The sequence below is a fragment of the Centrocercus urophasianus genome, unplaced genomic scaffold, assembly GCF_019232065.1.
Source record: "Centrocercus urophasianus isolate 14NV4802_14NV808 unplaced genomic scaffold, USGS_Curo_1.0 seq_20, whole genome shotgun sequence".
NCBI lineage: Eukaryota > Metazoa > Chordata > Aves > Galliformes > Phasianidae > Centrocercus > Centrocercus urophasianus.
The window spans coordinates 4,552,912-4,841,269 of NW_024884756.1; the positions used below are offsets into that span (position 1 = coordinate 4,552,912).

The following is a 288,358-nucleotide window of genomic DNA, read 5'->3' on the forward strand; positions in this document are numbered from 1 at the left end:
ACGTTCAGTACTCAAGAAGGTCATCTCTGAACATGCACTGCATTGGATATAACCAGAGAGGTAAACTCACTAAATGCACTGACAGAAAACTGCTGGGCTGGAGGGCGAGCAGGGCTGCAAATGTCAGCTCAAGAGCTCAGAGAGCAATTGCACTGCAGACAAACTCCTTGTGAAGTGGCAGAATGAGAACAGCAAGGTTAACAGTAGCTTTGCTCATAGCATTAAGGGCTTTCTGAGAAACTGGCAGGCTGAAATTTTTGGCTCAGGCCTTTAGGTTATGCCTGACCCAACACCAGCGACACTCCAGATTCTTTGGGATGGACTTAGCTACTAGACAAGGTCACTGGTCCTAAGCACCCTTCAGGTAGGAAGGAGACAAACACCAATAAGACCTCACCTTAAGAGACATTGAATTATCTCCCCGACCATCCAGACCAGCTTCCTCAAGTGCTGTTAAGCAAGGAGCCCCGCAGAAATATATTTTGTCCATATATTTTAGGAAACACTGTCTTTAAATGGTTTTTCAGGTTAGCAAAGTAATGGCTTCCCCTTCCCCCCCCCCCCTTTTTTTTTTTTTTTAAATTTCAAACAAGATCCATTCTTAGTAATTCACAGCTTTGGCAGCATGGCTTTGATGGCACTTAAGACAACCTTTGGAGGGTCCAAAGAGTGCCAAAATTTGGTAGAAACAACAGAGTTCAGAGCAAATGACAGAAAATCCCAAAAGCTCAACTAGAGTAATTTCAAGTGCTAGCAACAATTGCACTGTAGAGGCTTTCTCCCACCAACAGATTAATTGAAACAATCTAACAGTACTTCCAGCAGCTTACAGCCCCTTAGCACGCAGAGAGATCACTACTGATAGCAATAAGATACTTGAGTTCATCTTACATAAGGTAAGAAGGTGACTAATTTGGCCCATGACTCATAAAGAAAAAAGCTGACTGTAAGCAGATATGAAACAGCCAAGATGGAAATTTGCCCCTGGTTCCTTGGGGCTTTATTACATCTCACACACACTGCCAAAAAACGCTCTCAGCTGGCTAGTTTGCTGCATAGCACCTAAATGTCAAGTAGCAATAGCTTAAATGATGTTAATACTCCACTACTGCCACTGGGAGGCACGTTAAAACAAGGCATCCCTTGGAGAGCAGCGTCGAGCTCCAGAGCCTCGCATTTCCTCGCACATCCCCTCGATTACACACATTCACGCACAAGTAAATGCAATTAGAAAAGAGACACACTAACAAGCGAGCACAGCCGACTGTCCTTCCCACTGTGAAGCCAATAAAGCCTGTGCAAAATGCTATGATCAGCAGCTGCGATGCGTTTCACACTCAGGCATTTCAAAAGGGTACATTAATTAATTGCCAAGGTTTATCTAAAAGTTTTTGCCTAACTGTAAAGTCGCAAACTTTCAAGTAAGCAAGGCACAAAGTTACAAAGAGTGCTTAGAGGGGAAAAAAATTATCACTATAAAACCCATTTAGCTAAAAGATTTAGAGCTGTTCTTCCAAGCCTCGCGGCATCTCATATTTCTCTTCCATACATTAGCAGTGTTCATCCTTACTGTTTCTCCTATTACATTCCTTGGCAGTTTCATTCTCAAAAAAGAGCTCTTTCTCAATGCTCACCCCCTCATGGTGTTTCTCCGTCTTATAAAAGACATGAGGCTAAATCCATCAGGCTGCTGATTTTTACTTAAATGAAAAATAGCCTCTGAAATCCACAGCATCCATCACACCAGCTACTGAACCAGAGTGAGGGTCAGCAGCCTGCTTTATGGATGGGTTGGAGAGCTGTGTAATCGTGCACTCGATCACGTCTGTTAGAAAACATGTGCAGCTGTATTAACCAAGGAGGAGGCATTAGCAGTGAGCATACACGGGCACAACCCCAGCTACATCCACCCAGAAATAAAAGAAATCCCTTGAGGTCGGGATGAACAGCTAAATATATACCAAAAATCCTCAGCGATTGCCTGATCTTTCCCTCTCTGATTTTCAGACATCTGAAAAGTTCTCAATCTCTCCTACAGAATCATTACCATGAATTACCTGGTGGCTCCCTAATCCAAACCTAGCTACAATTCTCTTCTCTGTAACTCAGCCAAAGAGCAGCAAGCAGATGGAGCTGCTTTAACTCCAAGCAGCATCTTTCCCTGGTGTCTTTCACCTTGCCCAGATACTTGCAAAAAGCACAAAGTGGCCGTCCCTCAGCACAGCTGTGCTTGCAGTGCCCTCCAGTCCAAATAGGTGGGCACAGCACACAAGTTTGTGTGGATTGGGTCTTCTGCTTATCTGGTGATGAAGAGCCCCTGTCCACCCTTCTCTGGATAACTGGGATCTGGTCAGAACGCGTTCCATTAGCAATTAGAAGAATAGAAGATGGTCACAAACTACATAGTCAAATGCCCCAACCAAAAATAAAATGATAAAAAAAAATAAGTCAGAAAAAAAACAGCACTTCTCCTTGCTATAGCTGTCCTCCTCCTGGAGGATAACCTCATCTGTAAGTAAGGGTGGAGCCGTGTTTGACAAATACAGCTCCTACTGGTCTTTCCATATATTGCAGTTCCCTCACTCCATTATTATTTTTGCCAGAGGTTTTGGGGGATGGCATTTGTGTTAGTTCTATTTACATTTTATTTAAAAACACCCACACCACACTAAACTCCCTGAAATTTCACCTTCTTCCTAAGGCCCTGAGACTCATCACATTTAAAACAAAAAGCATTTTAAAGCCCCCACCAAACCCTGTAGGCTGAGAGCTTGTTAATTGAAATGTGCCCATGATCGATAACTTCTCTCCAGTGAAACAACGTCTAGGGCACTTTTATTCAAGAACCAACGACAAAACAAAGGGTTGATACGGTGCACAAGTATCTCCTCTTGTAAAACCTGAGTCAAAGTCTCATACAGTCAAGAGTGCTGTAGTGCCTGCTTATATGGATAACCCTCTCAATTTATACTTACTTGATAGCCCACTGAAGCCAGGTGGCTGGCTAATCCAGGTATCAGTTTTCTCTGCTCAAGACAAACGCACCCCAATTATTTTCTTGTTGGCATTTAAAACCTTTTGGAATGGGTTTTGTTGTAGCCAGTAATAGGCTGGATCTAGAATCTAGAAGATATTCAGGAAAATTTTCCTTGAGCAAAAATTCAATCGTGTTTCCAGGGAAAACTTTTCCAGCCTCCAGCACTGCAGAGCAAGAGGCTGAGGGCAGGAGGAAAATTCCACAAAAGGCAACACGCTACTTTGACCCAGGCAACATTTCAGCTCTGCCAAAGTCTTTGGAGAGCTCCTCTATTAATGCATTGGGACTGATGGCCAAGGTCTATATTAGCTTTCTCACTGCCTGTGCTCGTGCCCCAGCCGGTTTTAATTAGGAGATCTGAACTGTGCTAAATCGATGCGGGCTAAATGAGACAAAAACATCAAATCCCTTTTCTGTGTAACCCCATGGCTGTGCCCTGCCCTGACTACGTCTCCATTCCCATATGATAACAGATCACAAGTAGCAGAACAAGCAAAAGAAGAACTGGCAGCAGAGTATTTTTCGGGCTCTGTATGCTTTCCAAGGAATTCCCCCAAAATGCAAATAACCCATTCGGACAAAACATCTTCAAACAAAAATGCGGAGCTCAGAAAATTCTTTGCAGTTGTACCTTTAGATTTGAAGAGGGGAAGTAAGAAGTTAAAGTTTCAAGTAGCACTAATTATTTTGACCTATCTTGATTGTTCAATCTTTAAAAAAAATATTAAGTCTGGTTGGATTTGATCATTTCCTTTTCATACTGAAAAAAGCTGAAACAGTTAAGCTTATCTCCAGGTTAACTAAATGAGCAACAGGAGAAAGTTTTTCACCCATCGCATTTTATCATTTGAAAAAAAGGAGTGGCAAGTGCAAAGCAAAGGAGAATGGATGTTAAGAGTACTGGCTTGTAAGAATGGAGTCTCTTGCTGTAGTACAATCTTCCCATCCCTGCTCCATGAACCTCCTCATCCAGTTGGAGTGACAGAAAGGAAGCAAAAGTTTGGAGCAGTTTTCCCTCATTCTTTTACTTTTCATTGCATCAATTCAGAGATGTGAGCCAGGCTTGGAAAGTGTCGTGTTATAGGAATAGGCCTTTGCTACTGGAGAAACTGTACAACCTCCCCCTTCTCCAGCTTATCCTGAAACTCTCACTTGTAATCCCACCAGGACCACCCTGCAGCCCAAAAGCCACTGCTGTCTTTCCCCTCCATGACCAATTTAGTCCCCCTTCCAGCACGCAAAGCTTGACAGGCATCCTTGCTTCAATCACAGCTTCTTCCACATACCTGCACCACAAAAACCCTTCCATTTCTGAACCTCAGCAACTCCTCCTCTCATCACACCAGTAAGCTCTGAAGTTGGCATGCTAGGGTCGTAAGCCAAGCCCTAAAAGGAAGGTGTTCTAAATTCCTCACTGCCCTGCATAGTACACCTCCTCATCAGCTGCAAACCTAGTAATATAGCTGTCCAGACGTGTGCATAAATTGGCCCTTAGAACCCTTGAAAATTTGGAAAACACGAGCAGCGCAGTGGAAGATCTTGGATTGGACACCACCTCAACAAGCAGGTGAACCTTCTTCCCAGCGCCAACACCTAGATTGCACCAAAAAGACAAGCAGCACCACTCATCTAAGGCAGATCTCTACATCATCCAAATAAGGGCTTGAGAAAAGCCAGCAAAGGAACAAGCAGTACTAGTGATTTCATGGGCTTTGAAACAAACCCAAAGCATGCTATCCAGCTGCACCTAACACACAACTTGCAAGCCACGTGTAAAACAAGCCAGCTGGGCAAACGCGTGGCACCTCTTGCCCTCAGCGCTCCTCAATTGCTGATTTCATAGCTTACTGGAGAAATAGGAGCCTTTCCTATCTTGGTAGGCCTGGACAAGGAATATCCACTCTTGATGGTCCAGACCCAGAAAATGCTGACACGATCCAAACTTGCTGCTTGCTACTCCCTGCCCCTCTCCAACTTCCTAAAAATAGTTGTAAGATGTCCATCAAGGCACGGTGCCTCCTGTCACTTTGCCCTAAGAAAGCTAAAGAACTCACCGAGGGGAGGGGCAGCTTCCTTCTGACACCTAATCCTGGCAATGCCGTCAGCGCTGCCAGATAAATAAGGGGAAGAAAGGCCAGGAAAGCAGGACCACTCTCAGAGACCTCTCAGCTAATCCCTCCGGCCCGTCCGCCGCTCTCCTTGTCCATCTCTCAATCATGGTGGGTCCACTGCAAAGCTAATTATTAGCAGCGAGCCAGTGTATTTTACAGGAGTAAATGCAGCTTCTTGTTCATGTTGGTTCTGGGGGGAGGACAGGGCGGAAGATGGCAGTTGAGGTTTGCTTGATTTTCCTCCGCAGTATTTTTAATACAAGAATGTATCGTAGTTTAATGCTTTATGAAACCATGTACTGTCAAAAGCTAACTTAAACACAAGCTTGAAAGGTGTGATTTATTTTCTATGTTAATGTGAAAAAAAAAAAAAGTTGCTAGTTATAAATATTACTTCAAAAGATTGTACTTAAGTGAGTCTGTTCTAAAGTAATAAGTGACCTGGTGGTACATAACCAGCCTGTTTGTTAGTTAAGAAACTTTAGATTGTTATTGCTTCTGGCCTCAACTTTGGTGTTCCCAGGGATGCAGGTTTTTACAAGAATCCTAAAACCAGGCCTGGGGATGCATTTTTACATGGCAGGTTGCTAGTTTGGGTTTCTGTGGCAGAATTACATGAGGCAAGACAGATAGGAGAACACTCAGCTACCTTGAGCTATTTGCTTTCTCTCAGTGCATTTTCAGTAGTACTACTACTTTTTTTTTCTCTCTCTTCCCCACTGCAGTCCTTCACACCTGACCAAATCAATGGTAAGTGAAACAAAAACTAAACTAACAGGGAGCAGGAGGGGGGAACATAATGGCTACTGAGAAGCTAAACGTTCACTGGTCTTAAGAGCTCTTTTGCAATCTGCATCACTTCTGTGCATCTGTCAGGCCACATTTCTTTGCTGTCTTGGAAGATACTCATGGATTGAGCTGGATGCTTTAGAAAACAAGCAGGTTCTCCCCCAGCCCCCCCTTCCTAAGCTATTTTTTGTGATTGATTTCCTTCCAACAGATCGAGTTCTCCAAGGAGCAGCAGGATGGTAAGTTACAAGACAGCTGATGTGCTTTACATGTACGTGAGTTCAGACAGGAGCTACAGTCTTGAAAGCTTAAACTCTACCAAAAGATGAGCTAGGGCTTCATTCACCTAGTATAATTCACAACACTCTTGACTTCAGAGTTGCTGTGCTGAATTAAACTGAATAACAATGTGGCCTCAGATTTACACGTTATTTATCTGGGGGCTTATATGCCACCGAAGTTGACAAGTATATGACCTGATGTGCGAAGGGGAAATACAATGGTGCTACCACTTCTACCTGCTAAACATTTTCCAGCAGGGCTGGCTGCTCATAAGCAAGCTCAAAATGCTTTTTTTTTTTTTTTTTCTTAAAGCTATGAGGCAGTTGAAGACTAAAAAATAAAAAATAAAAGGAAACTGAAAAATTTAATTTAGCTGTGCATTTATATGAAGAGAAAACATTTCACTGCAGGCTCACATGTCACTTCTGCTAGGAGATGCTATGGAAGAGGGGGCAGAGAGGCTATTTTATTTTAAATATATTCATGAAGCACGGAAGTGGCTGGCAAATAAGTCACTCATGAACTGTCACAAAATGTAATTAGTCAGTGCACTACAGTTCTCAAGCATCTCTCATTATTTACATTTCTTTTGGTGAACTGCTGAGAAGCAAGTCAGAAATTCACCTCCACTGGAGCCCTAGAAAACTAAACGTGTGTTTTAACTACCTTAAACAGGCACTTGGATTATATTAAATAATGTGGGCTTCAATACCTCTCAAAAATGCAGTAGCAATTACAGTAGTCTTCTCACTGTGAAGAACTTATTTGGAATGGAATACTCAAGAATTTACTAGAAATCCAGAGGACAGGGAACAACTTGAAGCAGAGGTTAAAAGAGCTCTAAGCTTCCCAAATCAGCCTGTTCTATCTTAAACCATCAAAACCAACAGGGAAAGATACTCTGAAGCAAGTAGGGCTGGAACCATTCTTCTTCATGACATCCAAACACGCAAAACATTTTCCTTTGTGGCCAGGACTCCTCACCGCTTCGCAATTTTAAAACTTCTACAGAAGCACAGGGAGTTGAAGAGACATGTCATCAATTCAAAACTGACACATCTAACAAGACAAAAGATTTTTATCAGCTTCCTTCCATATTTCAGACCATCCAGCTGCTATCTTGCTGCAGTGACTAAGGTAAACAGAAGAGTAATTAAAGTCCACTTGAGAGAAGGAGAATTTCCCTGGAACAGAGCTGACCCACCCTCAGTTGCTATTTCCATCCATGCAAGCAGCTGGTTATTGCCCTCCTTACAGAGAGATTTTACACTTGCCTACTCCAGCAGAGGTATAAACAAGGACTACCTACAAAAAAGTAATCAAAGATACGGCAGTGATGTTCACACCTAAGGCAGAAAACATTTCTCTGAGCTAGGGAGCTGCGTTCAGAGCCCAGTGAACATAAAACTTCATGGGATTTACAAAGTAGGGAAACCCCGATGGCTTTTCTAATAACAAAGAGGCATTGTTTTATACTTTGCTCTGGCTAAATGTCAGGAATGCACCAGATGAAAGATCTGATCGCACAGTATAAATCAGCACAGCTCTATCGACCTCAGTTGCAAGAGCAGAAGCTGATATGAAGCTGGTATATTTTAAGGGGAAGCTCCACACAGGTCCAGAAGGCCTTGATTTCATAGCCTGCAATAAAAGCTGTAAGGGGAGAGGGCTAATAGTAAAGGGTTATAGGTCTCACACATCAAACAGTAAGATTAGTTTCAGATGTATTAGATTACAGCCTAGCAGGTTGTACATCCCGTATCAGCAGTTCTGCTGGATGCCAGAATCTCCTGCAGTAACGTGGTTTATGGATGGCTAAAGCAAGAGCCTAAGCACCTCTGTGCCATACGTTCCCACAAGACGAATAAGGACATGACTCTCAATGTGGTTTGTTACTCCTAAATCTGCCCTGAGGCACAAAGGACATTCCACCTACATATACTGTGAGACAGAGTCCTCTCTAGCTGCTGGGAAACCATCACAGCCAAGGGAAGGGCACGCGTTTGGCTCACTTGGAGTCAAAACACAGCACCATCAGGCACGGCAGTTCAGTAGAGGTAGCCACACAGACCGAGATGCTCCAGACATACAAGGTTCAAAGACTGCCTTTCAGCTAAGCCTTCAGTTTTTGGGTGTTTTGTTTGTTTGCTTTTTTTTTTTTTTAATATCTTGGTTTAGACAGTAGTCTAAAAAGCTTGAAGAATTTTTAAGATGATTAACACGGAGCTTTGCAGATAGACAATGTGATAGGCAACTGCCCACACTGATTTTTATAAGAGAAATGTTAGCACACCAAAGTACTTGGTCAGCAGCAAGGGCAGAATAAAGGAATGTTGATAACCTGGCATCACTAGAAGAAACAAAGTCTTGAAGTTGTACACATTGGGAATGCACCATAATAACAACACAAGCATTGCCTAGACATTCATACTTCTTTAAGAAGTGGGTACAGACTGCAAATGGCAGACAAAGAAGGGAATAAGTTATTCTGTGGTTCTACTCCATGATTCTTAATGATTCAGTTCTCCCTCTGCAACTGCCTGAAAGGAGGCTGTGGCGAGGTGGGGGGATTGGCCTCTTCTCCCAGATAACTTGTGATAGGACAGAGATCTTAAATTGTGCCAGGAGATTCAGGTTGGATATTAGGAGAAATTTCTTCTCAGGGTGGTCAGGCATTGGAACAGGCTGCCCAGGAAGACGGTGGAGTCTCCTTCTGCAGAGGGTTCAAGAAATGTGGAGATGTGGAGCTGAGCAGGCGTGGTGGGGATGGGTTGATGGTTCAACTAGATATTCTTAATGGTCATTTCCAACCTTAATGGCTCTACAATTATGAACACAGGTGGAAGCATCATTGTAGGGGAGCTTTAAGGCAGAGCAGAAGTGGGAGCACTTAAACTCTACCTTCTAGTTCCCTGTTAGTAGCATGTGGTTAAGACGCTGAAATGGCAAGCAGAACCCACTGAATCAGGCAGATATTTTGTGCAGCTACGTACTGTGGCAGAACAGTCACAGTCTTCGGATGAGATAGAGTACAGTGGATTATTCAGTCATCTTCTGCTGCTATGTCAAGTAAAGAAACTTGTTCTTGAATGGTAAGGGCCGTAGAAAGCTGATTTCACTCTGTGTTTGAAATAACTACAAGGTCCATTGCAAAACTGCCGGCGGCTTTCAGAGTCAAGAAAGCTACAAATGGTAGTTATAAAAGTTTAAAAATAGTGAAACCCAAATGTCAGAGAGGAGTTTTTCTTGGAACTGCAGGCCAAAAATTCCCCTGCTAACTGCCCTGGAGTCGTTGGAACAGTACCAGCAGACAACAGGCTCACAGCTTTGTCAGTAATGGTCAAATCGTAGCCGCCTGCCTCAATCTAACCATTGCTCTTTCTTTGCAGACTTCAAGGAGGCCTTCCTCCTCTTTGACAAGACAGGTGATGCCAAGATTACCCTGAGCCAGGTCGGTGACATCGTTCGGGCACTGGGACAGAACCCCACAAATGCTGAGATGAACAAGATCCTGGGCAACCCCAGCAAAGAGGGTAAGAACCATGCTATCTCTCTTGGGCCTTTTTTCAAGCTGGGGAACTGATTAGGAAAAATCAGTACTTACGTAGGAAGGAGATTGCTCCAATAGGGAAGCAAGGCAGGCTCTCCAGAAGCAATATGGGGAATTTTGCCAGTTTCTTTTGAAGAGAATGGGGGCAGCAGGAAGTACAGCGTTCAGAGAAATGAAAACCTTATCCCTAGGTCCCTAGGCTATGGAGTAGTCTCTGCAAACATCACTTTGTCGTCAGCTTGGAGCAACATACACTTCTTACTGCTCATAGCCTCTTTGTGACCCAGACTGCTCAGCAAGGGTCTATTTCCAGCAGCAGTTCTTTTGCATTAGCTGAGAGTAGAGTAGAAACCCGACTGATTATTTTAGCTGAACAGGATGGCCTTTTTAAAACTGCTACAAACCTAGACACACACAGCACACATTGGCAATTTAGTACTGGACCTTTACTGTCACTTCATATTTCCTTTCCTCTTCTGTAGAGATAAAAAACGCTAACTTTGTGATAATCTCCTTCTAACAAGGACTTGACTCCAGGACATCCCCAGTTTCATTCCAACAGTACATATTAGGATAGGCTAAACAATATCCAAACCCTCAGGCCTGGAAAGAGAGGCTCTAAAGAACAGTTTATAAGTCTTGAGTTAAGCATTAGCATCAGTGGGAAGTGCTAAGCAAAAGACTAATACTGAGCTGAGACGGTGCTCTAAGCAACTGTACCAATAACTGAACAACATCTTTAGTGAAAAAGATGGGTAGTAAAATAGTTTCTGTAACTACCTACTCGAAAATCTCTTATATTTCCACCTACTACATTCCATCCTTGCCCAGATGAAAGCTGCTCCTTGAAAGGATTTAAATAAATTAAAAAAAGCCTTCTGGCAGCCTTGCCATCTGGGGAAGGCCTCATGAAGACCTCGGCTTCTGGCTCACGAAAACAAATGGGCAAGATGCACTAAGCTTGTAGGGCCTTAAGCCTCCACAATGAGTATGTTGAATAGCAAATTTGGATACCACCTCCACTGGGCATCCTATTTTTAGTTTGTTTATATTTGTGCCAAGTCACGTCTAAGAGAACCTGACGAGGCCAGTAACATGATGTTGAAAAACCCAGGGGCTTTAAGACCCAGAATCTCACTCTTCTTGCCCTAAACCCTAAGCAGTAGGAAAGGAGTTCTGTTTCACCGTATTCTGTAGCTCCCCCATCGCCAAAATCTTTTTGAAGATCAACTCATGTAGCACACTTCATTTCTGAAGGAAACACACAACACACACATACTATATAAAACCATGGGAAAAGTGGAGTAGAGAAAAGATGTGACAATTCAGATGGACTCAAAAACTCCCACGATAAGAGAATCCAGATGCTGCAGAGCAGCCAAATCCTGTGGCAAAAGGGGCACGCAAGTGAGGTGGGAGGCTTTCCCAAATTTCAGTGTGAATATCCCAGGTGAACGTTCGAATGCCTAGCAGCACTGCAACTGATGCTTTCTTTTCAGAGATGAACGCCAAGAAAATTACCTTTGAAGAGTTCCTGCCCATGCTGCAAGCAGCTGCTAACAACAAGGATCAGGGTACCTTTGAAGACTTTGTTGAAGGTCTGCGTGTTTTCGACAAGGAAGGCAACGGCACAGTGATGGGGGCTGAACTCCGCCACGTACTGGCCACGCTGGGTAAGGGGTTGTCACATCTGTGAACACAGAAAATAGCTGCTGTTTCAAGGCATGAGAGAGGGAGGAAGAATGTCCCAGCTAGCTTAGAGAGATAGGAGGCTGCTACCCGAGGCTCTGAGAAAACTGATGCAAAGCAACAGAAAGATCAAAAGCAAGAGTTTTACTTCTAAACTCAAATTAGGTACTAACAGGGTTCACTGAGGGACGGAGAGAAAAGGCTGACAACTCTAGTGACCAAAAGCACACAGAAGATTTGTTGCATAGTTCTTCACTCTATAAATGACTAGGAACCCTATGTCTACGTGCACATGCAGAACTGGCAAAGAAAGTTAAAATGAATAAATCTTAGCTTAGCAACAGATCTTCCTGTTATTACCCCAGAAAAGAAAGAAAACGTTTGGAAAAGCTGCAGGATTCAGCCTGAGCTGCGTAACTGTTTAAGAACTGACCAGGCTGCCTTCATTCTGCAGGTGAGAAGATGACAGAAGAGGAAGTAGATGAACTGATGAAAGGTCAGGAAGACTCCAACGGCTGCATCAACTACGAGGGTACGTGCACATGTGGGGGTTCAACATCCTCTCATCCTACTTTTCATCCCTGAGGTTCATTGCAGTTGGCTCTTAATTTCTCTGGCAAATTGGGTGGGCGATGCTATAGCTGAGTTACATTGAAAGGTTTATGTGTTAAAATGAAGTGCTTAGCCAGCAGTCACATCACAGGAAAGGCTAGGTTCAGCCACAGAGGAGAAGACTACTGTTGTTAGCCCTGGGTCTCTAGACTGACATTCTGTAGAAAAGCTGCTGTACTTGGCAGTAAACTAGCCCTCAGCTAATGCTTGGGCAAAGTGTTCCATTTGACATTTAGTCTCATCACATCCAAGCAGGAAGAGAATTTAGTTTGAACAGTACTAAGCACTTCAAACTTCCTATCACGTTACGGAGTTAAACCTGATCAGAAGAGCTCCTTTTCAACACCATGAGCTCCTCAGCAGCTCTTGCTTTTGAAGGTGTCTCCTGAAGTAATGTATTTGCTGCTCCTTCTAACTATCACATCTTTATTTTTCCACAGCATTTGTAAAGCACATCATGTCTGTCTAAGTGGACACCCCCAGATAACAAACGGTATGTTCCCATTTGCATGCTTAACCTTGTCTCTTCGCTACGCTTAAAGGCTTCTTCTTGCCCATGGCCAGACATAGGTTATGAAAGCATGACACTGTCTCACCAACGATAAAATTAAACTGCTGTCCAAGAGAAAAAACAGCACAGGAAAGCAGATCCCTGGTCTTATTCCCAGCCCTACAACTGGTCAGAAACTCAGGTGGCATTTTGTGGATTTTTCCAACAGCCAGATCATGAAAAAAGGCTCAGTTCACCTGTGAACACGAAAATACTTGAGCTTAAATATCATTCTAGATTTCTGTTGTCATACAAGAGGAGAGCCTACACTATGCAAGTTGACACCTTGAGACACAATCAGAAAAACAAATCCAAGCAACACCTTCTGCTAATTCAAAGCTTATTATGGAAAGAACAGCCTGACTACTTTTGTGAACAACTGAGAACAGGTCTCCAAAAGAAATGAAGTAATTATCTTTAGAAAGTATTCTAAGAGTCACAGCCAATAGCCAAAAGAAGGCTCGGATTTGGCAGTATTTCTACAAGCAGAGGGGAAAAAAAAGCAATAAGAGAAACAACACAACCCGCAACCTTGATATGCTTCTGATTTGTCAGCAGAACAGCTCAACACTTCCCTTTAAAATGCAACAAGATACCGTGGGTATGTGGGCTCCTTTGACCTATGTTATGCTATGTTGGGAGAGAATTCCAACTCGCACACAACTCAACAGACATCTCAAAAGCAAAATTAAGAGCACCATTTGTCATTTTGCAGTGTTTCCTCAGCCAAAGGTGATTTCTAATTGTACTCTCCCATTCGTCCCTAGAACAAGCCCAATTCAGAAAGACCAGATGACTCCTGAGATCTGCCTGAGTGAAATTCTTGCTCTGGCAGTTATCATCAACATGGAAATTGAAAGGACTGGACAATATGCCTCCAAACCCTCTACTTTTCTTTTTTTATTTTTACCAGTGCATCCGCAGGCATTGCCTCTAGGTCACTTCCAAAAACTGAACTTTCTCCAAGAAGAGTTGGATGGAAAAATCTGCCGCCATCCAGCATTCACAAATCCCAAGCATCTCTTTCCATGTTGTTTCCCATGAAAGAATGTAAACCTTTGGAAAAATAAAGCATCAATAAATCCCTGTTGTCACTTCGAGGCTATAAAGTCTTTTTTATCCCCTCTAAACCGATTCAAACCTACTCAAACAAGCACTTAATTTATTTCTGTATGTTGTACTTCACAAAATAAAGTCTTATTTGAAAAAAATATATATATTTGAACATCTTCAAGAGGTCACTGCTTAATATGGATGAAAAGTGCTTTACTGGGGGACTGGGAGGAGGAATAGGAAGCTGGCACAGATATCAGCACCAACGTGCTTTTGGGGAGAAGGCCACCTGGAGCTGGCATCAGAAGGGCCCCTAGCATAGCACCTACCCCAGTGCACAGGCAGACCCGACAGCAGCCATGGTGACCCTGCCTCAGGGAGCCACACTGAGCCACTCTTCCTGGCAAAGACTCTTTAGTACTACAACAGCAGGCCCGCAGCGCCATTGGGAAGGGATCCCCTCAACCAGCTTTATTTAGAGTTTCATGAACAACTAGAACAAGTGATTAGGAAAGAGACAAACAAAGGCTCTGCATGGGGGGAACCAACATCGTGGCTGCCGTTCCCTGGGCCATGTGGAGAGCACCCAATGTCCATGGAGTAACCAGCCCCCAGGGCTCCACTGTCACCTGCACATCCCTGCCCTTAATCGTAGCTCCTTGCTCCTTTCCTTAAGCATTTGTCAAACTGCCTTAGCCCTCTATCTGAGGGTCAGTTTGTTCTATTAAAATCTGACTTAGCCTTATTAAGTTACAGCGCACAACAGCTCCATCATTCAAGCACCAACAGGTGCACCAGGGGCAGCTGGCATGAGAATAAGCCACAGCACAGCCAGTGGAGCAGCAGCTGCCTCTTTTGCAAGGCTTCCCCCCAAAAAAATCTCCTGTACGCTGACAGACAGGGCCAAGCAAGTCTTACAGCTATGCCCTGCCCAGAGACCCATGCCAGGAGGTAGCTTACAGGTGCTTACTTCATGCATGGCGGGGAAAAAAGGCTTTGATAGAAGGTAAATGGAGGGTCATTGCTTAACTTTGTCCTAAGAAGGCAAGGAAGATGCATGAACCAAGTTATTTATAGGGCCTCAGCCTTGAGGATGTTTCTCTAAGGACTGCTAGACACCCTGTTCTTCTCGCCATATTGCACATACATGCTCCGTGTGGTTTCTCTTTCCAAGAAAACCACGGATCTCAGTTGCTGGGAAAGCAAACAAACAAAAACCCAAACAACGTTTCTCCACGTGCACTGTCTCATTCTGACACTTCTTCACCACACGACACCAACGTACAGTCACATCACCAGCCCAGGGCTGGAAACAGCCTGAAAGACCAGTATTTCCATCTTTCCTCTCTAAAATCACAGCTTTGGTTAACATGTAAGCTTAAGTGCAATTCCATGCTACCAACAGAATGGGACAGCTTCTGTGCAGAAATAAGCAGATGTAAGCCACCCATTGTTAAAAACCCACACACAGAGAGACAAATATCTACTAAAAAAAAAAATAAATCATATCCCGGTAAGACAACATTTTGGGAGTCATCTTAGCAATTCAATCACTTATAAAGACCAGCTCTTCAATACTAGCCTCTTTCACCAAGTTACAGCTTCCACCAGAAGCTGCCGTTCAACAAAAACAATATCAACCAGAAATGCTTTCTTTTGAAAGCATAGAAATGAGATGGTTTAAGGCAAAAAGGTTTTAATTGAAACAAAAACTCCAGATCTCCCTCTCAGAAGTTTTTAATTCCACTGATAAATCCCATCTCAAAAGGTATCCAACCTGAAAGCACAACTTGGAAATGAATAAACAAAGATCGCCAATAAAATGTTCAGGTGCCCTGTCTGTAGGTGAGCTGAGTAACCTGTGATACTTCAAACCATTTTAAAGTTTCACTTGTTTAAACCCACTGCCCCTATGCTAGTAACCTCTGCATTGCTCAGAGCTCTGATCCTGGGGGGGAACCTCCTCAAAAAAGCTCTCTATTTCTGATTTTTATTTTTTTTTTTCCCTTGTATTTCCCCCTCCCTGAGGAAAGAGTGCCCAACACAAGCAGGACCACCATTCCCTGAGAGTGGGAGCAGAGAAACCCCCCACAGCCGGGGAAGGCTGCCCTGCATCTGCTCAGGCTCTGAATGGAAAAAGTAATTCTCAGACCCAGACATCCAACACCTCTTATAATCACTGCATTTGCTTTGTATTTTAAATAGAACGTTGTTAATAAACATGCTTTCCATTACTCAAAGCAATTGAGTTTAACTCCTTGGCAGCAGGGCTAGATCCCCAAGGAAAGGTCGAGGTGCACAGTGCTAGCCCTCAGTATGCACCGCAAGGCAGAGTGACGAGCAGCGTGGAGTGCACTCCATACAAAATCAAAGCAGAAACACCAGAACAACTGAGGAAATGTGGACACTGAGCTTAACATCAGCTCTCTACTACATACAGGCTCTATGCTGACCAAGGGACCAGATCCTTGGCTGGAAAAATAACAAAAAAACCCCCAAAAAACAAAAAAACAACAGAAGCTGTTTTTGTGCTACTTGTGATGCTTTGCTGTCTCCCAGACCTCAATAGGCTCCAACACAAAGCAATTAAATGTTGAAAAGATGAAGACATCACTAATGTTTTGCCTAACCTTGAGCCACTGAGTTCAGCTGGGCAGGAAGCGAAGTTTTTCCAGGTGTGCCTGATGGGTCAGGAGCCATTTACTCATCACGGATGTACACAGCGCACTCCATCCACTGCCCGAGCTCATTTGAGCATCAGGGGCTGTTCAAAAATGTCTCCTCACAACCCTCTCTGCATGGTTTGCTCTTTCCCCCCCCTCTCAGGATCTGCTAAACACTCAACACTTCTCCTTCCCACCTACAGCCTAAGAAATTAGTTGCGTCACTCTTCAATAAAGCACAAAGGTATGGAAGGTAAATTAATTACCCTCACAGAATTGTATCACAGGAGGGGCTTGGGTTGGAAGGGACCCAAGAACCATCAAGTTCCAACCCCCTGCCACAGGCTGGGCCACTAACCTCCAGACCTGGTACTAAGATGAAGATGCCCAGGGCCCCATCCAAGCTTGTCTTGAACACCTGCAGAGGTGGAGCATCAACAAACTCTGATTCTACAGGAGCCAGCATATATACTCACTGACAACTCATAGCTTTAGCTGAAGTCTTGCCATCCATCTGGAGACATTTCCAACACTTTTACATCACAGCAATAAACGCAATTGTCTCCTCTACAATGTCACCTGGGTCTTTCACACATCTTCTAGCTCAAGCACACACTGTGATGGAAAACCCAATAAGAGGAAGCTCAGCAAATGCATCCATCTTCTTCTTGGCAGGCTAATCTGGCTATTTACATCACTGAGCAAACTCAGCTTTCACATCCATCTTCTCTACTTCAGTACCAAGGCACTAAGAAGCCATGGCACATAGAACACTATTCTCTGAATCAAGTCCATTAACATCATCCTTCCAGTGACACAAGCCTGCTCCCTCACCACAGTGTTTTGCTTTTTCACATAGCTCCTCTCTGAAGCTATTTTATGCCATTATTACCAGAACAATTATTATACTTGAGCAGATTTTCAATCTAATCTGTTCTCAATCTGATCAGTATCTTGCTGTCAATGTACGCCTTCACTGTTTTTACCGTAGGGAGGCTGACTTCTATAAGGATAGAAGGAAGGGCTAAAACGTGTAACAAAAACAGAATTGCTCCTTAGTAACCTATTATTTCTCATTTGTTTTATGATGAAAAATGCAATGCTTCATCTACCGAGGCGTGTACATTTATTTCAGAATGAAGACTGAAATGCTGCTGAAAAGGTAAGATTTCACTCTCACATCTACCTTCTAGATGAACTGGCACAGCATGCATCAGCCCACAGTTTATTAGAACATTGAACTGAACTTTCCATTACCAATATCTACGGTTTGGGAGGATAGTATAGATTAGTCCATAAACATTTCATTTCTCCACCAATGTAACGACGATGGGTAGCAGCACTCCTAAATCAAACTGTTGTAAAAGAAAGGCTATTGCCAATCCACTGGAAAGGACTTGCACTACAAACTGAACAAGGTAGATTGATAAAATGCAATAAAAATGTGTCCGTATTTCCTCAGAAGCATGAAAAGTATCGCAAGGGTATTGTTCATGCTGATTAAAAACAACAGTCATGATAACTGGTATTTGTAATTACACTCAAAGACCAATTCATTTCTACTTAGTCTTCACAGTTTACATGCATTAGTATGCACTAGTAGTGCACAGTCCCCCACTGCTTGAGGGGCATTTAGCTGCATGAAGAACAGCAGCCAGCAGCACAACCGAAGGATTTCTGCTCCTGTCCAGCCTTGCAACCATTTGCTGAAGCTCACTCAGCCTTTTCAAAATCTTCGAGGTGAAACCTTGCAATAAGGAGCACATTAAGGGACAGGTGGGAACACAAAGTCTTGAGAAAGCCAGTCACAGAAGCAGCACCTCATGGTGGCACCTTGTTTATGCTCTTTACCCGCACCTGAAGCGACTCTTCGGTGCTCTGTTCTCTGTCCTAACCTGTCCCTTTTTTGCCTTCCTGTTGTATACCTTGCAATCCACTGTGCCTCTGTTCTACATCAGAAATCATGACAATGAGTGTGAGTTAGAACAGTCTTCCATCTCTTGAGCATACCTAGCAGGCAGATCTTTAAAAGGATGAGAAGATAAGTGTATGATTACTTCTAACTTACCACATCTGGCCCTGCTACTATAGAAACCAAGAGATGACAAGAGAACCCCAGGCATCACGTGGATGAAATGTCTCTCAAGGCTGCCATAACACTTGTGAAGAAGGCCCAGAAGAAAGAAGGTGAAGAAACAAATCAAATGTAGCTCATGCCAGAGGGAAAACCAAATTTCCTCTAGGGAATTTTGGTTTTGAAGCTCGATTCAATCTTCATGTAGACTTGGGGCTGGTAGCCACAGTAGCACTGCAGGGAAGGAGCCTTGTGATAAGACATTTCTCTACTTATTTTTTAAACAGAATAAAATTATTACCTAATCCAAACCCCTTCCTGGAACTGGCACGGTAATGAGTTTTTGTTTAAAACTCTATACAGCATAGCCACATTTAGCTTTTCAATGCAGGATATAATGAAAGATAAAAAACCAAAGGAAATTCCAGTCAGGCACAACTTGTAGGAAAGCCAGCATAGCACAGAGTTCACAACCTCAAAAATTAGAGCTGTGACAAAACAATAACTGGATATCGCCTTCATTTTGCATCTTCCACACACATTTCAAAGCACCATGATAACAATCGCCTCCGCCCACAAGTAGAGATGGTGATAGTTTCCTACAACCTAGCCAATTAGCTCCTGATAATAGCACGACTCTCCTTCACCCTTCAGTAAGTTACGCATCTGAGGACACAATATATTACTAAATGCTTGGAGAGAGGCTTCAGAAGATCTGTGGGTCAGTTTAGAAGGCTTTCCAAGAAACTGTGATAGATTAAGACTTTAAAGTAGCTACTATATGCATATAAATCCACTATGCACTCCATCAATGAAACGCAGAATAGTTTAGACACTGGCACCCCAAACCAAGTGCTTTCCAGACTTAGTACTCGAGATTCATAACAGGTCTTTTCTTTCTTTGAGGAGAAGCTCTTCCCACACTAAACAAACTTTTTTTTTTTTTTTTTAAACCAGAACTTGGGCAGACACACATTCTACTAACTGCTAAAAGCCCCAACAAAAATAAGTTGTCCCTCTTTCCAGGTGAAAGGAATTGCTTCCTTCACTCTAGTTACAAAGGATATATGTATCCTAAACCGCATCACTCAAAAAACTGCATACATGTTATGCAATGCTGTAACACGATGGAAAGCAAAGCAACCACAGCAGAGTAACAAAATCCTAGGCTACAACAAGCAAGGACTTGCTCAAATACAACAGCCAGAGGAGCAGAAACAAAGGAACAGCTTACCTTTGAGAGGCCTCACGTGCACAGGGATCTCCGGATATCCAGCAAGAACCCCCTGCCTGCACTGCCAGCCCTTAAATGAGGTCTGGGAAGGGGTGGATCCTGGCTCCAGCCCTTCCGGTCACTCAGATTGCCTGCACCTGAGCTGCCCTGGTTTGGCCCTGCCTTCCCACCAGGTGCTCAATCACTGCTTCAGGCGGTGACTTAGCATTGCCACTACACCTTAACACAACCCATATAACTTGTACCCCAAGGATAGTCAGGGATAGGCATTTTAGGCTCCATTCTTCAGCTGTTACGCTTCCTCAGCTCAACCAAGCAACAAAAACAAAATATTTTTCTTATCTTCCCAAATATCAGCTCTTTGGGTTGCTTGCTCGGGAATGCATTTTCTCTGGCTCTTTGTGTACAAAGAAGGATCCATTTTTCACTCTGTGCTACGCCAAACACTACAATTTTTCAAGTTGATCTCCTCCACGTAAGTGATGGTGCTTATTAACTGCCTCATTAATTTAAGAAGTGCTTTCAGTTCAAAGTTTATTGTCTATAATGTTTATACCTATCTGAAAAAGCAAAGTTCGCTTTTAAACAACAGTAGATAGCATCATAGAATTGTTTGAGTTGAAAAGGACGTTTAAAAGTCACCCAGTCCAACTCTCCTCCAACAAACAGGGACATTACAGCTAGATCAGATCAATAAAGTCTATTACAGCTATTTAACTTAGAAGGTTTCCTCTGGTCTATTCTTTCATCATTAAGGAACATCACTGATCTACTGAATGAGGGCTAATTTGCTACTGCATCCTTTGCACATTTCTGACAGAACAAAAAAATAGCAATGAGGTGAACCGATATAGGCTACATCACACATAACAAGAATACAATTATAAAAAGGCAGAATTTACCTACTTCTTTCTCAAGTTCACAAAGGCTTTGTGAGAAGCCAAATAAAGGGAGATCAATATCTATATGAACTCTAGCTACAGCCTTATAACTCTTAAGATAACCCTACTTCCTACCAGCTAGGATGGTAATGCAACCATCCTAATATACCCTTTTACTACTACAACCTCTTAACACCTACATCTGTGTGAGAGTGGTGCTCAGCTAATTCAGGTTCTTGAAAGCTGTGAAGCATCTATTTAAGGAATCCTTTGTTTGCCAGTGCATGTTATACCTGTTACCTTGATCTGCACAGACCATGGGACCTTCCAATGCCCCTTTTCTGCACTAGTCCATTATGGAAGGACCAGTTCTCACCCTGCACTTTGCTACACTGGTGTAAGAAAGCTTAATTTTTTATTTGCCTGGACTAATAGGTACAGCCATAGCTGACCAACAGCTACTGGTCTCTATGTCTAACAACCAGCACAAATCAACTCAAGCGCATTTCACTCCACTAATGCTGATCTGTTAGGAACATTTTTGGTTAATGACTGAGTTAAGCTGGATTTCAGCTGAAAATCTGTGGAGGAAACACTGTATATCAGTATGCCAGATATCCAAGTAAGAGAAGACATGCTGGCACAGGTATGCATAAGACGACTCGGCTACAGAGCAATCCTAGATTGGCAATTCCTTGATGAACATGATGGTTTGAAGTTTCACATCCAAAAAGATCTGAAGAAAAAAATAATTGTGTCCCCTGTTAAGACATAATCCCCAGGCTGAGTCACGATCTCTGCTCATGAGATTCTCTGCTCCCTCTTCCTGTTGACACCCAGCAATCACTGGACTTGACATAAAGGTCTTGGAGGGGTGTGGTGTCTCTCAAGTGCTCCAAGACACATGCTGAAGGAGCTGGATTTACTGGTAGGGAAGGCCCACTCATCAACCACAGCTTCTCTCTCCCTGCCACATCATCTTGCATGCACATGACTAACACGGTGTTGACCCCAGGCAAAAGCACACTAAGGACAGTCACGTATAGGCAGAAGTAAGCTGAGAGTTTGCATCTTATTCAAGCTTGCCCAGCACTCTAATGCCAACACAGAAAAGTTGGATGAAGACCATACATGCCCCTGATGGGCAGACATGCTTAACTGGCACCTGGACTCTTCTTGAAAAGAAGACAGCACATGAGTTTTAAATAACCTAGTCAGAAACCAAACCTCAAGGGCATTCATATCAGACATGAATAATTTGACACTTTATTTGCAAGAGACTGAAAGTCTCAGAAGGGAATGAAGAGCTTTGTGATAGGAGGTCAATAGTGTCTTTTGCTGCACGTTCAAAACTTCCGGTCAGATCCTGCAGCTTGGCTTTACAGACAGTAGTACCATCAAGTACAGCAAGACAGAAGAATACAGAGAACCATAGTTCTTTCAAAAGGAGTTACTTGCCCCGCTATTGAAACCAAGTCCAACATATTTAGTCCTGGAGAAGAACACCCTTGCACAAAAGTCCTGCTGCAGGACTAATAATGTCTTAGCTCAGGAACACAGACAAAAGTTGTAGATTACTTATGTAACAGGAAAAAATAAAGAAAAGCATGTAATGAGATCCTTTTGCTCAATACCTTCATCATTTTTTTTTCTTGCAGTAGAAAGACAGCAAAGAATACCTCTGAGAAAAGAATTCCTTTCACAGGGCTGTTCTGACTTCAATATACTTGTACAGTCTTTGTATTTGGAGAAGATGAACAATAGGGACATTTTGACCAAAATCAGAAGAAATTTCATTTCAACTTGCCTTACCCACAGAGCTTTACTTGAACACTTTTTCTCCAGGTAACCCACCGCTTTCTCATTTATTCACTTGCATTTTTCAAGGCCACGTGCAATTTTTCGGGAAGATAATGCTTTAATTACATTGGCCCCATCCAGCTAGAGCAATGACTTATGAACATTGGAAATCATGAAAAAGAACATAAATAGTGATCCAAAATGGGATGGTTAGCCAAATCAATTTGTAACAAAACCCAAATGTCACAGTACACATCCTCAGGTAAGGACAGTAATGCACTGTGTTAGAGACCACTGAGTTGGTGCCTTTATGTCATGCTGGCAACATGGTGAGGTGGTGATATTAGCACTGGGCATCACTGGGGGGGGATTTGCTAGATTACTCCAGTGGTTTGCAGTCTCAGAGGAAGTCTGAGCTAACCACATAACATGAGAGCAGGAGAGCTGCAAGTCGAAGACAATTTGTGACAACGCAAGTATGGCAACCTGTATCCCTCACCAGTATTGAAGGTTGTTTGTACAAGAGGTCAGGAAGGACAGACGTGCCATTTACTGGTATGGCAGACAGCCATATAAAAGAGAAGGCATTAACACTGAGAAATGGAAATCAAAGTCAGACTCACCCTGTGACCATGCCCACATGATGAATGGAGAGGCAGGACCAGACTGAGCTGTCACTTAATGCAGTGTGCTGTTTCTCCACAAAGTCTAAAGGCCGTGGTAAGAAAAGCACTATCCCAAACCGGAACAGCATCTAGAATGCCAGCAGTGTGTCTTCACTTTCTTCTCTGCTCTGATACCTATTTCTGCCCTGTTCTCTGCAAAAGCAACAGCAACACATTGTTCTTAACATCCCGGTTTTTTTTACAACCGCCCTTTTTCCCCACTAGAAAAACACGCTGTGAAAAATATCAAACTGCCACCGAGGCATTTCCTGACCTCAAAGCCTGGGACAACCTGCGTCACACCTGGCTGGCATCAGGCAGGCACGGATGTCCCCGTGTAGGCAGGCCCACCAACATAGCCATGCCTCTGCTGCCATCTGCCGGCGTACGGTGGAGGTGCAGCATTTCTGACCCAAACAGGAGGAATTCTTGTTAACTTTACTACAGGTTCGGACTACAGAAACACCTGAATTGTAGTAACAACCGCATCGTGATGACCATTACTTGACGCCATTTGCTTTTTCGGCAGGGCTTCAGCCGCGCTCGCCCTGCGGCGAGCCGAAAGAATTGCTTTCCACGCGATTTCCAAACCGCGTTCAAGGAAAAATGCAAATACTTTGATCATAATCCCGTTGTAAACAGGATGGATTAGGAGGAATTCAGAACTTAATCATACCGGTGGGGATTGCGTGCCTCACTCCGGGAAACAGAAACTCTTCTTTTTTTTACAACACAGCGAGGGCCGGCGCAGCGCCCCGGCGCCATCCCCGCGCAGGGGATCAACCCGCGCAGCCCGCGCCGCTCTCCGTCCCCGCACTGCCCCCCCGCCACACCCCGACGCAAGATGGCGGCGCGCCTGCTTCGCCTGCGTGGGCTCCTGCGGACCGCCGGCCGGAGGGCTTTCTCCTCCCAGCCCAGGTCGGCGGGCGCGCGACGGAGGCGCGAGGGGAGCGGGGCGGCGCTGGGGGCTGCGGGGCTGCGGGGCTGCGGGGCGGCGCTGAGGGGCTGCGGGCTACTGGCTGCGCGTTTGGCTTGACGTGGGTGTGTCGGTGGGGCTGATTGCGGGGTACATATAGACAGGGGTGTATTTCCTATGTATCTGTGTGGGTGTGCGGAAGTGCTGTGTGTGTGTGCATAAATATATGCATGTATATGCATATATATGTTTGTGTGACAGGAAGGCTGCAGGCCTGAATAGAAACGCATGATCACACACATGTATGTGTGCATACATCTGCATACATCTGCACCCTTGCTTGCTCGGGTCCCCCCCCGGCACGCTGGGCTCGGAGGTTCAGCCATTGCCTTGCAGACTGCGGGCTGCCCTTTGCCCCACTTCCTGGCCATACACAGGGAGTGGAGTCCCGTGCTGACAGCAGGTGACAGCGGGGTCTGTCCTTGTCCGCTCTGCTGCACCAAGGGGTTGTAGGGCCCCGGTGCCCTTGTGCCACCCTTGGACAGTGCCAGCGTGGGGTGCTGGGAGAGCAGCGGCCTTCTGCTGCGTGCCCAGCGGGCCCTGCGCCCTGCTGGAACAACGGCAGCCTTAGATGTAGCTCAGTAGAGCCGAAAGTAGCTTTATAAATAATCCACGTTTGCTAGGCAGGTGTTTCCTTCCTTTTCAAAGGGCTGTGAAATAGGCTGTGCCTGCGTCCAAGCAGATGTTTGCTTCTCTTTCTCAGCCCTGCTCCAACCGAGCAGCATGGCACGAAGCGCCTGGAGCCTTCTTCTGCTAAGCGTCTGACTGACATCGGCACCCGGAGGATCTTCTCGTCGGACCACGATATCTTCAGGGAGAGTGCCAGGAAGTTCTTTCAGGAAGAAGTGCTGCCTTTTCATACAGAGTGAGATGCCTTTTAAACGTTCTGGTTTTCGAGATAATTTGCTTTTTCCGCCCCCCCCAAAATAAGCATTTTCAGGTATTATTGACTATGACATGATAAACAAGGCATTTGTTTTCATTAACAGGACTCGATTGAAACAGATCTGCCTATAAAATTCAGCAAAATTCACAGATCGCTCTGAGCTGGCGCCTTTGTTGCAGGCTTGTGAGCAGATCTGCAGTTCACAGAGTTGCAGCCAGTGTTTCCCTGCTTGTGCACACTCCCATTGAAGTGGAGGGGGTATATTTTCCTTTGTCTTTTTTTTAGGAAGACTTCTGGTATAGCTTTGTGATCAGGTGTTGTGTCTGCTCCAGGTTAATTATGATCCTGTTTGCTGACAGAACTGTTTCTTCAGGTGACTGAGACAAGCTGGACTTGGGTTCTTGCTTCGCTGCAGAGACCTATGAACCATTCTGTTCTCACAGCTTTCAAATAAACAAATAGGCTTCAGGCATAGTGTACCAGTTGGCTGGGCCAGCTTGTGGCATCAGTAAACATGGATGAACATGAGGAAAATGTTTTTGTGATCGAGACAGCAGTGACCCTGAAAGTAGGGGGCAAAACCCCCCCCAAAGGTGGTCTTTAGACAACACTGGTAAAGATTTCCAGTGCAGGAGCAGAAACTCTGGGAGTAAACTTAATGCGAGTGTGACAAGAAGCATTATTAGCTGTGGATAAAGCGCTGTGGTATAGCTCTGCTGCAAACCAGTGCATCTGAGGAGTCTTTCTGACCCAATTTGTCAATCATATCATTAAAAAATGGCCATTAATGGCCACTCGACTTTCTGGTGTGTTGGTGAACTCAGGGTACTGTTTGTTAGGGAACAAGTGATTCTTACAGTTTGCAAACTATCGGCAGACAAGCCTTAGCTGTCTATTCACAAACTTAAAACCGCCTTACTTCAGCAGTAGTTTACCAAGGTACAGTACTAAGTGAAAAAGGACTGATTTTTTTTTTTAAATATATATTATTTTGTATGTTTTTGTACTTGATATCAAGGTTACTAATGTATCGGTGCTTTTTTTCTTGAAAAGCATTTCTCATTGGTAAGAATCAAAACCTTTCAGAAATTGATACTTTATACCCATTTCATGGGAAAATGGAATGTCGGGAAGGTGAGGATCTACTTGTGATGATCCAGATGGTTGTGGCTAAACCTCCTAGATCCTGCTCTGGTGCTCAGACCAAGACGCAGCACAGCCTTTCATAACAGGTCATAAGGAGTCATCAGGTTTACGTGTTGGAAGCCAGGGTTCGGATGTGTTATATAGTTGGTATCTGTGTAATGCCAGTGGCATTTGTGAAGAACGGAAAACCTGTTATTAAGCCATCAATTCTTAGCTGGCAAACGTAGCTGTCTCAGCGCCCTGTATGCTGTGTTGTGTGCTGCTGAGTCTGAAAGCCTCTCTACCAGACACTGAAAACTTGCTGTGGGCCCTCTAGCATGAAGCAGCAGCCATGAAAAATGAGAGGTAGCACGTGGAGAATTTAATGGATATCTCTGTTCTTATGCTGTTTGCAGATGGGAGAAGGATGGCCAGGTGAGCAGAGAGCTCTGGGAAAAAGCTGGACAGCAAGGTTTGCTGGGTGTTGCTATTGCAGAGAAACATGGAGGCATTGGAGCGGATATTCTCTCCTCAGCCGTGCTCTGGGAGGAGCAGTAAGTACTAGGCACTTCAGGAAGAGTTTAATTCAAGTTATCAATAGAGTGTTTTTTTGTTTGTTTTGTTTTTCTTAAGATTTCTTCATTGCTTACAGAAATTGGCATCACTAGTTAAAACGTGTAAATCTTCAGCTTTATGCCTCTCAGGTGATTAAGTAAAAAATGTCATCATGCTCTACTGTAGTTGAGGGAAGCATTTTGATTAGTCTGGTAGGTTACACAGTAATTTGGCTGTGAAAATACATTCTGTAAATAACAGTGCAAGTGCTACAAGTTCACCTTATGTCCGAGACATCTGTGCTGTAGGGCTTGCTTCCAGCGTTGGATCTGCATTGCAAAGGCGTGAAAGTTCAATGTTGAAATTTCTGTAGTGTTTCTGCCTGAGCTGATTTGCTTTTTCCCACTCCTCAGGATGTACGTCAACTGTACTGGCCCAGGATTTAGTCTTCATTCCGATATAGTCATGCCCTACATTGCAAATTACGGCACTGAAGAACAGATCAAACGCTTTATTCCTCAGATGGCTGCAGGCAAGTGCATTGGTGCTATTGCCATGACAGAGCCCGGGGCTGGCAGGTAAGCTAAAAAATAAAGACAGATGGTCACAATCTTATTTGCTGTCTACTGATTTCTCAGTGAAAGAAATTCATGAGCATCCTGGTTACGTGGGCATCCTAATAACTAGTCAATATCCTAGACTGGGGAGGGCCTCAGACTTGCAGATCGCTCTGTTACAGCTTTGCCAATTCAAGATATTTGCTCAAAATCTGTTTCTTTATTGTCTCACAATGGGCAAATATGCTTTGTATTTCCTTTTATAGACTGAGTTTATGGTTGATAACCTGCTCATCCTGTGAATGTACCTTTAATATGAAATGTAATGAGGAGAAAGTTACGTTGGTAAAGATGGCTTTACTTCTTTAATATTAATTTTTGTTGTGGAACAAAATGCTGGGTTTTTTTGTTGTTGTTTTCCCCTCTGACTCCTTTCAAAGATAAATGTTGCTCCTTTACTGTCATTGTTGAAGGACAGACAGCACATATTTTGAGTAGACACAGGTGATCTGGCCAGTTTCCACAACAGAGAGGAACAGGTGAAGAGCAAAACCTTTTGGTGTCGTGCTTCCAGAGAGTGGATGTTGGCCATGTATTTTTGCAGAGCCTCCTCATTAAGACTGAGCATGTTCAGAAAATGTTTTGTCTGACGTTTGCCTTCTAAAGCATATCAGCCTAAGGGGATGCTGACTTGTGCTATCAGTGCTTCATCACACCACCCTCCCACAGGCAGATCCGTTCAAGGGGGACCTCATGCTCGCGTATGATTGCACACGTTTATCATTTCTTTCTGCAGCAGGCTTTTGGTTTCTGTGTTACTGAAAACCATTTTACTGTATACTGTTATCCTCCTGTGCGTTTTCACTGACTGCATGTCTCCATGGTGTGAAGTCTACTTTCTGTTGGGTAGCGCTCAAGATACAAATTACAGCGTCTGGAACAGTTCCTTGAAGGGTCTTTTGAATTCCATTCTAGTGACTTGCAAGGAGTACGGACTTATGCAAAAAAAGATGGAAGTGACTGGATTCTTAATGGGAGTAAGGTAAGCAAACAGACGTGTACGTCACTCATAGCCTTTCGGAGCCGGAGGCACTCAGGGAGGGATACATACCAGAACAGTGTCTCCCACTTGTCCTTCCTATCTCTCTTTTTTTTTTCTTCTTGTTTTGCCAGTTATTATTATTATTTTTTTATACAGACTTACTCTACTTCTGGTTTTGGCTATTCATGGGAACCAGGTTCTTTTTGTAGTACTTAAATAATCTTACCTGAAGACTTTCTTTTTACTTGCACTGGAAGAAGTCCTATATTGTATAAGCAGAACCTGTGTTGTTTCTTATTGCTGAGGTTGAACACTGAAGTATGCATGCTACCAATGTTAAACTTCCTGTGGCCTGAGAAAAGGTGCTGCAGTGCAGGCTGTGGAATCTGTTCAGAAGTTTGTATTAGGAGAATGGCATTAGATGCTGTGTGTATGCTTTCAAGCTATTGCAGTTAGTGTGTACGAGTAAATTTGTGCATACAGATGTCTGTGAATATATTTGCTCATTATGTGTGGTTGAAGTCAAGCAGGAGACATTGCTTATTTCTTTTGGTGGTGGTAGGATGAGTCATTTTGACAAGTGGATGTATCATTCTGCAGAACTCTCTTAAGCAGTTGTTAGTAGAGGCCATCAGTGGTTTTGCATTTTATACTTTGCTAGTTTATTACACAAGAGAACCTTTTTTCATTTGATGTCTAAACTTGGTAACTCCTTCCTTCTTTAGCAGGGGGCAGACGAAAGAAAAAAGGTCTGTGCAATCTTTCACTTCACAATTGTCACCACACAATGCCTCTCAAATTATGTAATTTCCTCTTAGACAGCACTTTAGACTTCCTGAATTACTAAAATGCTTCTGGACACTTAAACCTTGCCTTTCAGTTTACCTGTGAGAGCATCCACACGCTGATGGTTTTCTTTGTACTGCTTGATGATCTCTTCTAATTTCTATCCACCTCGCTTGTTGCAGTATTCCAAGCTGTGTTGGTTTTTGTTGGTTTGTTTTACAGACTTTCATCACTAATGGTTGGATGTGTGACGTGGTGATTGTGGTTACGGTTACAAACCGAGAGGCTCGATCTCCTGCTCATGGAATCAGCCTTTTTCTGGTGGAAAATGGAACAAAAGGCTTCACCAAAGGACGCAAGCTGCAAAAAATAGGCCTGAAAGCTCAAGTAAGTTCATGTGACCTGTAATACGTAGTAGACTTTGAGGAAGTCTAAATTGCTCAATGCCTGGCACTAGCCTAATAAAGAAAAGATGAAACCGTTCCGTTATCTTAATACTTAAGCCCTAGAGCATAAAAATTATACATACCAAGTATGTATATTGAGTTCCCATTTGGAAGTCTGAAGTACATGATGTGCAAGGAGAAGCTGGCAGCTGGATTCCTTCACTCTGAGAAAGCTTGGAAGAATGGGATTGTATTTCTGTCTTCAGCTACCTGTAGAAATAGAGCAGCACAGGTGAAGGGTGGCAAGGGACACAAGTTAAACTGAGGAAACTCTTAAGTTGGTTAGTAAGAAAAACCACCATAAAAGTGATGCGATGCTGGAACCAGGGGCTCAGAGCAGTTGTAGGGCCTCCTGTTTGGAAGCATCAGGAAATGAAACCGGACAAGACCTTGAGCTGCTGTCGGTGCTTTGAGTGCTTTGTCCATCTTTGGGGGGATGGACAACCTCAGAAGGACCCTCCCAGCCTAACCGACTGTATGACTTAACATGACAAAATGAACAAAATGGGGGGAAAAAGTGGAATGCAGAGGTGAGAATGTCAGACTATCAGCTGTCCTTTAAAATCTTCTTAGGACACGGCAGAGCTGTTTTTTGAAGATGTGCGGTTGCCAGCAAGCGCCTTGCTTGGGAAAGAGAACAAAGGCTTCTATTATTTGATGGCAGAGCTCCCTCAGGTAAGAGCAGTGAGAATGCTTGCTGTCTCTGGGAAGAACACGGGCACGTAATTTTTTATCACTGCAAGAATGTTGGAGGTGGTGGATCTCGGAGAGCCACACGTGCCTCAGGGTAGCTCTGAGTTGATGCTTCTGCTTTTTACCTCAAGTGTGCTGTTTCTGGTGCTCAAAACCCAAATTCTTTTGGCATTGGTAACAGTGTTGACTTCTCACTATCTCAAAGTCAGCAACCCAGCTATTGAAGAACCTGAGCTTAGTTTAAAGAATACCTCAGGGCTTTTTTTTTGTATACTTCTACTGTGGAACCATTTCTCTTAGCAGACGACGTTCAGCTTGGAAGACACTGCATTTGGCATTCTCTTCAAAGAAAAAAGCAAACACTGCTGTCTTAGCTTTTCTACTTGTAGAAGCGTATTCAAGATGTAAGAAATTATTTCCTTATCCATAAAGCAAAGTAAATAAATAAGTTACCCAGATACCTTGCTAGTGAAAATAACAAAGATTGACTTGCTGAAGCTTTGGAATGAACTGGGAGGAAAAAGGGGCATTGTGCTTTTCCAAAACCTGACTGTGCTTTGTCCAAACTCTGACTGCCTCATCTGGTAGAGATCATGTTTATTTAATTTTAGGCTGTGAGTAAATGTGAAAAAATAAGAAACCTGATTAAAGGAAATCTGCTGCTGCTTTAAAGAAACAAATGCAATTGCAAGCAGGTTCAATGGGATGCATGAGATATTTTAACAGTGCTAAAAGCAATCGTTCTGTACTTTGTTTATCAACACATTTTGTTGAAGAAAGGGAAGAAAAACAGCCTGTGTCCTTATGTAGGTTTTCTTCTTTAAGAAGTATCCTACTGAAATTATTAAATGTAGGATTTAGGTTTTTTTTTTTTTTTAAACTGAGCAGTGCAGACTGCTAATGAAACAGATTTTGATGTTAAGCTTTCAGTCAGTAAGAGTCCTGTGGTTGACAGGTATCTTTTACTGGGACGATGTTCCACCGAAAAGCCTTAAAAATGGGCTTTGGACACTGAAACGTTTGGCCTAGTCACTAATTTCAGTAATGCAGTATGTCTGGTTTGATCTCTGGTGCGACTTCTGCCTCCCTCCCTTAATGAGCAACACTGAACATCTGTTTCCCAATTGTGTATTTGCATATGTGCATCTAATGATCAGAAGTGTAGGACTGACTACTGGATTCTGTGTTTCTAAAGGAAAGACTGCTGATTGCTGATATGGCTCTCGCCGGCTGTGAATTCATGTTTGAGGAAACAAGGAATTACGTGAGGCAAAGAAAAGCTTTTGGGAAGACAGTTGCACATTTACAGGTGAGCTTGAACAGGGAGACCTGTAAAGCAGATGCAAGCAGAGAAATTGATGTGAGTTTGTGTATGTGTAAGGTCAAGCAAGAAGTCACTGGACTTTAGTGAAGGACTGCTTGTGGAGGCTTCGCTGTTGCCCTGTGGCTGCTGTTTGTCCTCATTCCCATTGTTTTCCAAAGCCACAAATAATGCTTATATTTTAACGGTAAGGAATCCTACAGAAGTAATGCTTTTGGAAGGAAAATACACAGGCAGAAACCACTGGCTTTGTGCTGGTCACTCGTAGGCTTGCATTTTACCATCAGAAGTCACTAATCACAGTATGTTTACACTGCTTGCATTTCTGTATCTACTTGAGGTCCTGTAGACTGCAGAGGAGCGTGGTGTGTGTGAAGCCATGTCATCCATCTCCCTGTAATGCACTGCAACAGCATGATCTTTATGGGTCTGATGCTGTGATGGTCCCCAAGCAGTGACCTTGCTGCTTGAATAGCTGCAAAGGTGTTTATGTCCAGCTTTATGGGTATTGTAATGAGATTCCTCACCTACCAGGTAGATGGGTATGCAAGTGATTGCATTGTAAAACTGTTGGATTGTTCTTTGTAAATATGACTTCCCCTGATAGTAGTGGTTAAATTGTATTTTGAGGCATGCCTACTCTACCTAATTGCTGTCATAAAGCACAGTAACATGGAAAGAAACATTTGCTATTACAATTTTCCTGAAAACCACATAATCTTTTAGGCCTGAAACTGACCAAGCACCTGTATGTTTGATTTATAGGATAGGAATTGCCTGTGTACATTACAGGATGTTAGATTTTTGATTCTGATACGCTTCAGAAATAACTGGAATTGGAATGTTTTGTTTTTTTCTTTTGAGAGTTCCTTTGTCAGAATCGAATCTTGAATTGTTCTGAGTAGCAGCAGAATTGAGCTCTTCAGGAGCTAGAATGTTAGGTATCCCGGAGCTATGATCTTTATTTCTTTTTGAACTTAACATGTAGAAACAGCGAATGTAATATGTCCAGTGAGCAGCTATAGCACAAAAAGAGTATTTTAAGTTTATTTATGTAGGTATGGAATGCTCTCTAACTGTGGTAGTTCACTGTGCAGAGACCTCCAAAATAATATTGTTCTTTAGGATAACCCATTCCCAAACACCAGGAGGCCAATAATGTTGATGAAGTACAGTATTTTTGGAAAAAAAACCTTCATCCCTGCATACCTTTTCAGTTTCCTTGTCGCACTAGAATGCGCATGTAACCAAAAATCCTTTCTAATTAGACCTGCCTTGCCTAAATTAATTAGTTGTGCTAAATGTATACAGAGTTGAGAATCAATTACATTAATTTTGAATGAAGGCAAAAAGGCCATTTCTATAGGTGTTTAGAACTGTGAGATCAGGAAAAATTTCTGTTCCCAGTAGGTGATTTTTATCCCCTTCCTACCAGAACTGCCAGCAGGCAGTGATATGTTGCCTTACCTGGTTTCAGGTACCCTTCATAATGGGCTTCACCCACCAGGCCGCACTGAGTGAAAAGGGGTTGTATTGGACCAGATATACGTAGGCTGCTCCAAATGTAAAGCCTGCTGTCTTTTCATGGTACCTACAAGAGATACAATGAGCCACAGGTCGGACGTGCCTGATCTAAAACATCTCTTTCAATATGACATAACTCGGCATTAGAAAACTTTCTGATAGTTGGTCTAAAACTTTCTTTGTTTTTGCTCAAAATGGTTTGCACATCACTTAAACTGTGAAGCACTGAATGCTCAGCAGATGCAGCCAATGCTCAATGACGTGTTACTAACTCGGCTGGAAGCACGTTCTCCCACAGGAGAGAAAAGACAGTAGCAGAGCTCCCAGCACCTCCTACTCTGCACTCTCCAGGAATTTGTTTTCAGGCGTTTGGGGGGTTCCCCATGATGTCATGTTGTGAGTTGTCTGGCAAGTTAAAGAGCAATAATTTCCCTTACTAAGACTGGTAGAGATCTAACTATGGAAAACAAACTGTGTTTTGATGTAAAGATACAAACAGAAATGCTTCTAGAAGATGCTTCCCTTTCAACTTCAAACACAGCTTAAAAACAGTTCTACTTCTGCTCTTTCTTTACTCTGCTTCCTCTGCCTGCTTCCAAAATAAGACGGTGCAGCACAAGTTGGCAGAAATGAAGACGAACATTTGTGTGGGCCGAGCTTTTTTGGACAACTGTTTGGAGCTGCACTCAGAAAAACGCCTGGACTCCCCCACGGCTTCTATGGCAAAGTACTGGTATGTGGTTAAAGTAATTTGGAAGTGTTACTTATATGATCTTGACAGGAGTCTAGTAATAAAAGCATTGAACTGCTCAGATTTAAACAAAAGATAAAATTACTGACTGATTAATAACAACGTTGTTGGTTTCTAAGAGAGGCCTTTAGCTTTAACTTCAGTGGAGCAGTCAACAGTGGCCTTAGTTGTTTTGAAAACCAGTGCTGGTTAAAAGATCAGTTTCAAAGTAGTAGCACGCTTTTAAAATAGGCTTCAATTAATAATCAGATCAGCTTCAAATACAAGTGAGCATTTCATAGGTATTTGGAAAAAGCAGTTTTTACTATAATAATTAAAAAATTATATATATGTATTTAATCACAAGGATCTAGAATACCTTTTAGTTAACATTATTTAGCTTTAATAGCTGTTTGGCCCAGCCACTTTTTGAAGTGAGGCTCCATTTCATGTTAATTCTCAGGATGTAACATACATGTGGAACTTAACTGTCAATCCAGGATTCTATGGGTTTTTGTGCATTTAAGACATCACTATGTTACCTTTCATTAGTTATGAGCTGTTACTCAGGCTCCTTATTTTGTTTGCTTATAAAAATAAAACACATCTAAGAGATTTAAATTCCTCCCCTTTTTCTTCCCTGTAAATAACCAAAAAAAACCCAAACCGAAACAAACCGTTTTGGGAAGAAATAGTTGGCTACAGCTATTGCTGTAATTGAGACTAAACAGTTCATTCCTTTATTGGCCAGAACTCCTCCTCCCTTCTCCCCCCACACTTGGTGGAGTTATCTGTTAACTGGGGCTTAACCAGGGAAATCTGGATGACTGAAGGCATCCAAGAGATGTGTCACAGGAATTTGTAATCTGTGGAGTTTGTTCTGCTTGCAAAGATAGTAGAAAAAATGTGCCAGACATTAAGAAATAGCTTAGGGAAGACAGAGGTTTTTCGGATTCTAAACTTTGAGAAATAAATGCTGAGATAATATGTAGAACATGCTGAGGGAATTCGGTGAGAATCTTTACAACGAAAGGAAGGATTTTGTTTGAATGCTGTTTCTGGCACTACTCACCTAGAAGTACCAGGTACGTAAGCGGAGGCATTCAGCTCTGAGGAGGAGGAAACAGCTTGCGTGCCAGCTCAGATGTAGACTTACTTCCTCAAAAGGTTTTCCAAAGCAAGGAATTTGAAACTCCCCCCACCCACCCGAACATTAGTACCACAGTTTGTTGTGGATTTCCCCGTTCCTAAAAGTGTTCCTGTGGCTCTGTTCCATGAATCCCTTCTAAACCTAGATGGTTTAGAAGGTACTTGAATGCAGAACTGTAATGTTTTAGGAGACAGTTTCCTATTTGTTTTGCTTATAACCTGTTGCGCAGTCAGTGACTTGAGTTAGAGGTGTGGTGACTTCAGAATGCAGTGTCACTGGCTACCTCCTGATAGCTTGTGAAAGATCTGTGCTCTTCACTTTGTGATGACCAAGTATATTGTACAGCTAACTCCAAAAGTGTGTTTGAGGTTGAAGTAACTCACTGTTGCATGTTTAACATTGATACCCTAAACTATGAATTTAACAGGGAGCCTAACATGGAATAAGGGACTCTTGCGCTCTTTCATGAAAAGCAGTTCACTTAAATGGTCATCATCTTCTGTTGCCACTCTGAAGGTTCTGTTTTGTTGGGGTTTTTGTGCTTTTTTTTTTTTCTTTTCCCACATCGCTTCTGCTTGAACTTTCAGTGCAGTTAAAATCCTGTGCGTTCTTTTGTCTGATTTTTCTTGATTGAAATAACATCAAGTATGTAGCTTTCCAGAGGCTGAGATGCAGGACATCAACTTCAAATGACATTTTATCAGTCATCTTCTAGAGGGATGATTCATAAAACTGAATGCTTAAGAAAAAAAAAAAAAAAAAGTTTAATCATAGAATAAATGAGTAGTTTGCAGTGGAATTAAAGTATTTTTGAGAATTGAAAGCCATAAAATATTTTGAGGAAAATGAAGTATTCCCTGATGATGGTTGTATTCAAAGAGCCCGGAAGAGAAGAGTTTGATAAGAAGGATGTACCAACATGCTTCACAAAAGAAGTTTTTTGGCCAGTGAGGAAGGTAAGCAGGGTTCTCTGTTTCGAAAGCTCCCGTTCTCTGAAAGCTCTTCCACATGGAGAACAAATCTTAATGCTTTTCAATTCAACATATTTTTCATCGTGGAGGAAGAAAAGTCTCTCCCAGTTGAAGTATTTGAATGGTCAATGCTTTAGATTGCGAAAAAAACCCATCAGGGTGTATTTTAGTCTTGCTAGCTTATCTGTATCTGTTAATTTTTCATAGCATGCACCCTTCTAAAAACAAATTTCTTCTTGACCATTTAAGGGCGTCTGATCTCCAAAACAGCGTGGCAACTCAGTGTGTGCAACTGCACGGCGGCTCGGGGTACATGTGGGAGTATCCGATTGCAAAGTAAGTGCACTGTTTCAGACCTGACTGGTGAAGGATTGCTAGCCAAATAAAATGCAGCCCTTCTTACATCGGCTTGTCAGTTGTTTTGTGTTAGTACTGATTGTTCCTTTTCTCGTCGTGTTTATTGAAAGGCAATCATCTGTACAGATGTCTTTAATTGTTCGTGGTATATAGAATGGCTGGAGTTGGAAGCGACCTCAGAGATCATCTATTTCCAGTCTAAGACGACTTAATTTTTTCTTTTACTGTATTTAGTTGCCACAATAACAGAGGTAGAGCTTCTTATCTACCAAAACGAATCCTTTTTTAAAATAAATAGAAGTCACAAAAACAGAACAGGATTGCCGGGCAGTTGTCATAAGCAGATCTTTGGAGTTCATTTTTTCAACTGATAGGTTTAGTTCTGTTCTAAATTTATCCGTATTTAAAGAGCATGAAAGGTTGCTTTAAAATAAGTGTTTATGGCTGGTGTGAAGAAAACGAGCACCCGTTGTTTTGGTGGTACACATACGCTGAGGAATCCTTCATTGAATCTTTCCTTTTTCTTCCCCTCAGAGCTTTTGTGGATGCCCGTGTTCAGCCCATCTATGGTGGCACCAATGAGATTATGAAGGAGCTGATCGCCAGAGAAATTGTCAGTGACAACTAGGGCAGGTGCTGGCTGTCCGGAGAACCTTCCCGAGCACTTTTATAGTAATACAGGACATAAAATCAGACATCAGAATGTAAGTAAAGGAGACGGATGTAGTATATCATACTCTTTCAAGGGAGAGAAGCCTGCTTAAGTGAATTGTTAGCAACGAGGGTGCTCCTAAGGAGGATTTCTAATGTTTAAATGGAAAGTTCATTAACTCTATTTGGATGACTATTCCCATGACCTGTTAGTGAAAGGAGTGTTACGGGTAACCAAATGCTCTTACGTTGACTGTACCCTTTGCTGTTTGGGATTAAATCTTGCCTCCCACAGAAACCACTTTGTGATGGATAAGTGGGAGCAGAAGCCAGTGTGAGGGGGGAGGCCGGGACCTTGTCACTGTCCATACACGGCTGCTGACTGCTGTCACTGCTGTGGGGAGGGCGATATGTGCTTCACGTCTGTGCCTTACTGCAATTGGCGTTTTGGACAAATGTAATAAAGGATTTCTGTGTGCTCGGCTGTGTCACTTCACACCTCGGTGCCGGGGAGGCGCGGGACGGCTCCGTGGAGGCGCCTGGGCGCTGCGCTTCCCGTCGAGGACTGACCGAGGTGTTTTTCCAGGCGGGGGCTGCGCGGGGCCCGGCTTAGAGCCGCTCGGTGACCGAAAGTGCCGGGCGGAAGCTTTCTTCCCTCAGTTTTCCGTCGGCGACCTCTCGGCGGGGCGCGGCGCGTCCCCGTCAGCACGGCGCGGCTCGGCCGGCACGAGGGCGCGCACGGCGGGCGGGTCGTCCCCGCATCCCCGCCAATGGCGGTCGGCCCGGCCCCGCCCCCGGGAGCGGCAGATTGGCCGCGTCCCGCCCCTCGGCGGCGGGCAGACCCCGCCCCGGGGACGCGCCGCGCTTTAGCTGGGCGCGGACTGTTCAACCGCGGCAGTGGGAGCCGCGCCGGGCGCCGCGCCGCGCGGGGTTGGGGGCGGCGGCGCCGCTGCGGAGAAGCCGCCGGGCGGAGGCAAGCGCGGGGCGCGGCGGGGGACAGGGGACGGGACGGGGCGAGGGGGGGGCGGCCGGCGGCGGGGAACGCGGCGCCGAGGCGCGGGGGGGGGGGGGAAGCCGCGGCCGGGCGGCGGTTAGTTCCCGCGGCGGTGGCGCCGGCGGGCGCGGGCGCGCATGCGTGAGGAGGAGAGCGTGTGGGGGCGGGGCGGCGCGGGGGGGTAACGGTCCGTGGGCGCGGGGGGCGGGGCCGCGCGGGAGGGGCAGCGTCGCCGCCCTCAGCCCTCGGCCCGGCGCCTCGGGGGCGGTGCCCGCATCGCTCCGCCTCCCGCGCGGCCCGGAGCGGGAGTTTTCAGCCGCCTCGGGCGGTGGCCGAGACTCTGGCTCGTCGTCAGCGGCGAGGAGCGAAGGAGGCGATCCTCAGTGAAAAAGTGTAAATACCGTGACGGAAGCCCCGTCGCCTGTTGGGGGGCGAGCGCTTCCTCGCTGCTCTCCGCGCTCCCGGCCGGGTAGAACGCCGGGCCGCTCCGTGGAAGCCGGCTGCGTTCGGTAGCGCGCGGTTTCTTGAGCGGCGCTGAGCGAGCGGCGCTGCGCTGTGCTGTCACTGCCTGTCACTGCCTGTCACTGCGCGTCGTGGGACGCCGAGGTACGAAGGCGTGAGGTCAGGTAGCGAGCTTGGCAGTGACGTGTCCTTCTCTACCGGGGGAGAAAAAACGGCTCCATGTGGAGTTGTCATAAATGAATGCTAACGAGTGTGTCCCTTTTGATGTTGTTTTTTGGTTTTTAATGATCGGAGCTGTTTGGGTGGTCTTAAACTGAGGGATCCCCCGGGGCTGTGCGGTCCTGTGTGCTGCTGGAAGCTGAGACGTCCCACGTAATCCTGTTGTGCTTGGGTTTGGTGGTTTGTTTTTTTTTTTTCCAGTCTATTAATAGAACCAAATGCTGAAACGCTTAAATGCTCCTCGTGAGCAACTGGGCTGCGTTTGAACTGAAAACAAAGGCTGCCTGCTGAGATGATTTCTTCTCTGGAAGAGCAGTCCCAGGTGTGCTAAATATGGATTTCTTCCCTTTTTCTTTCATGCTTCTAACCAGGACGTGCCCGGTGGGACCCGTATCTCCTTTGTGGCCGTGGCTGCCAACTGCTCCATCAGCAAACGCAGGCTGTGCTATTGAGCTCTTATCTCTCTTCTCAGAAATCATTACAATCCCGTAACTTTGGGGAGAGCCGGGTAAAGTTATCCCCGTGTGGCTGCCTCCTGTGGGACGCAGCTCAAAGGAGCTGCCCAAACCCAGCTCCGTGGCCCCAGCCAGCTGAGGCAGTGCCAGTCTGCCAGAGCAGCGCTTTATTTTTGGCCGGTGATAATCAGGGGCTGGCTGAGAGGAGCTGGGGCTCACAGGACGAACGGCGCTGTGCTGGGGGAAACCAGGTCTGCTGCAGGTGCCCTGTAAGGGATTTTAAATCAGCCCTCATCGGCATGAAACGCAGTACTTTTGTACATTCCTGGAACTCAGTTTTGGGTATTTCAGCAGAAGCTATCTGCTCCCGGTTATTTTGCTTTTTGAAATGTTTACTAGAGAAGGTATAAACGTTGGAAGTTCATATATCTGAAATACAGCTTGGTTATGTTCATCTGAAATGCTGTTTGCAGGCAGAGTAGGCCCTTGGATTTGGATGCAAAAAGAAAAGAATCTCTCCTTGGTGTCCAGATGTCTCATTAAAAACATTTCAGGTATTTGGGATGACAAAAATCACCTTCATTTACAATGAAGAAGGCTGGTATTGAGCAGCCTTTGCAAACCCTCAAACAAATGGTTGTAGAAAAAGAAAGATCACAAAAAAAGCAGCCACAAGTCAAACGAACTCTCCTCCCAAGCAGAAATCCCCCCCCAAAATTGTCTGCAGCACTGCGTAGCCAAAGTGGTGGTGGTGTGAAGAGGGGAGAGAGTCAGAAAGCAAGAGGACTACGAACAAAATGATCAGTCTGCAGACTGGAGAAGGAATACCAGTCGTGTTTCTTGCTAGAGTGTTCCTGATCGCCTGCATGAAGGCACTAGTTTCAAGATTTAGACAGATCCTAGTAATGGGTAGAGAAGGTTAGAGCTGCAAAATGCTACGTGGAGATAGAAATAAGCACAGCAGCAGCAGAAAAGCAAGGGTAGCTGCAGGATTAGGGGCTGGAAGTTATGTTTAGTGGTGAGAGAAGGCAGCAGGGTGTGGGTTGGGGCAAACTGCAATCCCAGGCTATATCCTGCTGGGTAATTAAGGCATTAGGGAGGATAAGCATAAAGGCACTTTGAACATCAGTCGCTATCCTGTGCGTGTCTGGTGCTTGTTTCCTATTGCCTGGTTCCTATTTCACGTCAGCTTTTCTTTTTACAGTACTTTTTAGTCTTCCAAGTGAAATATGTATAACACAGATGAAAAGCAAAACATTTGCCAGTTTCAAAATCAGAACAGCAAGAAATCCTTGAAATAGTTCACCTGTGTCAGAAAAAAAGTCTACCAGAATGAAAACACAAGCTTTTCCTAAAGACCAAAGCTACTTGTCATCCATACCCTTGCTTTTTTTCTTTTTTTTTTTCCCCATAAGATAACAGGTCTGGCTTTGGAAACACACTTCCAATAAGGGTGGAGTGAATTTATTTTTGCTGCTTTCTGCCAAAATGAAATAAAGTGCGTCAGCATAAAAATTGTACCATTTCTGTGGAGCCAAGCACTGCACTCTACCATGGTTTTTTTGTTTGTTTGTTTGTTTTTTGTGGGTTTTTTTTGCAGTTCACACTTTGTGAAGTCTTTTTGATGTCACTGAGATGAGAGGGACACACCAGAAGCATCTCACATGGCTTCCTTGGGGCACAGCCACTGTGTGAAGTTAGCAAGTTACTGGATGAGGGGTTAGCTGCGAGATTTTTCTCTTTGGAAGCATTTTTCTTTACTTTTTAGCTGTACTGTAGCATAAAGCCTTTTGTCAGGTGGCTTGACTGGTGCTCTTTAGTTTAATGGTAGGGGTTTAATTTGAAGGTACTTTGATTTTTCCTTTTCTTTCCATCTTTCCCAGAAAAGAGGGGTGGAAAAAGGTCCTAGACAAACTTAGGATGATTTGCTAATGGCATTTGTTTTGTTTTAGGAAATTTCAGGCTGTTCCAAAAAGGGATGGAGTCCTCAAAGGGAATGTTATATTGTGCTGAATAGCCTCTACCTTTTATAGGTGTGAAATAAGTGTATCCAGTGTAACTCCTCGTTTGCTTGGGGAGCATTGGTCCCATGCATGGACATGTCCTGGTTTTCTGGAGCGACGGTCTGTCATTCTTAAAGCACTGGGTCTCTCTGCTAGGTAGGACGAGAGTGAAAATCCTCAGGCTTTTAGTACTGTTGTTCAGGATTACCATGAGGACTGCTGAGTTCCGACCCTGTGATGCTGGGTAGGCACTGTGCAGAGATGAGAACCTAACAGGTGATGTATACACAGAGCACAGAAAGCTGAGTACACTTCACAGAGAGTGCTAAAGCAGAAGCAGATTTGTGGTTCTTGATTTTTTGTAGTGGTCTGAGGGTTAAGGACAAAGTATTCAGACTGGTACTTCTCAGCTCGTTATGTCAGCCTATGATGTTTGCACCTTCAGTGTAAAGGCTGTAGTCACAAACTTTTGCACAGGGGTTGCTTCAGTTCCACACAGAGACGTCTTGGAAACACGGACCCTATATGGGGTCTGTGTTGGAAATTACCGAGATAGACAGTTGCTGTGTAGACTAAAGAAACTGAAGACTTGAGAAGAAGGACAGTGGAAAAACTCATAGTTTAGTTTTTAAAGCACTAGACTTGATGAGTAGTTTGTGTTTTTTGCGAGTCTACTACTATTAAGTGAAATGCACGTTATAACAAAATCTCTCCACCGTTCTGGATAGGAAAGTGTAGAAGTGTGTCATTATGTGTGTGTATCTGTGCACACATGCACCCATACTTGAAAATGTGTCCTTCTAGTCAGAGGGCTTCTGGTCTTGTTTTTAGTGAGGCAAGGTTAGATGACAGTTTTGAATGCTGTTTCTCAGAGTGATCATAGAATCATACAGTGGTCTGGGTTGAAAAGGACCACGATGCTCATCCAGTTCCAACCCCCTGCTGTGTGCAGGGCTGCCAACCAGCAGCCCAGGCTGCCCAGAGCCACATCCAGCCTGGCCTTGAGTGGCTCCAGGGATGGGGCATCCACAGCCTCCTTGGGCAACCTGTGCCAGTGCCTCACCACCCTGTGTGAAAAACTTCCTCCTCATATCCAACCGAAACCTCCCCAGTCTCAGTTGAAGACTATTCCCCCTTGTCCTATCACTATCCACTCTCATAAACAGCCATTCCCCCTCCTGTTTATATGTTCCCTTCAAGTATTGGAAGGCCACAATGAGGTCTCCCCGGAGCCTTCTCTTCTCCGAGCTAAAAAAGCCCTGTTCCCTCAACTTATCCTTTCTGATAGGATCAGAAATGCAAGGAGGTCTGAACACTTACTCCTCTGAGAGGTGAATGCTTTCATTGCACATGGAACAACTTCTGTATGTATTAAAGAAAGACTAGCATTCTTAGTTGCTTTGGAGTTGTGTAATCTGTCTGTAGTCTTTAGATCATGTCCTTTTATATGATGTCTTTGATTAATGTTTAAATGCTGAAAGAATGAAATACCTGACAGAGTTGTTGTATTTGTATCACGTCATGAAAATGAGAAAATTGACATGGCCCATGTTGTTTTCAGGTTTGCTGTAAACTGCCTACAGTAGCTATAATGACACCAGCCCTCAGAGAGGCAGCAACAAAAGGTCATGGTATCCACTTGTCACCTTCTTTGTCCTCTAGAGCTATGGAGTCTGATACAACTTTGTGCATGGAAAATTCCAGAGCGGTGGAAGAGAAGATAAAAGAGGACTCCATCGCACGGATTACTTGCTCAGTCCTGGGGTTCCCCACTGCTGAGCCCAGCCTCAGGAATAATATCTTCAGTGTGCAGCATTTTGCTTCCCCACCATCCTCCAAGCACTATCAGTCTGTCTTGTTAATGAGTACGAATTCTGCGTTTAGCAGCAAAACCGGTAAGCAAATGAAATCGGGAGAGCCTGACTGCTCCAGGATGAGAAATGCATTGCATAATGGCACCGATGCATCGTTTGGTCAGATCAGTCATTCAGGACCTGAGCAACAGGTCAAAGGGGAAGCTTTTTCTGAGACCACATCTCCAAATTTGGCAGAAACGCAAAGACTTTTGGATTCAAATGTAACTGAATCCGGCAACGCAGAAGAAATGCGGCTCTTAAATGATAAGTGGTACAAGAAGAATGGTTTTTTGGGTAGGGCTTTGGGAGTCTGCGCTGAAACAATAAAAGGGGATTTATTACACCAAATTCTTCACGGGCCTTCAGAAGGGATTTTGAGCTGCACCCGGGAGGAGATGTATGCTCGCTTACTCCAGTGTGTCACTAAGCAACAAATGGAGATCAGCCGCGCCAAAAGAACTCAGAAACGTTTACAAATGCTCCTGGCAAAGCATGTTATCAAACACTGTGATCAGCAGCTGAAGTGCTTCGTAAAACATCAGCTTCAAAGAATGAAGGTTTTACACAAGCCAGGCAGGTTTTCGAGCAGTAGCTCCCTCAGGTGTGCGGAAGGTTGGCCAGAAAACACTGCAGCTACTTTGGAAAGTAGTTCGAGTGCGGATGTACAGAATGGAGTTTGTGTTGCACCGGGGGAAATCCGGGGGTTTGCGCTTTCTGCTGGAGGGCTGCTGTCTCGTGTGGAAAAGGATCTGGACTCTGATGCAACGTGTAGCAGCTCAGATGAAGACTATGATGAACAGACTGTAAGAACAGCTGTGGAAGCGTAAGTGTTAAATTCCTGCTTAGACTCATGTGCTTCATGCTTATAAATCAAGCTGGAGGGGTGTAGACCTGCAAATTCCTTCTTGTCTAAGTAACCTCGCTCTGTAGGTAGTCCTCCTGAAATCAGCAGGACTGCCTATGTGAGCTAGGCTTGGCAGGATCCACGCAGAAAGTAAGAACTTTTAACTGTACGGGGCTTAAGCAGCAGTTATGTTACTGCAGAGAGTGGGATGTTGTACTGTGCTGAATCAAGCGTGCATCACGTTAACACTGATTATTCTATACTTGGATTATGCTGTAAATCACAATAGGTAGTGATAGCAGTGCAGTAAATGATACTTGTGGCTAGTATCAAACTAAATTATGGAGAGATAGTCAGTGTTACAGTCTTGAAATCCATTATTAGGTGATTAAGTATAAGCATCAGTGCAGATGCCAAGCTGTATTTGAGGGATGTATATTGAAAAAGTCTTCTACTTTGAACTATAATTTTTAAATGCTGATTTACTTGATGAGTTGTTCTTTGTTGTTTTGAAATGTGAGGGATCGTTTTTGTTGTTTCTGGTATCTTTTTCAAGAAGTACCAGAGCAAAGCTAATACAATTTGCTAATACTGCAGTTCTGTGTGTCTCTTACATTGTCAGAGAACCTGTCAATACACATTATCATAGCTTTGTGAATCGGCCATGGCTAAGACAAGTGGGCTGTAAAGTTGTCCCAGGAATGGTGATGGAAATACAGCCTCTTATTTTGTTATTTCTTATTTGGCTATGCTGTCAACACAGTATCTCCTGTTGAGAAATTGTAGAAAGCATTGAAAGCACAGCTTCTTTCCCTTTCGGGCAGGTGAAGAGGAGGAGGAGCACCTCCGAAGGTCTGTAAAGATGACTTTATAGCAGCAGCATCTCTAGTGCTTGATGTCAAGACTGTTTTTGTTTTCCTCATCTCCTAATACAGTCCCTGCTTTCGGGGACTTTCTGAAAAGCACCGAGTGACACTAGTATGGATGGAAAAATAAATATTAAGAAAAAAAACAAACACAAATTGTAGTCTCTTTCTTCAACAGCACAGTGTTCAGAACAAGTCAAGGAAGCCTCATCTTCCATTAAACAGCTGTGCCATGTTATGTGTTTACAGCTTCTGTTATAAAAGCTTGAGTGCAACGTGGTTCTGTCAAATCACTGCTGCAGTTGGTTGAACGCTGTAGAGCTGGAAAACAGGAGGAGAGTTTTTCATTTTCTTTTGCATATTGTCAGAATGGTAAACACCACATCAGAGACCAGCCCAGAGCATTATGTGTTGCCAGCTGTTACCATCAACTCAAATATTTTAGTCTGCAAAAATACTTTTCTCCTTTTGAAATATTCTAATGAAGAACCAGCATCTCTAGCTGTTAACAGTGTTGGAGATGGAACGTTCCTCTCCTGGCTGATACGTTTGAACTTCTGAGTAACACCTTTCCCTCCAGGATTCTTATCTTGTTATTACATGAACTGAGCAGGGAAAACTGATGTGAAATTCTGATTCTCTGAGGGTAGCTGATAATCTGAAACTTGGATTGAAGTTCAGTGTGAGGGTTGTCTCTTTTCCTCTTGCAAGGGACAGTCCAGTTTCTCATACTGCCAGTCCTTCAGCTTTATTTCTTCTTGTAGCCTTCAAATTAGTGAAGTTATCTTTCCACGTAGGGGTTATTCAGTTTGTTTTGTTGTGCTAACAGAAAAGTCCACAGAGCATTATTAAGGACACAGCACCACCTTTGGCTTGGGAAATCCCCAGGCTGCCTGGAAGGCGGGGGAATATTCTGGAGAAACTTAGCTCTGTGTTGCCCCGATGCAAGACTGTTACCTTGGCTGCTGCTAGGAGGCAGGAGACCTGCTAGGTGTCTCTTACTCAGTGCAAACTCCTTTCTTTTCCCCCCTCTCTTTTTTATGTTCTTGTGGTTAAAAGCAGTCAAGCAGCAGCGATGGCTTGTTGGTAGTGTGTGTTAGCAGAGGCTTTGCTGCCTTGCCAGCATGAAAGTCACTGCGTTTGAACTGTGCTGCTGGACCAGCAAGTGCAGAGTTAAAGCACCACCTAATTTAAGCTGGAGACTTTTGTCTGTGTGCATAGGTTGAGTCAGTGCCTGAATTAACACTGCACTGGGGATGGGCTGTCTCTCATCTGAATTTACCACTATCTTATGCTTGGGATGGCTTTCTTCGTTCTCCACCTTCCGAAAGATTTGTCTTAGTGGCTAGAGACTGCACTTCCTTTGGGTGGCAAAGGTCTGTCAGTTGTTCAGCTGGGCGGCTGCTGAGATTTGCTTTTATTTCTGCATTACCACTTTAAGATTCTCTCGATTGCCTTTCAGCTGGACAAGAAAACAAAACAAAGTTAGCTTCCATTTTTATTTTTGCTAAGTGGATTTATGTTGCTTTGAAATGCTTTTCTCTCCCAGGGAATTGGTTCTTAGTGCTTTCCAGAAATAATGTGATTATATGGTGAGAGAATGCTCATTTCCTCGCTTTGCACTGTTATTTCTCATAGTGAAGACTTTCACTGTTGTGGAAGCACTCCTCCTCCCGTAATATTCTAGATGTTAAAAGGCCCTACTAGTGCACTGTGAATGGGGAAAAACTTTGGGTTCTACCTGTATCACAAAATATGGATTGCACTTAACTCGAGGAAATGAACGTGCAAGTGGCTGGCCTTAGCTGCATCCTTCGTAGCTTGCTATATCAACCCAGTGTGCAAGGGGGGAGGAGCTTCCCATTCATAGGTTTATCTGAGCCCAGCCTGCTTCCATTACAGGAGGGGGAAGATCTGATTCCAGCCCCAGTTTTTCACAATAAGAAAAAAATCTGGAGCTACTTTTAGCTCTTTGAACACGTTCATTCCCATTATGCTGGAAAGAGTTTTGTCCAGTGAGTGTTGACATAAGCTCTTCTGAGCTGTATCTCAATGCTCTGTGACTCAAGTCAGATTCTCTTTATCCATCTATTTCAGTACCCATGTTGTTCAGTTGCAAATAGCTGTTACAGGATACTTACACCATTGTTCATCCCCTGTGCATTACACAGGTGCTGTCCTCAGACTAGGGATCTTCAGTGTGCTCATGGGCAGAGAGCTGTTTTAGTTGGCGAGTCACTGTGCTCTGATTTTTAGAGTAATCGGAAAGCCCTGTTCCATTTCTTCATCAAAACACATTTGTTCTTTGAGTATTTGTCAAGGAGAAGCGTGAAGGAATGGTTGGCTCATTGCAGGAGTTCTGACATCTTGCTTCTGGTGTGCAGCTCAGCAATGTCTTCAGCTCATCACAGCTTTTGTGAAAGGTTTCTTTGGCAGCGTAGCAAACTTTCATAAGCATTCTCTAGTATTTTCTTGTACCATTCCTTCCTCGGGGGTGAGAAGTCCCTCGAGATGCTATGTTGAAGATATGGTGGTACTTTTTCCTGCTTTAATTAAGACAGAACTCAGGTGCCAGTCACTGTCTCTGTGTTAGGTATGATAACCAAAGTGAATGCAGGACCCACTGAGATGTCACAGAGCTGGGTGTCAGCAGTTCCCTTGGGAATTCACAGCCCACATCCATCACCTGAAGTGCAGTGCAGACAACGCTGCGTTCCAGTTGGAACTGCTCGGTCTTCCTTTGAGGTTCATGAAGATGAAAGATTGCCTGTAGAAATAATGTCAAATGGGATGACTTTGGGGGGATGTCAACTTCAAGTATTTTCAACAGCACACCTCTGCTCAGGGAGCTAGGTAACATTTCTTTCTGGGGCAGCCTTGCATCCTTATTGTATTTCCTGCGCGTTCCTGATGTGCCTAGAGGTTCTGACTGTTCACAACATACCACAAAAAAGCCAGATGTGGTTATTTGGGAAACTTCTACACTTTCACAGTACTGACTGTTGTTTTTTTTTTTTTCCTTCCAAATGCACTGAGTGATCTTCCAAAATCAGAAGATCTATCACTGGCTTTCTTTAAAGACACAGCTGCTCACTTCATCAAATAGCAACGTCTGTACCTAATTGATTAGAGAGAAAGGCTTCTTAAAACAGAACTTGTGTGCAAAACAAGTTGCTATCTGCCTACTTGCGACAAGTCCTGGGCCCTGTTTCTCCAATCCTCCTTCCCCCATCTGAATGAAACCCTTTTGCATCACTTGGTGGGATTTTTTCCTTCAGAAATATTTTCATGCTTTTCCTCTGAATTTTGAAAGACACATTTTACTGATTATCTTCCAGCAACCTCATGCCTGACGAAGTAGTATTTGAAGCACTGCTGTATTTTTCCATGCCCGTGGGCTTTATTGTGCCTGGAATCTTTTATAATGAATGTGAAGAGATATGAAGGGAAAAAAAAAAAGAAGCAAAACGAAGACTTAGTCTTTTTTTTCTCCCTTAGATTTCTAGTTGGGAAGAGAAAGATTAGAAATCTGCTTTTAGTATAAATACTTGGCAGAGAGGGGAGCAATAAGGCGGAGAGAATAGAAGAAGGAAGAAAATATTATGACTAGTATCTGCAGTTCGGATCTGTTTGTTCTAGATTATTTTCCAGTTTTCCTAGCAGTTTTTCCCATGGCTAATTGAGCAATGTCAGTGCAGTTCTGCAGGCCTCACAACAGAAGGCACTGCTTGGGGGCTGGGGCTTTTTGCCCATCTTTCAGCCACATTATGAGGAGAAACTGTTCGTTTTTGCAAGAAGTCCTAATTTTCCACTCTGAGCTGTAATTTCATTTCAAAGCTGATAAGAGAACCGAATTCAGGTTTTGAGAAAGGGAGGAAGAGAGTCTGCCAGCAGTGCTGTTCTCCATTGCTCTTAGCCACAAAACCCTAACTGTTTCTAGTTTTTAAGACCTTTTTGTTATATGAGTAAGGGAAATGTCTTATTTGCATAAAAGATTAGTGTGACGACCTTTAAAGACGTGTGAATTCATAGGTGCTGATTTTAACAAGTTTTAGGCATTGCTTTTTCATGAATTCCATTCCCTGGATTCTTGGCTCCCCTCACTGTATGTGGGAGGAGAATTGTGTGCAGGGAATCATAGAAAAGCTTGCTCTACGTTACCTTCTGTTTTCATTCGAGGGATGCGGGTGTTATTTCAGAATATATTCGACCTCACTTGATGGGATTTCTGTAAGGGAGATCGACAGCTTCTTTAGGGTCACAGTGCATGTCCTGTTTTCTCTGTAGATATCTGATACACAGCAACAAGGACTTGGTTTTGAGCAAGACTTCCTTCTTGCAATACCAGAGCAACGCTGTTGTGAATGAGGATCCTGATTTCTAACCTGTAATTACATCAGTATTTCTGCAGCTGCTGAAAGCCAACTGGAAGGTTGTGAGGAAAGGCAGCAAGTTGGACAAGTCGTAACGTGCAAGAGAGCCTCAGAGCTGGGAATGGCAGAGCTTCTGAATTAAATAAGTGTTGAATGCATATGAAATAAAAACTTGACGGTATTCTTCCAAATGACAGTTTAATGCACTGTCAACACAGCATAGTAGAATAGAGACTCTAATAATTAGACACATGTATATACATGATAAGCTCACACACTTAATGACATGGTAGATGCCGAAGCACTTGGTGCCTGATGAGATCTGCTCTTTAAGCTGGGTTTTACAGCCAGCTTTTATCCTTCTGCTAATCTGTGAAATGTGTTTTCATGGAAAGATTTGTTTACAATCAACAAGAAAGCGTGTGTGTAACATCTTGAAAAGTGAGGGCGTTAGGATTGCGTTTTGCAGGTAACTGATTCCTTAAGAATCTACTTCAAAGGGACGCAGCCGGATCCCTTGAAAGTCTGCATACATGGGCCTTGAGACAGGAAATCATTTAAGTGCTTTCCTTTTCACATGAAATAAAAAGTGTGCTTAAGGGCTTCCCAAAATAGGAATGCTCTCCTGTAATGGGCTTTCATTCATACTGCTAAATATGGGTGAGGAATGTAACTTAAGATATCAGATTTAAACATACTGACCTGTCTTCCTTTTTTTTTTTTCTTTTTTAATTAGAACTGAAATAACTGTGAATTATTTTCAACCAAACAGTTTAGCTACCTGCTGTGGGCAAGAGAGTACTGTGCTACAAATTAAAATTAATATTGTTCCAATTAACAAACTTCTAATTATTGCATCTGCTGTTGAAAGAAGTATAAACGCAGGCATGTATGGAGATGGATGCTTTGTAACCTCCTCCTCCTCTCAGCCAGAGGGTGGGCAGGGTAACAATGGAATTCAGCAGAACTCCATGCCAGGCTTCTACCAAACACCCAAACCGGGAAGGCTGTCCTGTTCAACCACACATTTATGGCTGTTGGCCCCTTGTCCCTGCAGTCCCTGGTACTGCACGCACTTACAAACCAGAGTTGGTGCTATGGGCACGCAGCCCCTGCCTACTTCTTCCTGAGAGTGTAGGTGCAAGTCTGGGGCCCAGCTTCAGGGGTGGCAGGGCAGCACTGACAGCACTGCTTGTATGCTGTAACGTTCCACTGCACGTATCTTTAAAGGCTTATATTGTAAGCTCTGTCTTACTTTATGTTGGTCGTGGGATGCAAACATAGCGTTGCTTTCTTGAGCTCTCTTTTCAAGGGCAGTTGTGTAATGCTTACAGGGGATTTCTAGGCTCGTGTTCCCAGCGTTTTGTTGTTAGTCTATTGATGTGCCATTTCAAAAGCAAGAAAACCTGTTTCCAGGCAGCCCTGATATTCCTGAGCTGGTTTGTTTTTATTTTTTATTGCCTTTGCACGTTAGCACTGCCTGCTGCTCTGCTTCGTGCTGCTTTGAGTGAAATTATGTGAAGGAAGCTGAAGTGCCTGGGCAGCTGATGGAAACTGACAAACATTTTAAAATGTTTTGAGCAAGTAACATTTGCAGATTTGCATTCTGCAGGGGTTTTTATTACTGTTAAAAGGTGAAAGGGTGCTGATTGTTTTCTTTTTGCGGGTTTTTCTTTTTGAGCAGTTAATATTCTAACTGACTGCACCTCCACAAGCCAGGTTGGCCTTTTATCATTAACATCTGTTAAGAATGACATAAACAGAACTGAAGAGGAAAAACACCTACCAGAACTGCTTTGAACTGCTGGAGCTCAGACAGCAGTGCTTTACCACGCTGAATTTGTTGCCTTTGCTGAGCCCTGGACGAACAATTCAGTGCAAGTGTAACAACTGTATTGTCCCTATTGTAAAACCTACAGTAATGATTGGGTGCAGGAGCCCCGTAGCTGTCAAATAGTGGCCATGGCATCTCCTCAGATCAGAAGATATAATTTCTCAGATAGGGGAGCATACAGAGCTTCAGCATCAAACTCTTATTAAATGTCTTCTACTGTGTTCACGCAGAGAAATTTTCCGTTCTTTATATTTTCAGTTATCTTTTACAGCTGATTGTGACTGATAACTTTAGGAATTATTGCTTGAAATCCTGGGGCCTGATGACTCATTTGACTTCACCTGGATGAAGGTTTCCAGTTAGGGAAGGCAAGATACGTGTTATGAATTAGTATCAACACATGTCATTGGGTGCAGTTCTGAAAGTATCAAATGGCAACGGCATGTCAGGGATGGTGGGACCAGGTGTGGGTGCCAGGCGTTACGATAAGCAGTTGCTGATGTCCGTAGATGACAGGGAGGGCTGGCGCCCATCTGCTCTGAAGCCGTGTAGTGTTTCAGGGGAAAATCTCTGCCAGGTAAAACTCCCGATGAACACCGAAGAAGATAACAAGCCCGAATGAGCCGATAGCAGGCGTTGGCAGAGAGTTTGGTGTAACTCTTGAGTACCAGAGAGCCTCCTCAATGACTTTCTGGCCTGGTTTGGTGCCAGCTCTCACAAAACAGTTGGGTATTGCTCTCCACACTCAGTCTGCGGTGACTGCTCCCGTGCGATCTGAGCGGAGGCTTACTTTGAGCTGTCAGGGTGAGCGGTGTTCTGTTGTGTAGCACTGCTTGGCTGTGATACCAGAGGATTCTATTTGTTGCCATTTGTTTGAGTCTTGTTTACACTCTGGAATGCGTGGAAGAGATGTTGTTCATGAAGCAGCACTTGCTGCTTTTTCAGTTATGTGGTTATTATGGGTTTAGCAGTGAACTGGTCGAGGGGAGTTAATACTTCAACAGCAACTGAAGTTAGTTCTCTCTGAAAATAAACATGAAGTAGGCGTGCTGGAAGAATTAGACCTTGAGAAAGCTTGTGCAGGTCGTTTCATAGTTGGACACGCAGAGCGCCAGAGTGCTGCTGAGCTCTGGTCAGACTGTGCCATGGGGGAACGTGAAATGTTTGGGGGTTTTGTACAATTGAGTGAGCTGTCCCAGGAGAGTCAGGAGATGTATGATTATTTCCAGTGTGTGTTGTGTCTCATGTATTTCATCATGAGTCACACGATGTCTGGATAGGATTTAAGGATCAGGAGAATATTTTGATGGTTTGTTTTTCAATTTCCAGACTCGAGTCTTTCATCAAAGTGATGAACTTCTACTGTTGTTTTCATTGACTCCCTCCAAGGAAGGTGATGAGCTGTTTATCCTGAGGATAATTAATCTGCAGTTGATGAGCTGATCCTTTCTCCTATATACGTCAGTGTCACATGATTGGCATTGAGTGTCTGGTAGCACAGGAGTTGCCACTAGAGGAGAAGCAGCAGGCATGGCTGCAGTCATGATCACTGCATTGCTCTGGGACTAAATCACCTGCAAACTTGATACCAGAACAACGTGGGAATAAATTGAAGGGGGCATGGCATGATAGAAAGCACAAGTGGAAATACAAGTGTCAGGAGCAGCTGCCATTCTGATGTTTAATGAAGAATTTTTGAGTTGGAGTTACTCCCACTCACGCAATGTGAATGCCTTGCTCCCTATCTTGTCCTTGTCAAAGAACGTTGTAACTTGAAAATTCTGATTTTCTTTGGAACAAACCTTTAGGAAGGAGACTGTACTGTGGGTTGGCAAGTTCTGGAGTCATGGTGTGGGTCTGCTGCAAGCATCCTCCTTTCCTGTTCGGCAGGAAGCATCCTGTCAGTGTCCCTGCAGGCATGTCATGGCAGGGGCACGTTTTATGTTCTCACTCAAAAGCACAAGGCTAGCAGGCTCCATTTCATGTTAATTCTCAGGATGTAACATACATGTGGAACTTAACTATCAATCCCGGATTCTATGGGTTTTTGTGCATTTAAGACATCACTATGTTACCTTTCATTAGTTATGAGCTGTTACTCAGGCTCCTTATTTTGTTTGCTTATAAAAATAAAACACATCTAAGAGATTTAAATTCCTCCCCTTTTTCTTCCCTGTAAATAACCAAAAAAAAAAACCAACCCAAACACAAAACCATGCGATACCCAAACAGCAGTGTTGTTCTGGCTATGTCCTCTTTGCACTCAGGTTGCCCAGGTTTGTTCTTTGTGACAGACTGATCTTCGCTGCTGGAAAACAAATCTCACCTTCATCTTCATGGAGGCTCTGGTAGAACAAAACACTTCCCAAAGTCCTGTTGCTTTTCTGCAGTGTTGGTCTGCTTATGCAAACACATCATCTGTTCTTGTCTCTCATTCCTCTTTTTTTGGGAGAAAGGAAGGAGAGTTGAGGTTTGTAAGGTGCTGAGAGGAAGGATTCATAGCATGGAGAATTCCTCCATATCTTCTGTCTATAGATCACAACTAACAACTTTTTTCAGTTCTACTGATAGTGTTGCTTAGTGCTCATCAGTTGCCTGTTCAATCTTACTGGGGTGGTGCATTACAACTTCAGAGTTACATTTTTGATCATAATTTGTCTTTCTGCATTTGTGCCTGTTCTCTCCGTGATTTGTTCTACTGCGTGTCCTTCTTGTGTTGCAAGTTGGGCAGGATTGACCTCCTGCAGTTCAACCAAAACAGCAGAAATGCCAGCCACAGATGATACCTCTGATTCAATTCCAGCTTGTTTTTCTAGGGAAATTCACATGAGATGCTTTATTTCTGCAAAATGAGTATTACTCTGTTTCTTCCTATTCTCGTGGCCCTGAAGCAGTGCAGGAGATCACCTCCAGATCCAGAGTCATCCCAAGAGCAGGACATTTATACGCAGATAAATACTTGACAGTACTCCGGCACTGACCTTAGAAGCTTTTGGAAATGTGATGCATGTATTGAACTGCTGGCAGAATTCAGAATTCCTGTGAGGGATGTATGATGTCAAAGGCATGCAAACCAAGTTGAGATGCTCTGCATGCAGGAAATGGGACAGCCCCTTTTTTTCTTGTCTCAATCCTAGCTGTTCTACTGTAGCTCCTGCCTGACTTCCTCCTTCACTAAAAGTCCTTGTGATGTTTGTAACCTTTGTGGGCTTGTTTTCCTTCTCTGTGTCTGCAGTATTAATGAGTTCACTGGTACCATCTTAAAACAGCATTCTCCATCAACTAAATCTACAAAGTGATAGAAGGACGCTAGTGCTTCATTATCATAGTGTGTGAAAAGCATTCAGTAATCTCCTCCTGTTCATAAAAAGATCACAGAATTCTTAGAGTTGGAAGGGACCTTTACAGGTCATCTCCTCTAACTCCCCTGCAATGAACAGGGACAACACTGCTAGGTCAGGTTTCCCAGGGATCCAGCCTTGCCTTGAAAGCCTCCAGGCCTTGTCTTCTCTGTGCTGAACAGCCCCAGCTCTCAGCCTGTCCTTGTAGGAGAGGTGTTCCATCCCTGGAATGGACGCTCCTTCCAGAAGGATCTGCTCCATGATCTTTCCTGGCACAGACGTGAGACTGACAGGTCAATAGTTCCCAGAGTCATCCTTTTTACCCTTCTTAAAAATGCATGTGATGTTGCCTATTTTCCAGTCACCAATGCCCCACAAGTACTTGTTGCCTCATCTATTTACTGAGTGAATGTTGGGCTGTGCCTTACAAAGTAATAGGAATTAGAGACTTATCAATTAAAAAATTTTGTTGGGTTACCATAATATTTTGCACTGACACTGGGCATGGGGTGGCAGAGGTGCAGGCAGGGAAGAGAGGCTGAAATCACTTCCTTTGGTGTGAGCCTGGTCTGGGAACGTCTGTGCTTAGTTTGGTGGGAAGCCGTCCTTCCAGAGGAGCCTAAGGACATTGTTATTACAGAGCAATTAAACTAGCAGAGTTTAATTGCATACATACTTTTACTTTAAGGCCGTAAGAAATACATAGTATGCTAGAAAGCAGGAAAAACATTTACATAATGTATTTAACAGCACATGCAGTTAATTCAAGATTTAATATTGTGCTGGAGAAAAAAAACCCCTATGTAAGCACGCATTTGAAAAATAACTCGTGATGCAACTCTGGAGAGGATTTTTTTAATAATGTACAGATACGATTTCTTCATCTTCAGGTTGGAAGAATGGTTGTTCTGTTGTGGGCTGGCTATCTGAGTATGGATTCCCACACACTCTGATTTCATACCATATATGTGACGTATGGCCACCTGCGGTCCTTCTCATTCCCTTTCGTTTCCCAGCTGTGTGGGCAGGTGTTGGGGTTTTTGGCTTCTGATCTACACCCCTCTCTGTGGTCTGTTTTAGAATATACCCTTCACCAGAGACTGTTCCATCCAGCATCAATGTGATCTACATTCTTGCACCTGGTCTTCTTATTGTCCTGCTTTCGTGGAGTTATTTTCTGATTAAGATGTGGGGACAAATTGAAAGACAATTAGTAGTAAAAGGTGGAAAATTACATATTTTAAATGTAATCTACCAGAGGCTGTATCTGCTGTTCCTACTTAGGGCAGCTGAAGGAGACTGAACATTGAGAGATTTTGAGTAATGTTTTGTACCCTTTTGCATGAAAATATCAGAATTCATTGTTGAGATAGTCAGCACACAGTTCTGCATGAAGATGTGCAGTGCTCCTATAAGAACCTGCTTCTAGATTCTTGTGTTTGTCTTTTTTTGTTTCTTTTGTGATACTTCCATATTCTTTATTGGCAGGGGAACAAGGACTCACGTAGTCAGCCTGTGTAAAACTTGCTGTGTAGTGTCATGCAGCTCGGTTCAGACCGAGCAGTTTATCCCAATAACTTGTTGGATTTAAAGCACTTCTTTTCCAGTAGGAGTTCTTTCACACTCATTTAGTTCTGCCAGACTGTTTAACAGCTTTGATGGGGAAAATACACCAGCCATTTTCTTGAAATAGTTGTCTCTGTTTGAATTTACCTGACCATTCAAAGGATGTATTGAGTGGTACCATTACACCATTCATTTCTTTAATATGTAGTTTGAGTTAAGTTTTCTGGTAGCAGGGATGAGGTTAGTGTCATATCAGTCCTCTGTTGCAACACCCACCTGTTTATTAGCAGCAGTAAGAGTTTTGATCTAGCTGTACTACGCTTACCCAGTTCTGTTTATCAAGTAACTTGAATAAAATAAACTAAGTCTTTATTTTTGGTGCAGTAACTGGAAACCTGGCTGGTCACTGCTGGGTGATGTCTTATTAGATTACAATTGTTAGCAAACGATATTCCTGGAAGCTTGTGGGAGGAACAGCAGACAGATTTGAGTTCTGGCTGGTGGGGTACTGGAATTCTGTGCAGATCTGTAAACTGTATTAACCTGATATAATTCAGTAATTTTGTCAGGTTTGGGTTTATAATGTGTTAACAGGAAAGTAGCCTTGCCTGGGAATGGTCTGTGAACACTGTACTGGTTTGAGCAAGTTCTGCAGTTACAGAAAGCAGCTGATGTGAAACTGGATGGGTATCTTCTGAAAGCAACTGAGACGCTTCCACCACGAGGCAGAGCAGCTGTCAAAAATGTGCTTGTGCAAATGTGGTTATCTTTATTTTTGGACTAACCAGCATTTTGTCTTCACAGCAGCTATACTTCTGAATGGAAGTGGCTTGCAGACAGAGCTAGAATTGGCAGCCGTTGGACATGGCTTCAAGCCCAGATTTCAGAACTAGAATACAAAATCCAACAACTAACTGACCTTCACAGGCAGATACGTGCCACCAAGGTATTGTCTGTTAGCTCATAAATGGGCTTTTTGATTATTTTTTTGTAATAGTGTTTCTTGTAATGTTTATTTCTTTGATTCCTCATTGTTGTTGTTTGTTTTGCCCTGGAATTCTTGTATATAAGCAGACTATTGCACACAGAGGTTGATAGGAAAGACATCAAAAGGTAAAAAGTATTGTACCCTTGAGGCATCAACACAGGACTGAGAGTCAGGGACTCTTAACTTCCTATCTGTAGTAGTTGGGGACTTTGTTAGTGACTTTCAGGGCCCTGGAACAAGCCATGTCATTTATCCCACTATTTTTTTCCTCTATGGAAGAAGATTTGTTTTTTGGGAGGGGTGTTTGGCTATTCATTTTTGCATCGTGGGCGTCTGGGGGCTTTTTCTGTTATTTACAGTGCATGCTTATTCTAAGGATTAGTTAGTTAATGTTTGTACAGCACTTTGAACAGGTCAAGGATTAATTATTACTAAAATTCCAACGTGTATAACTCATGTGCTAGCTTTTGTAAATCAAACTGGCTAGACAGTGGTAAAGTCACATTCCTGAAACATTAATAATCTATCTATCTATCAATGTAATGGCTTGTTCAGGTTGGTCTCACACACAAGAAGCCAAAACTTGTGATAATTCTGGTGGTGTGATAGTAACAGGTTGTAGAGTAGGGCTTCTGGACTCATCATTAGTGAGCCACATAAAAGTTGTGTGATCTATGCTATGGTCAGATAAGCCCAGATAGAGAGGAGCAGGGAGATGCTTTAGGTTTTATGTGACTGAACATGAGATTTTGAGGGAGGAAAGGAAGAGAAAGGAGGGAAATCATGAAATCATGCTAGAGAGGAAAGGAAGAGAAAGAAAGGAAATCGTGCTAGAGAGCATTTCCTTCTGATCACATAAAGGATTATTATTTCCTCTCTATTTATAGCTCTCAAAATCCATCTTCACATATCCAACTTTGTCTCCACGGTCACATTTTTCCTTAAGAAAGAAAATATTTGAAGAACCTCTATTTGAGGGTCTTTCCTGCCTTTCTGCCCATAGAGGCAAAAGGAGATTTTGTACTTTGCTGAACGGTGAGAATATCCATATTGTAATAATGTCCAGAATACCAAATACTCACACTCCAATATGCCCAGAATCAGACTTTAAGATGGCATGGGTCCCAAGGGCTGCAGAACAGTGAGAAATAAATAACAGAGAAACGAGAGAGCATTCTTTCAGTCATGCATTTTCTTCGCATTAGGTGGCACGTTGGCTCAGAGCCTAGCCTTCTTCCTGCTGGAGATCTTTAGTAGCATTCCTTTTTGCAAACTTCATGCCCCTTTTACCAGCTGTGCTGTTAGGTATTTGGCATTGTGTCTCATACAGAAGGTAGACAAACACTCTTTGGCTCTGATTTTTTTTTTTTCTTCCTTTTTTTTTTTTTCACATGTTCATAGCATGCTGGTGCAGCAGTTATGGAAGGTCATGTGGACTGACAGAAGAGCTCTTTGTTTTGATTTAGTGGCTACAGAGTAGTTACACAATATCATTGGAGTTTGCATGCTGCTTAATAGTTTTAAAGTGTCTTCTTTGTGTTTTGAGTGGGAAAAAATGTGATTCATAGCCAGTCAACAATAACTCAAGCAGAGTATCACTCCTCTAACAGCAGAACACAATAGGAAGGGAGATAGTTAACTTACCAGGTTTCCTGGCCTTCTCTGTTGTGTCTGCTGCATCCTTGTATGCGTAGAAGTAGTGGCTCTGGAGCTCTGAGTCCATCCGTTTAGAAAATCTGCCAAATAAAACAATAAGATTTAGTTGGGAGTTGGTTGCCAAAACCTACTGGTTGTGACCAGTGTTAGAATTCCTTTATAGCCAGCGTTAGACTCCTAATCCTTTCCTGTTCCTCATTTATCTTTTCTTATGTACCTATTTCTGTCTACTCCTTTTCATACTGTTCTTCAATTTACTTTTCTGCTTTCTGCTTTCCATGCTTGTCACTGGGATTTTGCAGCTTTAAAAAAACAAAATTCCAGTGGAAATAGCTGTGGGGGGTTCTCTCTTTGAGTTTCCTGTGTGCTTCCTCTCATATCAGAGTTTGTGTTTCAGACTGCTGTGGGTTATTTTTTCCCTCTTTCCATGCTGACCTGTGATTTATTGTTTGTTTATTTATTTTGCTGTCTTTTGTTCTAAAGCTATTGGGCTACTTTGTCCTGTGGCTCATTAAAATTAAGGCTATCCTTGAACTTCCTTGAGCGTAACTGCTGTGGTCTGCAGATTACAGTATGATACTGTCTGCGTTTGCTTCCATCTGCCAGAAATCGAAAAGCACAGATGGTGGGCTACTGCCTAACAGTGAATGTGGAAAATCTCATGTTGACCTGACGGAAATCCAGAATCTCCATGGGTGTTTTGAGCTTGGATACAAGTTTTTAAGCACCTGGGTTTGCTTTTAGAGTATATTTATTGTCAGCTTTGAATCGAAACAGAGGAATAAGTTAGAGATGCAAGGATAGCAGGTCCACTTTACATTTTCTCCTAGTCTCTTCTTTGAAGCCTCTTTCAACATTGCTTTTGATTTGGAGCAAGTTGTTGCTGAGGTAGGAGTGCAAGGTGTGAGTAAAACTGCAGGAGCTTTAATGTTCAACAAACGTGTCCCAGGTGAAGTCTGTCCTTCTAAAAGAAATGGTGTGTTCATGTAATGATGGTCTTCCCCTGCCTTTTGATGGAATGGTCTCACCAGAAGGACAGATTGGAAGCAGAATAATGGAGGGAGCCCAATCTCTTTGGGTAATGCCTGCAGAGGCAGCATAGCTGTTTCTACGTATTGGAATTATTCCTCAAGACAGTAACAAAGCAGGGGGCTGCCAGAGGAACTGTTGTTGGCTGTTTCAGAGTTCTTTTTGCTTACTGTTCATGTTTTAAGTTTGCTGAAGCAAACCAACAGAGATGTTACCTGGGAATATGTCTGACACTTGGAATTTTCTTATCTGTCATGTGAAAAGCACAGTGGCATTATTCTTTTCCCAGTTCAGTTCCTGAAACTTTTGGTTCCCTACCAAATAAAGTTGCAGCTGTCTTACTGGGCAGATGATAAGTTGTGTCTCCCATTGGATTTGTGCAGATTGCCTGCAAAAGTGATGAGATTGCTAGAACATTTAGGATCACTGCCTCTGTAATTCCAAAGCTCTAAAAATGCTCACCTTAAAAATCAATTATTAAAGTATGAAAGGCTTTTGTTTTGGTTTGTGTCCTTCTCTTGAAACCTTAATGTTTGTTTAGAGCATGGATAAGAATAAGAAAAAAAAGAACACTTTAAAATGCTTCAGAGAAATGTATTGGATGCAAAAAGTATAATCAACTTCAAAGAGTGGTTGTTTTTGCAGAAGAACCTCTTCTTAAAACAGCAGGCAAACGAGCATGTAGTTTTAATAAGTATGAATTTCTGATTTGAATTTTGGCACAGATGTTTAAGCGGTGGTATAACACTGTAGTGTGGTTGCTGTTATAGGGAGTAGCATGAATGATGCAGTTTTTCATTAATAAAAATACTGACTCTTTCTGTATTTGAGCTGTTGAGTGTATCTAAAACCTAGTCCAAGTGCTCCAGAGTAGCTGGGAAGATTTGAGGGGGAGGTGCCAGGTTCAGCCACCCCTTAAACATGGTTTAGGAGGGTTAATTCGTTGTCAACCAACTGTGTTCAATTGCTGTTGTCTAGGGGATGGTGATCTTAGAAGAATTCCCATTTCCAAAAGACATTTTGAAGAAGCAAATACAGTTGACAGACCAAGAAGCTTTATTAAACGCCACAGGGAATTCGCAAGCTGCCATTGAGAGACAGGATTCTTTGCCGGAGCATGACTTTGAAATGTCACCCAGCAGCCCTACCCTGCTTTTACGAAACATAGAGAAACAGGTAAAGTAAAATGAGAACTCAACAGTCGATGGAGCTGAATGATTGACTGCAGGAACAGGGCAGGTTCCAAGGTGATGCTTCTGAAAAAGAAGCTACTTTGCACTCCTGAGAGTGGGTGCTGTTGCATTCAAGGGTTTAAATAAATACGTTGTACACCAGGTTTACAAATTAATCTGTTACTCCTGATGTGTCTGTGTTACCACTTGGTTTCCATCAAAGCGGCCACGTAACCACTTCTAATAGCTACCCCCAAACCTGCCTCTTCATTATGTTTAGGTTTAGGGTAGGGTTGCCACAGATTGTTTCAGGAAATACTTCTGTGAGATGAAAGACTGAAGCTGAGGATGGAGGTATGTAGAAAAGCTCCAACTGGGTGTCATTGTTGGTCTGGCTTTTCGAGCATCGTAGCAATCCAGTGAGGAGCTGAGGAATTGCAAGTATTTCATAGGCAGAGTGTAGGTGTAGAGAGGAGTTTCGGTTCATGCTGCTCCACTTATTTCCAAGGTTAATTCCAGGAAATACAATGTAGACTCCAGCAAGGTTTCATATTGCAGGGTCACATTGCAAGGAGATACAGGAACACTGTTTCCTGAATTAATTTCTGCAGTTAGTGTAAAGCAAATCTAACAAAAGCTATTAACTAAAGTATTAATATGTTGCTCTGCCACAGTAAATTCTTGCTCATGTGCATGTTGTTTAAATGGAGTAAGAGTGGCTTTAGTTACCATTCCTGTTCCTGAATCTCTGTGCCAATTTTTCTTATTTGATAGTCATACTTTCCTGTTCTTAAAGTGCTTCCCCTGTTTGATGGATTTCAGCCACAACAGACAGGAGTGAGGAAGCAATGAAACAGGAAATTTACATGCACAGTGCTGGCAATTGCACAAGGTAAACCAAGAGCATTTTTAGAATGTGGTGAATGCCCCCTCCTAAGTAACTACTTGGAGAATTAAACACACTTTTCTTCTCGTAAAACATTGACTAATTAAGTACTAGCAGTGCGTTTACTGGTACCCAAGTAGTTACAGAGCTCCAAGAAATGTGATGGTCTGAAAATGACTTGCAGGTGTTCTTCTTACAGTGCATCTCTGGGTTCACACGGATTTCTTCCTTTTGTACTGCACTAAGCTTTGGGATTTGATCTGCTGGGGTTTTTGATGATTAGTTCTGTAAGTTAACCTGGGCCCTAAGGTCTGGGTTTCTTCACGTTGAGAAGAGCCATGCTGTAGGCTGAAGTATTTCTATACACATTCCCACAGAATTCTTCAATCTGCTTTTAAAAAAGGTAAAATACAAAATGACTGAGCCTTCCTTTTTTTTTTTCTTTTTTTTAAAGACTGTTTTTGAGTTCTCTACGTAGCTGTGCAACATCTTAAAAACGTGTAATTTTTTCCTTGCAGTTTGGATGTCTGCCATTGTGGTGGTGCTTTTCCATTCAGTGGAGTCTTTGCTTCGTACAGATTGAATGCTTGTTGAGATTTTGAAATCAATCTGATAAATATGTTACTCACATCTTGTTTGCTTTGTCTAGATCTTTTATGACCAAATTGCTATTTCTGTGCTTTGAAATCTGTCCCTGAATGTTTTATTCCGTCCTGCAATTTTTACCCGATGACCGGAATGCATCACTTAAACATTAACAGAAAAGGCATGACTTGTAATTAACTGGAAAATAATTTTTTCAGCCTCTCCCTGTATAAACGATAGTGCCTAGAAATGCAAGCAGAAGTCACTTGGGTCGCCTCTGGCCATTCTTGTTTTGAGCAATCAGTTCTGACTGAAAAGCGTACAAAGTGATTTAAGAAGTTTAAGAAGCATGTATGCCATTTCAGATCCATTGCCTTTGTGTTCAGTATACAGCAGTTTCCTCTAAGCAAGCTGCGGGCTGCATTTATTGTCAGAATAACCATGAAGGTCTGACATTTTAAACAAAACCATTGTGAAACGTTATCTGGAGTCAGGCCACAACTCGGTGCTTTGTAGGGAGCTCTTGGTCTTACCAAATAACCTGCCTTTCTTCTGGGGCGATTTTAGAAGGCAGTGGTTTTGAGGTCGTTGGAAGATTTTAGTCATTCTGTCCATAGCTACAGTAGTCTTCCTGTAAAAATAGAGAATAAAACAAAAATGGTGGCTTTGTGGGATTTTTCTTTGTTTCTGTTGTTGTTTTTACTGCCGTGAGCAATGAAGAGTATTCTCTTAACAAGAGCGCATACTTTTGAGTGAACAAAATGTGCCATAAGTAGACAGCAGACTTTTTTTTTCCCGTTGAAATGCTTTCTGAGCTGCAGCTGTTGTAACATCAGCTGTAAAAAGTTCTGGTTTCTTCTGCTGTTCTAACAATCTTTGGCTGCAGTACCGAAATCACAGATCTATTTGGTGTATTATTTATTCGGTGTCCTTGGCAGGTAGTTGAGGGGTGGGTTTTTTTGTTTGTTTGTTTTTATAGCTGAGCATAATGTGGAAGAAAATAAACATGCAGCTCTTGGTTATTCACAAGAAGAGACTAAATACGATTCTTCCATGATGTATGAGATTGGAATCTTGAGTGGGAACGCAACAGAAGCCCAGGAGCCGTTGAGTATGGATAGAAGTCTGACTACCTTCTGTGTTTTTATTTTTTGCAGAGTGCACAACTGAGTGAAATCATCAGTAGCCTCATTGCTCCGCTCAACCTGTCTCCAGCTTCTTCTCTCTCATCCAAAACTTGCAGGCACAGACAGCTGGTCAATGGCATCTCCTTCAGGTAGGTGACAGTACGGTGTTATTTTCTTTGGGAATAACTATTGGAAAAGTTACATAAATTCAACAAATAATCCTTATGGTATTAGGTTAGAAAGAAAGAACTGCTCTTTGTAAGCTTCAAGAGTGACAAAGTTGAGCTTGGAAAGCTGTAGTATATTTTTGTTTTCTTAAAGACATCATAAGATAATGCTATCACCGTAATTCCACTCAAGTAAGTCCTGGGACGAAGAATGTATCTGTGCAGTAGTGAAAGGACTCGTTAAATTGCACACTATTTTTACATATTTTAGACTCAGTGGATTCTGTCATCATGATTCACCTTAATTACTAGGAAGCTGACAAATTAGATTTCACTGGATTAGTAAAACACACGCCATTGTGTTTTACTGTTTACATTACAAGTGCCATTGCCACTTGTACCTCAACGTGGGTCAGGGTCTGTTTATTTCTAATAGCTTCATCAGTTTGCACATCTTCAGTTTGAGGCTAAATGAATCTTTGCCAGCTAATCTTTCATGGGCTTACTTTTCCGGGATGAAAGGATGTAGCAGCTTGAAATTAATGCTGTAGGCAAACATTTCTTAATACTATGCCATAAGTTTTAGTAACTTTATCCTGTGTTTGTTCATTTTAAAATACCCTGCAGGTACTTTTCTGTATTAATCTCAAAACACTATTAAGATTATTATTTACAGTCCTATCTTACAAAAGACCTGGGTACATACAATATTTCTCTTGGTAAGGTGACTGGAGGGATGAGGGCATAGCTGAGTTATTCACAGGTCTTGATTAAGATCAAGTGGCTGAAGAAGGCGTTCACTATTAGGGCCAGGGGCTTTATGGCAGTGTCGGCAGCAGAACGTAATTCCCTGGCTCCCAGTTCCATGTAGGGCTGGTCACACCGTCTGTTTTTCAGCAGCTTTGCTGCAGAAGCTGTAGCTTCCCACGAGGAGATTATAATGAGCAGCTTGGATGGGCAGCTTCTTTTAACTGCCGTCTGTTGCCAAAGCGACTGTGTGACTGTGCCCTAAATTTGAGGATGAAGAGGTCCTGTCATGTGGCATTTGTGTTCCTGATCTAGTGGTTGTTTACAAGTAATGCAGGGAAAAATCAGAATACTCCACTGAGTTCTGGAATAAAAGCTGCCCTGATGGGTATGTGGAAGAAGAGAAGAATTAAGACCATTAGAAATGACTCAGTGACTTCCTTGTGCAACGGACGAGGAAGGAGTCCTGTTTTTTAAGTGTTTTTAGATGTGAATGAATTTTACTTCGTGATGAGGGACACTAATGATGCAACTTCAAGCCACTGCTCTTCTGCATTTTACTTTCCATCAGACATTTGTCAGGAACTGTCCAAAATCAGCCCTCTTTCCCTTTTATGAGCAGCACAGTTGCTGGAGCAGCTCAGGGAGCGCACTCTCTAAGGCGGGTCATTTTCTACCCGTGCTCTGTAACAACCAAAGGAAGAATGGGAAGACATGGAGGATTTTCTCAGTGCTGTAGCTCTGAACTGGAGGTGGTAAGTTAGCTGCTGGGAGGGAATCAAAGAATCACAATCGTAGAATGACAGAATGGCTTGGATTGGAAGGGAGCTTCAAATATCATCCAAGCTATACCATCCAAGAGCTGCCAGCCTCCAGTTAGATTCAGTACTAGACGTGGTTGCTCAGGGCCATCCAACCTGGCCTTCAACACCTCTGGGAACACAACATCCGTATCCACTCTGGGCAGCCTGTGCTAGCACCTCACCACTTTCCCTAATCTAAATCTTCCCTCCTTTAGTGTAAAACTGTTTCTCCTTGTCCTGTTGCTGTCTACCTGTGTAAAAAGGTGATTTCCCTTTAAATAGTAGAAGGTCATAATGAGGTCTCTGCACAGCCTTCTCTTCTCTGATTGAACAAGCTTAGTCCCTTCAGCCTGTCTTCGTAAGAGAGGTGCTCCAACCCTCTGATCATCTTCACGGCCCTCCTCTGGACCCTCTCTGATAGCTCCACATTCCTCCTGTGCTGGGGGTGTCAGACCTGAATGCAGTACTCCAGACAGGGCTCACAAGGGCAGAGAGGACCAATCCCCTCCCTCACCCTTCTGCCATCCTTCTTCTGATGCAGCCCATGATACCACTGGCCTTCTGGGCTGCAGACACACACTGCTGGCTCATTTTAAGTCTTTCATCTATCAGGATCCCTGAGTTCTTCTCAGCAGGGCTACTCTCAGAGGCTTGTGACTTTTCTACGTGTTATCTGGAAAATGAGTTGAATTACTTTAATTTTTCACTTCTTGTATTGTGAAATGTTTCTAAGCCTGTGAATAAATACATCTCATTAAAGGTGGTAATTAAGCACAACATAGAGTAGTTGTCCTAAGAATCCCAAAAGGAAGTTCACTGACTCCTACTTGTGGTTTTGAGTGTGCTCCATTTCTTTTTGTATTTTATTGGTGTCCTTGTTTAGTGTGCAGTTAAATCAAGCAGTTACATGCTGAAGTTAACTTCATTTCTTGGCTAATTCTCCCCTCACTTTTTCCAGAGCACTGACTGACTTTATTGTGTATTTTAGAAAGTAGAAATCAAAATCAACTTGAAAGTAAGGTGATTTTTAGGATTTTGAAGATGGAAAAAGAAGGGATGGTATTGCTGTTTTAACTGTTATTTTTACTTTAGTACATTTTTGAAATTCGTTGTAGGCTCTTGATGCAAAAGATGTAGTCCATGTTTAAAGTAAGTCTGCACGTGAGGTGCTTTGAGGTTTGTAACGATGGAGGTTGCAGTATGGCTGGTTACTTGGGAGTTCCCAGTGGAATTGGTGGTACATGTACAGTTCCTGGTTGATTAAATGTGGGTAAACTTGAATTGCCATTTGTCAAGGTATGATTTTGTTAGTGGCTTCCCTGTTTTCTTTTTTAATGTAGCCTTTCTTTGCTCTATTGAATCTGGATCCAAAGATAAGCCAGATGAGGGTAAATCTTCATAGAAGCAGCTCCTTAATAGAATTACTTCCTTATCAACAGAGAGGAGTGGAAAAAAAATCTTTAGTTCAGAACAAATGGAGCCTGTCCTGTGGCTTCCAGTACATGTGTGCATTCTGTAAGGTCGCTGTTCTGCAGCTAGTCTGCAGTGCAAGACAGGCCAACCTAGAAGCTTTGAAAGGAGCAAATAGAGGAATTTGACCTCTGCTCTTCTGTAGAATCCTGTTTTGAAAACTATACTGCATGAAGCTCTAAATACATGGATAACTTCAGCCTTGACTTGGAAGTGTTGTTTACATGAGTGGCAGGAAAAAGGTATTGCTGTGTATTGCAGCTCCAAACCACAGAACTGAGAACTCTGCTTCATCTGAAACAGGAGCTGAGCATTCCTGGAAGGCACAGGAGGGTAAATAGAGCAGCTGGAAAAGGTTGCAGAGAGATCATCAGTGACCTACGTAGCACACCAGAACAAAGGCAGCAATTGCAGAAATTGAGACTGAGGAGCTTTTTGTGCTAATACTCTTTTCCAAATGGTTTTCATGTAAGAGGGTGGTAGTGGAAGTTCAGAAATTGGTCTTGGCACTCCCTGATGTCAGGGCAGATAAGAACAGAAGTTTTTAAGCATCCGGAGAAGGTACTTTAATGGAACTTTCGCGTGGTCCTGCAGTATTGTATTTCTTTCTCAAGCTGTAAAGTTCAGCATTTGCATTAAGAATGTCATGCTTCACTGCTTTGGGTTCTGTCTCGGCACTTACTAGTGTGTTCCTCTACATACATACCATTCTTCTTTCAATTAGCACATTTGTCATTGAGTGTGTATCACTTGTTGGGGGGTTGATGTGTCAGAAGAATAGTTCAGATTCATGCCAATAAAACATCGTTGCCACGACAGCGCAGCATGGGGTGATGTTTAATCAAGCTTTCGTAGTGAGCCCTTCTACTTAATAAAAATGTACCATTAGTAGATAGCTCCTTCTCAAAAAGATTGATAAACGGCCCTGTAATAAATTCATTTTCATGTTTTATTGCATGTTGTAGGTTTTCTAATAAAGCTGTATCCTACCAGATGAATTTCATGAAAGGGAATAACCATTCATGCAGAGAAAACAATTGTTCCTGCAGAAAGATGGACTGTTATGACCCAAGGCTGAGATATCTCATGTGTTTGCACTTCTTGGGCAGTTCAGAGTTGCAGTCAAGGTCTCCAGTATTGCAAAACTAAATGCACACTTGAGTGATTTTTGCAGGACGCCTTTACCTTTGCAGGCAGATGTTGCTGCAGCAACAAAATAAGACTGGGATACCTGGGAAAACGAAGTACATTTGATGGCATTGTATTGGTTAAACTGAAGGAGCAGAATTCCTGATTTTGATGCAGATGTTTTGCAGTGCTTTGCAGCCCTACAAGGAGTCAGCAGTGGTTTGTAAAGGTTTACTGAAGTTTCAGTTCATGAGCAAAAAATCAGGCAATCTCCAAGTATTTAGGCAAGATTCTAGGTCTCCATGTATTAGCACAACTGTGTAGAATGTAGGTTTGCAGAGAAGTAATAGTTGTAACTTCAAGTTCATAGGTATCAGAAGCACTGGGGAGAGCTCTTGAATTTGGAAAAAACAAGAAATGTTAGAAAAGTTAGCAAGAACGGTGCATTTCTTTCTGTGATGAAACACAGACTCAGTCAAAGAGCAAACAAAACACACAGGTGCTTTCCTGAAGCAGTGTGCTGAAATACTTCAGTGTGTGTCACGTTTTCTTAGAATTAGATGGCTCATGCTAATCAGAGGTTGAAATCTTGGCCGGTGCACATGGAGCATATTTAACATTTGTATTAACTCTCTCATTAATTATGAAACTGCAGGGCTTCAGACAACAGAGAAGTATCCTCTTCAAGCAGCTGGTTGCTTGATCATCAGCACATCAAGAAAAGAAGAAGAGACAGGACAAGACTAAGATCTTTTTCTGTGACTAATGTCAGCACATCTGCCCGAACGAGGCCACTTCACAGTTTCCAGAAGAGAAAACTCTACAGAATGCACAGTGCCTGTGACTGGAATCAGCAGGTAGGCCTTCGCCTGTCTCTCTTCAGGAGACAAAAGCAGAGTCCAGCTGCTGGAGTCTGCACATGTCTGTCTGTGTGTCAGAAGAACGGTGCACGCTGTGTTGCTTATGTGTTACTTTCAGGCAGCGTAGAGGTGTGCCAGCAGGAGCTCAGAGTTAATGAGTTGAACGTAAAAACCAAAGATTGCTCAGAATCCTGCTTTTCAGATAATTTAATGCTAGGCTATCTTTAAAATCCAGTCAGAGGACAACTCAAGATTTTCTTTGGGAGGCTTGACTGCTGAGGAAACAGACTTCGGTCTAAATCAGCTGCCTGCTTGTTATCAGAATATTTGCTTTAGCTACAGGAAAGTTTACACAGCTGGTGGCACATTATTTTCTAGGAAATTAAGTGGCAATATCTTAATCTTGTTTCCGTTTTTTGCTGTTCCTGATTAGATACATTACTTCTTCCATGGTGTTTCATGAGTGCTTTAAAACTCTAACAAATTCTCTGCATTACAAGGGAATTCCTCTTTTAAAATGGGGGAAAAAACACAGTTATGCAAGACAAGTTCATATCTGATATTAATAGCATATTGCTGTTAGTGGAATATAATCAATTTATTTAGCTGTAATGCTTAAAGCAGCAATTTGGGGGCGGAGACAGCATGAACTCTTTAAAGCAATGTTAATCCAAAGTGATTTTAATTTCTTCATACTTCATCTTCTAGAAGCAGTGCTGTATTGACAGCAGTCTCTGTGTCTTCTCTGCTGTCTAGAAAATGCTAGGTGTACCAGTGGTCTGGGGATGAAGTTTCCCCTGCAAGGCTGTTACCTGAGTGTGCTGATTCAGCACCTTCTGCAGCAGAAGCTTGTGAACAGAAACTTTGTTTCTGGAGACCATTGGTGGGAATACAAAGCAGAGTTACACCTTTATCTTCAGCCAGCCGTAGAGCTGAGCAGCTCTGGGTCATCAGTATTTTACACAGACTGTAGGACTGAAGGGAGATGTTTTTAAGTGATCGGTGATCGGTTGGATCTGCAGTAATTCCGTGTGTACTCCTTGTTTGTTACATTTCTGGTGCTGGGTTTCCATACATTAAGCCACCTCCAGTGTCTGCACTGAAGATGCAGAGATGTCCAAAGGTGTTTCTCTTTGGCAGTAAAAACTCCTCCCAGAGCTTATTGAACAGAAGATCTTGCAGCTTTCCATTTAACAATGACCACTTTCACTCTCCCTCCAAAAAAATGAGCGTTCCCGTATTTGCAGAGGAGCCTTTAGCATTAGTTAACTGGAAGCCAGCTTTGGTGCCACGTTCAAAGAATTTCAGTCTAAAATTTTGGAATTCAGGACATGACTGAAGTTTTAATACTCCTTCTGCAGTGATGGGATCCAGAATCTCATTGGTTTGGAATCTCTAGGCTGCTTTCCAAATACCTAGGGCTCAGTTTTACAGTTGCTGAGCTTTAGTAATGGACCTCATAGATGGAAGGAGAGATCTGCTAGTTTGTTCCTCTTGCCTGGTGATGATCTGCTTATTGACTCTGAATCTCAGCATCTTCGAGGTGATTGAAGGCCAAGCAGCTCAGATGCTGTCAATAGATACTGGAAATGTGTGCACTGAGGTTGCAGTTCAAATGCACCTTCTTCAGCTTTACAATCAGAAGCCTGCCTCTAAGTGTTTTTGAAATCATTGCTAGCCTTAGCCAGCTTGTTGTGGCTGCCTGTACATGCTGTGTAATTTTCACTTACTGTGGCTCTCAGCACAGAAACCTGTGGTTATACTTCGCTTTCTACATGCAGAGTTTACCAAGGGGCTGATGGAGAACTGTGTCATTGTGCTACAGAGGGATTCTGCTCATGTTCCAGGAGAAAATAGGTAGTGGCAGCAATCAAGCTGTCAGTTTCAGACTTCATGCAAGTGCCAAACTCAATTAAAATTTTCAAAATTAAGGTAAAGCAGTTAACAAAGGCACATACAGTGTTGGTTGAAAACAGAATAACAGTGATTCTGCTGGGGAAGCGAGTGATAAAATTGGATTGGACGTTTGCACCATGTTCTGACAATCAAACCTAAGTGGTTATCAGGTCTCTCAATTAAGAGCCATCGAAAGAGTATTGTTTCATTGAAGAAATTTCATTCTGACAGGTTCTGTCACTTTCTTAATGCTGCACTTGCTACACTTGGTTACCCAGCTGTTGATGAGATTGTTCAGCTTGAAATACAAGAATGCTGGATATCAACCTGGACTGAGTTGTAGATTAGACGGGGTAAGACTGCAAAACGGGGAACAGCCTCTGGAATTGATTTCCTTTCAAAATGTGTTTATATCCCAAATGGCAGTCCAACCCATTTGCTATGGCTCTTCATTGAAAAATGAGTTATTCCTTACAAACACAGCAAATAGCTGGGTTTTTAATACAGTGTTACTGTGCTGCCTCTGGCAAGTTGTTGTCCCATATTTTCTCAAGTTTTAGGTATTTATATAGCTTGTGGTACCATGGTGTCTGCAGACTCCCATTTCTTTAAGGACATTGGCTTGATAGCAAGCTGCAGCTGAGGAAGACTTGCTGCCGTGTCCCTGCAGCAGCTGTGCGGTTAACAGAGCCCAGCTTGCCAGTGTCTAAAGAGAAGGTGGGATCTTCTGAACATTGCAGCTCCTCAGCCAGCCTCAGCACTAGTGAGTGCCAAGCTGTGCTGGTGGGCAGTGCTGCTCTGTGGAGGGATCTGAGCAAATGAGAACTAGAGAATTCTGGCTAGAGAAAGCACAGCAAAACGCGGAGACTGCTCTCTAGGAGATGTAAGAAATGTTGGCTTATCTTGGAGGAATTTGTTTTTTTCAGAACAGATGACTGACTGTATATTCTTTGTTTATCTGATGGCAATCACAGCATTGTCCTTCACATCTGTTCAGATTCTTTTGGGAAGTTCATTCTCCCCTGCAGCACCCAACACACGCGTTAGGAAAAGGGAAGTATGAAGTTGAACTGCTGTCCCATTTGTTGGTTCACAAAGGTCACTGGGAAGAGAGCCATGTTTTTTCTCTCTCTACTGCCATGCTGCATACATTTACAGTGCTGTCAAAAGTTTGTGCATTTAGTGACGTAGTATCTGCCCAGTGCCTGTTGAGAGATGCACTGTATTGTCCTCTGCTTTGCTACCTTTCAACTCTGAAGAAGACAACTCCTTCCCCTGTATTTTAGATAATGCTTACACAGAGTAGTATCTGAAAGAAAGCATAGAGCTTATGCAAGTACCAGTACAAAAAGAGATGACTCCTTGAAATTGTCTGCAACTCTAGAAGACTCTCCAGATCAACATGATAGCTAGACTGTAATGGGGATAAATAAAACAGGATGCAGGGTGTCTGGCTTATCTGCCACCATCCAGTGTCCTCAGGAACATGAGACATCATTTAGGGACAAATCTGCTTGTCCACTAATTCAGAATGAGTGAACAAGATGATCTGTGAGTCATCTTTTGGCAGTGCTATCTGTTTTGTATCTGTCTTCCTTCATGATCTAAATATCTCAGTAAGAACGTAGGCCGTTTCTTGATTGTGAGTCAGTGCACAGGCCACTCAAAATAATCCATGCACACAGTAAATCCTGGGATGCAGTTTGTTTCAGAGTGGACAACGTGATTGTAGTGACACATTTCAGCAGCAAGAGTTCTGAATGAATGTTAAAAACATTTGTGTGGGGTAACACAAAGGAGTAAACTGCAGCCACGTTGTAGGAGGAGGATGCGTGCTTGTGGACGGGGGCTGGAATCCTGAGATTGCTTCATGTGAAACACTGAGCTGCTGTTGAATCTTTTCCCAGTGGTTGCTGCTTTTATAATTTCTTTCCTACCCACGCCCACTGTGGATTCTCCAGTGTCAAATACCTGAGTGCTCCTGCAAATATTCTTCCTGCAGTGAGGACCTGGAATATCTTTGCCTCTTGCTTTGTTTTTTTGCCCAGACTTGGAGGATTTAAATGTATCTTAGAGACCTCAAAAGTTCTGGTAAGTTTATTTAAAAGCAGCCAATAAGCATTATTGCTACTCAGTCTCAGAGAGGTCTTCGCTCAGCTGACATGCCATGCTGTTTACTAGAGTGTATTTGATCTGTGTGGTTTGTTGCAGGGTTTCTTTCATAACAAGGAATGTGTTTTACCAGGACATTTTGCTTCTCACATCCTACCTAATGGCACTTAAGTTTGGTTGAGAGTTGCTTTATCAAGAGATATCACTGGGACTAGGTAGTGGCTTAATCCATTAAAACATTATACAGTAATAGCTAAAGGTAAGAGGCAAAAGAGGAGTGAGATCTAAGGACTATAACTTTGGGTCCTCTCCACTTCTTTGCAGAGTTCTGGAGCACCGTGTGTGTTTTTAAGCTGAAAATTCCCTTTGTATTCTCTATTTCCATGTGCTGGAGGAAGATGTGGTTGTGTGGACTGAGGCACACATAGAGAAGGCTGGAATGTAAATTTGCAGAGTTGCCAACACTCTGAAAGTCAGGAACTAAGGCGAACATTTTAGCCACCCACTTCCATTTCCTCTGGCCAGATTGTCCCATGTTGTTGTGGCTTGTTTATTTGCATTACAGGAGATACAGGTGAATTCTGTGTTATCATAGAATATCCTGAGTTAGAAGGGACCCACAAGGATAGAGTCAAACTCCTGGCTCTGCATAGGACCACCCAAAATCCAAACTGTCGTGTCCCATTTCCATCTAGTACAGATAGAAGCAAAGTGACAATTGCTGGTTTCTCTAGCTCACTCAGTCTCTACATTTTAAAACAAAACCAAATGAAACAAGAGGCTGTTCAGAAATCCTGTGTAGAATAGTAACTATCAAGCATTTTATTCACTAGCCAGCTAGAAAGTTTGCCTTCAGTGAAGCAGCTATTTCTCCTTAGTTGCTGTGAAAGGAGTCTACTGGTTGTCATTCCTCTCATTGGTATCCCTAGATATTGGCTCTGCCACCTGCCTCTGCATAGCTCACTGGCATTGCTGGCTTCTCAAAGGCCATGAGTACAAGGAATGTTGTTGTGGTGCCAAGTCTCTTGCAAAGAGGCTTCAAAAAGGGGATGCACCCTGCTTCTGAGAAAGTGGTATACCTCTGAGGGTGTGTCAGCCTTCTGGTGTGGGGTACAGTTCCTTTGTTATGGCTTACCAAGTTTGTAAGTGAAATTGCCAGTTGATAAAATTACTATCTAACTCTGGAAGTTTATATATATATATATATATATATACACACATGTATGAAAAATAAATATACATATAAATATGGGAAATAGAGTAAATATAAATACAGTAAACACAGTACTATAGTAAATATAATACAAATACTTTTATATATATATGTACATGTGTATATACGTATGTATGTGTGTATAAAAGTAAAATTAGAAGTAAAAGACAGAACCAATAAATACTGCCTGGAAAAAAAGTAACATTCCTGTGCATTCAACTGTTCTGAATGCGTGTTAAGACTGTTGTCTGCTGGGGAGGAAGGAAGGGGGAACTCCTTTAGCTATTGCCAGTAAAACATAATCTGTCTCTGTCAGGTTTATGTTAAGCCAGTCAGTCTGAAAAGTCTCTTTTCCACAATGAAACACCTGAAGTGTGCTTTTCACAGCAGTGCAGTTGTAGCTTGTTATGGTATTTCTGTAGTGTTCTACTGATCACATCTATTCCTAATGTCTAGACAGCATTTTTACAAAACATATCATCATGGGTTAAAAAGTCTTTTCCTTCTTTGGGTTTATTTGGTCAAAAATTAATCACTAACCCTGATTTTTCAATTGATTTGTTTCTTCAACAAAAGCTCTTTGTTTCAGGATCTTTAGGACAACATACATTTCCCACCAGAGCAGGTGAAAGTCCATCTCCCATTGGCTTACAACAGGATTGAAAGAACTAAACTAATTTATACTTCTGAGGGGTGGCTGGTCTACAGGAATGGGGAAGATACCAATCCCTCTGTGACACTGACCAAAATCCTAATTTGAGACAAGCTGGACGCTAAGTATTTTGTGCTCTGTCTTTTATGAAAGTCAGTTTCCTTCAATTCTCTTCCTGGAAAAACAGACTTCTGCCACGGGAAGTGCTGCTGTATCCTTGCTGACAACTTCAGAGGGACCACAGGCAGACTGATACCTTCACATCCTGGGGCAGCTTGCTGTGCTGCACCTGACCTACATGTGGGTTGCAGGCAAGCATGTGGGAAAGGTCCTCTCCAGAAGCTTCATCTGGCAGGGAGGTTCTGTAAGGCAGCACGCACCTTTGGCACCGTCTGCTAGGGGCACCATTCCATGAAGGGTGCCTGAGATGCTTTGCCCATCTTCTCCCTGCACTGCTATTTGTTAGGTATCAAAGAGGTATTGGCCATCCACACAGAGGTTCTCTTGTGTCCTGCAGGTAAGCCTCTGCAATGTAGCTGGCTACTCATTTACTGAAGAACAGTCTTTAATATTGACAGAGATGGCTCCTCTTTGACGTTGCCAGAAAGTTTTGAGTGTGTGTGTGTAGGACGAGTAAATCCTTTTTCCTTTCCTTTTTCAGGCTTATAAGAGTAATCAGAAGCAGACGTGACAGATATTCAGCAGAGTGTATTTGAGCTGACTTAATTAACTTGCTGGATTCATACGCATTGGTGTAATTGAACTGTGGCTCTCTGTTGTACTGTTACACTTCGGCTTGTTTCCAAAAATGGTAGGAGTTTCAGTAATGAGTAGCTGAAACCATGAAGTGAGTATTCACTTCAGAAGTCTTAACTAGGAGCACAGAACATTTTTCTCTTCAATTATGGCACTCTCTGTGGCTGCAGACCTTCTTCTCTCTGCAGAAAGGTAGTTGGCTGGTACTGTCCAGCCTTCTAAACCTTCTGCAGCGCTGGCTTACACCCATCATGCTTGGTCTCATGAATCAATTTATCACAAGCAAGTGCAAAAATTGTTTTGAGTATCAAAATAAATGGCTCACTGTATTTTCTACGAGTCAGTAAAACAGTACTAAGAAAAAGAAGCCAAGAAGATTAAAATTCATAATACTCTTTAAAAATCAGATTCTCTTGGTGACACTGTTCGTTACGAGGCACAGAGCTGCTATTTTAGTTTAATATTTAAAGACCACGCTTTTCTGAATTTCTCTTAAGTACAGTGTATTTTCTTTTCCATAACGGAATTAACCTAATGTAATGTTATTCTTCATATCTACTTAAGCTCAGGAAGCATGAGGTTTTGTATTTCAGCAATAAAGAAAAATGGTTCAGTAGGTGTGTAAGGTATAGGATAGCAGGGGAAAAAATGATAAGAGTTCAGTAATATGTTTTTTGCCTTCTGAAAGGTTGGCATTGTAGCCAGCATGCCACAGAGGCCTCTCTTTGGAAAGCTGTACGCCTTGGTTTATCTTAAAACCACTTTTTGTTGCTGCGTTGGGGTGCTGGTATTTATGGGGTGGTTTTGTTCAGTTGGCTTTTGGTGAGCTGCCGCCTTCTTGGTTTTTTTTTTTGGTGTGCTGCTGCCATAGTAAGTTGAGTTGTAGCCTCTGTTCAATACGGAACTGGAAGGGGAGAGAGGTTGGTTCCCCAGCAGAGCTGTTGTTTTTTTTCTATGGGGTTGAGGCACTTTCTTTGAGCAGCATGCTCTCATTGCAGAATGAAGGGCTTCAGAATTTTTTTCTTCAAGAGCTGATTAAATCAACATTCCTGACAAACATCATCATTTCACTCATTCAGCATTTTCCAGTGGAAAACTACTGCATCAGAAATTTAAACCAGATCCGGTAACCGGGAACACAGACACTGCCAGGCTTGTTTTTAGTTGGTTTTTTTTTCTAGTAACTTCAGAGGGATATTTAAACACAACTGCTCTCGTTTCTGTTTAAGTCCTTCTGTTCTTTTGAATGATGAACTGACTTAATGAAAGACTGAATGATTGAGGTGTCGATGCCAGAGCGTTCAAGGAAATAATGCACAAATCCAGGCAGAAGGTTTGTAACTCCCACCACAGACAAGATGAGGAAAAGCATGTGGCATTTACCAACACTGGCAATTTGATTTTATTACTGTTTGAGAATAAACTGTGATTGTGGAGGTTATTTGACCATTTGATGCATGTTTTTCAGCAGGCTTAGCTTTAAGCTATATTCTAAATGTGTTTGCAAATGAAGTGAATTCAAGCAGGAAAAAGTCAGTCAGCTCTAAGGGACTGTGTGTCAGTATGTGTTGCTCTTACCCATATATTTTCTAGGGAATTTTACTGATTGGTGTTTGGGGATTTCTTTTAAAACCAACTGCATTAACTCTACTTTGAGTTCATTTCCAGAAGAAGAAATCAAGCAGAGTGAGTGCAGCAACAGCTTAAAGTTGCGGACATTCAGGAAACCAATTCATTCCAGAAAAACAAAATCTGGTGAAAATGGGGTTTTATGAAGTTTTGGAAAGTCAAATTTAGAAATTGCATGAAGGTAAAAGCTCTTTAGGCTTTAGCTTAATGGTCTGTATAATGGGAAACATTCAGTCTGCTTTAGAGCTTACCCCTCTAGTGTTTCCAAACATGTCCCTGTTCTGCCAACACTTCATGGGTGTTTAAAGTTTAACAGAAGAAGTATCCCATATGTCTGACATGGGAAATAACACAACACTGATTTGAAGGAGTCCTGGGCTAGAAAAGAATTATTTCCACATGAAGTTGAAACTAGTTCCATGTAAACCCATGTATAGAGGTCAGGGTGGCTTAGGGACTGTTAATGTTTTGATAAAAATGTGAAATACAACAAGCAGTCCTCAGAACCACAGGGTCTCCCCTGTTCCACTGTCGCAGCATGCAGCTTGTATGACTTTAATCTATCCTGCAGTACAAAGGTGAACAATTCACTATTTTCTGACTTAGCATGGGTTGCAAATACTGATGCCACGTCACAGAAGTACAAATTACAGTTAATTAGAGAGAGAGAGAGTGGTAGATGCAAGCACTGCATCACTAGCAGTTGAGTGACACTGCTAGAATACAGCCCGGAGTCTCTCAGGCAGGAGGAAGCAGCTAGAGATGTCTTGGATTCAGGAAGCAGGACGACTAAAAATACAAGTAAAGTTTGTTTGATCGTCTTCCCTCTGATGCAGCTGTTGGCTGGTTTCCTCTTGTTCCATAAAAAGTCTTAAGAAAATCAAGACCACTGTGACATTCATTCTTACAGTTTATTAAGTTGAAATCCTTTTCCAGGAGACAATAGACGTGGCTGTTTCCACAGTATTAAGCTAGAAGCTGATACCTCAGGGTTCCTGTTTCCTCTCTGCTCATTTTAGGTTTTGCAGCATTTGGCAAAGCAGCAAACCCTGGTTTTTTTTGAGCACAACAGCAATGGATGACCTTAAAAATGCCAGTACCTTTGGGGCTGCTATTCGTAGTACCTAGTAGGGCTGAAAGTGGCATCAGCAACACTACTTTCCTGCAGTAGCTTGTTCTGAAGCATGGGCTTGTTTTGACTACTGCTTAGTAGTACTATGTTCCACTCTTTCCTTCTGTCTCTAAGCATGTCTCAGCATTTTGCCTGCATGCTGCTGCTTTGTCCTTTCCTGTTGTGTTTTGCCATTCTGTCTTGCTACTTTGCACCCACCAGTCCCGTGCAATCCGTCATTTTACTTTCTGTCCCTTAACAGGCCTTGCAAACAAGCAGCTATGTTCATATTCACAGTTCTGCTCCGTGTAGTAGTTCTCATATTACCTATTAATCAGTCAGTGCATCCATCTCCTGTATTTATTGTTCTGTATCTTCTTTCATGTGTGTTGTAACAAGGTAAGGACTCTGTCCTCTTGCTTTGTGTAAATAGTATGCACAAAATATTTAATATTGTCTTGCTTTAAAATATATAAGCTCAAACTGTCCAGAGAAGTAGCTTTTTGGCCATGGGTTTATATAGGAATAATGACTGGAACTGCTACATTTTGCTCTGGAAACTCTGACAACTGGTTCCTGGCCTCTAATAAAAGGGTATTTTTATATTCTTTGTATTGTGCACCATAGAAGAGTTAGTCATATGTAGATTATCTGACATTTGTGCGAGTACTTTTCCCATTCACATGTCAAAGAGTGACTGTGAGCTTTTTTATTCTTCTGATCCAGCTGGAGGGAAGTTAAGTGAGTAAAAGAGAAGTTAACCTTTGTTCCTGTGTTTCCATGCAGACTTCATCTTTTAGAGATACCTCCTGTCCATACAGAACTCAGTTACCATGTATGGTGCCAACCTCAGCATTGAGCAGTACCGAGTACAGCCCGGAATCTAAAATGCTGGATTACGTGCAAGAGCTGGACTCTTCCTTCCATCCAGTCCTATCATTCCCTTCAGGTAAGTAACCCAAACTCCATGCCTCCACAGAGGGCTGGGTGCTTGTGAGAGCTGTGCAGGCTGTGGACTAACTTTCCTTTGGAGTGGGTTTTTTTTATAGTTCTTACAGAAAACTTCCTACTGGCAGAACACACATGTTTAGGCTGAAGGAAAATCGTAGTTTCGCACTGATATTTGAAAAACACATCTGAATTTTCCATACCAGTAAGGCACTTGCAGCTAACAAAGTGTGGTCTGGGAAGAATTTGGTGTTCTTTGTGGTAAGTTTCACAGTGTGTCCACTCCAAGTCAGTGGCAATCCCTTGAATGGTGCTATTCCCACACATTTTGGTTCTGTTGTTTCGTGGGCAGCTTTCAGCTCAGGCCCTTTGCACTAGGCTCAGCAAGTTTCTGTAGTTCTTGTGATTGTTTTAGTGATAACCAGCCTTATGGTGGTTGCTGATGTTAATGATTTCTGACATCTGATTCTTTAAATCTTCTTAAACAATAATGCAGACGTTGACTCAGTCTCTTCTTTGCTCTGAAAGTGCAACTTGCACTTCCAAATTACCACATCGAGTGCTGTTGTCTGCAGAAGGGATTCATACTATTGAATTTTTTCTTTCTTTGTGATTTTTTTTTTTTTTTTTGCATTTTAGACAAAACCTTTTTACTGAGCAGTATGGGAACCCTGCTGTAACGAGGGCTTCTTTGCCACTAAATAATCCCTGCAGAGAAGAGCTGTCCCCACATGCTTCCTGGGTCACTCGGTGCCAGTTTTTCTACCTAATCAAGTTGTTTCCTTGCTTCGGCTTCTGAGCAAGGACTGCTGATCACAGCACATGTTTTGAGAGGCATTTGTCAGTGTTTCTTTAAATATCTGTTCAGGGATAGTTGTATAAGGCTGTGCCCCTTGCCTTCATTCTTGCCTTAGTCTTAAGGGAGACTAGGAAGTTTGACAGGAATGCTGGAAATCTATCAGAAAAGAAAGCCAACTCTAATCATCATGAAAATAAAAGAAACTGAAAGGCTTTTGATTGCCTTGTGGATACTGTAGGTCATTTTGCCAGAATGAAGGAAGAAAAATGTTATTGTGATACTAAGGGCATCTTTCTTTTGAGGAATATTTATCCTCTTTTTCCAGGAACCTTAGCCTTGCTAATAATAGATAAGACAGGATAAGAGTGCTGGACTGCTGTGTGCTGCTTGGACACACTCCTTGCTTTTGAGGGAGCGTAGATTCCTGCTCTGGATCACGCTCTGTGCACTTTGCTGTCTTTTCCTTGTCAAGAGGACTGTTAGTTATTTGTCATTCTCTTCTCTATGAAGTAATGGTGAGTGAGCGTATGCTAGAAATTTTCCAGTTTGATCAGGCAGTGTGATTCACTTTCGTGTCTTCTTTGCAGCTTCCTTAGTTAACCCTTTCCAGAAGGATAACTTCTCTCAAAACACAACTCGTGGTATCCCCACATCTTCTATCACTTTCTTCTGAATAAAATAAAGTTTGTCAACAAAGCAGGAAAAAAGGCTTTCTTTTTAATTTCCTCTGTGTGTTAGAAAATAACGTTTGGTGTTGTCGTATTCTGAAGCTCTGAGGATCAGATTTTTCAGCGTGTGATGATGGATTCAGTATAAAACTCAGATATGTTCTTGTACCTATTTTTTTATTTGTATTTTTTAATTTCAAAGGAGAATCATTATTTGCAGGCGAGGTGACAGAACTGTGCAATTAGACTTGCTTGCTTCAGGAAATATAATGATATCATGGATCCAAGTCTTAAGAGATTCCATATTACAGAGGGTCTTTAATGAAAAAGTGCAAGTGATTGCATCATACCTTGAGCATGAAAGTGATTTTCAAGCTTACGCTTTCAAGGATGGAACTTTGTAGGTTTTATCTAAGGCACTGGGCCTGGTGCTTTAGCACTAGTTTGTGGTTAATCTGGAACAAATACTGTTGCCATTTTAATTAAGGGACAGGAGCACGTAATCTGAGACAGTGAGATTGTTCTTCAAGAATCACAGAATCACAGAACTGTAGGGGTTAGAAGGGACCTCCAGAGATCATCGAGTCCAACCCCCCTGCCAAAGCAGGTTCCCTACACAGGTAGGCATCCAGGCAGGTCTTGAACATCTCCAGAGAAGGAGACTCCACCACCTCCCTGGGCAGCCTGTTCCAGTGAAGAAGAAATCAAGAGAACTTTGGTGGTTTTTTTTTCCTTTACATGAATGTCATGACTAATAAACTTTTCAGACCTTCTTTACCTTTTTTCAGAGGTAGAAAAGGAAATGTGCCAAAAACCTTGGGGGGAAGAAGACTTTTTGCAGGTCAGCTTTGATCTTGAGACTAAATACCTACTTAGATCAGTATCAAATTAAAGTAATATGTCAAGTATAAAATAATTTAATGCCCACCCTGTGGCCCCGAACTCAGTCCTCTGAATGTAACAGTTGTCAAGCCTGCTTCTTATGTTGACATATTTCTTTCTACTTAATTTCTCTTTTTTCTTTTTATTTCCAGAAAGTCTTTTCTTATAGTGACCTATTTTTCTTAAGCCTTCCTGTCTTAACAACAGTGGCTAAATTCCTTACCACTTGAGATGTTTTGCAGACTAATTCTTGGTTAGAACTCCCTCAGGAAATGAATTACATTTCCTGCTGTAGCCTTTGCCAGAGAGGGAAAGAAGGAATGTATCTTGAAATTACCTCTAAGCTCTCAGCAGTAGCAATTTTGAAAAGTGTTAATTACTTGTACCCAAAAGGCTGAACCAAAAGCCTTGTAGATTATAGGGAACGTGCCCTGTGTGCTCTTTATCGTGCTGGGCTCAGTACAGAAGCTAGTCAAGAGGGGAGGACCTCAGTCTTTCTCTCCTTTTATCCTCCAGAGCTTGTTTTCATGAAGATCAATTCTGGAGTTGTGGCAGGTACAGACACAGTTTATTCCAGAGTAATACAACCTTGAATTTTCTACTTTGCCACTGAAGACTAAAGAAGCTAAGCTGTGAATCTACAGAGTGTCCACACTGTGATTTGTTGAGGAGCATCAGTTAAGTTTAAGTCCTACCTGGATTTTAATTGCCTTACTGGTCCTTAAAAGCTCACAGTGCAGGAGGGCTTGGAACCACTCAAGCATAATGCCTCTGTTGGCACAGGTTGCAGTGCCAAGCTAAACTTTGACTTGTTTCTACCATAGTACAACTCACTTTCTAGTAGCACAAAGAAAGGTACCTTCACGTCTTACCTCTCAGCAATTACAGGAGATTATCTTAGAATCACAGAATGGTTTGTGTGGGAAGGGACCTTAAAGCCCATCCAGTTCCAAACAGCTGTACTGAGCAGCTCGGGCTGCCCAGGCCCCATCCAGCCTGGCCTTGGGCACCTCCAGGGATGGGGCACCCCCAGCTCTCTGGGCCGCAGTGCCAGGGCCTCCCCGCCCATCTGATGTCGTACTTGTTTTAGATGCACACGTGCAATAATTGCTGAGAGTTACCTTCCCTGCAATTTCTTGTTTATGTATGTGAAAGTCACACCTTTGAAATGTCTGGCTGGGATGTGGTCATCAGGTTTTCCTTTGGGCTTTTCCCAGTTTCAGATGTTCACCTAGATTGTGTCCATATTGACAGTGTCAAGATACTGCAGATACTGTAGTGAGCAGATCTCAGAGCTGTGCCATTTCATGAGTCACAGGACTCAAGACAAAGATGATATGATGCAGTGTCATGTAAATTGATTCCTAGACCTCTAGTGATGACACATATTTCATTATTTCACGGGTTACCATCTAAACCTTGTTTTGTTTGGATTGTTTATTTATTTTAGATATTCCTCTTCACATATACTTCGAAACATTATTAAGGAAGGATGACGTCAAGGGAGAACCTGTTGATGCCTCGTATCCTGGAGTGGAATTTAAAATAGCTCCAGAAAATGGTACGTAAGGCAAAATAGTGTAATGTTTGCAAGACTGTTTTGCATTAGTTTGTCCCAAAAACGTTCAATTTGTAACTTCAGCAAGGGCAGTTATCAGAGAAGGTAACTGGCCAGGGATTTAGGTGGAAGAGGAATCTCTAGAACACAGGTACTGCAGCTACACTGAAGCGATCCCATCAGGAGGGCACCAGCACAGTGCAGGGAGTTTGGACTACGAGTTCTCTGCAAACACAGGTGCCCCACTGCAGTGTTTTCAATGTTTGGATCCTTACCTGAAGTTTGCCTTTTCCGCTGTAAATAGTTCACCAGCATTGCCTGGAACTGCAGCCACGGAGAATAAGTTCACTTGATATTTGCTTTTTCTGTTGTAGACTATAACCATCATAATGTTGCTCTCAAACGATGGAACAATAGCTGTTTATCTAATTCCAAATCTCAATCAGTGTCAGGAACATCTGAGCAGCTGTCGGAAGGAAGAAAGAAAAGACATCTAAGTGAGACAGCAGTGGGTAAGAGAAAAGCTGTTGTTTAAGACACTTCTGTTTGTTTAAGTGTACGTACTGTATAAATGAGTTTGTCCTTGGGCTTTTGTGAACAAATTCTGAGGTGTCTCCAAAAAGGAAAGTATTGCAAAACTCTTCAGGAGTAAAGGAATGGACTTAAAATGCCAGGAAGAGTAATGTGCTATTGTAAAGCACCATAATCCTTCTCCTTTTTTCTTCAGTGTGTATTGCAAAAGGAGGCAAGCTTCTGTATTTCATTTTTGGAATGCTCTTTAAGGAAGCTGCTTAGCAGTCCCACTGTGTTTTTGTAATGCTGGGTGTCATTATTTTCATGATGAATTTTTTTATAGTAGCCTAGTGAAACTGACTGAATTGCAAAGTTATCTGTCAAATCACGTGCCCAACCAAACATTTACTATTCCTGGCATCTTTGGTCAGCAGTGCTTCATTTCTTGTCTGCTGTCATTTGTGGTTCTGGTTTCCTTCCAGGCTGTTAGGAGGACTTGTGGGTAACCAGTGCTTATAATTAGTGTTTTCACTCGTTACCTTTATATTTTAAGCCACTGAATCTCCACTTCAGCAACAGGTAAATTAATAGAAGCTGCCCTGAAATCTCTATAGAGCCACGAAGAGCAATGTGATCATATAGACAGGAAATTCAACACGCCCATGTAGATTTAAATAGCATCTTACTTCTCCAGGCCATTGGGATGTAAAATCTAACAAATTCTATTACAGATTCATTTATGTGAACTTTGGGAAAACTTTTGGCAAAAACCCTCCCAAAAGATGCAAGGAAAAATGATAAGTAGGAAGGCAAACTGTAGTAGTGTAAAATGTCCCCTAGGAAAGAACTAAAATCATCAGTTAACATGATGGGAAAATACACTTCTAGCAGGGATCTGGGTAAAGCTGTAATCCAGGTAAAGGAACACAGGTGTGGGAATTGCCACAGAGAGAATTTAACCAAAAGTTATGATGTGCTTAAGAGCACGAAGAAAGCCAAGATGCCCCCAAAGGCACGTGCTGACCCAGCGCTCCTTGTAACCATGCTGCTTCCCCAAGTGAGCTGTCGTGCACTCTGAGAGCAACAACTGGAGATACTGGGAGCACCAGAGAGAGAAGCTCTTGATATAAACCTTCCGAAGATACAGTTAGTCCTCTGCTAATAGTATTTGGCTACTCAGGGTAGCAGAAGAAAAAAACCTTTTATCATAAGGATCACAGTTTCCCAGTGCCAGAGAACTGCTTTGTAGTATAGTCGTGAGTAGCAGCAGCAGTTCCAGTTTATTAGTGCTATGGGTGTAGTACTACATATTTATTCCTAATTTGGGCTCTGTCTAGGAGAAATTATCCATGGGGAAGGTCAGCCTGATGAACAAGGCCAAAAATAAAAGCTGTGTGCCAGGGAGCTGCAGTGCTGCCTGGGAGATGGGAGTTCGTGTCCTTGACCCGGCCTGTTTGGATGTAGGATCTGACTTAGCTTTTCTTTTTTCAAGTTGGAATCTGCTGCTTCTTTTTTATTAGTTGTTAATTCGTTCTCTTTTTTTTTCATCTGGGCATTACGGTAGAAGGAAAGCAGAACGCTGGTGGTTATCTCCTGAATCCTCTTAAATGCTGCTTCCACTGAGACTAAATAAGAGTAAAGGGGAATTAGGATTTGTCTGGAGCAGTGGGCCAGTGCTAGAAGAAACCACACATGGAGATGGAGGAACTAATTTTGTTTGTTAGCCCCGCTGCCAGTTCTGTTTCGTTGTTTGCCCGTTTATCTGGAGGAATCTGTCAGTCACGGATTGGTACATCGGAGAGATGAAGTGCTCTGAGGGGATGCTGGGAAGCATTCTTCTAGGTCTGATTGGATTTGCTGTGTGTAGTCTAGGATGGTTTCTGTAATAAGAAGCAGGATTTGCCCGTATGAAGTTGGTTCCAGCAGAAGAAATCCTTTGTAGAAGGAAAGGGACGAGCTTTGTGGAACGGCAATGACAGGATGAGTAACAAGTGTTTATTTAGACAGCTTTTTTTTAGTATTCACTAAATCTCAAGTGGATAGCTGTGGGCTCCTAGAAATGACTTTACTATTACTGTATGGAAAAATATCCTTGGTCTAATAGACAACAGTCGGTATGCATTTTTTTATTGCTGTTCTTTTGTGACAGGCGAACGTAATGGTAGGTTTGAGACGTTCTCCTTTCAACATGCAGAACCAGAATCCCCTGGCAGTTTTGCAGCCGTGACCAATATCAATGCGATGTCTAGGCCCACTCACAGCACTTCATCACAGGTAAAAGAAAAATGCATCACTGCCTTGGCTGAAATGTTAATGGAGTTGCAAACAGTCATCAAAAATGTGTGCCTTTTTTATCTGATGTAGGGTTAAGTTACAGTAAAGAACCTTCTTTGCGTTAAGTGAATTATCCCAGATGGAGTATCTGTGCTTGGAAAACAGATAATTGTTTGTTAAAGAGTTTCACAGATAATAGAACTAAAGCAAGCATTTCAGTTACTGGCACTGGGCCTTTCATTTTACTTTTTTTCAGATTTCATTGAGTATACCCTAATTTATACTTCCAGGTTTACACAGGAGCTCTTAAAACACTTTCTTCTTGGTGCAAAACATGCACCGAGTGCAAATACAGTCACAACACTTGTTAAGACTCAGCTTTGCTGTTTGAAATCTCTGTGCAACTCAGCCTCTGGTATAGAAATTTTCTGAGGAGCAGCAGAGCTCTGATTCAGCAAAATCCCTGAAGAAACTTTGTTTTAACTCTATTGGAAGTACTGAACAAATTCATTTTGCTACTCAGGTTTCAGGCCCCCAGTTCTGTTTGGCCTATTGCTGTGCTAGTGCCTGCTGAGTTTTAATCTGGTGATGATGGCTGGAGAACTGAATTCTGATACACATCTTCCAGGCAATTTTGGCCATGCACAGATAGATCTCTTATTACTCTTCTTTGATGAAGCCATCTTTGAAGAACACCTAAATCAGCATTTTAGAATAGATCTCTTTCCATTACCATTAAGCTAAAAATTGAGATATCTTATTATGTACTACATCATGATTTAAAGCTAAATTTTCTCTGGTAATCAAGGAAGCTCAGTTTTTAGCCTTATAGGATCCATGCACTACTGAGCACAGAAAACCAGGAATCCTGGTATGATCATGGCAAAGAAATTCAGTTATGAAGAAGGGAGCATTAAATTTGAAGATCTCTTAAATATTCAAAATTAATTGTAATTGAAATTAGGGAAATACCCACTGATTTCAGAAAGAGTTATGAAAGCAAGGAGTAGATGTTAGCGATAAGATATTTTTAAGATCATTAGACCTCCAGAGTCTCTTGAAGAGTTTCTTCTTGTGCACTTCTGTTATTTCTCAGTTAACTTAGTTCCTGTGTTGTAAGCTGATGAATCTTGAATTGACTCTATTATACAGCATAACTCCAGGAGGAGGCTGAGAAGCGAGAGCTCCTATGATATAGACAACATTGTTATTCCAATGTCACTGGTGGCACCATCAAAGTTGGAGAAACTGCAGTACAAAGAAATCCTGACGCCAAGGTTTGTTCATGACCTCAGTTGCAAAGAAAGTGGCAAAATGAACGTGACAGCATTAAGGGTACTGATAATTTGTATTAGATAATGTTACAATACTGAGGCCATCTTCTCATGTGCTTGGTGGTTGCTTTTTAATATGCATTTCATTTTGTGCATAGAAGTGGGTAAAAAGATGGGTGGTAGGAAGACTGGTCAGCTGATGGCACAAGGGAAATGAAGCAATAGGCACAGAGTAATGGCAAATGCAGAGACTGGCCAAAAATAGAAGGGATTTTGTACCATTTTAATTGTAGCAATACTTGTATGCTATTGGGCTGACCCTCTCAGCAGTTACGTGGAGATTGCTGTCTTTTGTGTGCATTTGGTTCATTGAGATCCTGGAGCATGTCCAGAGAAGGGCAACAAAGCTGTGATGGATGAGCACAAGTCTTATGAGGGAGCTGGGGATGTTCAGTGTAGAGAAGAGGCTCAGGGGAACCCTTACAGCTCCCTACAACTCCCCGAAAGGAGGCTGTGGTGAGGTGGGGGTCGGCCTCTGCTCCTGCATAACTACAGTGAGAGAGAATGGCTTTCAGTTGCACCAGGGAAGGCTCAGGTTGGATATTAGGAAGAAAGTATTCTCTGAAACAGGCTGCGCAGGGAGGTGGTGGAGTCATCATCCCTGGAGGCGTTCAAGAGATGTTTAGATGTTGTACTGGAGAACATGGTTTAGTGGGGAAATACAGTGGCAGGTGAACAGATGGACTTCATAATCTTACAGGTCTTTTCCAACCTTGGTGATTCTGTGATTCTTTACAGCTGAAACAATGACTTAGCTTTTAGGTAAATTGACTTCTCGTTTCATTTCTAGCTGGAGAGTTGTTGAATTAGAGCCTTTGGAAAGATCTCATGTAAATGAAGAAGAGGTAAGCTATATTTTAATTAAACCATGGTTAAACTGGATGTATAATTGGGATAATCAGTATGTATTTTCTAAAGACTTTGTACAGATCCTGGTAAGTTTCACATTTCAAAGTACTGGGTCTCAGAACTTGGGAATATGTCCTACCCCAACCTACCAGAACCTGTAGTGGATGACAGAAATGCAAGAACCTCCATTAATAACTGCTTTTTCATCTAGCTCCTATGTCCCTTGCTATTGGCAGTCAGAGCTCACATAGGGTCCTCTGCTCCTGAGCACTCAGCTATTGGGTCTGCTACTGTGACTGTCCCTGGAGCTACGTGTGCTATAACGTCTCTTGTCCTTTTCCTTCATGGCCATTTGCCATGGCCTCTTGCCCTCCAAGAGGTAATTTGGCATTTTGCCTGCAGGCCCAGAAGGTTCCTCAAGTCCTCTTGCCCGTGTTCTTTCAACCCTCCCGCTGGAAGCAAACTTTTCTGCTTTCCCAGGAGCAGCATAATCTTTGGCATTTCCCACTTGTCTTTTTGCCACGTCTGCACACCGTGTGCCACTACCGCTGCTTTCTCCAGACGTAAAAATGCCCCTTTTTCCTTCAGGGAATGCCTGTGGACTTAGAGGCTGAGGGGTTCCTTTCTCCCCTAATGATGACCTTCAGCCTAGCCCCAGTGTGAACATAACAGCCGGTCTGCTCTCTAGGCTGCTTTTCTGTTCTTCCTGTCTTACTGTGGCTCCTCTTCGAGTGTCAAAAGACAAACCTGCCTTTGCACATGCGTAGTCTCTCTCCAGTCTCTGCTACAGGCCATTATGGACTGCTGTAGCTATAGGATTAGCATTTATACTTCCATCCATGATATCCACTCTTGAGCTTACCTTTCAGAACATCCACGACCAGAGCTTACAGGCCTTATTAGTAGGACAGTTCTGCATTTATGTAGCAGTACAGAAGATAATGCTAAACAGTGCTGAATGGGCTTCAGGGTGTCTCTGTGTGAAGCGTGTGTGCTTATTGTTAAATGGCCCTCCCAGTACATTTGTGTTTGGCATTCCTAGTTCAGCCTCTATGATTCATCACTTGGCCAGGAAATAACTTGAGTACAATAAAGCGGCTTTGCCTCCTGCTGTGGTCCGCTGCTTCAATATTGTCTGTCAGCTGCTGGGTAGAATAAGAGGGATGTCAGATGAGGAAGATGATAAAGAGCTTCTCTTTTCTAACTTGTCCTTTGCCAATTTTCCCCCTTTCCTTTGAATTGTATTAATTGGTTTGGATGTTTTTTGAGCCCTGAGAAAAGGTGGTTGTCTGATCTTAAATCTCCCATTGCCTTGCTTAGGTTTTGGGCTGACTTAGTTCTGAAGCTTGAGAAAAGGCATGAGAGAACAGGAGCATTACCTTTTCTTCTCACATTCTGACTCTCTTGAAGTTCTTCCTTGTACTAACATCAAGGTGAGCTTCAGCAGATCATTGTGGAAGAAGAGAGAGGGCAAAATGTGCTGTCTGCTTCTGTAGAAGTGTAAGCTTTTTCTTTGCTTTTCTACAGAGCACCTGGGGTGGTGCTATAAAATAGTAGTCTTTCTGTTGTCTTCTGTCGAGCTAAATTTAAAACTCCTTCTGTCAACCAGCAGTTAGGATCTCTTCCACTTGATGCAGCAGACTTCATGTGCCCAAAGTTTCCACAAGTTAAAAACAAGCAAGAAGTCCCAGATTTGTCAGGTTCTACAGGAGCTGAACTTGCAAGGATAGGAACTCAGCAGTTCCCCATTCACAACAATTCGAGTACAGAAGTCTTACCTTTTTGGGGTACCTCGTTCTTGTGTCTGGAAATTTTGGACAAGCAGCATTTGTGTTTCCTGCATGTATGACTTTGCAGCCTGTTATTGCTTCAGTGCAGGGGAGGGTGTGGCACTGGCTTTCCTGTTTTGTTTTGTCTAGGTTCAAGTTTCTGGCAAGGCAAGGGTATAGAGTAGGTTGAAGTTTATTTTGTAGTTGTTCAGTAATGACCAGTACTTCAGCATAATTATTTCTGTGATTAGTTTGGTGAAAGTGTTTCTATGGTGTATGACTTAGTGCTTCCCATGAAGCAGAAGAGCGAAGCACTGATTTTGTTTTGCCAACTTTTCAGAAATATTCCTGGTTATTTATTTTGGTGCTGTTCCTGCTCATTCAAGGTGAATGCCCGTTGACTTGTAGCTTAGCTAGGTGAGATGGAGAGAATTCACATCTGAATGGAAGCAAGGTCTTGTTCTTTACATGAGCTCCTGAGATGTGCTTCACAAAGAGACCTTTGCTCTCAACACGACTGCCAGAACCTTCTGACAAGTAATGACAGTTCCTAGGCCTTTTTTCAACCTGTTCTTAGTGAGGAAAAAAAAAAAAATCAAAGTGCTCCAGCCACAGTAAGTATAAATTAACCTAAAGTTGGTGCAGGAAACATATAAAGTCTTAGGGAAGAGCAAAGGCTGTATCGAATCAAGTGAAGTCCTGGTTTATGCTGAGGTAATGTGATTTTGTCTGTGGAACAAATAATACTTTTAAAATCAACTCTATTAGTGGTCAGTCTTGGATGGAATAGAGTAAAACTTAAATAAGCAAGTACTTAAATCTCTGCTATCAGCCACGGAAGAGGTACAGTAAGGCTTATTTCAGTATTGCAGAACTCTTGGCTAGGAGAGGAATGTGGGCTTTGATTTTGAAAGGAAGCTCATTAAAAATGAAGTTTCTTCCCCTCATGAAAAGTCCTGGCAATTTGCTAAGAAAAGTATTTTCAAAGTCCAAGTTTTTCTTTTGGAATTATCTTTTGTTTGCACTTCAAAGGAAATTGAGCACACAGAAAAATCCTAAACGTTCCCTGAGGGAATAACGCTTTGGTAGCCCATAAAATTCCCACTTTTGCACTGTACATCACTGACCTTGGGAAAGAGAAATCTAAACTGAGGTGCAGACCCTGAGCGATGCCATCCAAGGGACAGAACTGGTGAATTCCAGAGAGAGGAGGAAACACATTAGGTTGACTTCCATGAAGGGAAATCAACAGCTAACAAAGCCGTTTGTGTTCAACATAAATACATAAAAGCAGTGAGGAGCCTTCAAAAAGAAATCATGAGCTGGGCAAACAAAGCAGGCTTGTTTGTCTGAAGGTTCCTGTTGAGTGCTGAGCCGAGGAGGAAGCAGGCAGCTACAGTTTTAGCAAATGGCTCCCATGGCCAATTCAGACTGCACTGAACTGCAACTCCGGGGCCCTTTTCATCAACCCAGATGAATTTTGTTGTGGGGCTGTAGTTCATGACCACAGCTTAGGTAGGAGCTGTGGTCCCTGGGAAGCTGAGGAATGCCACTAACCAATGTGTTTGCAGCAGCATAAAAGCGTTGCAGTATTTTGCATTTGGAGCCATGATGGTAATGCACTGCTTCAGTGCTGCAAGTCTTCATGCAGGGAATGGCTTCTGCAGAAGATCTGCTGGCATCAGTTGTCTGCTGCAGCACAAATGCAGCTGACAGCCTGTCTGTCTGTCTCTGGCAGAGCAGTAAAAGATTCTGCTTTTTGCCTCTGTGTTTTATCAGATGGAATCAGAAGTTGAATCGTGTTGCTTGTGTAACAGCCATGAGAACTTTGTTTTTACAGAACGTCAAATTTATTTTCCATGACCCTCAGTTCTTGGTATAGTTCTTGTCCAGGGATGATCTGGCAATGCATTTATGAGCAGGAATTGTTGTTTCCTAGAATTTCGCTGCTTTTGAGTTGGGAGCAGCTGGCACAGAAAAGCATGGCTGCAGCAGTCATATGCTCTTGCCAGCCTTAGCTCTTAGGTGAACTTTGAGGTGGCTGAATGGCTTGGAGCACTCCGAAACAATTCTGAGCAGTGCTGGCATGGCCCAGCCAAGAGCTCACCTGATCTGGGGAGGGAGAGGGATGGGCAGCACCGTGCTCCTTGCCCAGCTACCTCTAAGCAGCAGGAGAAATGAAGATGGCTCTTTCAAAGTGAAGGTCGGAGTGTTTTTTTGCATCGGGGGTGTTTGTATGTAAAAAGACTGGCTGGTTTGACTGTGAGCAGTTAGTTAAAATACAGTTCTGCTAGGTTTGTGTGAAGCCGTACCTGGGTCGTGCAGATCAGTCGCTGAGAAGCGCTCTCTTCAAAGCAGAAGCGATTTTCTGCTTGGTTTCCTAGCAGGAATGCAGCACCTCAGGTTTGCTGTGTGCCTCTCTGTGTGCAGCTATCCCTGGCCTCATGAGCTCAGACCTATTGCTCTGTGCTTAAAGAGCACCTGGCAAATCCTTCTGCCTCCCAGCCCCCTCTTGCAGCAGGCTCTGGAAAGTTCGGCAATTTTTGCTCGTCTTCTTTAGAAATACCTGTCCTTTTAATTTGCTGCTTCCCACCATAGAAAAACATGTGTTAGGTGGTAGGGGGAATAATTTCTGTGTCAATTCAGATCGACCACAGGCACACGAAGAAATAAACTGTGACAGCATCCCATTATTTTGACATGCCTTCATACTGCAAGCATGCATCATCCTCTCTGCTGGTGTGTTCAGCGAACAGAGCTCCATAGAATTACATATAATACCATCTGTCTTTGTTTCTAGAGAAGTTCCTAATTACAGCAGCAGCCGTGTCTCCCTCCTTTCTCATTGCAGGCAGAAGATCTGTCAGATGAAGTGTTTTCCTCACGTCATACAAAGTATGAAGAAAGAGAGCGAGCGAGGTGGTCGCTGTGGGAGCAGAGCCGCTGGCCCAGAAGGAATAGCAGGCAGGTGGACTGACTGGGGCGGGGGTGTTCCTGCTCAACGGGGAACTGTGACAGAGAAAACAAGGGCACTCCTTGTGAATTAGCTCGTCAGGGACAGTACCAGGTCTAATCCTTAGCTGAAAAAAGAATGCCATGCGATTCTGAAGCACGCAGAACCTATGGAAATTTGGTGTGGCGCTGATTAAGGTTTTGTTCCCATGCTGATCAGTTTGTGTCACTCCCAGCTGTGACACTGCCACACTCTGCAGCAGGAGTCCTTCTTCACTGACCTGACAGGCTGTGCCAAGGACCTTATGCTTAAGCAGTCGTGTGCTGGTAATGAAAAGGTTAATTATCACAGGCCTGCTCTCTGGTGCAAAACTCCCCCTAAAGCTCTTGAGAGCAATAGTGCATGTAAGAGTGAGCATCCTACAGCTCTATCTGCAGTTCAGCACTGGGAAAACGATTCCCATAAATGGCTTCACAATCTGCCAGGACAAAAACAGTCCTATAAATGTTGTGTTTTTGCCATTCATCAACAACTGTGTCTGTTCTTCACTGAAAGTGAACTGTGATCATATGAATAAATACGCAAAGTTAGCTTAGTCTGTGTGGTAAGACTGAGAGTAACACCTATCTTATGCACACTAGGGGAGCCCATAACCTGCTGTTCTGGGCACGGGGGAAGGCAGCATGGTTTGAATAGGGAGCCTGCAAGTAATGCTGTGCTCCCAAGCAGAATCAGCCCCCAGCTGTTGAACAGCCAGAGCGTGGCTCTTCCAGCCACGTTTATTCGTTTTTCTCCTCTGCACAGCACTCTTTGCTGGGTTGTCGAGAACCATGCGTTTTCATTTCTTTCTGTTTAAATAAGTAAAGCACAGATAGCACATACAGACTGCTTTCAGTGTTGTAAAAGGGCGGGAGCCAGGCATTAAGACTCTTGCCTCTTTTATCCCGTGCTAGATCTTACAGCAAAAATGCTGATGGACGACACGGCCAAGACGTGGTGCAGAAGGACCACCCCGGCAGCTCCTGTGCCTCACTGCACTGCACTGCTGAACCTGTTCCCGACCTGACTTCTGAAGCCCACGGCTCTGTTTGTTCAGGGATTGCACAACTCCGCAGGGAGAGCCAGGAAGCAAAGGTGGGTGGTTCTGGTAGCTTCCAGTCCGTTCAGGACCCCAGTGAGCACCAGGTCTCAGTCTAAATCTTGGAGCTGGAGCGTATCCGTGTCCCTCCTTGCCGTCACTCTGGTTTGCGTGGAGCGAACGTAGTGCTCCTGTTTAGATACGTATGTTTGATGAATGAAACCTAACATTTGTCAACAGATAAAGTTTTCACAGCTCAGCAAACACGGCACATGTTTTAGAGGTGAGTGTGGCAGGCCTGGGCTCAGGGCTGCTCAGTCTCTCCTCAGGGCCTTTGGCTGCTGTTCCAGACAGGCCTGAGCGTGTCAATGCCAGCTACTGATGTCTGGCAGCAGGGAAGAGAGCCTTCCCCTTCCCATGCTGTGCCCGTACCATCACAGCCCTGTTACTAGTTCAAAACCACACGAGGCCAGCTTATGTGGACAGCTGGTGCCTCATAGTGCCATAGTCTGTCTCTGAAGAGCCCTGCAAACTGTCATAGAGAACGAGGCTCTGTTGTAACTTGATAGCAGATCATTCTGCACGTAGCTCATCACTTCAGACTCAACCAAAATCCCTTTTCTCCCCTTCTCTCTGATTTCAGTCTGGGCTGTGGGAACTTCGAGTTTTTCCACTAAAAGATGAAGAGGTGGAAGCTTTACTGTGCCAAGATCAAGTAACAAATCAGACTGAAATGTCAAGTGCAGCTTTCCCCAGCGACTCTCCCTGTGCTCCATGTACACCCATTGGTTTGCCAGACAATGGCCTTCCACCACGAAAACAATCTACAGAAGAGTCAGAAGACAGCGAAAATGTTTGCCTGGGAACCAACAGTACAAGAAAGCAAAGGTGACAGGGAGTAATGTGGTTCATTAAGAAAGCCAATTAAGGTGGAGAAAAGTGTAAGGTAAAATCTCTCTTGTTCACACAGCATATGACAGCACAATTCAAAACCTGTACGTTAGCTGCATATAATATATTTTCTTTCTTGCTTTGTAACAGGCAGGATAATTCCCAAAGACAACACTTTCTTCTTCCTGAACCCCAAGAGAAAGTAATTATTTCAAGCTGGAAGTCTAATATTCCCAGTGTTGGGAGTGAGCACACATAAATTGCTGGCAGCATTCACTGCTTTCTGTTGTCATATCGCCACATTTGTTAGTGATCATCCTTTTTTGTCTTGTTTGTTCTCAAATGCGTTTCTGGTTCCAGTCGATTCTGGTGCGACAGGATATGCTGTCAACCTTAAACCAACAACTTCAACTGAACACAGAAAAACTACTTGACCATATAGTGGGAGGAACAATAACCACTCATTATTTTCCTGTGTGGCATGAACATGTGGCAGAAAATCCACCTCTCTTTAAATGCATGCGTGTAACCTGTGCGTAAGGGAAGGGCAGGTGAGAAGCAGCAGTTTGAAAGCAGGCGGTGTGGAAGCCTTGCCTTTAGCTTAAAATCTGTACTCAGCTCTCAGTAGTGCCAGGGCATGTTTTGTATAGACATCCTCAAGCAATAAGATAGAAATAGACCACTGCATTTCAATAGTCCATGTATCTGCTACTCAGAAAGTAGGGTTCCTGTTTGTCGTATGGCTATAGGGAATTGGAAGAGAAGAGGAGCTCTCTGAATATTGCATTCTGGGTCATCTCACTTCTTTGGTCCTTCAGTAGCAAAGGAGGCTCATAATATTTTGCTTTAATATGTTAAAGACAAAAAGTCTTGTAATTTCTGTACAGTGCCTTGCAAGAGTCTCTGAGTATGCCAACATTTGGTGACTAGCTGAAAAGGAAGAGATGGCTGATGGCTAGAAGACCCGTAAGGAAAAAAGCCCAAAAGCTCTCCACTGTGATGCTGGGTAGAGCTTTCATTTCCCAGCGAGTTCACAGTGAGTAAAGAAAAGCAAGTTGTTTCAACTTGGATCTAAATAGGGTAGTTTGGGATGTATCTGCAGTCTCAAGAGGTATTAACAAAGATTAAGCATTGAATGTAGGTATAATTTACCAACAGGAAGTTCTTCTGTGTAGGACAGTTGAAGGCAATATTATAGGAGTCTCTGTTTTTGTGCAAAAGTTTCTTCTGTGTGTAAAAGCTGGAGCTGAATGGCACTGGACAGATGACCCAGTTATAGTGTCAATCCTTTTGGTGTTTTGTTGTTTTTTTTTTGTCAGAATGACAGGAAATATACACTGGACATCTGAAAACAGTTCAGTAAAGTTTCAACACTACAACCTATTGCTACATTGTAGTTTATTGCACATTCTGATTATTTTTTTAAACATTTTTTTTAACACTGGTTTGTCTTAAACTTGAATCTTGCCTCAATGTCTGATACTATAATCTTTGATGCAAGGTTGTTTTTTAATTAAAAGTTATTTCTATATATATATATATACACATATATATATTGTTGTACGTAGTCTGAATTTGCTGGCCTCCTAGAAGCGATGAATCAATAGTGATGCTTCCTCTTGGCACAGAGACCTGCTCAGCCAAAGCAGGGCTTTGCAGGCACACAGATGCCAGTGGCACAAAGCTGTGCTGCCATACCAAAGCTGCACTGGTGCTCTGAGGCCAAGGTTGCCCCCAGCACCCATCTACAGAAGTGAGCTTTGCGTCTCATCCTGCACGTGCATCTGCTGCTAGGAAAAGCCTTCAGAACGCTGAATGCCACCAGTGTTTGCAGGGCTCTTCCACTCTGTGCAGCCCTTCAGTAAGTGGGTGTCCATCCTTACCCACTTCACTGTAAGGTCAGGGCTTCCTGCCCTGTGATTCCTGACACACGTGAGCAGTTCTGCAGTTCAGAGCTGGGACGGAGCCACAGCAGGTAAGGCAGCTTGCTAGCTGCCTGATGTGTCCTGAAGATGCAGTCAGGAAATGGAAACATTTCCAGCATTGCATGGGAAGAAGCAAGAGGAGGGGGGTTTTCCAGACCTATTTGAGGAGAGGGAGCTGAAGAGGGTTGAAATGTAAGAGACAGATGACCCAAGTTTGGTCAGACTCGCAGACTGTGAAGCTGCTCTGCGTGGCTGTACAGCACCCAGCTGTGGTGTCCCACTGCTGTACCCACTGAACCACTGTGCTGCTTTAAGGGTCAGCCTCCACTGTGCTGCTCTGAAGCAGCTGTTTATCTTGCCAGATGCAAGTCAGCATAAGCAGAATTCCCTTTGTCCTCTCTTCATATGCATTTGCTCAGCCATTGTGGGAAATATCACCTCACAACACAACAACAAAACACCTAGGCAAAGACAGGCTGAGCAGCCAGGAGACTGAAAAACATACTGAACAAACCATAAAAGTGCACATCTGGTCCTACCCCATCCATCCCTGTCCAAAGCCTTTCCCCTTACCCTCTGGAGCTCAGCTCACTCCACCTGCAGCACTGAGCTGCAACCACCCGCCTTGCACAGAGAGCTGCCCAAGCAGCCCCGGGGCTGGAGATGCCAGCAGTGCACAGAGCCTCCCATCAGGTGAGCAGCATGTGCAGGCACAGCGGGCAAAGGCCGGGGGGGGGAGGAGGGTGGCCAAGAGGAAGTGGCAGCTGCTTTTCTCATGTCATGGCAAGACCACCTTCAGCCACAACACTGGAAGCAGCGCAGCAGCTGTTACAAAGGCTGACTGTTACACACAAACATAAGCAGCAATCCCCTCTCCGAAAACTCAAGCGTTGCAGCTGCATAAAGAAAGCAGTTTCCCTGTCACCATTTTCAATAGACATATTCTGCTCCCTGCTGCTATGGGGGTTAAAGCACTTTGCCTCTGCATCCAGGTACCTTAGCAGAATGTAGGTACCAATACAAGCTTCTAAAACCCATTCAAACTAAAGCACACGTTTTTCTGAAGCTGTGCTTGGACCACACATCCAGTCCCAGCCTTGCTCAGGATGGGTCCAAGTGTCTTTACCTTGTCCTCCAGTGCTGACACTGCCTCTGCTCCTCAGCTCCCCTGGCTGCTGTCCCTGAGAGTTGCCCTCAGTTTCCTCCTTCCACTGTTGCCAAAATTCTGATCTGTCAGAGCACTGTAACAGTTCTGGTGTTTGCTGGGCCCTGTGGATACTAAGTAAGACTACTGGCTCTCCTGTTGGTGCTCAGCTGGAATCCTGCTGCTGGGGTGCCTCTGCAGTAGAAATACATTACCGAATACAGGAGGAGAGGCTTAAATGGCAACCTAACATACAACTTCCCTGTATGTATCAAGGCACTAAACCAGACGAGTGCTAGGCAGAAGAACAACCATTGCTACTGTTACTGCTAGAGATTGTGCAGCTCTGTGGTTACAATTAGCTTTAACTTGAGGCTTGTAAGAGGACACTGCCACAGTAACCAGCTGCACGGTGCATTCTGGATGGACTTACAGGGAAAGAAACAATTGAGCGATGTTCCTGTGTGTGTAGTGTATTTCACAGCACTGCTAAACCAAGACCCAGTGCAAGCACAAACTTGAACATTTAAACAGTGACCAAGTGACTACGGCATGTAAAGAAAACATACTGCATTGTTCTACGCTCAGAACGCAGCACAGTGCCTTCAGTTAAATAGCATGACTTTGGGCCTGTTTTTTTCCAAAGCAACGGAATGGTCTGATGACCCCTTCATCCCAGCTCCAGAGCAGCTGCAGGAGACAAACACTGCTTTCAACAGCATGAGAAGTCACGCTTCCAACTCCCGCGCTAACCCTGCATAGCTGGTTGTGTGCTGCTCAGCCTGCATTGCAGGTACCAGAGCTCTGGCTATTTCTACATGCACAGTGCACTGGACTCCACCCAGCTTCTTTCTAGTCCTAATGCACACACCAGCCACACAGATTATTACCTTGCCTAGCCAAGCTGCAGCTGCTGAGCTTTCTGCTGTTCCCCCAGGGCAGCAGACTGTGTGCAACCCTTCGGTCATTAGTCCAGGAAAGAAAAAATACTGCACAGAATACCATGGAAACAAACAAGTGGAAAGTATGAGAACTGCTCAGGCTGGTTACCAAGAGGACAGGTAAGCTGTTTCACAGTTAAAGAAATAAACACTTCTATCCCCTGCATTTCAACCTACATACAACGAAATCGCTTCTAAATCACTGACTTGGGTAAATGCATGAACTGAAGAGAGCATAGGTGAAGATAATGCATTTTAACTTCCTTCTACAGAATCCTGTCACTCGAATCAATATTTGAAAGGTAAAAAATACTCCCCAGTTTTCGGGACCTGGTAAAGATGTTTCACCAACTTGTTTGGCATTTGAACCACTTCTGTAGGTCCAGTACTTCCGTGCAGCAAATGCAAAACACAGAAGTGTTTCTGACAATCACGCACGGGATTCCTACACCTGAGTGCGTTTTTCCCAAACTATTCATTGTTCATAGCTTAAGGGAGACTCACCACAGCAGAAGTGTGTTTAATGCAGACAGTGGAAAAGTTTTGCAGGAACGCACAGACCAAATGACAAACACAGACAGCGAAAGGCAGGTTCATTAGTCTCCCACAAGGTAGCGGCCCGTGGCAGTGCTACACTCTTCTAGCAAGCAAAGATTGACTGAACTGCAGTTCAGCCAGCATTACAAGTTGTGCCACACAATTAGCCTCCACAGAATCAAGAAACAGGTTCAAACCATTGCATTTCCAACCCTGAAAGACAGCCAGACAGTTTTTCACTGCTGCTTGCTTCATTGCAGCGAAGGAATGATTCCTCTGTTCAGCAGCAACAAGTTTCCACGATTAATGTTCATCCAGCCCTCCCTTAGCATGAGAAACAAGGGTTTTCCTGTGCGCCCAGAGCCTTCTGGAGCACTGCTCGGGTAGGTCTCACCGATCCAGACACCGCTTCTGAGCAGCTTCTGAACACACATTCCTTAGCAGATTGATCACAGATCTCGGATCTGCGCTCTTCATAATGGCACTGCCAGACACAATCATATTTGCACCCGCCTGGAAGACATTAAACACCCGCTCAGTGACATGGGACACAAGCAAGGGCAGCGACCGACGCGAGGCCGAAGGACAGAGGAGCACCGCTCGCAGGCTCAGGCGCCGCGCCTCACTACTGCAGCTGCACTCCCCAGCAGTAAGTTCCTCATCCCCGCTCCTGTTACCTAAGCATACGAGGAACACCAGCTTTCGCTTCAGAGAGGCTTCAGGAGCCACAGCCGAAACGAGCGCGAGCTCAGGCCCCACACGACGCCGACATCGCCTGCCTCGCCGTTCCCTCCGACCGCAAAGCACCGCACGGCGGCTCCACCCGCGCCATTTCTCAGGGGCGGCGACGCCCCCGGGCCTCCCGAGCGCAGCTCCTCACCTCGGCACACTTGTGGATGGTGTCAGGCCCGACTCCTCCGTCCACCTCGATGTCCAGCGACGGGAACTGCGTCCTCAGCCACTGCACCTGAGGGCACACAGCGAGGGAGGCGCGGCGTCACCCCGGGCCGCGCCAGCGCCGAGAGCCCGGCACGAGCGGACGCCGGGCTCACCTTCGGCATCATGTCCTCCATGAACTTCTGCCCTCCGAAGCCCGGCTCCACCGTCATCACCAGGGCCACGTCGATCTGGTTGGCCAACGGCGCCAGCTGCTCCACCGCGGTGCCGGGTTTGATGGCCAGCCCCACCTGCCGGAGAGGAGAACGGTCGGGGAACGCGCTGCCCCCCGCGGCCCGGCGCGGCCCCCGGCCTCGCGCTCACCTTCATGCCGTTCTCGCGGATGTCCTTAATGAGCGCGCCGGGGCCGTCGGTGGCCTCCAGGTGGAAGGTGTACTGGTTGGCGCCAGCCACGGCCATGGGCTGCACCCACTGCTCGGGCCGGGCCACCATCATGTGCACGTCTGCGGGCGGCAGGCCGTCAGCGAGAGCCCCGCCGGGCCGCGCCGCGCCGCCCCCGCCCGCTTACCGAAGAAGGGCTCCCGGCCCAGCCGCTTGCGCAGGCTCTCCACCACGGGGTGCCCGAAGGTGATGTTCGGCACGAAGTGCCTTGGGGGCCGAACACACAGCACGTTACCGCCGCGCCGCCTCGCGCCGCCCCGCGCCCCGCCCGCCTCGCGCCGCGGCCGTTACCCGTCCATTACATCCAGGTGCAGGTAATCAGCCCCGCAGTCCAGCATGCGGCTGCATTCGGCGCCCAGCGCCGCCAGGTCGCTGTTGAGGATGGACGGCCCGATCCGGCACCCCGACGCCATGGCCGCCGCCGGGCCTCCGCGCGTGCGCCGCCGCCGCGAGGCGTCACGGGACGGGCGGCACCGCCCCCCACCGCGCCATCTTCGCCTCGGGCGGGACGGGCGGGGTCGCGGGACTCAACCGAACCGAGCGAACGAACCCGAACCAAATGGCACTTTGGACGGCGCGGCCCCGAGCGCGGCGCGGCGATGGCCGCGGCTGTCTGACGGCAGGCACGTGGGCCGGCCGCTCTGCGGGCCCGGGGCGGCGCGGCAGCAAACACACACACAGCGCTGTCCTTCTGCCTCTGTATTTAGGCCTCCGAACAAGGCGTGCATAAAATGGCGAGGCGGCAGGGCCGACGGAAACACGGACGGGTTCAACAGCACGCGCGCTTAAGGCCTCTAACGCTAAGGGAGCGGTGCCGTTTGCATTCGCAGCAGAAAGGCGGTGGTTGGGCACCAAAGGGCTGCAGCGCACGGCCAGGCACCGGGCCGACGGGAAACGACAGGGGGACGCAGCGCTGCACGTGGGAAACGGGCGTTCGAGTCGTGCCTGCGGCTTACTGCTGCAGGGTGACTGCTGGCAGAGGGAGACCTTAATGCAATTCGTATTATATACACTTAAATAAATCACACTCTTAATTGCTGCTGCAGTACACAGTGAGGCCCCCACTCTCATTCAAACTGGTTCTCCCTTCTCATTTCCAACACGAGATCACTGGATGAAATGCACCCCGAGCCCCGTGCTGCGCTGCAGCAGTTTGCTCAGCCTGCACCCGAGCTCTCCTGCTGCCCACCTGCACCCAGCCTAGCTGGGGCTGTCAAAGTGAGGCTGTGTTTTCTCTCACTTGTGCATCACTGTTAGCAGTAACACTTCTAGCCACTGGAATTTGAGCTAGGAGCTGATGCAAAGCGCTGTGGTCCAGGAGGCTGGTGCTGGCTGCAGCATGCTGAGGAGATAAGAAGGGCAGAGCATGGTGCGGTCAGCAAAGCAAGCAGCCTGTCGTTTGGGATGCCCACTGAGCAGCAGCTCTGAGGCTGCCACCCCATCATCTCCCCGTAATGCTTCCACCTCAGCTTTAAAGCTGCATTAGTGCACCACCTACAGATGGATGGACAGAGGGATAGATTAATAAAGAGATACAGTTTGCCCCCTGGGCAGTGGAAGCAGCACGTGCTCGGTGCCCCTGCGCTTGGGGTGGCTTTTGCTGTGGGCTGCGGGAGCTGAATGCACACAGGATCCCTGCTGACAGCTGCCATCAAACGTGAGCATTTGGCAGACGCCGGGCAGCACGGCCCAGGGCTGCACAGGTTGGAACACGACTGCAACCTGCTGCTGCCAGGCGCACACATCGTTTTTCACGACGCAGTAAAACGTGCACGCTGCCCCACAGCAGTGAGACAAGCGTTTGTAGGGCGGCATTTAAACCACTCCCAGGGAGATGCTGGCAAGAGACACGAGTCCTTCCCTTGGAGATGGAGAGGATATCGCTCCATCTCCGCACTCAGGCTGCTTTATGACGCACACGTTCAAATTACAAGCCCTAGGGGCCAAGCTGGCAATGAGCACATTTTGCAAACTCTCGCAGTGATCTGAAGCATTTTTCTCTGCACAATAACACCACAGTCACAAACCGCAGTATCTATGCTTCTCACAGACACTGGAAAAGGCTGCATGGGAGTCCCAAAGCACGGGGTGACTTTGGGCACTGCTTATGATTTCATGGCTTGATTCGCAGCTGGTTTGCAGTTTGTTCCTTAGCAGCTAACGGCTACATTCACATGTCCCAGTAATTCTGCCACAGATTTATAACACATACATGTCTTGCACTTGCAGCCATCAAGTTACACGCATAAAATGGAACCTTTTTAAATAGAATCTCAACATGCCAAAAATAGATTATTTCATCAAGTTTCTGCCCTGCAATATCCATCTTTTGTTTGCAAAGCACATATATATTTGTATGTTTGCATCTATAAGGAACACGAAAATACCATATATAAATATTTACTTTAAATCCCTATATCTAAAGTATGTAAGACAGCGTCAGTGGAGGAGTTGCAAGGTTCCAGAAGGTCCACGCACTCCTGATGTGGTTTCCTAGGTGGTTTTCCTTTTAAATTGTGTATCACTCAGTACACGAAAGCGGGACAGCGTGGAGCATGTATACCATCCATGGACCACTCACCCCCTGTCCATCTCTCTGCGCACAGCACGTGCATTCCTTTCTATGGTATGCACTGTATTTAGTTTTACAGAGCAAATATTTTTGTAGCAGGAGGGCAGCATCTTACAGAGTGGAATGACACCAACAGACAAAAGTAAACTCAACCAATGCCTGCAGTGCCAAAGAAATCAAAAAGAAAACTGCCTAATTGCTCCACGGTGCTTATCGTTGCTCTGCAAGTAAGAAACAATGGTCCCAGGCTTGTAAAAGTCAAGCTTTAGATTGGTACTTTTTGTCAGCGTTTTCACTGTCGCTACCAAGCTGTAAAAGCCTGGCATCCAGCTACTGCATAACCAGCCCTCTTCTCAACACAGCTACAAAAATAAATCTCAAAGAGGTCTCTCACTCTCTTTCCTTGCACAGTACCTCAGCCTGCTCACCCAGAGAGGCTGCCTATCACAGTGCACGGCTGCCACATCAGGGCTTTGTGGACCACACACATTTGCCCACACACCCGTACCCTGAGAATTTTGTACAAATTCTCTGCTCCTACCATCTTGCCCTGGATATAAATAGATTCCTCATACAGAACTTTGCCAGTCTATAGCAACGGGCTGTTAGCTCTATTCTGCTTTTGGATAATAAAGTGCTCTTAAATAGTTACTAGTTACCGGGGAACTCAAAGGAGAAGGTACAGTTTTCTCTTCCTCCTCCCACTCCTGTACCTCCCCAAGAGTTAAACATGAGATTCATCCAGGTCGACGTCCGTCTCCCCAAGCTCCACATGTGTGAAGCTGAAGTGAGTGGCCAGCAAGGGGTTTTCCATCCCGTTGTCCTCACTGATGTGAAGGACCGTGTCCCCGTGCTGCAGCAAGCTGGTGGTCTCCAGGCCAGCGTAGTCCTCGGTGTCAGAGAGCTGTGTGGGCGGCGTGCTCTGTGCTGTGGCTGGCCGGGACTCCATGCTCTCCTCTTTCTCCTTCTCAGCAGAAAGTGCCTCGCTCTGCAGGAGAGGAGAGCCAGTGGTTAGGCTCAGAGAAAGAGGGAGAGGGCAAGAAAAAAGAGCAAGGGAACATTTGGGAAATATTTTCTTATTCTGAACTACTGTTTTGCCATTAAGGGGCCAGGTAATTGCAGATTTGAAGTCCCTAACGTTCTACCCTTACAATTTTTGCTGGTGAATCAAATTTGTAGCAATAACCAGAAAAGTTGCCTGCTTTCAGTTTTTAACTCTTCGCCATTTCATTGTGAAGTATATCTTCAACAAGAGCTTCTTATACACATTCATGGCGAAGGCCATACACCCAAAAGACATGAGATGTCTGGGTGCATAAAGATCTCAGTGTCACAGTGCAGTCTCAGCGTGTTGAAATGGTGATCATGATTATCTCTGCACTGGGCTCAGTGGTGTCCAACACAGAGAGGTTGAGCTAAGCTCCTTTTGAAACATGATGCTGTTGACACAACCCCCCCTAAGTTTTTGCAGGAATCCTTCCTGAAGGACTCATTGCTCATAGAACGAGGTGCAAACCCCAGTCAAAATCTCACACAGCTCCACAGGGACTTGTGGGTCTGATGCGAAGATATAAAGAGAAGAAACAGGGATTTGCAAACTAAGAATCGTTGCAAAGGTAGAGAGGTGAGGGGTTGATAAAATTCAGCCTAAAAAAAAGCCAGTCTTTACTCATCAGCAGGTTTTCATCATACGGCTGTAGTACAGCTTTATCTATCTGCCCTGCAACTTAACTTGTTGAGGCTGAGACGAAGCAGCAGGCACACACACGATACAACTGTCGGACATGCTACCTGGCCAGCGGTCTGGCTATGGAGATCAGCTACAACGACGGCAGGTGAGGACGTCAGCACAGGTTTACTTGGTGCTTCCTGCTTGCTGCTCTCCTGGGGGCTGCTGCGGCTGCAGCCCTGCTGCTGGGCAGCTGAAGCTGGGGATTTGGCTGGGGATGGTGGTGTTGCCTCTGGCTGGGCTTCAGTGAAAGTCACCGAACGCTTCTGCTCCGCTGAGAGGTGCAAAGCCCAGAAAACTGAATATTAAGATGCTGTAATTTGGGAAGGAAAACAAAAGCAGACAGCATCCCCAGAGTTTCTACAAGCAAGACAGGATTCCTGATTCATTCCACCTTTATAAGCTGTCTAAATGGCATCCAATTTAAAAGCCTTTTATTCGTAGGCTTCCTCTCAAGCCATAGCAAGAGTCATGGTTTTTCTGAAGACTACTGACCCTACCTGTCTTTGTCATGGCTCGATGAGCCACCCGAGACATCTTCCCATCCCTGAATGTAGTGTATTGGATTCCCATGTAGGGCATAAACATAGACACTTTGCAGGAAATTTGAGAAAAGAAAGAGAGGAGCTGACTGCCTCTCATTCCTGCCACTGACTGAGTCCACTACTGGGACTAAAACTCAACCATGAAACTAATAGCCTTGCTCTCACCCTTCGTTATTCCAGTAGAAGTTTTATGTTCCAAACATCTCCAGCAGCACTGTTAGCCCAACAGTCCTGGCTGAGCAATTAGGAACCCGGGAAGTTCTCAATAGACCTTTGCTCTTCCACGTGTTTCCTCCCAAGTTAATTGCTCACTTCAGATGTGCAGAATGCAGCTACCTGTTCTGCTCGACAGTGCTGACTCGTATTCATTTTCATATACAGCCCTTAAAACTCTGAACTGCAAAGCTTCCAAATGGTGGAAATTTTCTTTCTTCCACTCTCACTAGCATTTTCAAAATAGGCACGTCTGGAGGTTTTGGACAAGCAATGGAGGACACCTGTACCCTAAATTCTCCACAGCTTTAAGAAACATGATCATTGTCCAGTCCAGCTTCACCTTGCTGGCTTTTGGAGAAACCATTCAACCATAGCTGACAGGATAATCCACTTGCTAAAAAAAAGAATAAACCTGGTGATGCTTCCCTGTAGTAACATTTCGCAGCCCTTACCAAATGGAACTGAATGTAACGATGGCACCTCTTATTTCTGCAAAACAGCTCAAAACTGCTTACATACCCTTCAAATATACTAACTTTTCCTTTGATCTAGAGCAACAACCAAGTATTTTCCACTTTAGCATATGAAGTGCTGGTTCTGAGCATGCAGTACAGCCCTACCACTCGGTTTTGGTTTTGGCTGGATGCTCCGCCGAGTGGTTGAAAGTCGAGCTCCGTGGCGGCTACGAGGCTCAGTCTGAGTTTTCTGACGTGACAGCAGTGGTCGTCGAAGCTAGATATTGGAAGAAAGAGCCACGTTAGGCTTAGGTGCGTTCATATAACACACAACTTCACCCCTGCAGAAAGGATATAGATACATATTTTAATGTTTCTGTGTCTCAGACATCTCCTTCGTATTAAAACTTCTGTGGTTTGTCTTTTCAGTTTCGCTATCAAATGCAATCAGTGCTCTTTGGGTAACATCATTTGAGATTGAAAACGACCTAACCAACCAATAAAAACAACAAAAACCTGCAGAGGAAAGATTCAGGGAGTTCAATACCAAGTACAGCTTCTTTTGGAGGGTTCGTCAGGTCTCGCAGCTACAAATTAGCAGTACTTGCTAACTCAACTAGAGTCACAAGTTATGTACAAGGAACATGTCACATCCAGAAATCATTTCAGAACAGAGACAGACTAGAAAAAACAACCCAGGCCCGTTCACTCACCTGCCGTAGACCTCTCTTCCGCCCCAGGGGTTGCTGCAGAAGGAGGTTCTGCTGCCCTGGCTCACTCTGCACGCTTGCCACCCTGTTGGATACCAACAGCATTAGGTCAAGCACAGAAGCAACTTGTCTAACTAGCAGGAATCCTGGCAATTGTGACTAAAATAAATAGATAGATCAACCACTAATGGCACGGTCACTTCAAAGAGCACATACTGTCTTTGAAGGATGGTGGGAACGTGTCTATTGGGTTTTGGCTTCCAAGGCTTAGGAGAGGGTGGGAGGTGGAGTCATGGCATTCAGGACTTGGCCACGCACAGGTAGCATCCGACTATAAATAACTGCAAATTTCAGTTTTCAGTCATTGATTGATGCATCCCACTGAGCAACACTCACTTCTCTCCATCCTTTGCCACATGGGCTTCAGCAACAAAGGCAAGAATATCAGCTTCCTAGTTCTAAAACCTTCTTGTTTGCTTTTCATTTTTTTCACAGACAGTGTTGTAACAGATTTTTTTTTTTTTTCCTCCCAGAGGGACTCCACAGCCTCATCACAATTTTGTCATCTGGTTTTAATTCCAATTTAAGTCAACAAACAAAAAACAAACACAAAGTGACAAAGGATCTATTCACATAATGGATGCATGAGTTATGTGAACAAGGCCCCACACTCAACACTTGCAGCCTTGAGTCTCTGTGGCTAACAGATGAAAAATACAAGTGAACATAAAATTCATATATACATAAAAGCGCACATTTTTAGTTTTTATATCTCGGCACAGAACAATCTTTAGCAATAAAACAGACTCGGCTACATACCATCTCCTTCTACTACTCAACTGATCATTAAATCTACTTCCTATAAGAATACCACCCTCCCCTCATTTTTATCAGGTACTGCATTCCTCCCAACAGTTAAAAGTTGGTCATTTAGCAGGCAGCGGTCACAAAACGTAATAGCTGAACAAACGATGTCTGAAAGGCATATGGTTACAGTAGCAGCTAACGTTTGGATGGACTTCCTTCAAATCAGGCAGCTGCTTATCTGGGAGAGGCTGGAATCCACTGAGCCACAAGTCCTATTTAGCAACCTCCAGCTATAGCTGGTGTGCACTGTCGAAGATTCGGTATTACAATCCGTCTTGCTTTAGGCCTGCCTTCATCTAAAGGAAAGCAACTTTTTTTTCTCTAGATGTTTTCCCTGGATCTTCCCTAGAGGAGCTCAGTACCACCACCAGAGTGAAGGTTTACTATTTGACCTAATTTGAGCAGAGGAAAAAGACAAACCTAAGGTTTGACATGGTCAGACAAGAAGTCATGGAGGATGTCTGTGGAAAGGCTCAAGAAGTTCTGTCTCCTAAACAGCTCACTCCTCCCTTTGGCAGAAGTCATTGCTCTGTGTAAGTTTGGTAGAACAGAACATGGGAGCTTTCCGGCTGCTTCAGGTCAAAGTCTGGTTAACTGAGCTGAAAGTCCTTTTCCTTGCTCCCTTATCAGTTTAAACTGAAGCCAGACTTTGCACTAAACTGTATGCGTTTCCAAAAGCGTTGTGGTGAGACAGCTGGCAACTTCAGGAGAGAGACACTACCTGCAGCCCCTGAAGCTGCTTCTCTTCTCATCGTCTGACCGCAGCGCCATAACCCCAGCCATGCCTGCGGCAATCTCACCACAGCTGTAGTGGTTTGGAAAAAAGGAAAAGCTTCTGCAAGCTCAAAGCCAGAACAAACAAAGATACATTTCAGTCCTTTTCTCCCTCAGACAGCTCCTCCAAATGAGATCGCCAGCCTCTGGAACATATTTTCCAGCTTTTAGGTAGGGTATTGACACGATTTACATACAAAGCATCCTAAACAACATGCAAACACACACATATGAATAAGCAGAGTCCTCAGTTACTTCCTGTGAGCAGGACTGTGTTCTTGTCTTATTAAAGCAAAGAAACTACGTTTAAATTGGCCTTTTGATTTGTGCTCCAGACTATCAGACAGCTTGTAGAAATTTCCTAACCTTCTGCCTCTAGAGTTACACAAAAACTTATTCCACTGACTTTTAAGAAGTTTTAAGGGTAATTGCCAGTATGGGACTTAAATAAGAATTGGCCAGAGAAGCCCTTGAAAGAAAATTTTTCTATTGGACTAGCTTCTGAGAATACTGTTAAAATGTCTGATGAAGGAGCAGCAGCTCTTAAGTTAGATGAGTGAGGAGACAAACCTGTCTGTAGCAGGCAGACTACAGTTATTCAGTACAAAACACTGTTTATAGTGGTGAGAAAAAAATCACTTCACATGCATCATGAAACTACTTTGAAAAGGTCATTAGATAAAGAGAGCATGTCGACCACATGAGGGCACAGAGGTTATACATGAAGAGAAAAATGACTCCCATGGAGTAACCTGAGCAGTGAAGACAGACAATAGAGAGGTGAGCAACAGAAAGGCTGGATTTCTTGTCTTCCTGCTAGAGTCTGGGATTTTCAGCCTGGCTAATATCGTAAGTGAAATGAGTTTAGTGCTGGTGTATGTTTATTTCCAGTGCTGAATCATTACACTAATTGACATAATTCAGGATGATCTTATGAGCTGAAATTGCAGATAATTACTGAAGGCAAATGTTGGGTTGGAGAGCAGCACAGTTTTGCAGAGCTGTCTGCACACAGCACAGTCCTGATGTGGCTCTGCTCTTTTGCCTTTTGTCCCCAGATTTTGAAGAGAGGAGAAGGGAAGGAGAGGGAGAGTCATAAGGACCACGAATTTCAGATGAACAGCTGATATTTCAGATGCAGCTTTTCACTTTGTGTGGGTCTGTTTTCACATCAAAGCAAGCTCAGCTGATTGTATTTCCATGAAAATGAACGTGGCAGACAGATTGTTGACCCTGCCTCAGCCTTCCCTCCTCTCCTGTCTCTCCTTATTTACCCGAGCTGACCAGGAGCACACTGTTTTTCAGGCAGCCTGTGGGACCCAATCAAAGAACACTAAATCAAATGGCGTTTCAGCTGACAGTACCTTTCCCTCCTATGGCAACGTGATCAATAAGGAGGCTTTTGCTGCACAACGTACATCAGATTTATTTGGGAATAACAAAACTGAAAAATTTCCTGCCCGTCACAAAGATGCTCTGTCACTCCCTGAGTAACTGTCAGAGTTTTTATCCTTGCAGCAATGTTACTTCCATTTCATAGTTATGGCAGAGACAGGGGAGCAAAAGACCAGACAAACCCAGCTTCATGGAAGCATGCCACCAGCACTGCAAGAAATGACAGCCAGTCACACAGTGGGGGTTAAAACAAACTTTGTCACACTGGTAATTAATAAGTGATGCTCATAAATTACAAGAAACCATGCAGCCAAAAAAAAAAAAAAAAAAGATGAAAGAGGAAAATAAAACAAAGGAGGCAAGGAGTTTAAAGGTCTGCTAAAAAGCTGTACGTGCTTGCCAAGCCACTGCGGTAGGATTTACACACTACGACCCAAGACATCTGAGTGAGGAGGGTTAGTGGACAAAGACCAGTGGAAAATGTAGATAAAGTCCAGCTCTTGTATTCCCAGACACTTGGTGCTGGTGTTAGATTTGCTATGCTTGCCCCGACAATATGAATTGGCTTTCATCTTCCCTGTCAGGTACCATGAAGGTACGGTAGGCATAGCTATAAACATTAACAGACAATGCTTTTGTGCAACAGATTTCCATTACAGTGAGTTCTCATTTTTCTTCCTTTCCTGATTTGGGGGAAATGTGCTCTCCTCTGATTACAAACACAACGGCTCACGATGCTGGGTGCAAACATTCCTCAGCCCATGCTATCTGTTTACTTCTGAGCACTGAAATGCCATTCCCTTCCTGTCTTCCCTGCTATTCTGCATAGCTGGCTATAACTGCTATAGAACAAAGGGAAACAGACTTCACTCGTTTTTCTATTTGTCACCATTTATTTAATTTATTTAAAACTCCTACTCTCTATTAGGGTTTAACGTCCATGTGATTTATTTCTTTGTGTCAGTTACGATTAAATTCGGATCTTCAATTCAGAAGGCAATCCTCAACAGTTGTCACTGTCTTCCAATCAGAGTTACGTGAGAAAAACTGAAGCCTACTTTATTGAAAGCTAATGTTCCTAAATGTAAAAACACATTTATTCTATCCTGTGATCCCCATAGCACAATAAACTCCTACAGTCTGCTTCATTACTTCTGTGCTTTAGAGGAGGAATCCAATTTGCAAATTTAACAGTGCATTTGAAATGACTTTTCTTGCTCACAGAAATGTAATCTAGCTTTTTAATATGAGCTTGCAGTATTTCCTTGTCCTCTTTTTTTCCTAGGTTTTGCAGCCCTGATGCCTGCTCCTTGAAAGTAAATACTGATCTCTACAGAAGTGACTCCCAAATACGTCTGTTCAGATCTTCATCCAAGAAAGCCCTGTACCACAGAGCAGGGTGGAAGATACATTGTCCAGCAAGATCTGGTGTGACAAATTACTAGGAACCCACCATACAGTTGATTATATTTCAGGGTTCAAAATAAATTACTGCTTTTGAACTCATCTGTTGATTTAGTTGTCTCACGTTGCTCGGCCCAGTCACCATTATTAGAAGTGGCTCCCACTTAACAAGATCAAAACATTTCAAACTCAACACTGATACAGCCTGGTATCAGGTTGTGAAAGCTCTAACTCAGGTATGGACCTTCTTTTCTCATCTTCCTCAGCTGGTGTGAGCTTTTAGTTCTACATCTGAGATAGCCCTAAGCTTCTTTGGTTGAATCACTCTGTTTTAAGCCCCAAAACTATCTCAGATGAACACGCAATCAATTTTGCTGTGACATGGAAACAGATTACCACTTTCCTGCCTCTGCCGACAAGCCTATGTCTTTTCCTAATGCTGTTCCTACAGTGGCACCATTTAAAAGCCAATCTGCCAAAGCAGGATTCAAGTACACAAAGAACAGCGTGAGTCACAGGATGATCTTAGTGACACAACTAATGATAAACTCTCCACTTGTCACCCGAGAAGAACGAACAAATGAGCAGAGCAGCCTGTCCCCGCCCCAAAAAGCTGCTACTGGCATGTAAAATCTAAGTAACTAAATAAAAACCGTTCACACCAATGCCTCTCAGTGCATCTGCATCTTCAGCTGGTGTGGCCAAGTAATGAAGTGGCGTGTTTTCTACCCTGCAGCCAACGTAAGGGGTCTTGTTCTTCTGGAAAGAAAGAGAGATGCTCTTGGGCCTCATGAGAGCTCCCTGACCTTGTGAGGACAGACTGAGAGCTGTGAGCAGAGACCGTAAGGATGACTAGCACAGCCAAGGTGGGAGTTAAAGGTGCAGACCTCCCTTCTAGGCTCACTCCTGATGCATTTGACAGGCACAGCGCTATCACTGCTTGCACACAAACTCCCCTGTCCACAGGAAATGCTAAACAACTTGGCCCAAACTCCAGCTCAGATGGGGCAATTTTCCAATATACGGAATAATAGTGTTCGCCTGCAAAGCTTTCTAAAACCACCATTTGAGAAGTGCAAATATTGAGAATTACTGTGGAAATCCACAGAGAACTACGTTCCACAGGAGTCATTGTATTTAGTTTTATTAGTGAATGTTAAAGAACACAGCTCGATATTAGCATTAAATCTTTTGTGGTGACAGCATTGTGAGATGAATGGAAAAACAGATGTCTCTGTTTTATATAAGCCTCCAGATTAATATTTATAGCAGGCTACAGCTAATACCCTGTGGATAATCTTTCTCATGCCTTCACAAAATTGCTAAATAAGGGGAAACCCCCATGCTAGCCAGACAGATCACTATTTCACTTGCCATTTCTCCTTCCCCTTAACTTCCTCAAAGTTTGGCAATCAAAGCTGAAAACTGAAGGTGATTTGCTACACCTTTGACTCACAGGCCTGAATATCAATGAGCCACAAGAGACAGAGATGGAAGAGCAACAGAAGGTGAGGGGAAGAGACAAAGGTTGGAAACAGTCTGTTTCCCAGCACACACACTGACAGACAGGTAGTGTTAACACTGTACCTAGAGAGGCTGCCCTCAGTGGCCAGGCTCGGGGAGTCATCGAGGACATTAGGTTCACTGCAGGAGGGGCAGGGAGATTAAAAATTTAGGGAAAGAAAATGCAAAAAAAAGCATGCGATCGTCTCTGTTTTCAAGGGAAAAAATATCAACGGAATAGGAAAAATAAAAAAGGACGGTAACATTAATTGGTCTCGCAGGCTCAGCAGCACATATATGACTCAGAGGAGCTGGAAGAACATCTGATAACAGGAGCAGTCTTCAGAGGCAGTTTACGCTACATGGAGACTTCTACAGCTCGGGTATGAATCGAGGAGCTGAGGGATTCCAAAGGATGTGTTTCCACTGCTAATAAGGGCAAGGAACTATTTTCTAAGCCATTTTTCTGTGGTGTTTTCATTTATTTTAGTTCTATTTACTTCCAGCTTCATAGAAAGCTTTTTTGTTTTTGTTTTTTGCCCTTCCCCACGAGCCAGTTCTTCTGGGTGAAAGGAAAGGCTAATCTGTTTCCCAGGAACTACAGACCACTCTTATCCAGGTACAACTCTATAGAAAAACATCTGCAAAGCAAGATCTTGTAGTGCAATGAAACTGTAAGTAAACAGCTGGAGTGATCCTGGCAAACCAGGAAGCAATCGCATCACTTTTCTACACTTCAGCCATTCATGGACAAGCAGCCTTCTCTGCCTGTCGGGAAAACGTGAAAGAAAAAAAGCAGTGTGCTGGGTAACCAGCAGGAAAGCAATAATAACATTACTTAGCATTAATTAGTTTACATTCGTGAGGCAGTGCGAAAGCCCAGAGACCACCTCTGACTAAAAAGGGCGTGATATTGTGGGCTATGGCTGTACCTGTTGAGCTTGTACTTTCCCTGTACAGATGAAAAATGATTCTCCTGGCACACCACGTACACCAAAAGTAGAGAGTAAAGCTCATTTGTAACTGAAATTACAATCTTTCTTTTTTTTCCTCAGAATCACCATGACTCGGGATTGCACAAAGCAAACACTGCTGCCAGTCAGCTGTGACTCGTATGAAGCTCAGGATTGTCATGAAGGACTGGGGACAGTGCAGTCCTGCACGTTAATTTTTTAAGAAACAAAGGGCTTGAATCAATTGGGTTCAAAAGCCAAACAAGTTCCTGTAAGTGAAAAATCCCAGATAAAATCTGTGCAACTCCTCTCTTGTAAATCACCTCTCCTATCTCTGCTGGTATGTACCAGAGCTCTTACTTTTCCTTCATGTATCAAGGTTATTTCTTTGCTTCCAAAAAAGACAGGGAGGGAACAATATTATTTGACTTTCTACGGCTGGTCAAGAGATAATGCAGAATTTACTGTTTAGACGTTCAAAGGAAGTAGCATAAATTAATCTATCCATTGAAAGGTATCTTTGGATAAGTATGTCACAGAAAAAGAGAACAGTAAGTATTGTTTACTTTGAACAACAGTCACATTTAAAGCAAAACTCCTCTCAATGCTCTCTAGAGATGCACATTTCCCAATTTTCTCTCTTTCTCACCACTCCACGTTAATCAGGAATAAAGCATTCAAGGGTATTCTCATCAGCAAGAGCACTTCTGTTTTTAAACAGTGTTAAGTCTCATCTTTGAGCTTGACTTTCAGTGTCTGAGATGAGATAGTTACTATCCTAGAAAGGATAATGTCTGGATAGAAGAAAACTGTGTAAGTAAAACAGGCTACTTCTGCTCCCTGTCCAGCTCTGGGGATTCCTCCCCCACTACCTATACAGATCGTGTACAATGCTGTGGTTCAGTGCAGAAACCGGGAATCACATCTTCTATTTTTGCTATCTACTGTAGTAGCAGAGGGAAACAACTGCTGGAAGTTACCAAAACTGCTTGAGTGATGACAGCTTGTTCTTCTGGAACTTATACAACACCAGTCATCCTGGATAATCATTATTTCCAAGCCAGTCCAATACTATTTCAGGATGAATAGATTTATCATCACTATGCATGTGATGATTCTCCTATCTTACATCCCTGAGTTACACATAATATGCCTGCACCACTTCTGCTCTCATGAATATAATGGGAAAGGTGAAAAGCTCACGTTGTTACCTTTGGCTGGGCAACATGCCCACCTCAGCCTGAGGTGCAGACATGCTGGAGAGATGGCTGGAGAACCTCCTCCTCCCAATGGCACCCATAAGGTATGCTTCCTGTTCACTTACCACACTGGGCATGCTCAAGGAGTCATCTAGAAAGAAAGATAAAAGAAAGAAAAAAGAACGCGAAAGGAAAGAAAACAGCTCCCAAAAACACCACCTCTACATTTTCACTGGTCAAATGATAACAGGATGCCAGTGGTGTGCCCAGCACTTACTTACCACGATCCTAAGTCTGCAATTTTGAATATTTCCATTGGATTTTACAATCATGGTTCAGAAAGACACAGGTATAAAACCCTGCAGGATGAGGAACACAGCGTACACGGGGCAGGGATTTATGTCTGCTTTCAGCTTACACAGCTTTCAGGAAAATGTGTTTTGAGAATTCTGTTTCCTTAAAGCTTAATCCTGTGATTAAAAAATTGTTCAGTCAATTTCTGTCATAAATGTTGTAACTGGCCATGTTACAGTACGAATAAATGGCTGCTACCAGTACAGCAAAGCACTGTTACAAAAGATAAAACACATAACAAAGCAAAATGCAGGGCTGACAGCCTTTAACACCCCTTGGGACATGCATTTTAAATGTCACCAAAAAATTGGATAAATTGACTCAAGCACATCATACTGCAGCTGAGCTATGCAGACAGTTGAATTGCATTCAGGGCTGCTTGAGATTTTCAGTGCTGTTTCAAATTACATATAGTATCTGGAAAGAAAGGACTCTGCTGTGGTTTTTACCACAACAACTTCTAATGATAAATAAACAAAACACAGGGAAGGCTTGGTGTCATTTTTCCTTTTCTTTTTGACCTTGTCCAATTTTGATTTATTGAAATATTATATGGCAGCATTAAGCCAAAGCAGAGCTGAGGTAACAGCGCCACAAGAAACAGGAAGATAGCCTTCCCCATTCCACAAAGCAGCTCACAACAATTCGGAGGCTGATAAGTGTTTGTCACAGTGTGTAACAGAACAATGTATGGGCAGCACAATGGTATCCATACAGGTGGATTGTGCAATGGTTAGTAACGAGCCCAGCCAAAATAAAACTGGGCTGTGCCTGAGAAGTTTCAGTCTAAGTGCTCTCTCTCCAAAGGTAATTCTGCTGTAACTGCACTGGCCTGTTTTGTTTTGGTTTTTTTTTCAGCCTTTTTTTTCCCTTTTGCTTAACATCTTTCAGGAAAAATCAGCAGTCCTCAAATAAAAAAGCAAAGTGCTTGAGTTCCAAGGCATTATGGCAACCAACCGCTGTGGCACCAGAAGACAACATCCCTGCTAAAGAAGGGGGAAGCTCAAGCCTGACGACATAAAAGCAGATTTTTCTACCCTGGTTTTCAATCATGGACAACTCAGAAGCAGATGGACAGCTCAGAGAAGCAGAGAGAAGGAGAAATTCCAAGGATAACATGAAACTCAGCTGAAATGACTAAAAGCCACACTGAGGTCATTGCAAATCACTCCCCAAAAGATTCACCATTCCATTCCTTTTAAACAGACACCAGAAAACCTGGCAGCCCTAGAGCCTTCCAGCTGCCAAAAACAGAGATATCAGGCTTTTGTTGTCAGAAGGTTTAACACTTAATTTCCTCTTTGTGAATCAAGTGACACAAGCACACAAACAGTCTACCCTGCAGAGCCACAGCTGGATTCCATGCAGCACAAGGACAACATATCCCACGTCAGAGCATCTGGACATAAGTGATGAGGCAAAAGCACTCAGCAACTACACAGCCAGCCACTGCCCCACTACCGTCACATGAAAGTCAGAGGGGTCTGATTTCTAAATGTCTTATCAGCAATGTGGGGACTGCACGTCAGCCTAGGTCTCACACACTAAAAGCCTGCCTGCGCCCTTCCTTTTCTCTACACAGAGCTCAGGAGGAAACGTGGAGGTACAGAATGACCAAGCTCTAACATCACGGATGATGTAGCAACCACAACAGTTTTTTAGCCTCGTACACCCACATGCTTTTGTCCACACTAGGACAGCTGTCTTCCCCTCCCATCTGTCTTCTGGAACATTCAAGAAACCCTTTCAGAAATGAGAGCTTTGCTCCATTCAGTAGCCACATACTTTCTTCATCCTCCTCATCTGTACGGCTCAGTGTGTCCTGAGAGGCCTGCTGGGAAGGCTCGCTGTCCTGCTCCCAGACTGTGCCAGTGCCAGTGTTGGAACGGGACATGGTGGCCAGACTCAGGCGGTAAGCAGAGGTGGAGGTGCCCACGGTGCTCACAGATGTCTTCCCTTGGTAAGCTGCAAAAGTGAGAAAACCAAACCTAAGTCAGAGGTGGAACTGAAAATCAACAAACAACCATGCATTCATGGCACATCGGGCACCCGGCTCTGCTCCCACCAGTGCAACAGTGGCTGGGCAGAGGTAAAGCAGACACAGCTGCCCTGGCTCACCTCGTCTCTCCCAAGTCTTACTATGGTGTGCCTGTTTTTCTCTTATGCAGTCTGTTTTTCTCCTTCAACCTTACTGACATATTTTCTGGATCAGCTTCGACTTTTAGGAACAAGGCAGATTACTGCCGAGGAAAAAAAAAAAGCTGGAGGCATTTTCTTTTAAATTTCTTTTCCTTTCTTTAGAACAAAGCATGTAAAATCTCTTGCTGTCTGCAAGCAGTGGCTGCCATCTCGTGGCAGGAAGGGTGACTGTTACAGAAGCGTCCCCTTGTGGAAAGAGAGAGATGGAGAGATGCGTCCTTAGGCTGTGAGCTCACAGGCAACAGTAGAGAAAATCAAAGCAAGATGAAGAGCAGAGCAGAGGAGACAGAACTGCTGCGGAACAATGGATATATGTTTCTACATGATGGATATATGTTTCTACATGAGCTGCTCCAGATGTATAGAGATGAAAGTGAGGGCTTGCCGTGTTGTGTGATGGGGCTGCGCAGGCCAGCTGTGATGGAGAGGCACCTGCTGAGAAATGGTCTTACTGGGAAAAAAATGGGCACAAAATGCCTTTCACAGCTGCCCTGCCTTTGAGTGGCTGTCCAACAGCAAGGCTGGGCTGGGCATGGGGCCTAATTGAGGGACAAGCTGCCAAGGTAAGAGTGGATTATCTCACCCTCCTCCCAGACAGTGGGCAGATACGCCACAAGTTAATTTTTGGGTGAACCACCTGGACAGACCGGGCTGGCAGCCCCTTGGCTCTCCTCTCCTTACCGGATCCACTGTGCACTGCCTCCTTCAGGATTTTCAGCTCATTATTGAATTCTGCAATGAGGGAGCTCTTGCAGAGAGGCCGCGGTATGAACCGTCTCTCCAGCTGGTCAGCAATGTGTTGTCGTGCAGTCAGCTCCTCGTGGTTCTCGGCTGGCTGGGCCAGCAGCTAAGGCATGAACAACACAGTGACATATTAGTTTGGAGGGGAATGACGCCCAGAGAACTGGGACTGGTCTCCAGACCAGCACAAGCCTGCAGCAAACTGCCCGCTTTGCTGGCACGAGGTTTTGACTGCAGCTATGAGAAGTTTCCACCTGTCTTTGAGGAACAACCTTGTATTTGACTGAACAGACACAAAATCTCACTTACTAATGGTACGTGGAGATCAGGGCTACCTTATGCTAAGCTCTACCCTCAGACTTTACACAGCTACAGCCTGCAATATGATTTATTCTGTCCAAACGGTGAGAAACAGAAGGCTAAATAAGGTGAGTGCCATGTGCCAGTCTAGCTGGTAAGTAGAGAAGAGCTGTGATTAGCTTAAGCCCTGACTGCCTCAGCCCGGCAGCTGTCTCTTCTTCCACATGAGACCCATCAGAACCATCACCCCAGAGATGCAAAGCACAGTGGTGCTTCCTGGCTGTTAGCTGCAGTGCCCAGCTCCTTTCAGAAGAGCATTTTCAGAAAATTTCTGCCAGCCAAGCCTGGGCTCAGAGCATCCATGCTACTTTTGAGTGTCTGTCACAAAACTACGCCCGCATGAAAACCCTCTTGGTCAAGCCCAGTAGTACTAAGTCTAGCTGTCCTCTCTGTGGCTTCTTGGATCAGAGCTCCTATATGATTGGCATACTCTTTGTTGCTGTCTAGCAAAAAGCTTTGTGATTTAGTTTCAAAGGGTTCATGTGCTTACTAACACATCAATACTTCTGAAAAGTCACTCCCCATACATGAACATCCATTTCTCCCCGGCACGCTGTTACCTCAGTTCTCAGCAGGCTAATAAGGGATATCTTGCCTTCAGGGAGTGATCTGGCAGGAGCTAAAGCACCTGTTACCTTGCACTGGATGAAGGGCCGAAGGAGCACAAAGATAGGAATCCGTGTTCGCACGATAAAGTCGAGGAAGTCCCACAGGGCCAGCCCTCCCACCTTCCGCAGCGCCATCTCTTTGACTTGCAGGCTCAGCCAGTACCACTGGCTGTCCAGTTGGCGTTCAAAGCAAACAAGGATCACCTTCAAGGCTACAGGAAAACACACAACAGCAAAGGGCAATCAGAGATGTTATCGCGTCCAGTACACTTACTGAGGGAGAAAAGGGGAAGGCCACAACGAGCACAAACCAGCACAAGCATGCATGCACTCACGTGAAACTGCACACCTACACACCTAAGAGTTACAAGTCTCTTCTGTCTGCAAACACTTCAGGTAGAGGAACAACTTTGTTAGAATAAAGGGCCTACAGCTCAGGACTGGCAGGCTCACTTCCAGTTTTACTAACAGGAAATTTTCCTACTTCACACCCAAGTTCCTCTGTGTCTTCTTGCTCCAGCTTTCTCTCTCCCTCCCTGCAGAGTTCTTCTAATGTAATTAGTTTATCTTCCTGGAACCCAGGTATTGTGAAAGCAACTCAGGAAGGGAACACAGCCTTGGCTGATCAGACAACTCAAAAATCTCCATCAAGCACAGCCATGTGAAGGGCCATCCTCAGAGCACAATAATCTCCAGGTTATTTACAGGGCAATGAAAAGAATCTTTCTTGCAGTGCATCTGTTTGAGCCACAGCCAAACAACAAAAAAAAAACTGTTTGGTAAGCCAAGGGCCATAATTCACAAGAGCACTGCATTACAATTAGGGGACGAAGAGAGGAGATGAGGCTCAGAACAATATTCTATATTAAAGAGGACTGTGACCAACAGGTCACAGAAGAGACAAGGAATTTATCCCTTGGAACAAAGAGCAGGCCTTGTAATGGCCAACTGTACTATCTTTCCTGATGGGATGGTCAAGGCATCACACACCTGTATGCACATTTTCTGGGACTGGGAGCTAAATCAGGGATGAACTGGCAGTTTTTCCATCAATGGCACCCCATACCTCAGACACAGGTTAACAAAGACCACAATACGTCTTTGGGTAAGAGCTCTCACAAAACCAGACACTGAAGCTGTGCAGAAGGAGGGCTCTCCATATAGTTCTGATAACCTGGACTGCAGCTGAAGCTCTGTTTCAATTATTTTTTCTTTCCTTTCACCTGAGGGTCATATGTGAGGCAAACGTTGTGTTCCCTTGCAGCAGCATACAGCGAGCAGGGCGAATATCAGTCAACAAGGACTGTGTGCACAGGACCAGCAGGCAGGCAGACTGCATCCCGTTTTACCCCAGCTAGCCTCAGGGCAGTAAAAGTGTCACATGAGGGGATGGTAGGCAGGCTGACTTGCCTTTTGTGGCTATATCCTGGCAGTATGAAAACTGGGCGGCATCTATCTGTGCTGCAGTCTCCTCCACCTGCAGTGCAGACACCGCTCACGTTGCAATACTTCGCAGAGTTACTCCTGGCTTCATGCTCTGGCATGGACCCCTATTTCAGGGCAAGATCTAAAGCAGCTCTAAGAGCTCAATTAGCTCCTGCCTGAGATGGTTTTCTTTGGTGTTACCTACAGTTTTGAATGCTCCATTTTATCTCTGTCTCTTCGCAGCTATGAGCAGAAGCCATCACTCACCCAGGTAGGCAGCCTGGCTGGTGGACTCTGCGAGCCCTTCCCGCCGCAGGTCCTTCCCTGCATCCCCTGGGGTGGAACAGTGGGCAGGCGAGCTCTCCAGCATGAAGTTCTTGCTGCGGGACGTGCTGATGATGCGAGGTGGCAGAAGGATATTGATAACAGTCTGGAGCAGCAGTAGGACCTCAGGCTGCTCCAGCCAGGGGCTGTCTGAGATGCATTGGAAGGGGAAAGAGAGAGAGAGAAAGATCAGGCTACACCTCAAGGATGCCCAAAGATCCAGACCCTGCTCCGCTCCAAAATGTGAGGCAATCTCAATTGTCCCCTAAGCCACAACTTCGTCCCCCACACCTTGTTATGCTGTTTCTCCTCCTGCAAGCAAAGGCAAAGTTTATTTAACACCAACACCAATACGCACAAACACAGAGCTACACAGCACAACTAAATGTCCCATTCAGTGGTCTGATGATCTCACATTCTTTTTTTTATCTCTCCCTTCCCTTTCTTCTTTGCTTTTCTGTGGGGATTTACCAGTGATCACTCTCTATAGAAGAAAGCAAGGAGCAGGACTCGTGCCAGACAAGTGGCATGGACTGGGCAGACAGCAATCCACAGGGGAAGGCAATTTCTGTGACCTCTGCTCCCCTTTGGCTTTTGCTACAACAGCCTTGTCTTGCCTTGCACTCCAGTTTCAAAAAGGGAGCATGTCTGTGAAAGACCTGACCCAAGAACCACGGCACAGCTGAAACAAAGAGGAGAAACAACTTCCCCCAGTGGAACTCTTTCCAGTCTCAGACCCAAAGGGCACTTAGCTGACACACTGTAAGTGACAGGAAAAAAAAAAAAAAGAAAGCAAACAAAAAAAAAGAAAACAAATCAAAAAGTTAAAAAAAAAAAAAAAAAAGGAAAAAATCAACAGAGAGCAGGGAAAGTGCAAACATCAGTTGTCAGAAAAAGGGAGAAAAACTCCTTTTGTTAAATTAGTCAGACCTTTGCTTCCAGATCCTACTGTGAGCACAAATGGAATCAGTAGGTTTAAAAGCATTCCTTCCCTTCTTTCCTGATTGGTGAATGGGGAGACGACATGGCTTAGGGGGAAATCTTCTTTCAAAGCCTGTGCAGTAATAATAAGAAAGGATTAAACGATTTCATCAGCAGATAACTCACACAAGTTACTGTAGGGAATGGCGGTCCCCCAGGCACCCTGTTTACACAGCACAACAGGCAACGATGACCTGATTGAATTAGAAGCCCTGACATCAGCCAGGAGTAAAAGGATTTCACACAACAACCTAAGCGTCACCTGCTCTTGTCATAACCAAGAGGTAAGCAGCTCAGTTTCCTTACCCACAGACATTAACAATATCAGAGGCATACCACAGTAGTTGGCTGGGTGTTAGTTCCAAACTCAGTTCTGCTGCAAATGGGACCAGAATTTGGCCCTGATTACGGGGAATAACAAAAAATGAACAGAGGAAACAGCACGAATGATACTATCTAAATATTCCGCTGTTTGAACATGGAGGTTATTCCCAAACACATTTTTTGTTTTACCTCACTTTGCGCTGTTCTACCACCTTTCCTAACATAAAGAACGAACTCCTAAAAAATAAGCAAAATGCACATTTACTGAAACCTTAAATGAAAGATCTTTCATATTCTTTAGACGAGGTAATAGAAGTGACTGCTAGTAGAACCTCTGCTCATTTACATTTACAACTTCCCAGCTGCTATAGTCCTAGCAGTGAAATGCAACTGAACATTGTAACCTCTCAAATTTATAGATCTGGGCTGAGAAATTCCAGAGAATGCTTTTTGGTGGGATGTGAAGTATTTCTGTTTCATATCCTACTGGAAGCGTTAGGAATACAGCTTCTCCTGTTTTCCTGCTGTTTGGTTTTCATTCCACTTAAAACCCATTAAAAGAAGGAGTGAACATGGAGGAGAAGATCATAAAAATGGAAACTCCCAATCTGGTTTTAAAATGACTATTTTGCATCTGTTTTTAAAAAAAGCTAAAAGACTTCAGAGAAGGTGACGGTGGCCCTTTTTTGCTTCTGATTAATGAATCATTACTCAGAGCTGGAAGAAATCTGTGCTCTGTGTGAGCTGGTATCAAAAAGTCCTTCTGTGCCTCGTGCTCTGAGAGACAGCACTATGTTTTCATCCCTCTAACCCTTCCCAAGCAGCCCCACTTATCAGAAATAGTTGCTGAAGTATCCAACTGGATGTGTCAATGCATATTTAAAAATGCAAGTTGGAGCTAAATCATGAAAAATTTGACTCTTCATTCTGTTGCTGACACTGTCTCCACTCTACCTGATCTCACGCCAATGAGGAGGAGAAAGAGATACGAGGGCAGAAAGATTCTGTAATTGTTGTGGCACCGTCATGAGAAAGGAATAGTGATGAATTTCTCCAAAAGTACAGGATGGGTTTGTTATTCACTACAAGGATGTTATTGAGTCAGCAGCTGAAAATCCTAAGTTGCCCTGCCTCTTCGAGCTGGCACACTGTGACCAACTCTTACCTCTCGGTTACGCACATGCACCCAACAAGAAAGGACATTGGGTTGCATGGACGTGACCCAGGCACATTTCCCCATGGCAGAAGACTTGTGCTAGCTTCTTAGATACTGCAGAGAATCCTAATATGCTTGTCAGAGCTTTAAACAGCATCAATCAGCCGAACTCCCTGGATGTGAATTTGCAGTGTTAAGCTGATGGATGCTTGCTGTGGAGCTGGCCCCAACAGGTCAATTTTGAGCTCAGTTCGAATCATCAAAAGGATGGGAGAATCTACGTGTTGCTTCTCTTTGATTTTTGGTGTATGTTCCACAGTTTTTGCCCAGCTTTTGCAGAAACAAAACAGAGCACCGATGAGTTGGTGTCTCAACCAGAAGCTAAAACACGCCTAGCCACAGGCCAGGGCAGACACACCTGTATCTGCAATGCTACAAGCCGGACAACAGCTGTGCTGAAGGGCAGAGGTGGCGAGAGATAAGGGCTGAGATGAAGAAGGGGTAATCCGTCAGCCACACTGGAGGGTCCTACCACTCCCATCACCTGCAATACAAACAGAGCACATCACCACAACTGACTGCTTACAGTTTAATCCATGCCATATCCTCCAACATCAGTGAAATGGAGGGGCCTTCCATTCGAGCACTGGGTTGGGGTGGCTCTAGGAGAACCAGCCATCCACAGTTGTCCTTGGGGGAGATGGGGCCAGCGAAGAGGAGTTCTAGCAGGGAAAGGGAGGGGGGAAGAGGGAACCAGCAAGGGTGGGAGGAGTGCACAGGTAGCTCGGTACATTTACAAATGTACCCAGTACCAGCCCTGAATGACCAGCACTGGACTGGTGGAACAGTTTGAGTTGGAGGATACGTCATGTAACAACTGTAACAAATGAAATATGTCACCAAAGCAAAAAGTCTGCATTGAAACTGGATATTTTTCCCTTCTCTTCTACTGGAAAAAAAATGTCCTAAGTCTGACCCAAGCCGGGTTTTGTACAATGTTCAGATTCCCCTCAAACACACTCTATTCCCATCGATTCTAAGTATGATTCATCTCACTTGACACAAGACTTCTAATATTGTCACCTGCATGTGACTCGGCTGTCTGCAACCCCGTGAAATATCACCACAAGAAAACAACAGTTCAAGGGGAGAGTTATTTGAACTGTTTTGGATATTTTCCTCATACAAATTAAATCACAGGTCTGCATCTGCCCGTTTCTCTCCATGACTAGACAAATCTAGATGACAGAAACAGGCAGAAAACACTTTTACAAATTTGGCTTAGGGAGAAAGGTAGTAACCAGTTTTCTTCCTGAAAACCAAAGGGCAATTTAGAATGGCAGAGCCCTTTCTTTTTGTCACCATGGATTATCATTAAAGTATTTCCCCATTTTCCCAGCTAATCTCTTTTTGGCTTTGTGATGTAATTGATCTACACATGAATATCAGTATGCAGTCAGGTGTGCTCCCATAGCAGCCAAAGTTCTGACAGCTAATGGTAAGATCCTCTTAACACAAAGAATACATCTTTTCCTGGTACCTCTCTTTGACATTCCCAGCCAGCTGAATGTAAGCTCTATGACTGCACTTCAGCACTGCAGATCTTTCTGCTTTTTTTAGAGCACTGGCTCATTCCTAATGCACGCTCTTTAGAGAGCTTTCTGTTGTGATTCACTCCATATTGTCTGCTTATCAAACTACAAGTCCATTGTAAACTTGTATTCTAGCTAACTCTGTAGCAGTTTCCCTGTGAAACCACTCCAATTAGCCCGAGTCCCGATTAGTCCCGATTTGCAGTGCCTCTGAGTAGCCACCTCTGCGTGAACAAGGAAGAAGTCTCATGGACTCTGTCAGCTTGGACTTCCATGTCCTTGCAGTTAAGAGTGCTGCAGAGGCTTGAAGGACAGGAGCCTTTGTAAACACCGATACTGCATTGTAACTAGTGATAACTGTTCTTAAATCTGCTCAGAGAGGCTTTCTGATACTGCTAGATAAAGTTCCAACATCTGTATTCTCAGAAGAAAATGTTATGAAACCCAACAACAATGACAATACTAGGGCTGCCTTTCCCCCTTATCTGTATTTTTTTCCACATGAAATGTGAGCACGTGCATTTCTACAAATAGCTGGAGTTACACGGAAATCAAATGGAGACTTTGCTCCCACTGTAACAGCTGCAGAAACTACAATCTATTATTGAATGACTAAACAGGCTCTGTCTCTATCAACTCTGCTGTAACACACTTATGAGCAAAATGTCTACCGAGAGTGGGATCTGAACATTGTACCATGCAAACCTGTACTAGATCAAGCCAGGGACATTGCAAATAGAGGAGTGAATCCACCCATGTAAATCCTTCTAACTAGCCAGACACCTGATAGCCTCTGACAGAGCCAGCAGGGTCCTTCCCCACTGGAGACGGTAGGTATCTCCAGGATCAGCCCCTCCCCACCTCTACCAGGTGTGTGCAGTCTCCACCACCCCACTCTCCAACTTGCAGCCCTCAACTCTCAGCTCAATCTGGCAAAGGTAGATCTTCAAAGTGGTGCGTGGGGAGCAACGGAAAGAAATCGCTTGACCACTGCTACTGGTCACTGTATCTCCCCATGCACCACTTCAAAAATGAACCTTGCTATCTCTAGTGTCACTTGCGAAGTCCCCTTGCGAGGGGTAAGGGGGACAGGTAAAATGACAGGAATGGGAATGGACTCTCATCTTCGGTGCAGAGAAGTCAACAGCAGACTGAGGTTTAGCAAAAGGTTCACAGGGTTGCCGCTTGGCTACTCACCAGATTGACACACACATTGATCAGAGACCTAAGGTGAGGCAGGAAGGATATGATTGGCTGCCTCTGAAGTGTCAAACAAACCCCTTCAATCAAATTGCTGGCAGGCTCCCACTCAACCTGGCGCCTGCAATACAACAGTAGGTGCTGTTAGCCGCTGGCCTCCTGCCCCCCACCAGACGCTCGCAAACATGGCGACCGACATACAGTGACGCCCACAGAGGAAACGTTTCAGACAGCAACGATGCCCGAGATGAGCACAAAGTGCACGACAGAGAGAAGGTTTTATCCACGCAGCTCAGGAAAGCACAGAGCACACTGAGTGTCTGAGAGACCAAAATGTAGCAGAGATTCTGCATTAGCGACAAAAAAAGCCCTGACAACAACAATGGCAGATAGGCTGTGATTCACTTTTCCCTGCAATGGGGGATGAAACAGACTCAGCAGACAGCTGTCTCAGGTGTGCCTGTGTGTGGGAAGACTTCTGCTGGGCCGTGATCCCAACTGAGAGTGACTCCTCCATCTCTTGTGGCTTTCTGATGTTCAATAAGCCTTGTCAGCTGTGAGTGTCCTCTGTAAACTACTCTGCCATCCAGTCTGAGAGAGTCACATTGACTCTCTGTCCTTGAGCCGCCCAGCAGTGCAGACTTCACCGTCCTCACCCCACGTAGGACAACTCAGCAGCACCAAAGTCCTCTATTTCAGGAGTCCTTCTTCCCTGACAATTCGGTTTTCTCAAAATAGCTTGTAGGACTCACGTCCTCTTGACAGGTTCTGAATGGCTCCCTCCAAACCGTAAGCAGATACATCAGAAATAACAACAAAGCGGCTCCCACCTTTGATCTCAGGGTCGGACTCTTCAGAGATGGTGTAGTTCTGAAGCCAGTATCTAACTGAGTACTTACTGGGATGGAAGGACAAGGCTTGAATAACCTGTTTGCTCAGGAATGAGCAATACCCTAGTCAAGTTTGCTCAGAAGACTTCCTACAGATGAAACTAAGATGAAACGTTTGCTGTCTGAATTCTAAAGTATGCAAATATACACCTCATTTTTCAGCAACTACTGCTCCTAAACCTACTCTGGAACAGTAGTTTGCCTCTGTACACGTTCTTACACTACTCCCATCAGACTGTGGCTTTGGAGCGGGGTGCCCACGGGAGGCAGTATGCAAGATTCTGGTGTAAATATCCTAATGGAAGGCTTCTAGGGTCTGCCATCCAGCAACAATGTGATTTCTTTTCCACCTCCAAGAGGTTACTTGCTTAAATGATGCTTAACAATACTTAAATGTAGTTAATGCATCTGGTCAAGTGGCTTTGTTGTCTCTGTCCCTATGCATATGGAATAATAGTTTCATCTAAGCACAGGTTCAAGCACAGATGAGGGAATATGAGGAGAATTTTAATTTATAAGCATTCATTTCACTTAGACAAAAGGAAAGTTACTCAAGAACAAGGAAGACCCTTAAGCTGCCTTTTGAAGCAGAAGAAAGTATGAGCAAGAACATAAAGAAATGGCAAGGCCTATCAAAGAATCAAACCATCAGGAAGGGGAAGCATCAATATCTCCAGCTCTAAATTCCCCACAAGGGCAGCAGTTTCTAAAACAAGATTGTTAGCCAAAGGGAAGTGACACGTAGGGATGCCAGAAAGAAGAAATCACCCTCTTATTATTTGCTCCATCTTAGTTGTATACACATGATTCCCACAAGGACCTGAAGTTTTGTGTCTAAATTCCAGATTCTGATGTTCTCTAATGTAATTTGGTTTCCCAGTTCATACTGCTAACAAAATGAAGCAGTTGAGGACATTCGTCCACAAGGTTAACTGAGACCAAGAGCTTTTTTCACTAAGATCATTGGAAAATCTGCATGGTTGAGAGATTTTACACAACCCAGACTACATATATATCACTGCCTACGAGGTGGAAATGTTCAATTTCGAATACTTCTGGAACTCAGCAAGGCCTGTACCACAGCACTACTTCATGAAGCACCAAGTTTTCACAAGTCACTGACTGGATTCGATTGCTGCAGTTCTGCTCCCTTTGTGAAGGCACACTGAGAAGCTACTGCATAGCTCCAGACTACTTTTATCTTTACAGAGAACATAACAGCATTTTTGTGACAAGGTATTCTTGAAATACTCTTGTTAGAATTCACTTAAGTTTCTATTAAAGAAAAAAAAATTAATCTCCTTAACTCACAGCTAAAATAAATAGATGGCAGACGGTACAAATCTGATGATGTATTTTGGAGAAAGAGAACATGAGATTTCTGTAAGTACTCTCTGTAGTTCTTGATTACCTGAAATTTCTTTTCTTTTTATCAGAAGCCACAACAAAAACGTCAACATAAATGCACACTTACAGAGGAAAAACCCTTCATTTTCTAATACAATGTAAAGGCTCACAACAATACAACAGTTCTAGTTAGATGACATACCCACACTTCAAGGCTTGCAACATCAGAAACGGACCCCAGAGGGTTTCCATTGTACCTGCTTACCTCAGAGTAGGCATCTTGTGAATTTTATTGAACATACGGTCCAATCTCTTTAAGATGAGGATAAGGGCAGGTCTCACCGCCTCAGCTGTCCAGTCAGTGATGGGTAACATCTCCATGATGTAGCGACGGAGACCTCGGCTCTCCATCGTCTGCGTGTCATAAGGTGCCAATTTCAGCAGGGAATGTGCAATTTCTGCCAATCTGAAACCAGAGCTCGTTAAGAGAGAAACCTAATACTCTACAGCTTGCATTTCTTCACACGTGCCCTTTTCATTGGGTCCAAAAAGACCTTTATGATTTCTTCAGACTAAATATTTCACTTTTAAAGCTAAAGTTAGGTGAGATGAACCCTGTTATAAGTGAATAGCCTATTATTTGGTTTTCTGAAGACTCTGAGAAGGCATCTGACAGCCTTCAATGACCATGGCTGTCACATCATGTTCTGGTATATCTGCTGTCTAGCTAGAAAAGATTGTTTCCTTCAGCAGCTAAATCCTGTTAGTCATTTAACTGACACTTGGAAAATGAATTCATGCAAGAAAACGGATAACGTTCCTTTTATTTAGGAGCTACGACAAAGCAATTCTTGTTCCACCACAATAAGGCAGTCATTTCCAGCACTTTCCAGGACACATGAGAATCAGAGCACAACTTGTCATCATCTGCAAATCAAACCCTTAGCTTCACTGCTGCAACCTCTGACCTTGAAAGAATTTGTCTCTTGAAAATAATGCAGCTACTAACGTGTTCTCTAACTGTTTGACTGAAGAACAGTTCCGTAACTGTTTCCTGTCAAGAAAGTATCCTTTCCAGAAAACACACCAATAGCACCTTCTGTACATGTGCGTTCAAGTTTGTGAAACTCATCTTCTAAGAGAGGGACACAAAATTGTTGAAGAGCAACTAAGCCTAATCCATGTTGATTATGAAATAAATACAGAAATGAAGTTTCTACATTTCTGCTAACTAGCAAATACTTCCAAGTAGTACTCTTCATACACTCAGATTGTTAGATGCAAATGTAAAACTAGGATGGTAATGTAATATGGAAAAAAAAAAATTAAACCCTTTATAACATGAAACAAAGAAAATTCATTCATCAGACGTGTATTTCTTGCTCCCACTGAAATCATTAAAAAGCCCAACACAACTATATCTAAGCAAAGATGAAATGTGGCCTGGGAACCTCACCTTTGTTTCCTAGCAAAAGATTAAAGTTCTTGACTCATATTGAGTCACAGAGTTTGTAATGCAATTAGCATTAATTCCTAATTCTTACATCCCTTGGAAAAAGATGGCATGGAAAAACAGCCAGGTCCATCAGACCTTCAGTTTGTTTGCAGGTAAGCGCTACACAGGAACGACGTGCATCTGCAGTAACAGGTATCTCCTGTTTAAAATCACCCTCTAAATTACTAAGTATTTGCCAGAGGGAAGGAAAGCAACGTTCAGTTAATAAGGAAATACACAAACCAACCAAAGGAACAGCCTCCCAGCTCCCCAGCAAATTCAGGCATTTGTTCAACAAGACCTAAATTAACACAAAACGTACATCTCTAATTATGACAGAATCTGCTAGATAAGGGGCTTTGCCATTTGTTTTCGGAGCATGAATGTAAAGGCAGGAATGTTTTTTCAAGGGTTTCCTTGGTCCAGAGGGCAGGAACAAAATGGGTTCCGTGCACTGCTAGCATTTGACTCCCTTCAGCTTGCTTCACAAGGCTTTTCTGGTGAAAAAGGTATAAAGATGAGGCAAAAGAACTTCCCCTGAAGATGACTGAACTATCAACAGAATCCGGTCCATTCTCTCTTGTCTCAATGCCTTTTTTGTTTTTTTTTTTTTCCCTTTTACCTGGACAACTCTTCTCAGTAGCGAATTACCCCTGTTTTGTGGTTACCATGAACAGCAAGCACATAGTCAGCACAGAATGAGGTCCAAACTATTAGAAGCCTCCACTCAGCTCCTTCTAGGCCACTGTGCCACAAAACAATCTACAGTGAGCACCCAACCAGCCTTCTGGGCTCACTGCTGTACCTTTAAAAAAATCTTGTGCTCCTGCTTTATCACACAATGAGGTGATGGTCCTGTAAATGCCTTCTGCCCTATCCTCCCCCATATTCCAGGCATTTGTGTCAAATGGTGCAGAGATTATCTTCTCCTTCCCTATATTTGTTGGCAGCATGTTCTGGTGCACAGTGTCCTAGGAGAAGATAAAAGCCCCACTCAGCCAGATAGGCAACTTCCTCATCCCTTGCATTAGAGAGGCAGCCTTATCTACTCTGCTCCTCATCATAACTTCTTCTGATGTATCAGATGAGCCTCCACTTTTGTTTCATCCACGGAGATAGGGGTCTAAACAAGACCAACGGAGAGCTTATGAAACCCTTCTTACATGCAAGCAGCATCAAGTACAATCTAAAGAACATCCAAGGCATGCATGGTTCAGAAAGCAACATGCAAGCCTACACAAACAGAAAGCAATTGAGTCATCTTGCTATTGTGAAAAGTTAAGAGCTAAAAGAAGTGTATTCCCCTGAAATGAACAAGCAAAAGGAGAAAGCCTTTGGAATACCTCATGTGTGACTTCACATCCAGCAGTTCCAGAGAGGTGACTCTGGGCTCTCCAGCCAGGTTCTGCAAAATCTTCAGCCTTGGACCACAGTGCTTATAAAACTCAGTGCAAATATTCAGCAGTGACTCCCGCGGTCTCCTGAACTCCTCTCTAGCAATTCGTTCATCCAGTTCTTCTCGGGGAAGACCTTGGCCCTCCTCCAGTAAATGAAGGTTTTCCCTGGAAGATAAAAAATGAGAAAAAAAACCATTGCATGCAGAAGAACAGATATAAATTCTAAAACCTCCCCAGTCTGTTTTGCAGCAGATGCTTTCACCCACAGTTGAAAACAAAAAATCGTTGCACCTGTAACTAAAAAAAAGGGAAATTACCAGCTGCAAAGTCTTTTTAAGAATGAGAAAAATTAACTATCCTTTGCTATCTTCTTTTGAAAAAGGTTGCCTGTCACAGCAACAGTGGGTGAGACCCAGTGAACCTGGAAAGTGCTGCAGAACAGTTCCTCACGTCAGAGAAGGCCGAGTGAAGATTTTACTGTACCTGATAAAGTGTAGTTTGGCTCCCTGTTCTGGGTACCTGGGAAAACAGAAACAGTGCAGTTGTAAAACAGCAGCTGAGGAGTGCCTAAATTATGCCTTGCTGCAAGGGGCTGTCAGTGTTCTAGCCACTCCCCATGGACAGGATGGTAACTTTTATCACTGGAACCATGGCTACACATAGTTAGTGACAACACTAAATAGCCTTTACCTCCTGTCTGGCAGCAAAAAAAACAGACTGTCATAGTTATTGCCTTCATTATAAAACGAAAAAACAAGGTTTTCAAGCAATTTCACTTTTTTTTTTTTTCACTAATTTTCACTCCAGTGTTTGTTCTCTCATGAAACCAGAGCTCATTCTGCGGGAAGAGTACCTCACAGTTTTGTTTTGTTGCCATTTTCTCTTGCTACTTTTGTTGAGAAAGACTAACAAACCCTGCAACTCTAGGCTAACACGACCAAGTCAGGAACAGCAACCATTCTATCATTGTGAGACTGCTGTTGTTGCTAGCAGATGTCTGTTGCAATGATAGCAGAAGAATTAAGGGCTGGAAAATTACAGCAGCTCAGAAATGTTTTTGGATCTGAGACTGAATGCTTGACAATGAGAAATATCTGGAAATTTAAACCAATATGTTCAAGTCACACAGCATCGGGAGTCTCTACTTTTGACTGTCAGCAGATACATATTAACTGCTTTCCACAGTCAGTATACAAATAATATAAATGAGGCACTACTTTCCATTACACCACTATAACCAGGAACATTCAGATCCTGGATTGAAAAGCAGATCGGTGGTGGATGCAGAGCTGATGCTCCAAGCCTGCATGAAACAGTGTTAAAGAGCAACAAATTGATTCCAGGAGTTACCAACCAAGATGTGCACACTTCACATCTATAAAGTGACAATAATAACCCTTTGACGATTCATATAGAAAGAGATGTTTATCTCCCTTCAGTACAAAAGAAGACAGGGAACAACTTGGAAACCATGACTTGCCAAAAACATATTCTTGATTTATAGCCCAGTACAGCCCATGGTACTTTACTGGCCTATTGACTGTGCACACACCCATTATCTGTTGTTACCAACAAAAGAGAATTTAAGAAGGAACACTCTGCTCGGGAAGAACAGTAACAAGCTTCAAGCCCTTGTTCTATGGCTGTATAAGTTGCCAGTGGCCTTGTTCTCACAGTAGCCTAATCTGAATGGCCAATACACTATAAAGGACAATACACTAAAGGAGCACTATTAAAGTCTGCTGGCACCCCCCTTCCTTTTTCCCATTCCCTGTGCAAAGTTTTTTGTCTTGTTACATTTTTATAAAGAAAGACAAGAATATTTCCAGTCATTCTTCCCTTTTTCCCATATTCTTTACCATCTTCTCCTTTGCTACATGTAACCCCCAATAAAATAATCAAACAAACAAAAAAAACAAGCCAAAATGGAGGCAAAGGCGATATAAAGAGACCACAGGAAAGGAAAAAAGGCAAAATAAATGGATGAAAAGAAAACTAGAGGAGGTGCTAATTCCTGTAGTCTCAACAGACATACAGTTTGAGGTTTTACTGCTGCTCAGTCACTCAGAACAAGGCCAGAAGGATCAAATCTTTCCGCTACCCAAACGGACTCTGTCCAGTGGCTCTTTGACAGCAGACTTGAAAAGAAGCAAAGCAGTGAATTGAAGGACATAGTTGCTCTGTCAGTGTACTGCTAGAGTGCAAAGAGGAAAATGAAAAAAAGCTATTAAGGATGAGCGCCTTCTGTTTTGATATTCTGGTCTTCTATTTAGTAACACGGTTTTAAACGAGAATTTACAGTGTTGGAGATGATGGTTATTGTCAGAAATTCAGTTCTAGGCTGTGTGCTCTTTTTATCTGATTGCTTTCTCCCACAATATCTAGAGCACCTCCTCAGACAACTGAGGAAGCACTCAGCGCAGACATTATCTTATTCCAAAGAAAATCAGAAAAGCTGCTCAGAAGGACAAGAAAGAAAGAAAAATGCACTGACTTACCTGGTGTTCACACCTGCTGACATGGTGTGGTTAGCTGCCGTAGTCCCTTTATGGCCTTGGTCACATCGACTCATCTGTGGGGCTGTCATAGGCCTAGCAAAGGGAATGTGAGGAACACGCTAAAAACTGTATCTAATAAGTGCACTGAAATTCTGCTTGTGGTCTAGTGAAACCTAGCATTAACTTTACCAGTCTAAACCTCAACCATTATACAAACTAACTCAGATATGGAGAGCTCTTGTTCACTCCTTTTCCCCAGACTGATGAGCGAAAACATTCTAGGACCTGTGAAGTGTGAGTTACCTGGTGAGAACTTCAACACTGTATAAGAGGGCCTGCAAAGAGGTGGCAAGTGCAGCCATAGCAGCAATCTCCTCACGAGCTGCTGTCACAGTCTCCACTTGAGAGGTTTGTCTCTTCAGCTTCTGCAAGTAGCAGGGAACCAATGCTTCCAAGACCATCAGCATCTGGAGGCTGGAAAAATAACCATTACTTGGTCTGTTATAAGCTGTCAATCCTGAAACTCTCATCAGGTGGAGGTTTCAGATTCTTTCTGAAGGCCCCTGAACCTCCCACTGGCCTGTGATTTCGTTGCTTCTCATTAGGTAATCAGCCTTGGGCCAAAGAAACTCTCATATGAGGGACTTCAGGGAAAAATGAAACAGTAATGCAAAATGTCTGAACTTTTGGGTATCCCCTGAATAAGTCATCCATCTGTGGATGTTCTTTTTTCCCTTCAAAAACTCCTTTCTTCTCTGGTTTCTTAGACACTATTCTTTTTGCTTTCCCATCTCTCCATCTTCTTGTTCTTTCCAGCTGCCTGTTTTTGCCCTCAGGTACCTCTCTGGCAACAGTAAGCTTAAGAACAAAATGTGGCCCCCATCTAGGAATACAGCCTATTTGTTGCTGCTTGGCCTGCCACCCAGCTCAGCACTGCTTTCAGCAGCTGGCTAGAATTGGAGCTGGTGCCCTAGGAAATGCATCAACAAGCAGAAGCTTGGCCTCACAGAGAAGCGTAGTGCTTGTGCTGCTTTTCTATGTCCTCTGTTTTGATTCCTCATGCCATATGCAACTTTTAGGCTTTTTCTGAGTCTGCACAAAACAAGAAAACAGACCAGCACCTTCTGAACGACTCGGGAGCATAGGCCACCACTGTCACACATAGCTTGATGGCTTCACTGATCGAAAAGGTCAAGTCCTCATTCCCATAGCAGAAGTCTGAGGGAATAAAACAATAGGAGAAGATAAGCACACAGACATAACGGATATGAAAAGAGCTAGCACACTCCTTTCTTTCCCCCCCATTTTCAATTGCTTGTTTCTCATGTTAACACTCCCTAATAAGCTCATGACTTTTGACAAAAATGAGCCTGTCAGATAGAACGGTGCTGAACTCCCACTTGTACCAACATCCAAGAGCACTAAGTAAGAAACGATTTTTAGTAGGTCAAATCACTGCTGAGCATGAAGGCCTACAGATGCTACTGCAGTCCTTCATCTGCTTTTTCCTAGATATTTTCACCATACTAAAAATGACATTGATGCACCACTAGTGACAGCATCAGAAAATTCCAGGATAAAACAAAGCTTTAATACTAAGACTAATTGATCAAAATCAGTGTTATTTAAGGAATGTGCAAATTTGAAAATAAGTCAAAGGTCCTTATAAAAATCAGACAAAATTATTTCCCTGCAAAGCACACAGCAGCCAACTCCTTAAATGCTGCATTGTATGGCTGACTGCCAAGAGAGACAGTGTCTTGCATACATCACACAGCCATATACATTCTGCTTTGTAATCAGGACAACTGACTGCCTGAATGGCATCCATCAGTTATTAGTCACAGTCTGCCCACAGGAGAGGATGTTTGAGTTTCCTGCCAGCATGGAACAGAGGAGAGGATGACGCTGATCTTGTCAGCATGATATAGTTTATTAGCCATCTTTATTCTTCATCCACACATGATAAAATTCAAAATGCCAGGGGCTACCTTCAGACTAGAAGGCTCAACGCAGAAAAAGGAGCTTTGGAATAAAATAAGTGAAAAATTCCTTTCCTGCAGAAAATATCTAGTGTATGGTGGTAATAAAGTCATCCTTAAAAGATTCATGAGGCATGAGAAGCAGACATTACTGCACTCGAGGAGTAGAAAAAGAAAATAAGCTGCATCAGACACGTTTAATCAATAAGCAGCAATACAGAATTACTGAATAAAGGATTCTTTGCTGTTACCTAATGACTTGAGAGGCTTTTCTGCTTTCACCAGCTCTAAGATGTCCAAAATGTCTGGAGTATCTCCCTCTAAGGACTGCAGCAGGTCAAACAGGCACTGAGCTGACACTCCTTTGTTGGTTCCGTTGCTCGTAGCATCCTGTTTCAACGACACATGGCTGATTTTCTGAGGGCCTGTGTGCATCCTAGAAATCTTTACAGGAAGTATTGGCAACCCTTTTTGTTTTGTTTTTTTTTTTGACAAAGAGCCCACAGGGAGCACTAAGTGCTCTAAAGCAATAAGCCTTACCTGATTCAACAGATTGATGCTATAGTGGAAACAATGTGAACACTGCACACAGCTTTACTTGCCATAAAAAGCAGGTCTTTGCTGCCCTGCTAAGAAGGATGTGTGTGCTTACAGTGTATGTGCAGTTAGATTTAACAGTTCCACTTTCAATTACAATTCCATTAATAATTTTTAGCTCCTTAAAATGTTAAAAATTGATTAGTGAGGATTTTAAAACGTGGCTAATCCAGTCTTAGAGCTCGTATGTACTAAAACTTGGCAACAAGCTTTCTGTTCATATTACTGCATTCTAAGAAAAGATCTCTTTAAAGAGTTGCAAATCATTTTTGTCCTTTTATAACACATATTTTTTAATAACACATATATTTTTATACACAGATATTTAAAGTGAAACTATATTGACTACCCTAGACACCAGTGGCTCATTATCTCAATATGCTGCTCAATCAACCGATGAACAGAAGTGAGAAGAAATAAGCTCAGGAAATGGTTCTGTGTAGCACCGACTGCAGTAAGGATGTGTTCAACCTGAACGGTGCTGATGCTCCAGCTGTTTTCTCCTCCTGATCTCTGATGGGAGGCTGGCTGCACGCACAGGCTTCCCCACACCCAGCCTAGGGAATGGTTTCTACTCACAGGGAACTCCAGCAGAGGGGCGACACTGGCAAACAGCTGCAGAATGAAGGGCTTGCGATGCAGAACGTAGAACTGGCGGCAAGCAAACTCTATGGCTTGGCGTAACTGTGGGTTGCTTTCATAGTCAGCATATACCTAAACAACCATAAAAGACATGGAAGTGCTGCGTTACTCTAGTGGGAGGGTTCTTCAACTCCTAACCTCATGTTGCGTCAACTACAGCCTGATTACAAGTCAAGAGTGCTGCTGCTTGGAGAAACAGAATTATTCCATGTATCTTTCACAAGATACAATTCTCTATAGTCAACTCCAGAACGGTATATGATATGTTTCCTTTTTCTTTTTTATCCTTCAACAGAAACACACTTGATTGATACTTAGCTTCAGAGCTAGAACAAGTCCAATACTCTGTCCTGCAGAAATGCTACTAAATCAGCTCTCTTCCATTCTACACATTCATGCAGCTGATTATTCCTAATCAAGAACCTACAACAGTCCAGCCCAATCAACATTATCTGTTGGTTTTTTTTCTTTTCTTTTTCCACATTCAGACTGCATCCCCACTTTGCCAAGACAATTTGAACTCCTGAACTATCATTCAACACGCTGACAGTTCTGCCCACTTCAAAGACATTTCAAGCTTTTTAGAGTGGCATTTCCTTCAGAGCTGGCCACTGAACATGATGCCAAAGAAGCGGGATTTATTTCTCAGAGATACACAAACAGCATAAATTGCTAGGAACAGTTTGACTGCGCTTCCTTCTTTAGCCCATTTCAATCGCCTGTCTGCACATCTCTGCTGGTACAAATACTTGGGAGGTTTGGAGCAGAGACATTCAGAATTTTCTTGAGGTTTGCCAGATGTAATGCTGAAATTTTGTGGTAATGCAAAATTCACATTACAGCACATGTTTCTTAGAGGTTTCTCTGCAGAAATGTACTCTGTTAGCAGGCTAGCAGGCTGAAGTATATCCACATTTGTAGTACAACCACAAGCCTCTAGCATGCCTGTCACCCATGGCTTGTTACACTTGCAAGATTTAATTTACTTGAAAAAAGGGAAATGGCTAACAATATATTAATTCCACCAAGAAAAGTGGAAGAACCTGCAGGCACCTCTGGTGGAAGTAACAATTCTTTGTAACTTCTTTTGGATAAATGCAACAGCTCTAACAGAGCTGTGACAACGTAAGGAAATTTTGAAGTTTATTCACTAACATTCAGTTCTATAACAAAGTGCTCATTCTGTAAGTCTTCCCTTGTATTTTTCATGGAAATAGCTCACCTGCAACATACTGGGGAGCACCCACTGGTACCCACTGAGGGAGAAGAGGTGGTTAAAGTGCACAGCTGTGTTGATGACTGTGGCAGCATATTGCCTCAGCAAGGCACTGTCTTCAGGGTGCAGGATCAGGGCACCATTGAAGACATTCAAGAACAGCATGATCTCGTCCCCCCAGGGGAACTCGCTAGGCATGCCAAGGAACATCTCTTCCAGCAGCTTAATCCACAAGCTTTTCTGAAGAGTGTCAAGACCGAAGAGCTCTTTTCCAGCTGTGGGGGAGAAAAGGCAAGAGCAATCAACTCTATGATGGCCAGCCTCACAACAACACTGCAGGTTTTTCTAGAGAATCCTCCCACAAACACTGACGCTCGTTCTGCCTTTCTGAAATGAGTTCATCCATTCTGCACTTCTGTAAGTGCCTACAGGGCTTGAACCAATCTCAGCTGAAAACAAGACACATGAAAACTGATTAATGAGTATCACAGCTCATTAAACTTGCTTCCCACAGTTGGAAATTCTCTTCTTCAAATGTGAAAGAAGATCTGAGCTGAATCTTAAGCTTCTAGGCGTACCAGAGATTACAGGATAATGATGCATATTTACAATAATGCTTCTGAAAGCAAGTGTCTTCAGGGTCTGTTACAGAACAGGTCAGCACTTATCACCCTGAAACAGTGGTCTTTTTAATTCTCAAGTCAGCCTGGAAACCCTTTCACAGCAAAGTTCCTAAAGAGAGATCTGCTTCGATATCCCTGCTGCAAGATTTGCCCAATCTTCATTTAAAGTCCATTTCTTTCACAACGTGGACTTTGTGCTCTGTGAGGTCTCACACCATTTTTCTGATGTTTCAGTTTGAAAACACAGACCCAATGACAAGATGCTACTGCAAAGCATGCTGGCAAATAAAGCTCTAGAATCAAGGTTCAGAGAAATCAGTGCAAAGACTTCCATGAGAGTTACAGAAAAACTTGGGCTAGATGAGACAGAGATCTCTTTCTCAGGCAAGGTGAACTTCAAAATTAATGGGTGTTCTTGAAACTGAAGAAGCTCAGGTTCCTTCACCTCTCCTCATACGACAAGTCCCCTGGCTCCCTAACTGCCACAGGGGCCCTCCCCTAGACTTACCCTAGTTTGTGAAAAACTTCTCTGTTCTGGTGAGTACGCAGCTGGACGCAGTTCCAGCCGTAGCCTTGTGCATAATTTTAATACAGGATTATATTCCTGTTAATGTTCAAAGAAAGTAGTTCTGTCTGGAGGTGTTTAACTCAGCAAAGCCCGTTCCACTGTTATGCCTACAACCAACAGCTATGTATCATTTTCTCTAGGAGGAGATTTATGAGTTTCCAGCCTGTATTTCTGTGGCAAATGAAGTGCCTCACATAAACCTTCTGAGCCGTACACAACCACCAAAGAAAGCCATCAAAAAGCCATACCTTGGGGATCACTGAAGAGGGAGAACTCAGCATCAATGGCATTTCGGGGAAACGAAGGCAAACGGAGGAGGTCTTCCTGAAGCATCGATACGTGCGACTGCTTGTGGGCAGTAGGGATTTTCTGTGTCAATGATATGAGGAACAACACCCGCCCCACCTCTTCTAGTTTGCGAGTGAACACCTGAAAAAGAGACAAGAATCAGAATCAGTCTAATCAGAAAGCTCTTGTGTATATGTACACACACTTTTCTAGGTTAGCTTGCACAGCCTTCTCTGATGGAAGAGAAGTAGCACTTGTGGTTGACAGGAATTTGATGAAATTTGAAGTGCAAGTACTGTGCCCTACTGCAGAATTTGTATGACCAGTGTTTTTTAGCTCCATTCAGCATAGACGGACTGCATTAGCAAACAGGTTTTAACTCTTTCTATTCCAGTGTTGTAGAGGACCATGTGGGTTGTCAAACTCTTTGCAAATTTGCAATGCAGCCTTTTGTAGATCAGCATCAATGTAAATTTTGCCTGTGTGAGTCCCAAGGTGATCAGAGGCAAAACAACTCTAAACTGAAAGCCAGGCAGTTGCACTTACTCTCTGCAAGCTCTTAGAGAATAGGCAACATTATGTTGGGATGATTATCTTCCTGTTGGATTGAGGCTGGAACTTGTCTGGCCACTGCAAGTGTATGTAGGGTTCCAAAAGAAAGGTAATCATAAAACAAAGCAGATCAAATTCTCAGCTACTGTAAACCAGCAAAGTCCTGCCAACTTTGATGATGAATTCTGGTTTATACCAGCTGAGAAACTGAGTTCCATTCTACCAGCTTCTTTTGAACTTCTGAGGGGTAGGACTAATCAGGCAGCTATTTTATTTTGATTCTAATAGCAAACATAAGGCAGAGCTGTGCTCAGCAGTAGAAGCAACTGTCTTTGGAAGCAGTTTCAAGACAGCCTTCAGCCTCTGGGTTGAAGCCAAAACTCAGAGCACGTGGCTCAACATGGGACAAAGCCCAGCTTCCCACATCCTGCAGTCACTAAGACCTTGCTCTTACGTGCACACGTTCGGGAATAGAGTGTTCGAACAGTACAACTTCTGCATGGATTGCTGCCTGGTACATAGACTCCACAGTGCTGCTTTCTTTCCCGGAGATAGATGTTATCCAACACCTTGCTGCATGACTACAGAGAGGCTGGCAGATGCTTGATGTACATTTTACCTTGGAAATACGTTGTCTTCCAAGTGGTCTAAATAAAAAACTATGGAATGTAAAACAATGCCCTGCAAAATCTGGACAGGCCATTCTAATGTTTTTGGGTCACACAGGACATAAAAAGCCCTGTCGTACAGAACGCAACTTCTAGAACCACAGTGACAATAATTTCTGGCAGTGCAGCAACCAAAACAATTTGATGTGATTTTCAAATTTTTATAGATTTTCTACTAACAGATGCAGCATGTGAGGTATTTCCCTGTTCTGTACTACACACATGAGATGGCATTAACAAAGTTTGCCATTATTTTAGCAGCTAGTTTCTCTAAAGCAGCTTCATATTTAATTTTTATAATGATTCCTGATGATATTTTCCTGTTTGCATGATCCCATTACCAAGTACGCAACTACAGCAGCTGCTTTGTGGCTAGAATTGTAAGACCATTAGAACTTTTAACAGTTTAACCACATTCCCCTTTCTTTTTATGTCCTGCTCAGTATCATCTTTGCAGATACAGCTAGAGCAACTTTTCCCTAAGTATTCAGATGTGTACTGCTGAGAAAACTTTGCTTTTGTGGAGAAAAAAAGCATGAGGCTTTCTACAGGCAGAGTGAACTCAATACTGCTGCCTTGCTGTCTAAGGAAATAATACTCTCAGGAGGCTGCAGCACATTAAAAGCACTGTTCTCTCCTTTAGTTTCTGTAGAGAACTCCTGGGAGCTGCAGAGCATTAGCAGGATCAGACACATTATCAAGTCATGAGGCTGTAAAATGGGGAAGACAGCGTCCTTCCAAGGGCAGAGACTCCCCTGAGGAAACAATTGCTGCTTCAGTGTCACTAGTGGTGGCTGTACTAAAAGACTTGCATCTGAGAGCAAGACAAGGAAAGACAAGGAACATTCTTTGCAGTGAGAGGATAGATTGCAAGGTAGAACAGATATTGTCTGATCCACAGCCAGATGCACTCATGAAGAAAAGGTTCTGAAAGACTCAGAGGTCATGTTTAAGAAGGCAATAAGCATCTTTTAAAGCTGAGTCAACTCACTTGTTCTGGCCAAGTGTAGGAGAATGCAAAATGATTCACCTAAAAGAAGCTGGATGGAGAGAAGGGGAGGGAATCACATTCTTATTTTTTGGCTCTTCTTGAAATACCATACACCTGTTAAACAGCACCAAGACAGATTTCATGCCAACTGCTGCTTCTCCAGCAGAGCTCTCTATCTGCATGCAGTCTGAGTGGAGGCCTTTATAGGGCAAGGAAAGTTTTATTTACAGGAGTTGTTTACAGGCAGAGGTTTTCAGTGACAGTAAGATACCTGCTTTTGAATGAGCTCCTGACCCTTTTCTGGATGCATCTGCACCAGGTTGAGCTGGGGAGAAACGGACCTCCGGAAAGGATAAATGTCACGAACATAGGTCTGCCAGGAAAGAGACAGTGAGTTTTAAACAAATGCAATTGCAACAGCGTTGTTCATTACAACAGAATAAAAGGTCCTTTTTTCATCCTTTCTGAAGATTTTGGGCAGGGCATAAACAGAAGAGAAATTTGCTCTCTCTCTTTTCTGGGAAAGCTGGACATAATGCCTTAAGAGCCAACGGACTCCACTTCTGTCACTTCATTCTTCTGTCAGACTCCAATTTTTTACAACACATAACTGAATACCAGAGACGTGGTGCCTGCAGGACAGAATTCTGCTTATGGTTCCTTGTTCCCCTTCAGATAACCCTGATGTTTATAAGGATGAGATACAAAGAACTAAGTTATGTGTACCTGATCTTTGCCTTACCTTATTGTAATGAATAAGATTCCATCGCTTGTCCATTAAAAAGTAATGAGAAGACTGTGTTTCAGGTATGTTAAAAAACTCCAGACACTCCTGAAGAGATGAGAAACTTTCAGTTACTTATTGCTGTCTTGTACAAACACCTCAATGTCTAAAAGAACAATATCCTGTTAATAATGTATACAGGCACAAATATGAATGCCTATCAACCTTATAGGCTCTGTGACTCCTTTCACATTAATTCCTCATTCTTTTTTTAACCATAAAGTAAGTTGACATGTTCACAACAATCAAGGCAAACGGATATCACAGTCCTGAATATTGAAGTGACTTCTTTTGAGGTCTTCACACTGCATGTATTTGTCCGGTTGTATTACCATACGGGTATTGTAGCTTCTATTTACATGCTACTTCTTTAATCAAGTTTTAGAGACAGTGGATGTACAGAGACACTACAGTTGAGACCCCTTCAAGCACTGAGGTGCATGATTCCCATTAAAACTTAATGTAGTTGGACAAATCAGAGGTTTCTACAAGTCCTTTTCTTATGTACCTTGGTTAAGTCAATCCTGAAAATAATAGGCATAAAAGGGAACTGACTTCACATCTCCTAAATCCAAAGATATCATAATGGCTACCAAATCATCATTTCTACTCTTTCTGATCCTAATCATTCTCTTCAGTGTTGATAAAATAAAAGTCACTTCAATGACTTCTGTATTTAGCCAAAGGATAACAAGCTGCAATGTATTCAAACGTACTTGCATTTGTGGGATTTTGGCTGGCTGTGATGTCAGCACATTTCTATTATCCTTTAAGACAGTATTCCGTACTCGTGCAACCAAGATTTCCTTATATGGATGCAGAAATGTTTGTCACAGCAAATGTGACACTAAATCAGGAAGCTCAGGCAGAATGTATTGCTGGGATCCAGGTATGGCAAGTAAAAAAAACATTAAACAGTCCATTCAGTTCAAAAACTCACCTTCAGAAGAGCCTCAAACTGTGTATCTTCATGAACTGGTAACTGAGTTGGTATGTCACACTCATTCTGTCCATGCACAACAAGGGTCTTTGTGCCTGAAGGAAGAAAGAAGCTGCATTTCAAAAGACTGCCATGTAGGAAAAGTAACAATTTAAATTAACTCCTGGGCAGACAGACAATGCCAGTCCTGCCTGGAACAGGTTATGTGGTGATAGCATAGGCTCACAATTCTACAGTTAATGAGAAATTGATCTGTTCCTAAAACAGGAAGCTGGCAACCTTAGCAGCGACAACTCTGGGAACAGGCCTGAAATGTTGAATGCGTTTTTCACCAAGAAATTTCTTGCCTGACTCATGAGGTCCTAAGCTCACTGCACACTCTGCTGGGGCATTTTACAGTAATCATCCCGCCAGGTTTTCACAACCCAACTGGCATAAAGCTCTGAGTTAAAAAGACTGTTCTTATTCACTTTGTTTGTTTGTTTCAGAGCTCGTCAAGTAGCCCTCTGAATCTCGAGGAACTAGAGGTTGAACTTCCTGACTGAATCCTCAACTCAAGCAAAAGCGACTTAAGCAGCCACTCAGAGCAGGTCTAATGCAGTACTGGCAGATCTATTTTTTGGTAGGAACATGTGAACTTGGAAGTGAAAGAAGCTTAAAGACTCATTTTTTTATACCTGGCATTGAGGCAGTCACCAGCAGTTTCACTTCACACTGTTCCTTCTTCATAGTCTGTTTGAGATCCTTGAAAAAAAGCCCTTCAACATAACCCACCACTTCCCAGAGGAAGGTTAGCGTGGCAGAAATGGCATCCATGCCCCATTCACAAGGAGTGCGTACAAAATACATGATCAGTCCTACCTGCAAGTTATAAGTAAGAGGAAGATCAGATAATGCACACTCTGTGTAGGGCATTCCATAAACACAGAACAAGAACATGGCTCTTCTGCCTCTCCTCACTCAGAGGACAAACTCTAAATTGAAATTGTATCCTGAAAGTTTATACATAACACAGAACAATTTGCTTCTACTATTCTTTCTTTTCCTGTAAAGGATGAGGAGTGGGGGGAAAAAGTGCAATTGCAACCCAGTCTTAAAAGCCATTGTGAATGAGGAAAATGGAGAACTTCTCCATTATAAGACTCCGTGTATCTTCTGCTTCTATGTGCCATACAGACACCTGACAAACACTGGAAGGCTCCCAGAGTTGTATAGGTCTTGCCTGTTTTTTCAGAACTTAATCAAAAGAACTCTAACAAATGCATTTTCTATGACTATAAAAGAAGCTTATAATTCATTCCAGTGAGACCATTCACAAGCAAAGCACTTTCTGAATGAATATTAAGTAAAACAATAAATGATTTTTGCCTCCTGTTTGTCTAAAATTCATCATTAGTGACTCAACTCAGAAATTCAGGACAGGCAGTACAGAGGTTTAATAGAAAGCTAAAGATTCCTTCTCCTCTCCCTTTAAGGAATGAAAGGCTGGTACAAGTAATTTGCATCTAGAGCCAGAAGCAGATATGACCTGTAAATGAACAGTTACAGACCATTTATTTCCTTGCAGATTGTGGCATTAACTTCCTAAGACACAGACAGACAGAGGTAAGATTATGGGCTGCACAGTTGACCCCCAAGCTACTTACCAAGTAATTAAAGAGGATATGAGATGTCTGCGCAGGAAAGTCCCCAATATTCAACAAAAGCTTTCTTAACATATACATTAGCTCATCCTGGAAAAAGAGCAAATGCTTTTTCTTTCCATCACAAAATAGAAAATGGATTTCTCCCTTTTGTCTTCCCCATCTTTGTTCATTAACCATTTTTTTTTATCCCTTTGTTCAGCTCTGTCTGTTGGTGCATGAAATAGAACTCTCTGCTTGCGACTGCTCTTCTATTTCCCAAAATAAGACCCAAGCCACAGCACCCAGGCCAATGTCTGCCTTTTTCATCAGAGAAAGGACATTACTGTCATTTATCCTGATTGTATTATCCTGATTCTACACTCTTCTCCCTGTGATTATACCAACTCTTGCTTATTACAACAAAAGGTTACCTAGTTAAATTTTACAGAGATGCTGTGAAATCCAGCACAGCTCAACTCAGCAGTTGTGGATGCTAGATAGGAGATGGGGAACAAATCTAACTTTCCTTCCTTAAGAAGCTTAAGGTGGGAAGGAAGCAGGAAGGGAGTTTCACAGTCAGCCAAGGACAGGCAGACTGAGAGACAATGCCACTCCCACCTTTGAGAGAAAAAGGAACAGGGTGGCATGGGTGGAGGTGATATCTTTGATAGAAAGGGTTGCGCTTCATTAAGCATCTGTTCAAGGCTAACTCATAACAAGCCACATCCTTAGCGGTGGTAAATGAGCTGTATCCCATTTACATCAATGAACAGAAATTGAAGCCAGATGAAGATTTTGAGTAGCAAATCTACTTCTCCAGTCACTGCCCACAGAGGGATTCTGCTTGCTGTGCACCCCTGCTCTAAGCAATACCTAAGTCTGCTAGAGAGAGAAGATGTTCACCTGCCGGTTGCTTATTGTGAGCTTCTCAAGGAAATGGCGCAGAACTGTAGAGGGATCTTCAATTAAGCAGTTCCACAGGACCTGCTGAGCCACAGCACTCACTATAAAAAAAGAAAACATAGAACTCTCTCCCTTGGAAAAGCCTTGAAATGATGCACTTAAACGCAAATGTTCCTAACCTACTACATTTATCATGTTTGTACTGCAATACACAGAGTTACTTTGAGGTACTAGGACTTGGCTCACCACTGCAGTCATTTCAAGCAACAATGACAAGTCTAACACTTAAACCTTCCCTAGGTTCTGGTGACAGGACAGGCAGCACTTCACCACTGTGATCAGGGAAATAACTGGATTCACAACTCCAGTATGAGCAAACAAGCCAACTAAAAAAATTATTTTGTTTGTACATGGAAACTGCACTTCATGGTGATTCATGGAGTGACTTTATCTGGTGTTAATGGGCAACATTAGGTGATCAGCAGGGGATTGTGCTGATTATCAACTCCCCAAAGTGTAATTAATTGTAACCTTGTGAAGATTAACAACACGAGAGAATTAGTCATTGTTTTGTTTTCAGCACTCATATCTTGATCACAAAACAACACCCTAATTCAGTGACTGACTATACCCACTCAAAACTGAAAAAAAGAAAATGTCATAAAGTTCTGTTTGCAATCAGCTAACATTATGACAAAAAAGGAAGGACAAAAGTCCACCATCTCTAAACATTTAAGAGAAAGAAATATATAAGGACCTATTATTACTTTACAAATAAGTCACCGACCATAAAGCAAATATTAGAGCTGTGTATAATTGGTTTTCTATTTGTCATAGGATCAAAGAAATAATGCTGAGAACAGACCTCTGCAGGTCTCTAGTTAAAACTCTGCTTGGAGCAGGACTGTCACCAGCATTACATTATGTCAACTGTGGCTTTGTCTAGCCAAGACAAAGCCTGCTGTGGATGGAGACAAATGGAGATTCCAATGAGACTACACTGCCCCTGGTAGAGAATTTATTTTCTAATTCGCATCTTGAACTTGCCAAGATGCAGCTTATATAGCAGCATTCCTCTAGCTGTTTGTTTCCTGTTTGCCACACAAAACAAGCTCAGCTTCACAGTCAGTTCTCACAAAACACGTGTTTTAGATCTTTCTGTTCTGGTATCCCACTACATTCCTTCCAGCTTCTCAACATCTTTGTAGAACTGGGGGCTTTTTAGGCCCCTCAAAATACCAACAAACCTTCAAGATCCAACAACAAATGAAAAAAAAAAAATGTTGCTCATCTATTAGTGAATAGTTTGTGAGAATTGGTTACTCACAAGGTTGGTAACAAATATATACACTCATGACAATATATAGCACATGCTACTTCTACGAAAAATGAACTGTGAGCAAATACAGGGTTGTATTACTTCTTTCACTCCAGTTATGGCACCTAGCAAATGTAAACATTGTAATTACTGGCTGCTTCTGCCACTTCTAATCAAGAATGACTTGAAATGTAATCTAGTTCAGTACCAGCTACTCCATCTTCCCGGACTTCCCCATCTTCCATCAAATGGACAATGGGGAGTACTGCTGCACAGATGCATGCTGGAAACACAGCTTGAGGTGGTTGTGGCACATGATGGTTTGGAGTATGCTCTGTAGTATGTTCTTCATCTGGAGTACAAAGAAGACCAGAAGGTGTTTGTGAATGAGCTGTGACATCATACAGGCAGGTCAGACAGATGTCTGCGTTAGTGCTGTATAAACAGAACAAAATGGCAGGCTATATCTGATCACTGTGCATGCACAACAAGCTTACTGCTATTTCCAAGAAGAAATCGAGCCTTCGGTCAACGTTCTGCCCAAGAACTTTAATTAGCTTATTATAAATTGGTTCAAGCCTGGGAATATATTCAGCAAAATGTAATGCCATCAGCTTTATTGATCACAGGTTTCCAGTGAACGAAATTCTAGGAAAGGATACTCCACAGTGACTTCAACCTACCTTCTGCACTGACTGCTGACCGCACTGACCAGACAGAGCCACGACGGAACGAGTAGTTCCTATGAGATGTACTGGAGGTGCAGGAAGGACTCACAGAGAGACGGCGGGAGGCCAGGTTGGCAACTTCTTCTACTGACAAAGAGAATGGGAAATGTCAGCCCAAATCCAGCCGACAGACTTTAGGCACCTTTCAAAAGGAGAGCACTTGCAACCAAACTGGAACATTGAAAATTCAAGTCAGGTAACACTAGAACAACTTAAGACCTATGAAGATCAAGTAACCACTTCACTCATGCTTTGGGAACCAGCTAAGCACTGATCCATAATAGTGTGCGGTGACTTGGTGAGTCATATTTTAACTGAGGTGTCTATATTCCTCTCTTCATGTACATCCTATTAACCACCTTTGTTCTTAGTTTCTTGGTTCTTAAGTTCTTAGTTCTAAGTTCTTAGTTTTACTGAGAATTGCAAATTCTGCACACGTGTCTCCTAAAACATATTTAGATCCAGTGGTTGTTCATCACCTTTCTAGAGATATTAAAATGATTCAGTTCTAGTACTTGTCCAGTCTCTAAGGTGGCGACCACACCAAAGCAGGGACTTTGCTACTACTAACAACAGCTTTTTCTTTGATGTCACATCCCTAAGCTGTGCTGTATGTTGGTAGCAGGTGCTCTCAGTTTCCTGGAAGGCAGTTTCTGGCCCTGGGGCACACCTTCTTCTTCCTGCTCTGAGCTTGGTGTGCAGGTTGGCTCATAGCAGGCCTCCTGAGTGATGGGGATAGCAGTGATGAGACTGGCTTCCCGACCCAAGCGCTTCTTCTCTTCCTCCTGCTGCAGGTTCTTCAGGATGTGCTCCGCTCGCTGATGGGAACGAGACACTGCCCTGGCTGAAAATGATTTCTGTTAGGAAGAAGAGAGAAGAGACATAACTCGACACTGTTAGTTATGATACACATATTCTGTGTGTTCCACCAAGGTCCTTAATGACATTCAGCAACTCAGTTTCTAAATAAAATCAAAAGTCACACTAGATGAACAGATGCACCAGGAGCTACACGTATAATAGGCCTCTTCCTTCTGAGACACCGCACAAAACAAGACAGAAAACTGGAAAACAGTTTGAGTGAACTTATCCTTTGGAGAGATAGCAACTGTGCTCCTAAGATCTGAGTTACTGTCTCTTGTGGGCACATGATGTACAGTACAGCATCTCCTCGATCAAACAGACAGAAGAAAGTTACATCCACATAGAACATTCTGTGCCCCACGTGGACAATATATTCACTAGATCTTCTCCAGCTAAGGACAACAAGAAAACTTGAGAGTTCTGTCTGCACCTTTAGGCTTCAGCTTCGCCCAGGCCCTTACTGAGAAACTGCAATGCTCACTCTCATGACATCTCTGCTTACCGACTGGTCTTCATTGATAGGATCTTGTACGCTCCCACTGCACTGAGGGACCCAGGGAGGATCAAACATTGGCACAGAGGGCATCCCCAGAACAGGAGAAGGCAAAGTGAAGTTTATACTTGGAGGAGGGATCTAAACAAAACCACAAAGGTTGTTACAGCACGCAAATATTAATGCCTGTAGTGCTAAGTGCTAATTAAAGGGTACCTCACTATAAAATAAGACCACATTGACAAATCTCATTCTTTATCTGTTTTTCTGGACCTCATTATGTGTTCCCCAGTACACTCGTCCCATTTTATACAGGAATTCCAACACCACCTATACCTAAGTATGAATGAGATGACCATTTTTTTTCCTAAACAGATTTTGAGGAAATTTCATGTTAGCATGTCATAACACATCTATCCTACAAGACAAGCCAAAAACGGTGACATTGTGTTTCATGTATTCTATCTACCTTAAAGATCTGTTGAGCTCCTTCTTCCATCCTAGGCCAGACTTGATAACGAAACCTCCAGAGCGTGTGAAATTTGAGAATGGCATTCAGTCTTTGCACTGTCTCTGGGTGGTGAAATTCGGACATCAGCATGTCAGAAACAGCCTCTGGCACTTTCACAGCACATAGCAGGAACATGGCAGCTGCAGGGAGAGAACATCAGATCATCTGTTTCCCTTATTAATGTGTTTACTTGGCAGGAAAAATTGCAGCTGTACAAACCCTAATCAGAAAGAAACCCTGATTCCAAAAATGAGATCAGCAGTCTACTAAGCTTAGCAAAACTTGTACTGCACCATGAAACAAAAACGTCTATGATTTTATCTTTTGGAGGCACACAGCATTATGCTTGTAAAAAGTTCTGTCAAACCTACTTTTAAAACAAAACATAGCTCTGCCCTTCTTACTAACACTCAGTCACAACTGATATAAAATAAGAAGCATCTCTTGATGTAACAGGACTAACTCAGCTTGGCTTTCTCAAGTTTCACTTCTGATTGCTTCCTGTGATGATTGGTAAAGGTGAGTTTAACAACTCAGAGCAGGAGCAAATGGCTCAGTGGAAGACCCACAAGTCAATTGTCATGGGATAGAAACAAAAAGAATGGTTCTTACATAACTGCAATGGTTACAATCTGCCTACAAGAGAAAATAGTGCTGCTATGAATTGGGAGAGCAAGGTCACAATGGAAAACAACAGAACAGGCCCTCTGTTATTTCACTAGAGCATATCTGAATATAAACAGAACAACTCCCAACTCCAGCCCTGTGGAGGCCAATTAATTTAGGTGTATATCAAGGAGCACTGAGCAGGAAGCAAGAGAACAGTGCTGCTGTGGGTGCTTGGTGTGTGTGAGTACTCATGACCAGTAGCTGGGCAAAGATCACTGGAGATAATTTCTCTTTGGGAGTATTTCTTCCACGGTAGAAAAAGAACAATTACCATCTTGTTCATCTCAACATTTACTTAGCAGATGCCAGGCATGAGAGCTGTACTGACAGAAGGCAATCTGAACACATGCAGAAAAGCAAGGCTGACCTTTGACTGCTTAGGTACTGCCTTGCACTGCAGAGGCTTCCAGTTCTGCTACAAAATCCTGCTTCAAATCTGTACAGTCCGTCCTGCTTCACCAGCAGAGACAACCTTTCTACTCTTTGATGTTTTAACTGCATCGAGGCTTAGAAGGACTGATTTGAAACCGCGAGTTCGCAATGAAAGGTTTCCGAAACCCCGAATAAGAGATTCAGCCTGGAAAGGAGCCAGCAGATGGTGCTGTTGTACAGCAACACAGGATTTCCTTTTGTCCAGCTTGCAGATAGCAACATTGGGAGCGTTCACGTTTGACCTTGATTGAACATAAATCACGCCAGGGCTGAAATCACTCGATACTAAACAACTGCTACAGTCTCTCAGGTGGATTTCAATCCTCCCTCGAGGAAGAGGAAGAAGAGGAAGATGTATCAGGTTGCACTGGAGGGGCAGGCAAATAGCACTCCTCAGAAAGAGAAGTCTTAGTAAGGTTTTGATAAAGTAGTAGTCAAAATTGTTTTCCTAGAAAGCAGTCTGAAGGGGGCGGGCGGGAAAGAAGAGCAGCCTCAGACAGCTTGCTTCTCTTCTTTATTTTGCTCCTCTCTTCCTGTTTGCACATTTGGTCTAGTGCACTGCGTTTTCATAGTGAGATGTCTGTAGCACGGGGGCTACAAGGTGGCCTCTGGGAGAAGAGAGACCGGGGCCACCCCCATGCTGGACAGAGCCATTTCTAGATGGCTCAAAGATCGGGGCTGAATCAATGAGCTGGTCATGCCTCTGCACTTATGTGTTTAAGAAAGGGTAAAAATTGCTGTGCAGCAGCTGCAAGAGAAACAGTGAGAAAAACAAGCCTGCAGACACCAAGGTCAGTGAAGAAGGAGGGGAGGAGATGCTCCAGGTACTGGAGAAGATTCCCTGCCCCATGGAGAAAACAATGGTGGCATATGCTGTCCTCTTGCAGCCCATGGTGTACCACATCAGAGTAGATATACACACTGCAGCTCATGGAGGACCCCACACTGCAGCAGATGGATACATGCTAAAGGAAACTGCAGTCCATGGGGAGCCCACACAAAAGCAGCATCCTACTAAGATCTGCAGCCTGTGGAGAGGAGCCCATGCTGGAATATGTATTCTGGCAGGAACTGCAGCCCGTGGGGAAGCTGTGCTGGAGCAGTCCATTCAAAAAGAACTCAGCCTGTTATATAGACCCATTCTGGAGCAGTTTTTGAACTGCAGCCCGTGGGAAGGGCCCGTGCTAGAATAGTTCATGAAATACTATATGCTACAGAAGGGACCCAGCACAGAAATATGGGAAAAGGGTGAAAAGGAAGGAACAGCAAAGGGATTTGAACTTACTACAGCTCCATTCCTCTTACCCCTGCAGGGAGTAGGAGAATGTGGAAAAGTCGTGAGTGAAGTTGAGCTTGGAAGGAAGGTGGAGAAAGAGAAGGTGGTTTTAGTTTCTCCTTGGTACTCACTATTCTACTATGTCATTAATTATCAATGAAGTAAGTTAATTTTACCCAAGTTAAGTCTGTTTGCTTGTGACAGGTTAGCAATCTCTCTCTGTCCTTATTTTGACCTTCATTTTTCCCCTCTTACTTTCTCCCCTTGCTGAGGAGTGAGAGAGTGGCTTGGTGGGCACCTGAGGCAATGAAAAGAACTGTGCTGGGTCAACCTTGAAACACAGAATCATAGAATCACAGAATGGCCCAGGTTGGAAGGGACCTCAAGGATCATCAAACTCCAACATCCATGCCACATGCAGGGCCACCAACCTCCCCATTTAATACTAAACCAGGCTGCCCTGGGCCCCATCCAACCTGGCCTTGAACACCTCCAGGGACGGGGCATCCACATTCTCTCTGGGCAGCTGTTCCAGCATCTCACCACTCTGCCCATGAAGAACTTCCCCTTGATATCCAACCTAAATCCTCCCTCCTTCAACTTAAAACCACTTCCCCTTGTCCTGCCGTTATCTACCCTTGAAAGAGTTGACCTTGCCTGGTCTCCAGTCAAGACAGAAATAGCTTAATGAAAGCAAAACAAAGGCAACATACCAAATACTTGAGCAAACTCTGGATTGATTATATTGCTGTATTTCCTCTGCATAGAAATCCTGCTAAACACAAATCACCAGTTGCGTTTTTCTCTGCTTGTTGACCATAAACAGGGCTGTGCAGATTGTCTTTCTGGACCTTCTGACCACCTCTTTTGTATAGAGCACAAAAGCACAGGAAGGTCTGCAAAAACCAAATAGCCCTAACAAAATCCTTGATGTCATTAAGACCTCCTCCACTAGACAGCTGTCTTGCAAGGCCTTGTAACCTGCTGTGAGTTGAGCTGTCTGCTAGATAGACTGACCGGTTTTGTTCCCTTACCTGCTGCTCCAGCCATGTGCTCATCCACACTGAGCAGGAGCTCCCATGCTGCAGGATGGATGTCCCCATACATTTCCTCAGTGAGGACAGGAGCTGCCTTGATTAGCAGTGACAAAGGTGCAGGGGAGAGGCTCATAACCTGTAAAAATATTTAAAAATACAAGTGTCACAACCTACAGCTGAGCTGTGCCATCTGTCTTCAGTGAACACAGTCACATTTTTAATAATTACCCTAGTTTTGGACAGCATTTTATCTGGCTGATAGCTTCTAGTTTCAGTCATTTCAGATAATGTTCCACAGAAGAACATTGCTTTCAACCTACACTAAATCAGCAGTTCTGAGTCTGATGCTACTCACTTAGGTCACAAAACATGGATAAAGAGGACAAAAGGAAAGGAAAACTCTTCCAAGATGGTGCACATACACTGATGTCAATCCATGAAAATTTCAGACAACCAAGAATTGTCCATTACTTCTTCAAGAACACTGAACAAGAAAGAACAAAAGAAACTTCCTGTACACTGACAGGTTGCATCTAAATGAATTCGTGGTTTTTCTTCTGTTTTATTTTCTGTGTCCCAGTCTTGATGCATTTATCCCTATGGGAAGCCATGGTTGTTGATTAACATTTAATGGACCTATATCTTTAAAGGATTCTTTGCCAGGAGTTCCCCTAAAAATCTTAAATTTAGCATTACTCATCTCATGAAAACATGCAAGTCTGAACTAATCCACACTCAAGAACAACAGTTCTTTCCATCATATGGGCTTTGTGATCCATACACATTTTCCTTCTTGTTGCAGCCTGACCCAACATCTGTGTAACAACCTCCCCAACCAGTGTACGGCCTTGCTTAGTCAGTACCTGGTGCCTAATGTATTTTAACATTCCAGAGTCCTTCTTTCCTTCCAAGTTGATATCAATCACTCTCTTTTTTAGAGAGGGAGTTCTGAGGCATGACTTGTCTGAGCACTGAAAAGGAAAATAGAAAAAAGTAAGAAAGTGTTCTCATTTTGATTTCCTGAAGTTTGGAAAGGGAGATCATGTACAAGAGGAATTTCCATACACTAGAAGCTGCCAAGTACCAGAGGTGCAGCACCAAGCCCTTTCCTGTGCTAGCGACAGGCCTAGTATCAGTGAGATGACATCCCATTTTCTTCTCTTTTTAACACTGCTTTTCCCAATAAAAGCTTGAAGAAGACAATAAATCCAATGAGGACTGTGAACGTTCCTTGTGTAATCTTCACAGCTGACACTCGTGTATTTTAGGTGAACAGTATTTTAAACACAGAAGTGGTACAAAAGCTACAGCTTTCCCAAAAATTCCCAACTGAAATGTTTGCTGTGTGTAACACTTATTCCTCTCTCAGCTACATTTATCTTCTGCAGAGAGCATGTGACAACTCATTTTAAGACTTGAGCTTATGCCTCTCTGATTGTTGTCTCTAGCAGATTGCCAGTGCCAATGATAATGTCAAGGCCTGTTCATGCTCACTGTTCACAACACCAAGAGCTTTCCCAGAATGCTGTTTCCACAGATTTTCTCAAGCTGGTAGCATGCTGAGTAAAGCAGCGTCTCATTTTTCAGGGGGCTCAAAAGCCCCAGGATTAAATTTGTGTCATCCTGCTTTGCAGTTGTAGATGAAACAATATACAGCATTGCACAGTGTTCTTTTGCTACCTTTCATGAACACTGCCAGCTGCTCATCTTACGCCTGCCTTCCGTGGAGGAAACGCCTGCCTCTATTTCTTAATATCTAATTTACACACTGCTTTTCTATGCCAGAGGAAACATACGGGAATTGTTCTTTCCAGGAAAGCAGAATCATTACCTCATTTAATCTGCCCTGCGCTTTGTTCCATAAAGACACCCTTCTAACTTGACAGGAAACAAACAATCCACCGGTTGATAAAGAAACATTCAAAATTATTCTTATCGTCTTTCATTTCCACTTACGCAGATGAGAGCCGCTACCCAACTAAAATCTTGATGAGAGTTTCATGAACACTTTCGCTTCCACTGTTACTGCTAACCAGCAGGACGACTTCTGCCATTGCAAATATTCAGAAGAACATCTGTCTTTTGTGGCCGAAGCTGTATAGGCATTTACCAGATATTTACCTTATTCATTCGGTAGCTCTGTGGGTATTTTGCTGAACCAACAAATACATTTCCAGTGAAGTTAAAGGCACTGTGCATACGCCTAAAAAGGCATAACCCTTTTTAACTCTGTCTTGCAGAGATGATCATCAAAAGCATCTCACTAAAGAGACTGTAATATTAAAGACCGATGCTAACAATTATTAGAAAAGAGCTGAAATCTCAGATCCAAAAGAAATCTTGCAAGGTTTTACCAGAATTCCAGGAATGATTCTTGTTAACAGACAAGAATGAACGGGAAAAAAGGAATGAGACTCCAGGGGCTGATAAACAAATCTCATAAAAGAGCAGTACATTTAAGGTCAGCCTATAGGCATTTTAACATCCTTATCAGCAACCAAGTTTTTTCCTGAACAGTACAGTTTACATTCTTTCCATAATGCTAAATCACTTAGTAACTTTTTGCAGTACTGTGTTTAGCAAAGTGCTGTGTTCCTTTTCTCATGATAGAGCATTCTTTGAATACATTATGCAGTCCTTGAAGATACTTATGCCTTGCCCAGAGAACAAAACAAAACAAAAACCATAAAACCATGATAGATTTTCCATTTACTCACTTCTTTTTGCTTTTTGCCTCTTGCCACACTGTTCAATGTGCTGTTTTCTCGAAGTGAGTCCACTGTGTCTCCATACAGGAGTTTGATGGCACGGACGAGGCGGGCACAGGACCGGCTATGATGGAGGTAGCAGTGCGGGTGACAGTAGTCAATGTGAGTACATATGAAACTTTGCTGATTGCATAAGAGGATCATAACCTTGAAAGGAATAAAATTGGATAGTCACCTATAGAGTCATGCTGCATAGCATATGCAGCCAGTGATGGGGACGGCAGGCTGATATTCACAGCCTAGCTGGCAAGGCAAGATGCTCAACATAGCTTTTTGAAAAGGTAAGCCTACCTGTGCTGATCTCCACACCTGCAAGTAGTTTATGAACTGGCTAGGCACAGCTAAATAAACCTTGGTGTTAACAAAGCAGACAAAGGAAGAGAGCTGCTGTAGGTGCATATGTTTGGCTGGTGGCAAGATTATGGTTGAGGAAAACAGTACTCTCAGATCACAGAAAAACTATTCTATCTCCAGTCTGAGATGAAGACTTAGACTGGAAATAGTTAACTACTCAAGCACCATCAAAGATGCAAACCTATTAGATTCAGGGGTTAGTTTCCTTCAAGGACAGGGAAATGAAATATCTCAACACACTCTCAAGTACTAACTAGCTCTGCCAGTGCTTATGTGGTATACTTGCCTTGCTGTGCTTGGGTAGGCCCAATCCAGCCTAGTTTTATGTTAGCTGGCTCAGCTACTATATCTAGTGGTGATGCCATATGGCAGCAGAGAGCTGCAAAATCGGTCTAAGAAACAGTAAATATCTGGGCATTTTGCTCTACTAAGCCCTGCTTTGCTGTAGCAACACAACCATTAGGTCCAAACTAATCAATTAAAAGCAACCTTGGTAAGTATGCAATTCAGTGACTGCTCTCTGGTTGTACCTCAGAGGATTCATTCCTGGAGGAAGAGAGTTCAGTCCAGCAGCAGTTTGTACACAGGTCTTCAAGTCACAGATAACACCAGACCATTTGTAGTATTCCAAGGGAAACACTGGGGCATCTGCAAGCTGTTCACACTGTAGATCATAACTGGCCTTTATAAACCTTTCTCTTCATCGTACAGCCTAGTGTGGAAATACCTAGAACTACCAGAAGGAGGCTACCCCACACTTTCCATGCATTTAATACTTCTATAATAATAATTAATAATAATAGCTGCAGCCTGCCCACTCTTTCAGGTAAGGCAGCGACATCACTCTCCACTCTCAAATATCTAGGCTTTTGAAAAGTCAGGAGCTTAATTTAACACTAATCTCAGCAGCATATTTGGGATCGTTGTCTTTGCTCACTTGTTCTGGTATTACTTTATTTTGGGGTCAAACGGGGATAACTCAAGTCACTAATGCTGCATGAATGGTAAATCTGATCAGCACTGTACAGCCTCTACTGAGTCCTGGGTGCACTGTAAGTTGTAGTTACAGCACAGTGACACACAGTAAGGACACTATAGACAGGGCTGCCGTAAAGGAAATGTTGGTGCACGCAGAGAAGAAACTGGACCCAATGACCTTTTTGAGTGGTTTGCACGACTGCCAAGTAAAGCAGGGTTTTGCTTTGCTGCAGTTTTAGTTAACACCCACCCACAACTTCCTTCCAACAAACAAAAATGAGAAAGTTCTCATGTGATACTGGTACATGTGTGGCATTAACTTGAACAGAGGATGATTTAAATCATCCTTTCTCCTAAGCAGGATAATCAAACCAAGTGAGAAAAATAGCTCAAGTTCCTTTCATTTCATGCTTCGTGTTGAACAGTCCACACATCCTCCCACACTGAGTAAAGGCATCATGTTTTATCCTAAGCTGCTAGGTAGGGAAATGAATTTATCCTCTATTAATTCATCACTCAGTACACGCTTGCATGTCTACATACTCCGCTCAGTACAGTGGATTTTCCAGTTGACATGTAACCACTACCAGCAACAGAGAAGTGACAGAGAAGTAAGATAGTCAGGGACTGAGGTACTAGCTTGGAAAACACGGCCAATGATCCATACTTACATGCAGCCATGACATGTTCCGATGATAGTTCTCCTCCGTGCCTGTGCTGCTCAGCACCTCTGGCTCAATGCTAGGTTCGCTCGCGCTCCAAGGGCTCCCTTCTTCAAAAGAAAAATATCCAAAGGTGGTTGTTTTTATTGCTTCCTATATGCTTAAAGCCTAGGGACAGCACTTGTAAGCCAGGCAAGCCTTGTGGAAACAGACCACAGTACACTGAATATGCCACACTGCAAAACTGCATTTGGACACCCCTCCCCAACGTTGGTATCACGCTGGTTAGACAATTACAGTTCAGATGCCAATGTCTCACAGGCCATTTTTGTCAGGAGCAAACTGCTCCCTCCTCACATATTTTCTTTAGTGCAAAGGGAGGAGGAAATAAAAAAAAAACATCAGGAAGAACTTCTTCGCACCATTCAGATGCTATAAATGGTTGGTTTAGTGATCTGCATTGACTGGGCTCTGTGATTAAAAACATCAAAAAAAAAAATCCAACCAGAAGTGGCATCCAACTGGAAGCACCAGTGGACCAAGTAATCGCTAAATGCCCATGGAAACTGCTAACATTACGGGGATGAAAGGGGAAAAAAATCCTGATTCTAGCATACTAGTTCTAGAGAATTCAGGCAAAGGAGAGATTTATGTGGGAACAGCACTGAACCTTGTGTTTCCTGCAGCCATTTCATTACCTGTGGGTTTCCTATAATACTAACAGTACTGTTAAGGGACGACTGGAGATGAACTCTAGTTAATCCTTTCTTTCTCCTCTTTAAGTGAACTCTGACTTTCCAAAGACTACAGAACAGGCAATGCTACTCTCCATACTCTGCATGTTTACCTAATAAAACATCCTCTGATCAACATAAAAACGACTAGTAAGCTTGGGATGCTGTTTCCACTCTAAATGGATGCAAACCTTAGTTTTTGGTTAACAACTCTATTAGAGAGAGCCCCTTCAGTTCAATTGTGATGGAGATTTCTTCTGACAGGATGCATATTTGCTTTCTATAACATACATATACTGAGATTCATCTTTTTGAAAACTAAGGAAGGCAACTGTAAACTGTAAAAATAGATGTATATGCCAATATGTAGAAATACAGTATGTAGCACGCACATGTTATGTTCTACATACAGTTATATATATATATATACTACATGCCATATGGCATGCTTTGATATCATGTACTACATAAATATGAAGCACATGTCCACACATATATATATATATCCTATCTGTTAATATAGACAATAAAATATCATATGTACATATGACCTTATTCTTTATATCAGATGATTTAGGGGTGTGTGTATGTGCATATACACATGTGCATGTGCTCCCCTAAAGACAGCATGCATTCAGCTGGCAGACACCAGCATTCCAAGAGTTCATGCTGTAACACGGAGCTCTGAATGGACAGTCTGCACATGGAGCTGACCCTGCAGCCAAGCCTTCAGCAGCAGGATTTGAACCATATTCTACCCAGGCCCTACTTCTGGCAGTCCATGAAAAGGACTCTAGGTTTTTCCTACCTAGCCTGTCGGGGTGGGGGTCTGTGGTTGTTTCTAGCTCTGCTGCCATCACATCAAGAGTTTAGGACCTGCCTACTCATCCCCTCCCTTTCCACCCACTCATCTAAGTTACCTATATCAGTGACAGTGTCCCTGCTGTGGGACAGCTGCAGCTCCTCATTCTCAGACTCTGAGTCCTGCCGTGATAACTTGGTGCTCTTTAGGCTGCCGGCCCGGCGAATGCTGGAAAGGGAACCCCCCTTCTTCACCCGGAAACTGCGGGTTCCTTTAATCTGGAGCAAGCGGGAGCCTCCTATCCTGATCTTCCTGCTGGGAACTGTATTAAAAGAATAAAAGAGGACTTTTTTCCCCTTAATTTTTCCCCATTTTAGAAAAGAAATATATCCTGGCCCACCCCTCCCTCCCAACCTTGTGCTGCCAGCCTATGTTGCAGCATCTTTTCTTCTACCAAGAAATATAGGGCCAGAGGCTCCCTCCAAAGCCACTGCCAATGCAGCTCTGTCAATCAGGAAGTAAAAGTTTAAGGAAATGTGTTCTGCACCTCTTTTCCTGTAGACCTGGTACCTCGCCTCAGGCCTTGTCTGTATTTGGAATTAGCCCTTCTTCAACCACCAGCAAGTAGAGTCAGCTGCTCTAACAAAAACCCAAAAAGTGGACAAGGAAAAACTACGATTCACACCACTTTGAATCAATTCCTGCCAGGAAACAGAATCTGTCCAATGGATGCAAATTGCATTTTTCTTTGCCAGCCCCTGGGGTCTTCATTAGTGCAGAATCACTTCTTGCTAGGGATAGATGGCTGAATCCCAAGCATGAACAAGGCACCATGGAAAAACCTATTTTCTTGTGGGCCTGGGTTCTGAAAAACCCACTGAAATCTGCAGTAGAATCAACTATTCACACAGCACACGTGATTGCAGAAGGGTAGTCTGCTTCATGAGGTTAGCACACACGACTTCTTTGAAGTAAGATTTGCATAAATCCGTGTCTCTGCATGTTACTCTTCAGTCAATAGAATGCTTTAGAGGAAACAGGAGCACGTAGATCCTCTCCTTCAGACAAATCAGCAGCTTTCAGGCATTAACAACATCCATTAACACTCTGCATTTTTGATGAGCACAGACATGAAATGGTTCAATGTTCAAAGCACCAACCGTTTGCACTTTCGTTCTCCTCTTAGTTCAAAGGCAGTACATGGCAGTATGTCAGTCCAAATGTTGCAACACTCAGTCATTTTACTGCAGATCTAATCAGGCAGGGCCATGTGTGATTGATCGCTCTTTTGGAGTCTTGTTGAGAATGAACAGGACACAGTTTTTTTGGATACCGTGGGTAAGAAAATATTTCAAATGAATTGTATTTTGGCTTCGAGAAATAAAACAGACATACCTTTCCTGCTGAGAATGCTCCTAATTCCTCCAGAACCCAACACCCACTCCACTTCCAGTGACTAACACCCTGGCCGAAGACAGGATAGGTTCTGAGAGCTACTGTTCAGGCGTCATGGATCAGCTGGGCAAATCACTGTTGAGTGACCAGAGAATCTCCCTCCACGTGATCACGCTGAGTTTCTTAGCAATTGTTACTGGTTGAATTTTGCTCAGATCAATCTCTATACAGCTGCTCAGTTCACACAAACTCCAAACTACTTTAGCTCTTGTAACCGAATTTTGTAGAATACCGCGTTGGTGCCTAAACAGAATGTATGACACAGTGAGAGCCTGCATCTACCTAGCTTTACTGTCTACGTTTCAGACCTACCTGGAGCAGATTCTAGACAGTAAACCCGAAGCTTTTGGATTAGCTGATAAGTCATGCCTGGGGTGAGCAATGAGAACAAAGGTTTTAACACTCCAGAGTAAGTGAAAGGAAGCAGATTAGTATTCATCAGACAGGTAGAGATAAAGAGACCTGCCTCTGCAGGCAAGAAAAATTTAGTTATAGTCACACAGCAACATTTTCTTATCTAGAAATGTGCGATTACAAAAGATGCCTCTGCATCTTATGTGACCCAGGTAGATCCCCACAAGAATATGCTATGGCCAGGAAAAGAACATAATTATTGTAATTTTTAACTAAAACATTATCTTGCATTTATTTAGATTCCAGACACTTCAAATTCATTTCTTGCTAGCATATATTTAGGGATCGGCCTTCTTACTATTAAAATGTAGTTAAGAAGTAACTTTAGTAAGGAATACTACAGGACAGATTACAGAGAAAGGAAAATGGGGGAAAAAAAAACCAAAATCTAAAACTGCAGGAAAAATCATTTAAACAAAGTCAATTATCTTCTCAAAAATAATTCAATCCCACAGTAGGCCTGCAGCACAGTAACACATAGAGTTAACACCTCAGTCAGTACTGTCTCTAAGGAAAATGGGATAGTTTTCCAGCAGCACCACATTTTTGTAGGCGTTCTGTCATTTACAAGACTGCTGCCTGAGAGGCTGAAAAGGGTCTTCATGGAATTATGTAGCTATCTTCAAAAAAACCAAAACATTTCCTCATCTAAATAGTTAAGAGACATCTCATCCCACTGGGTTAAGATTATGAGATGGACCGTAGGCCGGTGTGCATCTCCGAGCTGCCATTACGTCAGGGGCACAAAACACTAGGTTAAGCATGAACTTAACTCACCTGACCTTTCTTAGAAAGAAGTCCCTAGCTGTGTTCACAGAACTAACTGTCCACGTGACAAACAAATTTGGAAGCAACTATACACTAGGTGAATCTTAGAAATGTTTCTTTCTTTACTTTCTACAGTAATTATGGTAGGGTTACAGCTGAAGACGACAAGGACTTTGTCCAAAGCCCTCTGAAGCAAACAAAAGTGCCTCTGAATCATCAATACACAGTACAGATCCTAGAGGATAACCAGCCACAGAATTCATCCTTTTCAAATAACTCTAAAACATCCTTTTTGAAACAATTACCAAAATTATCATTCAAACACCTGTGTCTCTATATGGCCTTTATAAGACAGGACTAAATAGTGCTTCCAGAAAACGTGTTTGAGGGAAAATCATTTACAGGTGACTCCTGGCAGTTTAGTTTCTACTTGCAAATTGAAATAATGACTGTATATTGTATTGCAACACTTGTACCATCAGGTAGTACGTGAGTTTTGCATGAGATGGCTTAAAAATGGAAACAATCTGCTTTTCTCAGCAAACACAGTGAGCTTGAGGTTTGCTTGTACAGTATACAGTATGTTGGTAACATTAATCTGCTAGCCATCAAAAGCCACGTATGTGTGTTTTTTTCATGTGGTAGCAAAGAATTCAAGAGATCAAGTGATCACCCACTAATTCCATGAGATGCCATGACTTCCAAACCAGTACAGATTTTCACAGAAAAATCCCAATATTCCCTCCTATCTCTGGTTTTCACAAAATAAAATAAAATAAAGTGTAATCAGAATAAGAAACAAATAAAACCACCTTTGATCTTTATTTATGAAGCGTATCAAATAGTGATGCTTCTAACAGCATGGCACTGAGATACAATTCCATGTAAAACATCCTCCCTTCTAGAAATCTTGCAGTGCTCTCAATTGGTTTCAGTCATAGCAGTGCTTTGTATAATTTAAGATCTTTGCTTCTCACATTCGATATATTGAAACCTGAAGGCAAAAAGCATCTCAGAAATGATTCAGAGCCAGGTGACTCCACGGCCTCCTGCTTTTTAACACAGTCTATGCAAATGAAAACATAAAATCAAGCGCCACTTCACAAGCCTGAAGAATACACAAGCCTTGTTGTGCCAACAAACCTTTTTTCTCCTCGAAGCCAGCCTCAGATTTGAGGGTGTGGCTGCTGCTGTGCAGGGAATCCTTTGAATCTTCATTTTCATCCAGAACCCCAGCAAAGCTGATTTTTCTTTCATACCTGTGCCGGTCCATCTCAGGGTCCAGACGTAGCCTACAGCTCTCCAGATCCTGTTGGCAGCATGTAGACCACACAGATGTGCAACCAGTTTGAATCACCATCTTTTTCCATTACAACCATTCAGGAAGAATGGTTCAGATGACTACTTATTTCTGGATAAAATTACGTAGGCTCAAGAGGTCTCTTACTGGAATTTCTATACAAACTCCTACTGATGTTCCTGGGAACTACCTGGAACATGGCAAAGTCTATTATTCTAAGAGCTGGCTAGGGGGAAAAAGAAGAGTTTGGTCAAACATATTCTAGACTGAGTGTGTTGAAATGGATTAGCTGATACTAGTTTATTTCATGCCAGTGGAAGGCCCCAAACAATCTGCAGTCAGCTTTGCATCTGCGTGGAAAATGAACACAAATGACTGTCAGAAAAGCTAACAGTTGAGTAGAACAAGGGAAATATTTTGACTTTGCTCAACAACAAAACCAGGGATATAATATATAACTCAAGTAATGGCTTGTAGTGTATTTGGCATTAAAAATTTCCATGTTGATAGCTTAAAAAGTTATCCAACACAAACAGTTTAGGCAAGAGACCATGAGCTTTTATCCTGAACAAATCTGAACCTAAGCCACAATAGCCCTACAGATACGTTCCTAGGGTACGGTCAGAGTTATCCCCCTTGAAGTGTTTCAACACGTGACTCCTCACTGCTGTTTGTCAACGTGTACACATTGGAAATTGCTGTCCCCACAAAACTAAATGACAAAATGAAAGACATTTTTTCAGTGCATCACACAAAAGTACATATTAGCCACCATATTCTTAGCTTTAAGACAGCTACTTTGCTGAGATGAATCCTAAATCCTGGTATTACCCTACTTTTGGACGTAGCCATTTCTTACATAGCAAAAATATCAACAAGGTGTTTAGGAAGACTCATGCTGAATTTCTCTGTGCTTTTTATTATTGCCATTCTTACATACCCGGGGGCTGAGTCACTTCTTCATAGTTCAACTACAGCCTTTGAAATCAGCCTCAAATCCTAACTACAACAACGCTGAGCCATCACCCTTTCAAGAACGACTGTTATCAGCAAAATTTGGCCCTTCATTAACAAAAAGAACAACAGTAGAGCTAAATCCTCTGCGCTCTCTTAGAAATCTGACTTTTCACTCTTCCCTCAAAAAATGTAGTCTGATTTCCCGAGGAAATTATGCTTACAAGATCATACTGCTTATGTGTCATTCTATGTTCATCACCTCTGAATTTGCTGGCCACTTCCAACATAACTTGACAGAAGACAGCTGACAGAAGACAGCCTGCGTATTTCGTGAAACAACAGGTTGAAGGTGATGTTAAATGCATTAATTGACATAAGAAAATCCACATAAGAATGAGCTGCTAGAAATTATGAGGTTCTGCCATTCGGAAAATTAGCTGTCACCTTATCAGATGCTTAGCTTATTACTCATGCTAATATTTGCCTGTGTCTCTCTTAGGCTCACGGAAGTCTCGTTCATTCTTTGCTTCTTTCCTTTCTTTCCTTTGTTCCTTCAATTCTAATGATAAGACAACACAAAAACTGCAACCATGACAAAGAAGTGCATGCTCCAAGCTTCTGCAAATGCTCTGCCAATCATCTTCTCTCCTTTCTCCTAACTTCTCTGTTGAGTGTCAGCTGACACTCTTAATCAGCTATGTTGCACTTGAACTGCCATTTGTTGCACTCTCAGGTACTCCAAACAGTTTCTCAAGCCACCTGCTGCTTTCTCCACTTTGAAACTTCCTTGGACTTCCAAGACATATTCTGCTTCCCTAGTCTTACCTTTCTAATTGGCTCATTTGATGCACGCCGCCCTAACTATCTTCCTAACAGACAATGGCTCCTTTCCCTCTGCGTCAGACATTCCTTTGAGTTATCCCAGCCTCTCTCTCCTCAGAAAGGCACAGAGCACAGTGACTTTGCTGGCACATCTCCCTCTCCTGTTCCTATTGCCCACTTACCACAAGAGGCTCGGGACGTGGCCTAGGCATGTATGGAAAGGTCTCTCGAAGGAAAGTGGTAATCTCCAGGAGGAGCTGGCAGGCTGCCATTTTCAGCGCAAAAGGACAACAACATTTGGTAGGATTCACAGTGCCTAGGAAAAAATATTTCTATGGTGAGCAAGGAGATGATGCAAAACGTTGAACCAGAACGTGATGGACGTTTTTATGTATGGTGCACAATACAAGCTGCACTAAAAAAGGAAAATCCAGAGTTCCATCTATGCCACTCTTCCTACACTAAAAGGATCATAATAGTACAAATATCAATCCATGCATTTACTGGCACGTGGCACAGTGCCAAACACAGTCCAGTATTCTCCAACATATCACACAGTGTATAGTGAGCTATCTACTAAATTAACATGATCTTTCAGTATTTTATACACCTTCTCATTTAATGCTGATACAAGTGAAGAAGTAGATATCCTTCTGTCTCTTTACAGTTTTGCATTCAGACAAATCTTCTGCAATACTGAACGTAGGAAAGTTTCTCAGTATATATATGGAATTATGATTAGCCAGCAAAGTACTGCATCTGTTACTAAGAACTACCCTGATAACTCAAAAATGCAGTCTCCTCCGAAATCGAGCTTCTTTATTTGTGTGCACTGAAGCCAAATGCCATTCAAAGATAATTAAAGAAAAAAATAATCCAACTGCATATTCAAGTTATACATTCAAGTGCTTAACCTATAACAAGAGAAGGGAAAAGGGATGACCCAAATACTTGAAGTTTTGCTTGACTGAGTCTAGACTATCAGCTTCAGAAGTCCTACACGTCATAAGCAATCTAAGCTTAAAAAGTATGAAACATTCTTCAGTGCTTGATAAATTTTAAAAATGCTAGTTAGGATTAGGAACAGTACAAAAAAAAAAGTATTTAAAAAACTAGTTGTGATAATGATGAACTGCAACCATCTTTTAGTGTTACCTCATATTTACCATCTCCAGGAATTATAGAGAAGTTCGTTTTTGCTTGCTTTCTCTGATGTATAATCTAACAACTTTTTTGCAAAGAAACAGTCCAAACCAAACAAGAAGGCACTGCCAGCATCAGATAAAACCGGATTAATTCTAAGAATCTCGTTAATTCCTCTGTACATGCTACGTGTAGTGAAGATGGACTCCACACAGACTAAAATAATCTGAGCTGTTAAACAGAGATGAGCTGCATGGTGTAATGGAAAATCCATCAGCATACTTTATGCTCCTCGGTCTAATTCCTTTGTGCTCAGGGCAGCTTCTGGAAAGGTCTGTCTTCCACACAAAAGCTGACTGGATATCTTCTATCTATAACATGGCTTCCAGGCAAGCACTTGAGCTTTTACGTGGCTTTCTAGCCCACAGCGTGTTCTGTTTGCTCACCTTACGCTGCCTTGTTAAAGCAGTTCCATGTCACCCTGGTGAGTGCCCAGCATCAATTGCTGAACAGGGACAGAAAGCCTGTTCCATCACTTCAATACAGGAATGTTCCCCACCTTTTAAAAGGCACTCACGGTACAGGAGAGGAAAAAATTTATGTGCGTTCTCCTGCTCTGGATATACCTCCTGAGCAGCCAATAAAACATCCAGAACAGCCACCCACACTCATATTGCTTCTAGTGCTGGCACACCACAGAGTGGCACATGTGAAGGTCTAAGCTCAGTGTTAATACCTATCTTGACATCACTTCCCACAAATGCCATTTCCACCTCCTCCCCTTAATCCCAAAGCCGACCTTCATGTAGTGATAAGAACAAACCTAGGATCACAGCAGAAGAAACCAGAAGATACATAAACAGTGCTAGCACACTACATCCATAAACAACAGTACATGTAAACAAGAAGTGGCACATTACAGCACAGACATATATACAAATGGTGTCTGGAGAGGACATAATGTTTGTTATCACCTTCACCTACACCCATGACGGTATCTGTTTTGACTGAACTTCTTTTGCTTCACAGGCTGTTATAATCTGCATATCTGTCTAGACTTGCAGAATCAGTGATTTATCACCACCCTCCCACCCTTACGTACACACACACACACAGTGTGTATTTTAGTTGTTGGTACACAGGTTTTTTGATGATGCTTTTTATACCACTGTGCCTTACTTCTGCTTGAGAATCAGGCAAATATTTAGTGAAGTCAAGATTTAAAAGCCTTTGGCAGAGCTGCGCCGAGACACATCAGGTAAGGAGATCATTCTTCAAGATTAAGAAACAGAAAAGCAGGTAGTCTTACAAAATATTTTGGCAGAAATAACTGGAAACAACGGGAATCTGAACCATTTTTGGCACTGAGATGGCAGCAAGACTCAATAAATAAATCATTCTGCATATAATTGCCGTTGCCAGTATACAGGAATTGCAACTCGCTATCTGTTCTGCCCCCTCCTTTTTCTTCAAAGTTTCTCAGTACTGCTATCCCTCTATCATGTTGTACATCAAGGCACAGAAAGAACAGGGAAGGAAGCTAAGGCGGAGGTGAGGGACTGGGAAATACAGCTGAGTGGCAAGAAGATGAAAAGAGAAGAAAAATTAAGTGCTCCTAAAGCAGAGGTTCTTACAAGCGGGGGTTCTTGTAGTAAAGGGAGTCTCCTTACTGTCATCTAAAAAGTCTTCTTCCTCATCCTCCTTTCTCAGGCGCCTCTTGGTCTCCTCATCATAAATGAGGCCCAGCAGGTTGGCAGGGCTCTCACTCTCAGCGTGGCACAGCTCGTTGAGGCGGACACCAATTGCCTGCAGACAGGGAGAAGAAGAAAGCATAAGAAGGTGAGGATTTCAGCCCAACCTTGCAGTCTGTGGAGATGTTCCAATCAGAAGATAGCATACTGGCTTCACATTTACTGTCTGCAAAATGCAGGAAAATAAAGAAAGGAATAATAAGAGAGCTTTTGCTACCAAAAGCATTATTTGTTTCCCCGTGATCTTTTCAACCAAATTTTGCAAACTGCCTTGTTTCAGGAGGAATTTTTTTTTGCACATCAGGTTAAATAGCAAGAGCCAAAATGGCACAGGATAGGCAAAAAGTGATTAAGTCATTATCTTGTAGGAATTTCTTATTCTCCCTCCCTCCTATAAGTGTGACAGTTTTGTGATAAGCGTTTTCACTGAGAACATATGTCTTCAGTTCAAGCAACTATCCTGCCACTTAGGGATCCAGTAAAAATCCCCTGTTCCTCCACATGAGCTGCATGCTTGTGGGAAAGTCTGCTTTCATCTTTAAAGGAGCTGAGAACTTCCTCTATCAAATAGCATTTTTGTGCTCCTCGTATCTGTTGTAGCTTCCACTGAAATAAGTAGGAGGTATTACTTTTGGAGTGACCTACACATATAACAAAGACAGGCAAAAAGATTTCTACTGAATACTGTTACGTTCTCTACAAGAGCATTGACTGTTTATTTGTTGCTAGTTTGTCAGCATCCTTATCAGCACGTAAGCAGCCCTTGCGTTGCTGTCAGCAAAGCTACAGATAAGGATGTGTTCACAAGAGATTTACTTTCCTGCTAAGGCACTTCAAAGGTTTTTTTTGTTGCTGTTGCATAAAGGTAAAGAGAACATGGACAAGAATGTTAAGTTTTATCCTGTGATAATATCACTTCGATAGAGAGGAAATGTTTTTAACCTTGAAGTTCTAACCAGCACTTGTCATTTGGCTTCCTTGGTTTAGGGATGGTTTCAGAGAAAGATATTAAAGAGGATTTCTGAATCTTCCAGAAGTCAGACTGATGATCATGCAAGCACTGTGTAATTTTCCTCTCTCAGATGAAGCAAAGCAGAAACAAATAAGCAGTCACAAAGAAGCAGCATTTACAGCTGTTTTTCCTTGTTATTTAGCAGTTCCTGTGAAATCCAGCAACAAAGAAGTGGCTAGATTCTGCTACACAAAAAGAATAAGGTGTTATTATATTGTGGTTTGCAAGCTGATGCAAATAGTTGCCAATCTCAGCAATCTGCACATTGCCAAATAAACTCCACGTCTCTCAATTTTTTCCCTTTCATGTTTCAGTCTGTTGAGGAAGAAATGGTCTGCTTGCATCTGCAGAGAGCAATGATCTATCACATATGATTTATGCTATTCTCCAGCCTTACATTAAAGCAATCATACACAATCCCACAGCACCCTACCTAAAGACAACTGATTTCTTATTATGTATTACCTGTATTATCCTTGGTTACTTACTTACTTACTTACTTATTCTTAAATGTGTGAAATGTCTTACAATAAGCATCACATCTTTAGCAGGTATGGGCTTCCAAAGAAACTGCAAGTGCACTGACAGGACCAGACCGTGCTATTGCCTTGCTCACATACTGCCAGAGATCATGGTCAAATGAAACTAGAAGAAGCCAATCTATCTTTTTAGATGACATTCAGTAGCTCTGCAAAATTCCTTGCCAAAGAATTGCAAGTGTGCAAAAAGAAGTATGTCAAAGAAATCCACTGAAGGTTATGAATACACAACATCACATCTAAGCTACAAATCAATATATGGAAGCTAGATAAAATCCACTGCTGCTACTCTTCACTAAGCATTCACATGTGCAAAGTGATGGAGACGGGAGAGCGTGCCAAAAGGATCTTGTGACTGAACATGGTAAGGACAGGGACAGTGTCTCCATTACATCCTAACAACATAAATTTTGACCACAGCTGATCTTGGCAAGCTGTGAAATGCAATTTGGAAGGGAGGCTTGAAATTAACTTCGCATTTTGGTTGGGTCTTAAATGTAAACAGAAGAGAAACAAGCTCTTACATCTCCCCACTGGTAGAAGAGCTTAGCTGCATTCCACTGCAGTTTCTGGTTCCTTTTGTTGCCAACAATAGGAGAGCGTCCACGGGACAGGCCTTTCTTCGTAATGTTCACATGGTGGCCCTTCATCCACTCGGGCCAGTTGCCACGGTTGCAGCGATGAACGAAACGTGCACACTCAAGGAACAGGGCTGCTCTCGCCACTACAGGAGCTTCCTGAAATGTTTGCAAAAAACCACTTTAAATACACACACATTCAAAACAATAAATATTAAGAGGACTTCGTGCTTTTATCAATTGATCGTAAGCTTGCCATAGTGTCACACAGACTGAGCAATCTCTTCTTCAAAGCCTGAAACCAGGATTTCTGCCTCAAGCTAATAAAATCAAGGCCCATAACACTGATCAGTTACGCTTAGTTGAACCACCAGAGGGGCAAAAAAAAAACACATTATAAAAAATCTTCTGTTTCACTATCCCTCTATAATCATTTCTTCCAGAAACCACCCAACTACCAGAAAGCAGAAGTGTTTATAGGACGCTTCTACTGGAGGAGTGACTCATATTTTCTTCTCACCTCTAGTAAGCCTGCAAAGTAAGCAGCACGGACATATGAATCCTAGCATTTGTCATGTTATGTTTTGCTTGTGCAGCTCGGGGTGGAAGCATGAATGGAGGCTTGCTGAAACTAGGAAAAGTGCTGTTTTGCCCTTACAATAAGCAGATACAAAGAGTGAAATGCTCTACTGGCATAAGTCAGCAGAATTTCACTGACCTAATTGCAATAGCTTTAGCAAGCACATACAATCTAGTAGTGAAACTTAGTATCAACCAGCTGAGATCCTTGTATATTTGCCATGGGGACCCTCCACCCTCAACATGGAGGAGAAATTTTCTTTAATGGGAGCCATAATATTGAGCATACCTTTGTCTGAAATGGTCCAATAGGACCCAAGTTAGCTCAACACAGAGCACTTCTGTGACACACAAATATGTTCAAAAATGGACACTGTAATTTGTTTCCTAAAGGGTGGCTGAGTCTTACAACTTTCTTCCCAGCAGTCTACAGCTCTGTGAAAGTAACATCTTAACAACTGTGGAAAATGACTAAAAGTGAATAGTGCTCCTTATTTCCATTTGATCTTCTCCCTCTTTTCCTGTCGCAGCTTTCACAAGCAAAAGCCCCCAGGCCATCAGGTTGTAAAATACAATAACAATAAAACAATGTCCACATTTCACAAGCTGGCTTCGAAGGGTCCCTAGCAAGAATTTCAGAGAGTACAAAAACACGTGTTCCACACACTGAGATGCTGCCAGCCTTAATGAGACAATTCACACAGATGAGCATCTCTTTATCTTCTTCAACTCTGGTCCATGAACAACAAATGGTCCCTGAGATCACAGAAGATGGCCCACAGTTGGTCTGTACAACATGATTAAATGGTGTTTCCAGTAGTGCTTTAATCAAAAGTTGAAAGCAAATTTTCAAGCAATGCTCCAAGAGTTTGAGAACTGCTCTAAGAAATTACATACTACAGATAAACTTAGAGAAATTAATCCTGATGGAAAAATGGACAGAAATAACTACAGGATGGAAAAAAAAAACACACCTTCTCTAAAATACTGTAAAAGAACAAAAAGGGAGGATGGATTTTATGCTGTCCATACTAAAAAGAAAACACACATTACCTGCTTCCTGATGCATCTTGTTGCTGCTTAAAGCTGCAGGCTACTAACTTCCTTCATCCTTTGAATAGAATACGAGCTCTTTGCTTGTATTTTATTCAAATGATGGAAGAATATGGCAATGTTTTAGTCATTCACTGAAGTAGGAAGTACATTAATGTTGACCCAAAGTTCTGACCAGGAAGGCAGAAATCTTCAATCAAACACCGATCAGCAACCGAAACAAAGCTAACACCTCTCACATTACAAACTGCTTACTGCCCACATGAAACATGGAAGACAGATCATGTAAAACTTCTTGGTCCTGTTGTTTTCATTCTCACACAGTAAAACCTTATCCAGACTTGGAGACATTAATTACTGGGAAAATGAAGTCCCACCTTTGGTATCCTGTTTCAGTTCACTACTCATAAAAATCACGATTTCTTAGTAGACAGGAATCTTGTAAAGATAAATGTTCTAAAGGTTTCGGAAGCACTCAACTAATACAATTAAGGGAGCGTATCTAGGATAGGGAGTGAAGGGCAGGAGGAATGTGGCTTAGCACAGGAGTTCCAAATTCAGAAACACTGGAATGCCCCCCCGCATGAAAGAGGACTTCCTGAACATCGTGAGGCATAAGCTCCTCGTGACAGCTTACCTGAGGCTCAGTGTAAACTGAAGCAGCAGCAAGAGAAAGATGAAGATGTGACAGAATGAACAGGGATGGATTCACACCACAGAGAAACACATCACAAATGGAGAGAAATGAATCAGGCAGGCGATGCATAGCTGAAAAGAACACAAGTTTCCACAATCACTGTCAAAACTTAACATAGCAGCAATACTCTCACAAGCTGGTCCCTGCCTGTGAAACAGTTCACAAGTCCACTTTTAACATTAGACCTATTATATCACTTTGCCTTTCAATTTTTTTTTTTGTACTGTCTAAATTGACACAAACAAGATTCCACCACTTAGCAAAATTTCAAGCATTCCCATTCCTATTCTTCAACAGATAACCTGACTTGTATTAAAGTAGCAAAAGCAATGACCTGGGTGACGGGGAGCTAACATTGAATACGTCTAGAAATTTGTAACGTCACATTACTGATGAAGTGTAGCTGACTGTGGAGAGCTTTATGAATGTGGAATGCTTAGGTTCACTTTTGTCTTCAAGTACAAATAATTTTACAAGACTAACCAACCAGTCATAATTGTCCTTATGCCCTCTTCTGTACCCTGCAAGGCACTTTGAGCAAAAAACAATTTCTACTGATCTCTTTACTAAGAATAAATACATAAATAAATAGCAAAATAACAATGATTTACTTACAAATCAAGTACATGTAAGTGCTCTCAAAAGATGTTGACTGGATAGCTCTGTTTTGCTGAGCCATGAGAAGTAGCCAAGCTTATATACTGTAAACAGGCCACAAGCAAATTATTAACCAAAGTCTAAAAGGATTACCTCAAAAACGTTAGTTGAAATCTTTCATGCCCAAAAAAGGTAAAATGCATATGACTCCTTGCTTCTGTTCCCAGTCTATTACGGAGACAGCAACCTCTGATTTCCTTTCAGGTAATACGTCCTCTCATGGACAAATATTTTTCATGCAAACACGAACACGGGAAGAACGCAGCCTGCCTAAGACATTTGATGACACAAAGTCAGGAATACCGACTAGGATTCTTGCTCTTGCAGCTTAGATTTTGCTTCTGCACTCTCATGACTTGATCGATTCTTTCCCAATGCAATCCTACCATAAAGCAGTGCCAGTACAGCATTTCTAGCAGGATAAAAGATACACATGCTAGAACAGAGTAGCTCACGCACGGTAAGGATGCACTGGGAAAGTGCAATAGTGCTAAGTGGCACCCATTGCTAAACTAGTCAAAGGAAAGCTCGCGCTTTCTGACACGAGCTGTTTATAATCAGAATCCTAAAGGTTGGAGAAGACCTCTAAGATCATCTAGTCAACTGCCCACCTACCACCACACTGCCCACTAACCCACGTCCCCAAAGTACTACTCTGAGCCTTTCCTAACACTTTGGCTACTCGCCATGGCTACACAAAACAGAGCTATCCTAACAGATACCAGTCGAATTACAATACTTGAGGTAACTTCTTCATACAATGCTACACAGTGGTTTTTTGGAACCCTTTGCAGAAACTTACAAAACTGAAACATCATATTCCTTGCCCACAAAGCTTCAAAAGTTTCTTACAAGGGAAAAAATACCAGTTTTTTTTATTGCAAAGCGTGGATTTCAGTTAGTGATGAACCTGTCTGCAACATATTATCAAGTGTCATCAAATGTTTGCAAAGCCATAAATTGCTTGCAGTTGTATAACATTCAGTCAAGGATGGGTGCTTCTGGGAAAATACATTAACTGCATGATTTCTAACCTGAAGTAAACCCTTAATTTTAAGTATAAACAAATCAGTACCTCCATAAGGGTACAGCCTTTGTTTCACTGCTCTTATTTCTGAAATCGCTGAGGCAAATCTTTGTAAACAACAAGGCTAAACAAAGATCTTTAAGTTTGTAGAAGATTGGAAATTCTGGGTGCAAATCTGCATTAAAAAGCATGCTGGAAAAGTTTACGAAAGAACTAAAACTAAAAGCATCTTGCCTCTAATTATTTTTAAGGTTGCCATAGCAACTGGGCTGGATACATACATATTTTTTATTTGTATCAAACCTGATTCCAACTATTACTTCAAAAGCCTGAAAACAGAAGTTTAAAGAAAAAAAAAAAAAAAAAGGTTTTCTGCTGGATGTGCTCTACTGAAATAAAATATGGGAATTTTCCATAGCATCAGACTGTCATTAAGAAACACACTGATATGACAGTAGCTGTCATCTTCTGAAACCCGCAATGCATGCGACATCTTAACTTCCATCTATCTCCAACATTCTGTAAACAAAATAATAGCTAAGTAGGTACTGGTAACAAGTTTGCATCATCTTTAATTGCAGACTAGAAATCCAGTCCATCTAGAAATTCTGATCCCAGAGGTGTAGGCTCTTATTCACATCCACAGCTACTCCAAAATGACACACCGTGTGCTGCACCTCACACAATGCAGAGAAAATATGCAGGTGAAGTAAGACGAAAACATAGAGAAAAAGATCAAATCATGGCCACTGAAATGACAGACTGGGGTTTAAGCTGTTTCATTCTCAGATTGCGGAGAACAACAGAAGACTACAAAAGGAGCAGGTTTCTATGCATTCCAACAGGTGTCACAAACTTTTGCCTTACAGCACAACGTCACTTTGTGCTATCTTCTAAAGGACAGTTTGTTCAAGGCAGCTTATCTGGCTCCCAGCTACTGGGTTGCAGAATTACAGACTCACATGCATAAAACTCCTTGGTTGTGTGTCGTTACACCCTCTCTGAGATCACACAGTAGAAGCCCAAGAAAGAAAAGCAGAACCAGGCAGCTATATAGTACTGCTTCTCTACTATCACACTTCCAGCCACAACAGCAAGAAAAGCCAGATGTCCAGAGTTTTAAAATATTCTCAGTAAGTATTCTTCATAGCAGATCCTGTGTTACAGTTCTGCCTTCATTAGACAATTGTAGACTGATAGCAAATACAGAAATACAGAACGTAAATCTCCAAAGTCAACTTGTCAGAACAAAACTAAAATTCACCCAGAAATCAATTAAGATATGCTGATGGTACTGACCTCCCTTAAGAATAATGTCAAATCCCCTGAAACTTTTTATGAATGTATTTGTGTGTATGAGAAATGCAGTATAACAGATATATGTTGACGTAAAATACTTCTTTTTAGAGGCTAGACTGAAATCAACATTACTTTATTCACTGCAATATGTTTTTTTTATTAACTTCAGTTAGTAGGTTTTATTTTAGTAACTTTAGATGAGTCACTGTGGATGACAAACACATCACACAGACTAGACTTCACAGTCGGACTTCAGCAAGTCTGCCCCTCTGCCACTTGCCCTGACTAGACTCCTAACTTGCACTGCTGCCCCTCACCAAAGCCATTTGCATCATTCCACGGGAAAGGAAAAAGACTGAAACTTTATTTTGTAAAAGCCAGCTCTGGCAGTCACAACAGACATCTTTAGCTAATTCCCTTGCACTAGTGATTTTCAACTGACTTCATAAACTGGCAGAGAATAAGACTGTCTGTGACTTCAGCATCTGTAATTATGACATTTCCAGGATACAGTTGCCAAATCTATGTTTTACAGTCCAGTTATAAGCTCACACACTAGACAGAAATGACTCCTCCCTGTCTGTGCACGATGCAGCAGCAGTCTGGCAGCCTTGAGGAATGAATTGGTGCTGTACACACAGCAGGAGAGACTATCTTCCTCACCTTCCAAACTCACTGCAACCCTGACGGGTAGGAACTGACTGTGAGACTATAATGTAAGCTTCACTGTCAGCAACTCTTTACAAAGCTTTCAGGCAGAGGACCAACAAACCCCAGAAGAGGGGAGGAGCAACTAGTGAAGAAAGCACCTCTCAACTGGAAGATGGACAGTAGAATAGCTGTGACCTGGTTAGCAACAGTGACTTTTGGCTGATAGTAGTGCAGATTTGCTTGGATCTGCAACTTAATGATGCAAAGGGGAGGTGCACAGAGTATCTTACCCCTAGGACTATAGAGCAGACAAGGCAGCACAGCTCAGGACACAGCATAAGCAGAATACGGGAGAGTCCAAAGGTCTGGCATCTCCAGCAGTGAACAAAAAACCAAATATGAGTACAAACAGCAACAACACTGTAAAAAGGTGAGAAGTGGGGAGCAGGAAAACAAAGGGATAGAGAGGATGTGGATGCTTAGGGAGCAGTGGCTTTCAACCTTTCTCAGTTTGCAGACATCCGCACAAAGAAGTAGAGGAACACTGTGCAGAGAAGTTAGAAACACTGGCAGCTCCTCTTGCTGTCTTCATCAAACTCTCAACAGTAACACAGAGTCCCACTGGCCCATGAAGCACAGGCTGAAAGCCACTGCTTTAAGAATCAAAGAGACTGTCAATATAAACAGCAACTACAAAGAAAGGAAGGCAGGAGATAGAGACACTTAGTGTCAGGAGCAAGGGACTGAATCATGTCACTTCTGTGATTTAGATCTACAAATTAGCAGTATCTACATTTAAAAGCAAGCACGCTGGCATCTGAAGTTTTTCCCAGCGACTGGCTCTGCTGAGGGATTAACGTTACCTAATGCATTTATAGCTCAATCAGAACTCCTGAGTGGCATTGCTGTGCCTCCTCAGGTAGTTACCCAGTCTTCGGTCCTTATTCTGAAGCAAAGTACTGACACCAGGAACAGATGCAGAATGGTTGTGAGCAAAATATAAGTCTGACAATAAAAGCTTTGTGCTGGCAATAATCCAGCGTGGGGAGCTACCTAATAAAAAAAAGATTCATTTTCTCTGCGCATTCATCCAGTCACGGGTGCTAAAACTTCAGCTATCAAAAGCACCACTGGTTGACACTGCTGTAACGCCTTACCTGCTTTCTGCACAGGCACAACCGACATGAGTGAATGCCAACACCCCACCGTGTATGCACATGCTCTCTCACTCAGCAGGTAAAACACACCAATGAATAACTTACAAGATCTAGGGCAGCTGCTAAGATGGAGGCATCGGGGATAGTGCCCGGTTCACAGCAGTTCAGGAGAAACTGAAAGCGCTTCATCCCTTGACGGATTGCTCCCAGGTTCACAACGTTCTTGGATTTTCCTCCTTCTTGGTTGGAGGTCAAGTGATCATCAAAGCTATGGCAACCTAAAGAGGTAAAGAGTACAAAGGGGATTGCAGGGAAAGGCAGGGAGAAGGAAACAGACTACAACTAAAAAAAAGTAGTGCAAAAATCCTGATGAGTACAGTTTCAGTCTAAACCCCTTCCTCAGCTTGACGTGCTAACTTGAGGATAACATGGGCATTTTTAAAACATTTGTGACTTCTGTAAACAGGCATACAGCAAGCCAAATTGTGGTCTGGGTCACACTGATGTCTCCTTAAAACAATGCCACCCTACTCAGGGTGGAAAATCTGGACAGCACAGGTGAACAAGAACGTGGTTCTTCGTCCCCACCTCTTTAACACAGACAATCACTCTTACTGCCTCTTTGATGCTCTCCTACCTCACTTACCTATTAGCTTTTAAATTTCTACATAAATCTCATTCCTCATACATTAAGCAATATTGTATCATGCAGCAGGACACAAAAATCAGTAGCAAACATTATGAAGATTCTATATGGGAATCACACACTGTCTAATTCTTAGGCATGCCTCTTCTGCAATGACCAGAACATCTAAAGTGAGATCAGATTCAGTTTCTAAGTGTCTTAAATCATACCAGCTTTTCTCCCTTGAAGAGCCTTGCATTCTTTGGGATGGAAGGTTCCCTTATAAAAAATTTTCTTTAGAAAATGGAGTTAGGAAGCTCGCTAGGGCTTCTTTCAAACATTATTTTAAACTACATACTAAGATCACATGATAAATCAACTAATCCCACTGCAAGTTGGAATGAATGCTTCTTAATGCACAAGATCATTATGTAGTCTCTACTCAGAGTTCAGACAGTCGTGGAAAGACACAGGATATCAGGAAAGAAGTTTTGAGGCCAACATGGCTGGCCAAAATAAGAACAGTCAGCTTTTAGGGCTTTTTGTCTTCAGCCGTAATACACTTCCCGTTTACATGTGAAGGTACAAAAGGTTACAGAATACTGAAGGATAAAGCACTGAAGAACAAAACGCTGCGTGGAAAATTGAAGATTAGCTTCAGAAGTAGATTTGGAAGACTTGGCAAAATGGCCCTGCAGCACTTTGGGACTTCTTCTCCAGAAAAGAGTGGCTGTAAACTCAAAATCTCTTTGAGACCTCAGTTCCCAACATTTCTTAGCATTTACACAATACAAATAGCCACAACAAAAAAATGGCAGTGGGGATCTTCATTTTTTCTTCCCTATGAAAAGAGCAGTACACTAAATATCAAGAAATTTCTTTAAGATAGCTGTACCTCTTCTCTCCCCAATGAAGGTGCACATACTTCTACAGCAAATAAAACGTTCCTATGTTGGGAAATACTTCACAATGTAACAAACACAAACGAAGTAGAAAGAACAGGCAGAACGCTTACGTAAACGAGTAGGCATAAATACTCTTCTCTTTCAACTCCTCCTGTTTCCTTACAGCCTGCAGTGCCTTGACCGAGCCTTCCTGCTATGGCTATTTTAATACTAACTCATCTGAGGTACAACCAATTTTCTCCATGTAGGGAGCTGTTAAGGGAGTGCCCATATGAGATAAAGAACAGAAACATGAACTTCAGATACAGAAAAGTCTGCCCAAGTCTGCCTAGACTCTGTTGCTACACAGCTCTTTGCGGTCCTTTGCAGCCCCAGGCTTCAATTTTTTGAAGCTTTGCAACAGAATCCTTCAGAGGCAGCTGATGGGTGTCCTCTACATCAATCCTGGAATAGCCTTGCTAGCAGCAGGGTGTCTGTCTCTGGCTTACAAAGTGTTTGCGTGATTCAGCCTCACAGAAACTTCATCCAGTGAACAGATACCTAATGTAGTGGGGACATTGGATGTCCAGGCACCCACTCGCTTGAATTACTTCCTCTGTGAATATGAGATCATCCCTTGGAGCCTTAGCATGTGCTGCCATATGTTCTGTGGCATGAAAGCCCACACAGCCTCTCTGTGGTCATCAAAACGTCTTCAATAAGAGCCTGAAGGATCACAAAGGCTCTCAATTTAAACATATTATAACTCACTTCTGTATATATGCTGTGATCTTAGTATAAATAAAAAGATCATTAAAACAACACAATTTTAATGTGCATACATTTGTGTGTATATATGTATACACATGCACACATACAAATAAACACACACACATACGCATACATACATATCCAACGTAGACAAAAATTTCCAGTGGTCTAGATGATATTTCACAACTACGGTTCATAAATGGTATGACAAATTATTCCATGTTTAATTACCTCATTTTCTATATATATATATATTTATATTTATACACTTTTTTTTTTAAACTGTAATGTAGATTTCTTTTTTTTTATTTCATATTGTCTACTGTGTTAAAAAAACCCAAAAACACAAGAGGAAAAGCATGAGCACTGTAATGGCACAGCATCATGAATGACAGGAATGAAAAGGTAGAATTATGTTCCAAAATAATGTCTCTGAGTGAGAACTTAAAGGACTTAATAGCACAGCCATCTACCTCAACAGACTTCTGTTGTCAGTATACACACAAACCTTGTACACTTTTTATGGAAGATGTAGAAGCACTGCAAATTTGAAAGCCCTCTGTATGAACCTGTTCAACTGTCATAGGTCCTCCCATCCTGAAAAGGCCTCATGAATTTCAGTATGCACACACATACATGTACATGCAAGCACATACAGCTAAACTTATTTTTGCTTCTGTGGCTTTCTTTGTATAGCAGATATCCATGTGGACACAGTGACAATAATTTCCTTAACTGCCACATTTTGCTGTATAGCTTTAAATGCCCTTCCTTTGCCTCAGTTAGTGATCAGACAACCCTCCTTACCAACATCATTAGACAATTTGCCTGTTTCTCACACTCACATATAACAGTCTCTGTTTTTAACCCATGGCATCACCCTTCATATCGCATTTCTAAGGCACTCACATATCAAAACCAAACACATCATGTATCTCCTCTAGCAGGTATATCCAAAGCCTCAAGTTCTTGTCATTAATTAGATCAATTCTGATGTTATGTACTGAAGACTGAAGTATGGACAACTGTTAAAAAGTTCACAAAGCCCATAACTAACAGGTCATCTGAGTTTTATACAGACATAAGATGTGCCACACATACAGAGCAAGACTACTGCTGCTCATAGGGCCAAAACTAAAACTGTGAGCCTAAATCAACACTATGGGCACCCTAGACAAAAGCAAACAGTGGCAAAATACCTGCAATTAGTAAGGTAAAAAGAAAACGTTTCCTGCAAGAAAATATGAAGCACATCACAACATGAACTTCATGTTGTGCAACAATGTAGAAACAGCTGTAGCAGTCTAAAAATCTTACTGCCCCTCAGTTATTAGATTCCAGAGAGAGCTGGGACAAAAAACAGTTGAAGCATTTTACATTTACTTCAGTGCAAAGTAGCAGATGCAATTTCTTCTACTGCGGGGATTTTCACCTTCAGCTAAAATCAAACAAGCTGCTGGGCTGAGGCAAACTCCTAGAGGAGTAATATTTTGAACTTGGGAGAGCGCTGACTGTGTTTCTACCACAGCAGAATGATGATCAATGCACACTTGTGAGATCTACTCACCCTTTGCTACTATCATTTGTCTAAACAACGGCTTACATGCATTACACTGCATGTCTGGGACAGGTGATGGGAGAAGACAATGCAGTGCCAGAGAGTCATGTCAGAAAATGAAAACCGTAATGTCAGATAATGGATCATACTGTAATCAGTACAGAAATCATGGTGAAACAGGAAAGGTGCTCCTTTTTGTGTGTTTTTGGGAGTTGGGTTTTGTGGTGCTTTTTTGTTTGTTTGTTTTTGATTTGTTTTGAAATACAGTAGTAAAACTTCAAGATTGCTGTCTTCCTGAACAACAAAGATGAGCTCTGAGCTGAGGACACGAGCAGGTGAACGACTGCATGACATCTGAAAACAGAATATATCAGGACATTGTAGTACTCATAAAGGCACTTTTCAAACACTGCTGGTTTTGAAAATGCATTGCAATTAAGTATACTTGTGTGGAAAAGTAGTGTCATCATTATTTTGTGCACTATGAAAAAGGGACAGCATCCCTAACGAATGGTATGCAGACATTAGACATGCAAACACAGAAGAAAAGAGGTAATTTTAACAAGATTTGTGCAGGGTTTTCCATTTCATCAGTGCAGATCTTCGCTAAAACCGTCAAATGGTCACAAATTGGAGAGAAAAAAAAAATAACAAAAAAACGGATGGAATTCCCATTGTTATCTTAGGCAATGAAAGATTTACAAACCTAATTTCAAACTGAATCAGTGCTTTGAAGCAAGCATTAATTTTTCAAGTGTGTTGTTCAAATTCAATTTGATATTAAAAGCCCAAATATTATATTTGCATAATTTATTTGGAGAGTCTGGAAAAAAAAGAAAATTGACTTTGCTAGAGGATTTTCTAACTCAAAACAAAAGAAAAAAGGAAGGGAAAGAAAACAGTTACAAAGACTAAAAAGTTGGAGAAGGCTAGAATGGATACAAAAACTATGGAGAAAGCAGAAAAAAGGGAAAGGGATGGAATACAGAAGGAGATTTAAAAAGAAAATAAAAAGAAAGAAAAAAAGGAGACGAGAACCCTGATTTCTAACCATCTTTTTCTTCTGTGTGATGAAGCTTGGATGGGTGTCTTCGGCAGGTGCGCCATTTACCAAGACGCTTGAAGAAATTCTCCTCTTCATCTCGCCCGTTGTCCAGGCCACCTCCTGGCCCCCCTCCTTCCGACAGCTTCACTGCACTGGTAAACTTCACCTGTGCAAAGACAAAGGGCAGGTTAGGTTGTGCCATGCCACTGCTCTTGATCGTCCTTGCTTAGACATGAAGCATCGAGGGAAGTGCTGCGGCACAGCAAATCACCATAGCAACCCAAGTGGGGCTGCAGAGACTTACATGTGCCCAAGTATTTAATCTTTTAATCTTCCTGCTTAAGTGACCGGTCTTCCACAAAAGGCTTTAAAGGCACAAAGGAAGCATAGAGAAATGTGGCTAAAAATTAATTTACTTTATGGGTATTTACAGGATCTGCAGTTCTTTCTCCATGAACGAGGATAAGCACAACAGAGATTTTACCTAGTCTTCTTCACGTTCCAGAAAGGAGACTACAGGCAGCTACTCACACACCACAGCCATCACTATCACGTCCCCTGTGCAGAGAATAAGGCTCCAGCATTCTCTCTGACAAGGTCCTAACACCTCACATCCTTTCCCTCCTTTACCAAGAAGCATTCTGCACTTTATTACTGTTTCAGTTATATCTCCCAAACACTTGTGCTCTTACAACAGCACAAACTGTTCTCAACAACATATTCTTCATTCTTCACCATATATTGACAGTGCTTCATTAAAGATTCTCCTCAGTGTTCTTCCAGTATTATGCAACACAGGACAGACTAGACAATACTTTACAATAGAAAGATACCACTGGTGCCCAAGTATAGCTTGTCTCCAGTCTACACCATCTCTATTTAAAGCTAAGAGGAAAAGCTGATGTTTTCCATAAGAAGGCTCTTATGGAGCTGGAAGAGACAACACATCAACATTTAGGGGCAGACAAAATGTGCAAATTCTGCAGCACAGAATTGCAAATAGTGCAGCTCCACCAAGCTTTTTCACAGAGAGAAGCAAATAATCAGCTGGTAGAAGATCAAATACATTCGCTATTAAGTAGGTTTTTCAACTATGCAAGGGCTGAAGAACAGGAAAGAGTAAAGAGAGTAGGGAAAAAAAACCAAGACTCTCTTGCTTTCAGTGCTTTCAGGGATCAGCAAGTGCTGTGACACCCGCTGCCAGGACAAATAGTTTTCTTCTGGTCCTTACTCTGGCACAGATATCTATGAATTACTTGAAGAAGTGGACTGACATTTAGAAGTTAGACTGCCTTACTTGGCAAAAGTCAAGTACCAAATTGCCATGTGATCTACTCTCTAGATTTCTGTTACTAGTCAGTCATGTTGGGCTGCAAAGCCGAAGTTGATTACAGCGTTTCCTTGGACAGGTAAAACAAGTCAGATCCTGTCCTTGTAAGCTCTCTCAAATGGAGTCCAAAGCACTTACCTTGGAACTCTGTCTGATGAACGACAGACGGTCAACAGAGCTGATATCTAGGAGATCTTCCACCCCATCAGCCAGGCCAGAGAGGGAGGAACGCTTCAGCCAGTTCCCTGTTGCAGATTAAGCTATTCAGAACAGTTCTGAAAATGCTTCCAGGTAGAATATTTCTCTGAAATGACTGTGCCAAGGTATGGTAAAACAGGAGGCAAGGAGAAAGCAACCATGTCATGTTATGTGCATTAACTACCATGTAAGGCCAGGTCTTGAGACTTGTAAGTGATGCATACTTTATCCATCTAAACGCTATTTGGACATTTCTCTTTTACTGAGAGGAAGAATGCTTGAGAGATTAAGGTGTTAGCCTGCTACTTAGGAGATCTTTTTTGTCCCAGATATTATCAGCTTTGGAAAATTGCTTACTTTTCCCTTTGCCTTAGTTTTCCACCTATGAAATGGAGAAAGCAGCATTTCTCAGCTTCACTAGGAAGACTATCAAGTATACTTGGACAATAAGAAACTGTGATAAAATATGCTTTACAAGAGATGTATCTATCTGCGTTTCTCTGCACATGCAATATGTATATAGAATAGGAATAGACATACATTTACCTATGGGGAGTTTGAGTTTCTTTCGAAGGGAGATTCGCCGAGAACGGGAACGGGAGCGTCTGTCTGTGGTGGTCCCAGAGTGAGCAGTGGTACATTCAGATGTGTCCTGCTCAGACTGGCTACTGGTATCGCTTGCTGCACTCTGTGATTTGAACATCTTTCGCCAGAAGTCCTTGCGTCCCAGAACGGCGCCTTGGTTTTGCTCATCACTGGTAAAAAAAAAAAAAAAAAAGGAAAAAAGAGAACGGAACTTGAATGAAGTCTGGATGTTCAGGGCAACGAGGCCTCCTCCAGCAGCCTCTCACTTCCTATTCTTTGGGGTTGCTATATTCTGAACTCCAAACATACTCTTCTCAGTGGGACAAAATCAAATTTAACATGTTCAATATTGTTCAAGGTACTAAATAAGTATCTTTTCCACTCTGAAGAGTTTGCCCGCAGAATGGGTTCCTCCAATTTTTTGTTTGCGCAAGTGAAAAGCACATCATCTTCTTTAGGTCAAAATGACTTGCATCGGTAGGACTACATTGGTGCTTTCTACAAGCACGTGTGCACTGGAACAGCTTTAGGACATCATGATAGCTATTTGTGAACCTGCTGGAGTCTCAGTTCTTGTTAACTTACTGCAGTGTGGAATAGGAGCAACGTATTTTGCTCCCATGTGACTCTTTCAATTTCTTATGGCTGTGGCAGTGCCCAGAGTAGAACAGCTTGGTTCAATTCTGCACTGCAATCAAAGGCTTTCTGTTATCCTTGCTATCTCAGCAAAGCAGAGACTTTGCAGGCTTAGTTAACACAGAAGAAATGTAATACAGAGCTCTGGCACTTGCGCATCTCAAAGCGCTTCAGCACGGCAGATGGGTATTCAGGGCACAGAGAAGTTCAATGACTGGTCCAAAGTAACTCAGGACACCAGTAGCCATTCACCAAGCTTTCTGAAATTCTTAACAATATTGATTAAATGTACACTTCAGTATTACATTTCAGAGTTCTCTGGACAACAGAAGCTACAAGTATGTAATGCCTAACAGCAGGCTGGTTCACTCATTAAGAGAACTGGTAACACGGCTCTACTGTTAAAGAAAATGCAACATTTCAGGAGACTGCAGGGCCAAGATGCGTTCTTGGGGGGTAGTAAAGAAGTAATGACTTTTAGCAACAACTTAGAATTAAAAAAAAAATAAATGGAGCCATCCCAAAGAAGTGCAAAGAAAGCATCAAGAATAGCTGTGATGACAGTCCTGAAGACTTACCGCCATTTTCAAGGCTATGATAGTAAGTGATATCAATGAGTTACTGCGGTGTCTTTAAACAATCTCTGGTGTTCGCCCATGAAAATCAAGCTGATTTCAGTTGGCAGCACAGAAAACAGGCATTACCTTGATGCAACCAGCAGCTCCTCAGACCTGCAACACATTTGTTGCGCCATCCAGGTGCATCTTTGATGTCCTCCCAATTTTACTAACCCCGGACAGAAGCTGCCAGCAGTAACATAATGAAATAATATTCACTTACTGTTCTGGAGTTTGCATTGGGCGGCTTGAAATGTAACTGCGACATTCATCGGGTGCAGCTGATGCCTGACCTTTGTCAATGATGACACTTCCCATCTCAGATCTAAACAGACAACATAAAGCATCAGATACCATGAATGGATGGCTCCTCTCGTGCTCATCACATAGCCACATGACAAGGAAATCAGTGCTGCTGAACAGCCAAACAGCTTTTGAGATGCACTCTCAATTTAGTAACTTATTGCCTCTCTCTCTACGCCACTTTTGGAAAAGGCAATAGCTCTGAGAATAGCCAAGGTTTGTAGCAGCTTTTCAACTTTCTTAACTCTTCACCCCAGCAAACCTCAAAGCATGTTTCTTTTTGATAAAGATGCATGTCAGGATTATACTTGTTCTGGGACTTGTTTTGCATACTGTGGATTATCTGTCAGATAAACAACACTGATCTCCCACAAGAAGTGATGTGCATTAAAAACTACATCCATACAGCACTGTGGGACTTGCGCTGTGCTCCTTCACTTCTTTTTTTTATCCAGTGTTTCCACTATTCAGTTTTCTTTAGACTCTAGTAGGAAAGGGTTAACATCTTTTGCTACAAACCTATGATTGTTTCTGTTCATTGAATTTTAAAGGAGGCTGCCACAACAGTGCAATTCTGTACTCCAGAAACTAATACAGACTATGAAGACATAACGCACAAGCCCTTGGGCTTTCTACATTTGCATTCAGTGCATATAGTCATACAGCCATTTTCAAATCAGTCATTCACGCTTTTCATCCCAGACACCAACCTTTTGCTGCCAGAGGATTTCAGCTCTTGCTCCGTTTCCTCTGTTTTTTTTCCTGGTATTAACTTTTCAGCACTGTCTAGAAGGGCACTGAGTGCCACTCTCCGAAAGACGTTCCCGTGAGCCTCCTTGATAAACTGAACAAGCTGACGAATATCACAGTACAAGCCCTGGGTAGCAAGACATCACGAAAAGAAAAATCAGTCTGCAGGTTGTGAAGAAGCAGTGATAATCAACGGTTTCTAAGGTCCTTCAGGAAGCCATTACTTCCTCTGATTGTTGTCTGATCTACTCTTAATGTACAAGGTTTGTGTTTTCCAGCTGAGATCAAAAGCTGGAAGAGCTGCCACTTGGAGCACTTGGAAGAAGCAAAGCACGGATCATTATTGTTATAAAAGATGCTCTGCAGTGGCCTAAAGCGAATGTAGAGGTATCAGAGGCTAGATGAGGAAGCTGCAAAGATGACTTAAAGCCTGTTTTATCCCATTTATCTAGCCCATAATCTAAAAAGTCATGAAAAAGCCAAAACGATGGGCTGGAGAGGAAAGCATAAAAACCTGGCAAGCTTTATTTCAAAACCAGTGGGTGTCTTGGGATTTTTCCTAATTATTTTAGAGCTCTACATCATGGCAAGAGAAAGGAATGACTCATTCTCCAACCTACTCCTACATTTATGGCTCTTTTTAGTTTTGAACATTCATACATAGCTGTGACGTGACAAGTCTCCTGTACCTCTGAGGGTAAGAGGATGGAGGGTAAGGCTTATAAGACCTGGTTTTCAATTTGTGAACTTGTTGTGATCTTGCATTATTCTGAAAATTCCCAGCTAGGAAGTGCATAGCCAGCTTTCAACCAGAAAAAAAGTGCTATGTTCTTGGTATTTGACTAAACTGAATTCATCCATTCTGTTAAGCCTCACTGGTCACACTCAAGTGAAAAAGCACCTTTGCAAAATATGAAATCAAGTACTTACAAGGTTTTCTGGACTGTGCAGCTCATGTGTAGTGGAAGCACAGCGAGTGATCAGTGACTTGAACATGGCACTCACAATAATACCTTCTACACTCTGTGCTGTAGACTTGTTGTCCACTGTGGTGAAGTTATTCCCAAATCCAGCTTTGTCTGTGAAATTGAGGTACAAACAAACCGCCTTGTTTAGAATGCTTTTAAAAAGATGGCTTTAACGTGTATGTTACGGTGTTCAGATACGTAGGACAAAGGCTAGTCCTCACCTAAAATCTTATGCTCAGTTCTGGCAATCCCACTTCACAAAAAAATTTGGCAGAGGAGGAAGAAACCAATGAAAAGGATGTAATTTTTCCAGAAATAGTTGTAGTACAAAGAAAGATCAAACAGATTAGGGTGAGTCTGGCTTCTGTTCATCCACATCCCCCACTTAGAAATGTATAAAATAAGACATAAAATTTGAATGATACTTCTGGCTTTTCTATTTATTATTTTGAAGAATAGGAGATGTCTGATTAAAATGCAAAGTGACAATGCCCACGAGAAGACAGTCTTTTGAACTAGAAAAAGGCTGCTCTTGCAAGGTGCAAAAGAGGACCAAGCTGTCAAAGACTCAAAAAAGCGTTACACATTTATAAGACAAGAAATATCCCAGCTTTATTAGGTGAGAGGAAAGATTTTTCAAAAGCTGCATGAGCTGCCATTCTTCAAAGCCTGGTAATAATTGGTGAATGCTGAGGAAACTTCCTGTGAGCACCTTTTTCATATAAGTCTGCTACTCTTCTTTTTATGCAGTCTCTGAAATGCCTGAGATCAGAGAGAATCTAATAGAGCAGAGAGACTGCCCAAATACTGGGGAACAGCTATTTCTATTCTGTAAACAATGGCTGTTAATTGCTGTCACGTGCAGTGACCAAGCAGAAAATGTCCAGTCATTCTATTAGAATCTGGAATAATTTGGAATAATGGAAAAAAAGAAGAAAAATACACATACACACACACTTATATTGTAGGTATGCACATCTCTGTGTTTATATTCTTGTTTATTCAGTCTGTTCCTGCTATTTCCTGCCTCACCTGAGGCACTACAGAGAGTTTTAATGCTCAATTATATCTCCATTCAGAAGAAACCCTGGATTAAACAGGCCATTTCAGCTAGTGCCTGCTCATGCCATGAAGCAGAAAACCTCCAGCCTGAGGCATAATTGAATGAAAATATTTTCTTTGAAAGCCATGAACAACAGGTAGGATGAATCAAAAGAGAAGCTTTCAATTTCAGGCGCTCTGGGTGCTACATGATCACTACATGTGATCACTAGGTGGTAAAATTGGATGAGTTTAACTCTGCTGACCTGTGCTTGCTAAGAGTATAATCTGTATGTTTTAAGGATAAAAATTCACTTTTTTAAAAAAATCATTTACTTTAAGGCAAAAAAAAAAAGGCATGGTTTCTTCCTGATGGTAAAGTTTAGGAACGTTCAATTAAGAACTTCTGATGCCAGCCATACTTACTGTCTGTGACTGGCTCCATGCAGAATCCCAGTAAAGCGTGAAGGAAATCCACCACATTATTAAGAGAATCTCTGTTCACATAATCCCTCATGGTCTGGCGGAACTGCATCCTATCCAGTTTGTACAGCTTTGTGAGGCAGTTCTGAGCCTGAAACGACATCCGTCAGATCAAATCACATCAAATTACGTGTTTGAGTTTTGCTGATAGCAGCTGGGTATTTTGAGGTCCTCTTTTGCTCTTAGTCAGTGCTCTGCCTTCCTATCTAAAGTAATCTTCCCCAGGAGCCAGAATGTTCAGATTCTATAACAGAACACAGGTTCACCCCTGAAGCAAACAAATTCAGCACTTCATGGGTGCCACTGTTTGGAGGTGGTGCTGAAGTCATTCTCAGCCACATTTGAAGGCCTTACTCCCACCTCTTCCCCCAAAGGTAAAATCTCATTAAGCATGAACGAAATAGGAATATACCACCTCCTTCAAGGTTTATTGCCTTGAAAAAATTTCTTAGATTCAAGCATCTGATTTTGACCTGATGGCTCAAATCCAAGCCAGCCCACCTGCACCAGTGATCAATACATATCATTAGCTTCTCATTTAAAAGTTAATAGCATTCAATTTCCTATCAGAAAAGTACCCATCCTACTGGGACTCCAAGCAGGCTGGTATCAGCAAGTCTGAAACATCAGCTTTTACAGGGAGCATCAAATCTTCTGCTACCTACAAAAGGGTGCTTAGCTTTCCAGTAACTCAGACGTGAATTGTGCATGCAGCCAACACAAATGGTGCATGCAAAGCAGTCTGACTAGACAAACGCACAGAGAGCTGCAGACTTGGACATGTAGATACCTCTTCCCACAAAGACCTAGTTTAATGAGCCTGATAGGAACTTGGGCTCCAAGAGACCTATTCATTTAGGTGTAATGTCATGCCCTGGATTAAATATTTTGCTGGCTCAGCTCCAATGCAGTGTGAAAGCCTAACTGTCATTTTTGCTGAATATAGTATATTTTCAACCAGTGCTCTGTACAGAACCTCCCTACCGTTACCACTGGGATTTTCTTACCCCATAGTCCTACTGTGCCTGCAACTAACATTAATGCTGCCGTCTCCTCAGCACCCAGGGGTCCAGCTAACTAACAGAATAATGGTGACTGATACAGAGGCAGTTAATCCACCTTCAAACCATCTAGCTCAGATTCTAGCATCAAGTTATAGCTCTCTTGGCATGGCTGAGCTAACCAAAGCCATGCAGAAACACCTGGCTCCCATGTCCCATTGTGGATGGGGTTGAGTAAATTCTCATTACAGTCATCAGAAATGCTATCTGCTGCAAGCACAGAAGGCAAAGAGCAAGTCCTTGCTTCCTCTTCCGTGCTTCGAAGGAGAGAACCTTTGGAAGGCTCCCATTTGACAGGGCATTGGACTGATCCCGGAGTCAAATTCCGGTTGAAGTCAAATGTCTGGGTTACATCCTGGGCACTTCCCAGTGCTTCAGCTTGAGCATACTCTGAAGTAAAAGGAATCAATGGTAACCAGCTGCCTCATCCTTCAAAAGGGCATGAATCTTCTACTTTCTTGTGGTACAAGAACACGCCTGCAAGCATGGTGCACTTCAACTATCAGGAGCTGATGAAGCAGCCCAGCAGCGACCAGTCATGATTATCATTAGGAAAGGTGGACATAGCTACTTAGATTTCAGGATTTAGATATGCAACCCAAAATAGCTTCATCTCTTGTAAACAACATGCTCTATTGGAGTCTCATCAGTGTAAAAAATTGACTTACAGCAGCACACACGGGGCTTCGCTCCAGTGTATTTGTAACTTTTCACACAACCTTTGCATTGGGTGCTGAAACATACCCTGGGCCTCAGAGGAATTCTTATAGCAACTCCCAGGGTATGGAAGGTAACATGAAAGTTGAAAATCTGCTACAGCTGGGCTGCAACACAGCCTGTGTGCTCAGACAAAGAGAAACACACTTGTACTCAATACAAAAAAAGCTACAGAGGGGGCAGACAAATCTCAGCAGCCGATGTCAAAAGTACAAGGGGAACATTTTAATGAGCTTTAGTTTTCTTACATTCTCCCGGAATACCTGGTGTCTCAGGCGATCTCCAGAGAGCCCTCGGTGTCCTTCCCCACAACCATAGGCACAGCCCAAGGACTTCACAATTTTGATAAGCATTGTGAGTGCCAGCCTATGGGTGCTGATAGACGGACCTTCATCCTGAGTCACAGAGAGAAAGCCGGTGTGAAACTATAGCAAAACCACTGGCTTTTTGTTAGCGTTTTACTTTTCAACTAACTGTAGCCCATTTCTCCCCTCAGACACACTGTTACAAAGTTATAACTCTTAAAAGGTATATTGCAATTACTTCTCAAGTTAGAGCACCAGCCTCCTCTCTTCAAACTCCCCTTCAAAAGTTGTAAACGCAAAGCCCACTAACAGGATTCTGGAGTATCATTCAGCATTTACTTCAAAAAACAGAAAACCGAGAGCTGGCTCGCTCGGACAGAAAAGCAACCATATACTTTAAATATCTTTGTAGCATTATTATTATAGTACCATGAGTTGTGACTTCGGAGGTAAGCAACAGCCTTTCTCAGTCAATTCTCACAGCAATATTGAAAAATTTATGATTTCTGGTTGTCAAAGAAAACAAGCTGTGTTCAAACACTGAATTTTGGTTTTCCTTATAAGCTGCATGTGATAAACCTTCAAAGAAATAATGATCACTTTGCATTTTGATAGGATATTAAAAATGTCCCAGTAAGACCCACAAACTGCTTTTGGAGAAGTTGCAGTGTTTGAATTACCAATCGTGTTTCTTCAGCACAACTTCAGCGAGCACCAGAACAAAACAAATTAATTTGTGCAAAGAAAAAGGAAGGCAAACAGAAGGGGAATTACATACATATTCATACTTTGTCTTAACAGATACTACAGTTCATTACGGGGTGGCACAATGGGAAGCAAAACAAACCTTTTCTTGGGTTTTGTCATTCTTCTCATATGGCCCTCCTCCTCCACCACCTCCATCGCTTCCTCCTCCACCACTTCCACCACCTCCTTCTTCTCCTCCATCTCCAGCTCCACTGACTGAAGGAGGCCCAAATCCACAAGTTGAACCTCCGGAAGCTTTGAGTTGGAAGGATCCTTCATTTGGTCTCTTCTCAGGGGCTTCATTTTCTTTGTTCTCACTCTTCCTCCGGACTTTCTCCACACTCGGCACCACTCCAAGCTGAAGCAAGCACTCCACAATGTTCAGTGCCACATCACAAATCCTGGAGCTGATGTCATGGTTCAGGACCAAGTAAACAGCCTTCAGGACTACCTGGTAGAATCAAACATCATATTTTAAATTAGAATAATTTTCTCTTCCAGCACTATCCAATGCCTGGAAATTCTAGTCACAGACCAAAGACTCGTTATAGCAGGCACAGTACAAACTTAGAATGAATAACACAACCCTCAATCCCAAAAGCCTACAAACTAGGTGTAAAAGAAGAAACCGTAAGTTGGGTACAGTCAGGCAGAAAAGGAAACCATGAGATGACATCTGTGAGCCTGAGAACATTGCCTCAGTGCACCAGGTGCTGTCAAGTCAGTAAGAGGAACAAAGTAAGGGTGAGTTTTAAGGTGCCGTCAAGGTGCTGTTCAGTTTTATGCTGTATTACAGGGAATTGAGTGCATGCTCCGGGAACACAGCAATTAAATAATATCACTTCAGATCTGATGTGTGCATTACACATGCACATGCACTCCTTGCAAGGAGTAATAGGAGTTGCAGTATCTCAAAGGAGACTTATGATATGCACAAATGTATCTGACTGACCTTTATGTACTGCTGAGAGAAGTCATATAAAGAGGTGGAGGAAAAGCCCATCACAACCCTGATCTCAATGGTACCACTATATTGACAGAAGAGGGACCTGGCTTTCCTCATTCCTTGCCAATTACCGAGAGATCCAGCATGCCGTTCTTGTGGACAAAGTTGTTGGTTCCATCAATGTGATCCGTATCCTCCAAGCAACTGTAATTGATGCATGAGTCTGTCAGGCTCCGCGGGAGGTTGGCACACGCAAGAGGTTCATGGGGCATCTCAGGGATGGGCACCTGATTGCAAAGCTTCCTCATGTGCTCACTGAAGAAATCGGCATAGCCCACGTTGAACGAAGCCAGAGTAGTGTTGAAGGTAGCCACAGTGATGGTAGAGATCTGGGACCGAACTGCAGGGAGGAAAATGGCTACCTGTGAATTCCCATCTCCAGAGTTAGAAAATGGCAAACCGAGGCTGTGCTTGTTTACAAGAAAGGTGCAGCCCTTAATGCAACTCACAATGCTGAAAGAACAAGACAGGTCCCGAATTCCTATAACGGGTGCAAGGGTGAAAGCATAAGTTAATTCCTTCTTTATGCTACCGCCAATTAGAACCCAAGGTTGCTCTAGCAGTATCGTTCCATGGCAGCCTAAGTAGATCTGAGCCTACCGATCATTAACTGGGGAGTCCAGACAAATTAAACTTAATCCAAAATAAGGATTAAATTTTGGTTAGCTTTGCTCCCGGTACTGATCCAGTGCCTGGTCTCAGAAGCAGGAACACCACAGCAAGGGAAAGAATAAGCACTCAGCAGCTGAATGGAGTGAAGGCAGGTTAGCAACACCAATTTAAAATAGCTTTCTTAGTCAGACTGGCTTAAAAGATTTCATCACAGCTGTTGAAAAAGCAAAAAAAAAACTAGCACTACCTGAAATAGAACATCACCAACACGTAAAACTGACTGATGAGAAAGGTAATGTGGCATTTAAGTTCACAGTACTCAGAAAAAGGACATCGTGACATAGCTAAGTCTAATTTTAAACTGGCTAACTCGGTATTGATGGCATTTTGGCAATTTTCATTAAATACTCATGCTGAACTCTAGCACACACTATGAGTAATTTCCTATGCTTACTGCTTTGTAAACAGGCCCCTACACTCAACAGTGTAGCAAACTCACATGTCCCACATTGCTGATTGCACCGTCTTCTTCAGGAGGGTATGGTAACAGCACAAAGGAATAACAGCAAACTTCTGCTTAAGGCTGCTTAAAGCGTTCTAATTAATAACAAATCAAGTAATCTTCAAGAATTGGCTCAGAGATGGACTGGTTACATTTTGAAAATCACAACTTGTCAGAGTGGTGACTACATGTCTGTGTAGCCCTGCCAGCACCAAACGAGCAGTTTCTATTAAGAGAATCATTCTAAGGCCAATGGCAGTGCTCCAATCCAGGCTACAAAGTGGTTCATGATCAGTACAGGAAGTAAGTGCTGTACCTAATGTAAGAGGATTACTTGACGCCAAGTGTGATTTTTCAGTAGCAATCACAGACATCTGCATGTTGAAGGCAACAAGGAATGTATGAAATTAGGAAACTTCATTCCTGAGTTACCAAGTTTGATGACTACCCAAGGGTAATTATTTTCTGTTTCACTGAGGTTTTGCTTCGTTTAACAAAAAAAAAAAAAAAAAAACATATCCAAAATCTACACAAAATATCTTTTTTCTGTGCTAAACCTTTATCTCATTATCACTGACAGAGCTGACTGCTGGATGGGACTCAGAGGCAGACAAGGAGAACTAAGGACTTGTCATTTATACCCATGGATGCCTGCAGCAAGCGTGCCCATGACTCCTCTTCAGCATCTACACAGGACATAACTCACTCTTCACCTCTGATTTTTAGGTGTGTCAGCCAGAAGAATTATTTATTAGCAAATTTCTCCTGGCCAGGGAAATTAGAGAACAGATGGGAAATTAGGAATGACCAGAATGCTAGGATATAATTGGCCACAAAAGAAATAACAGTTAATATTTGTACTTATTATTTAACTACACAATCTTTTGCTCAAAGTTGGAAACTTCCACTGAAAATAGTGCAATTTGTCCTATTAAACAGTTGCAGCACAATTGTACCATAGATACAGACAGTATAACAGCATTATATATGGCAACTTTTTAGAAAATATTTGGCTAGAAAGCTGGTGTGGTGTGTGGGATTGCTCTCCCGCAGAACAAATACAAATCATGAACACAGACTGCACAAAACTGATCCAGGAGCATAACTCTGCCCAGACTCACAGAGCAGGGATAAAAGAGATGTGTCCATACTAAATTAGAGCTGATGCAAATCCATCCTCTTTCAGACTTTTCAGAATTGCTGTACTAAAACAGTATGGATCTTTGAGAGCTCCCAGGGCTGCAGCACATAAAAATGTGAGTATCCTTCTTGGTATGCTGCCTGACAGCTTATGCAGACAGACTGTGCCCTGCTCCATGGGGTGTGTGATATCCTCTTCCTTCGTGAAGGTGTAAGGTTTGCCACAGCTGAGGCCTGATCTGCACGGCCAGGTTTTGCTAGTGGCACTACAAAGGACGGAGAAAGATTCGCTGTGCTCAGGCAGCAGGAGTAGTGCCAGCAAAGCCTTCTGGCGCAGATAGCTCTGCTGACAGAAAAGAACTTTCCTCTGCACAGCTAATGTTGTTTAACAAAGGTGGAGTTGTCCTGCCAACAGAAAGACTCTTCTTTACGGAGCAGACTTCATCTCACCAGGGGTTCTCTCATAGTGGCCATACTTGGCATTGCTATTCCTGCAGAGGGCTCCAAGACAGATGGGACCAGGGTGACTGAGCAAATTTCAAAGCTTGGCTTCTGTTTTGAATTAGGAGAAACTAAGAAAAAAGTACATTTTTCAGCACAACTGAGGACTGAGATGAGGCACTAAATATCACAAAGTTCCCGTGAAACCAGCGAAGCAATACTCAGTTTCTGCCCAAATTTGTGCACCGTGTACTCTTAAGACAAAACCAAAAAAACTAACACCACCACACCAGAACACAACCTCTCAACCTCTCTCTTCTCCATGCTAACGGCTGCCTACATATATATATATATATACACATACATACACACACACACACACACACACACACATATATATATATATATAAAGTGCACAAGATAAACACAAAAGACTTGGAAAATATTTATACAGAGAGCAAAAACCAGAACAAAACAATTAGTCATATAGATATACATGGAAACAGTAACACTTGCTCAGCTTACTGGAGTTTATATTTCAGTGAAATTTTTCTTTCTTCATGTGCTAAATTTACCTTCTTTGACTGTGTTCTCTCCATGGCTGTTTGAGTGGTCTGGCAGATCAGAGACGAGAGTGTGGTGAGAGTGCGAGTGCCGAGCGCTCAGGCTTTCCATCTCCGTTGCTGTGTCAGAGCTCCCCCGTCTGGTGAACTTTCCTAGGGTGAAGACAAGAATTCGACACTAGGTTTACTCATCTGAGAGGTTCCTGGAGGTTCTAAGAGACAGTAGCTGAAGACAGAAATGGAAAGGTTGAAGACAGAAGCCATGACCTTCCACGACACTGTGAAGTGCAACAAAACAAATTAAAATGGAATATCTTGTGGGAGTTCACTCATGTAAAGACTGGCTAAATAATGTTGACTACCATCTTCAGGAAAGGATATGAAGATGAAAATATATGACAGTGAAAGTTTGTGAAAAAGAAACCATGCCTGGAGTCTGTTCAGTGAACTTGGAAGCTTGAAGGAACCAATATTCGAACACCACATCTTTGTAATACCAAGACAGGGTAAGCTTAACTATCTGAAGCAATTCTCTATTTAACATCCAACACTGACGTGAGGAAAACCGTTAATATTCTTTTCTATGCTTCTAATGACCACACTGCCGCTTCTCCAGATATTTCTCTGCAGAAGAAAAGGATGTAAACATTCCTTGAACCTAATTTAAGCTGCAGTTGAAAATGCAGCCTCACGTGTATTCGAGTGGCACAGCCACGACTATCTGTTGTTACGGTAGCTATTATGACAGCATATGACTGTTTTCAGGGAAAAAGTGAAGTGTAAGTCATCCAAGGTCTGCTGCCAGCACGGCTGCCACTTCTGCAAACAGATGTTTAGTACTGAAAACAGAACAAAGGACGTAAGATTGCAATAGGACAGACAAAGAAACAAAAAGCCTCTGCTCTTCTCTAAATGTTCAGGACAGGAATGCTACAGAACGTGGGGCAGAGATAACAATGCCTCACCCAATATGGCGGTTTGCCATCCTCCTCTCTCAATGCCACGTCTGTCCTCTCCAATGCCAGAAAAACTGCCAAATGAAAAAGTGCTCCGAGTGGGTGAAACATCCAAATGGTCCTCATGGAGAAGAAAGGGCATCCCCATTCTCCGCTGACGCTTCTTCCCAGTATGGTGGAAAGGAATCGACCCTTTGCGTTCACGCTCTCTGTCCTCTTTGCGGCTTTTAAACTGCGGGAGGAAGAAGAGCAAAGATGAGAGCAGGTAAAGGCATTGAGGCATTTAACTACTAGTAGGGGGGAAAAATTAAATCAGGTATGTGGACCAACTGCAACCTCATGCGCTGAGCGCCTTGTCTTGGTCATCCTGAAAGAAATTATCTGCACTCAAGGACCATACGAACGTTTTAAGGAACTCAGTTTTACCCCAGGCTGGGATGGATGCCTTTGAATAACTGTCCAATGTGCTCAGATATGAGAAGTAAATTTGCAGAATCCACAAAACTCTGCTAAGCATCTTGGATGGGTGCAAACTCAGAGCTTCATTACATTAAAAAAAGTCAGAAAAACTTCATTGAATTAGCTGGAATTACAGTGAGCACCAGTACTTACGTGGTTATCCTCCCCAAATACAGTTTTAGCAGAACAGACATCAGAATAATGATTTTATAGAATCACAGAATGGCCTGGGTTGAAAAGGCCCACAATGATCACCTAGTTTCAAACTCCCTGCTATGTGCAGGGTCACCAACCACCAGACCAGGCTGCCAAGAGCCACATCCAGCCTGAGATTTTGTGATGTGATTCGAATTCTGCACCATACCTAAACAATAACACATAACATTAGTCCCGATAAAAAAGATGACAATCTTTGATACAGCATGAGTGCACAGTCCAAGCAAACCTTCAGCTGCTACTCACCAGGTCATGCAGATGCTGAATCATAGGTAAATTAAGGAAAATTTTCTTCCACTCACCTTTTTGAAGATGTTCATCCCCAGATCTGTGGAGAGATCTGGAACTGCTGGCCTACGCAAATTGGTGAGTGAAACCTTGGAAAATGCTTCTGTGCTCAGCGATTTTTCTTCCTCGTTACATTTCATTGTAAGATCCTGCAGATCCCAGAAGAAAACAAAAAGCATAAGCAGAAATAGAGGATAAGCAGCTTAATAAAGTAAGTGCTTCCAAGAGCTTTCATTGGAGGAGCACTGTAGAGGAAAAAGACCGTCTATTCATCACAGAAAGCATTATTCGCACATTTAAAGAAAAACAAGCAAAACTGTGTAGAGACTCCTACAATTATTGATCTTGAGTAACATATTTGTCATCGGGGGAGGGGGGGAAAAGAAGAGATGAGCGAAGCATTGTGCTGCCAAAGACACATTCAGGCATTGCTGTCAGCATGGTGTAGTGGCACAGAAAACCCATGGTCAACTAAACTTGATTCTGATTCAAGGCATGACCCTGAGTGCCAGATGATCTTCCCGTGGCCTCGGTTTACATTTATGTGCAATCACAGAGACCACTCTTTGTGCAATGTTTTAACACCCAAGAGAATCTGCCCTTACCAATGTATGCCTGTAACAAAGTATTTTGGAATTAAGCTGCAATAAGCAGCATGGTCACCTCAAGAGATTTTATTTGTAAAAATATTTTAATTATACAATTTCATAAGTACAACTCTTTATGAAAGTTGCAAGCCTTTTTTTGATGCCACGGTGGGCTGTTTTGGCAGAGGGAAAGATGGGATTGGAGCAACACTCATCTTTAATTTTATCTATCAACTAAAGAAACCTAAGATATCAACATCAGTAAGAATCCTGCACTTGTAATAACAAGGCCTCCAAGATCCTTCCACATCCTGCTTCTCATATTTGTGAAAGCCCCTATAACTTCTTGCATCAAATGTCCTAAGACAGAAAACTTTGAGACTAATTTACCAATAGTTCAGTAGAGGGCGCTCTGCTCCCCTTCTGCACCGAGCAAAACATTCCAGCTGCCTACCGTAAAGAAAGGCTTTGGTACAAAAGGTGGCATACGCTCAGCTCCTGACCATCTGTTCTCATTAAAGATATGCTGCCACTTTTCATGAGATGTTTGTGCAGCTGACCTGTCCAAATCCCCTCCGGATAATTTTCTTCTGCCTAAATATCACACTGTTTCCAATGGATATGGTCTTCTGCCTTGCTTCCTCATTAAGAAGGTTGTGCTGAACTTGGTTGTGTTAAAATACCTTCTCCCTTCCAATCCTGACAGCTACAGGCCATCAGTAAATAAGGAGACTCCAACAGTATAGAAGATATAACTCCTGGCTAGACAGATCCCAGCTCTGCAGATAAGTGAGCAGTTTTATGCATACGAAGTTCCTGCAAAAGCCAGAGACTCTCTGCAGCTGAAAGCTTAACGACCAGCCACAGAGTTTGCAGTACTGGGATACTGGAGACCAGACTTCTCATGCTAATCAAAGACTACCCTTAAACCCTTCCTATTTAAATGGAGGGGACACACAACAGCAAGAATTCTGCTTCACAATTGTTTACAGTCACATTCAGTCAAGGTATGCTTTTAAACCATTTTGAAATATACTAGAGATTGGGGATTCATATGCAAAAACCATCAGACAGCAAATTCAACCCCAGAAGCCTCTCAACAGTGAAGCCAGCAATTACTTCATATGGCTTGGTTCTTAGCTTTTACGGCTCTCTAGCTTCATCTGTCTGGAAAACACACATTGAGCCAATTTAATTCAGTCTCACAACCTTTTGTAGATTAATTACTAAATCAGTGTTCTATTAGGTGGCCTAGTTCATCAAAATTACAGAGTAAGGATAAGGACCTACCGTGATACAAGCCATACAAATGCAAAAAGACACAGTGCTAGCTGTGGTTAGGATGGGTGTCAAGTGAGAAACACTAGAAAAGCAAAGTGTAGAATTATCTTTAATCTCCAGTGCGGTAACCTGACTTTCTAAAGAATCAAAATAGTACTCCCTTTGAAGACTGACCTGTGCAGTAGATTATGTTGGTTTTATAATATGCATAAGATGGACAGAAAAGCTAAGCAGGTTTGGAGCTCCTACTCCAGATCTTCTTCTGATTCCTAATGCCTTTGCTCTGCATGGCTGTGAAGCCAGCAGCTCACTACTACTTCTTCCACCTCTCCAAGTATTGCACTTTAGACTCCTGCTTTTATATTAGTATTGCTGTGAGTCACTACAGCTGCATTGGCCTAATGTTTAATTTAAGCTTTGGCTCTTTGCCCCTGCAATGTTAGCACAAGACTAGAGGTTTGTGAGCCTCTGAAGGTCTCATTTCCTAGACCCATCCTTACACCAAATTCACTGCATATAAATACAAAATAGGCTTCCCTTATCACGTGTTGCTAGGTCTAAAATACTTTTGGATTCAAGTCAGTTTCTAGAGGAAGCTAGTATTAATTTTATTCACTGTAGCCGGTTAGCCAGTACCCCTTTGCTATGAAATAAGGAGTGCTGGCATGCTGCACTGAATCTTTTCCCACTTTACTCTTCATTTTATTAGGCAATACATGAAGGATGTTTCTTGTGTTTTCTCAACTTATAATACCAACTTCTTCAGCCCAAGATAATATTTATAATGTGATTTCAGGCACACAGAATCCAACAAGAAGCTTGAGAGTTTTGCTGAGACCTGGGGAGATGCACAAAGTTACCCTGATAAACTGCTGAATAACAAAAAGGACATGGATTTATCAGAAAGATCTGCTGGCCTCTGAGCTGATTTACAGGTAGCTAACTTTTTATCTTCAAACAGTTTAACCAGCCAACCACTGTGAATCTAACCCACTGAAATACAAGAGTGCCAGTATTTCTGAGAGCATATTCACCAACCTGATGATATCTAGCTAGGAATTTACATCTAGACTAAAAAAAAAAAAGACAAGTTTTAAGCTTATCCCCTGTTCTTGACTGCTGAGCTGGTAACGTCTCAGTGTACAATCCTGTCTGTTGATAAAAAGAAATGACAAGTCTCTGTCCTTTGGAGATGGCTCTCTCTCTCTTCTGACTAGCAGATGACTTGGGTGATGAGACAATTTAGGATCCCCAGTCAGCTGGGATAAACCGTAGGGCCTGGGTACCTCTGGGTTGCAGTCTTCAGCCCTCAGAGCTGTAAAAAAGAATGTAATGAGCTGAAACTTTTGGTGCATGGAGGACTATTTGACCTCCTCCATCACAGCTGTTCTGCTCAACAAATTGAAAACCCTTTTAAACAGGATTCCAGTTTGATGAAGCACAGTAAAAATACACAGGACTGATACAGAGGTTACCAAAAGCAATCAAATCTAGCCCTGGAGGGAAGAATGCCCTGGACAGAGTCCTCACATTTGCAGCTAGAAGGCACCCGGTGGAATTGCCAAATGGATTTAACAGAAAAATGTCAGTGAAGAGCAATTGAGTAAAGGAATCTTTTGCAAGAGAAACATCTTGAAAGAGCAAGAAATAGCCAAGTGTGTGAAAGGAGGAAAGTGTTTAAAGAAGAACCAGCAGAATACTAATGCAAATGCAAGTGCCTATGGAGGATAATCTCATGCACACTGCTGCTATGTTAAGAACTGACTGCAGTGCTACTGCACTCGTAGCTACCATATTCAAGTGCAAAATAACCGGGCTGTTATGGGCAAAGGCAAAAAGACAGTCCACACACGAGAAGAGTGAAGCAGATGAACAGAGTACTATCTTCCAGTGTTCTGTTCTATTTAGCTGGCATTCCCTCCAGGAGATAATATTAAAGGAGGATTTTCTGTACATGCACAATTCTATGATATAATCCCTGTAAAAGGTAGATGAAGATTGAATAATAATTCTAATCACCTGGTCTTTGCAGTCAAGCTTTCACAGGGATGAAATAGGCAACATTTTATAGAAATATATAATGCATATAATACAGTTTAAAGAATACTGCTGAAAACCTGAAAAAGCAAACATGTGACTTCCTAAAAGCCATGAGAATGGATGCAACACCCTGAGACTAAATAAAAATACTAACATTTATATTGTTTATGCTTGTCTTCTGGCTGTACAGGATGTTTCACCCTTTATCATAATGAAATAACAGGTCAGAAACTGCCAGAGTACTGCAAGCATGGATTAAAAAAAAACCAACACAACAACAAGAACTAATTCTGAGAGTTTTGAGTCAAAAAAGACATTTGACAGGAACATTACCAGAAGATACAGCCTTTTAGTTGAGATGTATCATAGAATGGGATTGCAAAAATAGAATCCTGTATCAAATCTTTTAGAAAGTTCTACTAATTCAGCAAGTCAGAATTTGCTGTTAAAAGCCTACATGACAGGAAAAGAATGCACCATCTATAAGTATCGAAAATTAACTGAAACTGCAGCCACATGCCCTTCTCATCCCCATTCATGACCTGTCCAAAAAGCCAACCAACCAACCAAACACAAAACAACTAAGCTCTAAGACAAAGATCTTCACTGCATCAAGGTCTGGAACCTGGAGTTCCGTCTCTGGCAAAACAGGGAATAAATCCTGACACCTACTAGGACAGTTTGTCCTTGAGGCTTTGCTGGCAAATATAAAGGCAGAAGTTACACAAGAAGAATAACGTAATGAGAAGAAGTAACAACAAGGAGGGTTCACTGTCTCAGCTTTCAAAAGCCTATTCTGATATTTAACACAAATGTCTGTCTGAAGTGTGCAATACTGTACCAAGCACAAATCCTTGTCTTTTGAAGGGTAACATCAAAGAGAGCTCAGGAAAGGCAGTCTGATTTCTTCTGACAAACTTGTCAGTATATTCCTGCATTAAAAACTAATGTTATCAGCATTCTCCCTAGCTTAATTATCACAAACCAGCTTTCAAGCTTTCAGCAATCACCAGCTCAGACTCTGAATCAGATTCCACCTCCAAACCCCTCATCCTTCTCCAGCTCTCCTGAATCAATACACATATCTGACCTCTGGACAGTTTAACCAATACCAGAGCTGTGCTTCTCACAAGCCATCTGCCCACCACTTCCCAGAACACCACACAGGTTTCGTATAACGCAACCGCTTACCTGAGTTTTGTGGGTATTCACCAGAGAGGGCGCAGCAGCCACCATGGAGCTACTGCGAAGTCTCGGCAGAGGGGTGACCTCGGGCTCAGGAGGTTTCTCGGGCTTTTCCTGTAGCATATGCCTCAGTCTCTGCAGGTAGTACATCAGCGACCACTGCGTGCCCTCCTCAGACCAGTGAGGCTGCAGCAAGCAGCGCAGCACTGCCACATCAAAGTAAGTGGCATAGCGAGATTTCTGGCACGGTGGGATCACCAAAGACACTCTGTTCCAAAAAAATAAGAGAAGACATGTTAGTCGTCAGGATCCTAAGACCCTTCTTAGATACTGTGTTCTCTGAATAAAGAAAACACAAGGATCATCAGCCATTCTGTATGTTCAACTGTTCTTAAGGGGTCACCCAATGCCACAAAATTTTCTTTTAGAAGAAACCAGCTCTGTCCTAGCACACATGCTGGTGTGCAAGGTGTCCAAGAGATGCAAGAGCTCTCCTAAGAGCCCTAAAACATAGCCAGTTGCAGAGAGCTATAAGCCATTTGCATTCTCCTGCCATCTGTAGAATACACCAGGATGTGCACACAGCTGTGCCTGCTTGAGCTCGCAGGGATATTTGACACTGACCCTATGGGACTAAGGCCTTGACTGAGGAAAGCATTACTGATGACACGTAAATGGATATTTAACTTACAGCTCCCTAGAGGGCTCACGTGCAATGTTGTTTTGTGATGGTTGTTTTTTTTTTGTTTTTAAAAGGTGTTTTCTTGGATGAGGTTGCTTTCTTAAACTGAGTTCTGAAGACAAGCCTTTGGCATCTGTGTGAACTGAATGATTTGGTCAGCTGGACACAGACAACTCAGAAACATCTGCTGTTCTGATACTGCTAATGAGTATTTAGAAACTGTTTACATTCATACGCAACAGATCTTAGCAGAGACCAAGCAGACAGGACAGCTAAGCTAATTAACGATTTGGCCTGTTAAACTGATTCTCATACAAGTAAAAGCTACTGTTCTGGACACTCCTTGCCAAGATGCGCTACAGAAAGGGAAAACATTTTACTTTCACTTGGGTTTTCCTACCTTTCAGGTGGTGTCACTTCCTACTGCTGTCTGTGGACTTCAGCACAGTACACACAAACCCAATATGTCTGTGGTAAGCCCCAGAAATTAAGACTCCAGAGATTCCAGATTTCAAAGGGATCATACCATTGTCAGAACCAATCCTACCCCAGTAAAGTACCCCAACCTTTTTTCCCTCATCTCTCTCCCAGCAGAGTACAACTGTCCCGACCCACCTTCTGCACAGTCAGCAGCTGCTAAGGGACAATCTGTCAGAAGAGAAGCAGTGAAAGGAACTCGGAAGAAGAATGAGAATCATATGGGAAAAGCTGTGAAATGCTGGGGATAGGGCAGGAACTCTGCTGTATTTTATTATATTTATTATTTTTTTATATTATTATATTTTTTGGCCATGAAAGTAGACAATCTAAACATTTCCACTCAGTGTCTTACAAACACACCCCTGTGAACTGAATGATGAACTTTTGTGGATTTTGGATTCTATAAAAATCAGAAACACTTCTATGAATAGTGTCCTGAATCATCTGGGAGCTACAACAAGAACATCAAATATTTATTTTTAAAGCCATTTACGTTATCAGCTCTGCTAAACAACATGTGAACAGCATTGGCAGGGTACTCCTACGTCCATCTGGGTACCACCACATTCAGCAGAGGAGACCAAGGCCACTGTCCAACAAAGCGTTAGAGAAGAAGCAACAACACTGACTAGTTGAACTCCTTTAAGAGCTCAAGAGTGGAGCACATGCTTGAAGTGCTTTGCTGTGTCACTGTCCAGTGTCACAAATCCACCCTTTGCATCTAAGGTAGGTATAGGACTGGCAAAGGAGAAAGAAGCGTGCAGTTAATGCTGATCCTGCTTGGGATCACACGAACCCTCCCCCAAACTACACATTTGGCAATGGGCAAGTGGCTAGGCTGGGCTTGGAGAAACCTGCATCTAGAACTCAAACCTGCAGGACTTGTTTGCTGCAGCTTCACAAGCAAATGCTGAAGGTAATTGGTGACTGCAGACCAGCCCATCTGTGTCAGCACATGTCACTAAATGCAATCTACAGACTCCAAATTTGTCCCTGGTGTCCCTAGTATTCAGGATAAAATGTTCCTAGTTTGATAATTTAAAATGAGTTGTTATTAAAAAAAAAAAAAGAAAAAAACAAAACAGACACAATGCAACAAAACTGAAATAGGAAGAGGAATGACATAATAAATAGTAATACAGTATGAAGTTTTTCTAATATACTTGATTTCAAGGCTGCTTTTGCCAGTTAAGATTGTGTCAAACAGATGCACCCATGCAAAAGCATAGCTGGGATACTAAAAAATATAGCAGCAAAGAAAATAAAGGCAGCAAACGTAAAGGATGTTATTTTTAGTCACTTTGCAGAACCCAGATCAGCATGTGTCTGAACTGTCATCCGTGTTTCCTTGTACGTAGCCTGTAAGCAAACCCAACACACACAGCACAATACAGCCTCGAGCAAGTCACGTTCTCCTTATGAAATATTAGCCACTGAAATCCTGCAAAGACTACTCCTAAGGCTGTATGCTCAAGGTAGCATCTGGATTAAAGGCTGTGGCTTTAAGTGCTCCAGAGTGTTAAGCTGTGGTCATCTATGAATGGAGAATTTCACTGATTAGAGCAGAGATAATTAGCCACAGCCAGAGGAACAAGCCATTTTTGTACCTGAGGAAGCAGAAACTGAACTCTGTGCTAATTTAGAAGGAAACCTAGTATTTGTTTTCTTAGTTCTAAGCTAACTGGGACTGCAGGCAAAGTGGACAGGCAGTCTTCCTCCAACCCAGGGCCCAAGGACAAAGAAATACTGCGGCTGTTGGTAAGCAAACTACATTTGTTCCCAGTTGTCTGTTGCATGGCAACCAAAGCTCCCTGTGCAGTTTTAACTGATCAATGAGTCCTGCAAATGAGGAGACATAATGACACTCTCTTGAATGCCTCTCTGCAGCTCCATCTCCATAGCAACCACCAAATCCAGCTCGACAAACTGATCACCTGATTCTGTCCTCATAAAAGGCTTTTTTTTTTTTATGTACAGCTGTGCCTCTCTGAGACACAGTGTTCATACACAGAAAGGCAGTTTTATGCCCAACTGCCGTTTTACTGGCTCACATTATTACAAATTAAAAAAACAATCAGAATTGACAGCAGGCTTGATACAGAATCCCAAAGGAAAGCTCCTGATAACACCAGAACCATAGAGAACAGCTTTGCCCTTTCCACCAGGGAAATAGCACAGCAACCCCTGTTTTAAGAAATCCGAGTTGTTCCTAGATTACATGCAGAAGCCCACTTATCCCACATTTCTTCTCGTCCTGTAATGAAGCAAATTCTTAAAACGCTGTTGTTTTGGATCTGACATTTCCTGAAAGTGACAAGCACCAGGACCAACATTTTCATGAGAAGTTAAAAGTGAGATACCTAAATCCAGAGACCTAAAAATATAGCTAGGCTTCCCTTCCTATCCACGCTCCTGAAAACACTCATCAGCTTCATTTACCTTATGGCAGTACTGGGTGTCTAGCATCACAGAAAATTTAGTTCTACCTTTATCTGCCTGAATGTAGAATAGAATAAGTTAGTGTAGCAGTACCATGCTGGAAAACTGCAGCTTCAACTCTGCAGGGCAAGATGGTTTTATGACTTTGCTTTTTTATCAGTCTGCTTCTTTTGGTCAGGAGCCATTTAATGGTAGCTGTCTAAGCAACAAGATGCAGAGAAAGAATAATGAAAGCAATGGAGAGAAGCTTGCAAAAATCCTTTGCTGGTAGGAAGTAAAATGTTATCAGAAGGAAGCCAGAAAACATACTAGCTGCTTGAGACTGGATCCAGAATTGAACCTGCAGATTATTTGCTAGTTTCTTTAATTACGAGAAGCCAGCACACTAGCAAAGACCAAATAAACTGTCACAACAGGCTAAGTGGAGATTTCTCCAATGAAAAAGGTACTGTGTCACCACTTTGCTCAGCTCCCATAACTGAGATCTGTAGAGTCCAAGACAACTGCCCAGCACCCTCAGAGTTCAGTGACAACAGTCGATTCAAGATGAGAACTACTGCGACCCCAGCCACCGAGTTTTATACCAGTCTAACTTCCTGCTCAAATAGCCTGTCTGTACCTGGGATGTGGAGTACCCCTCTCCTGAGAGGTTTGAGAGGAGACGCTTCCTTCCAAGGAATTTCCACGATGGCATGCTGAAACAGTGGGCTTTGCAGGTACAGAATCCGGCAGGGTCGTCTCACAGACCACCTGCAGTCCCTTTGGATAGTTATAATAAAAAGAAACAGGTAGATAAACACACTGTTCCGTCTTGTGTTAGTTTTCTCACTGCAGTTTGTGCTTAGATGACTACTACTTATACCATAAGAACATGAGAAACTAATCAGGCCTGTAGCTTTACAGTATGAGGAACTGTACAGGCAAAGGTCAAGGCAGGGCTGTAACTCAAGAACAGACATAGGATCAGGCTTCTATCCTGTAAGACAGGATACTGCCAAGGAGATCACAACAACTCTATCAATACCCTTTGTTTTCTCTGCAGACTAATTGTGACAAACTGTAATTTGTGAACATGGATTACTTCAGTGTAATAAGCACAGCTTAGTCAGCATGCAGTTTCCTCTTCGCTCAACTTCTCACTCAAGTGCACTCAGCCTCAGTACAGAGCTCACCTCCGTATGACCGCTGTCCAGATTTGGGGATTCACAAGTCACACTCTGATTGTTGGTAGGAGAACTTCTTTTAGCTGAAAAAATGAAGCGAAATTTCATTTCAGAAATTATCTCTAATATTTAAACGTTACCAACTGAAAGGATGAACTGGGAAAAAAAAAAATCTAGAAAAAAAATCAAAAACAGAGCAGTGTATCTCTTACAGACTTCCTAGCATTAACCATGGACATTAAAAAAAAAAAAAAAAAAAAAAAAAACCCATTTATTTTAACTTCCCAACCCTTTTTTTTTTTTACTTCTATTTTCAACAACTCAGTTTAATGAAAATCTCATTTCTATAAAAATAAAACCTGAAATCCTATTTTATCATAAGTCCATTTGGCATTAGACTGTGCTTTCCCGTGCATGCTAGTGCACTTTTTTGGGGGTCTCTTCCTCCTATTTCCATATATATTCAGCTCTCCTTCTAGGTTACCACTCTCAGAATACATGACGGTTTCTAGTTTGACAAATGTCTTCATTGTAGATAGCACAGGAACCTCATACAGAAAGTTTGATCAGTGATACTGAAGAAGAACAAGGACATCACAAGCACTGTGGATGACAATTCTTGAAATCTTGTATACTACAAGCTATTCATATGTTACTTGTCTCAGATTGACCCCAAGCAAAACATCATAAAGCCTCAGCGCTGGATTTGTTTTTATTCCCATTCCAATGAGAATTTAGCAAGTTGAGAATGAAATTTAGCAATGAGAATTAAGCAAGTTTTTTTTAATCACAATTTGAGACCAGAGCACTACAATATTGGAATCCTTGACATAAAGAACCTCATTCTGGTGACTATTTCTATTCAGTTGAAAATATTTTCAAACCGTAACAGAACATTTTCCGTGACAGACTTCACTCTTGAAGTTATACCTTAGGGATTTTCTGACTATACCTCAAACCTTTTAAAAAAATAACCCAATGGTCAAAGAAAAGTTAGGTCTAATTGCTTATGCTATCTCCAGGGTTGAAATCTTTAGTGAGCTTCATCTTCTGGAATTAAAAAATAGGTAGAGATGATTTCAAATCATTTGAGAGACTTCTTCTCAATTTTAGACTGTCCTAAAGGCCTGCAGAGCCTTTAGAACAAAATACAATATCCCAAGTGATTTATTACATTTGAGAAATGTAATTTGGCTGACTACATATTCACTACTGCAAAAATTATTACTTGGTGCTTTTCAGAACTTGCAAGCAATGCCACAGCAATATACCCGGCACAGTCACAATTCACTGGTTTGTTCAAATTACACAGAACTATTATCTCAAATGCAACAGTAAAAAAGCACTTTTAGAACCAAGCCAGATATAGAGGCTTGGAAGCCTAAGCACCCCAATCCAGTCTCATTACGGCTGAGTTACAAAAGAGGAGCAACTCTCCCAGTACACAAAAGTGAATCTGCAACCTAAGCCTGCCTTGGAGCCTCTTGAAACTACTCTCTTTAGTTTCATAACATGGTGAAACCCAAGATTTCAGAAAGTAAGAGAACATAGACTGCTGTGTGCTCTTCAGTTTTAATAGGTTCAGTGCCAGCCTGGGGTAAACCTTCCTCTGTTGGACTGCTGCTGGATACAGTCCTTACTCAGCAACTAAGACAGACGTGGTGAAACAGAGATTTGAAGCTGACAGAAAGCGATAACTTTACTGAGAGTTTCTCATTTCTTATGTGTGATTCCTCTCTCAACTCTTAATTAAATATTACACAAACAATACTTGATTCCAAAGGGAAGCAACCTGAAACTACTCTTGAAAGCTTGACTGGCTCCTGCAGTATCAGCATATTACTCAAATACGACGGCTACAGAATGTAACTTAGCATCAACCAAAAGAAAGTTTCCCCATCTGTACAGCAAAGTCACAGACCTGTAACAATGTTCCTGATTGGTTTTACAAGGGCATTGAAGGCAGACACTTCAGGTTGCCTGTGTTCCCACATAGGCTGCCAAATAACAAGGCCACTAGCCAATCGAAACGTCAGGTCAGATTCCTAAAAAGACAAACAGAGGTTCAGTCATAATAGCTCACATGAACACTGTCTTCAGTTTAAAGGGATTGTCCTTTCTCTGAAGCACAGATCTTATGCAAAATCAATGTCACTACACGCCATTCTGTGGTGGTATACAGTAACTCAGTGGCTGCTGAAGCCACTCAGCGGAAACTAATGCATTTCAAGCACAGGTTTGAAAATACGATGGGGAAAAATCATAGAATCACAGAATGGCCGGGGTTGAAAAGGACCACAAAGCTCATCCAGCTCCAACCCCCTGCTGTGTGCAGGGCCGCCAACCAGCAGACCAGGCTGCCCAGAGCCACATCCAGCCTGGCCTTGAGTGCCTCCAGGAATGGGGCATCCACAGCCTCCTTGGGCAACCTGTTCCAGTGCCTCACCACCCTCTGTGTGAAACACTTCTTCCTCTTATCCAACCTAAACCTCCCCTGTCTCACTTTAAAACCATTCCCTCCCCTTGTCCTACCACTATCCACTCTTGTAAACAGCTGTTCCCCCTCCTGTTTATACACTTCCTTCAAGTTTTGGGAGGCCACAATAAAGTCTCCCCGGAGCTGTCATTTCCAAGCAAAAAAAATCCCAGATCCCTCAACCTCTCATCATAGGAGAAAACAAGATTTTCAATTCAAAAATATACAAAAGCTTTTTCCAAGTTAAATTTTCATTCTAGTTAGTGAACTCTTTTTTTTCAAGTACCTTTAGCTATAAGAGGAAAGGCCATTTTCATGTCAAGAGCCTCAGCATCCCCTCTAACCACATATAGCTTCATATTTAGTACTCAATCTCATCATAACCTTTGCATTTGTATCTCTGAACTGCTCCAAAAAGGATAATAAATATTAAAACACTGATTAGAAATTGAGGTAACGTTAAATGTATCAAATTATTATGAAATAGTAGCATACAATGATGTTGTTATTAAATAATAAGATAGTTATTACTTGAGATCTGTCTCTAGAGACATTGGAACTACTAGCACTTGTGCCAACATCACTTTACATAAGCAAGTAGTTGAAATTATAAAAGCAGACAAGTAAATATTAGAAGGATCAAGGCGCACTTAGCTCAACAGAAGTCAGATCTACCTTAGAAGTCAATAGTTAGTGAAGTCCAACTATCCCTACAAGCCACACACAGACACCGCTCAAGGCAGAAGAATTATAGCTGCACCGCTGTCTTCTGCTGACTTAACTTCACATGTCTCACAGGCTTAAATCCATGATGCAGATAGGTCAAAGAATGGCAAGAGCTGGCTGCTCACCACTCCCCCATCCTTTCATTCCCTATTCTTTTTTAGTCCCACCTCTTAAAGGTGAACTTATAAGCCTTGTTATAAATTGCTTGTTGTTTTTAGCTGTGTTTTATTTTTTTCCAAAGGAGCACCATGCAAAATGTTTGGAAGCGCCAGCAGTAACGTACTGCATTTTTATTTCGCACTGCCAGCTCTAGGTAACCTGCAAACACTTTTAACTACAGTTGTTAAATTACAGGATTACACCTCACCTGCCACAAGTCTCATTTAAGAATGCATTGCTAAATGCACAAACTCCCTCAGAAGTCAGGAAATCCCATCATTTAGGTCTTCTTTTACAAAGGCACCATGCTTCTTGAGCACATGCATTATTTTAGTTATCAGATCATATTCCTCCCTGAGACTTGTACCTCTGTGAAACACAGAGGGGACAATACTGACTTAGCATGCCAGTTTAGTGCCTCATTTACCCCATCTTCTTTCATTTGATGCACTCAGCATAAAACCAACAGAGGGATTTGGCAGACAAGAAGTCTTGCAGCCTGCTCCTAACTTCAGAACAAAGGAATAAATTGCCTCTGCCACTTCCATGCTTATACCACTAAAAAGCAATCCTGGTCATCAGCATCAAGATGATTAGTAATGACAACAATGAACCTCAGCAGCAGCTCCACAGTGGAATCTCTGAAACGCTAGCAAGGCCCTTGTGAGCAACAGCTGAGTCATAGGAGCACATTAAAGCTTGCATTAAAATCTCTTCTGCAGAATTCATATGGGCCACAGATCTTTGACATTCCTACGGTATGGAAATGCCTCACTTCAGATTCATTTGCCTTTGTACATGCATGCATGGTAGAGTGACTGTTCATGCTGCTGGAAGGATTCCCTCCTGATGTCAGTGGTGCTGCACCAGCACGATAAAACATCTATAGTGGTCAACTGGTGTGCACTGCAGGCTGAATTAAATTTAAGACTCAAAAAATCAGAGGCAGAATCATTCTTTCTTTGCTCAGTGCTATCTCCCTCCACACAAGCACTCTGTTGGCATCCCACTTACTTTAATCCTGTGAACAAGAGGAGCAAAGAGGAACACAAAGAGCTCCACAGTGGCCATGGAGTTCTGGAAGAATTTCCTTCTGTTGTTCTCCTCCTCATCATTCGTGGTGCTGGGCCGGGGATGTCCCGGCGATCCTTGGTTCTCAGCCTGGTGGATAAAGGCACTGCTGCTCCCTCCCCAGCTAGAACCTCTGTCTCCTCCAAATCGGTCATTGCTGCAATCCTGAGGGGCCTCTAGCAACATCCAGTGAAGAGTGTGAAGAAGCTTTGTTTCAGCAACTCCGAGTTTGTCCTGATGACCTGGAAGGGAAAAACACATCACAGTATCTCACAGGCTTTCCATTAAACGGAACTGTTGAGAATTTCAGAACCACACAGGAAACTGGGCATCCAACTTCACAATGAGAGCTTGAAAATTCAATTCTACCATTAAACAGAATTACGTTTTGTAATATTTGAAACCTCCTAATTTACAAGTCTCATTTATTTCCCAGCGTCTGCAGTTTGACTGAAATGTCAGTGGCAGAGACAATGACTGCATGCTAGCTTGAAAGCCTAGTCTGTTTGACCCCATTGAACACGACAAAACGTAAGCAAGCACTGTGAGGTTTTTGTTAAAACTAAGCTCTTGTGTACCTGGAAAATGACTAGCAAAATATCAATGAACTATTTTGACTCTTCAGCTCATGATTTCTAAAGCTAGCAGACCACCGACCTCACAGGGAAAGCTCTCCCAGTTATAAATGAGAATTTCTCTCTCTCCTCTGTTATAAATGAGAACAGATCACGAAATGAAATGCACAGAATGAACTGGAACTCCTAGTTAGAATCCTAGATATAGGATATGTTGTGTGGCAGGCTGAGCATCAATCTCATGTTTTGATTTATGTTTTGCTAGTGGAAAAACAAACTCACATGAGCACTAACCTAGCTTGTTTCGGTTGGAGAGCAATGTTGCAGTGCAGTGTAGCACATGTGGGAGCGCAGCCTGGACAAGTTCCCAGCGAGAAATGCTCTGGATGGCTTCAGAGAGAGCTGGAGAAAGGCCATGAAGCTTGTTCTCTACTAAAACTCTTTCAAAAGACTGCAATTGAGAGAAAAAGAAAAAGAAAACACTAAAGCTTCCCTCACATGCTGTCTATGACATACTCCTTTCTCTTTAAAACCTATAAGTTTTCATTACACAGTATATTGTAAGTTAGAATATCTTCCATGTAAAATACAGCCAGTAGCTAAAGCTCACTATATACATTGACATATTCAGCCAGGAAATGAATGGGCCACTCTATATAACAATAAAATATACATAAAACTCAATATAATAATGAAAAAGAATAAAAGCAAACATTATGCATAAGTACCAATATCAAACCAGACTTATGCTTGTGCTTGGTATTAATCTGGCATGCCAGTGATCCTGTAGGGAGTAACAGGATCTAATGAAGCCTATATTTGTGGAGCTGAGGCTGGTTATACTATTCTCTCTCACACACATGCTCTTTCAGTTTAGTGTAACATAAAGGGCAACCCGTTAAAGATATGTGCCTCAGGAATTGTTTTCACACCCTGCCACAAAAAAAAGCATATAAACATTTTCAGTGAGCCACGATGTAGTGGTTTTATAAATGCTTAAAAGAGCTGATGGCTGCAGCAAGTTCATTATTTCCAGCTCAAGCAATACAAAATAAGACGATCTTCCTCTGAAATCCCCCGGGAAGTTCTTTATTGTTAGTTACTCCAACTATTTCAATAAGCTCTTCCTCTGACCAGATACAAAGATCTCATTACAGGTCACAAAAGCAGTTATACTCCTTCACTGAAGTTCCTAAAGCTAAGAAATACATTACTGGTAATGCACGCCCTTGCCACAGACTAGCTTAGCCTCCTGGCTACCTATTTGTTCGCAAGCTGTTCCACCAATTTCATCAGACTCCTGGCAAACAAGTAACTGCTGGCATTCATGACCTAAAGGGTGCTTCAAATGCCCTCACTCCAGATTCATAAAGCTTATCCTTCAACACTAGTCACAACAATTTCTCCTGCAAAAGTGCAGCAGCAATAGGAATAGACTTAATTACAGAAAAAGAAAAGCTAAACGGGCAGCAATAGTAAACTATCTCTTCTAAATGACCAGCTACTCCAATGCACAGCACGATAACCAGTGGTAATGTGCACTCTTCTGCATAATCCAGCAGCTTGAAAGCCAGTGTGCACTTGTCCTCTCAGGTTGCATCCCCATGTGCCCAGAGGCAGGATGTGGCAGCGCGTGCACAGAGCCACACCATCGTGGGAATACAGCACCCCCACCACAGCTGGCTCTGCTTTAGACAGCATGGAGGCAGAGAAATGCACATCTATCTGTACCTACAGCCTATGACTGAAGCTCCCATTAGCTCCAAGAATAGAGTAAGAGAAGGGGAGACAGTGTGATTTGTAGAAAAATATACATCTATAATTATTACTGAGTGGGCTTATAGAAAACTAAGCCTGTAGTTACACATATTGAACATGAGGAAATACAAGAAATAGTAGAGCTGCCAGCAAATGTAACTCCATGGAAAGTCGCTCTGCTCACCTATTAGAAATCCTCAGTTTCTGAGCTCATTGTGGAGCAACAGCAGAAATTGCAGAGTGTTAGTTAAAATATGTGGATACATGGATGAAACTAATTAGTCAGAAATAATGGGCTATGGATTAGGTTGTCAGCAGCATGCACGTGGCTGCCGTGGGAAATGTGGCTGCCGTGGGAAGACCCAAATCATTCTTACAGTCAGAGATCACTTTTAGTCAGAGATCTGTTGCATGTCATGCTGCCTATGATGGAAAACACTCAGTTATTCCTCCCAGTACAGGAGCACAAGCAGTAGTGTTACAGTAGCCTTGGCTCCTTCAGGGCCATTTGGCAGCACATCCAAGAGAATGTCCATTGAGACGAGAGGATGACAAATGTTTAGAAAGCCTGGGGTGGGGGGAGCCAGGTGCACATTTTTACAGCCTGGGTATACTGTCAAAAATGGAACTACATCATTAAACATAGAAGAAATGCATCACAAGTGCATTAGGACAGAGGTATGGAAATATCCCAAGTCGGGATTACTTAACCAACAGGAAAACAAAGTGGCAAACTAAGTAAGATAAAGTGAGTCTCTAACACATGGTCATTATCAAAACAGAACCTGAAAAGGCCACAAAAAAATACAGTACGTTTTTTGTCACAAGGAGTCAGCGTGTCACCCCTCATTCCTTACCCCTTGCTGCAGTCACACGGTCCCACCTCTTTCTTACATCAGTTCTGCAGCTCGTTGAGTGGAGTCAAGCCTCTATACAGGCCAAAATGAAGTTCAGCACAGAAGGAAGCATTTTCTACCAGGCCAGCAAGCTGAATTAGCTCCCTGGAGGGCCTGTTAAGCATCTAATAAGGCTTAGCTAAAGAAATTATTTTTCTTGCCACCAGATAAAGGGTATAGTAATGTTACGGACATGTGGAGTTGCAGTCTCAGCACTGCCAGTAAGCTAAGAAAAAGCTAACTATGTTTTTGCAGCAGCTAGTCCCTGACTGCAACAGACCGTGTGTCAAAGGAGGATCCAGAACACCAGCCAAAGTGACAGTCAGTGCTACGTCTTGGCTAAAAAATAGGCAGTCCCCTTCTGGAAACATCTGTATGTGTGGCCACAAATACGCATATTTCCACTTACATATACATATGTAAGATAGTATTGTTAACATCAGTGTCTCCAAGTTTGCTGGGGACACAGATGGACTTGTTCAAGTTCAGGCAAGTCCTGGGCAAGGGTTGTAAAATCTTTTGTCTGGGGGACACAGACGGACAAGGCCACAAGGAGAGAGAGATGAGCTAAATAGCTGTGAAGTGCTCTTTTGTGTGGACTTATCTCAGGATGATGGCCATCTCAGGGGGTACTCAGTGACTCTTGCTCGTCACATAGACAGGAAAACAAGGAGAATAAAAGGGGCATCGAAAACCAAGAGGATAAGTTTTCTGGCAACAGATTCCTCATGAAGAAAAACATAGGTTTTCCAGCAACAGATTCCTTATGAAGAAGAACAGAGGATTTCTGACAACAGATTCCTCACGAAGTGATGCCTGCATGCTGAAGTAGAAGAAGAGTTATCTGACGTCAGATTCCTCACACTGCGGAATTCCTGCATGCTGACGAACTCTCCTGGGCCTGCTGCCTGAGAGCTGCTGCTTCCTCCCGAATTGGCTCTGCGACTGCCTCCTGCTACCTGCTTGCTGCCCAAGGCCGCCATGCTGCTGCTTTCCACCCCTCCCCCCTGTCCCCCCACTGCTTCTGCCTTGGACCTTCACAGGTCATGCAGCGGGACGCTGCTGGATCCTGGTGGTGACTATCCCTGCTTCACGCAATTCTTGCTTCTTTTCCATCTTTGCTATTGCCCTTCTTCCTTTCCCCGTCTCCCTGATTAGGTTTTGTAATAAACTGGTTGGAAAAACATATGAACCATCGTTTCTTAATCTCGTGCTGGGTAAGCAGATATTACAAGAACCTCATCTCCCTCCTATAAATTGGAGCAAGAGAACATATTAGCCTGGTGATGCCACCTGTTTTCACAGGGAATAGGGGTCAGTCTTGTTTGGCTGCCTTCCCACTGCTGCTGTTCTGCTTTTACTCTCTTCTCCAACTGAGAAATGAAGGGGCTGTCAAATACCTTGTGAGCAGGATGAGCCTGCGTGTCACTTTCCTGTTGGACAGGGAACAGATAGAAGCCTGAAGGCATATGGAATAGAGCAGCTTCTGGCTGGTCTTTGCCATGATTTCCCATACACCTTGCACAAGTCACATGAGCCAACCCCTGCTCTAAGGCCAGAGGAGCCATACCTGCAGCAGACTGCATAAGGCACCTCCCAGTTTCATTCTCTCAGGTGAGCTAGATTCCTCCTGAATTGTTCATCCAAAGCTTGGGCTGCATCACAGTAGAAAGCAGAAAACTTGCACTAGCATCACTTCAGACTGACTAGAGATAACTTGAACTGCAGGCAAACAGTATTATCAACCTAGAAAGGTCCTCCAAGCAAACAAGTAGATAAAAACGTGAATGTAGGAGATCAGACAACAAGAGAGTCAGGTTCTGTTGTTTATGAATTCAATACCATTATAAAATCAGCAAAAGAACAATTAAACACAGTAAAACTGTGTTTTGTAAAGCAAAATTCTGTGCTTCATTGATAGTGAAGCACAGATGCTGACTACTTTATTGACAGAAAATTCCTGTGTTCAAAGACTCAGTCTTTCACAACCATTCCTATTGTTTCTTTGTATTTTTCTTTTTTTAAATGTTGTTCCACATCTATCCTTTAATCATTTGTGACAACGGAAACGTATCACTATTTGCAAAAACATGGGGAAAAAGAAAAATATTTTAAAAGAAACTTGGAAGTCGCAAGATCCTCCAGAACACATCTGGGTTCTCCCATCGTGTCCCAGTTTCAGGCAGCACTGAGTTAATTTTCTGTCTCTTAGGTGGTATGGTGCTATGTTTTGCATTTAGGATGAGAATAATGTTGGATTACATTGGTGTATTATCAAAATGAAAAAATTCAAAATATATCCCCTATAACCTCTTACCCTCACCTCCAAAAAACACAGTAGTTCTGTACATCACTCACATGCACTCCCTTTGAGGTCACTTACAGCTTTGAGTCACACAATCAGGGCAGAGGGAGGAACTTCAGAAAGAAGGAAGAATATTTAATCCATATGGAGATACAAGGACATTTAGACAATGTAAAACAATGGGGGGGGCGCCCCCAACGCACGGGCAGAATAAGATCATTTATCTCCACATTTAAGGCTGGTATTTATAAACTAATTGAAGTCAGTGAGATTGTTTAGATAGGAAAAACAGAACTTTTTTCACAAGTATTAAAAATTATGAACTGTACAGCAAAGCTCAAAAACCCAATACAAACAGCTCTTTCAGACCAGATCCTGCAATGACTGAATCCAGACCTCCAGCATCTGCTTCCTCAATGCATAATATGCAGCAAAATCTAGTGCAGCTAGTTTATAGCCAAGAATAATAACAGAATGCATATGACAACGTCACGTCACTCCCATATACAAGAAGGGGAGCAGGGAGGACCCGGGGAACTACAGGCCAGTGAGTCTCACCTCCGTGCCTGGGAAGATCATGGAACAGATCCTCCTGGACAACATGCTCGATCACATAAAGAATGAGCATGTGATCCGAGACAGCCAGCACGGCTTCACCAAAGGAAGGTCATGCCTAACTCATCTTGTGGCCTTCTATGATGGAGTGACGGCATCAGTGGACAAAGGGAAGGTGACTGATGTCATTTACCTGGACCTGAGCAAGGCCTCTGACATGGTCCCCCACCACATCCTCATCTCCAAATTGGAGGGAAGTGGATTTGATGGGTGGACGACCCGATGGATAAGCAATTGGTTGAAAGGCCGCAGACAAAGGGTGGTGGTCAATGGCTCTATGTCCAGGTGGAGGCCGGTAACAAGTGGTGTCCCCCAAGGGTCTGTCTTGGGACCGGTGCTCTTTAACATCTTTATTAATGACATCAATGAGGGAATTGAGTGCACCCTCAGCAAGTTTGCTGACGACACCAAGCTGAGTGGTGCGGTTGATACGGTGGAAGGAAGGGATGCCATTCAGAGGGACCTCGACAGGCTGGAGGGCTGGGCTCGGGTGAACCTAACGAGGTTCAACACGGCAAAGTGCAAGGTTTTGCATTTGGGCCGGAAGAACCCCAGGCACCCGTACAGGCTGGGAGGAGTGGTCCTGGAGAGCAGCTCGGCAGAGAAGGACCTGGGGGTCCTGATGGACGAGAGACTGAACATGAGCCAGCAGTGCGCTCTGGCAGCTCGAAAGGCAAATGGGATCCTGGGCTCCATCAGGAGAGGGGTGGTCAGCAGAGACAGGGAGGTGATTGTCCCTCTCTACTCGGCTCTTGTGAGGCCCCATCTGGAGTACTGTGTCCAGGTGTGGAGCCCTCAGTACAAGAAAGACATTGAGATTTTGGAAAGGGTCCAGAGGAGGGCGACTAAGATGATCAGGGGGCTGGAGCACCTCCCCTATGAGGACAGGCTGAGGGAGTTGGGCTTGTTCAGCCTGGAGAAGAGAAGGCTGCGGGGTGACCTCATGGCAGCCTATCAATACCTGAAGGGAACCTACACCCACGAGGGGAGTAAACTCTTCAAAAGGGCTGACAACAGCAGGACTAGGGGAAATGGATCCAAGTTGAGGGAGGGAAGATTGAGGTTGGATGTTAGGGGGAAGTTCTTTACAAGGAGAGTGGTTAGGCCCTGGAACGGGCTGCCCAGGGAGGTTGTGGATGCCCCGTCCTTGGATGTGTTTAAGGCCAGGTTGGACAGGGTCCTGGGCAACCTGATCTGAATGTGTGTGTTTGGTGGCCCTGCTAGGCAGGGGGGTTGGAACTACATGATCCTTGAGGTCCCTTCCAACCCGGGTGATTCTGTGATTCCGTGTGACAACGCTGCCCTGCGGCGTCAGGCAGTTAACGGCCCATAGACATGCCTTGAACAACTCTGGCAAGAGAATTTAAAGACAACGGATCATACATCAGGTGCACCACATTTCTAGACATGCTAGCCAATAAAGAGTTTTAGATAACCAGCCTGATGTTTCAGAAGATACGCCAACTACCTGTCAAGCTCCAGATATCTTCTATCTCACTCATGCATGCAACATTCTGCTATCCTGCTGGATTACATGAAAGGTGTTGATGTGGGCAGGCATCCCTGTACGCTGCCAGGGATAGGAAACCAAAGAGCAAATAAAAGTGGCAAATGCAACAGCTCAGGCTGCATCTCATTATTTCTGCAAAACTGAGCCCCACCTTTGGTAACTTTCTAGCCTTATTTAATGATTGTGCTAAGAAATGGAAAAGAATCAAATTCTCCTTTATATAAGCAGCCGAAGCAGATTAGGCCTTCATCAAAACTAGTTAAAGTTGCAGACAAAGGATTTTGATGCAAGAGCTATGCATATTTTTTAAAAGGCCTCTAAATACCGATACAGTCTCTGTGCATTCACCGTAAACATATTTCTTTATTCTCCCTGTCTCCTGAGACACTAAACTCCCCCAACACTTGGGGCTTCTAAAAAATCATGGCACCATGACCCTTGAGCCCCATTATGCAATTGGTTTTAAACAAAGATGTTGAATTCATCCATGCCTAAGCTGTGACTCTTTAGCTCCAAAGCTTTTTGCCAGGAGTACAGCATGTAAGTTTATAAACGTGCTGGCACAAAATCCAGGCTGGGTACTCCAAGGTATGTGCTGAAGCAAGTCCCCTGACCTGCAAGGAAAGCATGGTTTGATTGTCCTGGTACTAGCTGTACCCCAAAACACTTCAGGACCACTCGCAAGCCCAAAGACCACCTCTCTCCTGAGCATTTTTTCAGAGGTCCTTTTCATTCAGCTGAAACATGCAACCTACATTCTCTTGCTGTTTTTTACACTTAATGAATTCTGGTGCTTATAAAAGAAACAGGATTAGGAAGCAACCTGAGGGACAGAACAGCTGCTCTCCACAGCACAGCATGAAGCCCAACAAGTCACAGACAGACCGACACATCAGTGTAGAAGAGAGAAGGAAGTTCTGTCGCTCTACCCAACAGTAACAGAGAACATTAACTCACTGGTGGAACTGTAATCTCAAATGAGAGGTTCATCAAGGCACAGCTCTTGCACACTTCTGAGACTCCTACAATGATGTAAGGCAACAAGCTCCTCTTCATATCCTCTGAGCTGTAACTGGTACAGACCAGCAATGACGCTTTGAGCTCAGTGTGCCAGAACTGCTACGCATTTCACCCAGCAACACAGTAAGACAAAAGTCCTCTGTCAGTAGTTGGTATCTAGGAATAACCCTGAAAAATTTATGGATTCCCTAGAAAAATTCAGTCAGCAGTAGCAAAAGGCTTCTCCAGTTTAATGTCTTCTGAGAAGGAAGTCAGAAAACTGCTGCAGAGAGACCTAAGTACTTTAAACTATTAAGATACATGTCCAGACCGCATTTTTCCAGTCTGTCAGGTTTGGCTGCAACTGCTTAATGTACTTTAAGTCAACCAAAGATAAGCAACAGCTGAAGAAATTGTGCAGCTCCCTAGATAACCATCTTACTTGAATTTGCTGCATGTCTTCCCTTTCTCTCTTCACACGTTTGATTGAGGTTTTATCCTAAATATAGCTAGAAATAAAGATTATCAGCATCTGCATAATAATCCCTTCAATTACGCTAAGATATGGTCCTCTCTCTTGAATGGAGGATGCATTTTCATTTTGCACAATGGGAGAAAGTGTTTTTAAAATTTGCTGTTAGCAACTTTCAGATTTTTAGTATTTCAACTCCAATAATCACAAACTGAAATGACACGAATTTCACCCAAAAACCCATACACCCATGACAAACTGCAAGATTAGACCCAGATTGTCTAAGCTCAGCCTGCCTTCACTGCACTTCACTCTATCAGTTCAACTACTAACATTAAATACATACATCATGACTAAAGGTTTTCTAAATTCTCTAGGTGGGAAAGGATTTCAAATGCTTCAAGTGATAAAAGGACAAAATTAAGCTAAATGGTCTCTCCTGTGAGCTGAAAGGCTTGCTGACCAACCGCCGTGGCCAGGTCAAGCTGCATTAAAGGTTAGTTACCCATAAGAGTTGAAAACAGGTACATACCACACAGGAAGCTTCATATTGTTTCCCCAGTTTAGGTCTTAAAAATGCACTGAAGGAAAAAAAGAAAACAGTATTAGAGGCCCAGCGCTTCAAGCAGGAGTTCTGCTTAGTAACTTTACCATGTCAAAAGATTAGCAAAATACTGAAAACTTTGTAATATAGAGGAAGATGAAGCCACAAGAATGCCCTAATACCTGTTGATGACATCTGCCAAGTGCTATAAACTTTCAGGACCTCTCGAGGGTGGATTAAACCTTCCATTAGACAGTTTTCAGCCATTTTACCTCACTGAAAGATTTTCACAACGTTCCACTTAACACATTAAATATTACTGAACTTTGCCCTGCGTGTATTTTAAGCTAGGGAATAACTTGTCAGTTTTGTATCGTTTTCCTCCACAATCACTGATTTGGAAGGCCTGTGATGAAAAGCAGGCCTTCATCCTGTAGCTAGAGTACACATACCCTCTGCTGTCATTTCCCTCCGGAAAAGAATTGGTTACACACTTAAAAAAAAAAAAAGAAAAAGGAAAAAAAAAACAAAAACAACCCCCACACATAAATCAGGTCACATTATTACATATCATTTCTTGAAGGATGAAACTGTGGGATAATGGGATTTTGTGACTGAGATCTTAAATTAGAGCCACAACCTTCAAACCTTCCAACCTCTCCCACAGCCCCCGTGATGTTTTCATTTTAGAATTCCTGCAAGACAGGAAACAGACAGCATTCACAAGGAACACAAAGCCCCTACTATACATTCAGCCTGCCCCTCACACATCATTTCTCTCCAATCCAATGAAACAGAGTGAGACTTAGACGTATCTGTTTGCATGCTGACCTCTCAACACATAGATTACACTTCCAGAATAGCTGCAAAAACAGATACAGGCAGAACTGCAAGTCCAGTGCAGCACCAGGGGACACTGATTCTAGCAGCTGAGCTCCAGAAGTCCTCTTAAAGCAGGGAGAAAGAGAGCAGCAAGGAGGGGTGAGGTGCACACACATACACATGGATATTTTCAAGTCAAATTAAGAAGCTTTCTGGGACTGCCACTGTCCTTCCCCCATCCCTAGTACATACGCACAGATTGTATTGCACAGAGTGCAAAAAAGAACAGCTTGTTTCACGCCTTCATATTGCAGCTGCAGTAACCGCTTCCTACCCAGCGCTGGGCAGCAGCTGGACTGCCTGCCTCCCCCCCCACCACCCTGTTGCAGCTGTATGCTAAGCATGCTGCTCTCACCTGGTTTGCCTCCATAAGAAGGTCTGGATGGGCAGAGGGATACCACGGCCGCTCTCCTGCTCCTGGCCCTCTGAGCTTTTCCTTTTCACCATGATGCTGACGACAGCTGCTTCTATGAGCCAGTCTTTGCAGACATATCAGTCGGTGTCTCCCATAGCTGCCTCTCGGCTTTCCATAACTCTTTATCCCTTTCCCTTCATTCCTTACAGCTCCCCCCCTCCTTGCACCTCCTCCAGCCTCGGTGGTGCAAAATGGCTGCAGGAGGCAGGGAGGAAATTAGGGGAGCGAAGATGTCCGCGTCCCTCCGCTTCCTCCCTGCCTTCAGCACCTCCCTCTGTGGACAGCTCCGGCTCCGCGAGCCGCGCCGGCAGGCGGTGACAGGGGAGGGCGGGGGGGGGGGACGCCAGGCGGGCCCGCCCCGCCCAACGTCCCGTGGCGAGGTCGGGCGCTAAGCCCCCTCCCGCAGCCCCCCACCACCTCGCCCGGCCTAGGACGGGCAAGCTGGGGGACCCGACTTGCAGCTGGGAATGCCCAAGGCAGCCGGTCGGGTCAGCAAAGCGTCTCTCGCGCTTCCTCCTGCCCCGACGGAACGAGGGCTTGGCGCTGCTGAGCTCCTGCGTCTCTGAAGGCCAAGCTGTCCTCCACCTACCCAGGCAGGAGACCCCCAAGCACATAAGGAGGCTGTTGCAAAGGCAGGTACCTGTGCATCTGCAAAACGGGAAGAGCAGTAAGGCTGCTCAGAAACAAATAACATGAAATGTATTGCTTGTGTAAGAAATTATGGCAATTTTAAGGAAAGGTGTTCCAACAACCCAAAGCTGTATTTCTGATGGTCTTTCAATTCTCCTATTCAATACAAGGCACTTAAAGACTCACTGAGGCCATGCCTTCCTTGAACAGGAGCTGAGCTGATCAGGCCCCCCCCCTCCCCATTCTGCTCCTTATGGGTGCTTGGAGGAGCAATCACTGAAAACCCAGAGCCACTCCTACTGGAGATGAAGGTTTTTCGTAGTGCCCAAGCCAGTGCTCCCTTGCTGTGAAATTCAGCTGCTTCCGCTCTCTGCTCATGTAGAGCATAACCCCACATGCTCCACACTAGGCTAAAACCCTCCTCTTGCACAAAAGTGGTATTCAGACAGTTGTTTGGAAGGTAATCCGTTGAATAGAGTGTAAACATGTTTACAGCACAAAGGTTTTACAGAGAGGGTTTTAGTTTTCTTCCTTTTTTTTATTAATTTTTTTTTTTAAAGCACTAACTTTTTCTGCTGATGCACAGGAATAAGGTCTTTCTTGCTCAGACACTAAGGTTTTATTTTCTAATTTTCTGTCCCTCAAGTTATATCAGAAATAAGACAGACGTGATGTCTAAAATGTGCCAAGAGCTGAGAAAAGCTGGCTAAAAGATATCGCTTCTAAAGAAGTACTGAGCAAGTTCCCCATTCTCAATATATCCAGATATATAAAAACTAATAATAAAAAGTTAATTTGAGCTTTTAATTACAAACAGAATGCCTCTTGACAGCCAAAAGTGAAACAACAATGCAGTAACAATGATAAGTGTGTTTTTAAAAACTAGCTTTTTCCAGTCCTGTAACATATTATGAAATTATTGAATAAAGCATAAGGAATGAGAATCACTCTTTCAAAGAACAGTATGACACCAAGGGAAGTTTTAACAACATTTGCAATTGTGTAAGTATGGTATTACCTTATTTAAGCCTTTCCTGCACGCCCAGAAGCTCGTGCTGTCACACCAGCATCAGCAAGCTGAGCTCCAGACACAGCTGGGAGGGGACAGCAGAGCCAGTGCCAGGCACAGTTCAGCTCTGCACTGAAACCAGCCCAGCTCATGTTTGGCCTCTGCTCAGGAAGCAAAAAGGGCCAAACTTGGCCAGCTGGGCAGATGCAGATCTGTGTTACTTTGCATCTGTAGCTAACACAAATGTATCAGTTACTACAACTTACGCAAGAACCAAAAAAGGTGTTCAACAAGTATGCTGTTTGCAGCACAATAATCTTTAATGGCTTCCTTCTACAAGGGATATATCAGAGAGCCAAGCATCTACCCTGGCGATAAAAACAAAAGGAAACTAAAAAGAAGGTTAATCCAATAGATACTTCCCAAATGTAAGCTGGCACAGCTAGCTGAAACATCCACTGTGCTCCAGCTCAATGGAAACAACCTACTGTGGTGCCACCTGCAGTGCTAGCCAAACTGCATTTTGAGTGCAGACCACTGCTCTCCAACAACAGACTGCCAGAAGACACCTCAACACCTCCACCTGTACTGAGATTCGCAGTGACAGGACTTTCTGCACACTGACAAAAAATAGAGAATGAAGAAGATACCAACAGCTACAAAAACACAGTTCCGAAAGTGCAGATTCTCCAATTTCACCAAGCTATGACCAGCACTAAACCCAAGAGGCAGCAAATGTGATTAATATTTGTCAGTCTCACCTCTGCTTGGCAAGATCACGGAGCAGATCCTCCTGAAAGCTCTACTAGGGCAAATGGAAAATAAAGACGAGGTGATTGGTGGTAACCAACATGGCTTCACCAAGGGTAAGTCAGCCTGACAAACTTGGTGGCCTTTTATGATGGAGCTACAGCATCAGTGGATAAAGAAAGAGCAACTGACATCATCAACCTAGACTTGTGCAAAGCACTTAATATTGTCCTCCATGACATCCTGGTTGCCAAGTTGGAGAAAAATGGATTTGATGGATGGACCACTTGCTGGATAAGGAACTGGCTGGATGGTTACACTCAGAGAGTTACAGTCAACAGCTCAACGTCCAAGTGGAGACCGGTGACAAGAAGCCTTCCTCAGGGATCAGGGCTGGAATCGGTGCTATTTAACATCTTTGTAGGCAAAATGGGCAGCAGGAATGAGTGCACCCTCAGCATGTTTGCAGATGATAACAAGCTGTGTGGTGCAGCTGCTTCATTAGAGGGAAGGGATGCTATGGATGCTATCCAGAGCGATCTGGACAGGCTTGAGAGGTGGGCCTTGCCAAACTCATGACGTTCAACAAGGCCAAGTGCAAGGTCCTGCACCTGGGTCAGAGCAATCTCAAGCACAGAAATAGATTGGGCAGAAAACAGCTTGAGAGCAGGATTTGGAAGTGTCGACTGATGAAGAGATGCAGCATGAGCTGGCCATGTGCGCTTGCAGCCCAGAAGGCCAACTGTATCCCGGGTCACATCAAGAGTACTGTGACCAGCGGGACAAGGGAGGTCAATCTGCCCCTCTGCTCTGCTCTCGTGAGACCCCATCTGGAGTACCGCGTCCAGTTCTGCAGCCGCCAAAACAAGAGATTAGAGCTGTTAGAGCAGGTCCAGACAAAGGCCTCAAAGATAATCAGAGGGCTGGAGCACCCCTTGTATGAGGACAGGCTGAGGGAGCAGGGGCTCTTCAGCCTGGAGAAGAGAATGCTCCAAGGAGAGATTATAGCGGCCTTCTAGTAACTGAAGGGGGCCTATAGGAAAGCTGGGGAGAAACTTTTTACAAGGCTGGTAGCAACAGGATGAGAGGAAATGGTTTCAAACCAGAAAAGGGGAGATTTAGACTAGATTTTAGGAAGAAATTCTTTACTGTGAGGGTGGTGAGGCACTGGAACAGGTCGTCCAATGAGGTTGTGAATGCCTCCTACCCAAAAGCATTCAAGGCCAGGCTGGATGGGGCTGTTAAAAACCTGGTTTAGAGGGAGGTGTCCCTCCCTATAGCAGGGGGTTGCAACTAGATGATCTTAAAGAACCCTCGCAACCCAAACCATTATATGATTCTATGCTTCTAAATTACTTTGAGAATAGCTAGAAGGCAATTATAACCTGACCTTGTTTTGAAGGCAACAACCCAACCCCACCGTGAATCACAGAATCCTAGAGTAGCTTAGGGGCCTTAGAGATCATCAAGTTCTAATCCCCTGCCATGGGCTGGTTCGCTCCCAGCAGCTCGGGCTGCCCAGAGCCCCATCCGCCCTGGCCTTGAACTCCTCCAGGAATGGGGCACCCAGTCCATCTTCTCTGGGCAGCAGTGCCAGGGCCTCACTGCCCTATGAGTAAATAATTCTTTCATAACATTAAACCTAACTTCTCCCTCTTTCTAAAGTTTAAAGCCATTTGCCCTTGTCCTATCACTGTCAGACCATGTAAACAGTCAGCTCCCCCTCCTGTAAGCTCTCTTCAAGTACTTGAAGGCCACAACAACCTCCCAGGAGCCTTCTCTTCTGCAAGCTGAACTAACTCAATGCCCTCAGCCTTTCTCCATAGGAGAGGAGCACCAGCCCTCTGGTAATCCTCACGGCCCTCCTCTGGACCCACTTCAACAGCTCCACATCCCTCTTGTGCAGGGGGCCCTAAAACTGGACTCAGTACCTCACATGGGAGTTCACGAGGTCAGGCTAGAGGGGGACAATCCCCTCCCTCACCCTGCTGCCACCCACTCTGTTAATGCAGCCCAGTATACTATTGGCTTTCCAGGCTGCAAGAGCACATTGCTGGCTCACAACCAGCTTTTTTGCACATCAGGACCCCCAAGTCCTTATCTGCAGGGCTGCTCTCAAGTTCTTCTCCTAGTCTGTATGTATACCCGGGATTGCTTTGACTAAAGCACAACATCTTGCACTTGGCCTTGCTGAATCTCATCAGGTTCTCGTGGGCTCAAACCTCCCTGGATGGCATCCCTTCCTTCTACGGTGTCAGCTGCACCACTCAGCTTACTGTCATCAGCAAACTTGCTAAGGGTACACTCAATCCCATCATTCACATTATTGATAAAGTTGTTAAAAACCATCGGTCCAAAGACCGATCCCCAGGGGAAACCAACCATCACAGGCCTCCACCTGGACACAGAGCCATTGCCAACAACTCTCTGGCTATAACCATCCAATCAATTATTTATCCATCTAATAGTCCAACCTTCACACCTGTATCTCTCCAACTTGGAGGTAAGGATGTGGTACAGGAGCATGTCAAAGCTCGAGTCCTTGGTAGGTAACATTAGTTGCCCTTCCTTTGTTCACCAAAGCTGTCACTACATTGTTTAATCAAAGAATATTAGGCTGTTATAATCCCAAAATAAACAAGAGAGTTAAAGTAGACTACGATAACAGAATAAATTGAAGGCCTACCCTTATGCTGGGCTCACCACAAAACACCAGCAGAGACCACCTCCAGAAGAGATCCTTCCCCACTGGTAGCCAGCTCTTAAACAGGTCTAGGAGGGGTGGAGCCTGGCTGCACCCCTTTGGGCAGCACAGCTGAATTGCCTTCACCTGTGCTCCTCTGGCTGACTCATGGCTCACCGCAGGTGATCAGTCAGTGGTTCAGGCCGTGACTCAGCAGTTCCCATAGACTACATCATAGAAGGCCACCAGACTGGTCGGGCACAATCTGCCCTTGGTGAAGCTGTGCTGACCTTCTCAGATCATCTCATTTAGCATGTGCCTTAGCATCTCTTCCAGGAGGACATACTCCACGATCTTCCCAGACACAAACGTGAGGCTCATCAGCCTGTAGTACCTTGGGTCTTCCTTTCTCCCTTTCTTAAAAATGGGAGTGATGTTTCCCTTTTTTCCAGTCACCAGGGACTTCACCTGACAGCGACAAATTTTCAAAATGATGGAGAGCAACTTGGCAACCACATCAGCCAGTTCCTTCCCTAGCCTGGGATGCACGTCATCCAGACTCACAGATTTCGTACACATTTAGCCTCATGAGGTGGTCTCAGACTTGCTCTTATCTTAAGGTGGGATGGATTTTGCTCTCTCGACTCTCACCTAAAGGTTCAGGGATGCAAGAGACATGGGAAGTGCGAGGCAAATAACTCATTAAGTACCTCAGCTTCCTCCATGCCTGAGGAAGCCAGGTCCTCCTTCTTGTTTACCAAAGGAGGTACATTCTCCTTTGTCTGCCTTTTCTGCCCAGCGTATCTAAAGAATCCCTTCTTGTTATTTTTCATATCCCCGAGGACATGTCCCATGAGGGACACACAAACCCAAGGTGCTGTTATCCGTGCAAGTGAACCAGCTTGCTGCTAGGGAACTACGCATAAAAGACCTGACGAAAAGTCATAGCCTAGAAAGTTTTACTTATCTCTGTACATAACTTTAGTTCGCAGCAGAAGCTCTCAGCTTCACAGTCAGCATTTGATTTTGTACTCGAGTACTAGGACTACAGTGGTGCCCTCCAAGCCAGCTCTCTGCTTTCCTTAGCTCCTATTTAATATTGTATAAGTGGCTTTTGTTGAAACAAACAAGATGCAGACAACAAAAACAATAAAAATCAAGAGAGAAGGTCAACATAGCATGCTAAGTTAGATAAACTAAGTCCTCACAAAGACCTGTGTGTTAACTCATTACCAAAAAGCACTTCTTACTTGTGCTGCTCTGTGGACTAGGCATGCAGGAAGTCAGGTAAGCGACAGGGAAGCTGCTAGGACACCTGCCTGCACTCCATGGCACAGCTGCAGCCGCCAGAATCAATTTGACTAATTTCTTGAAGCAGAAGAAACGCAGGTTGTTGGTTTATGGATTGAGCAAAATAAGCAAACGTTAGCTGCATCTCAGGGGTCATAACACACCGTACTGATGAGTACATCACCTTTGCAGAAAACAATTAATGCCTGCAGAAGTCCTTCCAACTCTGTCAATGCAATACACTCTCCAACTTTGCCGGTTCCCTCCGGTTTCGCAGTTAACCCAGCTTCAGGACATGCAGAAGGTGTTCCTGCATCTGGCCCTGCATTTTTCCAAAAGCCTGCCAAATGCAGCCTGCAGAACCCTTAGTGAGGCAGACAGCTCTTTCCTGCAGTTCAGGCTCATGATTTTTTTTGCTAGTCCAACCCAAATCACTTAGTTTAACACTAAGCAATCAAATTGTTCCACCGCATCAGCCCCCCAGAACAAGCAGCAGTCTCCTGAGCAGACATACTATGGCAACTGACCCTGCAGAGCTGCTTCCACTATCTCCCCACCCTTCCTGGGAAACAACATCACATCACCAGAGAACAGCTGCCTGGAAGAAAACAGGGCAGATAGGAACAAGCTGGAGTCAGACAGAAGCAAGAATAACGAAAAGCAAAAGACCTCAATTTGATTTTCCTAAAATCTAGAATTTTTGCTCAGGGAAGACCACTTCCATCACAGCTAATTCAAGCTTGTGTTTCGCTTCTCAGATCAGTGCCAGCTAATATAAATGCACAAGACAGGGGAAGAAAGACACAGAAGAGATCAGAATCACGATCTGAAATGGAGAAGAGGGTGTTAAAAAATGCCATAAATAGGTGCCTCCTCCTACCACTCCTGAGCCTGGGGTCTCCTTCTGCCTGGTCTCTAGAGCCCTGAGAGTCTCCATCTCAGACCAATAGACAGGGCTGCTGCCTTCTCATCTGAAGACTCCACCCAGCTCTGCCTGCATCCCAAAGATGCACACATACACGCAAGACACAGGTACAGCCAGCCATAGAGACTGTTACAGACAAAACTCTTCTTTCACACACTCCCATGCCAACATCCTCATCCAGACTTGAGGTCTCCTACTCACACCCCAGCTGCTGGCCCTGTGCTCACTCTCAAACTCTCACCTGCACTTAATGAGTGCACAGTTACACTTAACGATTGCACCACCCACCTGTGAATGCACACACAGAGCGAGGTTATGCAAAAGAGTAGTTAAGAACTCCTGATTTGTTTTTGAAAATAAATTTAAAAAAAAAACAAACAACAAAACATAAACAAACAAGTAATGAATACGAAAGAAGCCCAAACAAAACCTCAAGCAGACCAATCCATCGCCTTTTTCCTAGAAACAAACAGTGGGACTCTCTTGTTCCATTCCAGAAGACCCTCAGTGCACCAGCAAACGCTGCAGCAGGATTCCTGGGCTACCAGCATTCCATTAACCGTAGCTCATAACGGTTTGATCGACAGCTCCTACTCAGCAGTGTTCCAGCACAGCACTCATGGTAAATCGTAACACGCCACCCGCAATGCAGTGAGGCACAAGGAGCGTCACTAATACCATCTCTTCATCGCTCCCCGGAAAGGACCAAGTGGGTTCTTACCACCTGTCCTCAACTACCGCTTCAGCTGTAAGTGCTTGAATCCTTTTGTTCTCCATCTTTCAATCCTTCCACTCGCTGCCTTACTCCCAGTAGTACTAATGGGGCCCTGCTTCCCTTAGAGCCCCGCGGGAGCGAAGTACCTCCAGCAGCTCCGCAACTGGGGGACGCTCCCCCGATCCCCTTCAAATTCCCCCGCCCGCAGCTCCCGTTACCTTTGATCCATTTGAAGCACCACGTTGCCGGGGGCCGGCCGCGCAAACCCCTCACTCGCGGCCAGCCGAGCCCCTCATGGCGCAAACAGCCCGCCGCGCCGTCCAGCCACATCTTCTCTCCTCACAGCACCAACGGTCACCGCGCGGCCTCTGGAGGCGCGAGGTAGTCCGGAAGCGCGAGGCAGCCCGCAGGCGCGCGGCGGGCGCTGCTTTGCCGCTTGCGGGAGCGCGCGAAGAGAGGGCGGGAACGGCGTCCCGTCGGAGCAGCGGCTCGAGGCGGACCCGGTGCTTCATCGGGAGGGCTGAACTGCTCCACGCACGGCGGGACCCGCTAGCTGAGAGCATGTATTCACGCAACACTGGAAGATCTTGCTCTGCTATGAGTAAAACGTGATGTTTTGTCGATAACGGGACTCGACGAGCTCTGACAGAACCGACTGCCCGCAATGGCAGCAGGTATGTGGTGCGAGGATATGGAATGGCTGAGTGCACCCAGCGCTGCATCCCAACAGTGCAAACCAACACGAGCCAGTAGATGACAAGCGATTTTATTTTGCAAAACAATCACTATACAGCAACAAATACAATTGCAAATCGGATTGAAAAACATGAACTACCTACCACCAGCCATTCAAGAAATGCCTCTTTTTATGGTAACAGGCTCTAGAATTATCAGAAAAAACACAGGTTTGTAACAGCAGACTGCATTCCTTGAAATCCCAGCATACAGCATGTTCATTCGTTGGCTTTTTCTCTTTGCTAAAGTTGAAGTGGCTTTTATATGCTTGATTTTTCCAAGTGTGAAACTCATTTACTTTCCTGCAGTGGGAATTGAGTTGCAGCGGGAATTGCTTTAGCGGTCTGACGAGCAATGAACTCTACACACCTAGGCTAGACTACCTGCTTCGGCTCTCATAGCGAACGTCATCAACTCTTCAAGGCATTTGCCTTTGAAGGGACATGAGTACTTTGGGTATGGAACGGTATTTGGTCCAGCGTGGCAAAAACTGCTGCTCACGTGTGGTAGCACACACAGGCTGCCTTCAGACTCCCTTGGGTCGTGTAGATAGGCAAGCATCTATTTGTAAGCAGCCACGATGAGGTTACTACTGTACCTTAGCATAGCACTGAATGGATGATACCATTTACTGCTGTACAGTGAAAATATACATGGCCCTAACGGGCACAGAATTATCCTCATCAGTATTAGTTTTTTCCCTTATTGGTGCTGGACAGAGGTTTGCTCACTTTGGATTTCTTTCTGCTTGTGGTTACACAGAAACAGGAGTCTGCGGATGGGGCAGAAGCCCCTTTCTTTTGTCTCTATAGCGTTACAGATTATTAATTAGGGGCTCTCCCCTAGCCATCCCATCTTTTGCTGTTCCATTTATCTGGATTATCTCTGCTCTGTTACAAAGTCAGGTCTCAGACACCCACGTACCTGCTGGCTGAACATGCCTGTGGAAAAGAAACAAAGGATGCAGTTTCCAGGAAGCTGGCTCTGTCTTGTTTAAGTGGGCATTACGTATTTACAAAACAGTTTCTTCTTTTAAAAACCAACCCTCTTCTCGATCAATTAAGATTAATATGAACTTTTTCAATGAACATCTAGAGTCGTGTAACAACTTAATATTTTTTTTTTTTTTTTTTTTTTTTTTTTTTTAACAGCACAAACTCTTAATTTCTTTTACCTTCATCTAAGTCCACAGCGTTCTAGGATTCTTTCTATGGAGGGATGATTACAATTACAAAGGTCTTTGCTTGAATCAAGACAAGAAAGCTCATTTTAATGCATGAAATAAATGTCTTGGTGCGTTACACCACTCTAACTTTGTACTCGTAAGTGGATTAACTAAACATCATTACCTAGAGAATGTCAATTTTAAAAGCAGAATTAAAAAAAAAACACCTCAAGTAACACTGTTCTCACTAGCTGGTGTTCAGCTTCAGAGAAGCTGAGGTTCGGTAGTACCATAGACTCTCTCACATTTGCAAAAGGCGTAAGAAAAACCACACTGCAAGGCTCATTTACATCAATTGTGTGATCAGAGCAATGTGATGTAGATACTGTTTTAGTAGTTTTTGTTTTTTTTCTTTCTGTCGTTTGCTTTCCTGGAAGAAAAATGGGAAGAGGCTTTTAATGCATATCTCTTGACATTGTTTCCATGAGAATTCATACGATTACACAAGAGTATAACAAATACAAGGCAGAAATCAGAACCCATTTAGCATGGTTCCAAGCTCACTGTCCTTTGTATAAAACAACTGACTTACCAACAGTATTAGGAATTTTATAGTGTGATAAAGCTTTTTGCAGTGCTGAAATGTTGTGTGTTGGGCTAATGTTTCCAGTAAAATTTATAGAGTTTTCATAATTTTGTTTTGTCTTTATACTATGTGACAGCTTAGCCAAAATCCTCATTTGGTCCACTGAAGATTTACTGCCAAGTAACCGTGCATTTGCAACCTGAATCATGTGGAGTCCTGTGCAATTAATTATTAGAATCCTCCTTCACAGACATAAGAATGTTCTCTACAGTCTTTTTGGTTCAAAACCCAACACACACACACACGCACACACAGAAATGAAGGAGCAAAAAGAACAGATAAAAAGCTTCCAGCACACAATGTTAACCTAATACATGTATCAAGTATAGCTCAACTGACAGTGCAAAGTTTAGTTAAGAGATTTCAAAAGGAAAAAGATCAAACAATCTGCAAGAATGTAAACTGGTCATTTCATAATGTCTACTGTACATATAGCATCAGCAGATTATTATCTGCCGATGAGTAATACTCCCATATTACCTTCAGTGTTCTCTGAGTGTCCATAAGACAGTGTTGGAGCTCTCGCAGGTAACTCCGTTAGATTGGATGTTTCTGTATCTCTGCCCTCTTTATGCACACTTTTTCTTATACTTTTTATTAGTCAATATAATCCCACTTTGCTCAGATTTGAAGATGCCCTATTTATTAATCACTACAGCAACCCAGTGTAGGGAGCTCAATTTATTTACTCGTGTACTGTAATTTACAGGCATCTCTTGTAATGTTTATCACTGTTATCTGAGTGCCTGAGTGCATACATAAGATATCACTGAAGGAGTGGAAACGACACCTTAATACTTTTTTTGTTTCAACTTTAGCAAAAGAAAAACAAAATAAATAAATCTAACATTTGCTGTTACTACAGGAGTTTAAAAAAAAAAAAAAAAAAGCCAAACTATTTTGGATTTTAAAAAAATCCAGAATCCAAACCCAGCCATCTTTGGAGACCGTTTTACAAACTTCTGGACCCCACAGAAATCATATCTTTGTGAAGAAAGGGAGGGAGGAGGGAAGGAATCCTTTTTCTAGCATCACAGAAGAGACTTGCATCTGGCACTAAAACAGGGTCACGGCTTTTAGTTGTTACAGAAAGCAACTTCATGCTAAAAGTTTTCATCTTTTTTTTAAATGTATTTTTATGAATAGGGAAAAAGAAACCCTGCTAACATCTACTTTTACATACCTAAAATTGCAACACCAAAGGGTGCAAGAGACACAGATACTGTGAATAAAGTAGAATATTCAAGTATATGAAGAGGGCGTCTCACAAATGGCCACAGAGAAATATATATCTATAATACTGTATCAAACAGACGGAAAGGATGTGAAACTGATGGTGACTACACAGATCTAGCCGCTTAACCAACTTCCTAATCAGACACAAGTCCATTGGGGTGGAAGTGCTCGCTTTCAAAGCTTTTTTACGTCACTTCCCCAAGCATGATTCAATGTTTTCAACTAATAGCTTTAGTTATTAGTTAAATAATTTATTGGCTTTATCAGCTATACACCGACATAATTATCCAGGTCCAAAAAAATGTTAATAACTTAATTCAACTTTTGTTCTACTCATTTATACAAAATATCACTTTTTTTTTTTTTTTATTAATTAAACTTGAATTTCTCTATATGCCCCTTCCTTCTGGTAAGCAGACTCTTAATCTAACCTGTAATAACTTACAATGGGCAGTTTCTCATTTTTTTTCCCCATCTATCAACAGAACAGTGAAATGAGCAACTTGGGATATTAACAAGGCTCTTCAGAAAGAGGTGGATGGCCTTCAGGCACATGAAAGGTAAAAATGCATTTTATTGTAGTACGGTACTCCATGCAAGACAGAGCAGAGCAACAATAATTGTCCAATGTAACATACTGCAGTTGTATACCCATATAAAGCCAGTGTCTTCCTGTTGTAAATGGAGATCAGGCCAATTTCTGCATCTATTAATATTTATCTGTTTGTTTGTTTTTTAACTGTATGGTAACTACAAGTCTTGGGATGTGACTTAGTTTTAGACATGGTAAAAATGAATGTAACACCTGCTCTGAGCCCATTCCTGCCAAGAGCTCATGCCTAAATATTATTACTTCATACAACGCAAAATGAGCAGATTCATAAGCCCTGCTTGGCGAGGGCTGCTGTGACATCTTCAGCGAGGGTAGCAAGCTGTGGTGATTCAAGCAGGTTGATGCTTCCAGAGGATGAGACATTGCTGAGTCTGCGTGGAGAAGCCACGCTGGACCTGCCTGGTGACTGAGTGATGATCTCAGCGCCGTGATCGACACGGGCTTTAGCGTGCTCTCTGAAGTTGAGTTTCTGGCTGTCAATCTGTTGCAGGAAAGCAGAGTTTAACACACAAAATGTTCAACAAATTTTCTCATCATACATCTTTGCCTCTCCTTTTTTTTTTTTTTTTTAAACAGCTCTTACAAGGACTGAAGCTTCTTTAGTTCCTAGAAGGATTGAAACTGAAGTTTTTCTCTTTTTTTTTTTTACACATATATTACATCCTCTCTTAATATTTCTGTCTCTGATGGATGCCTGAACAAGCAGGAGCACAGTTCCTAGCTGTATGAAATTAGTAGGCATTTTATTATATATATAGGTGATTTGTTTCTGAAATCTGTATTTTCAAATGCTTGTGGCAATGTCTTACGTTCAAGATGTTTTCCTCCTGTTTCACAAAGCAGTCCCAATCCTCTAGGATAGCCACACTACAAGCTTACTGTATCATGCCTATGCCACGCAATGGTTCCAAACAAGGTTGTTTTTAGATGGAAAGCCAGGGCACAAACCACAGGAGGTTCCTCTACAAGGTTCACATTAATCTTAGTTGGGGATGTGAGCCTGCTCATTCCAAATTCCACAGGGAGCAAGTGGTACGTGAACGGGTTTGATGCAGAACGAAATGATACTTCCTACTCAACTCAGAGCCATCACTGAATTCACAGCTCTATAAATTCACAGAAGAATTTGGGCTGAAGGCACACTGGTAGCATTTCCCTGAGGGCCGTCCCCTTACCTTGACGTTACCACCTCCAGGTACGTGGTGAGCATTTTCAAGTGAGCCAACTTTAGCCTGAGCTTTCTCTTTGAAATCCAGTTTCACGCTCTCAATTTTCACACGTCCACCTCCTACACAAGAAAAGGAAATAAAGAGCAGAATAGCTCAGGAGAAGGTCTGACACAATGCAGATGGGCACATTCAGATTACTTCCTTTTTAGTTGAGTTCTAATGATTTTAGAGATGCGCAGAATAACACGCTGCATGTTCAGTAAAATACAAAACCTTTAACACACATATTCAAACTGTAAGCATGTGCTACAGTCTGCTTGATTTAAGAAGACATTTAAATACTTTGCTGACTTCAGCATGCATATTGGTGTTTTATCAAACTGACTTTTTGTACAAGCAGCATCCTTCCGTACAACCTTTTACCTCATCTCTAAACAAGGTGGCTCCACACATCTATGTCTGTACACATTTAAGGAACTAAGAATAGTGTTTCTATCACCCAAGTATATTTACTTTCTCTAGAACTATAGAAGAGGATTGTATCTTCCATGACTTCCCCTTCACATACAAGTCTTTCCTTTGTCCCAGATCCCAGAAACTGTAGGAAGTTCTACCGATACCTGGCTTGTGGTGAATGTTCTTGAGCGAACCACACTTGGAAGTCACATGACTCAAGTCAATCTTCTTCGTTACAATCTGTACCTGTTAAAAGCACACACACAGAAATTACAAGAGTGAAAAGAATAAAAGAAGTAAAAAGACAAGCCTTGCAGAGGAAGAGCCCAAGCCTCCAGAAACCACTGGAAAAGGAGAGACGGTTAGTTGACCATGCCACAAATGAGGAAATGCTGGATTAATATAGCAAGCTTCCTTTCCGCCTAGGGAAAATGATAGAGCTGAATTAAGCTTTTTCTATTAGGAAAATGAAGAGGAGGATGAAGCAGATCAGTTTGTGGGTTCTTTCTGAAATGTTCCTGAGCCTCCCTAAAGGGTGGATGCTCCAAACCCCTGTTTGGTTCTGTTTTTGAACGTGCATCCTGGCAAGCAGGAATATTTCCATGACTGTTTTTTTTCTTGGCCATCTGTTTCACATTTTTTGCCATCTAAACATGATAGGCACTTTTAGCTCTGCAGCTGCGCCTCAGCTGGTGCATGGTCACCAGTGGCAGCAGCACTGCAATGCTCAGCCAGGCAGCAGCACAGGCACCCTCCATCCCTTCTGTGTTGCCATGGCTGCGCTGAGCCCAGCTCGGGAACAGCTACAGCCACAATCCTGCTTTGCCCCCAGCAGGAAGCCGCAGCCCTTGCAGACCGGGCCAAGCAATGCACACAGAAGCTCCAAGCTGACTGCAATGCCTCTATTTTTTTACGTCGCCAGCAGTGACTTAAGCCAGCAGTGGTGGCCGTAGTGAATCTGGTTACTTCCCACTGCAGAGGACCTGATGTGTGCATGCCGCAAATTCATCTGAGGACCAGTCATTTCCACCAGGTGCATCACATCCTTATGCTATTCCAGTATGTCTGCTGGACCCAACTGGTGTGTGATCAAACCCTGAGCAACCTCAGCTGTTTGTACCAGAATAACGCTGTGGCATTAGCACACGTACACCAGCTGATCACACCCTCTCTCTGAACTTTCTTTATCCTTATTTTCTTTGTATATTTTTTCTCTCTGAAGAACGTAGAGAATTGAGAAGGTTAGCAGAGGATGCCCAGCTGTGAGCTGGAGTCTCTTTCTGGAAATGATTTTCTCGGGCCACTCCCAAGAAAAGCACTAAACCATTCTGGCTCACCCTTTACTGTTAGTATCCCTGGATGTTTATAGAGATGACCTGTCTTTCTCATTTTCTTTTCCTGACCAAGTCCTGGAAATGTGTTGTGCTCCGTGAAGAACGATCAGAAGACCACCACTGCATACACAGGGCTCACACAACTACTAGACCAAACTCACGTGTGAGTTATTAGCAAGAAGGAAAAGAGTGCTCAGAAAAAGGGAGACAGAGGGAGTTGGCTGCGCAAGGTGGGTCATCGCAGTGGAGATGCCTGCTTACAGGGTGTCTGTGCTACTTACATTTCCTCCCCCTGCAGAATGTTTGATGTTATCTCTGGAACCACACCGGGACTGAATATCGCTAAAATCGATCTTCTTGTTTAAAATCCTAACCTAAAAGGAATCGAAGGTAACTTACTACATAAAATACAGACACTCCATCGGGGTGCAGGACAAGGGAGCCAGAGTAATTTTGTCTCCTGCTGTGATTCCTTCTGTACTGAAGTGTGTGTGAGAAAGTTAGTCAGACCAATCTGTACACTTAGTATGTTACAACACAAATAAACACAGTACGTTGCTCTTTTTCTACCTCATGAACTGGTGGTGAAATGCAAAGAGGGATGCTTCAATACTGGGAAATATGAGGCAGCTTTTCTCCGAAAAGCTCAAAGAACTCCTTAGTTTCTCAGATGAGAGTTCTTGGAAAGCCTGTGCTAGACTCTTTAAAGCAATGGCCAGTGTTTCTGCTGAACTGGCCACAAGGAGAAGATGGAAACCCTCTGCTCAGTTCAGCACTCCAGCCTTTCATGCAGCAATCTGTGATCCAGCCAGCTCAGACAACAGTTGAAATCCTGAGGTATTTCACCCCTCCTGCATAGCCTTAACAGGGGCTACATTCATATAACAGACTGCTAATCGCAGGGTGTCCTTTTAAAAGTGACTGACAGCTCTTGACAAATAGATTAAACTGCAGTCAGAACTCAGTGCCTCTCTATTTAGGCAGTAAAAAGGTACAGTGCAGAGGTGGCCTGTTGCTTCATCTCACAACTCCAGAAACACCAAGCAGCTGCACACCAGCTGAAGTGCTCAGTGGGAGGAAGGAAGAACCCTGTGCAGTTTGTGCTTCCTGGAGTCAGTTCCCCAAACTGTCCCAGACTTTCTGTTAAATCTGAAACAAATTACTAATCTCCTCAGTGCCTCACCTCCCTGAACTAGGAAAAGCCAATCTGACCACCTTACCAGAATATCAGATTTTGCAGCTGTTGGCCCTTGCAGCAAGAATAATGCCACACTCAGATACCAAGAAGAAATTTTGAGGGGGCACTTCGTAGCTAATGCAAAGGATTTCTTCATGGCAAGCTGTTCTGTGGGTCCTCTTCATTACACATAAAGTAATTACTGTATCAGTCAAACCACTGGAATGGTAAGTGCTTCCTTGCTTAATTTGGTAAAGATCTGTGGTTATGGCATGCTCAGCAATAAGGGTGATGGGAGCACTAGAAAACACAACTAGTGGGTCACCTTCATCCCCTTAGAAGGGCATCTTTGCTAGGCAAGCTGATAGTTCTGTCTTTCTCCTGTCTGCTTAATCCATGAAAGTAAACCAATGTACACTGAAAAATGAAAGGAAATGCCTTTGGAGTTTTAGGTTTGTACTTTATCTCAATATACTATATGTTTAAAAAATGTACCCCAGTACTATACAAGACAGGTGTCACATCAGTTACTGAAACACACATCAGATGTGCGGTCAGATCTGGTTCCCAGAGAGCTTCAGGCCAGACAGGACTGGGCAAAACAGAAAGCCTCCCTAGCACTTTCTGAGCACATCTATCTCAGCGATGGGTCAGCAGCACCTCTCAGCAATGGCCACAGGGATGCACTTGCTCTGAAAAATGCTGACTTTGGTCATGGCAAGACCTCACTGCTGTGGACGGGGGGCCTGTAGCTTAAAAGGGAAGCCAAAGCAAGGCGGTAAATGGAGAGAGTGCCTTTGACAAAGTGCCTCAAGTTTGATTTGCACCCAAATATCTGACAGGTTATGAGTGTCATGAACCGAGCTAGCAGGTATGTAAAGGAACAATCAACACAACTATCCTCTCTATGGATGAAATGTGCCTCTGTGTAGCAGGATCAACAGGAACTCTATCTATCATTTATGTCCTGTGCTGAAGGCTGAAGTGAGACGAGTGATGCAGACGTGCTGTGCAGCTCACCTGGCACAGGTGGAAAGTACACTGATCCAGGTTTTCCCTAATTACTCTTTCTCCCTTTCCCGGAATACATCAGTATCCCTGTCCATGTTTAAGTCCTCAATAACTAAGCATTCTATGAACTAACGAAGCCTTGTTTCCTGCGGATTAATGCCTTATACCATTTAATCCGTTAATTTGTATTTTTAAGCAAGGCCTACTCCCTCCTGCCAGCAATACCCACCTAGCTTTCTCCCAGGTGGGTTAGTCTACGCAAATAGGAGCCAATGTCTCTGACTGCGGAGCAGGGACTGAGTTATCACTGCTGTTTCCCCAGTAACAGTGCTGAGCCTCTGTTTAGAATCTAATCAATAACTATCATCCCATCTTGGAGGGACAGCAGGTGTTTCTAACCTCTGCTCCCCTGTCAGCACTGGTTGAAATTGGCCAACAAGTTACAAATGAATTGAGGATAGCTAAGACTGCCAGCCAGACAGCATGACTCCATGATCTTTGTTTCCTTTGGTAAATCAGACTGTAAACATCAGAGGGAAATTACCAGAGAGGGACAGGCACCATTTAGGCTACAGAGAATCTCTGGCTTTCAAACAAAAAGGATAAACAAGCAGAACTATTTGAAGCTGGAATTCAGAAGGAAATGTGTAGCTATCAAAGCAGAGAGGCTCTGAAACTGCTTCTCAAGGGAACGGAGCTACAAAAAGAAAATGGTAAACTTTTATAATGGTGCTTGAAAGGAATTAAGTGATGCATTTGCCTGTGATAGAGACAGCACAAATACCATGACTCACCAGGAAGGCCTCCATGTTCCCAAATGTGTATGGACATCTTGTGTGGGGGTGGAGGTGTGGCAGGAATGCATGTATATGAACTTTCATTCTATATTCTAACATGCGTGCACAGTAAATGAAAGATCAAGCCTGCTCATGCTCTCATTCAGGAAAGGGAACACTGTAGTAATCTGTGTTAGAAAATTGAGTGCTTTCTCTTCACACTCCCTAAACATCCCAATAGGCTAATCTCCTTACAGACTCCCTCATAACACTTGCATGGACATGCCAGTCTGAGATGTGTAAACTCAATTCTACCAAACCGATGCTGGGTTGCTAAGACATGCTGCACAGGCTCTGGAAGGTAGTATTTTGGTTTGTCATTTCTCATATCCAGGTAAAGCAAAACCACAGTGGAAAACTTAAGCCTTACAGGCAATGCCGAGTTATTCCATAAAACCACACTGCCCAACAATCAGTCTGGTTTCTGTCTGAAGTCCTGGCAGAGTGGCAGACCTTCCCCCGCTCTATCTTCTGATGACACTTCCACAGTGGTCCGGGAGCAAAGCCCAGGGCAGATAGTGCTGTCTAGCACACAGCGTAGCCTTACAGACACCAACTGCTTCTAGACAGTCCCCAGAAGGAATTGGCCACTGCGCTCCAGTGCCTTCTGTGCTGTTTGAATGTTGTCCAACAAAGTATCAAGAGATAAGAGGCATTTATGGATTGCTGTGAGGAAAACAAGTGTTGAAGGTATTTTTCACCGAATTCATTTAGATGTGGCATATATTGACCTCTACTCGTAAGGGTGAACACTTCTAGTGGCCTGGCAGGTAATTTCAACAGGAAGCAGCTGTGGTCTGGTCTGCCCTACACCAGAAAGGATGTTTCTGGGTGAAGCTGGGCGACATGAGAAGCAACAGGCTGGTAATACCTGGGCATCACCCAGTGATATATGTGTCTCCCTGTCGCTGTTCACAGAAAGTGAACTATGATTTCAAAGTATCTTTGTATAGAAGTCTCCTCTCAGGGGCCTGGAACAGGCCCTCCTCTGGCAGTACTGTACCTCTGTATTCACGGCAAGCAGAAATTTGTAGAAGTACTGAATAGAAGGCAGAGAAACGCAAGAAAGAATTTAGTTTAGCTGTGCCCCGCTGCATCCGTGACTGAAAACAGCTTCTGAAAGGGAAAGAATTAAGGTTCATTGCTGCCTACCATCATTCAGTTCAGCTTCCACAAGAACAGGAAAAGCCCCTTCCTAACAAATCAGTGTCTGGGCAGATGATCCATCAACCGCTTTTCTCCTGTGGCTCACTACAATGGTGCACACCAAAATGAGGATACTCAAAGAACAAAAACTGAGAAGCTGATGAAATTACAGGCTCTGCATGTATTTTTTCAAGAAGCTGATGATTAATGTTCTCCCTGCCATGAAATCATGGCCTTTGAGAAGTTCTGCCACAAACACTAAGCCTAAAGCATTAAAAAAAAAACTCCAACGTGGCTCCACTTGTCACTTGAATATGCTGTGAGGCTATGATATTGGTAAAAGCTCCCAGACTCCTAACAACTTACCAAAGATGACAGGTTCCTCCTACTTACCACAGCATCACAGTAATTTGACACAGACACATCCCAGGAACTAGACATTATTTCAGTGTTTGCCCTGCTGGTTAACAAAGGGACCGAATGAAACAAGAATTGGTTGGGCACAGAAGTGAGGTTAAGGTTAAAACCTGATTAGAATCAAGAAGTAGTTCTCAGTGCTTCAAAGTCTATATGCTGCCAAGGACAGATTATACTACAGATTTCATTCTCCTTTCAGAGGCTACAGGTAGAGTCAAGGAAAGGGGAAGGGCATTTCTGTGACCAATTAAAGCCCCTGAAGAGGAGGACTGTGCCTCAAAGGTTCTACATCTACAAACAGAACCTGAGATCATATTTGCACTCCTGGCATTACCAGATACACACACCAAGGGAAAAGCCAGCCTACATGCTAGTGAGATTCAAAATAAAGGACTGTACTGCACACACAGCATGGACAAAATGATGTACCATCTTCATCTTATTCTTAGCAAAGGGTGAGGAAGAAGGTATGTTAACTCCTGACCTTTGAAAACCGTGTCTTTAGTACTTGCACAGAATACTGGTGGCTGATTGATGTCTGTCTGTGAAGAACTTAGAAGCTTCGATCTACCTATTTGCAGATCACAGCATATATCTAATTAATAATTAGATCTAGCAATGTCCCTAATTGTAAAGGGAAGAAAAGCCATCATCAGCACAACACAAGGGCAAAAAATATTTTCTGAGTGCATCTTTCTCAACTACCAAAATTTAAATTGTGCCCATTGATTAATATCACATACATGTTGCTAATTGTCCCAAGCACACAGATTTGCTTTAGATGTTGTTTTCATAGTTATCACACAGAAAAAAAACAACATTTCTCTCTCATAAATTAACAACTGACACAGAAACTGGAATTTTCTCTTTAAATCTAACATCTAGCAAGGGAGGCCTCGGTCTGGTTGCATGACTGTGATGCAGGAACACTGAGATGTTTTGCATAACTGTGCTGGGAAACAAGGCAAAGGGACAGTTTTCCATGCTGAAGAGTTTACAGTCAAGGGACAAAAAGTCATCTTAACTGAGCGTTCAAGAAAGCAAGATTCGAGACAGATAAAATATAACAACTGTTCTGTAATCATACTACTCACTAAATCTGGGCAAATGATGAACCGGATGGCAAAAGAAACTGATTCAGGTTCGCCAAGTAAAAAAAATCCTGGGAGCAAAATTAATTCAGCTAAAACCCAGGATCCCATAGATTGCTGCTTCAGTACTGCCCTAACTGGAAAAAAAAAAAACAAAAAACAAAAAACAAAAAAAACCAACCCACAAACAAACCCACAGCAAAACAGATTTTTCTGAAACCAGACAGTTCAGTCCTTAATTTTTAGAAGGAACAGTTGCTAATAATTGAAGGGATGCTAATAACTTCAAAAATGAAGTAACAAGCCATCAAGCATCAAAGTTTGCAAATCAGTTCCACAGCCTTAAGGAATCATTTTTGAGTTGCAATGCCTGGGTTTTCTTTACTCCAGCATAATGGAGAAAATTACGTTGTTCAGTTCAAGTTGAAAAAAACACCCTGTGTTTATGTCTTCATGGAAGTCAATTTTCCCAAAGCTGACCAGATTTGTCCCCTAGCATCTCTTTTCCAAATCCAAAGTTTCCAGATAAAAAACAAGGTTTTTATCCTTTCCTTTTCTGTTCCTTCCCATCTAGCAAAATGAATTCTTTTTTCACTTTACCGTGCAAGAGAGAACACTATGGTATGACTAAACAGCTTGAATCCAGACTGTGTATTGCCTGAACATTTTTCCAATAAGAACCACCTTCTCCATTTTGTTGCCAAAATCTAGACAACTCAGAGCTCTGCTGAAAATGCTGGCCATGCTGAACTTGCCAATGGAATGACTCAGGCTGTTAGAGAAATCTGTGTCCTGGTACCTTCAATCTACTCCAGAAAATAGTACAAATACTCCCTTTAATCTCTCTAAAAACATTTAAGGAGCAATTCATTCTCCAACACGGCTGAGGTATTTCATTTTAATATGTCATCCTACTCCCTACAAGGTGCCTGGCTGTTAGTGTGGTTAGTGATAATTTAGACCTTATTTATTGCATTCCAGTCTGTACAACTCCGTGTGCTTTTATGGAGCTCTGCTGATTGACAACTACTCAAAGTTCTCGTTCATAGTTGCAATTTTATATATACCTCTCAAAATTAAGTTAAAAGAAATCTAAGTTGGTTCTCTCCTTGGTTGCTAGCTTGTAATGCTTTGTAAATACGCTGCCTGGTCCATAATGAAGAGTTAACTGCACTGTCGTATGCTGCTGTGTACAAACAGCACTCATAGATATAATTTCAAGATGACAGAAAGTCTGAACAGAAAAGCAAAACCAAAGTCTTGGCATGTGAAACACATTTCCAGCCCTTCCCCCAGTTCTCCCCATGCCTCCCTTGGGCTGTCTGAGAAATAACAGATGCAAATGGGTTGCTTTTGAAAGCACAGTGTTTCCTCCACAGCTGATGCAGTGCTAAAATCCATCTGAAGCCCAGCAGACATACCCATGAGCAAGTTGACTCCGAGCTTTGCCAAGAATGATAACATTTCACCATACTTTACTACAAAGAGAAAACCAGATAACCATCTCCTGGCTGCAACACCAAATGGAGAAGCCCTTATTTCTCCAGACTACAGAATAGTAATTGAACATATCTCAAGCCATCTATTCCTATTAGGAACACAATGCAGAGCGGTGTTTGCTTGTTTCTCCCACTAGAAATGTGCTCTTTGCTTTTTCTTTTTTTTTCTTTTCTGTAAGGTGGAGTAATATCTCTCCTTTCCTTTCTTTCTGTGGTTGGCAAATCAAAGCTGAATTCAAGTCAAACTGCTAGCTGATGAGCTTTTGATGAAATTCCAGGCTGAGGCACTGCATTTCTTGATTTATATAGCGTTCAAACCTCCCCTGCTACTTCAGTTCTGCACCTCAGCCTCTGGTGGTTTCACAGTGCGGCTGCTTTCTCTAGGACAGCTGTGAGCTAAGAAAAGACCTTGTGCTAGGTTAAGATATGCCTCTGGTAAAAGCATAGTCTGTCTCCAAATGACACTGCTGGGTTGCATATCTGTATTTCTTTAGTGATTTGCATGTCATGTTTATGTGCTTAACTTGCTCAGATCTATGTTGGCTTTTTGTCTGCTAGTTTTTCATGTGGTTACTGCTATCAGCGCTTTCAGTTCAGGTTATAAAAACTGAGCAGCTTTCTGTTTGTTCCATGTATCATCACTAAAAGCAGATAGTAGATAACAGCTCATTTTAGCCAGCGCACTATTTGCCACCAGACATTAAAAGAAGGGAGAAGACGGAAGGAAATTAAATTAGCTTTTATACGTTCCTCAAACAGACCCTATAAAATTCAATTGCACATACTGGCAAAGAATTAATCCTGAAACCACTTGTCTAGACTGAACGATGGCATAAGGGAGACATAAAGAAAAAAGTCATCGGCTCTCCATTTGCCCAGTTCAGTGGCCTGAGACCAGAGGGAATTAAAAAATTCTTTCATTTCTGTGACAGTGTGTGTGCAGGCAGGAGATTTCACCTGTGATCCCCCAAAATGTGAAGTACCAAAACCCGGGACATTCTTCACTATCCAGAAAAGACTGTACAACTCCACAGAACTGCTAAGCTGTCCAGGCATGGTGTTTACAATTAAATACAGTTCACTTCGTCCTTTAGTCTTGTACTGCTCTTGTGGTCCACAGAGACTAAAAGGAAGGAGGTCAGGCTAACACGGTTGTGGTTTTGAGCCCCCATGTCCAGCAGCTGAACTTGCTGCAAAGCATACGAATCCAGAAGCACTATCTGAAGATGTCCTCCAGACTCCTCTGCTGCAGCTTGACTATCTGCTATGCAGCATGTCAGATGGGCGTTGGACTTCCATGCAAAATAACTACACAGACACTTAGCAAAATCAAGGCAGGAGAACCAATGCAGAGGCATGATCTCTTGACTTTAAGTAAGCTGCTACTGTCCAAATCCCAGAAGACATTGAATATGTTGACTTACTGATGAAAACAGGATCCACGCTTAAAGGATACCTTACTGTTTAATATATGAGCCTGCTTTTTTCTCTGGAAGACCTGCAGTAAATGTAGTATAGCAATATTCCTTTTTAATTCAGTTTCTTTATTTTTTTGGATGCAGCATTAGGCAACCTAACTGTTGTGTATCTTCCACAATGTATTCCAAAACTCAGAAATTTACAGAAGTATCTGATCTGGGAATACTGTGCAACCCAGCTTTTTAGAATGTCTTATCTTCTGGACAGCTGAATGGGGGAGCGTGTTTATCACACTTGTCCTGTCCCTGCAGGTAGCTGAGAGGTGGACCTGCCCAGAAAGCACCCAGATTGCCAGTGCTGTAACTCAGAAGTCTCAGGGAAGTAAGAGAGCTGGGGACACAGGCTGTTTTTGTGGTGGGGTTGTGCCCTCAATCGATATAAAATGAACAAAAACTTTTTACAAAAAGTTTATCAACAAAATTGTTTACAGCCATAAGGGTGAGTTTTCTGCATTTTTTAGCCTAAGTTTTGATAGGTTATATTATTTTTCCTCCTTCTCATTCAGCCTCTTTGTTTCTTAATGAAATAGGATTTCTTTTAGGTTGTAAATGGGTTTAAGCCATTTAAACATTAATAAAATGGACTGCTTCGTCCTGTAAGCTAGAACAAATGTTCTTCCAAGCAGAAAGCCTGTTTTCTTGAACAGAATTTTGTGTTTTAATGCCACGCACGATACCAATTCTGCACTGCCTGAAAATGAGAGAAGGCTATTCTAGCTGTGCCCATCGCTCTGTTTGGCAGATACTCTTCAGGAGAAGGCATAAAAATCATAACATAGGAAAATTTACGGTATTCTCTGTCTCTCTTCAGTCTCCAAAAGCTCCTGCTCACCTGAAAAGTCTACGTCTTCACTGTCCTTTTCAACATTCAGTAAGTTCTGTCTCTAGTAACAAGGGATTTTGTTATCATATACATTATCAGTCTTCAGCTGATAGCAATCTTTATGATCATGTGCTTCAGGGTGTAACAACTATGCAAGGTATGAAACCTCTCATTTTTCAACTTTCAATTGCATCAAAACATCTCTGAAATCATATGCTTTCAGACAGCAAGAACAGAAAATGCTGATTTACCTTCTTATGCATTCATCTTTTCTTCATGTACATGCCTTCTCCAGTTTATGTGAGACCTGAGCCTGCTTATTCCAACCCTGAAGTAGTTGGAATGAACAGTTAAGTTGTGCTCTCCCATCATCTTCAATTTGGGGTGGATTTACCAGGTTGGAGGCTGCAATTCATTTACATCATTCAACACAGTCCTTAAGTCATGCAAAATGACACAGGGAAAGGTCATGGTGCTATGCAATCCTGCTAAAATCTATCTAGGTTGAATCTGAACTTGCCTGAATTAAAGCTAACTTCCTTAATTTTCTGGTGCTGTTGAAGACTAAGGAAGCAAAAACTGGTGAGGGTCATTCTGAAATGTATCTGTGACACAGAGTGCAAGCTCTTGTTGGGAACTTCTCCCCTGATCTCAGTGAGGTACTGCTCCAGTTTTGTGGAGATGATTTTCTGAATACAGTCCTGACCACTGCAATTTAACATCACTTAAGCAACCAACGTAGATGGCAGTGACAAAAGAAGTAGCATTTGAAAGGAAACTTAAAATGGCTCCTGCCCCATACCAACCCAAAAGGTGAGATTAAATCACATACAGATGAAAATACAGACTGAAATCCTTACCTGCCCCCCTTTAGGCTGGTATTTGATGTTATCTGTTGATCCAATTTTGGACCTGACATTCTTGAGGTCAGGTAGAGGCTGGTTAATAACTCGCAGCTGCTTTGGAGTTGCTGGAGACTTAGGAGGAGTGCGAATTATGGCAACTTTTTTCTCAGTAGGTACCAGTATGGCAGATTTGGGGGTTCCAGGAGTATGTGGGGTTCTGGAGTAGCTGGGTGTCCCTGGAGTGCCTGGTGTACGGGAAGAATAGCTTGGTGGTGTCCCTGGAGTAATGGCAGTGGAGCCAGGAGTAGTGGGAGTAGAAGTTCCACTTTTTCCTGTTCTGCTACGAATTGGTTCTGATCCTACATGCAAGAAAAAAACATAATCTCAACCTAGAAATACAAGCTCTTCTTCCTTCCGTGCTTCCCAAGACTACAACCTTGTCTGCCACACAAGACAGAGCTCTGAGATGGCTGTCAGCTGGAGCTGTAAACAGCAGACTGGTGTCTGTCTCTGCATCTCCTTTGCTAATCAACCCTGCTGGAGTTACTTTGACACGTGTGGCTGGTCTGATAAATCACCCACACAATGACTGAGCTCTCCACGTTGCAATACAGATGTGCTGCCCACAGAGCCTATGCTTCCTGCAGAGCTCATTATAAAAGGCACAATATCAACACACCAATTTCCCTCTTAGGAAAAGAACTGAAGCACCATCTGAATCCAACCTTCAGGGCTTGATCGGACAGTCTGACTCACCAGTAAGAATGCTGTCATCAGTTTCAATAGATTTGAGGTTAAACTAGGGTCGTGAAAAGTCTGTAATCTTGAAACTCTAGGCTCTGAATGCCTGGCTGCTTCTGTTCACATACGACTTGTGGTAGTCTAGCCTCTTCAACTCTATCCTAGGCAAGTACTCAGCTGATGAACAAGTAATAGCTCTGTTGTGTGGACAGGCAGATGTCCCTCATGTTCGATTGCTATTTTTCAGTAGTGAAGTGAAAAAGCAAATTGATTAAAAATCACGGTCTAGCAACATCTGCATGCAAGTTAGTAAATAAATAAATACCGTAACATTTTTTAGCAGCTTCATTCCCCTTTTAATGGCGTTACTTGTCCTTTCCATTGAGGGCAAGAATTAGTAGTGGGACTGCACTTTCTGCTGCCACCTTTACATGTAACTCTCATGGGCAAATGAACAGAAGCTGAGACATCTTCACAAGCTGCTTAAAGCAGGCTTTCCTAAGACTACCAAGGAAGAGAAAGATCAAACCAACCCCCAAAGCCCAGGAACCCCAACACTGAATGGGTACATATGTGTTTCACCTTTAAAATGATCAGAAATTACCAATCAAGTAGGCCTCCCTAGAGAAGCGAGACTCATCAAAATTGCATTAGATTCATTAAACACTCTGTTTGTTTATTTAGTGTTGATGGAGCAAATCCAATGCACTGCTGCTCCTAGTGTCCAGGAAAAACTCTTTGCAGTGTGTGACTCATCTGATAGATCAAACATACTCCACTTTCACTTCCAGTTTCCCTGAATGGTTTCTTTCTTTTCCCAACCAATCCTAACTAGATAGTCTTAATGAGATGGAAAGGAAATTCTTCTTTTTTCCAGCTCTGCAGCTTTGGTATTTTGTTTTTCATTCTTCAGCACTCCAACCACATTGGCAAATACCAGATAACCTCTTGCTCCTAGTCAGCAAAATGAGCTGCTGTGCCAGGCAGAGGTCACTCTTCATACAGAGGGCCTCTGTTTTAGGGCATCACTCAAGAATTTCAAAGGACTTCTTTTTTTTTTTTTTTAATTGAATTGAATGATCCATTTCCTTAGGCTCTCTTATAAAGGGAAGAAATTGATTTCTAAAGCCAGATGAATGCCTACCGAAAAGCAGGAAATCACATACAGTTTATGAGGCATACACTAAAAGCAAATCTAGGGAAAAGTTTTGGGAATATTTGGTACTTATTTTTTTGCCTTGGATTTTCTTTCAGACTGTGAATTGATAAAATGAGTCCTCACAAAAAGACCTTGCTATTTTACTATCCTAATTTCCCCCAGTGAGTCACTCTACTATCTAACTTCTCATCTCATTTGAGAGCTTTTGCTCCAGGACTAGAGTAGAACACAGGAAGATCACTGCTACGAAACAACAAATTAATTATCTTAACTATTAGATTCACTTTTCCAAGATTTCTTAGAATATTTTGTATTGCCTTCTTTAAGTGGCAGACACCCACGGCAGCAGGAAAGGGCTAATATGCAAAAAAGAAAAAGCAAAAACATACGGGTGGTCCGTCGTACTGAAGAAGAGAGGGATGTTGTGAGGGAGAGAGAGTTCTCCTCCCTGTCTCGATCTCCTGATACAGCTCTTCGAGGAGGAAGGATGGAGGAAGGTCTTGGTAAAGAGGAACGCTTTTCAGGACTCTTGCTTACTCCATCCTAATAGCAGCAAAATAAGAAAGGAAGGTTTAGTTTTCAAAACATCACGCTCTGGATTGTAATCTCTCTCAACCTATACACAAAGGGGAAGGCTCATCCTACAGACACAGTTTAAGGACACAGGAAGCTGTGAGGATCTAGCCACTTCCCATGCTCTGATTAGCTCCTTGGTGCTTCTTTACTGCATGAAAACACTCATAGGAGGGGGCTGCCCCTGGTGCCCAAGGTGGACAGAACTTTGTTCTTGGGGAGAGAGCTCCCTCCAAGTTCCCCAAATGTGGTAGCTTGCCAATCTCACTGTAGCTACTTCAAGATAAACCCTCCCTCTGCAGCAGACAAAGCTTTCTCTTCCGATGGATTTGAATAAGCATGTATCAGTGGCTGATTTTACTCCTACTGAAATTAAACCTGTATTTCTCAGTGACTGCAGAGGATGCTAGTGGAGTACTGGATTGTGAACTAATTCCTCTGAAGCCATCTTAGATAGCATTTTCAACAACACAAAAGCTTCTGAGCTACTTAAGACAGACGCAGATACTCCTAGATCTAAACATGGACAGGTTCCTTGTCTGGTTGTTAATGAGGAATTGGCTTGGTTGGCGTATTGCTTTAGTACAAATCAGAAGTAGAAGAACACTTCTGCTGTTCAGGTGTCAAATTTTCATGGGAATTCACCTGCAATGTAACTGCAATACAGATGCACCGCACACCACATTATTAGGTGATGTATGATTTAATGATGATTAAATGTAACGATGGTCCCAAACAGTATGAGACACACTACGCATGGTGAAAACAGCTTTTACACAGCATAACAGTCACCAACTCAGCATCAGATAGATTTGCAGTGCAAGTGAAAAGTAAATATGGGGAAGCTAGAATGAACTGCAACTTCTTCAGCATGGTCCCACGTACAAAGAATTTGGCTTCTGCCCTTGTTAAAGGTGATAAGAATGGCACCCTCCTCCATGGGGACTGAATTTGTTTTCAAAAAGTATTAACTGGTCGAAAATTCCTTTTTTAAAACTTTTCCTGCAGGATAAATGAGTACTACTGTTTTTGCCACTTACCCATGTGCAAAATGGGCATAACTTCTTAGCAGTCAAGGAAATAACATCCATACCCAACAGAAAGAAGGTATGACCTGCTAATTATTTATTTTGCTTACGTTTCCTCTGGAGACGTTGATTTGTACGTATCCACTTTGTAGCACAAATCTTGTAGGCTGGTAATCAATTCTCCTGCCACTGGATGTAATTAATTCCAGGTAAACTTCACAAATAATTACTCAGACGCAGTGGGGAGAGACTGTAATCCACATAATTTACCTACACATCTCCAAGCTCACTCTCTCTACCAACTCTGCTACCTTACCTTAGCATCTGATTTTGAGTAGGACAAGCAGTCTCTTGGGCCTGCTGAGGAGGGCCGTACATAATAACTGTCTGTATCGAGAAAAGTGGCCCTTTTAGTAGTTAATGAGCAAGCTGAGCTGGGTCTTGGAGGAAGCAATGACTTTGCTCTAGACTTTGAGGCAGGAATCTTTGACAAAGAAGCAGTCTAGTCACAAGAAAACAAAAGAAAACACAACATGAAGCTGGACAAAAGAAAAACACATGCAACATGGACCAAAATAAAATGCCAAGCAATGAATTAATTATTTTCCTGTGTCTAGTAACGGTGATTATGCAGTTCTGACAGGCAAAGTTTTAGATCTCTGTTGTTCCACTGAAACCATCTGTGTCTGGAGAGATTTACTGATTCTAGAGGGTGCCTTTTTGTGCAAATGCTATTTTTTCCATGTGTTACTAAACAAGAACTTGTACCAGACATGGCACTTAGCTGGTACAACTGCTGGCTGGCTTCATTAGAAACAAGTGCAAAACTACAGGCACACCATGATGCCCTGGCCTCTAAAAAGTAACTTGTGCATTTGTAATATAGCCCTCCAGGCTACACTCGAGTAAAACAGTGGCAATCTTGAAAACACACCAGTATTCGCAAGATGTCAGAAGGATCTAACAGCAGTGCTTCTTATGCCACTGCATACACACAAAGATCCTGAATGTAAAACTGTATTGACAATGTGGAGTTCTGGGATGATGAAAGTTTTCTGTGCTTGGAAGGCTGACAAGATGTGTCATCATGATCAGATACTGCTCTAATTCTTAATAATGCTAATATTCCATTGAAAGAACAATTAGACATCAACAGAGTAGACAGCAAATTCTCTATCGATGCTTAGGAGCATCCAGCTGCTCCACCAAAAGAAACTCCCTTGAAAGAGAATAGGGCTATTTGTCCAGGCAACACTTTGCTTTCTTCTGTAACTGATACTACAAAGAACAATTGCAAGGCTGTTATCTTGGCAATGGAGTCCTGATTCTACCTGTATTCACACAAGCGTGAAGTTACTCATCAGAGCAGTCCCCCTGGAATTTGGTAGAGAACTACACCAAGAAAAATTTGGCATTTGATTTAAGTCAGTCCTCTAGACTTAATGTTCAGAAAAAGTGCATGAATTACTCCTCAAGTTGGTTTACTTATTCTTTTTGTTTTGTTTTAGAAAATGAGATGAAAGTGGGATGAAACATCACTTAGAGTTGTTCAGGCCACTATAAAATGGCATCTAGTTTAGGCTATGTATCTAGCCTATGGAAAATGGAAGCTGGGATGCTGAATGTATGTGTATGTGCTAATAGTGCTTATGTACTAATCCACGTGATTAAGAGCTTCAGAACTGCATAATTCCAGTCCTACTACAAAGCCTTGAGGACTTCAAAGCTGTAGACATCACCATCCACATCCAGTAGCTCTATTAACCAAGATCAGAAACCAGATCAAAGGATGGGAGTGCTTTCCTTGAAAGAATGTATTACTAGCATGAACTTTGCAACGTATTTATCTATTAATATTAAAAATAATTATTTTAAACAGAATCTGAACACTATGTGTCTCTGTCACAACAAGGGCTTCTTCAGGCTTTAACTGATTTGTAACAATTCAGTTTAGAGGTACCATCCACTCAAGAAAATTTGGTCTCTTACTTATAAGAACACTAAGGTTTTTATTGATGTGAAAGCACAGCTGTCTTGGGCGGTTCCAAAAAGCAGACATGTGAGTAATGTCCACCAGATTTTCTGAATTTGGGATATAACTAAGCAGGCCCAAATGTTAATTCAGTCATTTCCAAATTTTCTCAAGTTGATGATCACGCGCAACAAGACTCCAACAAAACTGAAAAATCCTTTCAGATTTAGATTCTAGACCCCATCCTTTTCACTCATACTGAATACTGTCCTCCACAAATTTGTGCATCTAATGAGGATACTGAAGTTGGACAAGACCGAGATCTTTCAATAGAACACCTGGGGCAAACATGTGATCCTCAACTAATACATTGCTCTGGGCTTACTGCAGCCTGGATCCCCTCACTTGGCAGGCAAAGCACTTTTTAGCATCAGTAATAGTAGCCCAATCTGGTCCAGACAGATTTTGGTGAGATGCTCAAGACTGGCAGAGCAAGCAAAGAAACCAAATACTTCAGTCCCTGCCTGTGCTTTACCCAGAGAGCTATTCTCATTACTCTAGCAATACATTACCTTTAACAACTGCTATAATTCATACTGTAGGACCTGCCAGCTGTCCACAGGAAAAAGACCTATGTAACCTTGAAGTTGATGAAGACCCAGTAAATCAGGGATTGCTGAAGCAATTTATTTCAGAGGCTCTCCTAAGGCATGGTCAGTATCTCACAAACATGGGCATACAGCTCCTTCCAGCAGATGGAACTGTGAAGCCTTTCCTGAATTTCTTATGCAAAGGAGTAAGAGAAGTGCAGTTTGAAGGTGCATAACAAACTGACTGGGTTGGATGATCTAACATTACCAGTGGAGAAGAAAAGGCTGCACCTGAACGATAAAGAAGCTGAAAATCAGGAAGAAAGGACAACAACAAGAAAAGAGAGGACAAGGCGTAAAACAGAAAACATCCAGAAGAGTGAAGATAGTAATCAGAGTAGGGAAGCAACAGGGAGAGAAGGTAAGCAGGGACTAAACTTCTGATCTTTGGCACAGAGTAAAAGACAGGGATAAGAAAGGTGCCCAGAAAGCAGATCATTTCAGAGAATGGTTTTGCTGTGCTTTTCCTTAAAGCCCTCCATGAAAACAGACGAGTCTGAAAATGTGCTAGTATTGACTTCTTTTGGATAAGTGTTTATTGTCCCTCTGAGAAAAGAGAGTAACTGTTGACTAAGACTAAAAACCTTCTTACAGAACTAGTAAAGAAGTTCTAGCAGTTTCCCAGTCATAAGCTGAAATGAGTCAGGCCTCTAAAATCACATGAAATCCTAGACTGGAATTTAGTCATGGCTTCTAAATTTCACCACTCCTTCACAGCCTCAGATCAGTTATGCTGCTATCATCATTAATCGTTTCTTGCAGCTAATAAGCAACATGTAGCACTTTGAAGACAGCTTCCCAAAGAAATGACAATCTGGTTAGGTAAGCGAAACAAATCAGCCATGGAATACAGTAGGAAATAGAGGATAATCCTAAGGAACTGATGTGCTGTGAATGATGGCAAACAATGACAAAGGTTTGTGCTGCAGATGTAAGTCAGCACGTGTCAGTGTCGTGTAGAAAAGATCTGCGTAAGGGATAGTGAAGGAAGGTTGGTTTCCTGGGGATTTTAGAGTGGTGGGACAAGAGCATCGGGTCAGCATGGGAGCAGGAAGAGAGGCACTCAACAGACAACAAGTAAATGCAGAAAGCAGTACAGGCTGCAGAGCAGCTGAAGACAGGACACGTAACTGTCAGGTTAAAACACAGAAATTAGCAGTCCACAACAGTCAAGTAGGAAGCTCTTATTCATATACAAAATGCTACTGGTCCGTCATTTATACACAGGTATGACAGTCACAGAATGCACAGATAAGTTAACAGTGTATCAGAATACATCTAGTGAGTCCTGGACGAGGGTTTCTGCCTAGGCAGCAATCAAGCAAGGTGTCTGAGTTGTGTACTGTGGAAAGGTTCAAGGGACACAGGTTATCCCAGAGGATGACCTGGCTCAAAGTGCTGAACAGCATCCAATCCCTGCAGTTTGGAGCCTGTGTGCCTTTCTACGTCTGCAAACTGTCATCATCTACTCTCTGGGACGGTTATTCAGAGCTAGTTGGTACTGTTATCCAGGAAAGGTGATTTTAATTACCCTTTTAAACGAATAATGAACATGGAAAACAATTTCTAAATGGAAAAAATGAAGAACTGAATTAACACAAAATGATCTGAAATGAGCACAAAGGAGGATTATTAAGAAAGACAATAAGACGATTTTACTCACTGAGAGTTTTTCCTTTGCTTGTTTAAATACACCAGGAGCCTGGTTTGTTTCACCAACTGCTGCTGAGAGACCCAAAGAAAGACTTGATGGTTAAAAATAACAGTAATAATAAGCATTTCCACTTAGCATACTTGTTAGAACGCTCATATACCTTGGAACTACAATGCAAAGCAATTATCTTGTGAATATGTCTCAGTGAACTCATCCTAAAAATGTCTTATATTCATTGCACTTGAGTTAAAATTGTACTTTACATATGTCAAAGAAATCCAGCTTTTGTATTCATGTACCTGGAGATCTAAGAATCACAGTAAAAAGTTCCAAGGCCAACTAAAAGAGGCTCTAGTTCCGAAGGTTCGTCTCAAGATACCCCTTACCAACTGATCTTCAGAGAGCACTGAACAACTGTCCTGTAAAAATCAGGCTCCCTTAAGTAATCCACTAACAAAAATTTCAAAATAAAGGACGCTGAAATCACCCCTATTTAAAATACTAGCCAAAATTCCAGTTGGAAAGAGAGAGATTGTCTGGTGAATTACCATCCCAGCTGGATGGTCAGTGCGGTCAGCCACTATGGTCAGTGCGTCATAGCTCAACCAAGCTCTCACACTTTAGCATTCAAATTATACCTGGGACATCAAGTATTTTAATTCACTATTTCATTTCTCTGATGCAACATAACTTAAGATTTTCCTCTCTGGGTCGGATTCCATCCTTACAAAGTTGTGGAATAGGGGAGCTTTTCAGAAAGCAGGCTATTAGTTTCACCCTGATGATGCTGTTCTAGAAGTAATTCACTGCCTAAAATCTATCTAGATATCAAATCCTTTGGCATCTCTGCCACAGGGATCCTTAGAAAATGCAGAAACAAGACAGTGGGCACACATGACATCCTCTAGTAGTAATCCCAACAGGATTGGGCTGTTACAGCAGCCCTAACACATTGTACAGGACAGAGACATTCAACTTTCTCCTCTCTCTGTGCAGTTTCTAAGCATGGCGAGGGGATTTCTGGTTTCTTGCCACACATCCCACTCAGTAGCTGGGTCCTCTTAGAATAATCTCCTTCTAAACTGAACAAGTAGGAAAGAAAGCTTATGAGGAGGAAAAAAAACGTATAGCTACATACTATACTTTTGGATTTGTACCAGTGATAAGTGCAGCATAGTCCTTCAGTATCACATTTTACCCCATCTGCTATGGCTGGCTTTGGTCAGTTCTGCATCTCTTCAAAATAATCACAAATTATATCTTTCCTCCTTCCTTTGGTATTGAGACCTAATCAGCCACCACTTTGAAGTGGAAAGCATAGCTGTGCTGCTCCTGCTGACTTACCTGATAGCACCACAACTTCTCCATCTGAACAAAAGATCTCTACGTGTCTGCTAGCAGTTTAAGTACAGAACAAGCATCTTTTACCTCTTAAGGGACAGCACAACTGAAGACTTGCAACAGAAGTGGATCGCGTGCTGACTCCTGCTCATAGCCAAGCAGTTGGCCTGGCCTTGCCCCAAAACCACGCCTCTGATGGCACAACAGCAGCAGCAACTCACAGCCACAAAGCATGAGTCAAAGCGGGGTTTCCCTCCCATAACTACATCAGTAACGGCAAAGATTTCAATTTCAAAGATTTCCTTGGACTTGGCCACACAATTTCTTGTTCAAATGTCAAGGATGAATCTAAAACAACAGTCCTTCCTTGGAAAATATGGCAGTATAAGTTACCAGTATTTGTCAGCACTTACCTCACGGTGACACGGGAATTTTCTTTTCTGTTATTGAGAGGAACAGAATGACTTAATTTCCTGGCCCACTATGTAGAAAATCTGAGCAAATACTAACTTCCTGTTATGGACTCTTGTATCTTATGGTTGGATGTGTTTCATTTTGAAGACACAGAAAAGGCAACACTGAGGTTTTAACTAACTGGAATTTACTTCAGGTGCACAGACTGCAGTGTTTTGGTGGGACCCCATTGGCCAAGCATCAAACAAGTTGAGAGGACCAGTCCAAATAGGATGTACTGACAGCTGAAACTGGCTTCAAGAAACGGTGCTATGTTTTACATAATAGAAAACATGAGTGAAACAATGCCCCTCTAAGTTCCTGATCCCGGAAAGAACTGAACGACTGGTTTAGGCTCAGGGATATGTATGTTAACATATGGTGCCTACACTCTTGGTGTGCAGTGCTATATGACAAACTTGCACATGGTGTCTCTTCAACTCCCCTCATTAAGCAGAAAGAGGGGAGGTAGAAGACAATAAGGGATAACTGAGTTTTCCAGCAACAGTGAGCATGGTGAAACGGTTTTACAGATATTTTTGTTCACTTTGTGGCATACCATTTGGCTTTAGAGCCCAAATCAACATCACTGTGAATTTTATGACCAATCTGAGTCCCTTTTTTTGTTGTTGTTTTGTTTTGTGTTTGATTCTATCTCTGTGTTTAAATGTACTGAGATGTCATTCTTGCTTTACATTTCTCACTTCATTTAATACATCTGCCACGCTGCTTATTAAGAGGGGAAGAAAAAAGCTTTGACTGTTGCCAGGCAGCACACATTCACTCAAGGCACTGAGCAGGTTTTGTTATGCAAGACTACTGGGATGACTCAGGTCTGAGAGATGCTGCTGGGCCAGAATAGTTGAGAAGAGTTAGAGTATGAGAAGGCAAGACAGCACTGACCACATAACTGCAGAAATGCAGTCAGAGTTAGAATGCTACAAAGCCAACACGCTTTTTGTGACATGAACAATCAACTCCCCATTTCCAACACTTACTGAATCCTCCCTCTGGTCTTGTGCAAGAATACAAGAAGTTGTAACTGCTGTAAATAGTAAAACATATTGAAAAAGAGTTGTTTTAATCTATATTAAACTTTAGTTCACTTTCCCCTACCAAATACTAATTTTTTGACTGAAATGCAATTGTAGTGTGAGTCCAGATTCCTTCTCTCTCAGCTTCATGCTGCATGTGGATGGATTTCCCCTGTGGATTTTGACTGTACAGCATAAACATCAGTAACAGAGTGGAAAGTGTAAAGGCAGATAACATCGATCAACAAAATACAAGTCTGAAACACTTCTTATTATGCAGGAGAGTAAAGCAAAATAATGGAAATGCATACCATGGTTTAAGCTGTCAACATTTTCCCACCAGAAAAAAAAGGCATAAGAAAAGAAGAAGGAAACAAAAGAAGAAAATGGTGAGCAGACTCCTAGAACAACACACTATAAGCATGATGCCAAGTTACAACCACAGCACTTGGAAGTCCAAGCAATGACAAGCACACATGATCATGACCTCCTTTAAACAAACAAATACCAGGAAAGAAAAAAAAAATGATAAAAAAAATGAAAAAAGCAATACCATTTGTGAAGATAGTCTTGGAGGAATAATAACTAAAAAAGAGAAAAGCTGCTATAGCCATGAAATTAAAAAAAAAAGTCTATGTTTGCCAGCCACATTGCATAACTGAACAGAATGCAGTCACCTGTCTGCTTCCGTTTAACACAGGAGAGATGAGTTGGTCTAGTATATTTGATAGCAGGTTTTAAAATGATTTTCCTGGAGGGAGAGTGGGCCTGAACTTCAGTTTTTTTAGCAAGTTCAGCTTTCTTATACACTGCTATGGACAAGAAAACACAAAAACACATAATCAGGAAAAAAACAGCAAAGTTTCATACAGTACATCAAGTGGCAGGCCCACTGCTCCACAACTGCAGCTCTAAGCAGTGTTTCTACTGAGGTGATCCAAGCTGAGTTGGAAGACTGATGCACTGATGCACTGATGCATTCATCTCAGATGTGCTTCCCAAAACTCTGTGGGGATTCCTACAGTGAACTGAGACTGGTGGAGCAGTGAGCCTTGCACATGGCTTTTCACATAACTGTACAGTGTCTCATTAAATAGCACCGCACATAATAGTGTTAAGATGCACATCAACTACAACAGAGTAACCTAACGATACTGCACGATACTACAAAAAAAAATTAAATTATATATATATATAGTAAGAGGGAGTGTTAAATGAACCTTTTTTCCTTCTCACTTCATCTCTGGAGAGTGTGCTAGGTTCCTTTTTAGCTATTTTCCTTTCAGGAGTAGAAATCCTGCCTCTCCCAGTTTTAAAAGGTTTCTCTTTTTTATGCTTATCGAGAGATGATCTTCGCAATTCTCTCTCTGCCTTCTCCTCTTTAGGAACAGTCTCTAACTGTTCAGTCATGATGCTCCTATCATCATCTGTAGGATCAGAGCACATTGTAACAACAAACAGAAGATTAGTAACAAATGTTAGCAATACTGCAGTGGATGCAGGGTAAAATAATAATTTAAGACTGAGCAGATGGATTAATTAAAAAAAAAAAAAAGGTAGGCAATTCTACCATTCTTTAAACATGCTGAAATTATTACTACAGCTACAATAATTTTGCTTTTTGATCATTACGGTTTGGAAGCAAAAATATTAAACACACAAAACAAAAAGGATAATGCACACCTTGAGTATCTGCCCAGAGACTGTCTGTGTCCATGATGGAGTCATCAACTGTTGTTTCATCTTTGTAATCATCACACGTTTCCGTTTTGTAGTCAGTGAGCAAGATTTCTTCTCTCTCAGGTGAAGCAGGAGCTTCTGGGGAGCCCTCCCTTGGCTCAGCTTGAATGTCAACCACTTCCTCAATCTCCAGCTCCTCTTCAGCCTGGGAGTCCACTGCTTCAATGTCTTCCTGCTGGGTAGCAGCAAAACGTACACTGTGAGAAGCAGATTCGCCCTCATCAACTGTTGTCTGCACCACTGTGATAAAGTCATCCTCTACTGTCACGACTGATTCAATAATGCCTTTCAGTTCAGGCAGTGCTTCTGGGCAAACCTTGGCTAGCAATTTTTCATCAGTAGGTTTCCCAAAGTCCATTTCTGGGGGTATTTCTGATACAAGATGATGTTTATCCTCTTCTTTCTCTTCTTGTCCACCTAACTTCTCTTCCTCGTGGTCTTCTCTTTTTGTGGCCTCAGCTGTCACTTCTGATGGCAGCAATGTTTGGACCTCTGTAGGTTTCACAACTGTATCAGGAATCTTTTCAGTTTCCTCTGGAGGCTGTGGGATGCTCTCCATCTGAATCTCAGCATGCTCTTCCTGGGGAGGCTCAGCTTTTGGAAGGAGGAGCTCTGTGGAAGGTTCCTTTGCTGGCAACTGCGTAGACACCTCTTCCTCAGACACAGATGGTTTTGGAGCTTCTCCTTTGATATCCTCCTGTTTCAAGGGTTCTCCGTTCAAACTTTCTTGGGTTTGATCATGTTCTCCACTAGATTCATAAGATTCTTCTTTATCAACTGCCTCTTGGTGTACCAGATCAGGCTTAGCTACTTTCTCCTTAATTTCTGTTTCAGACAGTTTGGTGCTGTCCTTCACATAACTAGGCTCGGTCTTGGAAAGTAAATCTGCATCCTTTGCTTCTCTAGACAAGATGATCTGATCTTTCTGTTGAGCTTCTTTGGGCTCAGGCTCTGTTTTTTTAACAGGGGCTTTGTCCTTCCCTGAAGGGAGAGAATCAACCTCACTGATCCTACTATCTAGCTGATTCTGATATTCTTGGTCAGCTCTCCTGGCAGCCACTTCCATATCATGCTTTATGGCATTGTAGTCTGGTTTTATTGGAGCTTCTATCTCAGCTATTTCAGGAACAACACTAAGAGTCTTCTCCTTCTCCATCAAGAAAGAAATAGCATCTCTTTCTGCTGTTACCTGTGTAGCTAATATTCTGTCGTAGGTGGTATCATCGGGGACATGAACTTTATCAGACACGGCTTCCTCTTTCATTTCTAAGACTGTCTCAGGTTTTGCCTTCTCTGACTCTGAATCTTTAATGGAATAGCCCTCTTTAAAGTCAGCTTGATCTTCACTTTTTTCCAACACAGTATCGAGCTTCTCTTTTTTCTCCTGCTCGAAGTCCCTCGCTAGAAAAGACTCACCAGTCGCATGCTGCGTCAAGTCTTTTTCACTGAGGAATTCTTCTTTGGATTTTTCAGCTGCTGCCAGCTTCACTTCTATTAAAGACAGGTCAGGAGCTAGGCTGCGTCTCAATTTTTCATCTGCACCTTCATAAAAGGGACAGGTTTCACTTGTTAAATTCTCACTGTCCTGCACTGGAGAAGGGAGCGGGACTGTGTACTTATTGAAAACACAGTAGCCCAAGTCTTCTAGCTGACTTTCAGCTTTTAGAGTTACATGGTTTTCATCTGTCACAGATGTCAGGGCAGTGCTGCTCTCTTCCACCACAGCATCAGAAGGAACCGACTTCTTCTGTGCCACCTCAGCATCTGCACTCACCGATGCTACTCTGGATCTTGTCCCTGCTAAATCTAACATTTCAGGCAGGTCAGGAGCCAAGACAGCACCATTTTTGTAATAGTCTTTGGCTGGGAAAGGCGATTCAACCAAGGTCTCAGGCTGGACTTTTTCTTCTGTCATTGCTTTTTCTTCTTCAACGTGCTCATCTTCTTCTCTGCTATCAATGGGGAAACAAGGGGCCCTCTCCATTGCTGGTGTGGTTGCTGGCAAGTAGTCATCGCCTTCATCCATACTTCCACTAGTGTTAGTTAGAATATCTGATGCAAGGGGAGAAAGATCATGTGCACGGCCAAAGCTAAATCCCAGAGCTATAGAATCCAGGCAGGACATGGGCAGGTTAATAGACATACTTCTCTGCTCAATAGCAGATCTGCCCCCAAGTCCCAGGCTCCTGCTCAGAGTTAGGTCATCTTTATTTTTGCTGTGGAGCTCTCGCTTATCCCCATAGACTTTGGGATCAATAGTGAACATTCTTTCTGTTGGGGAACTTGGTTCTTCAGATTTGTCTGGTGTATAGCTCTGAGCCAGGGTACTGTACCCTATTTCACGAGCAGGCATACTCTGCTGCTGATCCAATTCCATCTGTAATTCTTCCTCCTCTTCCTCTTTGTCTTCAGGTATCAGACGATCTGCCTGGTAAGTCTCATACGCACTCTCTTTAGTGTCACTTAGCTCATAGTAATCGCTGCCTTGTTTTAGAGTGTCTGTTTTGAAGGCTTCCTCTTTCAGGGCAGAGGTTTCAAAATACTTGGACATTCCCGATCGATCCACTTCTGTTTTCATTTCATGAGTAGCTGAAACACTTTCCTTATCCTCCTTGGTTTCTTTTTTAACATCTTTCTCTTGAGAAGGTTCTGGAGCAGGAGCCTTATCAGCGGTTGAACTTGGTGCCTCAGGGCTCTTCTCTGTTATTTGGGATAACTGTGGAGTATCAGGGTGCTCAGTTGTTTTCTCAGGGAGCGGCACATGGCTTAATTTGCCAGGGGATACCTCTGTGCTTGGCTGCACGTCCTTTTTCATAGCTGTTGTTGCTTGGAGCCCACTTTGGTCCATTTCTTTTTCTGCCTTGAAAAGATCAGACATTTTAGTTTCACCATCCTTTGGGAAGTCTGCTTTGTGTGGGGGAAGTGTCTCAACTTCAGTCTTTGTGGTAAATTTAGCATCATCTAATATTCGAGCCTCCCCTTTATCATAGAAGTCATACCTTTCTTCCTCATCGGTCTCATCCTTGGTCATGTCCTTTTCCTGCCCCCATGCAGGAATTTTCTGCGTGCTTGGTGTTTTCAGGCCATCTACAGTTACTGTTGAGACTTCTTGCAGAGTTAGGGTCATGCCTCTGTGGGCCTGTTCGTCTTCAGCAAGTTCTTTGGCAGGCAGTTGGTCAGCAGGTTCAGGTTTTATTTTGGCACTGTCTTTGAGGGGAAGATCCTGGGGGATAGCAAGAGATGGGTCTGAAGGCAGTTCACTTTTGGCTGCTTCTATCTTGGGTTCTGATGTGAACAGAGAACTTCCATCATGGCTGACGGCAAGATCTTGGACATCTTTAAGGTCATCTTTAAATGTCACAGATAGAACTTGGTTGGATGATGAGGGCTTCTCTGCAGTCCTTTCTTCTGTTTTGCTCCCTTTAGGCAATTCAGATGGCAAGTCCTTTTGCACTTGAGAAATAGGAAGCTTGGCAGGAGGTTCTGCAAAACTGGCTTCCGATTTCTTCTGTGAATCAGTTTCCAAGATCTGTTCTGATAGAGGTGAAGGCATTTTTTCTCTGTCTTTGCTCTGTGAATCCTTTTTATCTGTAGCCTCTGTTTTTGCTGGCTGTGGAACTAAGGCATCATGTTTAGGTTGCTCAGTCTTACTGTCTTTTCCAGATTCCTGTCGCTTTGTGTCTAATGGATCTGTTGTGAAAGGGCACGTGCCCTCCTGGACATGGAATTCCATCTTCGTGGCTGCAATTAAATCTGAAGTAGTTTGTTTGGGTTTCATAATAAAATTATTCAAAGCACTTACAGGCAGGCAGTCATGTGGTGTATAGAACATCTTGGTATGAATGATGGAGAGGGAAAAATATGCGAACATGCAGCAAGGCTATCCACACAGAAATCTGCTTTAAAGCATTAAATCCTAGTTTCCTTTCAATATATGATATTTTGCAGTGAAAATGTGACTTGCACACAAGTAAAAGTGGCAACTGAAATTAGATCATTTCACATGACAACTTCATCTTCCCTGTTTGTATACAAAAACAAACCAGAAATAATCCTCACTTCACTGGCAATTTCTGCTGTACTCTGAGGCTTATGTTAGTTTGCTTTTCTAAGTTTCGTAAGATTAAGTCCAACGAACAGTATCACTGTGTGCTGCTTACATTTAAACAAACACATTTCTGTATTTATTTTACCTTTCTCAACCACACGTGTGCTAAGCTAAAGCAGTAACACGTACAAGAGGCGTGTCAGAAGAAGCTACTGTTTTAGCTGCATCAGCTTTCGACATTCATCCCTTGGCAAATGGAAGAATCTCACTGCTGCCATGAAAGTGTAAATGGGCAGCAGAGCTATGAACAGCTCTAGACTCAGAGGTCTCCAGCATGGCCAGTCATCTTCAGCTGTAACTGAATACCAGCCATGTTTCAATGACTGTAGCACAGCCTTAATTAAGTTGATTTAAAACTGAAAATACTACACTTACAACATGTCACTATATTTGTATGGAATACTACCTAGTTATTTTTATATATACTCTATTAATCATTAATACCATATTTTTTTTTTATATATCCTTTGGAAAATGATGATTCCTATCATATGGGAAAAAGAAATACAGCAGAATACTTTCTGCATTAGTCTGCAAATAAGCATTTACAAGTTTTTCTTTCTAAAACTTATTACAGCAAGCATTGGGCCAAATCTGAATCTCCTTACATCTGATTTAAAGCCCATGGAGCCATTTTCTGACTCAGATGAATATGAATTTGTCAGAATAACTACTATCAAACTACAGGTCATTCTTTAAATATTTGCATGCAAAGTTAAAAAAGCTACTGCCATTCTACATTCTGCAGGTAGAAAGAAAACAGAATTCTACACCTCCAATACTTTTTAATCCTTTGTGTTTTTACATTTCATGACTTGCAGGCCCCATGAAGTATAAAAACAAAGCCACTGAGCAGATGTCATCCTTCTTTCACAGACATGGATTAACTAGATACTGACTTTTCTTGCGTATCCTATCGTGCCTTTTACTCTAGCACCAATGTACAACACCAATGGCACCTAAAGATATTCTGACTGCCAAGGGAATTTAATTTTCTTTAGGTGGGTCTGATGGAAAGCCAGCTTCCCAGATGCAGCCCTTCTTCACCGGGTACTGAGTGGATGGCTATGTCACTACTCCATGCAATGTGTCTTTACACCTTGTTACGCTGACTGACGAGAAATGCCATGAAAAGGACAATCTTGAAGCCTAGTTCTCGTGTACTGAAAGACAATTGCTTGGAGTAAATACTTTGTCACAGTAAGCAGATCAGAACTTGATGCTTTACACCCCATCCTAAACTTCATGAAGAAGGTGAGTATCTCAGTGCAGTTGATGGGGCTTTGTCTGAGCAGGGCACTCCGGTCAGGGTAAATCTTTGCAATAAGGTAAGACACGCAAAAAAACCCAGAGTTTTTGCAATGATCGAGGGAGAAGGGGTGGGCTGCAATGAATGGCAAGGATATGACATAAGAAGCAATAGCTTTAGGGAAGCTAAACCAGAATGCACAGAAGCACACACACAGAAATATACTGCACGCTGCAAATGAAAACATTTCTACAATTCAAGCCTCTTTATGTCATAGTTAAATTCATTAAATCTACTTTCTGAAAGAAAAGCAGATGAATCTCCGCACCAAAAAGAAAAAAAATATACAAACATTAGCAATGTGACTGGCAAACATGTCTGAGATGGGGGGCAAAAGGCCTGCGCAGAGCAATCGGCTTAGCTGCAAAGCACTTGTATCATGGCAAGGTAAAAAGAAAAAAAAGGAATCAGCTGCAGCAGCGGGAAACCATGTTGTCATACAGCACCTATGCAACCATAGTATCTGCTACACACTCTTCAAGCATAATAACAAGAGCAGTCATACTAATTAATGGAAAGAACAGGAAATGAAGCAGCCTTGAAAAGCACTGGAGAAAGCTGGAAGATTCACTGGCAGCAAACACATGCAGTCCTACGGAGGACACACCTTCCGCAGCCAAGGAAGGGGATGTGTCTTTCAGAGGCATTTCCCCCACAACTGTTAGGCTCTCCCTGCTGGATGCCACACTTGGTATTTTGTCTTCGTGACACACTGTGGCCTCCAAACCAAAATCCGGCCGACCCTCACCGAGGCCCTTGGCCTGCTCTGAAGGCTCAGTGGGCCCATGCTCTTTCCCCAGTTGCGTCCCAGGAAGAGCAGCAGGTTTCACTTCCACAGCCATCGGACTCTCTACTGGTTCTTCTTCTTGGAGATGGAAAAAGGAGGCGACATCAACACCAACAGTAAACACCAAGCACAAAGCTCAACACGACTGGTTTTCTTAACACTTTCAGCTCTGAACATTTCAGATTTCTAGGGTTTGCTAGAATCCAGCGCATTTTAATTGCAATAGAATTGATTTTTCCCAAAGAAAAAATACCGAACAAACCCCAGAACACCTTGTCTCCCCCAGAGAAGCACGTTTATGCTGGAAGATGAGAGCTGAAAGTGCTTTATAGGTACACCTCTCCCAAAGACGACTGTGGGTCAAATGTTCATTGGAAATGGAGATGATATTGAACGATGGATGGCTCTGAGAACATCAGTGCACTTCTGATAGATGTGCTGTTTAACCCAGTACGAGACATTGAATTGAGGTGGGGTAAAGTATGAGTTGTTAATTTTTTTCCCCTTGCTGTTACCGTCTGCTAAATGACAGCAAGTCTGCCAATTACATGGGTCCTGGTTTTGGCAAAGCATTCAACCACTTGAACAGTCTTAATAAGCCTTGCACAAAGCTGGGAACTAATGATTTCACCAGAGTCCAGCCAAGATTCTTACACCGAGTGCTTTGTGAACTGCTTCGCCCTTGGGCTGCCTGAGATCTGAACCCCCTATGTGAAAATCAGAGGTGTAACACAAGGACTCTTCATTTGCTTTTCTGTCTCCCTCACTAGCCTCTAGGCTCCTCTCCTCATCACCAGTTAAGCCAAAGAAACCGATGAACACCACGTTCCTCTGAAGTTTTGAAATACATTACTTTGCCTACAGGTTGCTAGAATCAGTAGACTAGTACCAAGAACGGTCTTTATTCTACTCTTGCCATGGAAGAAAGTCTCCCTTCTATCTTGCCACTGCTGTTCAGACAGAATATTACTTTGCTCTGCTACTATCTCTTCCAATAGGAAATAAGGATTCAGTGTGAATCCTTCGATTCAGCAAAATTCGTAAGCAGCTGACCACCAGCCAAACTCAAATACACCTAATAACCTCTCTGGGTTTTAAGTACAGTCCCATGTTTAAGGACTTTGCTGAATCAGGCTTAGAAAAAAGTGGTTTTGAATCTGAATCTCCTGGCATTAAAATTAAACCTCTTTACAAGGGCGTGATTTTTCTCCTGAGACTGACCCAGTTAAAGGTAGGCAATCAACCATCCATTTCAGTTACGGCCTTTAGAAAGTAATTTAAGGAACACAAATTTCAGGCTGAGAAAATACCACTACGTAAAGTGCAACATTATTAATAACATGTAAAAATGTAGTTAGGGAAAGATACAGTATCTAAGTGAACAGAAGCTAGAAGATTCCAAATTGGAACTGGACCAATGCCTGAGGGATATTTACATATGGCAGATTGTAAAAGGAGCCCAGCAGAACAGCAAGTGTCCAGACAATAGAGGCCCTTACTCAAATAACTTGCTGTACTGCTTGTTTTTTCCAATTTTATGTAGTCGTGTGTGTGCATTCCTTTTAATTAAAGAAGTTATTTTACCTCATTTTGATGGCAATTACTTCACTCAATGCCATGTGTTAAAACTAATTACTCAGTAAGTCTTTTCTTAATTAGGTAAAAGTAGTGCATATCTAGCATTGAAACATTACAGGTTTGGCTTCTGGTGCAAAGCAGTGCCTAGGTTCCTTTAAAGTGGCAAAGTCCCCAGAGAACAAATCGTATCATCTATATTAGATCCCTCTTTTACTGAGTCAGCACATATAGAGGCACACAGCTCAGAAATGGATAAAATCTGGGAAGAAAAATCCCATCCTCACCGCTAACACAAAGAAAATACTGTGGCTCTCTCAGTATTACTAGAACTCATCATACAGAATTTTTGAGAACAGGGATACTTAAAAGAACCACTGAAAAAGAACTTGCATGAAGTAAATAGACTTCATTGCAGCAGCTGGAAAAGATCTGGCAATGGCTGCAAATGAAAAGGTTTTCAAGAATGGATAAGCACAGGTATATGCAGAGGCAAACAACCTGGTACATAAACAATGCTAACAATATCAAAAGTTTGCATCAGCAAACGATTTCACTAGATGTGGATGTGCATGATTGGCAATTATGCTGCTTACGAACTAAAAAGCAGGAATGTTTTAAGAACAAATGCAGAAACCCACCTACAGTAAGGCTACGCCTGTGATTTTCTGACTCTCCCAGCTTCAGGCAGATATCCTGACGTAACAGTATGCAGTTATTTGCATTGCTCTCATTCTGGTGTTGCTGCACTACTGGGCTACATTATCCTGTTAACTGTGGACAAGCCTCCTGCTCTTGAAATGCCCCACTGAGCTATTTCAGTCACAGACCTCCGCCTTCCTCAGACACACATCCCCAGAGAATTCAGATCTGCTTTTAACTTCACCTCCTGTCTCTCAAGATTAAGTTAATCAAATACTGCCTGATGAAACATGATTCATTTTGCTTTGGATAAGAAGTCACAATTCTCATTAGACACTGAAACAGATTCTCCCTCGACTCCTAAAATGTTGATTTTATGTAAACTCCACAAGTAAAATAATACTTACTGATGGACCTAGGCTGCAGAAGGAAGGGGTACAGGAACAAAGAAATAGCAAACTTTTTAATACATCTGCCTTGTTTGCAGCCAGCTGACAGTGTTGACTGGGTGCATCCACAGAACAGCCAGAGATCAAACGTGACCCAGTACTGCCTGAAGACACCAGTATGTGCTGGGGAAAAAAAAACTGATTTCCTCTGTCTAGTGAAGAACTAAAGATCCTCCACTGCTAACTCTAGTACAGGTATGAGTTTAACTCAGCTGACTTAACTTCGGTAACAACCTTCTAACCCACTCTAAACACTGTTCCTAGCTGTGATTCACTGTCACAAAGTACAAATTAGTGCCTGCTGTTTTTGCATCTGCCATCAACTTGGCCAGTAGACCTACATGGTTTAAGCATGGTTTCACTGACACCAAAATAGCATTCAATGTTCACACTGCAGCTTCACTTTGAGAATGAAAGACTTGGGAGTCAGACACTTTCCTCCCCCAGAAAGCAGCAATCCCAGGCACACATATAATGGAATGGATGGCAGGTGGGTAGAGGGGAAGAGGAACAAAATGGGACCATGCTCAGTTCACCTTCATCATAGCCCAACAAGACCTCTGTGCTCTTCACTGTGGCACTGGGATGTGTACAAGAGCCAGTCCACTCTGAGCTGAACAAAGGGTGCTCATAGTACTCCTCATCCGAATTGTAGGGCTCATCATCGGCTACAGACACTGAGATGGAGGGGGCCAGGCCTTTACGCCACTCCCTGCTGGCAGCAGGCCCGCAGCCTGGGCACAGCGGTCCCACCTTATCCTCCGCCCCTGCATCTACAAATAGACACACAGACAAAAACTGCAGGACAGACAGACAGAAACACGGCAAGACAGGATGGATGCATGCACCAGCAAGCCACTGTGTCATACTGCAGAGTGGGTGAAATCAGCCAAGCTGCAAAGTAATGCAGGATGGAGGGATGGGGCAGCTGTGTGTTTTAACACGTGCCATGAATCTGGCACTTCCTGCAAGGTCTGTGAACGCTGGGAACCAACAGCCGGAGTAAACTAATTTCCAGACTGCACTCATTATTTAGAGGAATAGACATTGTACACAAACCACATCTCACAACTTCCACTGGCTGTTCTAAAAACTTTTGGACTATCCCAACAGTTGTATTCTTTTGTATTCCTCGTCACCAGGTGTCAACTGCAGTCATCAAGGTGTGTTTTTTTTGTTGTAAGTCCTTTAATTGTAAGTGTAAACTAGTTTGCTTTTCACCAATTGTCGTTTTTATCTATTTCAAATGTACTCACTCCTCTCCTTTTCCTATAATTAACAGTTAAACAAAATGAACAAACAAACAAAAGTGCCTTTGTCTAATTGCCAGCTTTTTTTGCTTCTGAAAAAGGCCACACAAAGCTGCTCATAGCACTCTCTGCTGGTCCTGTATTTCACACTGTTGTGGCTCATTTCTGTTGGAGAAAAAGCTTCCCACCTCAGAGTTTACCAGTTCTTCAGAATGACACCTTTATTTACCTGCCGCTGTAGCTTCACAGATAATCACATAATCAGTTCAGGACAACACCATCTACTGACAGCTACAGGGAGAGATAGCCTGGGTTTGCTCTTCCAGGACAAAAATAATACAGCGCAACAAAAATGACTGACCCATACAGACCTGAAGAGGAGACCTGGCTACAGTCCGCTCTGACCACGAATTGAGCCATGAAAAACTAGAATTCTAGTATGAGAGAAAATACATCTCAAGTCCATTTTTTTGCAACTTGTTGTTGCCTGTGGCAGCTGCAGCTAACCCACTGGATTTCCTAGCAGCGTCAGGAAAGAGTCCATGCTGAGCGTACCCTGATCTTTCTCCAGACAATTACAACTTAAAGATCCCCAGAGCTTCCAAAACTTTCCTCACAGATAGAAAGCAATGAGTGAGGAAGCAACCCTTTAACAAAGACAGAATAACTGGTACTAGCCAGATCTCTGTGTGCAACCCAAAGGCTCATGAATGCTGCTGTTACTACCACTACCAGGCTTTAGAAAGCCATTTTTATCCACCTCTATCATCTGGTCACACCCTGTGACCAAACCGATCCCATCACTAAGAGCTCTAAGCTTCTTCCTGGCAAATAACAGTAAGTTTCAAGTATCTTTATTTAGCACACCATAACAAGATAACAGCTGTATCATAAAAAAAAAAAAGCATCCTCTGCTTTCTGCCCCAACATGGCAGCAGAAGTTTGTTAATGTATTGATTAGTGTTTCCTCTGCCCCAGAAAAGGATGCTGTAATATTAACCCTATTAGGCTCAAGTAGTGGAAAAACAAAAACAACAACAACAAAAAAAAACCAACAAAAAAAAAAAAAAAACCCCCACACAAAAAAAAAAAAAAAAAAAAAAGAGAAAGAAAAATTATTCATCAATCTTAATATTAATAGCTCCAAAATGTCTTCCTGTGCTGTAAAAGAAAGACTATCCTTGTGTCAGAGTCTGTGACAGCCCTGAGCTGGTCTGACCAGTAATGAATGTATGTTAAGTGCACCTATGCACAAATACAAATAATGCCCAAAGAACTTTATAGGAGTCATACCTACAATTTTGTTCAGGACATAAACATTGCCTTGAACTACTGAAAATTTAGATGCTCCACCCCTGTAGTGTAATCTAAAACACAGATTCAGGACTTCAAGTGTGTTTAAAAGCAAGGTGTAGAGAAATGTACCAGCCGCCTGCCTCTGCTGAGCAGGAAACTGCAGAGCCCTGCAATAAGAGACGCTAAATGCAGGGCTGAACCTTGCCTCCCACCTTTCCCTAGTACTTCAGGCCTGGCAACAAGGTTGCAGTGAAGCATCTTTTTGTCTTGATCCACCTGCAGTGCATAACCACAGGTTTCTTCTCGATAGAAACTTCCACAAAATGCAGTGACAGATCTGAGGGGGCTCACTGTTTCCAAAAGATAAGTTTCAGAGGATGAAGAAATGTCACAGCACGTGACAGCCCAGGAGCCAACTCTCTCCCGAGAACATTCAGGACTGCAAGATCTAGTGCTGTGCAGATGTCCTCACACTAGTTTTTGTTTATCACTGTGGACAAGAGCAGCAAGGGGTGTGATGCACTTGCTATCTATTTGCTGGAACCAGGGTATTGTAGAGAAGAGAATAGAAGGTTCTCTTGGCCAGAAACGCAACAGGGAGGGAGGACAGGCACAAAGGAGGAGGTGGTGCACTACAGAGATGGAAAGTGCAATGAGAAAAGTGGACGTTCTCTTTCTGGCTGTGGATCCTATTTTAAACACGGACCCTTTGGATGTAAAATGCACCTACAGGAGTGAAAATGAAACTCTGATTGTTCTACACTGATGTGAACAAAGGTGGAAGTTGTTTCTTCATGGGCTCTGCATGGAAGGAGGTCAAAAAAGCATAGGTCTGCTTCTGCTTTTTAGCACAGCAGGACTGACAACATTACAAATGCTCAAATACACACTACTGTGAAGGGCCAAAATCATTGCAAAGTCTAATTGGAACCATTATGTCTGTGGTTATCACAGATTTACATCTTTTTTTTTCAGTTTTGTTATTTTTGAACTTACTGCAGAAAATTTCACTAACATGACGATGAAATCTTTGAAGAGAAATATGTTTGTATTTATGCAACAAAAAAACCTCCTTTGCGATTTTAGTCCCTTCTAATAGTTTTCATCTAAAGCACAGGAAGAATTCCCACGTTTTTCTGAAATCCAAGATAAAAATCACTTCTCACAAAAGCTAATTCAGCTTTAGCTTGCAGGTATATTTCAAGAATGCCCTTCATTAGATAACTATTACTGCATATAGATCCTTTTTTATAGGACATACAGTTACTTTCAGTTTGGAAAATATTCTCATTTGATATATAATGCATATCCTGAAACGCTTATTTCTAAATGGAAGGGAGTCCCTCAAGGCATGCTGCTATCTTGTAACATTTAGAAGAATTTTTACACGAAGATACTGCAGACCATTGTCAAAAGGCACAGAGCACAAAAGAAATGCCAGGTTGGCAAGAGAACACCGCATCAGTCCTGCATGACCAGATACAACTGATGAAAGGATCAGACAGTGAAAATTTAATTTCCTGAGCAAAAATATGTTACAGTAGGTAAAATAAATGAAACAGTGTCAATAGGGCACATTAGTTATCTTACCTTGTGCAGCAGTAAAAAGGGACAGGCTCATCGAAATGGTTTTTTGCAGCCAAACGAAAGGAAGAAACCTACATCCACTGACTCCCTTCTCTCATGAAATACACTTGACCCACAAACCTCTTTGTCTTTTCTACCTTTTTTTTTTTTTTAATAATTTGTATTTGCTGCATGGCTGGCCACATCCACCTTTGTCATGTCTACAACAGTGATTTCAGTCTACTATGACTGAAGGAAGCCTCTTCTGAATTCAGAGCAATGCAACACACACTGACAAGTGCGCTAGGAAAACGTTTTGAGAAAACAGAAAAAAAGGAAGCCTGAGTCAGACACACATACCAAATACTCGCCTTTTTCTTCTTCAACAGCTTTAGAACTGAATAAATGTATAAATGTATTCTTCTGAGTAGAAAGACAGACAACGTAAAGTGCAGGGGATGGAGAGCCTGGTGGCATAGGGAGCCAAAGGTTCAAACAAGTTCAGTACAAACTGGGTCAAAACCTACTGAGGTAAACTCTTCCAAGTGGGAGCTTTGCCTGAATCAAAATGACAGAACTGGCTCCCCTAGGTCAGCAAAACTCAACTGACCCACAGAAAATGAGAACCACAACTTCCAACATAAAGCAGAACACAAAATGCTGCATTTCCTTTCGAGCCCACTACTACACTGAAAATGGACAATGTTAACATCTGGGGAAAAAGCAACAGTAGTGCTACTGTATTAACTCAATCGTACGTGCAGGAAGAAGAAGAACAGTGATTTGAGTGACGTCCTGAGACACACGCCCAGCTCTGAACAGCACTGCCCAGTAGTCCATAACGCCATCGTGCTATGTAGCACGGGCTACATTTCGCCACCTTCTGCTAGTACAACTTGCAAGATCGTGTCCATCTCCTTAGGGGACAATTTTTAATCTTCTGACAATCATCAATGTGACTGCTTTATAAAACCCTACAATACGTGCAAATAACATAATTAATAGAAATAATACATAAAGCTAACCCTAAATGAAGTAATGGAAGAGCGCTGACATTTGCTTGAAGTAGGTCAGGGCCTTTATTGTGATGTGAAAAATCAAAAAACCTATGGAAAACTACTCAAGTGAACTCTATAAAAAAAAAAAAGAAAAAAAGTGGTGAAAACCTGGTTAACAACTACAAAAGCCTTGCTAACACTCTACTAGCTTCCTTCCCAGTCAGTCATTTTGATGATGAGAACTCGTGTACTAGCTTTTCAAAATACACACACACACACACACACACACACACACACACACAGAGCCAACACAACAAAACTACCACCCAGTGAATCAGATTTTACATATTGGTTACTGACCACATATCCATGATGTATTTCCAGTACAGTGGACTGCCCCATGTTGTTGTTAACACAAGCTATAACTGCATCATCTCAGAAAGGACTGGAGGAATGAACATGCCTAACTGCAGTGTCTCGATAAACTATGTTAGCACATGCAGTAGGAGCTATCCACTTCCAAAGTTAATAGAGTCTCTGTTAAAATACTAACCCAGTTCGTTCAGTAAAAGACAAGAAATTACTTTCATACATTTACTAGGGAAAAAAAAAAGCTGGGGAAAAAAAAAAAAAAAGAAGGGCTAAATAAATGGACACACAAAAACACCGTTCACACTGGAGAGTTCAGCTGACAGTCCCCTAGAGATTCTGAACCCAAATTCTTTCCTTATATCTATGTGATATGGCTCAGTTTTGGTATATTGCCTTCTCTCTCTACTGATGACCTTGATGCAGCACTCTTTTTCTGTTGAAGAAACCACTGACATACACGCTTACCACAGTGACAACTTCACTGGGATTTAGACTTCTACTTAAACATTAAGTGAATGCTTGATCTCTTTGATGAGGGGATTTTAGCAGGAGGGAAAAGCAGAGATCATGGGCTATGGAGACTGAATATTCATTGTGCAGATAACAGAAATGTTCTTTATGAGACTAGAATTTCACTCCTGCACGATGCGTACAAACCCCACTGCATGCAGACACTGAAGCAGGAATTACAGGTTGAAGATCAGAAAAACAATCCAACGCTCAACCTCCTTACTTTCATGCGTTTAAGATTCCAAATACAAAGCTCACGGTGATTAAAAGCAAAACAACACAGAATCCAGACAAAAGAATCCTAGGAAAACATGAATTACCCATACTGACTGAGTTTTGGTGACCACACTGGGATAGCAGACATCTCAGCTGATATTACATGTGACAGATTAAAGGGTTAGTTAGCATCACCACCTTTTCTTCTTCAATATGGATGTACTTAACATATCCTGTCAGTTATGTCTGTGCATATGAGTCTACCTCATCCATGCACTGCAGTTGGTTTGCAGATGGGGAGTTACTGCTGGGGAATGCCTTATCTTTCCACATGAAGCTGAAGGAGGTATCTCCATTTTCTGATTTCCCCTTGCTTTAGATTCATGTCTCATCCCTCCTCTGGCAGCCGTATGCTGTTCAAGAGACCCTTACCTTCCTCCAGAGCTCCAGTCTGCTCAGAAGCTGGCGATGGAGGTGGGGAAGGAGGCAGGTTGGCTGACTCTTCGACTGCTGGAAATCAAACAATGGAAACAAGATACAGCAATTAATTCCCAGGAGACCAATGCTTGATGCAGGCTGCAGTCAGCCTGCGCTGCCCAGCTGAGAGAACTAGCGGATGGGGACCTGCATGCCAGGGATCTGCAGGAGAACCTTTCAGAACTCTGGGTTGTTCAAGCTATGTTAAAAAGATTTGTTTTCTTAGATGGAATGCATTATTTTCAAAATTCTAGTCAAAGAGCACCATACAAAAAATGAAGTATGAAATTATCTTTCAGATCAGTATGGCACTTAGCCTTCAGTCACTCAAGGCAACAACAATAAAGCATCCGTGGAGGAGAGATTTTACAAATTCAGGCTAACTGTAACAGCGAGAAACTGGCATCCAATCTTCTCAGTTTACCTTGAGTATGTGAACACAAAACACTTTACAACCATCTTTTTATTTTGCTTCTACTGAGTTCAAAGTTAATTACAGAATGTATGCAAATACTCTTTGTCTAAATACAAAAGACATCAGCATAGAGAACTTATGTCAGCTATGACCTGTTAACAATTGAGCTAAGTGAGATGCTGTGAAATCAAAGCTTCACTTAGGTTATGTTTCAATTCATTTCCAGTCACGAGTCTGCATGCTGAAACCAGATGATGTTTTTCCATTAATTTCAATAGAAGTATGATAAAATCCTGAACAAGCTGCTGCTTAAATGAATTCAACATAATTTCTGCATCTGATTTCATACTAATCATTTTGAGATTCTTTTTTTTTTTTAAACCAAAGCCTCCATTGTGACTTGAGCCACATTTTGAAGGAGAAGAAGAAAAGAAGAAAAAAGTAATGATTCCGTTAACAGATCTGTGTTATATAAACGGCAAGTCCCAACAACCAGCTCTCAGTTCATGACTCCTTACAAGGATAGAAGGGTCACTTTCAAAGCCCCAGAAGAATTTCCTGGCCTTCTTTCCCCTGAGGCCAATGTAGTTTGGAAGAAAGCCCTATGTGAGTTGCCCGTCAGATTTGCTTGTCCAGGGACAGAGTATTTCTATCTTCACTACAGGCCCTTTGTAGCTGAATTTATGTAATACTGATTGGTCACAGGAACTGTAACACCAGTATGTGCTAACTGAGGAAGCACTCCTTAGCATGTTTGAAGTGTTCTACCTCACCACATGTAACTGAATACTCATTTTGACTCACAAAGGCCCCAGTGAAGCATTGTGTCCTTAAATATGTATGAAGTGTTTTGTGGAATCGGGGTCTTTCACGTAATATTCAATCTCTGCAAAGAAGGGAGTTACGGAGGCACACATCACTCTGCTGGACCTGCAGCTCAAAATTAATCCAATGAAGCAAAACACCTAGGGATCAAATTTACAACTAATTCTTTTAATTACTCATTGACTTTAATTCATTCCTAGGCAGGGTCCAGCCACTGTACCAAGTGGAATGCCTGTGGGAAAAATACCATGAAGTGTTATTTTGATTTGATCACAACATACACACTCTCAGCAAGACTAATCCTGGGGACAGGCTTGTAAGACATTCATCACTTCAGGACAGCGTTTGGTCTTTCTCTGGTGTTTGTGTACATGCTCTGGGCAACTGTGGAAGTTTTCTGGCAGTGAGGAAGCACTGTACCCACAAATGGCTGTATAGTTACCTCAATATACATACAGCTGCATTTTGGACAACCCCCAGTCTGGAGCACCGCACTTGCTTCCACCTGGTGTCCCTCCCTCTGCCTCACACTCACGACTGCTGTCTCCTCTCCCACTCCCACCCTGGGTCCCCTGTTCCTCTCTGTGTCTTGCCAAGAAGCTCATCTTCCATATTCTGGAGTAGCTGCCGTCAACCAATAAAATCTCATTCTTTTTATATGCCTCTCACCTAATCTTTGTCTCTTCAGACATGAAGCTTCCTCTCCAACAGCTGAACATAAAGGGCTCTCGGTGCTGCTTGGTCCACCACACAAAACCACCTCCACCAACTCTAGTCACAGCTGCACTGCTCAATAGATAGGTGGAAAGCTGCTCTTGTGGGCACAGTGAATGAGACTGCCAAAGAGGAATGAAGAACTGAGGCAGTAAGGGTGACAGTATCGCATGGTGCCATAGCTCACCCATGACTATGACCTACATGAATACACACTGTGCTGTTGAATACAAACTGTTTGTTTGGGTTTCTTTTTAATATATGTATATTTAATGTTTGCAGATGCAAGGATACTCTGAGCATTCTTCATCTTGTTTTACCTATAGGTAGTGGTCCAGGCTGATCTTTGTGCTGGGCTTCTTTTTCCTGTTCACCTTTCAGGACTGCTACAGCTTCAGCTGTTACTACTTGCACTATCCTTGCAGACACTTCTTCTGTGGCAGCAGGAAAAAAGAGGAAAAAAAAAAAAAAACACAAAGAAAAGCACAATAATGAGAAGGATTTCTCAAAAATTGTAAAGATTAAACAGCATATTAAAAAAAGGAGACTGACTTAAAGCATTTTCTAGAAGGTAATCTTTTCCTGAAATAAAAGCAAATCATTAAAAATGAAATAGAAGGACAAGATATTCAAAAGACCTCCGTGGAAAACGCTGAGTGTTTATAAAGACCAGGATTCCAGCCTTTGCAGAAAGATGCACAAAGCAGCACTATGAAACGTTCTTTCTTTGGTCTGTTAGGGACAATGTGCAACAACAGCAACATTTTACAATGATCATTTATAAAATGTCTTGCAAATTTTTATTTTTTTTTTCCTTATATACTGTTTTGCAAACCATGGTAGCACAATCACTTCAGTAACTGGATTTCATGACGTTTTATGTATGGAGTTAGCTGTATTCTTACTTGTACTTCAGATGTTTCCACTCCATCAGCATACAGTTAATATGCATTAAAGGCACTTACACATCTAAGGATATGCTAATGAGGGACTTGAAATAGAAGAGACAAATATTTCAATATGATTTAAACGTGTATTTTGGGCTCCTCATCCCTTTTAAGAATGCAACATGAAGTTTTAATTAACCAGTAGCGCTGAATACCACACAAGTGGACTGCAGAAGATAACATCCATGGTGCAGGACGGACTCGCAGGCCCTGGTCTGGGATACTGGTTTGCTCCCAGCTGCTGCTGGTGCTCAGGCAAGGAAGAGGAGCACCAGGAGAGTTGCTGGGGCTGCAGCATGCTCCATAGAGGTGGGTGCCCCACGGCCTGCGCTTTGCTTTCCCCATGACCAGCACTGTGCAGTGTGAACCCTCCATCGCGAGGATTCCAGCGAGGAATCGCTCAGCACTGCTCCACCCCACTGCAGATGGCAACGTTCTGCACTCGCAGAGCCCCCATTAAACACCATCCCTGGGGGCAGAAATAAAAGCTCTCTGCTCATCCATTACCACTCCCTCCAGGCAAGGGAAGGGGAAGTATATTTAAATCAATGCCCTACTTGCAACTTTACAGCAACCACCCTAACAAGAGAGCTAACAAGGGATGCTGTCCATTAGATTAATAGTGGCTTCATCTCACTCTGGCAGAATTCCACAGTGTTTTTAATGCAAAGTTATTTTTCTTCATTTGTGCTTCAGAAAAACCAACTTTTTTCCTCAAGAAACATAGATGCAAGTTACTCGACTTTCACAGTCATGCTCATCTAAAAACAAAACACTCCGTTAATCTCCCTTTTGAACAAACTGAGTATGTAATGAGATATTAAAAAAACAACCCACTGGCAAAGAACTTTCATAATTGTTGGTATTTATATCCTACCATTCACTTCCCTCTTGACTGGTTGCCAGGAGGGCAGGGACTACAACACAGCATCATTGGCTGCAGCCAATACCAAGAGCTGATGGATGAATGTGTCAGAACCACCACCAAGCAATGAAAGATAAGTTGATTTTTAAAAACTGCTCATCCAAGAATGGATGAGGAAAACCAAGGATAAACTGACTAGATAAATGATCAAGGAGAAATCAGACCTGAAATCAGAAGACGTTTTGCATGATGCTTTGGCAGTCTTCCCCACAGAAGGAAAAACTTCATTTGGCTTTGAGATGGAGATCAATATATTTATGAAAGAAACTACGTGATACAGATGCCTGTATCAGCAGGAGGCCAGGTGTGGCAGCTCTGCTTCTCTGTCCCTCTAGTCAACAACAGGCCCTCAGTGCATTATGTGAAACTCCCCTTTGTCATGTAAATGAGACCAAGCCCCATAAGCAACTCATGCATGTGGCTTCAGTCATATGGACCAAAGAGCAACGCTGATTAAAAACCCATCAGTCTTCCCAGTCTCATTTTAGGCTCCTGTATCTCATTTTGGAGTTTTTCCCACTTCCACGCTTGCTGGATGCTGGATGTGTTCCTCTGTACCCCACAGTGAGGAACAGGGAAGAGATGATGCTTCACAAACCCTCCCAGATGGTTACATGGTGTGCAGCAGTGGACTGGACACAAACAGTGCCTGGAAATCCTTACAGGTCCTGACAATTCCCTGTGCTGTGAGGCACACACAGACTGCACAACAGTACAGGAAACAAGTAGGAAGATGAATTCTCCAGACTGGCATTCCCTCTCTCCAGAGACACCTGGAGCTCTGTTCCACACTGCACCTCACAGCCCGAGCTGCAGCGCCCTGCATGGCAGGACAAGGAATGCAGGTAGGAAGTCAGTCTTTCTTGCAAAAAGCAACCTTCAACACGCAGCGTTTTCGTGCTCAGATTCTGTTCATTTGAGAATATGGAGGAACACTGCCCTGACAGCTCTGATAAGCATGGAGAAGGACACAGAGCTTTGCAGGGAACACTGTGGCTCTGGAAGACCCCGTGCTGATGACACCGCACTCATGCAATGTGACCCTTCTGTCCAAACTTCCACACCAACCTATAAACCATGACACCAACAGAAGTAACATCATCAAGTCTGCACTGATACAATTGGGAAGACTTCAGAAAATCAATTTTTAAGCTTATTTGCACAAGAAAATTACAAGAAAAGGCTTCAATTAATTTTTCAGAAACAGAATATCGAAACTTTTACCATATTGAGTAGCTTGGAGTATATCCAGAGGAAACCCACTTAGTCTCTGCCACCCAAACTACCACAAGCTTCTTCCCAGCAAGGCAGGACAAATCTATACAACAAATGATTTTGTTTGTTACAAGTTTATACTTGTTTACACACTGCCTGACTCTGGGGTGCAGATGGGCTCTCCAAGGCTGTAAAGACAGCTTCTGCTCCCTCAGCTCTCTTCCTGATTTAATTTGCCTGGGACACACATTATGCTGAACAGGGAGATGCAGCTGGAGGTAAAACGGTGCCTCCTGAAAAATGGTAATTTCAGACTACGAAAATACATAAATAAAAAATAAAAATGTCCTCAGGGTTGTTATCCTTTTTTTTTTCTATTTTAAAATCAAGAAAGGCTCACTTTGAGCACTCTGTTGATGGATATTTTGGGTGACACAGGAGGCACAGGCAGTTCACCAGAACAGCAGTGTTTTTGCTATACATGACTGCTGCAAAAGGACAGACATTTTTGTACTAATGGACACTATAAATAGCAGATCCAATGGGTAAGTCAAATCCTCACAGGGCAGCTATTGAGACTCTTCATAGTTTCCTTATGGTTCAGTTAAAGTTCAAGGAAGCCTAATGATAAAGAACAAAAAAAAGGAGAGTTAGCCAGCCTGGATGCCAGGCAAATTCTTCACAGCTTAAAAGCTTTGCAGAGAGCTTTCATTGTAATGCTTTATTTTCTCTCTCTTTAGCCAGGTAGACACCCCTTGCCCCTACTTTGTCCCTTCAAGAACAGCACTAACAAATGACAACAACAAATGTATATTTCTTAAAGGCAACACTGACCTTGGATTCACATAAAACTCCAGCACAACAGAAGGCCAAAAGTGGGGCTGATTCTTTTTACCAAAATGCCAGCTGCTTATAGGACGCAGTCTGGCTGCAGGGAGCATGGTACCAAAAGTCCAGGTGGCCCTCAGATATGATTTCCACTGTGAGAAGAGACGTCGCAAACCGTGCTCAGCATGAGCTCTTCAAGCAGGGCAGGCCGAGCTGAGAGACCAGGAGCTAAAAGGCACAGGGGTGGCACTTGTACCGCTCTCCTACGAGCTGTCACTTCAGCCCATGCTCGTGTTTGTCTGGAAACTAACCGTGCTGTGGCCATTCTCTGGCAGGGATGAGAGGATCATGCTATGCTGAGAGAGCGTACATCAATCTTGTCTGCTGTGTTAACTTAAGCCAAAATTAAAACTCAAGCCAGTGAGCACCTTCTGCTCCTGGCCTTAGAAACAAGCACAATTATTCCCCTAGGTGTGACAAAGCCCAGCCCCTAGCGCACCAAAGCGGGACATCTGGAGCCTCCTTTCCCCACAAACAACTCAGAGACACAGGGTCTGTAAAAGCACGGTTAGGGACCAGAGGATGGCTCCAGCAAAGCCAAAGATCTGGGATCAGAGCTTGTGGAAGGCCAAGATGTCATTTCAAAGCCCTCCCTCATTTCTTATCGATACTGCTGCAGTTGTCAATGGATTGCAGATGCCTCCACTGCCACCTGAATCCATTTCCTACACCATTTTCATTTCCCAGGAAGCCTTTCCAGCCCATTAAGTTTTTTAACCAGCCCCAGCGACAGATGTACAGATGGTCACAGAAGTCTTTTAAAAATGCCTGAGCTTTCACCAAACGTTTCTGGAAAACTGTTAGAAATATCTGAGAGCTGTAATGGCAAGAGCTGAAATTAGAACTGTGACAGATCTCCGCAGCAATGCGTGGTGTGTCTGTTCCCTTCATGCCCTTTGTAACTGTTCTCCTTCAGCCTTGGCCACTTTCTCTTCTCCCAACCTACCGCAACCTTGGGCACAATCTGTTGAGGAAACGGGTGTGCTGTGAACATGACAGCCTATGCGACACTGCAGCGATAGCTGCCTCCGACAGCTCCCACCCAGCAGGACCTTCTCTCCACCTCCCTCATTCCCCCGTGCAATCTGAGGACTGGTTTTAGCATCTTCCTGCTCTGCAGGTGGGTGCCCTGATGTTGCCACAATTCCACCTTCCCAGTTAAGAGCAGCAGCTTTATCTTACACCACTACAGGGGCAGCAGAGTTTGTCGTAGCCATGGAGGAAGCCATCTGGTCTCTGCAAAGCAAAGGTTGTTTAGGGCATAAACAAAGTTTAACATGCTGGAACCAGGCAGCACAACAAATGCTCCAGGAGAAAAGTGAAGGAAAGGGATGACAGGAAGGAGAGACAGAGAAGAGGAGACTGAAAATTGTGTCAAAACCGCACATGCATTCGCAACGTTACCCCACAGACCCCATTGTGAAAATTAACAGCGAGCTTGTTTAAAGCAAAAGGTAATTAATGCTCATAGAGGACTGAGGCTAAAACAGGGATAAAGAAAGATGCAAACAGATGGAAAGGATAAAATAATACATTTCATTAATTTTGCTACATTTTAGGAATGGAACACAGGCAGGGCACGGCAAAAGGATTAGCTACATGTATGCTTGCAGAATTGGGAAAACAAAGCAATTTCAGTCAAAATGTGCCTGTCAGAATCCTCAGCAGGGTGCAGAGCAGTTTCCAAGGTAACCAGCACTAATTGTTGGCAGGCAAATCCAGTCAACAACAAAAGCAAGGAGGAACCTGTGCTGCTGTGCAAGGCAAAGCAGCCCAAACATATTTCTGCCGAAAGGGAAGACACAAAGTAGCCCTTTGCTATCTTTGACCATTTGAAAAGCACGAAGCACCAATGGATTTCTCATCCTCCTCTCTCAGGTACTGCAATTCTGAGTGCAGCTGGACTATAAACAAAATAGCTATTGGATTTGCTGAGAGGCATTCAAATTCAACAGCAGCTCCAGGGAGGGCCCCGACCTCCCGCTCAGCAGCCCCAGAGGCAGGTGGGACAGATGAAGCAGGGCAACAGAAGCAGGGCAGCACCTGCTGATGCTTCTGATGGAAGAAGGAAGGCACACCTTGGGCTTTATCATGGGGATTAATAACAACTCTAAATCCTGCCTTCTGTGCTCGGATTAAAAGAGAAACGCGCAGCAGCAATCAAAACAGTATGAATAAGTCATATAAAGCACAAATAATGGAAAAAAAGCAGTAACACAGCTTTGCAAAATTCAAATTTTTGCTGTCAAACGACTTCAGCGAGTGCAAATATTTTGCTGTAAATAGGTCCTTGATCTGGATGTTGGCAAAATCAACAGTAATTGGCAGGAGGCATGAAGGGAAATAATGGGACCATCAGCTTTTAAATTAAACGAAACCACAACACAACTGACAAGCATCGCTTCCCCAGTAAACTCATTGACTGTAAGCCGCTGTAGCATCAATGAGGATGAGACAGATGAATTTAGTCAGCAGAACTCACCAGCCAGCCAGCTGAACGGGTCAGGAGAGGCACGTGTGTCACGGAAAGAGAAACCTTTAGTGGTACAACACACTGAACCACAAAGGTACGGATGCTCAGACTGCCTTTGGAGAAAGGTGCACCACGGAGACCAGGTGAAAAGAGGTGGCACAGGAGAGGAGCTTGGCTGGGTACATCACCTCTCTGCTGCCCTGGCTGTGTCTTCCTGGCCATCTTTTCAGCTAGAGTTGAACATAATCCACATCTCTAAGGCACGCAAATGGCAAATTTGTGCCATAAGTCAGGATAACCCTGAAAGCTGCACTAAGCAGTCCTCCAGCTCCAACCACACGCACATCAGGCAGAGCCCTTTCACCATGTCATGCTGTCTGAGCGCTGTAAAAAAGCTCCAAGGGATCCCTTCCTGCACAGACACACCCCTTAAATATGGAAGGTGTTTAAAAAGGAGTCACACAAATGGCAGTTCAATAAAGCAGTGCTTTAAAAACAAGCCCACGTTACTACAAATACTTGTTCCCCGTGCATTCCCTGAGCAGTATCCCCTTCGGTTTACTGTCACGAAGAAAACATTTACTGCCATCAGCACTTCCCAGCCAAGCCAAAGGTGGGAAAAGTGAATGGCTTCTGTTCTGACACATCAGCTATGCAATTACAGCTGACGTGCAATACCAAAGCAGCCAATGCAAGACCCTCAGCCAGGGCATTGCAGTGAGGCCTCATCGCTTTTCCCAGGACTTGGCATCACCCAAAAAGCAGCACTGGACATAAATAGCAGCTATATTTATTTTTCACTAAAAATGAACCCTTTAGAACTCGTGCAGGAAGAAACCACTGCAGGTTCAAAACAAAGAACCAGATACTTAATCCTTTGAGTGTGAGTAAATACACATAAAGGTAAACAGTTTTTAAATCAATGTTTGTTTTGGACTTCAGTACATGCTGACGTTTTAAATCAGCACACTTTTAAGAGCTGATTTGCTTTTAACATAAATGGGAGAACAACTCACAGACGTCAATGCACAGCTACTTAGAGCAGGAGGTCATGTCTCCTATAGTTTGTTTTTAGCTTCTTTTTAAAGTATTAAAACATTAATTAAATTTTTAATTAATTTTAATTTTTTAATTAACACATTGCTTTTACAATGTTTTCTGCAATCTTTAAAATAGAAGAGCAAACAAACACCAACAAAGTATGAGCACTGCTGAAGATTAAAATAACAAGTCCTGCACGAGCTGAGTAGAATTTCCAATTTTGCCTGGTCCATTGTGACTGAAGACCACTCTGTCAATGCAACAGTTCTGATTCATGCCATTAGGGGAACTGATAACACACAGAACGCAGCGACATGGTGCCCTTTTCACCCTAGGGTTCATGCTGCTGGTCACCCCCTGGTAACCAGCCAGCCCTGCCATGCACCAGCAGCTTGGCCCCACCTGTATGCAGACCAGTGTCTCTCTCTCACCGACTGTGAAGAGCAGCTCTTGTGTGCTCACAGGTGAACGTGTGCAATGCTTCCTCCAAGCAGGCATCTCTAACCCATCACCACTCACATCTTCTCCTGTCCTCTGCCTGCGCACCCTTGGAAGCTACGCACCAATCACTACAGAAAGGGATGAGGAAAGAGAAACGTGCATCTACTCCTACACACAGGAGGAGCACAGATACACACAGGAGGAGCACAGATACACAGGAACGCACGCACTCAGTGCACCTTCTGAACTAACTTCTACTTTTTCTGTCTTTGGGTAGCCAGTATGTGCACATCCCTGGCTGTGGTGCTGTGGGGACAGCTGAGAGCAGGCTCCAGGTCACTGCAGCCACTGGAGACGTCTGTGTGCAGAGAAAGAGCCCAAGTGCACAGAAAAGGAGTGATGGCTGTGGAAATTCCAGGCCAGAGAGGGGCAGCATGGGGTGGTTGGGATAAAACCGGGAATACAAAGAGAGAATGGGGGAATAAAATGCCAGAGGCAATGTTAGTGAGAAAAAAGGGTGAGTGAGAAAAAGAAAGAGCTCGAAGAGCAGTTGTTTGGAAGGACTATATATTTATTCTGAAATAGAAAGCCTGGCAGCAAAAGGAAGAGAAAGCAGCAAAGGATCAGCTGCCTTCACAGCTCACCAACAACCTGCACAAGTTGCACTGCCCTGGATTGGGCAGAAACCCTTGATTTGGGGTGAAAGACAACAGCCCCAGCTGAAGTTGCTCCCTACTCTCGAAAACAGAGAGGAAAGCAGCTCTACTAAGTCAGGACTGCTGCACCCATACAGCACCAGTACTCCTGCACCTCTGTGCTATGCCTCTAACCTGCCAGCTGCACAGTGGCATGGAAGGAGGCTGCAAAGAAGCCTCGCTGTAACTGCTGCAGGCTGCGCAGGTTGCTGGGAGCTGTGCCAAATTGGCTGTGTGCTGCTGTGAGTTGGTCTCAAGGAAAGAAATACAAACAAAAAAAGTGAGATATCTGGGGTTTATTTTCATCTCCCCAAAGTGTATGTTGTCTCTAAGTGAATTTGATTTCTGTGAACTATTTGATCTTTCCTGAGTGAAAACGACTCGCTGGAAAGCAGTTAGCAGATTTTCCTGCCTTGGAGATGATGATATACCATAGTTATTTTCCATATACTGAATGCAATTCAAGTTCAAGTATTTTCCATGCACAGAAGGGCCCACGATCTTGTCTATACGGTTGGGGTGCCTTGAATTTCCTGCACTTTTGCATGCCATAAGCAATGTCTCAGTAACAACAAAACTGCCAGAACAAGACTGCATTTCCAAACCATAACCTCAAAATGAGCTTTCCAGGCACCACTGGTTCTGCTCTGCAGTCAGTCTGCAAAATAGCCCAGGAAAACGTCAGTGTTTTGCTCAGTATCACCCAAGGAACAAGTGACAGAGTCAGAACCAGTTCACAGCCCAATCACTTTGAATCTTGCTTTGAATTTCCAGACCAACCTTTTCACAGCTGGGGCGGACAGGCGATGGATTATTGGTGCTCACTTACCATCTAAAGCTAGCCTCATTAGGCTGATTTCCATCCTTTCAGTTGGCAAAGGCAAGCAAACCTGTATTAATCATCTTTATGATTTAATGTGAGCAGTAGCAACTGTGCATAACAGGAACAACCCAAGCTAAAGCACTAGCACAAACTGCTGGTTCTGCTGTCCTAACCTGCCGTGTGCATGTTGCATGAGAAGAGATGACTTGCTCTGTATTTTCACCTCACAGCTTAAATCAGCAGGGAAGACAAAGATGGGGTTTTTATCCCCA

The 288,358-nt window shown here is 42.9% G+C and overlaps 6 protein-coding genes across 19 annotated transcripts in view; 3 read left to right on the forward strand and 3 right to left on the reverse strand.

Moving 5' to 3' along the window:
- Positions 1-12,563, forward strand: part of MYL1 (myosin light chain 1) — a 17,075-nt gene extending 4,512 nt beyond the window's left edge. Inside the window, exons 2-6 of the mRNA XM_042822713.1 lie at positions 6,149-6,176; positions 9,609-9,752; positions 11,269-11,442; positions 11,913-11,990; positions 12,511-12,563. Coding sequence (XP_042678647.1) covers positions 6,149-6,176; positions 9,609-9,752; positions 11,269-11,442; positions 11,913-11,990; positions 12,511-12,539 — 453 coding nt within the window. The 3' untranslated portion in view covers positions 12,540-12,563. The remainder of the gene's footprint in view (positions 1-6,148; positions 6,177-9,608; positions 9,753-11,268; positions 11,443-11,912; positions 11,991-12,510) is intronic.
- An 11,258-nt stretch (positions 12,564-23,821) lies between these two features.
- ACADL (acyl-CoA dehydrogenase long chain) lies at positions 23,822-37,239 on the forward strand. The gene is made up of 11 exons (XM_042822708.1): positions 23,822-23,908; positions 24,670-24,831; positions 26,394-26,531; positions 26,946-27,110; positions 28,065-28,131; positions 29,140-29,304; positions 29,937-30,038; positions 31,252-31,365; positions 33,507-33,634; positions 36,002-36,088; positions 36,644-37,239. Exons 1-11 carry the CDS (start codon positions 23,835-23,837, stop codon positions 36,735-36,737), a joined length of 1,296 nt encoding a protein of 431 aa, XP_042678642.1. The 5' UTR covers positions 23,822-23,834; the 3' UTR covers positions 36,738-37,239.
- A 450-nt stretch (positions 37,240-37,689) lies between these two features.
- KANSL1L (KAT8 regulatory NSL complex subunit 1 like) lies at positions 37,690-95,629 on the forward strand. 9 transcript variants are annotated; one of them, XR_006169540.1, is made up of 16 exons: positions 38,314-38,757; positions 42,455-43,572; positions 56,378-56,519; positions 60,225-60,422; positions 63,047-63,165; positions 67,987-68,188; positions 78,347-78,509; positions 82,308-82,418; positions 82,790-82,927; positions 85,078-85,202; positions 86,355-86,479; positions 87,327-87,381; positions 92,006-92,118; positions 93,061-93,241; positions 93,829-94,131; positions 94,227-95,629. XR_006169540.1 is itself a non-coding variant. In XM_042822705.1 (15 exons), the coding sequence occupies exons 2-15, from the start codon at positions 42,560-42,562 to the stop codon at positions 94,075-94,077; spliced, it is 2,934 nt and encodes a 977-aa protein (XP_042678639.1). In that variant the 5' UTR covers positions 37,690-37,733; positions 42,556-42,559; the 3' UTR covers positions 94,078-95,629. The 9 variants fall into 9 exon arrangements, 8 of the variants coding, with proteins under 8 accessions (XP_042678639.1, XP_042678637.1, XP_042678638.1 ...); XM_042822705.1 differs by lacking the exon at positions 38,314-38,757 and adding an exon at positions 37,690-37,733 and having other exon boundaries at positions 42,556-43,572; positions 93,829-95,629; XM_042822703.1 differs by lacking the exon at positions 38,314-38,757 and adding an exon at positions 37,691-37,733 and having other exon boundaries at positions 93,829-95,629.
- RPE (ribulose-5-phosphate-3-epimerase) lies at positions 41,930-100,380 on the reverse strand. Of its 4 annotated transcripts, XR_006169541.1 has the most exons (9): positions 100,253-100,380; positions 100,089-100,168; positions 99,884-100,023; positions 99,676-99,810; positions 99,504-99,590; positions 82,691-82,881; positions 58,206-58,297; positions 46,601-47,226; positions 41,930-45,921 (listed from the first exon to the last, which is right to left on the reverse strand). XR_006169541.1 is itself a non-coding variant. In XM_042822711.1 (6 exons), the coding sequence occupies exons 1-6, from the start codon at positions 100,372-100,374 to the stop codon at positions 82,864-82,866; spliced, it is 582 nt and encodes a 193-aa protein (XP_042678645.1). In that variant the 5' UTR covers positions 100,375-100,380; the 3' UTR covers positions 80,682-82,863. The 4 variants fall into 4 exon arrangements, 3 of the variants coding, with proteins under 3 accessions (XP_042678645.1, XP_042678643.1, XP_042678646.1); XM_042822711.1 differs by lacking the exons at positions 41,930-45,921; positions 46,601-47,226; positions 58,206-58,297 and having other exon boundaries at positions 80,682-82,881; XM_042822709.1 differs by lacking the exons at positions 41,930-45,921; positions 46,601-47,226; positions 58,206-58,297; positions 82,691-82,881 and adding an exon at positions 98,591-99,136.
- Positions 100,381-101,909: 1,529 nt separating this feature from the next.
- Positions 101,910-223,137, reverse strand: UNC80 (unc-80 homolog, NALCN channel complex subunit). 3 transcript variants are annotated; one of them, XM_042822264.1, is made up of 65 exons: positions 223,046-223,137; positions 221,797-221,845; positions 213,004-213,160; positions 212,078-212,376; positions 209,624-209,747; positions 207,712-207,785; positions 207,159-207,298; positions 202,945-203,206; positions 197,860-197,994; positions 196,892-197,114; positions 195,939-196,079; positions 192,740-193,008; positions 191,763-192,113; positions 190,859-191,005; positions 188,776-188,923; positions 187,271-187,419; positions 186,301-186,467; positions 185,511-185,612; positions 183,996-184,204; positions 183,390-183,496; positions 181,988-182,087; positions 177,144-177,316; positions 169,865-170,077; positions 167,709-167,844; positions 165,078-165,211; positions 162,960-163,125; positions 159,298-159,501; positions 157,653-157,753; positions 155,599-155,796; positions 153,745-153,852; positions 152,879-153,017; positions 149,426-149,607; positions 148,966-149,097; positions 148,270-148,456; positions 147,555-147,686; positions 147,080-147,223; positions 145,554-145,654; positions 144,672-144,758; positions 143,703-143,886; positions 143,026-143,120; positions 142,044-142,133; positions 141,573-141,674; positions 139,051-139,231; positions 137,618-137,886; positions 136,333-136,467; positions 135,408-135,546; positions 134,296-134,392; positions 133,478-133,648; positions 133,175-133,267; positions 131,160-131,195; positions 130,623-130,841; positions 128,050-128,250; positions 125,545-125,668; positions 123,174-123,299; positions 121,225-121,348; positions 120,238-120,444; positions 118,573-118,757; positions 117,518-117,683; positions 116,423-116,602; positions 114,296-114,434; positions 112,216-112,272; positions 106,192-106,273; positions 105,644-105,755; positions 104,325-104,536; positions 101,910-103,521 (listed from the first exon to the last, which is right to left on the reverse strand). In XM_042822264.1, the coding sequence occupies exons 1-65, from the start codon at positions 223,135-223,137 to the stop codon at positions 103,258-103,260; spliced, it is 9,972 nt and encodes a 3,323-aa protein (XP_042678198.1). In that variant the 3' UTR covers positions 101,910-103,257. The 3 variants fall into 3 exon arrangements, with proteins under 3 accessions (XP_042678198.1, XP_042678199.1, XP_042678200.1); XM_042822265.1 differs by lacking the exon at positions 159,298-159,501 and having other exon boundaries at positions 183,990-184,204; XM_042822266.1 differs by lacking the exons at positions 112,216-112,272; positions 159,298-159,501 and having other exon boundaries at positions 183,990-184,204; positions 190,874-191,005.
- An 11,368-nt stretch (positions 223,138-234,505) lies between these two features.
- MAP2 (microtubule associated protein 2) overlaps positions 234,506-288,358 on the reverse strand; it is a 189,122-nt gene continuing 135,269 nt past the window's right edge. Inside the window, exons 6-18 of the mRNA XM_042822366.1 lie at positions 278,959-279,072; positions 276,640-276,717; positions 267,295-267,411; positions 262,450-264,819; positions 261,073-262,401; positions 260,610-260,816; positions 260,067-260,201; positions 256,571-256,632; positions 251,074-251,227; positions 248,800-249,143; positions 237,292-237,373; positions 236,678-236,790; positions 234,506-235,983 (exon numbers count right to left, since the gene is read on the reverse strand). Of these exons, the coding sequence (XP_042678300.1) occupies positions 235,768-235,983; positions 236,678-236,790; positions 237,292-237,373; positions 248,800-249,143; positions 251,074-251,227; positions 256,571-256,632; positions 260,067-260,201; positions 260,610-260,816; positions 261,073-262,401; positions 262,450-264,819; positions 267,295-267,411; positions 276,640-276,717; positions 278,959-279,072 (5,321 nt within the window). The 3' untranslated portion in view covers positions 234,506-235,767. The remainder of the gene's footprint in view (positions 235,984-236,677; positions 236,791-237,291; positions 237,374-248,799; positions 249,144-251,073; positions 251,228-256,570; positions 256,633-260,066; positions 260,202-260,609; positions 260,817-261,072; positions 262,402-262,449; positions 264,820-267,294; positions 267,412-276,639; positions 276,718-278,958; positions 279,073-288,358) is intronic.

What these genes read in the sequence shown, in the direction of transcription:
- RPE (XM_042822709.1), bottom strand. Translation starts at nt 100,374, where the DNA reads ATGGCGTCGGGGTGCCGGATCGGGCCGTCCATCCTCAACAGCGACCTG. An exon ending in GGGCCGGGAGCCCTTCTTCG is followed by an intron (nt 100,024 to 100,088) that starts GTAAGCGGGCGG and finishes TGCCGCCCGCAG; the next exon opens with ACGTGCACATGATGGTGGCC. An exon ending in CCATCCACAAGTGTGCCGAG is followed by an intron (nt 99,137 to 99,503) that starts GTGAGGAGCTGC and finishes AATGTCTTCCAG; the next exon opens with GCGGGTGCAAATATGATTGT.
- ACADL (XM_042822708.1), top strand. Translation starts at nt 23,835, where the DNA reads ATGGCGGCGCGCCTGCTTCGCCTGCGTGGGCTCCTGCGGACCGCCGGC. An exon ending in ACAGAGCCCGGGGCTGGCAG is followed by an intron (nt 27,111 to 28,064) that starts GTAAGCTAAAAA and finishes ATTCCATTCTAG; the next exon opens with TGACTTGCAAGGAGTACGGA. An exon ending in TGGGAGTATCCGATTGCAAA is followed by an intron (nt 36,089 to 36,643) that starts GTAAGTGCACTG and finishes TCTTCCCCTCAG; the next exon opens with AGCTTTTGTGGATGCCCGTG.
- UNC80 (XM_042822264.1), bottom strand. Translation starts at nt 223,137, where the DNA reads ATGGTGAAAAGGAAAAGCTCAGAGGGCCAGGAGCAGGAGAGCGGCCGT. An exon ending in TGGACAGCGGTCATACGGAG is followed by an intron (nt 207,299 to 207,711) that starts GTGAGCTCTGTA and finishes AACTATCCAAAG; the next exon opens with GGACTGCAGGTGGTCTGTGA. An exon ending in CATGGAGCCAGTCACAGACA is followed by an intron (nt 187,420 to 188,775) that starts GTAAGTATGGCT and finishes TCAATTTCACAG; the next exon opens with ACAAAGCTGGATTTGGGAAT.
- KANSL1L (XM_042822699.1), top strand. Translation starts at nt 38,728, where the DNA reads ATGATTTCTTCTCTGGAAGAGCAGTCCCAG. An exon ending in CCTGTGACTGGAATCAGCAG is followed by an intron (nt 68,189 to 78,346) that starts GTAGGCCTTCGC and finishes GTTTCCATGCAG; the next exon opens with ACTTCATCTTTTAGAGATAC. An exon ending in AAAGAAATCCTGACGCCAAG is followed by an intron (nt 86,480 to 87,326) that starts GTTTGTTCATGA and finishes TTTCATTTCTAG; the next exon opens with CTGGAGAGTTGTTGAATTAG.